Here is a 231,509-nt window from a genome sequence, read left to right as displayed (position 1 = left end):
GAGCCTCCTCTTCTCCAGGCTGAACAAGCCCAGCTCCCTCAGCCGCTCCTCGTAAGACTTGTTCTCCAGACCCCTCACCAGCTTGGTCGCCCTTCTCTGGACTCGCTCGAGCACGTCCATGTCCTTCCTGTAGCGAGGGGCCCAAAACTGAACACAGTACTCGAGGTGCGGCCTCACCAGAGCCGAGTACAGGGGCACAATCACTTCCCTCGACCTGCTGGCCACACTGCTTCTTATACAGGCCAGGATGCCGTTGGCCTTCTTGGCCACCTGAGCACACTGCTGGCTCATATTCAGCCGACTATCCACCAATACTCCCAGGTCCTTCTCGGCCAGGCAGCTTTCCAGCCACTCATCTCCCAGCCTGTAGCTCTGCTTGGGGTTGTTGCAGCCCAGGTGCAGGACCCGGCACTTGGCCTTGTTGAACTTCATGCAGTTGACCCCAGCCCATCATGTTCCTCTGGAAAGAATCACAGGGATTGTAGAAAAGCATTATTTGAAAGACAATTAGTTTTATTTAACTCCAGACTGATAAACAAAGAAAAAAGAAAAAGAAAAAAAAAAAGAAAAATAATGTTTATAAGAGTTTGATGTTATTTCCATAAAAAGTGCTTCTCTCCTTAAACATGCACAAAAATGCATTCAAACAGCAATGTCAAAGAATTATTGCAAATCTGGTTTGTTTGCTTGTTTTTTAAACAAAACATAAGAGCACAATAGTGTGATGAAGATCTTTGTTGTTTCCTGGTCAGTTTTATTTTTTCTTCTTAAATATCTGATGGCATACCTGGTCTTCACACGTCAATTCCTGCAGTATTAAAACAATTGGTAAGAATATAGTGTTACAAGTTGCGTACCCAGCAGCTCTCCCCAGAAATTACTACAACTGTGCCACTGCATTACAAAGATATGCTTATGAAAAAGAGAACACAAGGAAGAATAGTGAATTGTATGTGACCAATCAGGAGGCATGCACCACACGTTGCAGTAATTAGATTTTGACATGTGAATTGAGCTCTACAAAGAATGAACTTGAAAAATGCATAAAAATTGCTCTTTAATGCAAGGCTTTTTCATGTTCAATTATTAAAACAACATACTGTAATAGTTTATATTTCACATTACCTCATATTTCATGAGAAGTACTGAAACAGGGAAATTTAAACCAAACAAACAGAAAAAAGGAGGATACTTCAAAAGGATGGGGACATTTGCTTCAGAGATATGCCCAGCTGTATTTCAGTGGCAAGATCAATACAGGATTTTTGCCCAGTATTGCAGCTGATCTCTTGAAGTGTGGCACACGGTGCGCACACCTGCACATTGCAATGCACTCAGCTGGCTTAGTCTTCTGACTGTGCCAGATACAACTCGAAGGTGAACTGAAGCTGGCCTTTTGACCAGAAGTGGCCCTGACCTGCCATGGAGTTTCTGAAGACTCTTGTGAGAATCTGCTTGGTCTCTCTGCTTCCCCCAGTCTTAGGCTGAATGCTGGAGCCAGCATGTAGCATCTTTGTTAGGTCAGCTTTTGAATATGTGAATATGTATTGAAATAGGTTTGAAAAAGTGATCTGGACAGTTGACTTTCAGTTAGGTGACAGATGGTTTTTATAATTCATTGCCTCGACCTTTCAAGCATACAGACTTCAGGCAATGTGTCTAGCCATACCAACTACCTGCAGCGTAAACTTGTCAAGGCGTAGATATCTAGATGCATATAATGAGATAGAAATTAATACATGCTTTTCCATAATCTTTCTGCACCCACCTACTGCACCATCCAACATTGTCTTGCCCATTTCTTGATTGTTCTCCCAAGAAACTCTGGAATCATATTATTTATATTCTCTGTTATTTTGAAATCTTTCCATGCTCCAGTGACTGCTCATTTCCTGCATGGCCCTTCTGGCCTCTCTGGGGCTCACTGTGTTTGTCTTTGGGCCCCAGTTTACCATCTCAGATGTCTGAATGTTTTATCTTTTTATTGTACTAACACAAGATAATTGCAATGTAGGTTGCTTGCAGGATCCTCTTGAGTATCCAGAGAGTGATTTCTGATCTGGATCACTGCATAGTTCCTGCATAGTACTTCTTTCATTCTTTCAGGACAAAAGTAACATTTTTCTTGCTATCTTTTACCTATACCTTTTTTTCTTTTCTTTTTGTTTCCTTTTTTTTTTCCTTTTTTTTTCCTTTTCTGCCAGTGATTAAAGGAGAATGAGAAGACGTTAGAGGTGCAATGTAACAAGAAGGGTTAATAGCCAGAGGGCAGCGGACTGGAGCAAAAAAGGCACTGCAGGATTTTGTCTTAATTGGGAGCAGTTGGAAAGAAATTGAGCATTCCTGAGATGTAGTAGAGGGGGGATTTCCTTAGAGTTCAGAGATCAGAGCTGTCTAAATAAAGACCTTTCTAACTAGAATAAGTAACAAAACCTTTGAAATTGAACAACTGAACTTTGTTGCAGTCTGTTATGCGCTATGTGTCTGTATATCAGCCCTTACCAGATGCAACTGGTCTCCTTCAATCCAGTGCTTCCAGCCTCGGTTTTTCTTTTCACCTTTCTGAACACATACCAGTTTGTCACCATCCCAGGTCACTAGTGTCTGCATGAATCAAGTAATTAGCTGAGATATGTTAACAAGAAACTTACAAATACATGAAAATAAGTTCATCCAATCAAACAATGAGAAGAAACAATTACAGTTTCTTCCCACCGTTCCCCATTTTCCTCCTAAGAAAACATAAATCAACCAGTCATCCAAAACCCTGAATGCTTTCAAGATGACATCACTGTTTCGATGTCAAGCTTTTACAGTATTTTGTAGTGAATTTCCATGTATTTCTTCACATACACTAAGGTAGCATTCATATCACCTAGTGAATTGCTGAGCTTTTTTTTTTTTTCTTTATGAAAGTGATTTTTTTTTCTTGCTGTTTAAAGTCACTAATAAAAAGATCATAAGGTTTCATGAGTAAAGATCTGCGGGTTTATACCAGATAGTGCTGCGCTAGCACTTCTTATAGCTCTGCATAAAATAACAAGAGGAAGTATATGTTAATATAATCTTGTACAATACATTTATTTACTTTATATCATCTTTCCTGCACTTTCACAAGAGGACTTTAAACGGAGATATCGTGAGCCAAAGAGAGAAAGAAACTTTTACAGAGGAATTTTAGTTGAGTCACTGGTGCATCGAAGGTGAAGGACAGGGGTCTGGATGTGAGCTCCAGGTGGAACAGTGACAGATGCAGGAGCGACTGTGTGACTTAACCTCCATTCTAACTGTGCATGTGGATGGCACAGCACCGCTCAGCTGTTGAACATACTCATATGAGGTCAGAAAGACATAACAGTATTAGTGCTCAGAGATGACAAATAAACAAAACAGGAGGTCAATAGTTTCGGAGACTAGTCCCCTAGTCTCCACAAGAATCTGGAGAATGTGATTTGCCGAAGTGTACAGATTCATAAGATTGCTGCAACTTTGTGGGCAACATGAAGTTGAAGGATTTAGACCTACAGTGAAAAAAGTTTAAACTACTTCTTGCTCTGCGTTATAGAGGTCATACTTGAATTTCTCCCTTCAAAAAGGTCAACAGTAGCTTCCTCAAATATACTATCCCATACAAAGGCTTATTTGACCTAAAGGATCTTGTTAATGCTCGTGCTATCTATCAGAACAAATTCCAGCTATTGGGAAAATACTCACTGGAAGTTCTGGTATCCAAAAATTCTAGGAGCACTATGCGGTTAATTCATCTTTTGATTATTCCTTTATGGGGGTGTCTTATTTCCTTTATGGGGGATTATTTCCCCTATGGGGGAATCGTTCTGGAACATCTTTTGTAAGAAGAGAGGCTGAGAGATCTGGGAGTGTTCAGCCTTGAGAAGAGACAGCTCAGAGTGGAATCTCATCAACGTGTGTAAATACCTAATGTAAGAGAATGAAGATGAGGGAGCCAGACTCTTCTCAGTAGTTCCCACTGACAGGACAAGAGACAATGGACACAAATTAAAAGACATGAAATCCCGTCTGAACACAAGAGATTGCTTTTTAACCATGCGGGTGGTCAAACATTGGCAGGGGTTGCACAGGGAGTTTCTGGAGTCTCCATCTGTAGAGGCAGTCAATTCCTGACTGGCCCCAGCACTGAGCTATGTGCCCCGGCTGACCCTGCTGGAGTGGATGGGTTGGACTACGCGACCTCAGGAAGTCCCTTCCATCCTTAACCATTCAGTGGTTCTGTGTGATTCAGAGTCTGTCACTAATAGGGTATTGGATACACTGATTCTTGTCCAGGAGCAGGAGGATCATATCTGCAATGAAAAGTTCTCTTTACAGGATGAATTCTCTACTTAGATATGCTACAGTAAATTCAGAGGAACTTCCTTTGAATTGCTCTAGATTTGAACCATTGTAAATTAGGGAGACATTTAACCATGTATCATAGGCAAATCCTCATCAGACCAGTTGCAGTCAGTGGACGTTCAGTTATTAAAAATCTCCAAGAGTATTGGGAGCTTAATTCATATTCTGGTTCAGTGCTGGTTGATTTATTTCGCTTATGAGGGAGCTTTCTATTAATAACAAGACAAAACTCATTCCATTTCAGTTAACTTCTTTCATACTTACAGTATTTTTAAGCTACACGGTCTTTAAATTATCTATGCCCTCTTTATATTTACATGTTGTCTAGCAGTTTTATTACCTTTATCTAACTTCAGTGTGTTTGAGGCATTGTTTTGTTAATAAAATGACCAGAAAATTATTTTAGAGCAGTCCAGAGATCAACGGCATGATGTGTTTCCTCTTTCCTCCTCCTCTTGTTAGGAAACAAATAATATAATTTGTTCAGAAAAGAATATTAGACAAAAGTGATTAAACCAGGTAGGGTAACAACTATACAAGCTGTGCTTCCTTCCTTCCAAATAATTGGTAATGAAGAGGAAATCAGTAAGTCTGCAAGTGAAGTGATTTTGCCCAGACAGAGAGAAAATGGCTTTGACAGTGGCAAAGATTTAAGGATTTAAGGACTGGTGTAACTGATGATTCCTTAGATCCTTAGTAGTGCCTTCAACTGATCTAAAGAGTTGTGGGGGCAAAGGTTTAAAGCACAAACCCCATCACAGGAGTATGTCCCACCCAGTGCTCACTGGAGAAAGTGATAGGAAAAAAATAGACATAGGGATATTTGATACTGGAAAATGGGTCTTATTATTTGATGGCTTGCAGTGCTGTGACCGAGAAATAATTTGGAAGAAGTCATAGAAGTCATAGGAATTACACTGCACAAAACTGATTTAAGAATGAAAAGCGATCCACAGTGAATAAGCAATGCACTCTGTTAAATCTGTGCCACTCCAGTGAAGGATTGTGTGAGTTCAAACATGAACATGTTATTTATGCTGCCGCTTTCCTGTGGCAATTGCCAAAGCAAGATGGGCCTTGTTGGCGGTGAGTTTTGATCTGAGCTACTGAGAGTTTCGCAACAAAGTCTGAAACTTTGTTTATTGGGAAGATAATAGTGGTAATGGTGCAGAAGACAGCCTGGAGAAGAACAGGAGAGCTGATTGCTGAGTGGAAGATGTGGTAATTGTCAGAAGAGTTGATAGGGGTAAATTCAGTGAATGATGGCCAAGACAGGCAGGTGGTGCAAGGAGATTTTCAAAACCCTGAAGGGGACAGTCAATGGAAATTTAAGATCTATCTACCTTCAAAAATCTTGCTTAAGTATTTTAGGTGTGAGAACAGAAATTAAACAGAAGCATGGAGCTGAATTCAATAAGTGAATTTAACTGACAGTCATATCTGTTTTCCTTACTGACTTCCCTGACATGGACTGGTTTGAATGCCTCACAAGACTTACTAGCTGATTCTGCTGTAGCAGATGGGGATGTACTAACACACAATAAGGTCCTTGATCCAAACATTCCTTGTCCACACAGCTCACTGAAAGGTGTCTGAAGGTATGCCCATAGTTTCCCACAGGAACTCTGAGCTTGGGTTACTCCTCCAATCCTTGAAAGATCAAAGCATGCATTGCAAGGCCTTCTTGCCTGTCACTGCCTGCAGACCTGCATTTGCACCTGTACCAAGGGTAACTTGGCTCACGTTTTCTTCTTGTCCCTTCCCCAAACTAACCTAAATTTAATAGCTGAGTGCACCTGATTTTAAACAGTGTCCAACTGTTAAACTGTCCAACTGAGGTTGAGCAGGCTCAGAGTACAAGTCCAATATGAACCTAGCCATTCAGAGCTGAAAATTTATATTGACACAGAGAGTATCCTAAAATCAAAATGATAAATTTAGAATTTCTTTAAGGAAGTTACATAGGTAATAATAAACTGCTTTTGTTACTTTCTAAATTAAGGCATATCATAGAAAAGCTGAAAAAATCCCCCATCAGAAAAATATTTTATTAATGATTGTCCTCATGTATCTGAGTATGCATCCTAATTTGTATTTATTATAAATGCTTGTAGCAGAAAAGAAAACTATCTTGAGATGCAAATTATTTGTGCTTTATAAAAATCCACTAATGTCTGTAAAGTTCTGGCAATTAATTTTATCATTTATTCAGCTGTTTTTTGGAACTGCTGGTGCTGATTGTGGTGTAAAGATGAATCAGATGCTACATCTATACCTTAACCACTCGGTTATCGAGTCCTTTGGTATGTTCTTCAAACTCCACTCCCACAGTGTAGTTCAGTTCGTAGTTTCTCAGAGTACTGATTGTTTTTGTTTTAAAGTTGTCTCCATCTTGAATAATCTCCTTTGTTTGTTTCAGGTGTTTTGCAACCTTACGAGTTGCAAAATCAATATCTGCCAAAAAAACAGAAAAGAGAGTATCACACAAAATTCCAACATTTGTTACTAAAAATAAAAAAGTCACCAGTCATCATTTACATTTACACATCATAAAAATGACACTTTACTTAACGATAAATTAATTTCTCAAATAACCTCTTTACCTGCAATATTTCACAGAGAAAAAGAACTTTTAAAAATAACAACTTGTGTTTGCAAGGCTTTCAACTTGAAAAGCTTCCACCGATTGTGCATTTTCTTATTAAGTGGGTATCTGTGGGAATATAATGAGCAGAGCTACAACATGCAACCAGCAGTTAATACGTGCTGGCTTCTTAAATTATCTGAATCTCCAGATTTTTTTGGAAGTGAAATAACAAGACCTACATTTCTTTTTTGGCCTCACTCATGCATGAAGCTGTGGGATGCCAGGAGTGCTATTATCATGCTGTGCCTGAGAGCCTTTCCCTCTTCCAAGCGTGCAGTATAAATCAAGTAGCTCTTAGGCATATGAAGATACTGATATGCGTCCTGCGGGGTTACAAATGTTGGCCACTCCCAACACGAGGTCCTCAGAATAATATTTCTTTTCAGAAAATAAGCATGTTAAAATGACTATATAATCAATGTGATTTTGCCATGTTACTCTTAAGTGGAACCTATAATATGTGGGAGTATACAAGAAGTTAATTAATTAATTAAAAAATTGCAGAAGTTTTAATAATGAATGAAAGAGAAACAATCCCATAACTGATATCTATTATAGTTAAAAAGCAGAGACAGAAATAAATTGTAGTTAGATGTTAAAGGAATAATGATTCAAAGTAAAAAATTGAAAAAGTATCAAACTACAGCATTTGGCAATTCATCTTTAATGTTCTGTCTGCATTTTATGCAGTGCTCATCTCCTTAACATCCTTATTTTGTTCATGATGAAGGCTAGCGTCATAATGTAAACAACTGCTTGCAACTGAATACATTGAAAGTTATCGAAAGGAGAATATATATTACCATCATGACAGTTTGCCCCAGACAATCCACCTATTGCCAGCTGCATTGCCAGCTGCAATAAATATTTCTGAACAGCTGGCAATGAATCTTAATAAGGTGCTATATGCAAATTAAATAATCTCACATGTTTCTGCAAGAGATTGAAAAATGGTTGTGGCTTTTTAGCCATCCTTTAGTAGTTTTGCATATGAATTAATCATTGTCAACTCAGCAATGCCACATACTAATGGAGTCCTTTCTGTTTTGGTAGATTCATTATACTACTTGTGAAGTACTAATCGAGTTGAGTGAGAGCATTGGCTTGAGGAGAATTTTTTAACATGGGGAATAATGTTCTTGTTCAGTATTTATATTCAAGACTTCTTGGGTATATTTTATCTACTATGTTGGATTAAAAGTATCTCTAGGTCTGATTTATAACCAGGTAACATAAAATTTAGGTCTCTCTGAGGAAAAAAACTGTCTAGACTTCTAAAGAAATGCTATTTCTGACTAATATATTAGTCTTGTAGCTCCTGGAGAAAAATTGGGAGGTTTTATTAAAGCATGGTTTTCATAACTGCATGTTGAACAATACAAGCAATAAAGATGATATATTGTTCTATTATAGCAGATTAAAATACTTTGTAACATGTTTACGATAAAACCAAAGTTTCTGGCTTAAAGGGCAAAACTATTCTTTAATTAAAGTATAGAAATACATATTTATTAATTATAACGATGGATGAATTTAAAAAAAAATGCCTCAGAGTGCTTTGAACCTGAGGATTTTAATACTTAAATATCAACCACATGCAAATTTGGGAGAAACAAAGCAGAAGAATATCTTTTCACCTTTTCCAATTCATTTCCTTTCACCGATCACAAGTTAATGAAGAATGTAGTCTGCAAATAACCTATAGTCATATGGATCTTTATTTTTTCTTTATTTTTTTCTTTTTTCTTTTTTCTTTTTTTAATTTTTTCCCCACTAATTTAGTGGCAGTTTGTCACTACTGTGATGTATAACTCATATATGCATGTATGCACAAAAAATCATGATGTACTAGTGCAAACAACTCCTTCATCCCAACCAGTTGCTGATGTTGTTATTGGGAAAGTAGTTTGAAAATGTCAGAAAGTTCAGTGAGTACGTCTCCATTAGAGTGTGCCCAGGGTAGGTAATGAATCAAAGTATTTCCCAGGAAGAATAAATCTATGTTGCATTCCTTATTCTAACACATTATTTCTCCTTTATCTTAGGCTATTGAGTGGGTCAAGTGCTTTTATTCTTGTGAACTGTTACTTCTTTTTTTAAGCAGCCTTCTCAGTATCAGATGTCTGTAGTCCAGACTCCATTGTAGGCTGAATCCATCCATTTTTCTTCCCGTTTCCATTGGGAAATACAAGATCAGAAGGGGATAAAAAATACACTTTTTATTTAATTTAATAATTTATTTTATTTTATTTAATAACAACAAAGTGATAATTTATCCACTGACTGAAATGGTTCTAAGGATGCAGTTAAGATGCATATCTTTACAGGTAACTGTCAAATCCCAGCTCTCTCATATGACATCAATTAGTGTGTATCTTTCTCCTGAAATTCATGATATTATCTTAACTATTATTATTTATATATATATATAAAAATATACCTCTAAGGTGTTTGTGTATAGTACTTACAGACTTTCCTGAAGTCATCAGGCTTTTCTCTGTAAATGTAAAAGCTAAAAACTCAGAATAGGGAAACCTGCCTTTCTTTCTTATATAAGCTGAAGCTTTGAGGAAATAATAAATACTTTCAATAGTTGTTGGTAAATCATGAGAGTTTATTTTTATGAGTTTTCATGTATTTCTTCTCTGTCCGTCTAAACAGATAAATAAATTAAGACACGGACTCTTTGATGAGACTAAAACTAGTAAAAATTCAGCTAAAGCATCATTTTTTTTCATCTCAGTCAAGCATTTTCTGGTATTTATCCCCAAGTCAATCACTAGTGTAGGCATTTAGGATTGTTGGATTTAGATATCATTACCTGATTACCTGGTGTATTAGACTGTTCTTCCTAACAAATACATTATCTTAACTTGTGGAAGATGGCTACACAGTATATTACTGATTTTGAACCACTGAATTGTTTTTATAATCTACATAAGTAGCTATTTTTGTATCTGAGCAAACAAGTTCTCTAGCTCTCCAGTAACTTGAATCAAAAACGTTTGGACAAAGCTCAAGGAAGCCACAAATCTGATCTTGACTTTGGATGAAAAGTACAATGTACTTTGACTTGAAAAATCTTTTTTATCATTATAACTCTTAGAGTGGCATCTGCTACTGTAAAAAGTCAGAGCAAGATGAAGATCAAATGCTCAACCGAAGATATATGTCAATGACCATTAGATAGAAAACAATGAGACAACAGCTGGGAATGAGAAGTGCGTAGGCACAACTGGGCCTGTGAGGGCTGTCCACTGTAAGCATGAAAATAAAATATCTAAATACAGAGTAATATCTTTGGCTACAAATTTTCTCTGAAAATTACAGATCACTATAATTGCAAGTACATTTCAATTACTTCATTTTCAATGTGATTGACAGAAACCCTTATGCCACAAGGCACAATACAGAAATAAAATTTTTTCCATTAATTTTTAGAAAGATTTTACATATAACAAAAGCATTTTATCTATATATCTATATAGTTAATATTTTTTATTTTACCTAAAGCAACCATGTAGCCTTCAAAGTTTTCATTGGATTCCATTTCCCATGTCCCATTGTAATCAGCAGGCATGGTGGCAAGAGCTTAAAACCAGCTTCAGATGAAAAGGTGAAGCTGGAAACACGACCTGTTAGGAGAGCGTTTTATAAACCTTCTCATATCTTTTTTTTTTTTTTATGGTTTTCTAAATAATACAGTTTAAGGGTCAGAGTGATAACCCTAGAAAACTTCGCCTTCATTAACAAAGTTCAGTTGAACAGCTGGCAGACAAGGATCACTTCTGAAATACGTAGTAATACAGGATATGATTTTACAGTGACCTTTGTAAAGAACTACTAGCTATTATGGGATACCTTCGAGATATATTGAACACAGTGGCAAATTGTACAGCACAGTTAAAGTTCCCAAGGTGAATTCTTTTTTTCAGTTCCTTTCTAGGTGTGACATTTCCCTGTGAAGAACCAACCTTACAGAGCTGACAGACCCAGAACTCCCATTTAAAATTGGTGGAAGTCTTGAAAGTGTAAAAAATGCAAGATAGGACAGAAAAGGAAATATTTCTGTTGAAAATATATTTGCTTTCCTTTGATTTTCAAATATTTATATACCAAGATCTGTGCTTACACCAACTTTGATTTAACAAAATCATTGGCTACTCTGCAGCAAGTTTAGCAAATGTACAATAAATCAAAGTAAATCATAATTAGTCTCAATCCTACCCTATTAATTGCTTTTAATTACTCTGAAACATAGCAGTTTGTGTTAGGAAGGTATTTTTCATCCAGCAGCACTACATTATTGTGGGGAAAAGCACAGATGTAAGTTGTGCAAATAAGCACATTCAGAATGTGTTTGAATAGAGACTTTGAACGTGCAGTAGAACTTTATAGGAGATTAAAGTAAGCACTAAAAGCAACTTAATATGAGCTAAGGCTTTAAATTCTTTGGCTTTAATTAATCAAGGTAACTTATAGACAGCTGTACAAATGGAACAATTGAAGTGATCAGGAGTCCAGTGCTCCCTGCTTTTTCTTCTCTCTTTCTTCTCTCTTTTTTATTTACTTATTTTTTAACAGGGATATTATTAAAACTTTTGCTAGAAAAATATAGAGATCTAGAACTCCAACCCAGAAATAAGGAAATTCAAAAGTTACTGTTCTTACAATGTCTTCTATATGCTTTTACTTTGTTAAAATGTAATTCTCCACAGAAGGCACTTTAGGACTCCACAGAGGCTGAAAATTTGTACAGAGGTTAAAAAAGAAAAACTGTAAAAGTTAAGAGTTGCTGGGAGTTCAGTGCTTAAAATACCTTTGAGTGATACTTAAAGAGCTTGTTTAAGAGAGGGAGAAGTATCTTGATCCCTACTTACAGAAGATATTAAGAGGGCTTTCAATCAGACAGAGGGTTAGGAAACTGAAGTGATTGAAAGCTGAAGAATTCCTGCATGAATGCGCATAGGACGATATCTGCATTTGTAACCATATAGTTTGTCTACAGACCAGTTTGCCAATGGAAATTGGTAAACTAATCACTGTTTGAGATCAGTGCAGAAGGTTACTTTCTAAAACATATGCCTCATTTCAAGCTCAAGTTACTGGGCTGAACACATATGTATTTGCTTCCATTGTAAGAATTTTGAGATGAAACACTATGAATGATGCTATGCAGAAAGTCAAATTTGAAATGCTCTGTCTTAAAACATTGTTCTACCATGATATTATGTAATATTTGTGCAATAGGCTTGACTTTACCTGTCTCTGTGTACTTTCTTTCTTAGTCTACACATTACATCAATATGCATAAATACAGTCCCATTATTTATGCATTTTATGTAGATAGTGAAAGATTCTTTTAAAACAAGGAAAAGAAAATGTTATTACTCCCAAGTCAGCCACTCACAAACACTCAAAATCAGCTGTATAAGCAACATCACTTCAGTTGCCTTGTGCACACGCATAATAATCTCTAAGAGCATTATCACACTGTTTTTCCAACTGGAAGTTATTCCCTCCTTCAGTGCACTACAGGGATGATCAATTTATAAGCAGCTACTCAGTATATCTCCAAATGCCTAGCGGTGGATGTATAAGAAGGAATGAATCAAACTGAATGTGTACATTCACCTTCTAAAATCAGAGCATATGCTAGAAGCTCACGGTGACAGTTTTTATATGCTTATTGATTTTAGCTCTGAGGTAGTTTGCTTTCTGTATAACAGTCATTTTGATAAGATGCGGAAGTGACTGAAACTGTATCATGTGATGTGATTATCAATAATTAACATATATTATGAGCTACTAAAGAAATAGATGGTTCCATTACTGTAGATATGCAAAGCTAGCCCCATTCAGAGAACACAAATTATGAGATAAGATCGTCTTGTACATATAAGGCCTTAATTAATTAATAGCATATACATATAATTGTACAGGTTTTCACAATTCTGCTTTGTTTGTGTCCATCCCTTACTATTTTATTTTTAAATAACTTTTTTTTTCTATGTGTGTATTTTGTAAACTCCCTGTTAGGACCTCTCTAAGCACAGGTTTATTCAACGGAATGGAAATAGCTCTTGTGAGCCTTTCAGGTAAATAAGCAACTGGCTTACAGACACTAAATTTAACCAATCAAGGAAACATCTAAGTTGGGAATTAATAAAACATGAATTATTGACTTGACAGAGTTCTGTGATGCTTCATGAGCTTTTAAAGAGCATTGTGTTAAGATCCACAAAGAGAATTTTTAGTTTACGAATCAATATCTTGATAGGCAATAAAACTTCTACCACATTTAAATGCCTGCCTAAATCATACGGAGCTAATAGACAGTGCAGATGTTGTTAACACAAATTTATAAAAGCCCCGTGTGGATAATTTTAAGTCTGCAGATCACTGACCCACTGTATTGACAGTGTTCTTTTGCGACTGTGCCTTGCCAGTTATACTGGCCTGCCTCTCGTTGCATTTTAGCTTTAAAATTCTGACATATTATCAACTTCAAATCTTAAGAATTATTCTATTTGCTCTGTGTTTATTGTTTATGCAGCACATACATAGAGAAAAACTCACAAATAGCAAAACAACATTTCATTCCTATGTCATGAGTATGCATTTACGGAAATGAAGAAAAAGTGTCTTCTTTTACTTGTCATGATAATCATGTTGTCAGCACCCATTCCTGGCAAGATCACCAGTAAACTCAGTTGGCATGCCATGTATGGCATGTACAGAATCTTGGGAAAGGGAGGAATTAGGTGTATTTTTTCATGTTTTCCAATATGTATGTGAAAAACAAAGGCTCTGGGCTCACAGCTTGTGTGTCAGGTTTCAACCAGGGAAAAGTTTTATGGCCAAATAATAAGACCTTGGAAATAAAACAATGTAATGAAAAGACAGAAGACTGTACATTGTTAAAGCCTGAGTAACTTTGACAGTCTTTAGTTGTGTGTGAAGAAATGAAGATGGCTTTTCTTGCCTTTGTCCTACAAATCAATATTGATTAGCAGCAGTTTGAAAAAGAACATCTCATAAAAAAGCCTGAACTGACAGGACTGAGATGTGAGGCCCAAGCCTTGTTTCTGTGGAATGAGTCAGCAGTCATGAAAGACACTTCAAACACTTGCCTCCAGTTCCTCTCATGGTATCCAATTCCTGCCCGGATGAAAAATCCTATAAGGGTGTCTGAAAGTGTTCAGCCTTCTTGCTAGCTGAAAGAGCTTGTGGTGCACTGTCCTTGAGAAAGCTTATGCAGCAAGACACTTTTAAGAGAACTGTGGAAGGAACAGAGGCTACTGGTAAAACAGATTTTTTTTCTGTCAACTTCTGGGCATGTCGTTTCGAAGAGACAGTAGTATGTTTTCCACTTTGTCCTTACCTCACTTTCATTTTCCTTTAAAACTATCTAATATGTATATGTATCACAGGAGAAAGAATGCCTCATACTCCACTGATCAGGCCCCACGCTCCACATGCTTACCAGCAGGGACTTTTGCCTATGGTTATTTGGTTGCTCTTTAGCACATAGAAATATGGCAAGCTGCTAAAGTTGTTCTCAGCAATTGAATTCCCCTGAAAGATTCAGACAGAAGGAGCATGGTCATAGACACCTATTATTATTTTAAACTTGTTAACACATGTGGACTCATGTTTATTTTCATTTTTATGAAAATTAATTGCTTGAAATGTATTCAGTGATGGCTGCTACTGCAAAAACTGTCAGAGGTGCTGTCTCACCAGGCTTGGGGCTCTCTTTAGCACAAACACGAGTGGTCACATTATGACAACTAAAAGTAACTTGGAGGGAGGCAATCCGCTTCTTGTCAGTATGCAAAATGCCTAGCAGGCCTTGGGGATTCAGCTGGATTAAGACAGGCATGAGCTATGGGGCAGAAAATTTACTAAGAAATGGCAGGAGCAGTTGGAGAGAGAAGTACAGCAGAAGAGGACCAAATTAAAGGCATCATATGCAAAATGAGCTCAGCAAACAGCAACAGGTTGCCCAGTTATTAATGGTTGCTGTCGCCCAATATCAAAGGGCACTAAACTACCTTGGATAATCCTAGCTCACAAGCTTTCTTGCCAGGTTTGATACAACCAGGTATAATCAAGCGTGTCTCACCTTCTCAGGCTTAATTAGAGTCTTGGTTTCTACTTCTAAGTTTGCTTGTCTGTTCAGGTGTGGACCCTACAGAGAAGATTAGGAAGTTTGACCAGTTGCACATATGATTGTTGACTAAACACTTATTATTTAATGTAAATTCTTAGCTGATCATGCCAAAGCAGAAATCTGAAGCAACAAAAGGGTTGTTGACACCAAAAAAAAGGTAGGAGGAACAGCATTCGCATCTCAGTAGAGGAACATGTCTGACATCTGTTGACAAAACAATAATGACTGGTTGCAAATGCTCTGGTAGGGTGAGGACATGCACATAGCTTGAAATTATGCCATTTTGGTATGTTTCATCAGTGTCTAGATTCATTTTAAACAAAGAAACACAGAAATCTGTTTCTAATCAATCTTCTAGAAATAAAATAATAGGCTTTCTGACATTGGATATTTTTTTCTGTTTTTTGATCAATGATTGTCTTCATTCAGTCTCTTCTCTTCTACTTCATCTGATCTTGTTTGTTTAAAATACAGGTATTATGCTCTTTATTAATTAGAAGCCTTCCTTCTCTCTTACTGAGGGCTTTGGCTCAGTATTAGAGACTTCATAATGTACTCGTGAACTTGTCACTAAGTTTTATTTTAGGAAGAAATCATCTAGTGGATGCTACTGGATTGAAAACTTACTTTAATAGAAGTGATTTGTATTTTGAAAAAGTATATTGAAGATACATAATAGCTAATTATAAAACTGACCTTGATTTTTAAAATAAATTGACAACACTGAATTTATTATTTACTTAATTCTGCTTGGGAGTTTTTCTGTGCTGTCTACCCATAGATTTCAAGGAAGCGGGTAAAAATTTAACTTCTGAAAAATTGGAAAAACTTAGGTTTTGTCAAGGTCATGAAATAAACCACTAGTTAGAGCAAGTTGTAGAGTACAATCCTTTATTTTATCCATTAAAGCATACTTCTTTCTGGGCTGACTATAATGTTGATTGAAAACCTGAGCCCAGTTTAAGTGCTTTGTCATTGACATTAAGGCTGCTTAAATCTTCTCTCCAAAGATTTCTTCAAGATCTGAATTCCATGCATGAGCTATGCATTAATATCTGTAACTGTAATCTATAACTTAATTGTATTTATTCCGTGGCAAAGTTTTGTAATTGCAACTGCCACTTCTTATCATCATCAGAAAAAGGTTGTATTACTCAGACATTGAACTGGAATACTGATTGATAGTTTTTGAATTAAAGAAATCTATAGAAAGCAGTGTGTTTTATTTTTCTTTGATGCTTCTATGACAAGCATAATTTAGCTAAGAAAATGTGCATCTCCTTTATCACGTTCATTTTAATGCAGGGTCTCATCCATTAGAATAACATTTTAAAGAATCCATTTTACCAAACAGAAATAGTTCTTTTGCCTCATCTGGAGAACACTTTAAAAGCGTACTTTCAAATACCTTAGACATCAAGTTCTCACGGATCTCCTAAGTGGTATAATTTGATGATGGAAAGATTTGTAGTATGTAATCCCATTTTGCTTAAAGTTCTAGAATCTAGATGAACAGATAAAGCCATATCATCTGCTGTAATTAATATACAATTTAGAATTCACTGTAGCCATTTAAAAAAAGATTAAAACCATTCTTGTCATAATCATCAGGACATAAAAGCACTGTCCCAGAAAGACTGTAAATTAGGCCCAGGTATATTGATAAAAATACACAATAAAATTCTTCCAGTTTGTTTTCTTTCATTGTGGTGCTACCAGAATAGGGCATTTACAGAACTGTTATACTAGTCCTAAAAAAAAAATTACTAGGTAGCTGAGTGTACCTGTTTCCTAAATGTTTTCTGAAAGATCATTGCCATAAATCAGTTTTAAAACTTCAGCTAGAAAAAAAATATTCTAGCCCAGTAACCCTGAAGGCAAATTCTCTTCTAGGGAACTCAATGTTTTGATCCTGTGTTGTTGCATCTCTTTGAGAACTTTGGCATGATTTTATTTTTCCTGTTGATTAAGGGATATTCTGTGTTGTAAAGCTCTTTTTTTTTTTTTCTTTTTTCTTTTTTTCACAGTGCTGTGTAGTTACTCTTTTCTGCCTGCATCTCTAGCTCCACAGTAGCACTCTTGCTGTGGTGCCAAAGGCTCTGGCTTCATTCTAACATACCCTGCTCAAGAAATGAAACCAGTGTTTAATTCCCTGATGAATCCTGGAATTTATTTGAAGATAATCCCCTGTAGTAGCAGAGGTGTTTAGATGTCTGCCTGTCCTTGTGATGACTTTCCATCTATATGTTTGCAGATATTTAATAGAAATAGCATTTAAGATGGAAATTTATAGTCATATGCAAAAAAAATGTAATTTGAAAAATCCAAATATTGTCTGATGTAATTAAATGAATCTATATATTCCTTGATACTAAAATGCAACTTGACACTGCAAATGGATATGTAAGCATGTGTATAAGCAACTAAAGATCATTGACGGTAAGCCACAGAATATAACTCAGGATACATTGCTGAAGTTAAGATTTGTACCAGACATCCGATGTGACAGCGCTGTAATAGCAGTGATGCCATGCAGTTCCAGGAACTGGGTGCATATACGTGTACAAGCATGTGAAGCAGGGGTAAAGTTCATTTGTATCTAACTAGTTATTGACATTGCCACTGGATGTCTACATTGAAACAGGGAATTAATAAATATGGAGGTTTCAGATTTTAAGTGAAAACTACCAAGTACATTTCATGTAGAATATAATACAAATGAAAATAAACTTTCTTAAAATGTGTATTTTAGAAGAAATTTTATAGAAAGAAAGAAAGAAAGAAAAAGAAAGAAAGAAAGAAAGAAAGAAAGAAAGAAAGAAAGAAAGAAAGAAAGAAAGAAAGAAAGAAAAAGAGAGTCCTTATTGATGGACATAACAGTTTATTTTTATCTGACATTCATTATATAATAAGTACAACAGCTTGCCTAGAATGTTGCCAAAAAGATAGATTTAGGAAGATGAGTGAAAAAGACAGAATAACCATATCTCCCTCTTTAAAGAAGAGGAAAACTTTAAAGAGGTTAAACCTTTTTTAACCTCTTCCCAGTCTTTAAAGATTTGATCCGATTGCCCCTTTCAGACTGTATTTGTAGCTATCATTATTAGTTGTTTGGCTTCACTCTTGTTCTATACCTAATGGGAATTTCCAGATGAACTGAGATTTGATCAAAGAAGTGCCACTACGGGAACAAGTATGTCTTTTTTTACGATCATAGATGCAGAATGTGTGAAAGTGGAGTAAGTGAAGTGTCAAGTTTTGGCCGCTGTGATGGCAACACAGAAATAAAAGAGCGTGAGCTGAGAAGTATTTCCTCAGGACTGTTACACTCCTTCTGAGGAGTCCCTCTTCACAGCTATGAGAGAACAAAGTCCTTTGTTAAAATTAAATGTGTTACTTGTAAAAATGTATATCTGGTTAGGTTTTTGTAACTTGCTAAGCGTACATAAAGGACTTTGTGGTAAGCTATATATCTGTCAAAAGATGTTTATAATTGCTTTTGTTGCTAGCAAAAGACAACCCTGCCAAGGAAAAGAGTGTATTGGTTGTCAGGGGATTTTGCTCCATCAGTTCCCAATCAAAGGGTGAACATTGTGGGGGACAGGGCTGCTGCATGAATTAACTCTGCTATCTTAACTCTGCTACTACATTGCAAATAATTAAGGGGGGCATTTAAAGGTAGAAAACCAAATGCCTGTTATAACAATATTCAGCTTGAAAGGAGGAAAAAAAATCCCCTTTCCTCCTTGTTACTAATTATATAACTTCATCTTCAGCCAGCAGTGCCAAGGATTCAAATAGCACTGTGCTGTAACAGAGATGGTGGCAAAGTACAAAGTGGTTGGAAGGCCCTACTAACGGGCAATTGTAAATTGCTTTATGCCTACCATTCTACTGGAATATGCTCATTGCCTTTGAAAGCTGATTTGCTATCTCTTTTCAACAACATATCCTTCACTCATGTGAGTAAAGGTTATATTACTGCGTGGCACTCTGAGATATCTGCAGTTTCAAAGAAAACATACCATTGTTACAACCTTTTATATAGTGTCAGTTAAACAAACACTCACTAAATGGAGTCTGTAATAGGATGCTTTGAAAGTTCAGATTTAACAAAAGCTGTCCAAAACTGTTCTTCTTCCCACCATTGATACATTTTTCATTACTGTCTGACCATGCAGGCTGCTGAGCAATCTACCTTTTGTCTAGCTAACACATCTACGTAACTTTTTTCTTTCGGTCAGTAGGTAGCATTGTGTTTTATATCAAGGTAGAGAGCTCAGTACCTTGCAGAATCCCATTCAAGCGCATTTGTGATGTGGACAGTACATTGAATTTAGGTATCTAATTACAACAAGTGAAAGCATTTGCATTAAACATGAACATGCAGATATCTACTTTTGACAACCTCAGCGCAATTATAGGTAGTTTTGATGCCCTTTCAAGGAAAAAAAGAATGGAAAAAAAAAAAAAAAAGGTTATTATTTCAGCAAGTACTTTCACTGCAAAGAGATAAAATATCAGCAAATAAGGACTGAAATGGCCCATGGCTAGTGTTACATGGTTGAATCTTCTAAGAACAGGGAGCACTTCTACCAGAAAGGAAAGGAATATGAAGGAACCTTGCTAAAGGCTGCTTCTAAGTAACAGCTGTCTCATGTTATAATCCCTCCTTGTTAGGCACATAATTCAGTGTCTTGAGCCTTTATGCTTCAGAGGAGAACTGTAGAGAAACTTTGGTCAGCTCTGTCACTGAAAGCTATTCTAAAGAATGATAAAATTTTATTTTGCTATTAATTATTTTGTTGTGGTGGGGCTTTTTTCTTCATTATGAAGTGGGGGACTTGTTCCAGTTCAGGACATACTTTTCATTTGCCTCCACAAAGATTTAGGCATTCCTCCTTCAAGTCTTTCATGTCTGGTGAGAGAATGCCTAATCCTAACAACTGTTTTTTGTTTGTTTGTTTGTTTTTGTTTTTTAACTGAAAACCATTCACTTACTTTGGGGGAATAAGTGTATGAAAATGCAGTTAGCTGCTGTTCCTGAAGTTACACAAACAGGCGTGGGAAGTGCTGCATGACACTGGGCCAGATATTCAAAGCATTTTTGTGGCTGAAGAGGGAACAAGGTTGCCCTAAAAAGGCCACATGATTTTCAAACAAATAGGTATTTATTGCCTGTTAACTTCAACTAATAGTTAAGCACCTGGCGGGGTTTTTGAGTGACCTTCAGCAGGTTAAGCATATTTGTCTTTCTTTAGTCACCAAAATACAGTTGGAAATACAGTAAAAAATATCTACCACCATGTTGGGAGCTGGAAACAGAAATGGAATGTTGTGTAATGAGATGCTTCTGATGTTTATGAGGCAAACTTGCTGTGTGAGAAAAATACATGATAATGGATCATACTTGTGTTGCAGAAAAACATTCTGTGAAATAATCCTGTATGTGTGTTTTTGGGAGACATTTCCCTTGCTTTGCTTTGCCCAAAAGCTGACAAGGATAACTTTTTTTTTTTTTTTTTGATGGTTATTGAAGAATTGGAACCACACAGTTTGGAGACTATTTTCCTAGAGAACTCTGCTGTTCTTCTTATTTTCTGTTTTGTTTGATAGGGAATGAGTCATCTGTTTTTGCATCATTTAGGACAGCGTGAAATCTAGTTTACAGATCTTGTTTGTCTAGCTCCTGTCAGCCCCCGTGTCTGAGATTGGTTGAAGCTGCTCTTCGCAGAGTTGGTATGATGTGCTACTGCTGCAGTGTTGTGAAAGTGTGTTTTGTGCTTTCTGCTATTTCTTAGGTATAATAGGTCTAAAACTTATCAGTTAGTCTTGCAGAATTCTTTCAGAATAATCTGTGAGTAGCTTTTAGAAGCTGAGAAAGTCTCTGTGTTTATATCTAAAATAATGGAACATATGTATTGGAACAGAGGACTAGTGATGACTAGCTTTCTAGCTAGTGGTATTTTACACCACATCTGTCCCTTAAGGATTGTCCTGAGTAATTAAGTGTCTCTAATGAACATGGGTATCATCAATACAGTGGAGAGGACTGACTACATTGCAGTGAGTTACGTAGTTGTGCCTGAATATGGGTGTCTCCAGGAGCTGCTTGGTAGTGTATTTGAATACTAGCTGTGTTACTGTAACATATATATAAAGGTGCTTTTCTTCCCTTTTCCTCTCGAAAAAATAAACTTGGAAATGTCAGCATCAAGAATGGCAGCATGTTTCTTGACAGGATGAGTGGAAGATCACAGTCACTTCACAGAAGTATTACTGAAATGTGTTAACTTCTGCTTGCCCTTAACATGCCCAGCTGGAGAGAAGCGTTGGAAGTTGTAATGGTTATGGATAGTAAGCATCGGCGTCTTGGTAAGAAAAGATAAATTGAATCATGCTTATTTAAAATTAGAGAAGGGGAGCAATGAACTGCTGTGAGTCTTGTTGCACTTGATTTAATGTTAAATTTCAGTAAGCTCGTCCTATATGCATTGGCTCTGAACCCTAACAAGCCCTGTATAGCATTCTAAGTATCTCCTTTTTACAATAAGGGCACTGAATTGCAATTGAGAAAAATTGGGTGGGAACATCAGGAGAGAGAGGGACTTTTCATTTTAAATTCTAGTACAATCTTGTATTTTATCGCTGCACTTCTGTAGTGTGGCTTTGTGTAGCTGAATGGGGGGGGGGGGGGGGGAAGAAAGGAAGTGAAACTGTTGCACAAAAGCTGTTAAAGTGATTCCACAATGTAGAGAAAAGCATTTTTAAGAACCACACCTACTGCTGATAATCATGCTGCACGTATTTCTGCACAGGCACAAGTAGTTCTAAATGTTAGCTACTCTGTAATGATTGTGCCCCCATAGCTGACTGCTCATGCTTCTGCTCCAATCTTGAACTCTCAATTAGTTGAACATTTAAATAAAGTATTTTAAATTTGAAACGCTCTTATCACAGTATTGACCTTTTAATTGGCTCAGCATTAGAACAGTGTTGTACCAATTGGCACAATGAGATAAATGGTCTCCAGTTATGTAAATTACTGTTGAGTCAATAACCACAGGCTTTTTTCTTCCTTCTTTCCTTCCCTCCTTTAATAAGAATGTGGCTCTTGAAAGAGGGAATTTCATCCTGCCTCTATGGTGTAGAAACTTAATCTTCTAGCAGTCCTGTTGAAAGGACTGGCAAAGAACTGAAAAGCTGTTCTGCTTAAGTGTTCTGTGTGGATACTTCTTATTAACTGCTAATATAGAGAAGAGTGTGGGTCTTGGTAATAAACTACAGAGTATTGAAGGGACTCTACTGTTGTATGCATTTTTGCCAGACAGGAGTAAATAACTAAAATAAACATTTGCTTTGAGGTTGAAAATTTTCTTAAAATACAAACAGCAGTAGCATATAGGTACTATACCAAGATGAAATGTTTTACTAATAGAGAATGAATGGCCATGAATCTTTTATGTGGTTACAGATGAGACTGTCCAAGAAACAATACAATACAATATGATACATGCTAGGAAAGTTTTATGTAGTACTGAAGAACTCTTATGCTTTACTGTCCACTTAGCACATTTAATATAGTGGAGTCAATCAAATGGGAGGCATTGATGAACGTGGATGTATCTACTGGAGCACATCATTCACGCCACGCTAGTAGACAGTGACCCTCTATGATTCAGTCTCATAAGAGACTCTTTAGGAAGCTAAGGCACTTTCTTGTTATAGGGTATTTGCTGTTCAGCCAGCTCATGCTTATTAAAAAATCAAAATGTTACATAGATCACACTAAGCAATTCCTTCCCATCTTTCACAGTAGCATAAATGTAGACTGCAGCCCTAACTCATATTTCCATTTGGTTTTCCAGAGCTGTGTACATGTATTAGACTGTAAGAGGTGCTCTTGCATGTGTTTCCATGGAGTGTTTCAATGTTTTGGATTGAAATGGGAGCACTGTGGTCTTCTGGTGCTTTAAACAAAAGCCTCTAGGAATAAAGCATTCAAGTTGAAACACTGGAATCAGCCTAGTGACTCTGATTCTGTTAGAACACTTATCTTAGCAAGATGCTTGGGTTAAAGAAAATCTGAGTGGCATGGAGAAAATAGGGAATGACTGTGTGATGTTTCTTGCAGTACAAGAATTAGGAGGAATTACATGGTAATAGAAGGCGGCAGGTTCAAGCAAACAAAAAGAGATGTTTCTTCAACAGCTGACAGGATGTGGTGTTTGTTAAATGTTTACATTGATCCCCAAAATGACTTGAGATTTTTATGAAAGAAAATTATGGTGAAGACTATTAAATAAAGATAGCATCTTCTGGCTTGAGTCACAGATCAGTAAAGCCTAGGAAAACATTGTGGTATAATCTTAGTCATAGCACAGAAGTTGGTGTTCTGCATACATGTCACTAAAGAACATATCTGAAGATGAAATGCTGTAGGACATTAAAGGTATTTCACTATTAATTAATTAACATTAATTTCATAATATTACTTAATATTAAAGATACCTCTTTATATAATGGAATTTGATTTGTATTCTTTACTCCATGCAAAATATTTTGGTATCTAGCAAGAAATCCTGGATTTCTAGAATAAACAAACAAAAAATTAAGTCCTTTCTTAGATATACATGTATTTTGCATACATCAGATTAGATTTGCACTCACATCAAATACCTAGTCTTCAAGTGCTGAGATAAATATTGTATACACTTATTTGCACCCACTAAAATTAATGTGTATGTTTTGAATTATTCATATAAAACAGAAAAAATAAATCAATTCCCAAATGAAAATGTCTTCTATACAGATTACACTATTAGAGCCTATGTAATCAACACGTTCAAAAATATTAGTGGTGCTAATTTTTCTTCTTTCTCACCCTTCTCTCTCCTCCTACCGTTAAGAGACCATCCAGTTTTCTCTACAGATCATGCCACTACAGAAGGTTTCAGCTCTGTACCCTGAAATCAAATCCTCTGCATTTGCAGATCCTTTATGCTTTTTGAATCCTACTGAACCTTCTTTGATGTTCCACTCTGTGCAAGTCTTATTCCTTAATCATTACATGGTCTAAGCACACAACTTGAATTAAACCTTTTCCTGTTTTTCTTATGTAATGGCATGGGTAGATCAGGTGGTGAATAATCACACAAACCATGAAAAAAAAGTAGCTGAAGGTCACCCTAAAAGTTTATTGCTAAATTAAGTTGAAAATCAGGTGAAGAGGAGAGGAAGTATAGGACTCAAGTGTCCCTTCTGTGAGGAGCCTCCTAAATTGTTACTCATCTGCCTAATCTGCTGTGAGACAGTGGACAATTTAATTCTTAAACCTGTAAGAATGCTTAGTGTAAAGTATGTTTAAAACTTGCTAATGTCATTGCAACCTTGGATTGGCACAATGAAGGTTAAAATAAAACTATAACTGAATTTCTATGGAAGATCAAGAAAATGAATATGAAGTTTGATTCCTGAGCAAGCCTGGATATAAATTCACTGTGAAGGTACTCGGCTTTCAAAGTAGCTTTGAAAGTAAGCTTTGAAAGTAGGCTGATATTTGTCAAGTACTTGTTGAATGTTATGCATTCAGTAAGCACCTATTTTATGGAGGCAATTTTAAATCCCAGTGTATGATAACATGTTGTTAAGGGTTTAAGGAAACAGCATGGCTAATATTATATGCAGTATTTGGAGGGCATCGTCATGGAAGCAATGAACAGACAGCATTTCCTTTTCCAGAGGAGCTGGTTGCTGCAGTAGAGATAAGAGGTTACAATTATAATGACAAGTAATTTAGATGATTTGAAGAGAATATATTCCAAGTTCAATATTTCTGAAGTTTCTATATTTGATGTATGTGAACTACAGAAGCACTTCCCAAGCTTGCCTCTTCTCCGTAACTGGAGGCAGGTTACAATGCTTCTGGTTGAGAAGCCACGAGTTACTAACTACAGCACTAAATTTGCCCTTGTACCAAATGGCCCAAAGGGAAATAAAGCTGTCTGTTTGACTACAATAATAATAGTTTTTAACAATTGGATTTACTTAGCTAGATGTTAATTGATCCACTTACAACCTTCTCAAAAAGAGTTTATGAATGTTACACAAGATTGCAGGGAGCTGGAGGCAAAAATTAGAAGACATCTGGTGAATTAAGGGTTATGAACTGCCAAGTTCTATTGGAGGAAATCCACATTCAAAAAAGGGTCTGAGTCAGTACTGAACATAAAAAAGAATTATGCAAAGTTTAATTGTGGATAGTGGTGTGAACCATCTTTTTATTGTGTAGTTTCAAATTTCACATGAGAGGGAAATATAGGTGGCCTTAACAAATTCAGATCTGTTATAAATGAAGAGTTGGAGTCGATTCCTTATTTTCCATTATTCGCTATCTTTCCTTGGGGTTGAAGAGTGCAGAGATGTCTGGAGGGCGTGCATGATTATGAAATCAATAATTTAGAAACTCGAAGGAAAGAAGTTTTGGTGTCCTTTCAAGCAAAACAAATGACTGATGCACTGAGATTTGGCAATTGGGATATCCTCAACCTTGTATAAGGTGATAAATAACACTTTAAGTAGACAGCTTTTTGCAAGTTGACTTAAGCAGAGCTGTATTTTTAACCTGAGATATACAGGTTTCTCACCCTTCTCCCTTCCCTAGAACCTTTCCATGGTATTTAACCATAACCAGTTCTGACCTTTCCCACTCTAAGTGCAAGAGAACTTAATCACAATTAACTGCAGGTCTGTATATCAGTCAGGAGAGGTATCCATTTAACTGTAGGAACAGCTAGACAGCCACAACATGAGTAGCCTCTCCATATATCTGGTTGACTAGGGCCAAGTGCAGGTCCCAATGCTATATATTGCCAAGAAATAAGCTACAAGGGAACCTAAAGTAGACAATTGCATTACATATGTCAGTAATTCTAGGTTGTATGAACATCTGTTCCAATAGTTACACAAGAATTTACATGGGAGGGAGTATTTTTCACCTGTTTTTTTACACATCACATGGGGTTGTGTAAACCTTCATAGATAATATTTTCTGTGTACTTCCTTATGTAAAATAAAAGACAACTTTACAAAATTAAATTAGATGTATATTACAGTACATCTGGTGCCACATTTACAGTATATAGTACAGTTGAAATATCATAGTTCAGAAAGTTTATCACCTCCACTGTACTAAATTCTTAGTTTACAACGAATGGTTCTGGACCTCTATTTCTTCATTTGTTAGATCAGACTGGTAACATCTCTGAACAAGTTTAAAAATAGTGCATATTTTAGAGCTGTCTCTGGTTAGTAGAGAATGTCTTAATTTGTTCACATTTATGCAATGAATGTCTAAAATTTCTCTCAAGTCTTGGCACTGGGTTCCCAAAGCAGGCCAAAGCAATGCTATGTCCAGGGGTTGCAGCACTTCAGAACATCTTGGACTCTGCCATAGCAACTTCCCCACTGATTAAGTCTCTGAAAATGTCTAATAACAGTTGTTCTAGGACACACTTGTAACAGTGTGCCTTCTGCTAAAGGTCTGATCCATCAGGCATCCTGCATCCTTGAGTTTTTTTGAACGTGATGCGAGGTGGTGGTGCTAACTGTATATCCAGTGTATTGACAGACTGAAAATACAACTTTGGTTTATAAATTACTATGAATGTTTATAGTGACTAAGTCAGTGGCAGAAACTGCTAGGCCAATGCTCTGCTATATGCTGCGTAAGAACATGAACACAATGATGTGTCCTAATAAAATCTACAAATGATATCATAGAAAGCAATGCTAGTCATACCTTTTGTTTGGCATGTGTACAATTACATAGTTTCCAACAGTGATCTTACTATTAATTTCTTCAGAATGTAAAAATAAATAAATCAATTAAAAAAAAAAAAAAAGAATGGGCAGACATTGGCTAAAGCATTTAGAAAGCAATTGCCCCTTGGCCATGGTTCTATAAGTGCTATTTTTCTAGACTGCTGATCCATATCTTTACTTAATTTGGGAAATCAGACCTTCATTTTTGGTAGAATACTTTCAGTGAAGTATTGGTCCAATGGAGCAGATGCTAAAATTCTCACTGACTTCAGTGAGATCAGGATCTCCCATAAGCCACGTACTGCAGTTCTTTCACTTCCCTACAATTCATTACCTGAAAACAAGACTACCTTAAGGTCCCTTGCTAAAGCTATGGAAGGGTGATTTCCATTGTAAGTAAAGCATGTGCTCACAAGTATCTTGTATACCAAACAGCCTCCATTTTGGTGTAGTCAAGAATTACAGTGCACATCCATTTAAAATGTTCAGTAACTTTAATGGGTTTTATTTTCAATTACTTCTTTAAAATAGTTTGTTAAAAATATTTTATTCCAACTATACTGTTCTAATGTAATCTTCATCTCTGTGTTTACTCTCTTGTCATTGATGGTCATTACTTGTGCTTGGAGATTTGGTGGCAAGTCTGTAAATTCTACTGTTCTTCATTTCTGTATCAGCAGTAGGCTCACTGTACCTTCTTAAAGACCTGCTTACACTTGACTCCACACACTCTTATTTCCTAGGAAGATAAAATAATTAAAAAAAAATACAACTCTTACATAGGACATGCATTATAAATTCACGTGTATGTCCAGCTTAATTTGAGTATGCAATTTCTTATCAAATTAGATTGTACAGCTTGTACATATTTTAGCCTATTTTTTAATCATAAAAGAAACCAGCAGGTTTGGGTTTACTTTCTGGAGAAAGGTGGAATAAGATAAGTTATTTTGGGATCCCAGAGTTTAAAGGGCCAAATGTGTTCCTGGTGCATTATTCACTATTTGTGTGTGCAACTGCTTAGGTCTTTGAAATGAGCGTTCCGTATTTTAGGCACAAGAACAAGTTATTTGGGGATGGATTTGAATAACGAATTCTGAGTCTGTATGTTGATGATTGGTAGTTCAAACCTACAAAACCAGAAAACAGCTGAAAGCCCAGTCTAGCAACACGGCAGTCATAGCTAGGAGAGGACATGTAATTGTATACATAAGAGTTGAGCTAGGTCTATAAATCCCAGCACGGCAGTGAGTTTTGACTGAACTTGGCCATACTGGATGCCTAATGCTGTCCACTCGTCTTTTGTGTTCCACAACAGGTTTTAAAAAAATCTCTACTTGCTAATCATCGGGTCATAGTTACTTGCACATAAGCAGGTACACTGATGTTTATGTCTTGGGCATTGATTTGTGAGGCTAACTGTTGTCCACCCTAGCCTCGCTGAAGATGCAGTTTAATCTTCTCTATTACTGAAAAACTGTTGAAGTTAGACCTGAGAGTTGCACACAGTCTTTGTGGGGATTTGTGGAGGTGTTGACTGGTTTTGCTAGAAAATGGGTGGGGCTTCCTAAGGGGCATAAAGACAAAGATTATGTATGACCTAGAAGTAGGGTAGTACTTTCTATTTCAAGATAAGACTTTTAATTAAGCTGTCAGAATATTTTGAGGAAATGGGAAGCAAAGTTAACTGGAATGTTATGCCCATTTTCTTATGGGGGACTTTGATAAAATGACTTATTAAGAAGAACTTCCACTGGATCAATAACCTTATCGGCATATGTTGCTAGCCTGTAGCAAGAGAAGGCGCTTCATGGTGAATTGATGAAACAAGCAGACTGATACAGTGATTTTAGTTGGGACCTGTTTTGTTCACTTTATATATAGGTAACCCAGAAGAAAGAGTGTGCTGTAAGTGCTAAGAGATCTGCTGACAGTGATAAAAACCTACAGAGCAGAAGCAATCAATACAATAGAAAATGGCAATAAAACTCAAAAGGAAATTGAGAATGGTCAAATAAGTCACTCACATAAAACAGAATCTAAAGAGGAAAAAGAACTACAAAGTACAGACCATAGCATGAAATGGTGAAAATAGGAGGTGATAAACTACTAAAGGATGTGGTACTACTTTCTACAGAAGCGTGGAAGGAATTAAATTAACACTTGGCTCATTGTGTAAAGTTCAATAGGATCATAAAACTATCGAAGTATCAATTTTTTAGAGGTAACTGCCCATTGTACCAAAGTACTCTCAAGAGTACAGGACCTAGTAATCTTAGCTGGTCAAAAATAAGATACTAAATGGGTCTCTTTTACTGAATGTTTAATGGAGTTACATTAATGAGAATTCAGAGGAATAAAGAGGACATTTTTGAAGTTCATGAAATATAAAAAGTGATAAAGTTGAAATATTGGGGACTGGTCTCTAAAATACTTGGGTACTTCCTTTGCATGAAGTAACTTTTGTACTGACTTCTGTGTACAGACAGATCATGGTAAATTGTACAAGTGCCAATTAGTGCAGGGATGCCCATGTAAGCTGGCAGGTATGAGACAGAACTCTTCACACCCTTCTGAAGCAGCAGCCTCAGATCTGTCAGGTAACCTCAGGGTACCTCAGGGCACTAGACAACAATGTGTGAGCAATGGAATCTGATTTTATGACTTCTAAAGTAAAACCCCTGACAGGTTCAAGCATAGAAAGTGGTCTGGCCTAGACGTCCATGGCCAGGTTGCATGGCTAGAGCATGAATCAGAGTAAGGATACAGAAATCTGGGCTAAAGAAATTGGTGTTGGGGGCAGCAAGTGGGAAGAGAGAATGAGTGCAGAGCTGTCAAGGGACAGGGACCAGGATTTGCCAAAACGGAGGCCAAAAAAATCTAAGAGCAACTAGTGCGATTGCTTCATGTGAGTTGAGTGCTGCAGGGAGTAAATTGAGCTTCAAGGCCAGACTGTGTGTGGCTAACTGCAACCCCTTTGCCAGCAGAGAACCTGAAAGGGCAGCTGCCTGGGGTCACAGCCCCAACTGTTGTGAGTTTGGGAGGCAGTGTGGAACTACTGTAGCCTGTTTGTGTGCAGATAGAGGGAATGTCTATACACAGAAAATTCTGGAGTCTCTTTTTCATTGGTTCACCTCTGCTTTCATTGAGACCATGACTGCAGCTATAAAGTTACTTCCCTAACTTCCCTATTTACCTGCACTATATCAGATGGCAAGGTCTATCACATACATTCCTTTTCCAAACTGTTTTCTGGGTCTTCCAGTTAATTCCTGAAACTTGTGTGTAGTAATAAGGGCTTTTGGGAACTTTCACAGATTCATTTATAACTCCATTACTGATTTGAAAGAGAACATTCATTTCAAATGCTGTGTGCTAATAGTACTGATCAGTGGAATGAAATTGAAGTTGGATTTTATTATCTCAGCAGGAAGAGTTCATTTTACCCACACTGATGAGAGAGTGAAGATACTATGAAGAGCTGTGTAAGAAAAGAATAGACATCTTCTTTCAAATCCTGTTAACTTAGAAAAGATAGAAATGGTGATCTGAGAGAACGTGACATTTCAGAAAACTTAATTGCTGTTTTAGTTCTCTAGGCTATACTGCAGTCTAGCCTGTAATTATTTTAAAAGAACAATGGTATATTTCCCCCTTATGGCTTACCGTTGGATGTGTACTTTCACAAGTTCCCATAGTGTGTATTTCATACAATGTACAATAAATGTCTTCCTCAGTGTAAACATTTCAAACTGCTATGTTCAGACAGACAGTTAACACAGAAAGAGTACTGCATTGAAATGAGGCAATCTTTGCAAGGGACATAAAAGAATAATGGTGCCAAATGAAATGATTGCTTTAGAAAGAAGTCAAACGCAGCAACAACACTTAATTATGTCAAAGAAAGACAAGATAATATAGCACACAGCTTGCTGCATTACACCTAGCCATTTGAATAAATAATAGGGTGGCATTTGAAACCTATTACATGATCTTACCAGGTGCATTTCATCTCCTTCAATCCACTGAGTCCAGCCACGATCTTCTTTTTCTCCTTTCTGTACACAAAGAAGCTTATCTCCCTCCCAGGATACTGTGGTCTAACAAAACAGGCATGTTCAGTGTTGCTGTAGCATTTCCTGATATTATGATTAGTTTCCTTAAAGAAAACCTACTCTACATTATAATAAAAGATTAATGAATTTCATAAGAATAATTGCAGAGCATTGCAATAATTAGGTTAATTACAAAAGATATGAGCTTAAATGGCAAATTGCTGTCCAACTGCCTGTCAAAACTCAGAAGGGTGAGATAAACTGTTTTAACTGTAAGAAAAAAAAAAAAAACACATAAAAATCATTGCGTGAAAGTGCACTCCTTTCTCCTTGCTAACAAACACAACAACAAAAGGGATGTGCAGCTGTATTTGTAAGAGGAGCTAAAAACCTGAGATTCAGTTTCTTTCCACCATACAAAGGATTGTCCAGCTGCCCTACCCGAACATAAATACCCACATACTGGCAGATAGGGATGTACAAGAAAGGCTTTTACTGATTTTTTTATATATGTGTGTATATATACATATATTTCTCCCCCATGTCTTAATTTGTCATCCGTGATAGAGCAGAGTGATTTGGAAGTATCAGTAAATTGATAACTTTGCCATCATCCTGCTTTGCCTAACAGTAGCTGGAGAACTACTTGAGCCAGGTTTGGCAGAGTAAGAGTAAGGTGTTGCAGGATTCAGCACAGCACTTTTGTGAACACCTGTGCTGCCCTGAGTTATTGATAAATAAAAATACTTAAATGTATGAGGGTGCATCCTTCAGCTTGTTGCTGCGGTTAGTATTTAGTAACAATTTGATTTCACCTCTCCTTAAAATAAAGAGAGCAATATTCTGTAAATTTTTTTAAGAAGTGAGGGCAAGAGCAGTGGCAATTTTTAATGCAAGTTTTGGTGCTGCAAAAACTTAGGATAGTTGAGCATCAATATTAGCACACTGCTTTTAAATCAGCTTGTGTGAAGTGAATCTGAGGACTAACTACGGAATTACTGTCTACCTTGTGAAAGTCTTCAGGCCAGTACCTGTGTAAGTAGCCAAATATGGAGAGAAGATATCCTGTTTGATTTTTAAGAGAAGTCAGTCTACATCTGTTATTCTGGGAATTAAAAGTTCAGCATTTAAGAACTGTGCAATGCTATTTATTTAATTTGTTTATGTCACAAACAATTAATTCTTAAATGATAACCATGAGAGCCACCATCTATAAATGAGTACAGCCAGCAGTCTCCACCCATGGGAAGGTTTAGACTAAACAAGCATGGAAAATGAATCACTAGAAAGAGTGCCAGCATAGATCATCATAAGAAAGGCATTATTAGTACTCCTATACAGTATGTCTGCACCACATGGGGTTTCTTAAAGACAGACTCATTTGTCCTTGCTAAAAATCTCTCGTTTGTAGAATGCATTAGCAAGTTGTTCTCTCTCCCCTGTAAAATAATGTATTTAAACCTAGTAGTAGATAACATTTTAAAAAAATGCTATCTTCTTTTAATGTTTAAAATGCTCATGCAGGAAGGGACAACACACTGTGGCGAAGCTGTATTTAAGAGAGTTAATGTGATCGTCATAGTTTATATCCTCTTCCACATCTGTTTTGATTCTATGCATGTCCATTTGGAAAGTGGACGGTAACAAATAACACTAGTTAACATCTAAGACTTTCTGATAATTCTCAGTATCATTACTATACCAGAAAGTGAAGGTTATTTCTACCAGTGACCTATAGATGAAAGGGATACTGTGGAATAAATCAGTTGTATGTGTAGCTTTGCTTAGTAACAGTACTTATTTCTATCTCTTGAGCACTAGCTCAGCATAGCTGAGTCATTAGATTACCTGTAAAGTTTAATTTCATAGGTTTATATGTGAATTCACAGGCAATATACCATGATAAAATAAGAACTTTATTAGCACTACTAACATGCAAAGTTAGCTCTGGAAGTTACTAGTCCTAATACTTCACTAGCCTAGTACACTTGGGGGCAATAGAGAAACGTTTGTAGCAACACAAAGAAATGTTAACTTTTTCAGCCTCTAAGGGTTTTAAAAATTGTTTCATCTCAGGAAACAACACACTTTTTTTCTCTTGCATTTTGTTTTTCCAATCAAGATTAGATACCGCTTTTAGTGACTTGGTGACAGCCACAAAGAGTAAAATATCACAGACTGTTAACCAAGCTGTTTTATCAGAATTCCCAGTTGTCATCCTCTGCCCTCCCTTTCAGGCATATAAGTACTGAAGGGATGTGAGTTAACCATACAGTTTCTGATTTTTGTATGTGGCTCTTTTGCTACGAAGGTTATAAAGGACAGAATGTATTGCTAGAGAACATAACATTCTCTCTTTGTTAGCAAAAACAACCATTTTATGACAGTAAGATTAATCAGTAGCATTTTTATCTTTTCTTTCTTTAGGTCAAACTCTGAAATCTGAAATAATGAAAGACCCGAATAATACAAAAGACAGAAGTTCCCCTTTTAACTCAAATCCAAGAGAACAATAAGTTCTTCAATTCCAAATATCTCTATAGAGACACACAGAGGATGGAATTACTACAGCTGGTATATGTGCAGCTAATAGCCCACTCTTTACCAACAGCCAAGATACAGCAAAGCTTGCCTTAAAGCATTTCCAAATATTTGAGTCAGAACATAATAACAACATTCTAAAAATACCATTGTAGGACAAATTTTGGTAAATATTGGCCCTTTTATTGTATGTAAGAGCAATGATTTGGAGTTTACCATTTCGTGTATACACTCTCCTTTCCTTGTGTATACAGAATATCTGTTCAGTGACTACTGACTGGGAGAAATACTGTAGCTTCAAAAACGTAGGTTATCTTTTGGGTTCATAACTGCTAATGCTTCATACCTTAAGTGAGAAAATGAACTATTTATGTCTTCCTTACCATTTTTCACTTTCTCCAGAAAGACCCCTTACATTTTCATGTTAACCTAATCACAGTATATTGGTAACAGAAAGAAAAAAAAACAAACGTCTTCAAGAGAAGAAAAAATGGTGGGGAGATACTGTAGGCAATCATAATCTCCCAACAGGCACTGCTTGAATTCCCTTAGATATAACATCTGCCTTGAAAAACTGTACTGTGCTGATATTTTTTTTAAAGCTTTATTCTTCCAGACTGATCTTTTCCCTCGCATTTCCAAAAGATGGACAGCGTGAAAGAGTGTTAGAAATGTATCATGTGTCATTAGTCAGTACATCATTTCACTGAGCTATATGAACACTAGCACCATGCAGTAATTAAAGGAGAATGTTGATCAAGGGTTTCTTATGTATGTCCTTGAGTCTCTTACTGCCTCATCAAACTTAAACTTAAGACGAATACACACTAAGTGAAATAGATGTAATTCTGTAGGCAACTTCAACAGAAAATGGTGATTAATGTGATTAGTGGACAGTGTGATAAAAAGTACTGAAGGAATACAAGGAAAGTTAACAGGAGATAAAGTGGGCCTTGCCTCAATTTAACTTGTCTCAAAAATTCTAACCAACAATACTGCACCTCTTTGGGATTATGTACTTGGTTATATACTCTTGAGGTATAATAATAGAGCTTATCTGGGAGCTGAGGATGACAAACCAAGGCAATTATCTGAGGCTCCGCTGGATTAAACATTGTAGTTAAGAAGGAGAGGGAAGAGGCCAATATCATACCAGTGGTCCCAAAGACTGATGGTATTTCTGCCTGAGCACCGCTAGGTAGAGACGGATTACTTTACAAAAAAAGAATTACACTGAATTCACTAATTATATTATCATCTTTGAAGCCTGAGAATACAGTAAATATTTAAATTTTCTTTAGTTTTATTATATGATTTATATGGTCTTACACTATTTTTGTGCACTTAGGTATTTTCCTTTTATTACCTGGCCCCTCACATACTTCTGTTAGTGATTTAATCTGTTAGTGATTTATGAAGATTTCAGTATATGTGCGTAACAACACTGTATTCCTGGAAATAAAAGTAGAATAAATGAAAATTAAAGTACTCTCATTACTGTTTTCAATTATGAGACAAAGTAGATTTATTAAGTGAAATATTTAGAAAAAATAAAACAAATCTATCCAGTATGTATTTGCATTTTCTCTAGTTGCAGTAACAGTAGTGAAGTCCTGCAGAATTACAGTAGATATTACTTCCAGTTTCTAGTGGTAAATCATATTGACCCACAGACAGAGATATTGACTCTTGTAATTTACTGAAATACTCATAAAACAAACTAATTTATCAGAAAATTCTGCACTTCCCAGTTAGGTCTAATTGCAAGAACATTTGACGCTGGCGCTGCAGAATATTTCTCATTCCCATGTTAGCTGTTCCTAATGTACTTGGTGTTGTGTGCTATACAGCTGAAGATACCTAATGCATTTTACAGATGAATGAACTATAATATTTTTTTAAAGTAGTCCATGAGCATATTTTTGCTGATGCTACATAGATTTTTGACACACTGCATTTACAAATAACTATTGCAGCTACCACCCTTCATCAAAAATGTGTTATTGATTTTCTATCTTCAGGAGAAACACAGCTGTACAAGTTCTATTTTTCTTCTACTCTTCACAGTGCTGTCTCTATATTATGGTGCAGCAGATGACCGCAGTGCCCTACAACTGCATGACACAGGCCATGCTCCTTCTCAATCCAGTAATTGTGTTTATGAGAATAACTAGTCATTTACAACTGCAATTATGATTTAAGAAAGATCAAACAATGAAAAGTAATTGTTTAGGTCAGATGACACAGGAAAATCCAGTTCAAGCTGTGTCCTGTATTGTGCTTTTAAGGAACACCAAAGAAAATATTCTAGTATTTTTGGTCAAACATGGCTATGCATCCAACTAGATATTTATTAGATGCTCAAGATAAAGTATTTACATCTGAACTAAGTATCAAAGTGATATAAAAACATCTGATAAGTAGTTTTCAGGGGGAATTTTTCATCAACTGAAGTGCTGATGGAATAAAATAATGTTGGTAACATAAACAATAAAATATAATGGTGAAAGTGCATTCAGTAAGGTCATAGTCACTACCTGTGACTTTCTGTGTTGGAGGCATGCTGCACACTGCTAACGGGAGGGCTACAAACACGTTCAGAGTTTGTCATCTCTCCAGTCTGTAACTCCTTTTATCACATCAAGTCTGTATCTGCAGGTTGTTGACAGATTGTTAAACTATTGAGAAAAGAGCAGATTCAAGCAAAAAAAAATACTTGATCTCACACTCATATTTTTCTGTTTATCTCCCAATTCCACAATTAAAATTAGGTAAATAAATTTATTTCTAAGAAAAGTTGGATCCAGAAATACTGGGAACATGTAGAAAATCAAACGAGGGAATGAAAAATATAGGTAATTTTTCAATGAAACCCAAGTTAAACGAGATTATCTACCCAGAAGAGTTTAGACATTCCAGAGCTGAAAATGTAAACTTACCATAAAGACATTCAGTCTACTTTGTAAGTCTACTTAAAGAAGTCCCCCATTTTCTTATAATTACTTTTTCAAGGTGGACTTTCTAATTTATGTTTACTTCAGCTGTCCATTGTTTTCACAAACTTTTGAAGCAAGTCTCCATAAATTAGATACTTTCTTTGCTCCCTACATGTGCTATAACAGCTCTGTTAACGTGTGAACTACCACACTACAGACGTTGACTGAAAAATCCTGGAAGATACAGTCATGGAGATGTATCAGGCACTGAAAAAATGAGAATCAGTTAGGAAATCACTTAGGAATCCATTAGGAAAAGGCCTCTTCATCTTTCCTAGTGGCCCAGTAATATGTTTGGTGGTTTTATTTTTTTATTTTTTATTTTTTTTTAAACTGTCCTGATTCTTGACAGTGTTCGGGCTCTGAGATACCATATCTGAGAACAAGGCGGCACTATACTGGAAAAAATAAGTGGCTTCCTATGAGGTCACTATCATAGTTAAGAACTCAAATGGAAATACTGCTTATTTTCACAAGACATTATCAATTTACATGGTCAATTGGTTGTAAAGTATAAATCCTTTGAAAATCTATGAGATCTTAAAATTTGATTCAGAAATATAAATGGCCTACATCTCACTACTTCTCATAACTTATTTTAATAATATTAAGAAGGCATCCAATTTTCTTGTTAACATAAAAACAGCTTAGGATGATACAGATAAACAGCTAAAAAAGCAGCACTGCCATCTGAAAAAAATCATATACAAACTACAGAAGCATTTCTCATTAGCCATGATCATTTATTCTATTGAAAGAAACTTACTGATTGCTTATTCTGTTCATAACCATTCCACGCATTCCAGACTCTTTTCAAAATTTAACAGAAGTTATTCTAGTAGTATTGAAAATAGAGACATAAAATTATCATAGTTTTAAAAGATCCAACAGAAATAAGGGTTCAACGTGGTGTTTCCCAAAGGGCCAAGTCTCTAAACAGAAAATCTGTGGACTAATTATGTCTCTTCTATATGAAACTATCTAGCAAACATTCACCAACAGAAAAATTAGTGGTAGGATTCCTGCACATCATCTCAAGATACTGTTGTTGGACAAAGGCTATATGTATTTAGCTATCCTTTAGCTAGGGAGGATGGTAAAGACTACTGATCATTCCTTACCATAACAACTTCAGTTCAACCCTGTAGAAGCACCTATAAATCTAACCTTATAACTTAATGATAACTTCTTGGTGCAGGTGCTAAGGGAGCCAACTCGGAAAGGTGCACTCCTAGATATGTTGCTGGAGAACAGAGAGGGTCTTGTGGGAGACGTGGCAATTGGCGGCCATCTCGGTCATAGTGACCATGAAGTAGTTGAGTTTAGAATTTATGGTGACAGAAGGAAAACTGCCACCAAAACTTCAGCCCTGCATATGGGGAAAGCAGACTTCAGGCTGCTCAGGGAACTAGTCAGCAAGGTCCCCTGGGAAACTGCTTTTGAAGGCATTGGCGTCCATCAGTGCTGGTCAATCTTTAAGCACTGCCTCCTAAAAGCACAAGATCAGGCGATTCCAAAATATCGGAAGTCAGGCAGGCGGGGCAGAAGGCCGGCCTGGCTGACCAGAGAACTTCTGCTGGAGCTTAGGCGAAAAAAGAAAGTGTACGGCTGCTGGAAGAAGGGTCAGGCGACGAGGAAGGAATACAGGGATGCTGTTTGTGTTTGTAGGGAGAAAATTCGTGTGGCCAAAGCCCAACTAGAGTTGAAGCTGGCCATGTCTGTGGGAGACAATAAAAAAGGGTTTTTTACATATGTGAACGGAAAAAGGAGAACCAAAGAAAACATAGGTCTGCTACTAGATGGGGAGGGTCTCCTCACAGACAATGACATAGGTAAAGCAGAGACATTTAACGCCTTCTTCGCCTCTGTCTTCAACACTGATGATGGGCTTCGGGACCCAGGGTGCCCTGAGCTGGAGGACCATGACGGTGGGAATGACAAACTCCCAACAGACCCTGAACGTGTGCGGGAACTGCTGCTCCACCTGGATACATACAAGTCCATGGGTCCGGATGGGATTCATCCCAGGGTGCTTAAAGAGCTGGCTGACGTCATCGTGGGACCTCTCTCAATTATTTTTCAACGATCTTGGGAATCTGGAAAGGTCCCATTGGACTGGAAGCTGGCAAACGTGCCAATTTTCAAGAAGGGTAAGAAAGAAGACCCTAGCAACTACAGGCCTGTCAGTCTCACGTCAGTGCCTGGTAAAACTATTGAGAGGATGATCCTTGAAGTTATTGAAGCGCACCTGGGGGACAATGCAGTCATTGGTCCCAGCCAACATGGGTTCATGAGGGATAGGTCCTGCCTAACAAATTTGATTTCTTTTTATGATAAGATCACCTACCTAGTCGATCAAGGGAAACCAGCTGATGTGATCTTCTTGGACTTCAGCAAAGCTTTTGACACGGTTTCCCATAGGATCCTACTGGACAAAATGTCCTGCATACAGCTAAACAAAAACATCATGCGATGGGTGAGCAATTGGCTGACGGGCAGGGCTCAAAGGGTTGTGGTAAACGGGGACACATCTGGCTGGCAGATGGTCACTAGTGGGGTCCCTCAAGGCTCCATGTTATGGCCAGTCCTCCTCAATGTTTTTATAAATGATTTGGATGTAGGACTAGAAGGTGTTTTGAGCAAATTTGCCGATGACACCAAACTTGGAGGAGTTGTGGACTCAACTGAGGGTGGAAAGGCCTTGCAGAGAGATCTGGACAGATTGGAGAGCTGGGCGATCACCAACCACATGAAGTTTAACAAAAGCAAGTGCCAGGTCCCGCACCTGGGACGGGGCAACCCTGGCTATACGTACAGACTGGGCGATGAAATGCTGGAGAGCAGCCCTGCAGAGAGGGATCTGGGGGTTGTGGTTGACAGCAAGTTGAATATTAGCCAGCAGTGTGCCCTGGCAGCCAGGAGGGCCAACCGTATCCTGGGGTGCATCAAGCACGGCATTGCTAGTCGGGCGAGGGAAGTGATTGTCCCGCTCTACTCTGTGCTGGTGCGGCCTCGAGTACTGTGTGCAGTTCTGGGCACCACAGTACAAGAAGGACATTAAACTGTTGGAGAGTGTCCAGAGGAGGACTACTAAGGTGGTGAAGGGCCTAGAGTGGAAGACATACGAGGGGTGGCTGAGGTCACTGGGCCTGTTCAGCCTGGAGAAGAGGAGGCTGAGGGGAGACCTCATCGCAGTCTACAACTTCCTCGTGAGGGGGAGTGGAGAGGCAGGCGCTGACCTGTTCTCCGTAAACACCAGTGATAGGACCCATGGGAACGGTGTTAAGCTGAGGCAGGGGAAGTTTAGGTTGGACATCAGGAAGAGGTTCTTCACCAAGAGGGTGGTCGCACACTGGAACAGGCTCCCCAGTGAAGCAGTCACTGCACCAAGCCTGTCTGAATTTAAGAAGCGATTGGACTGTGCTCTTAGTCACATGGTCTAAACTTTTGGGTAGACCTGTGCGGTGCCAGGAGTTGGACTTGATGATCCTTATGTGTCCCTTCCAACTCGGGACATTCTATGATTCTATAACCTCCCATTTAATCCTTCCTGCTTTAAGCCAAGCAGCAACAGAACTCCTGAAGTTAGCTAATAGGAAAAGGAGGGTAGCACAATACAACACATTTCTCATTTCTTTGAAGGGCTGGCGCATGACGTATCATAATGGGTACCTGTAGCTATAGGACTCTGAAATATGCCTGTGCCATTCTGAACTTGCTCAGATCATTACTGAAAGACAAGCTGGTTATAATGCGGGCATTCTGTACCTGACTGATAAGCTTACTGAAGTTCACTGTAGTCAAAAAATGTGACACTTCTAGAAGCAGTGTTTTGCTTCTGTGATTGTCACCATCCCCATTGCTAGCAAACAGAATTGTAATGACAACTTCTAGATCAAAGAGTAAGCTGCTGTAGCAGAGGGTCTTAAAATGTTGAACACTGTTGTTCTAAATGTTATTTTGAATTCTTGCTCATAAGAACAATGAGTGAAGGCAATGACTGGACACATATGCCAGGCTCCAGGCTACGCAGTTGACAACATGTGGGAGAAAGAGTAGAATAAGTATTCTGGATAGTACATCAAGTTTTATTTCTTAAGAATAGTAATCTTTTTTCTTACTGAAATAAAATTGTAAGAATCTATACAAAAATAGGATGACTTGCTTATATCCTACATCAGAAAAAAGAACACAATAAATCCAATTCACTTTGTGCAAGGATCAGAATCAATTCTAAGACATTCACCGTGTAATTTGATGTGTATAATTGAATTACCCTCTGTAAATTTAGCAAGATGCAATTGTACATAACACTAGTGGTTTGTCATTCAAAATCCAATTTGATAAGTTGGGTTCTCAAGTTTTCACCTGATTCTTTGTGATTGCACACACTGCATTCATCATTCTCTGAACTTTTCTGGATGCACACAAAGCTGAAATACTATGCCCATCCAAAACCTCCTTGCCTACAACACTTTCAGAACGTTAGCTGTGGTTTTGTGAGTAACTACCTCAAATTGTTGGTTAGTCTCAGGTATTCATTAGGAATGCAGAACTGCAGACTTCGAAGTTAATGATATCTTAATGCATATGACAAAATGTTCTAGAGATCTCATCTGACATCATTGTGCAAATGTGCTGAACATATTACTTACAGATAATAAGCAGTAATGCCAAAAGGCCAAGTAATGTGGGAAAAAAAAAAAACAACACAAAAAACACAAAACCAACAAAACAAGCAAGACAAAAAAAAAGGGGAATAGCTCCTCATTACTGAGGCACAGGGAGCGAATGAACCAGAGTTTCAGAGAGCCAGAGACAGATCCAAGAGTGGAACTTTGTTCTCTGGTTGACTGGAGAACCATTCTTCCTCACCTGGAGACAGTAGTTTGTAAAAGGTCAGGAGTATCAACACAAAACTACATGAAGACTACTTCCTTTGAATTAAAATCAAAAGAAGTCAGAGATTACTTCAATAAGCAACTGGTGAATTTACATTTCTGCAGATAGAGGGAGCAGTAGATTTGAGTGAAAAATAGTATATATATACACATAAATACAGGCAATCACATAAACACATCTCCCATCAATAATCATTCTAGAACAATGCTTTTTCCAATATAGTATATGAGAAAACACAAATCCAAATCAATAAACTGAAGTAATTTTTAGAAAGAAAATGAAAGCATTTGAAGAGGTGAAGAAAGCAAGGATTTGAATCAGAGGGATCAAGTAAAGACATACACTGCTGATCTTGCATCTTACTAGAAAGACAACTCATTTTGAGTCTTCTCATCCTGTTGAGGATCCCTACTGAAATTCCAAGTATCACTGGTGATTGCTTTTTTGACAGCAAAGTAATCATTCCAATACCTATTCTAAACTAGATTAACAGCTGTGAATTCCATTTGTGGAACAGGGGAACCCTGCCTAAATAACGGTTAAAAAAGTTTAATGAGCCATGTAATTTTATAATAGGGCTTTACTCTGACCTTGCAGCAGTATAAATCAAATTATACCCAGAATAACTAAACTTTATTGTGTTTTCCCTGAATATAAACTAGACAGGAATCAGTTTCACATCAGGCATGTTTATCATTTAAAACAGAGCCATGATCAGTCTCAAAGACCCTGCCTCAAGGTAACACTTTTCACTAGGATATGGCACATGCAACTGACAGAATGGTTGGTCAGATGCCTGTGGACAACCCTTATGAGGCTGTCTAAACATTAAATGACTATACACTTTCAGGAAATTATTCCACATGGTAACATGTATGATAGATCTGTTAAGTGAATTCCAAATCCTCCCACCCACCCTACTTTTGACTGACATGCCAAACAAATACGCTACGAAGGGGAAAAAAGTTAACTTCTCTGTTTCATGTCAGATCCTTCCCCATTCTTGCATTTATTGTTAACATATTTTACATTGTAGGTATCTCCTCGGCTTCACTGTTTATTACTGACTGTGAGAAAGGGAGGTAAAATTATCTGAGGATGAACGGGACACGCTTTTGGAGATAGTTATCAACTAATTATTGTTTCAATAAGGTCTTGCCTGTTTGGTGCACAGCAAAATTTTTCCACAGTAAAGTTCACATGCTTGAAACAAGGTTTTATGGTTAGTGTAATAGCTAAGATGCTTGCTAAATTAATCGTAACTAGAGACTATGGAATTTATCTTTAAAATGAGGAAATTTCACGATGGGGCTGGAGATTCACTGAGAATGAAGATAGCACAGTGAAATACTCAGTTCAGGCAATACCTAAGTCATAGTTATATATAAACTTCACATTTCTGTCTTTGTACACTAACACCTGATGTATGTTACCAATTAAAACCAAAACCAAACTCTTAAAAGTAGTGGAAACTTTAGCACACAGTCCAATTCAAATATCACATCATATGAGAAATAATGTGATACAATATTAGTGTTCTGGCCTTCTTTCTACACATTGTAATTTGCACCTTGTAATGTCTGCAAAGAATAGAAGATGCTCCTGAGTAAGCAAACTTCCATTTTATCTTTGTAGTTCAAACTGTCAAAAGTTTTAACAACCCTTAAGTATAATGATTAAACTTGCAGAAACACATCTCTCATGGAAGTGCCAAACAGAGAAACTCTAACTTCTACCTAGGAGATAAATCTCTAGGGAAAAACTCTGGGAGAAGCATGATAGCATAAGGAGCGACATGTCTTGTCTGCATTTCCTAAGAGACAAGGCTGTGCTGCAGCATGCCCCATACACAGTTTCAGTAGTGCTTGGAACACATGGAATATTTTGGCAGCACCTTGCGCTGTCATCAGTGCTCTCTCCTGTACGGTCAACTATCCTAATCTTTGGTTTTACAAAACAGAGAAAATCCAAGTTCTAAAGAAGAAAGTTTTCACTTCCCAAGAGAAATAAAACTGTAAAGGAGCTGGTATTACCAACTGATGTTATCTATATTCCTTAAGAAAATGGAATCACCTAAAAATGCGTGTCAGAAAAAAAGCGACAGTTAAAGGTAAAAACAAAATAAAACAACTGAATCTGCTAAGGTTTATCCAGCTGAATTAACTCGCTGTTCAAGTTCAGAAGTTTCCAGCAGTGACCAACTATAATAAGGAAAAAAAATAATGCAAAGTGAAATCAAGGAGGAATCCTATACCATCACAGGAGTATTAATCCCTATTGTTATAACTTCAACTTTCTTCTAAAATTAGAATCAGCAAAACTTTTTAGCCTTTACTCATCATAGTCTATTGATGTGGAATTATTGTAATTATACTGTATCCTGACAGACTCAAAGATGTATTTTACAACTGAAAGGTGAACAAAGTTTCAGTGAAGATCCAACCCGTTCACTGTGCTAATATTATTTTTACTGATGTTAACTCTAGTTAGATGACTCTTAAAATATATTCTTCATTAAAAGAAACACAATCCATGAATGAATTCTAAGTGTATTTTTACTAATCTCATGATGATTGCTCTGCTTTATAAAACTAATGTTTAATGTGTAATTTGTCTTATCCATGTTACTTTGTACTTCTAATGCGTTGAGCTTCTTGGAAGAACAGCAGGATAGCGAGGAGAGAACTTGCCCAGTGGTCTGCTCAGTTCATAATATAGATAAAAATAAATGATTCATAATCTCTCCCATTAGACAAATTGAGTATTAATGATTAAGCCATTTATGGTGTGCAGTTTCACAAGCTACAGATGAAGAAATGAAACATTAAGAATCACATTCAACCTTCGCTTTTATGGTGGCTTTCCTCATAACACCAGTCAGGGAGCGTTCCAGTATCTCTTGCATCACCTCTATGACCCTTCCTTAACAAGGCTTCCAGCCCATCGGAGTTATTTCATTACTTAAAACTGCAAACCTTGCCTGACATTACCATTATCAGATTTGGACTGAACTGGCTTCCCAAAAACAGCTTCTTGTACTGTTTTCCTTTGGAAACGCTGTGGTTTCATCAAGAAAATAAATCTTTAGCCAGAAAATTGAACTATAAAGTATGATACATTGCTACGAGGCAACAGTCACTAAGAGTGACCTTAGTTTTAGGGCTGCAGTTGGTATCTGCTTATGTTGTGGGAGGTCATAAAGAGATACTGAAGACTTCTGGAAGCTTTAGTGAAGTTATATGTCTACATTATTCTTAACAAAGAAACAAAGAGGGTTAGCGAGACCACACCTTGTTTTTTTTTTTGTTTTTTTGGTTTTTTTTGGAAAAGGCAAGAAGGTGCTGCTACCTCCTCTTTCCAAGGCTGAGTGATTTTGCACTAATCGATAGACAAATTGTTTAAGCAACACTTGGAAGCAGGGTGATCTAGGTTCCACTCCAAATGTAATACCTGCTGTAGTGATTAGAATAGTCTCTATTTTCTTCTTTCTGATTCAACACTTTGAATTCTTCCCCATCACTCAATTAGCAAAACAGGGTAGAGAATATTGACCAGTTACAAATATTGAAGTGTTTAGGGTATTTTTCAGTGAACCGGAAGTTGTGCTACATTTGTTCAGCATTTCAAAAGCACGGCTGCTCAAGGGCCACATTTTCATGTCTTCTGAATCAGCTTTTTCAGCACACCAGTTGTCTGACACTGTTTGTGAGAACTCATTGCAGGTATATGCTAGTACAATTACTTCATTCTGCCAAGTAGAGGATGTTTTAGTCTAGAGTTCAATAGTATTTAAGTATAGATAATGCTTAGCTGGAGACAGTTCTGTACACACGCAAGCCAGCAGCTTGCTGAAGTAAACACTGGGGACTCAGACATTTTTAGCACTTGAGTAGAGGACTTGAACATTTTGTACTTTGTACTTTTTGTACTAAAGTACTTTGACAGTACTTTAGCCACTTAAATCTTTCCTTAGGCTCATAATTGGTGGATCTGGACCTCATCACCCTGGCGAAGAACTTTCCAGTAATCAAACATGCATTATGACATTAGGCCATTTTCCTTTACAAAAATATACTTTGATTCTCCCTTTTGTGACTTTTGTATTCTGTACTCTATCATGTTTCTACCTTCTCTAACAAGGAGATAAGAGCGATTAGCTGAGGTCCTTGCTTGCTGATTAGTGTTTTTTTTTCCTGGTCTTCGGGATCCTTCATTTCCTGTATTACTATTACCAGAGCAAAAGTAAATTTATATACCCTAATATTAGAGAACAGTACTTTGTAAATGGCAGTATCTATCTACAAATGGAAACCTATTAATTCCATTTTATATAATTACTCCTCTATAAGTCTCTCCTGAAATAATTTTCTTTTGCTTATCAACTTCTTCATTGTGGGTTATTGCAGGCATCATGCTCTTGAACTAACAGGAAAGAAAATGTCCAGTCATATTCACCTAAAGAACTTTGTATCCTCAAGTTTTCTCTGTTAATTGGTATTTATCAGTCATAAGTTAGAAAACACTGTCTTTCTGGCAAGCAAAAAGAGCTCGTAAGGCAGTTCTTGGTGTTTGCTTATTGACTACAAAGACTTGTTCCAGAAGGCTAATTAATGCATCTGCTCTACCAAATACACACAGGAAGGAAGGAGCACAAAAACAAGAATAAGAAAAGCAGCAGGTTTCTAAACACTTGGCCATTGTTGCACATGGGGAAGAGCACCTAGACCTGCAGTTGTTCTTGTACTGTAAAACATTAGTCCATCAAGGGATTCTGAAAACTCAAATGTAAACATCTTTCTGTCCAACAGATATCCCCGCCTAATTGAGTAACATTTAATTGAAATTACTATTAATTCATTGAAAAAACTCACAGGAATAATTTTAGGAACAGCAACATAAAATGACTTACAGATGTTGTCTGTGCAAGGCCTTGGATTATTAATAGTCTTAATAGTCAGTTGTTACAGTTCTAATGCTTACCATGCATTTGCGATCATCCACCCCAGCTAAATCCTCCTCAAACTCCTTCCCTACATCAAATTCCATGATGTAGTTTCTAAAAGTGCTTAGCGTTTTAATGATCATATGATCCCCATTCTGAAGGATTTCTTTGTCAGGTTTTAGCAAGTTTGCTATTTTTCTTACAGCAACATTTACATCTGAAAAAGAAAAAGAGTTATTTTAATCCAGAAAAGTCTACCACAAAAGCTGGCTTGTAGCTCTTGGGAGGACTAAAATGAACATGGATAAATAAGTGTCCAGATCTTTCAGGTCAGCTTGCTTAAAAGGAAAAATCCATAGCCTAATTCTTTTAACTTAAATAAGTTTGTCTTGATTTGCTGGTTGTGTGGAACCCTAAAAAACACCACTTGCATTTCACAGTTACTAAGGGTATCAGTATTTCTACAGAACTATTAGCATTTTGCATATTTCATCAAATGTAAACACACAGAATTACATCAAGTACGTTACTGCCTCTGTAGCACACATAAAACTTTAAAGTTATGGTTGGGTTTGAAGTTTGAAATCTGCCACTTACCTCTTTCAGCTATGTAGTTTAATCACTGTAAAATTAATCGTCAAGATGTTAAAAAAGTAGAGATTGCTTAAGACAATTTTGCATAGAGCAATTCTTACAGCATATTCCTGAAAAAAATATTTCTCACAAAAATGATTTATGACTGTACAAGGAAAAACAGGTTCACGTCAAGACTAAGACGGGTAGCATTTATTGATTACTTATCAAAGAAACATGAAAGGAAGCTTACCCAGTGCTTTCAGATACTCCTCAAAATTGTCATTGCTGATCATTTTCCAATAACCATTGAAATCTGCAGGCATCCCTACTTTGGGTAATTGTCGAAATCAAAGTCTCAGAACAGTGTGTTGATTCTGCACCTCACAGCTCAATGCCTTTCTTTGCGGCAAGTTTCAACTCTGGCTTCTTTTATCTGTTTTTTAGACCATGTAGCTATGCAAGTCCTTCTAATCCGATTATTGTTGAAGTGTTGCCTTTAAATCCTTCCACAAGGCTGAACCTCTGAGATTTCTAATGACACCATGATAACTTGATTTAAACAGAATGAAACATTCATCTTCCCTATAGCTTCTGTAAGGCCACTGATTATCTGGAGATCCATTTTAACCGTATTAACTCTTCATTTTTCAAGCTACTCAAAAATAAGATCTTTTAAGTGGCTTTAGTTTAAGTTATTACTTAAACCCACAGAGGGTATGCACCTGTGTATTTTTTTTTTTTTATTTTTTTTTGAGGCACATCCTACTTGCTTGATTACGTTCCAGCTATTTTATGTCACCTTCTATTTGGAAAACAATCATAAGACCCTTTCAGTGAAAGCAATTTGTATCTGGCGTTAACTTGTACCACAAGCTCCTTAATTCTACCTGTGGAAGATGTAGGACCAGCTGAGGGCTCAGAACAGGCCAGTTAGGTGGAATCTTGCATTAAGAAGCAGTGGTTAACGCCGTTCGTAATAAATGCTGCATCACAACACAATACATGCTCTCAGTTAATTTAAACAACGTTGGAACGAACACACAGATTCACTTCTCATTTGCCTTTTTCAGTCACATTTAGTTCCCTAATGTTACTGTTGTATATGTTGTGTAAGTTGTGTATGCCCACGTTTCCACCCTCACCCAGTACAGCGCTATACTATGTGAGCGGAGTTCTTTATTTCAAAAGGGATAACATCCAACCAGTTCTAATGCACTAGACCAAAGGTCCTTGCAGTTCCACACCCTGATTCCGGCAGTGCAAAGGAATAACTCTCCTACGTTTTAGTAATTTGTAGAGCAGGAACCTTCTGAGTCAAACGTGTGCTTTTATGTCAAAAAATAATTTGCATTTTAGTGACACTACAGAAAGTGTCAAATGTTAGCAATTATTCAGTGAGAAGACATAACAGTAATTTGCTTTCAGACAAGCCAGTAGCTAGTTTTCAACACCAAGTCCGTTGTAGTAGTGAGTCTTCTACTACACCATGGTTTTATGCAGACCTGTTTAACAAGTAAAAAAGGAACTACACCTTTCTGAGGCCTCAAGTCAGGTTTTTGGCTGTTTTCCTTCCTCTTCCTTGAGTATAGGAAAATCAAAGATACTGCAGTGCTTTTATAGCAACCTTCACATGCTGGTTGTTGCTCACAGAATAGCTATCCCCCTGATATTCTTTGAAGGTGTCTTCTGTTAAAAGCGAGCTAGATTGGATCAGAAAAATAGGCAATCAACATACAAAAGAATAGATTTGTCAAGCTAGCCTTACTGCTCAAAAACTGAGAAAGCCTCTTAGCTATTTTCATATATATTTTCCCTCGTATCTTTTCAAATGGTACAGTTTAAGCCCTATGCTGCTATCATCACAGTACTTCTCTATTTTGGCACAAAACCAGTATCTTTTCAATTTTATTTGTTCATCAATACAGAGGACTATGCTGAATTAATGGTTTTCTTTACAAACAGATGTACCTAGTCTAAGTAACAGTTCTGAAAAGAACAACTTATTGAAACTTTAGTTTGGTATATTCAAACCGGAAGGAAGTGGTTTTTTTTTTTTTCCTTGTTTGTTTGATATCACCTTTTCATACCACTTAAAAGTAAATATACCTTTAAAAAAAAAGACAACATAACTTACATTTTTTATACAACAAAAATTTGAGCTTGACTCTCCGGCCTAGTAAAGATTGGACACGTTTTAGTATTACTCATGAAAAAAGGTCTTTTTTAGGGTTTAGGGTTCTCTGAAAAACAAAAAAGCGAAACAGTTTTTTTTTTTTCTTTTACATTGCTACCATGCCAAAAGAACAAGAAAATACAAGATTAATTAAGAAGATAAATTCATCCACAGAGAATATCAACTACATTTTGATTCGCTTTATGATATGACCGACAACATTAACTCACTTTTTCAACAGCAAAAAAGCTGCTAATGACCCAGTCCTCTTGGATATGTTATCTATTCCATGGTTTTGGCAATTACTTACTCTTGGAATTACTTATTCTGGATCACAGAGGCAAAGAAACACTTTACATTTAATGATAAGGACTGTCTTTCATTTGTAAATCAGGAGATTTGCAACCGACATGAATGGTGCATGCATATTTAACCGCTTGCATGCAAAAAGGCTCTATTCTATCTCTTGTCCTAACTGGCAAAACACCACTTGTACCCATAAGAAGCAAAAATTATTCGGGGGTCCAGAAAGTCAAAAGTTTAGGAGTGTTTTATATATATATATACACACACACATTTTAATATATATACACATATTTTTATATGTAAAAGGATATATATATTTATATATAAGAAGTTATGGCTCATTTAATTTTGCTGCTTCAGAACAGTAAGACATCTTCATTCTAAACTGCCTGTAGGATTAACGAATTACAGTTCAGAGAAGTATGATATTTGACCTTTAAGTATTATTGGAGTTTATTGCTAAGATCTTATTTCTTCTATTTTTAATGTATTCAACTGAGTGTGCTGATTTGATAAAGCACTGCCACAAATGAAAACATGAATTTAAAACACCACATGAATTCAAGAAATTTTGGGCTGATGTATCTTCCCCTTATTAACAAGAAACATCTTTTCAAAATTTCACATGGAAAAAATGCAATGTCTGTCCTCTCCACACACTACCCGCATCAGTCATTTAGTGGGCTTACTGTTGTGTTATGCAACCTAAGAGGCTGAAGCAAGTCACCTTCATTCTTCCGCTCACTTTCTTCTGTGTAGATATTATGGTGTGCAATGTAGGATATGACAGAATCTGGGACAAGATATTTTACACTTAATCCTCTGCACAAGGCATAACGTATCTGTGTTGCACTTATTTCATTCTGAATCCATTCTTTCACCAGAAAGATATTGTGCTGAAATTTAGTTAAAAGTTCTGATTCTCTGATATACTGAGCAGGATCAGAGCCAGCACGGCTTATACAGACCAACCCAAACTTCTCCACAATTTCTTTGACATGCTCTTTCTTCCAGAGCTTGGGTGTCTGAAACGTCTGTAGAAAATCAGCCCCACAAAGGAGCTTTAATTCTGGTAGAACTGTAAAGAGAAAAATAAATGAGAGATTCATTAAAAAAATCCATCTCCACACATCCCCAGATCTGTGCCAATAAGAAGCATGTGTCTTCAGCCCTTCAAGGACACTTTGCTAAGTAATGATCTGCAGCTTCCACTAACTGTAATGGTATAATATCCAAATAATAATAATCCAAATGTTCCAGTGCTCCATTTTTTGATAAGTGCAATAACCTTTATTTCAGGCTATGGTATGTCTGAAGCAGGAAATTGTTGCTTGTTTCTGATCAGTACAGCTCGATCAATAATGGTGGGCAAACAAATCCTAGTTTTTTGCAGCATTGTGCAGAGAGAAAGGAGAGGGTAAGCTAAGGAGAAATAATACAAAGGAAGTAGCTGGATTTAAGAATTAGCAAAGCCTAATGAAGGATGACTGTTGCTGGACTGCGCCAGGAAAAAACATTTTAAAGGTGACAGCAAAGCTGTTGTGTAAGGCAACTAAGAGACCTGAAGTGCAGGGAATTCAATTCAAAACGAAATGAAGACAATCAACCATCACTTCTAAGCAGGAAAAGAAACACTGCATGTGAAGCTATACTTGGTTAATCAAGGAGGGACAGCAAATCCTAGCAGGACAGTATATGAGGGACTGAGAGGAGCTTTTAAGAAACATTAGATGTAAATAATTCTGGAAGTCCTTTCAAAGCAATCTGTAATACGCTAGTTTTATCTGACTTGCTCAGCCCTATTTTACACTGATCGGGATGCTACTTTTGAATAAAAACACTGAACACTCAGATGAAGATCTGGAGCTGCCCTAACACCTAACTTTTTCAATAAGACTATCTACATTTTATGCTACCATAAGGCAAAGAAGTATGAGCTATCCTGAGATTTTTCCAAGGTATTGTAGTAAGCATTACAGGCTATCAAGTACAGAAGAATAACCAGTCTCTGAGAAGAAGCTAGTTTTAGCAGTTTCTGATGCTTAGAGTTTGGACACTAAAAATCAAATAAAAGGACACAGTAGTCTTTTCTTTTCCATCTAGGTCCTAAATGGATAGCATCAATAAGTTATTCTAAGTTTAATAAAACCACAATCATTTGTCAATACCTTTCCTTAATGAACCTTTTTGTTTGCAAGGCATACTAAAATGACCCAATTTTTGTACGTGAAACAAACTAATGACAGTCAGCAACAAAGGAATCTTACAGTTTAGTAGGCGTACATCTAGTAGAAAAATAGTATGGAATTTTGTACCATTAAATCCAACCCGAACTTTGTGAAAGTTTCCATTATATGGAAGAACCTTCCTGCAAACTTGACAGAAAATCCTGACTCAATAGTTTTCATCGATTCCTCATTGGTTTTGTTGGGAGGTTGACGTGGGGGGAGGGAAAACTGAGTGTCAGTTGCCTCCTGTTAGAAAGTTTGTGCCGACCAACGTACATTTTTCAGAGAGGGAAGGAACTATATTCTGATCTGGAGTTCCCAGTAGCACTTGATCTTTCCTTGTGCTCCACTCCACAGCATGCTAGTGAACAAATGAAGTGGGGAAAAACTGTTCCATTCCTTCTCGGTGGGCCATGTGTTTAATATAACCATGCACACACTGTTGCCCAGTCTGACAAAGTGCTCAAGGCTGAAGAAGTAGCAACAGGTTGCTAGACTTGTTCCTGTCCACACCAACAGATTGTTCTTTGGGATTAACTGTCTAATAGAATATGAGTAGAAAAAAATCCAGCCACCATGTTCTAGACAAGGAGTTCTATTTCTTGCCAGTCTTTCTTTTCACCCACTTTTTGCTGTAGCTTGTTTTTGACTTTAGGGGAAACCTGCGCTGATGACTGACTGATTCTATACTAAGGAATTTGAACAGGAAAGAAAGACTAGTTTGAAAATTTGCTTTGTCTATTTTTTTTTTTTTTTTTTTTTTTTAACAGAAAATGCCATAAAGCTTGAAACAGCTAAAGAAAATAATACCCAAAGGAGAAATTTTACATCAAGGAAAGCTGAAATAGTCTCACCTGCTTTTCCACTCATTTTCCTCTATGTGGTAATGAGAAAAACGTGACTTGTCACTTGTCAACAATGATAAACTCCATCAGACAAGATTCAACTGCAGTCCAAATACCAGAGACTTTTATTCCTCTAACATTTCTAATGATAGAACAGCCCGTACTTTGGAAATCTTCGTGTATCCATGAATAACTTAAATGGATCATTCATGTCCAAGTAGTGGTACAACACCATAGGAAAAATGTAAAGTATCAGAAATCCACCAGTACCCTAGCAAAACACAGAGCTAGGGAATATGATAAAATAGGAAACCAAAAGCTGACAGTGTTTCCAAAATCTGTCATACTTCTAATGCCAGTAGAGACTTTCCTATCCAGAAATGCAGTAAAACAAACAAACAAAACAATGCATTAGCATTAAAGATTTGGCATCCATATACTTCGTTCATTGTATAACATAAGAATTACTATTATAGATAATCTCTATACTTATTGATATTCTTAATAATGTACTTCATACTTAGCAAAACCAGCAAGGCCACAGCATACATCTCTGACACAACTAAACCGATACTTATAAAACCAGAAATTAATACAACCCAGAAATAAGTCTCCTTATTGTAGGAGAGTTGGGGAAATCTCCTTATTGCATGGAAATTACTACAAAGTAACCGCACCAGCAGTCATGCTGGCATTTGGCATGGCTTGTTTTTGGCAGGTAGTTCCAGTCTTCAAAACTTAGCATCTACTGTGTTCAGCTTCATCAATTTGTCCAATCTGGTGAAGTTGTATTGTTTTTAATGCTGTTTTTATTGTTTTAATGAACAAAGTCACATTGAGACTTACAAACCAACCTGTGTAGTGGGAAGAAAGGGAATTCTCTGTAGATCCTTCTAAGGGCTGTTTGTTTTTCATGAATTCCTTCTTGTACTGCAGCAGTCTGAGCGATTCATTGTAATGGTGCCTGCATTTAAAAAATAAAGGCTTCTGTGTGAGATAATCCTCTCAGAGATGCACAAAGCGATTACCCGGTGCTTTCAGATTCAGGAACACAGTCTACTTTTATGCACTTCGGATTTGAATATAATTTGTTAAAAAAAACAACACTATATTCCTTCTACCATGAGATTAGTAGAAATGTAGTTAAATTTTGCACAATCCACAAGCAATCCATGTAATGACATTTTGTTTTTCAGTTCCTTTTTGAAATTCTACTATTAGGGAAAATTTTGTAGCAACATTAAATTTAAAATATTATGGAGGTTTTTGCTAGAAAAAAAAGCACACTTCAATCACACTTCAATCAGTATATTTAATTTCTTCATTAAATAGAATCCCTCAGACACAATGTTTCTATAATGCCTGCTCTTTAAAAGTTTTCATGAGTTTTCTCTCAACCTCTTCTCCACAAAAGTATGTTCCCTGAGCATTCACCTTGTGCTTTTCCTTTTAATTAAAGTGGTCACAATCCCCAGAAATTCAAAATACACAGTTCTCGTACAATTTTGCACACCTGCTATGCCTCTGACTTTACCGATTTCAGATCCATGAGGCCATGCAAAGATTATTTTGTCATTTTCTGGAGTTTCAATTACTTTATTCTTTTGCTGCTCTGCATCATTGGTGCCCCACTGTACGCTGGTACTGCCTCCTCATGGTGGTGGCTCCTTCTCTGACTCTGAAGGCAAGTGCCAATGTTAGAACCATACATCTCAGCTTTCTTCCTTCAAGCACAGCCTTGCCTGTTTAGAACAGCCCCCGTCTTGCATCATCCTGAGCCATGCTTATGCAATGCTTGTATTAATTGGCACAAGCCAACATCATGTCAGGAAGCAAGCATATTGCTAAACAGTGCGGTCACAGCTGAGTACAAAAGCCAGCACCTTATGTCTGTCCAGCAAATATATAAGTAAAATGACTGTGGGGTCTTATACAACTGTATCAGAGCAAAGACTATGGGTTACAAGGTAAAGTTTTGCCCTTAACTCTGTCCAAATTCAGAATATATACAAAGCCATAAATAACCTTTTGAACGTCTGCCTAAGGAATGAATTTATAGTTTAGTGACTTAAATATATACTCTTCAAATCACGCTCAATACTTCGAGCCACAGTAATAAGCTGCACGAGTGCCAAGAATATACACCTAGCCAGGCTGCATAATTATCTCCAGTCATTTTTGGTGCTCAGCCACTGTCTAAAGGAACTGTATAGACAAGGGGTGCGGGACATATGGCAGGAGAGAGTAGGTAGCAGTAACTTGGCCTGTGCCTTCCTACATTTCTATTTTTAATCCTGCCTTCTTGTAAACAGGCTGACGCTATGTATAGTCAAGTACACTAACTTCACATCGTGGATTGACATTCTTGGGCCTCGATTCAAAAATAAGAACTTTTGGCAAAGAACTCACTGCAGGACTAACAGCACAAGTAATGCAAAGTCTTAGCTGCCAAAAGGTCTGTTCAGCAGGCGTTTCAGATGCTGAGGTAGGGAGGATTATGTTACTTTAAAGAGACACCAAAAAGGACAAGCCAATCTGTCAGTTTATCAAGCATTTTCTGAACTCTGTATGAAGCTTCAAGTGTCTATATAATTAAAATCACAAGCACAATTCAGAAAATCTTGTTGGGTAAGGCATACCATGATTTAATTTAGAATTGGCAAATTTCTACCTGCGCTACAATTAAATCTACATTACAAGAGGAATGATGTGGTTCATTGGTTAGTAGTTCTTCTGACAATATTGTAAGAAAATAAACCACACCAGCAAGCACTGGGACAGTTCAAAACTTCCATATTCAATGTAAGAGGCAACTAATGACATCATCACAAGTGGGATATCAGCTCTGCTGCTTAAAATTCTTTTATGTCATAACTATTTGGAAGCCTCTGCAAAATCCACAAACTCTGATGAAATATGACAACAGCAGCACACACAGGTAAAAGAAATACTGTAGGACAAGGCCATTCATGCCTCCCCTTCAGGACACAATGTTCTATTACAGTTAAGCGTACAACTCAAAACACTAGAAGGAAGAGACATCTAGGTACAATAGGTTTTGTCTTTGCCTTGCAGTAAAAAAAAATCTCTTCCTACTGCTACTAACATTTCCTACCTGAGGGGGCTTACAGCAGAGGTGGCAATGAGTTCTAACTAGGGGAGAACCTGAAAAAGGATCTAGCCCTAAAACCACCTCTTCTTTTTAATATTCAAATGTGACAGTTACTGTGTAAAAACCAAAGCACCGACCTGTGCCATTTCACAAAGATGCTGCTTCCCCTTTCAAGGCACAGGGTTCAGCATTAAGTTACGGCACTGGTTCAGCTCATTAATATAGGTCGTTGTTTGGAAAAAAATGCTTCAAAGTAATTTCTCTCCTTTGTAGGCATCCATTTTAACATTTTGTGAATTTATTTACGAAACCAGTGGCTTACTTTCCAGGCAGAAAGGCAATTTGGCTGCTCATGCCACACTGATACTATTTTTCCTAAGCAAAAAGTTATGCATACAGGTTTTATTTACAGTACCTCTTATCCTATTTTTTATATGCAGTACATTTTATCCCAAATTTACAATCTACAAATGCAATCTTGCAAGTAGTACTCAATTCAGTTGGCGCTGCGCAAGATCGAAGTCTTTGTAAGTAGGATCACCTGATCAGTAGGATTTGTGGCTCCTTCTCTGCAAGGATTTAGTTTTACAAAGCTAAAGTTTGGGGGAGAAATCCCATACCCAGCTAACGTCACAGGACAGAACTGTTGGTGATCTCCTTCACTGGTGCATACCACTTACCAATGCAATTAGACAAAAGAGCAAAGTTTTCTCCAAAGACAGGCTAGCAGGGTGTCCTGAGCCCCCTCACCACCCTTTACTCCTATTCTGCTGGTTAGAGGGAAGAGCAAAAGAAGCAACTGGATGTTTATGTTCACCCAGTGATCCAAGGAAAAGCAGAACTAAAAGGCTGCACTAGCTGTTTTGTACACTACACATTTTGCAAGTACACAGGGTGTTCTTACCCATGATTCTGTGAAGTAACAGGTCTATTTTTTTTTAATGGCTTTCACCTAGAGCCCTAAGAGTTTTCTGGGCAGCTGCTGGAAGGCACATGCTAAAGCCTTCAGCTACACAAACAACTGTTTTCAGTTAGAAAGTTAGAAAATCTGAGCACGAATAAGAAATAATTAATACTTCTTACAGCACACTTACTTTCTTGAAAAACATCCAAGAAGTCTTTCACTTTAACGGTGCCTGTAGACTTTTGTAGTACCTTTGTTTCCAGAAGGTGCTCAGCACAAGAATTTTGTGTTTTTATACCTTGCACTGTAATGCATTTGTTATCAACAGCAAGCATATGGGGAAAAGTTATGTTTCTAGGCAGGTATTAGACAAAGTGTTTTATTTTTCCTTCTAGCACAATAACAGCAAATTCAGTGATTTTGTGGAGAACTTCAGCAATTATAGGCTTGGGTTTAACTTGCCATTAGAGTTAATACAAAAAAAGCTTTTCAAGGAAGTGCGAACAGATAAACCCGCAGGTATAATACTGCCATCATAGCTAATCTAGAATAAGGGTGCTCCTGACAAATAGAGCTGTTTTGAACTCTGTTAGTTTCTGATTGAGATCTCTCAATTACCTGCTTAGTGACTTAAAAGCTACAGAAACAAAAGGGGAGCCAAGAACTTTGCTGCCCAACTGTTTCAATGACTATGGCTTTCCAGGGCGCATTGTTGTCAAAGAGGCTTTCCACACGGCATCTAGTGACTTACATGGCACAAGCACATTACTATGCAGTGCAGTACCAATGCATAGGTCTGGGGGAAGCCTTTCTACTTTGCACTGGGAAATGAAAGACTCCAGATATGGAAATACTGATTACACAACCTTTCTCAGAGGACAGTGACATGAATTTCTATCGTCACAGATATAATACTTTATTTCGCAGGAGAAGATGCCATAAACGGACATGCTTTGCTTGGGTGTTTTACAAGAGTGAGTTCTGTGCATTGATCCATCAACCTGACAGATTTCTGGCAGTCGGTAACTTCATAAAGAAAGAAAAAGCAATGGAATAGCAATGTAATTACCTTAACACTTTTACTGTCTCTGTCCATGTCTCCTGCTCGCTCTCCCATGGATCTACTCGAATCCAGTCAGATGTCTCCAGTGCTAGTTTTGCCATTGCTACCCGGTGCCTTGCTGAAACCAAGCCTTTCTTTCTGTAGTCATCACTGACAGGAGACATTATGCCTTCTATCACATGGTATCTTCCTTTCAGAAGGAAAAAGAAAATAGTCATATTCATAGGATCTTCAAAATTTAGGGTAGATGGAATATTGGGAGCTCATTTAGTCCAGCCTGCTGCTAAAAGCACGGTAAACTTCAAAGTTACAGGAAGCCATGAACCACTTAACATTTTTATCTAGGTAATATTTTTAATAAGAAAAGAATAATTTAAAAGAATTGAAAAGCAATCTTCCTGTTACTCTGAACCACTTATAAGTACTATCAATATGTTTGTATCATTAGATGATTCAAAACACAGTATCTGGATAAACATGCAATTTTCAAGTAGAGATGTTTATAATTTATGATGCAAGCTATCAAAATTGCTGGATATAATGAAATTTTATATTTCAATAATTGTACCAGTACAGCTTTTAGACAGCCAGAATAATGGATGACTTAATTGACCACTGGGTTGTTATTAAGTGTCTCGTGCTTGTTATTTATCAGAATCAGTGTGCTTTTCATTGTGCTAAAGCAAGAAATATAGCATGTTATTGTGGCTGTGATTAACACAAGTCAGACAAATAAGATGATTCAAGAACAAAGATGGGTTAAAATTAGACTAAAATTAAATTAGACTAAAATTAAAATTAGACTTATGAAACTACGGTCCAAACATCAGCTGAGCTGCCATTAAGCACCCCTTCTATCTGCCTGATCATGTTAATTAAATTTGAAAAATATGCCCATATCTTTCTACTCTTGTAATGTAGACATTAATATGAGCTCCTTTTGTTAGAATTAGCAGTTCTGGTTTCATATCAGGAAACAGAACTAGATTAAAATGTAATTCTCATTTAGTAAGTCTGAGAAATAAAGCACTGATATGAGTTGCATCCCTCAAACTGAAAGCAAAGGTGTTTCAAATAAACAAACAAAAAAAATTCTAGTCTAACACATGCATTTTAAATAACTATGATAAATATAATACTGAAGATTAAAAAATAATTTTTAAAAATTCAGTTGTTACAACAAAAAACCTCACAGAATGCAGCAAGTTCCCTCCAGAGCTTTGTAATTAAAATGATAAACTTGGACTCATAATTTCTGATATTAGCACATAACAGTAATAATTTTAAATAGCACTTTAGTAATGTAACAATTATTTTGATATAATAGGAGTAAAATTTTCAAAATTACTTAAGGGAGGTGAAGTTTAAAAAACAGCAATAAATTTCAATGCTATTTACAGGCCTTTCTCCTGTGAAAATGTCAACCCAACCTATCCTCTGTTTTAAAAACATTCTCAGTATAGCCAAAATGGTCAATAGTGCAAGATAAGATTTCCCAGGAACATGCAAAGATGTGTATATAATTAAATCCATCTGTTGACCTGAAATTGGAAATACTTCCTCTTGACATATGAACAACAACCATTCTGTGATACTTTGATAAGACACAACGCTATTGTAAATTCTCAGTTGACAGGGAAAGCAATTACACTATGAATTCATTAATGTATAAGAAAAAACCCTTAATGAGGGTAACAACAATTTTCTCTTCTACATTTCAGTTCCTCACCGGTCAGTTTCTACATATAAAAATTGTTCCATTATATTTCAGAGAGATGTATTAAACGTAAAACCTAAAATTGCATGGTCATGCTAGCCAAGAATGAGCAAGCTCTGCCATATTCTTGAGAGCTGTAAACATTTCAGTCTCAAGTTTGGTCTAGAACTGAATAAATTGGATGAGATGAGAGCTTCCAATGTCATATCTTCCTGTTCTAAAGTAGAAATTAAATTAACTGAAAGAATCATTGCTAACACTGAAGATACTGAAAATCAAACACTGTAACAGTCTGAGGTGATTCACAACCACTGGGAAACCTAGCACTACTCAAACATAACACACACAAGAAGCTGCAACCTAAAAATACGAGTTTATGGCTCAAAATACAGGAGAATATTTTATTACTGGCTCTGACCAACTTGTGTCCTCTTCTGTAATTCACAAGTTCGCATGCTCAAACACATCCTTCAATCCTGGTAGGCAAGCAAAAAGGAAATCATTAAATTCAATTTATTATTATCATTATTATTTAAAATTTATTTTAGATTTGCTCTGATATTTTCTTCCTTGCTCCATAAATTACAGGTAGTTTCAAGCCTTTCTTGCTTCAGAATTGCCTTCCCATTCTGCTTCTTTGAAATGCTGTTTGTTGTCATCATGAAATCTGTTGTTGCTTGTCCTGTTGAGTAATAACTAAACACTATTTTAAAACTGTATTTCGTTTAAAATGTTGTTTTAAGTACAAAAAACAAACTAGATGAGAAGAATTTGTTTCTTATTCTAGGGTTCAATAACCTTAGTTCTTTGGGCTCTAGATATCGCCAGATTTTTTTCCCCCTTTTTTGTTCTTTCAAGTAGGAGCTTGTAAAGACTTCAGTTATTTTTGTTGTATACGTTTGTTTTTCTTCTAATCTTTAAAGGGCTTTTGGTCTTTTTTTCTATCATCAGAGTTGAGCACATTTGTTATTTGCTTCCCATACAGTTTTATTTGTTTTGTTTTTCTCTTTTTTAAAAGAGGTCATTCATGGCTGAAGTTTCTTTGCTAAATGGATATAGGTAAATATTTTTTTGAGGATGGACTACAAAACTAGATCATTATCCATCTTCCTCTCAGTGTCACAGGAAAATCTGTGACAGACAGGGAATCTCTGCAGATGCAGTGTTATCCTACCCAGTGAGCAGGAATGACCCCAACACTGTTCTTCCTTCTGTCATCTCCAGAGCAGGTTGCAATAGGACTTTGTGCTCGAGTATTGTTTTAATTTATTCCTTTTTCCAGAATCCTATTTAATACGTACTACGAGGCAGTACTGTTTTAAAGGTTTCTGGAAACTTTACTCCCTGCTGAGCACTGCCTGAAAAACATTAGGTCTCTTTTGTATTTTTATCCTTAAGCATTAGACCATTTCATTTATCTGCCTGATTTGTTACGCCAAATTAACTACCCCAAGTAAAGTTTTCTAGCTAAGAGTTTCGATTTACAGTATGACGCTATAAACAAGCAGTACCAACATGTAACAGTTGTAAGGAACAACACCATCAAAAGATGCATGTGCCATGCAAAGTTTATTACATGTAAGACTTGATGCTTTCACATGAGCGAAAAGAACAGATGAACCAACACTCTTATTTTAATGTTCCTGTTAAAACTAGAAAGCTTTAAAAGTTTTGCTGATACAGGCTTACATACAATTATTTTGACTAGTGCCAATCTCATCTGTAGGTTACAATGAAATTCCTTATCATTCAGTATTTACCCCTCCCAGTTTACACTTTATAATAAGTTAAGGAAAAAAAAGGACTTGCTAGTAGCTTCTATGACACTGTTTAAACACAATACCAAATCAAAGCCTGGAAATACATGCATTTTCCTTTCCTGTAGATATTAAGGACCACATAGCTCTCAGCACAGGAAAAAAAGAGTCTTAAGCTGACAGCTTTTAATTCAGCTACCTAAGGCTTCTGTCCTGTATTCAAAGACTGCAAGCATAAGCCAAACCAAATTCCCTGGGCTTTAATGCTTTATTTTCTTTCCCCCCTCACTCCCTGGAGACTGCCCCAGTTTTCTCTTCAGCACTGGGCAAGAGACTGATCTGACTGGTGTTGGCCACCAGCGCAAAGGGCAGGATTCAGCCTGAGTGGGTGACAGAACCAATGCTCCTTGGTCACAGATCATTATAGGTATGTTTTGAAAGGTGCATGGAGCCGACACGCCCAGAAGAACCTGAGCATTCCCAGGTTCTACCAATTTCAAAATGCCTTGCCTGGTTGAGAATGCTGCATCATTCCACCTCCTACCATTTTTTAACAGCTCATGTTGTGAAAGATGGTTTGGAACTGCCTGTATAAAGTTAATAACATGATTATCTGTACTGTAAATTCCCTTGGAATTAGGCCAACCATTCCCAGCTTTCACTAGGAAGTGGGTTTAGCCAATTCACTATGAAATCAATGGATACTGATATTCAGAGATATTGTGAACAATTGCAGGACACAGGACTGCAAATCTTTGGACTGGGTTTTGGAAGGTTTGTCTGGGAACAAGCATTTTATCTGCTTCATTAATCCTATTCTAAGGGCATAAGGTTACCCACATATCTACGAACAAAATGAGTCTGATAAGCAGTTTGAATTTTACTGCACAGTATATACACAACATTAAATACATAAAGAAAATCACTGATTACTAAGTCAGTCCTGCTTTGTGACAAGAAGTGGCAGCTATTTCAAAACATAGTAAAATGATGTAAAACTTGCTATCAGAAATGAAGTGTTGGAAATATTTACAATGCAGTCTCACATTTTAACCTTCCAAGACCCACCAGTAGCTTATCCTAAAATAAGCTTGCATTTCTTTACTGAAAAAACACTGTCACACTTGTATTTCAAAATATGGTCCATTGGATTGTTTCTTTAATCTGCTCTCTGTGACTACACATACATTAAAATCACATAATAAAGTTCTGAATGAAAGTAATAGGAATGGTTTCCCTTGAACCCACAAGAGATCAGCAGTTATCCTCCCAGAACTCTCAGCCTATTAATGTTAGGAAAACAGATACAAGACTTTTTAACTGTTCCATTTAAATCAAGATATTAACTTTATTTATAGATAACTGTTTTGATGCCGTGAAGGGTGGGAAAACAAAAAGAAAGCACCATATGCCTAGACACAAGAAATCCCAAATATCTGAATTGTTCAAAACTGCTGACAAATAAAACATGAAAAGGATACCATCCTATGCTTACCTTCCCATGACACGTATGCAGAGATTGTCAAGCATGAAAAAGGAAAAGAAAATAGGCAAGACTTTTTACTTTATGTTCAGTCACCTCCTGGGAGAAGTCAGCAGAAGGAAAATCAAAAGGGGTAAACAATTTAGCTGCCATTGCATTGAAAGTCAGAGCAAACAACAAATGTATCAGAACAGTAATGGACAATCTTTTGTGATAGCTCTTCATAGGATGGATGGCTTTATCTTCACCACTTCAGAGTACTTGAAAGATGCATTCACTGAAATAGATGAGGTGTGCAAAGATTGTAGTGACAGATGCCATATAAGTGCCTAGACAAACATAAATCACATCCACCTGGCTGAGTGAACTACAGGGCCTGAAGATGCAGATTTACCTCTGCAGCCAGACAGCCACCAGCCACTCTCAAATACATCGTGGCTTCAGTTACTCCTCTGCTGGAGGAGAGTTCCTGGGGATGCACAACGATCAGTCCTCAAACAAACACTGTATGATCTCCACATATCACATCTAGAATAAACATTTCATACTAAGACCTCAAAATATCACTTCTCTTACAGTTCATTGGATTTGTCCAAAAAAAAAAAAAAGAACAAAAAGCCACCAACCCTATCTTGACATCTATGCAAATGAGCATTTCCTACAGAAGGAAAGGAGAAAGCTAGCATCGTGGGAGTAACAGTACGAATATTAACGTGGTACAATACTCTGCTCACAGGATACCCTATCCTGAATTTCCTAAACTCAGTAAAAGATTAGGAGCTAACTGTGTGCACCAATAAGGACTGAGAAAATTGAGTTTTATGTAATGGAAGCTTCTTATGTAGAGATGCAGTTTATCTTGAGATGTCTTAAGATTTATACTTTGATTTGCACCTCTGCAAAGTGTGCAAATAGTTTTAATTCCTTCTGGATGCTAAGCCACGCGCACATCTCCCCATGTATCTTTCAAGGATAGAGCCTAGTATAATTAAAGTACTGCTCTATTTAAGCAAGTACTTCTGTAAGCCTTTTAATGAAAACAAAGAAAATTAAAATTTGTTTCCTTTAATTCACGTTCAGTTAATCCTAACTAATGTCTGCACGTACAATAAATATTGACAATGAGTAACTATTGCAGATCTGATCCTAGACCAACCATATCTGTGTTGCTATACACACTACACAAACAGCAGGATCAAAGCCTTTTTTGTGTTGTGTTAAAATTCTGGTTATCAGAATTGTTGCAAGAAAACAGCATGAATGCATTGACTTCCAGTTGACTTGCTGCAGTTATAATCTGATCTCATTCTTTTTTGACAGTATCAGGTTGAACAACATAAGCTTCTGAATTCCCAGGACTTGCTGGTGACTAGTTACTCCTTGGATTTCTCAGTTGCATTGCCCAGAACTGCATCTGACAACCAATGTCTCACATTTTTTCCCCACCTTTTCGGAAGATAGTAACTGATTTTCCTTCTCCTCCTCCTTGCATCTGTTTTGTCAGAGCCAGAAACATCTTGTCTTTCACACCCCTTCCTTTGCCCTGCATCCCTTCTGGTCTTATCTTGGTGATGTAAGCATCCTCCGCTGGCAATGTTTGGCAAACAACGTTCTGAACATCTTACACAGGCTGATTCTACCACTTTGGACTTAATGGTCAAATTTAACATCTGACACCAGGTATTAACAGAATGAAAAGACATTTGGCACCATCAGTTCAAATTTCAAGAGTATCTTAAAACAAGGAATTGAATCTGAGAAAGTTCTAGTTATGTGTGAGGACTCAAATTGATAGGACTTGAAATAAAACTCAGATAAACTAAGTTACTCTGTCACATGTAGACATGTCTGTTGTATTTAGAAGGTGGCATTACAAGATTTGGTGACTGATATTAACAAAAGAAGGTTGAATTACTTGACTTGTGGCAATGAAACTGCAGATACTGCTTGAAGTATCAAACTCCATAAAACAAGATTAGACAGCATTTGAAACTGAAATGATGGGTAAAAAGCTGGCAGAGAGAACGACTGGAGATGTCAGTCAGGATGCACACTGCAGTAGTCATGTCATTTGTAACAGTAAAACTTGACTGGGAAGTCAGGTCCAGCCAAGCTGTTGCACAGCTCATCAATTCTGCCTGATTAGCAGTGGAATAGAAATATGGAAGTAGCACCAGCAGTAATTTCTCCAGCCTTGGCAACATCGCTTCTCATGCTAGTTAATTTTGCACTCATGCTAGCTACTTTCTCAAGCATTCAGTATTTGTTGTGACTGAAGGGAGTCAACACAAACACGGCAGACCACTGCCTCACTTCTACAAGCAAGCTCTAGAGGTGTATAACCACTGTCTTCCAGCCCCACTATCAGCTCCCAGCCTGCAACTAGGGCTCCTTCTGAGCAAAAGCCTCCAGTTTCTTCTCTTCTTCCCTGGGTCACTACTGGAGCAGAAACAGGACAAGAACCATGAGAGAATGATAAATGAAGTTTCTGTGTGGGAATGGTTCCACCATAACACAGGCATTTTTATAGCATGTTGCAAACCTTCTCTGTCTGAGAAACTGCCCTCACCATAGCCAGAAAGACCACATACATACACATATACCCATGTTTACAGTTATTGCATATCAAGTTACCTCTGCTTGAGATAACTACAGTTCCCACAAGCTGAGGATTCTTGCTTTGCACACATACTGGGTTAAACATTCAAAAGGTGCAAGGATTACACTGTAGGCAACCCAGATGTATTTAAATTTCACTTTCTTCAGCATAAGAAGTACTTATACCGGGAAATCCCTGTACATTGAACTAAGAAGTCAAAATTCAAGTCATACCCTATCCAGAACAAAGGACTGATGCTAGAGTCACGATGTAAGGCACAAATTTCATTTCAGCCATTCAGAATTTCATTTTTAATATGATTTTCACTAGACCTGTTTAAATAAATTGTTCTGAATAAAGGGTGGAGCCTTGTTACAGAGACCCTGGCACAGACCAGGGCATAATTGCAATTCAGGCAGAATCATAATTAATTTCCCAAATCAATCCTTCTTTTAAGGTTAAGAAATAAGTTACTTGATTGTAACACATGATGTAAGAGAATTACCGGTTGGTCTCACATTGCCTTTGTAAACTTTGCACACCTGGGAACCCAAAGGAGTTATAAAATTACAATAAGAAAAGCTAATTCAAGTCCCTTAACCCTTTATTTCTAGTCCTCCAGGAGAAACAATATCATTTTACTATTTCAGAAAAACACAAAACCATAAAAGCAGCTCTCAGAGCCAGTTGTTCAATTCTTCTCATGAAAAAGCAAAGAACTCTCACACTATATGGTGAGTAGGTAGCTGCAGCTCTTACTGCACAGCTACACCAGAGGGTTTACCAGATTCCCTCCTGCACCCACCCCATGCACATTTAAGAACCAAATTAATTTTTATGCGTGTTCCTATTGCACAACCTCCCTAGCAACATCCCTGTCAAGTTCCAGTAAGCTATGATTCCCTTCCAACCTCTTCCAGAGGTATGTGTACATTTTCGCAGCCAGAAGGAAGATAAAAGCCTCAGCAATTAAGCAGTTATCAAGCTTAGAGCACAATGCTCCTCCAAAGCTTTTATCAGTCTTGCTTAAGTTCTTGATATTACCTAGCTTTCTCCTTTGTTGCTGAAACCTTCTAGCCTGCTGACATCTAGCTTTTATGATCACTCTTCTTCAGAAGTTATTTTGCTTGGGGAGATAAGTTGTACCTCTTACTGAAGATGGATAATGAATAATTAACATTTCATCTTTTCTCCAATTTCACCCAGTTGTCAAAGCTGCTAGCTGTAACACTTCTTCGTATTAAAATACAACATACCATAAAAGAATGAAGTCTGAACATAAACATCTCTTTTCAGTTTCAAAACTATTGAAGGTCTTTCACAAGATTCAGTCTATTTCATGCATACGATTCTAAAACTGCTGATAAAGTTTTCAGTTCAGTTGCACGGACACACGTGATACCTTTTTTAATGCAGTAAGTCAGAGGAAGAGGCAATGCTAGAATTTCTATATTGAATATTCCACAAAAGCTTCATATCAAATCATCAAATAAAAAATAATAAAGTTAAGACAACTGTAAAGTGACAGCTTAGCTATAACACGTGTTAGAAGTGTCTTCCTTTTCCCAGGAAAACACCACGTATGTGTAGTCCTAATAAACCCTTACTGACCTGTTTGGTGCAGGTGATCTCTAGCCAGCTCAAATAAACGCATATGCATATTTGTGATGGGGTTAAAGGAGCCACAAGCTAGAAGAATGAGAGGTATCCTGTTCTTCATTGACATCAAAACACTAAAATTCCAGCCTAAAGAAAAAAAAAATATGAAAAAAGACAAACTTGACAAAGAGCAGTCTTCCCATTGTTCCTCAAAACAAAAGCAGCACTGTTCTCAGAACCATGTATTCTTGAAAAATTGGGAAAGTATCAAAAGTTCAGTTTGCTGCATCATTACAACACACAGAAAGTATTAGCTCAGAAGCACACATTATTTTATACTAGTTAGGAGAGCATCGACAGGTTCTTTTTCCCTATATACATAAATAGCTAGAAAGTGTTTCTAGATATTCATATAGTCATTTATACAAAACTGTCAGAGTTTTGAGTTTTTATTTTTAACCTGCTCTTACCAGAAAAGATCTTTGTGCTGTCTTTCTGTCAACCCCCTATTAATAACTTTAGAACCTGCAGGCCTGTCAAAAGCACTTTTTTTCTTTAATTAAGTTCTTAAATGGGACCTGTGCAGCATATGGCAAAAACCCACATGTAACACCAAAACCTACAGGTCTGGCTTCCTTAGAGGCAGGCAGGCAGTGGCTGGGGGCCAGGCAGCCAGTCTGCACATACTTCGAACATTATCAGCAACTGCCTCCTCAGTTTCTTCATTGGATGGCAGAGCAAGTGATGGTGGATCAATGATAGGGAACAGCAGGGAAGACAAACTATAGCTGTTACAAGAAAACACAGGGGACATTAAAAAGCTATGGATATAGGAATAACAGGTGGGGAGCAATGCTGTTAGGAGCCCTGCTACAGTAGAAACTGGTTTGAGTTAGTCACTGTGCTTGGTGCTCCTTATTTGCATAACTCTTTTTACAATTGGTCCAAAATATACCAGGCACGATTCAAACAGTTGTGTCCTACATATGTGTCTGTGATTAGGGTTTTTAGATGGGCTGTTTTCTTGGCACTTGAAATTATCCCAACAATGCTCACACCCATGTATAGCACAGAAGACTACTGCATCCCAAATATCAGACCCCAGTTCTGGCCCGAAACAGACCAAACCTGGTATGGATTCTGTGCCCTGTGCAGCACAATTCCGTTCCATAGCTGCAGTGTACCAAAGCACTGTAGCTCAGAGCCCACCGCTCACTGGTCCGAGTCCTTATGTTCCCCTACGTATTTTTTCCCTTTACTTCCTTAGAGGAATTTCACAATAATGGTTAAAATAAAGCTCAGTTAATGTTTCATATTTGCAAATTCTATCAGTTCATTTATAGCATTTACTGCGAGACTTAACTCTGCAGACTCAGACTGCACCATTTAACAGCATTTGGTGCATCCAGCAACAAGTTTTAATATTTCCACTTTTGAAATGTTGGCAGTTTGCAAACTTTTAATAGAGAAAATTATTTGAAGCATACATACTATGAGTTCATTGTCTAGCACTGAATACACATATTAAGATCCCCCACCCCCCATTTCTCTTACTTCATCATGCTAAGGGAAATATACAGGGGTGTGAGAAGATTCACTGGCTAGAGATCCAATGAAAGTTAGCAGCAATTTTATGGTCTACTATTGCAGTAGCTGTGGAAAGCACATTTCACAGCAATCTGTCCCTCCACTTTGGTTCACTAACCCTGTAGAGACACTAACAAACTCATACATCAGGGCTGTGTGCAAGCTTTACAGCTTCTTTATTTGGAACAAAAGCAAACTCAAGAATTTTCTTCACTATCATGAGTTCTATAAGCAGATCTTCATTTTATTGGGAAACATCTTTCTGCCTTGAAAAAGGTAAAAAAAAAAATAATTTACTATGTGATGAATTGAAAACCAGATTGTTCCCAGAATATTTAAACGTTCTCCTACGGTTCCAGCTTTTTGCTGGGTGAATTCTGTTGCCTCAGATTAGTCAATGCTGGACTCTCAATAAGAAATTAATTCATTCTAGACTAAGAATTTCCTGGAAGCAGAAACTTTTTACAGTAATAACTATAATGACGCTGCTCAGCAACCAGCCCTGCAGGTAGGCTTGGACAGTATTACATGAGAACCTAAAATCAGTAGTATTCACACAGCTCCATCCAGATTGTAGGCAGTATCAGGCAGCACTCCTCTTACTCTTGTGTTCAGGGGGCCAATACATACCCAGTCTTCCCAGTTACATCTATCAACAGCAGCTCTAGCAAGAGCTCTGGCATCCTCTCTTCTGTTCTATTGAAATGTAGCTTATGCTGTGCTTTCCTTTGCCGTGTTGAAAGTTATAAGTGAATTTATTTTTTTTAAAGAAACTTTTAACTCTATACACTAGTAATTCTTCTCTATTTCTCACCTGAAAAAGATGCCTTGGATGGTTTGATTGCAGCTCTGACTCGTTTATACCTCTAGGGAAGGACTTCAACCTGTAATTCTCAATGATAACCAGACAGTACTGCTAATGGAAATTAAAAAAAAAAAAGGAAAAAAAGATCAAATAAAAATACACTAATGGCAAACAGGTAGTAAAGAGGCATTCTAGAAGATATTTATTTATATGTACACATCATATATACAAATTTATAAAGAAAAAATCAAAACAGCAGTACTTTTATTTTTAATATCCCTATGTACTGTAACCTGAAGTTACTCAACAGGTACAGTAAAGCTTTTAAGGTTCCAAAGAAAGCTTTCAAGTTTTCAAGACAGAGTGCTCTCTCTTTCCTATTCAAAATAGGTAAATCCTTCTCTGCCACTTAGTTCATCAGTTTGGGATCACCTCAAGCTGGAAAGGGTGGAAAGCTGCATCCCCAAGGAAGTGTTTTGTGTGCCTCTCTTTCGGATTGAGAAGGAAGACTTCTGGTAAAGGACTCCAGCTGGAGTGAACACTCTATTTAGATTCTGAGTACTCCCTGAGTATATTTTAAGATATCAATTCCCCAAGCAAAATTAAGTATAGCATATTGTTAAAGAAGTGAAGAAAAGTTATTTCATTTCCCACTTCCTCCATTTATTCTTTTTAGTAGAATTGCCAGTATGTTTTCTGGCTTCCTTATAGCTAGCAATGAGTGCTTCACGCCAACTGATTTTAACTGATTTTTCAGCTAAGCTCCCTTGAGAAATCAAGCAGAGAAGAAAACTCGAAACACCGTAACGTTCTCCTGACCTGTTCATCTCACGAGATGTAGTGGCAGTTGCACTAAGTGCTACAGCACCGTGTTCCTACAGTTACAAATGCCTCCAACCACTCAAATCAAAGTCGTATGCATTTTACCTACACATGAAGCCACATGCCCTTTACTAATTTCACCATTTGAATACAAGCAACAACCAAGTAAGTAGGTGACTGTGCTGTTATCAGGCATTTACTGAGTGTGCACATCGTGTTAGGGGAATATATTTGTTCCATGTGTTCCATAAAAGTAAGCCATTAAACCAGCCCTGAATACTTTGATAAGTTGTCTTCCCTTGCCAAATGGCCTTCAGACCAAGGAAGCAGTAGTTAGTAAAAGCCTGCATCAATTTCGATATGCTAATACCAATTTGCACCTATTAGTTGCTATATGTGCTTGCAAAAAGTCGCCCAGGTGTAACATCAATAACGTACTTAGTTAAATAAATAATCTCGGATGAATTTGTTCCCTAGCAATTGTCCCTACATAATGCATCTTCCATTAATGGTGCCCCATAAAACAGAAGCGTTTCCTCCTGTTGCTGCTCCCAAGTGTAGCTGAAATACAAAGTACTTTTGAGGAAGGTGTATATGAGTAAATCGACTGCTTCATTTTCATGGCAAGGCTGTAAAAAGAAATTCCAATTAAGTCAAAATATGTATCTCGACCTCTAACAGAGTAGGAGAATTATGGAAAAATGCACAAAACCCTTAGATTGGGAGGGGAAGAAAGGACAGAGCCCACCATCTAAAAGAGGGCTGCAACACAGAAAATAAGCTCTCTCTCAGGGACCTCCTAAGTAACCAAATTTTAGGAGTGCTTCAACATAGCGATGATATTAATCAGCAGAAAGCAATTATTAAGCATTTTTTAGAAGTCGGGTCCCTATCTCTGTCCTTCCACTTCCACAACTGTGAAACAGGAAATAACATTCAACTATTTCTGAGGCTGGACTTGGCTTCACATATACTGAAACTGAAGTGACCTGATTTGTAGAGATCTACTTCACATCTTCTCCCTCACAGAAATTATTACTTCTGTGACAAACTACTGCTTCTGTTTACAAGCTACATACAGTTAAACATCTTCCACAAATCTGCATTTCAAAATTCTAAAAGAAAGTACTTAAAGTGCATTAGGAGAGATGCATCTTGTATCTCTTGCTTTAACAAACTTTTCACTTTTTTTCTTTTTGCTGATATGCCATTTTTTATTGCCTATGCTATTCCTACAGTAAGACCTCACCTATTTTCAAGTAATTTTGAAGCATTCAGTAGAAACCTTGGGGGCAAGTCATATAACATTTCTGCTTCATCACTCTTAACAATTAGTATACTAATTTGTATATTTGAGCTTAGTAATTCACTTTTTTTTTAAGCTAATTTTTTTTTTTTTTAGAAGAAACAACCACATTTGATTCTTGCATAAAATTAGTACATTTTATCAATACATCTTGTGACAATGCATCTTCCCTCCCAACGTGAGGGCAAAATATAACACCTTTTCTCATCTTTGCTGTCTGTCCTCAAAATTCACAAATAATGGAAACAAGTAAAAGCACATCTCTGAACAGATAGTATGAAGATATGCCACTTCAGAGCATTATAGCTTTTGTTTTTGATGACAAAAGGGATGAGTTAAAGAATAGGGCTTGCAGAAAACAAGTGGTAGCACCAGGTTCACGTCGCATGCAACAACTGCGCATGGCTCCCTCTGGTGAGCACTTCTGCACAAGGGCTGGGCATGCTCCCTGCTGACACGGTGCACCAGTAGCCTTGGCCAAGCAGGTGTCTTCTCGCTCAAAGCCAGCTACCTTATGTGCTTGGGGTACTGCCTGCAGCTTAGAAAGGCTCCGTGCAGCTATACTTAAAAAGAGAGATACCTTCAAATGAGGAAGCCACACTTAAGCAATACGATAGAGGTTATGAAGGAAAAACACACACAGTTTTCATTAGAAAATTAATGCAAGTTCTTTTTCTGTTGCTTACATTCCTACAATACATCAATAATAGATGACGTTACAGATGACCACAGTTAAGTTCTGCTGAAAGTCAGTAATTAGAGCCATATCTGATTAATTATCAGAAGCACAACGGAGTGCTGAGCAGCGCAGTCTGATTCACGAGCTGTTAAATTAGTAAACTGGAGGACAAGACACTCATACGTGCACACTGCGATGCAGACTCACCCTTGAGTACGATTTCTGAAAAGAGCAGAAAGAAACCAAATTCTAGCACAGGATAAAAGTGTTATCTCCTCCCATGAGGGTAAACCTAGACTTCAGATGAAATTTAGATTTGAACAAGTTCAAAGCTGCACACATCCATTCTTTCACTAGGCCACCCTATTGCCTCGTAGAAATTTATTTAGCGGAGACCAGTGAGTTCCACGAGGTGATGTCAAGGATGTTATGGTTGTAAGACACATTCTCAAAGTCAGAAAATAACAGTATATTTTACTAGCTGACCCAAATCATAGCAAACCATAGCACACAAATATCCCTTAAAAATATGATCAGATACCAGAGATTTTCTCACGCTGTTACTAAAAGGAGCCGTTGCTGTAACAGAAGTTACTCCAGTCACTACATTCCCAATGTGTGCTTTCACTAAAAGCAATCCTCCACAGCAGTGACATATTTACTTTATGTTCATTATTAAAGTGGAAGGTGGGGATATACAGGTAAATATCTGGGTAAGAGAAAATATGAAAAATGTACAATGTAGGGTGATATTTTATTTACTTATCAAAAAGTTACTCACTCAAGCCATGAAGAATTTTATAAGGTGGCTATAAATATTCTGCATAGCCTAATATGACACTCTAATCCTCTAAAATGGCTTTTTCAGGGCCACATGATGGATCATATTATTGTTATTTCCAATGACTCAGGTGCACTTGGTTTCTTTCTTCATTTCATGAAATCTTTCATGACTTGCATTGTAGAGCTATTAACGAAGTACATGATAGAACACATGATTTTCTATCATATTCAGCATATCAGAAGGATGAAGTAGCCCCTATTTTTTTTTTAAAGCCAGACTTTTAGTTAGAAAATGCAAGTCTCACCACAGTTTCTAAGTCAGATTAAAAAAAATAAGCAAACCTAACTATCTTCAAGCCTGTTGCAGGCTCCACCAGAACAACAGATTATACAGCCTCACAGAAATCAGCTTTTTCCCCTACACATATCTGTGAAAAGGGCCCAAAGCATATCAAATATTGTCTTTAGTAGTGCATTGTGCTCTTTTGCTTTAGATAGGCTTAATTTTGGGGTACTTGCCATTTTTCCTTCGGCTTTGTCCAAGCAGTAATTTCCCCAGCAAATGGTAGTGACCAAAAAGCTATCCATGGACAAAAAACCTCACAGAAAACTGCAGGGAGTCCGCATCCCGAATCCCAAATGCCTGGGGGGCTAATAGAGAAAGCAGCCTCTGCCAAATTGTGTCTTCCTTTCTTGAGATTAGAATCCTTCACACCACAGTATGAGGCCTTCTTCTTGCAATCACTTTATTTCAGGCTGTATCAGTGGGGAAATACCCATTCACAGAAAAGCCAACAAGACCTTTCAATACTGCCTTTTCCTTTTTTTTTTTTTTTAAAAAAAAAGTTTCTAAGTATAAATCTACACCTTTCTTAGCTCAGATTTTAGCTAATATCTCAGTTTGAAAGTGTAAATTTTTAGAGTTTTTTTGGTGCCGTTACATCTCTGAAATCAACTTAAATATGATTTACCCTCATTCTGTCCTTTTAATATTTTTTTTTCCTTCCAAAGAAAAAATTAGTTCTGCGTTTAACTTCCATTCCCAATTTCCACTCCACTGATAAGAAGAAACTGGAACTGAATGGCACTAAAATTCAGTGAAAAGCATACATGGACAAAACATGAAAAATAATAAAATGATCACAGGAATCACCCAGTCTAAAATACGTGCTAAAATTGAATCTGGTGACTGCTTAAATGGCTTTAAAGTGCAAAGAACTGGGGCAGCAGAATTCCTTAGTATAACCTTAAGAAAACAAACATTAATCTCAACACCCACAAGATGGTGCCAGGGAATTCAAATCAACCATAACATTAAGAAGTAAATAAGCTTATCCAGGCAGTAATTTTCCCAGCAAATGGTAGTAACCCAAAAGCTAACCATGGACAAAAAAAAGACTGACAGAAAACTGCAGTGTGTCTGTGGCCCAAATTTAGAGAATAATTGAGAAGTTGTCCTTTTTTTTTTTCCTAAAAAAAAAAAAAAAAGGCCTGAGTTCTTGCAGGTTTATAACCATGAATACACTCAGGGATACGTCAGCATTTGGTCCTCAGAGTCTAGCCATTAAGATGCCTGTAAACATGCTCCCGCGATAGGATTCTGTAGGACACTTCTCAGTATTCTTAATTCAGACCCTCATACTGCACAGCTCATATTCATAGGTGCCCTACTGCCTGAACAGGAATATGGCCGTAAAAAAGACCACTCACACACATCAACAGCAAGCTCACATATTGTTACAAGGCATATACAGTGCATTTTAACAAGTATTTTTTGGTAGTCAGATTTATCTACTCTCTTTTTTAAGCAGGAAAAAAAAAAAAAAGCTTGTAAGGACAAACCACGGTATATTGCTGTTACATTCTTTCTCTATATTCTCAGGGAATAGTGCCCAGAGTTTTTTTTTTTTTTTAAAAGCATTTCATTGTAATTGCCCATACAATATACAACAATGCTTGGACATGTAGCTCTGCAGCAGCTGCACTTAGTTGTACAATCACTTGACAAACCCAGTAGTACTACACTAGCCCAGAACTACACAGGAAAGAAGTAAAAAGAGAGCAGCTTTACCCACGACATCCATTCAGCCCTTGCTGGGTACCGCAGGATCTCAGCATGCACCGTACAGCAGCAGTACATCCTTTAAGCAGCGTTTCAGCAAGCTCAAGAGACTGTGACTGGATCCAGGTGTCTTCCTGTACTCAGTACAGCATGGGCTTTATAGTTACTTACCCAACAATCCCTAATGATCTCTCAACACCTAACATTCAACTGCTTTTCCGTTCCTTGTTCTTACCACATTAGCCTATAAATTTTGTTTTTCCTCTTCTACAGCTGTTGCATGAGTTGTTTTATGCAACCAGTCACCCTTCCATTTGCATGTATGATTCAATTATCCACAAGAAACAATACATAAATTTCCAGAAAAGAGAATACATGCAGAACTGCAACCTGGAATGACTAATTTTAAGTGAACAAATTGCTGATTTAAATGAAGCACTGGCTTGTTTGTCACAACAAACTCTTATACGACTTCAACAATTCCCTTTACAAAGCCAGAGTGATTTCTTTCCTATCAACTTGTTCTGCAGTTCTCTTACAATTAGCAAAATACATTTAGCAGGACCTAAGGCAAATTTAGTAACAAAAATACAAGCTGCACACAAATGGCAGACATTTAAGTATCAAAGAAAGCATGTTCAATCACCAAAAGCAGGCTTTAAAAGGCAGGAAACAAATGGAGCCTCTAAATCCACTAGTGTAAAACACTCAGCCATGAAACAATCACTTACTGCAACCATAGGGTAATGTAGGATTTCCAGAACATCCAGCAAGACCAAAAGTAAAACAACATCTATAATTGCACTGCTCACTTTCCTGTTCCAAAAAGGGATAACCATTTGCTGTCTAGTACATCAGAAGAAAGTAACTCACAGCACAGTTTGGGGAGTTATGAAAGAGCATTTCAGTGGCTCTACAGTGACGTGGAAGATAACTTCTATCAATGTAAAGAATTGGAATAAAATGAAGAACTTAACTAGAGGCTCTCTGCCTATACTTTGAACTTTACCTGACCACCTGCAGGCAGCAAGAAGGAATCCTCCTGCAACACACAGAACTGCTCACTTTGTTAATGGCACGATAGGTCTTCTCATTTTGCAGTTAATACCAAATACAGAAAGCTCCTGTTTGAAATGAAACACCCCTGTCCCACACCACCACCAATTCAGTAGCATTCAGTTGTCCCTAAGTGGAGCACAGCTGACAGTGAGAAGGCTATCCACAATCAACACTTAAGTCATCAAAATGAAACACGTTACATACATTTCTTACACTACCTTATGAATTTGACTAGTAACATTGAGGATTTTGCATAGCAATAAGGCTGTTTAAGTAAATGGTTTCTAGGCACAGGAGATCACGTAGCTTGTTGTCTTTATGTTTGTATTAGGTAATCAACTTAGAATTTTTACTTGCTCCATCTTGTACAATCAAAAATTCAAAGAAATTAAACAAACATGTATGTGGCTTGCCTATCATCCAAAATGCTTTGTTTGCCCTTAAGAATATTTCATCTGTACAGGGATTTCTATCTAAACAAAGAACAAAGTGAGATTCTGAAACAGCTTTATAGAAATGAGTTACCTAATTACTACCGATTTTCAAAATCCCCTTGCATAATAGCAATTATCACCCTATTTGTAAATTTTTAGAATCACTGAAGTTAGCATTAATAACCATGCAGTTATATCATCCTGAAAACATCCTGACCACATCTCCTCTGGTTTTTAGTGGCAGCCAAAAAGCCAACAAAATGCTGGGCATCATGTGGAAAGATACTGAGACCACCACAGGGCATCGTTTTAGCACTAGGAAAACCTGGCTGGGCCCACATCTTGATTGCTAGGAGCATTCTGGTCTCAGCTCACGAAGGGCAATTCAGAAGATCAAGTGAGTGCGGCTACCGCTGCTCCAAGGAGGCCTGCAACTGATGCCTGCAGCTGCTTGGTTTGGAGAGGAGCTTGAGGGAGGATACGGTTGGGTATTACAAAGTTGAAATTAGAACTTTTTCCTGCAATACTAGATCTAGGAAGCAGTCAGTGAAAGCGACAAAAAAATTTAAACCAGACAAAAGCGCCGAGGATACCTGTATGTATGATTTCCCTCATGAAACGTGGCTGGCAGCTGAGAACACAAAGGGAAGCAAGCGGCTGGGTCAGTTTCCCTAAATCGTCTCTGCTCTCTGATGTCCAAGACAAACCACTAGGCTGGACAGACTGTTAGTCTGCCACTTCTTATGGTTTTTGAGTTCTCCATAATATTTGTAAGCTTAAAGGCTAATTTCTTAATTTCTTTCTTTGTATTGTTAAGAAAAACCTAGAATGTTTGATGAACAGAGAGACTTCTACAGCATTTTGCAGAGTGGTGCGTTATACTAAACAACAGTGTTAAAAAAGGCAGAGCCTCATATCGTTCAAATTCCCCTTTGACAGGACTCACCTCTTGTGTCCTCAGTGCCCCTCGGACACCCCTGCGCTTCCCTAAGGCCTTTCACAAACACTCGCAGATCAGCTGAACGCTAACAAGTTTACTGAACCTGAGCTCAATTCTACAGCCAGCATTTCCGAAGTTAACGGCATACAGCTAATTTACTGCCAGAAGTGAGCACTGTAACTGGTCTTAAACAGCAAACTGTAACGCCTGAGGAATGAGCAAACCACAGCCTCCATTGCTACTGTGCTTAAAGAAAACAAACACAGTTGTGACACAGCCCAGTGCCTGCCGAAGCCTCGGAATAACCCAGCACCAGGGATCATTTATAAAACCAAACACCAGCTGTTGCACGAGAGGGGAAAACGACCTCTGAAACTGACGTAGAGGAGACAGATGAGCGGTTACACAGCAAAGCCAAAGCCTATATACACACGCACATACATGTAACCACGGACAGCCGGCCTCTTGTCCTAACGCTGACATTTTAGTAAGTGTTTAAAAAAAAAAAAAAAGAAAAGAAAAGAAAGGAAAAAAGCCCAAACTCACTCATTAGCTTTAATTAGCTCTATACATACAGAAACACAGGCACGTGCGGTCCCTGATACGTACTTATCCCGCAATCCCCACGGGAAGCGTGGCCGCCTGCCACTCCCCGGTTGCGGGGCCCGACGAGCTGCGGCGGCCCACGAGTGCCCCCTCCCGTAGCGGCGGGACAGCGCGGCGGGACAGCTCGGCGGGACAGCTCGGCGCCCCTGCCCCTGCCCCTGCCCCTGCCCCTGCCCCTGCCCCTGCCCCTGCCCCTGCCCCTGCCCCTGCCCCTGCCCCTGCCCCTGCCCCTGCCGCCGCCTTACCACAGCGCCCCAGGCGGGCTGGCGGACGGGCGCGGGGCGCCCCGGGGCTGCTTCTGCTCCTCAGGACGGGCCCGGGCCGCGCGGCCAGGCCGCGGTTTCGGAGTTGTGGTGGTTTCTGAGGGCCCGGAGGAACCGAGCTCGGCTTTCTTGGGTTGGTGGGGGGCACCATACGGCCTCCTTCCTCGGCAGCGGCTGCTGAATGTCTGCAAAGTACACCGGTGGTGTAAAGTAGGCATTAAAGGGATCCTAGAGAAGAGGGGAGTCCGGAGAGTTTCAAGTCCTTTGGTTATTACATTTAATTCTCAGCAATGTGAAATCCAGCACCTCAAGATGTCAGAATTTCACTGGTCAGTTCTGTAATCTACCCCAAATCTCGTAATTATCATAATGTTGAAACACAAGTATTCCTGTTACTTGACGTTATAGTCAATATATATATACTGACTATATATATATATATAATAGGATTGTGAATTTTAAGCTTTGCTGTGTGAAATGCACATGTAAAAGATGCTGTTCGCTGTTGCAGCGAGGACAGGAGCTGTCCTTCAGATCTTTGGTTGGCCAAGGGATGGTTTCAGCATTTGGATCTTTGGCTTGTGACTGGAAGCAGGGTATATTCGCTAGGCACAACTTGAGGAAGTCTGAAATCATAAATTAAATTCCCCAGGCAAGGCACAAGTTTAAAAAATGTAGGTAAGTGTATAAAGTGTTTTGTCTTTTGCTTTAGAGCATATATAAATATTAGTGTTTCCAGGCCTTTCTTCCTAATGCTAAATCTACAACGTTATAGGAACATTAATTCTCCCAACTTCCTTTGAGGGAGAAAAGGCCATTTTAAAAAACTTCATAAAGCTGACATCCCAGACCAAAATGGATCATTTATTTTTTGCTGAGCAGGCTTACTAAGCATATGAAGCTTATTCTAAATAGCTAGAATTAAAACTTCCGCTTTATATATTTTAAATTACTGTCATGTGTTTTGGGAATAAATAAAATTTCCTATAAAAGGAAATGTTGTGCTTCATTTACAAAAGAAATAGAAAAAAAATGGAAAGAAAAAAGAAAAGAGAAAGGAATAAAGATTAAATCCTGTGCATTAAGCTTGAACACTAAGGGCAAGCACCAGAGCTGACACAATGCAATTCCAGTGACTGCAGGGGGAACTACGCTAGCTGAGGATCTGGCCTTCACCAGTTTTGTTGTAAGCTGAATCAAAATTGTTAAAATAAGCATTTCTTGATTGTGGCCTTTAAATATAAGCTTTCCATTTCTAATTAAACTTTTAGAGACTGTTTAATAAATAAATGCTTTCAGAACTGAGTTATATCTAGAATAATTTGCTGATGGTAAACACACAGAGCAATGGATCTGATCCAAATCGTGTTCTCCATTCCCCTCTCCTGAAGTCAATGGAATCACAAGTTGTGCTGAAGCTCAGCAATGTAAAAGAGTTGATATGGGAAGAGATGAGTATCAGGCAGAAAATGTGCACGAGTGGAAGAGTTAAGATGCCACGTTGTAAGGGATGTACAAATGACCACAGAAAGTTCCAAGACAATTATGAAAGATGAACCAATTAAAACCTGTCTTCCAACACTTAAATTAAGACAAAGTTACCACTACGGAATCATGTAATGTTCTTACAATTACTCAAAGAGAATGGTAATCACCAGACCAGGTCCTGCTCTTTATTTTGCTGGTGTGTTTTCATGGGTTTCAATTCCGGGCCAGTTCCAGTGGGAGCTTGGAGCAACAATACCATTCTGTTACTATTCTATGACTTTTAAGTGAAACACAATTTAGAATACCCACATCAGGGTATAAAACTGCGAGTATGAAATCCCAAGCCAAAGTTGCCCCAGATGCTCTGAATTAGCGGCTGTACCAAAATTCGTCATTAGCTGCAGCTCTTGAGACGCAGAGCTCCCAGGGTCTTACATGAGTTGTGCACACATCAAGGCTGTAGGATTGGGCCTTGTAATTGTAAAATCTGCCAAAAGAGCCGCACGGCAAGTCAGCATAATCTGTTAGTTCTTGGCACCTGGCCTTTACTGATGCATATTTCAGGTCTGAAAAAAAATCAGTTGGGAAGAGATAGAGAAGAGAAACATGAGAGAAATGTTCATTAACCTTTGCCCTCCATAACAGAATTGGAAAGCATTAGCTTGTATTCTTGGCTCGGGCAACAAGGCAATCATTCACTCAGCTTAGTCTATGAAGTAAATACTCGAGCTTTTATTTTTAAATTACTTAAATGCTGCAGTTACAGCTAGCTTGACCATTACATCAAATATTACAAACTGGGTGGATAAGAAAATGTTAACTTCCTCTAAATGAAAATCATTCAGTTACTTGATTGCTATTAGAATTAAAGGCAAACATTAGCAAATCCATTATTACTGAGGCAAACAGTAGAAATCAAAAGGCTAAAATGCAGTATAGAAAAAAAGCAATGCAGACTCCCATGTACTATATTCCTCTGAAACTGCAGAAGATAAATGAGCCGCAGTAGAGAACAGCACACAATGCTTTATTTGAAAGCTAAGAAAAAAAAAAAGAAAAAGAAAAAGAAGCCCAACAACTTAAAAGGGCTCAAAGAACAATCATAAAGCTTTTTACTTGGCTGCATGGAAGACTTATCTGAAAGACAAAATACAAATGCTGAGAAGCAGATAAATAAACATTTCTCACTTGTTTTAGGCTCCATGACCATCAAAGTGTTCTTTTTTGTCACAGGTGAACTGAACAGAAAATTAATGTTTCATTCATTTCTTTCTTTCTTTTATTAGAGAATGACATGCATTTTTTAGTTGTTTTTCTCTCTCCCCCTAATCCTTCACTGTTTGTAAAATTCTGTCAATATTCATCAGTGTATCTTAGTAGGGCATTGTCTTCCATTTGTTTTGTCTTTTGCTTTTGATCATTGATTTTGCATCCTTGTATTTTGAATTTTTAGAAAGTTGTAATAGCTCTTTGTGTTTTCATAATGCTTCAGATATCACCCTGAATTATCTTTCCAGCGTACTGGTGTTATTTGTTGATATAATCTCAGCATTGGGATTATGTTTGATAATATAATGACTTAAAAAAAATTGTGCAAGATCATGTGTGGAAATAACAGCACCATATATGCAGTCCAAGAGAATTAGTGTCAGTTTTTCAATATAAGTAACTTAGTGTTTCTTTTAAGTGGATTTTATAAAGGTACTTGGGACATTCACTTTAATTTTCACACATTGGAATATCTGTTGCTGAGTGTTAACATGCTACTGTTTACTTCCTCCATAATCTACAGAGTTTTTCCAGCAGGTATTTTTAATTATTGCATTGGAAACCACAGCATCATTTTTGTCAAATGTTGGCTTTTCTTTATATAAAGTTTCTACATCATTGGAGGTTTGATATGTAATAGTTGTAATGTACCCACTGTGGTACAAGGGCAAACCAGCAGAGGAAAAGCTTCTCACCATGAAGTGGCCCATCTCTGGGATGTGGTGCATGCATCTCTGCATGCTGATGTGGCCCAGCAGATAGCCCTGTGCTGAGAGATGGCAGCCTCCAAGAAAGTGGAGGTGGGAGACTGCTGTGGGAATAACAGTAAACGGGGAGGTCTAAGTCATCCCAGTAAAGCAGGAACTCCAGCAGTAGAAAAGGTTGTAAGGAGAATACAGCATAAACTTTAGGTCTGTTTACCAAGAACAAAATTGTGTCCAAAAGAAGCATTCATTTCTATACTCATCAATGAGAGTAAGTTGCGTCTTTGCCTTCTTGAGCAGAACCCTTCTAACTTTCCACTGGTATATCTGGGAGGAATTACCAGGCTTTGGACATTAAGATTCTGTTTAAAGTGATGTGAACAGTCCTATAATGAATGGAGTAATTTTAATTTAGTTACTCTAAGTTAAAATACATCATCGGTCAAAATGGAATTCTATCATGGTGGCATATTTGTTCTGATAAAGTTTTGACGGTACAGTGCTCACTGATCACTTGCACAGATAGGGCAGGGAGAAAAGAAAACAAGTCTATTACTAGAAAGCATGTTTTTTATAAAATTGGAACTCTGATGCAATTTGCTTTTACAGTGATACCAAGAGGACTTTGTGTTTTTTCAATGCAGAACAAAGAATAATTTCAAAACCTGAAGATTTGTTGTGAGACAGAGCTGTCGTCTTTTTGGGAGCTCTGTAATTTTTAGAATAGTTTTTCCATAACGCAGAGTCTTGTAACACAGAAAAATGGGTATAATATGTGGATTTCACTATTGCTTATCTGAGAGGGCTTGCTATGAAGGCTCATCATTTTCCCATTCTAAGTAATGGAGGTAATCCAGACTTTGGTTCCTGCTGCCATAGCCACATAGGTTTGCTGAAGTGCTCAAGTTCGTTGCCATTTTCTGGGAGAAAACTCTAGAAAGTTTTTTTTCCCAGGTTACCTCCCTTTGTTCTTCTCTCCTGTTCATTACTGAACTTACATTTATACACCAGGATTTTTGCAGACAAACAAGGGGGAAACTTACAAAAGTGATCAGCAGTGTGGTTTTCTTTTTGCATTTTGAATATGCATTACAGTATCATTCTTCTTGCAAGAACATCCTCTCTGTGCCTGCAGTGATGGCACCCATGCTGTTACAAAGTCATACAATTTCATCAGAAGCAGAAATCAGAAGCAGAAAGTGTTATGCAGTTGTTGGTCAGCTGCAACACCTTAATGCCAAACAGATGCCTTTCCTCTATAGCTAATACTGCCATCCCTCACATAGTCCCAATAGTCAGTGATACATAATATTGCTTTAATTTAAAAAAATAATAATATTTGTATACTTTTTAAAAACACAGTGATGTGCCTTAAAACATAAACATTAAATGCAATACAAACATCACATTTTACCCATTTTTAAGCAAAGTTCTCTTTCTTTGTTTCTATTATCATTTTGTCAGCTAAGGGATTTCTCTCTCAGCCCTCACCAGTCTAGTTTTTAATGACTTGTCTAGAGGATTATTTAATCTGTTTTATACAAACTTAAAAATGATATGATGAGGCATAAATATAATGCTCAAAATCTTTATTTCAGAATAATTTAATATAAAGGATCTTCTAAAAAGCAGCACTGTACAGTGCAAAGCATCAAGGCTTTCATCTATCTTTATTGTTTCTCATTTAAGCCCAGATCCACACTTACATGCCAGATGGCAACTGCAGAGGAGTTTCAAGTTATAGCTGCAATAGATGAGAAGATAACTGCCTCTTGAGAAAGGGAAAGCCAGATTGCATATTCCTTTCAATTGCACCTGATGACTTATTGCTAGTCACTAATTGGCTTGTCCATACACAAGCAATTAAAAATCTGATGGCAGTGCCTAATTTCATCTGTAGCTCTGTTCTTCCTGCAGAGATCACTGGTGAAATAAACCCTTACAGTGAAGAATATTTTATATGAAGCTATGCAAAAAGGAGACCTAAGGGTTTTGTTTTTTTTCTTTTCATTACTGCCATGTCAATATTTTTTTCTTCAGGAAAGACATAAAATTTTGTGTTACTGTCATTGTTAGTTATTATTGCAAAATAGAGTAGCTGCCTATGATCTGCTAACATTGAATTGACAATGTATGAATGTTAAGAAAGAGACAAAACTACGATCAATAGATCTTGGTCTAATTTTCTTTAAATATAGGAATGTTTTAATACCTGCTTTCCTTTCCAACATATTTTATGGGTGTATTTTCATTTTAGTCCTGGGTGGGACGTTTGACAAATTATTTAGACTACAGACAAAGAACCAAGAAAGCCAACTATGAAAAGCATAAAATTACTCAGGAATGAGAAACTGCTGTTTTATTTTCACTACTTAGAAGCCATCAGCAGCTGAAATGTCTCTAGAGCTTTAGAACAGTGTTGTTGCTTTCCATTGTTGATGACAGACAAAATCTGGGTAATGGTAGAGTGTATAGCCAACATTGTAATGAGCCCTTTAAAAGGTGAAGTATCCACTTAAAAACAGCATCCCTCATACAATGAAGTGTCAGTAATTTTCTAGCTAATGCACAGCCTGCATTATCTCCCAAAGTCTTCAATTCAAAGCATTTTCCCTCGATACATTTGGCTAAATGCAGTGACAGAGTTATTTGCAAACAGAAGAAAAACAGCTTTCTGTTTTATAAATGACTAACAATTGTTTGGGAGGGAGGGACAAAAAAAAGAAATCAGACCATGTAGTTAAGATCTTAATGTGCAGTATCTTTGTTTCTTATACATATGTAGTCATAGTCCCAACAGCAATTCGAGTATAGGTGTGAAAGAGTGCAACATGTTAGGGCTGTAGTGTCATAGAAGTAGGTAATGAACATCAAGCTTATTGTTAAATAAAGATAAACCATTTGGAATCAATGGTACTTCTTAAAGGTACTCTCATCAAAGGTGGGAAAGAACACAAATATTCTTAAGTACAACAGGGCCATATTAAACATTTAGAAAAATGAGTGGAGAGATTCCTAACGCTTTAACTGGAGCATGAATCAAAACTTGTAACTAACTGTTTGCCAAATCATTTTCCCTGTTGAAGGCTCCATCAGTAACAGATGAGACACAATCACAAATAATCAAGAAAGAAGCTGTTTAACACTGGGATAGCTGCATAATCAAACCAGTAGTCCTTAAGGAAATGAAATTTAGGCATCTCAATTGTATTAGAAGTCAGTGAAAGTAGATTCCTAAAAATGCTGAGTCAGATCATTCTTCTATATGGGATCCACACTCAAAAGATGACATATAGAGTCAGAGTACCCCAAGAGTACCCCTAGAGTTAGAGTTAGCTACAGCTAACCTAGCATTTTGGCAGCTGGTAAGACTTCAAATCCTTTGCACATATGCAAAGGAATTTCTTTGCCCATCAGCAGCCACATGTGGGTGAAATACAACACTTATTTAACAGAACACTGCCACTTTACATTGGTGGCTTAATGGCAGAGTTGAGAAGTCATTGTTCCAACTGAGCAAGTGGAACATCTGTAGGTAGCCCCAAAATGGACTTTAAAAAAAATGCATCAAAGTGTGTATGCCTTAAATTTGTAAGTGTGAACTGTTGCCAGAATAGTGTGCTCCTTTGAGTGCGGTTTCTGAAGAGGTGATCCAGTTGCTCACTCAAGGGCTTTAGAGAGTAGCTGTGATAGTGATTTCTGTAATAACCTTGGCAAAACTTTGATCCGCGTTAGTACAATGCCTCTCAAGATACATCTATAGATTAGTGGTTAAAAATGTTCACAACATCCTTTTCATCTTTCAAAAAATCTTTCATCTTCCTAGTCTGTAGCATTCCATAAACCCTCTGAGGGAAAGCAAGTAACTGCAAAGTAAGGGAAGAGAGTCTGTTATGTTTTAAGCAAACACCTTACGAGGCTAAAAGTAAAGCATCAGGATGAATGCATGGAGAGACAGCAAGAATTATGGCAAGCTCACCAAGAGGTGTTTGAAATGGTAGTATACTTTGCAGTTATCTGAGAGTAAATAGTTGCTAATAATAATGATAAAGCAATAGCACATTCTGTAACTGACATTGCATTAAATGTTTTTTCTAAATTAACTATTACCATTTGTGTAGTACATAGGATGATATATGTCGGACTGAATATATTATAAGATAGTGTTCGTGTAACATATAAAATTATTAGTTATAAACAGGCTTTTACTGATGGAATGAAAACAACAAAGTGTTCACTGATTACTTCTTCATCTTTCTCTACCTAGGGACCAGAACTGACCCAAGATGAAACTCAGGATGACCAAATGTGAAATAAGTAAGTGAAAGTAGTAAGACTTCCTATAGTCCATAGTCATCCGTAGTATATCACTGAACTATCACTGGGTTTGCGAGGAGATGGGAAGGTTCTTTTAAGAACTGGATAATGGGCTGATATATGTAACATTACTGATTTTACAGTCCAGGATAAAAGTAACTGTCTTACTTCAGGATGTAATTTCAGTTTTGTCAAGGAATAGTATGAAACTTACTTCCCATTAATTCTGCTCAAGGTTTTACTTTTGACGCATTTGGTGTTGGTTATAGTTGGAGGAAATTCAAAGGCAACAAAGGACCAATAGGTCAGTTATGACAGCAAAGTGATGTGAATAGTTTTTATGTGAATTTATTGCTCTTAAAGGTGCTGGCTTGACTGACATACTATGGACCAACTTACTTTTAGAAATACAGCTTCCAAAGATGAAAGGGCAGCTTGGTTACTGTATAGCTAAGAGATAATTTTTTCCAATAGAGAAAAATTACTGCTTTTTCTCCTTAAGATTAAATGTCACTCATTGGAAATTGTAGAGGTTGTTTTATTCAGTCTTATTTTCCTTTCTCATCTAACTCTATGACTGAATTCAGTGGGGGTTGTGTGAGCTAAATCAGTAACTTTGTGCTGATAACTACCAAGGCTGGTTGACCTTGGTTGGCAATGGTCAGGGAGAACAGAGGTGATGAAGGATGCTTACTTTTCAGTGAGACAGAACATCCTATATTTTTAAGTAAGCAAATTGTTACAAACCATTTTTTTGAGTTTGTAGCAGTGGGATAACAGGTCTGCAAGGAACAGTGGGGACTTGCTTAATGCTTCCTCTTTCACAGAGATATTCATATGTATGAGTAATAGCAATTTCCTCTGCACTTTTTTTTTTTAAACTTGATTTTTTCAATACTGTAACTACTGTTTTTATTTGTTGATATGTCATGGCTTACATATCTCAGCAAATGCAGCAAAGTGTAATTCCATTTTCGAGGTCAGGCCTGTTACTCGAGGTGCTGTTTGCCAGATAAAGGTTCAAGGTGCTTTTCAATGAATCACTGTTCTAATAAATCATATTGTATCTATACTAGTATATACAAGCTAGGATATTAATTTCCAAGCGTTGCCTGTCATGAATATGCAGTTTAAAAAACCTGAGATGAATAAAGCATATGGCCTTTATGACATTTCAAGACCATATCTGTAATTCAGTGTACATTCCTGCTGATACACAGACAAAGGTGAATTAGTTCCAGACAAAAACACATCAATGCTCTATTGAATAGTCAATTATTAAACACATAGTGGAATCTGAGGTTATCAAGGCATGCTCAGAATGTACATAGGATGCATAATTTGCACCAGAATGGAACAGAATCAGACTATTAGTTAAAAACCCAGGCAAAATTATACTAATATGGGATTAGAATGGGTTATTGCTACTGCTTTATAATGGATGGGCTCCCTTTCCTTCATTTACCCTCCCAAGGAGCTAATTTCAGAGTCTTATTATATGTACAAACCTAGAAAAAATAGCAGTAAGCAACATTATTTTCTTTCCCTTCAAGAAATAATTTGATTTCCAATGTTCCATTCTGTGGAGAAATAATGTTTTTGAGAACTGCACATGAAGGGAAATGTTACAACATAAGTGTCCTGGCAACTGCTCTGGTAGCAATTGGGTTGAGTAAAATGAAGAAATAAGTGAATAAATTCTTGCTGAATGATGAGAAAAATATCTCAGGAATGTCACCTGTGTGAGATTTTAAGTGTTGTTCGTTCACCTAAATCTATAGTAAAGATTTTATTCAGGGAAAGAAAAGTGTGTTTAACAGTTGACTGGAAAAGCATTGTCAACAAACTATAAAAATTATTCAAGCTGTGGCTGTTTATTATTTTACTGCAATTATATACCATGTTTAATGCTTTGGATCACTGGTCTAGTGCTTATTTTTGATTAACATTAGGCAAGTTGCAGATTTATTGCAGTATGCTAAAGGCACTATTTAAATCAACAAAGAGATGTCAGGCTGTCTGTATCACTTCAAGTGGGTTTTAATAGAACTTTATCCTCAGTTGCATTACATGTAAATTTGCATATAGTTAATCGAGATGTTACTGTATGTATTTTCATGGTTTATAAAAAAAAATTACATTTCATTTCCTGATCTGTGACTTTCAAAACCACTTCTTAGCACTTCTTAACATTTTTGCAGCATAATTAATTATACTTATTTGCATGTTCCAATAAAAATTGCAAAATCTATCCAACATGATTCCACAGGTTGCTGTTAGTTTATTTTCCTAAAAAGACCTGGGCAGTATGTGAGCCAATATTCACTATTACTGACCTTTTGTGTACAGTAAAGAGAAAATTTGTGTGATATTAAACAAAAACGTGTGATGGAGGGCTTTATATGTGTAAATTGGTATATCCAACAGAAACACAAAGTAGAAATTGCTTAACTGTAAGACATTTCAAGAATTTCCTGGCCAATGAGATTACAAATGCTAATTTATGTTTATGAGCATAGAGAAATTCAGAGACGGAAGCTCATAAGTGGAAACTATCTGTATATTGCTTTCCTAGATACTTTTTCTTCCAGAAATTTGTGCTAGAAATTGAACACAAAAATTATCTCTTGATTCTGCAATCTGTAAATTCATTGGGATATTCTCATAAAGATACCGACTCTCACTGCATGATTGTTGTTTTGTTCAATATGTTTAAGACCACAGTGATTTATACAGTTATGCGCAAAAAAATGATCTCAGCTGAGTTACTTGAGGTGTAAGAATAGAAGCAAAGCTTACAAAAAAGGTAGGATAACTTTCCTCCATTTCTGCATAAGGTGTTTAAATGCATCTCCAAGCGAACAGTGCAAGTGTGAGATTTTACTGCAGTAAAGTACACGGACAACATACATATTAAAAACTGATATGTTTCTCATTGTGCTATAAAGTCTCCCACAGTCATCATAATGGATTAAAACTATCTGAGATACCAAATCTTGTGATAACTTCTTGAAGTTAACTCCCATGGTATAGACTTTAACAAAAGATTTTAACAAAAACTCAGCAAATGGGTGTAGTTAAAATTACCAGTCCAAATCCTCAACATATAATGCATCATTAAATCCTAACCCTCAAAGCATCAATGTTCTGACAAAGCTCTGAGAAGAAATATCTTTGTCACCAACCATTCGTTCCACTGGGGATCCTTTAACTGAGGCCTCCAAGCAGGACCCTGCCATTACTATTAATGAACTTCAAGCACCTTTAGTCAAGGCATTTGCTCTAGCTGTCAGTCAGCTTGGCCTTCACTGATAAACTCATTTATCCTTCTGCTCCAGTCATTGATCAAGCAACTTCTGATGCCATTTTTTGAGTACCTTCTTGATACCACAGCAGATATAATTGCCTGCTATTATTATTCATGCTGTTATTTCTATTGAACTTTCATTATTGTTTTGTTCTTCCCAAAGAGGAGGATATTTTGTTGGCCATGGGGCCTTTATGATTAATGATGTGATCAAAGTATGGTGAGAACTGTATGGAATAGAAAACTATCCTGGTGTGAAGGTAGGGTTCCTTTATGTGAATGGGATTTTTGCTCATAATTTTGTAGCTGCTGGTGTAAACCTCAGAATGTGTCTGTATCTGCGTAGCAGAACTTCAGGCAATAATTATATCTTGTATTAAAAGCCATTCAGAAGGGTGATACTGTTCCAAAAGCTTTCTGTCTCAACAGATAATTCTATCATGTCCTCTGAAAGAAAAGATTCATTTTCACTCAGAAATACCTGAAGTCCTGGAGGAAGACCTGAGATAGGTTGGATGTTTGGAGGTAGTGTGTCCTCATGTTAGCTATAGTTCCGTCACCCCTATTTAGAGAAGAGAGGAAGATGTAATGAGCTACTTCCCTCCACCTTCGCATGAACTCTGTGTGTTTGATGATGACTGATTTGAGTCTTGGGGGAAGTTTGGTATTTGAGATACAACAGTTCTGCCCCTCAGCAAAATTTTGTTCCAGGGGAACAAGAGAGTCTAAAAAGATATTGCAGTATCTCCTGCTTAAGCAGCACAATATTCCACATGGTGGCTCCAGTTACTAAGTACTACTCTTATTCCTTAGCTTGACAGTCATTTTGTTTGCAACTTGACCAAGTCTGTTCGCTTAGCTTTATACTTTTGCCTGTCCACTTTAGAATCATTACCTTACCTATATACCTGTTCTTTTCAGATTCATTTTTCCCCTGCTTTACTGAGGAATTTTACTGGTTCCTCAGGTGACTGCTTATGATAAACTATAAAATGTTTGTAAGAACAATCCTTCAACCATGCAATCTTAATGATGTGATTTGTTTAATGTATCAAAAGAGACAAAAAATAAAAATAAAAATCAGGGTTTGCATACTTTGTTTGTCAAAATTCTAAGCCAAGACCTGTGTACTCTAGTAACTGTTTTAGCATTAAGAGAAGGAAATTCAGCCCATTTCAAAGGATATTTCCCACGTGCTGTTTAGATTAGAAAAGGAGAGAAGGGAGAAGGGTAAAGGAAAACAATCCTGCTGAAAATATTCATAATGATGTGCAGAATAGACTAGTTAACTTGCTTGATTTCACCTCTCTGGACATCAGTAATACAAACAAACAAACAAACAAAAATCTCAAACCAGTAATTCCATTTGGGCCAGCATCCCTTCTGCTTTTTTCGGCTGCAGAATCTTTACCTTAGCAGAGCTTAAATCCTGTTGCTGGTCCTATGTGACTAACCCTTTTACAAATGCAAGGGCCACATGTGTCTCTGGATCCTGGTGCCTGCATGGTCAAAGATTAATACTGTAAAATGTAGAGCAATGTAACATTACTGGAGTGGCATTTAATGGCCTTTTCTTCATGCTGCCTGTGTCACGGAAAAAGAGAAGAAAATAATGTATTAAAATAGTTCCCCTCGTGTATCACTGAAAGTTGGTATTTCAGTCTTTCCTGTGTTCAGTTTCTCTGCATGCATCCCAGTAGCAGTATTTGTTGGTAGCAGAATATGATGCCAGCCCAGAGCCCTAACAATTGTGTAAGTAAGTGACCAACCTCAATGCTGGCTGCAGGACTATTAGTCTTTTGGAATCTAGTACTTTAAACCCCGGTGGAAACAAGGACAGATTTCTATGTAGGATAGAAGCTATGAACCTTCAAGATAAAGTATGACATTGAATAAAGAACTAGTTAAAAATAGATCTGTGATTATGCATGAGATAAGCAGCGTCTCTTCAGAGGAAATATTATTTGCATATGCAAAAAGGTTAAAAACATTTGTGTCTTCAGACTCTAATTTTTGTTGATGTGTATGATATAGACAGCCAAACAACTACAGCAGGGGCAGGCCTCCACAGAATAAAATAGCAGTAAAGAGAAGGGAAAAGAAACCCCTGAACTTTAATGTATGTCGAAATTGAAATGCAGTGAGTTGAGAAGTGCTATATTTAGAACAACTCCATTTCTTTGCAATTTGCAAGGAATGGCACAGTGAGGTGAACGGCATTAAAGAAGAAAAAGTTATGCCTGATGTTCTTACAAAAATAGTGGAATTTCCTTAAGAGAAGTCTAAAACTCCAACAAAACTCCTAGAAAAAAAAAATAAAGAATGGATGTCTAGGGAATGCTAAATGTCATTTAAATCATTTCACATCTAAAATAAAGCATCATAACCCAAGAACAGTTCAACCATCCACGTATACGATATCCCTAGAAGCTGGTATATTAAAGGAGAGTTAGTTTAAAGGGAACACAATTAATGTTTAATTTATTCCCCTCCGGAGTTTCTTGAGCCCATACATAGTAACTCTGAATTGTGAGCTAGGCAATAAAGGGCTCCTCTTATAGAATCTTCTGCAGTGAGGATGCAGGTGCTCATTATCTCTGAAGTTGCTTTATGGGACTGAATTCACATTTCCTACTAATTTGGCTTTCTTTAAATATGAATAATTTGAATTAAAGCAGTAGTAGGAAAGGTGTTTTCTTGCCAAGACTTGCAGTTCAGTGAGGTTAATAACAGTGGTACTGCTTTATTCAAGAAATGAATTTGCCCTTAAGTTAGAATAAGAATTTTTCAAATGAGGTGCTTAAAAAGCCTAGGTAACTTTTCCTCCTATCAATCATTGGCACTTTTTACAGAAGAACTGATGATCCTTAAAACATTTATTATCTTAACGTCCATATCTGGCAAGGGTATATGCTGTCTACATTTTAAAGGTAAAACATGGCTACACATTCATAAAACTGCTTAGGTAGATAACCCCAAATTTATCTATATCATCTAGATAACCTTTGAAGGCTTGGGTTTGTGTGACTTGGCCAAGTTAAAATAGATCTGTGAGATAGTGGAAATCCAAATCTGAGTCTCTGGCCAACACCGAGCAATGGACTTTGGGCATTCTTGCACTGCAGAACTCCTACAGCTATCCGTTAACAGATGTCTCTGAGACTCACTAAAAAGTATTTTTTTTCACACTTTGCTCTGAAGTATTTATTTAGTAAACAATGTGAATATAGCCAGAATTTCTTACCATAGTTGTGATTTTTAATTCCATCTGTAAAAGAAGCTGTGTTGGTATGGGCTTAGAAGCAAGAAGGAATCTAAGAAAATATAATGTAACTATTTTAAACTGTGGCTGCAGCCTGGCATGCCCAAGGAAGGGTTAAAATAGTTCTTGACTGACAGATACAGAGGCTAAGTATGTAACACAGTAAGGAAGAACCTAGTCACTCAGTGACTTTTAGCAGTAGTAACAGGCAACAAAATCTTGATCTATACCATTCGGTGTTCATCCTTGAGCTGTGGGGTGTGCAACACCTAAAATTAATACCAAAAAAGGAGATAAGCTCTGACAGGTTAAAACAATTGATATAAAAATTAGTAGGAAATTGTACCAAACAGTTGCAGGATGAAGTTTGTAAGTAGTCACTTTCTACAAAGGTAACCCCTCAGCTTTATATACTGCCTACCAGACTGAATTGTTGAAACAAACATAATTTTGTTCATGCATCTGAAAGTGACAATGAATGAAAACCACCCAAAAAATCAGAATATTATGAATGTCTCTTTTTAGAGTCTGAAATGTAATACATGTCTATTTTTGTTAAAATTACATAAAAAGCAATATCTTTTTCTACATTGAAGTGGTGCTAGCAGCACAGCTTCCACAGAAGGTACTGTGAGTGACCATTTCCTCCTCAGATACACTTACTGGATTGGCATGGAAAGTACTATATCATTTGATTTTGATACATCTAGAGTAAAATTCTCTTTAGCAATATTTCAGATGAAACATTGGCACCACTGATAGGAAATAGATATGATTATTACAAAACCAAGCCAAAACAAACAAAAAAACCCACATAACTTTAAAGAAACTATGAAGTGAGGAAAAGCTAGATTTCACGCACTGGTGGACAGAACCATAATAAGCTGCTTCAGAGAGAAGACTGAATTAATGAGAAAACCAGCTCTGAAAATTGCATTTACTTTGTCTGGAGGTGATTTCTGCAGATAATATTTAGCCTCCAGTTCAGCACAAATTGTGAAAGCACACAGCTAACTTCCCCTTTGTGGGTGGTTGTGTTAGCTGTTGTGGGTGTTATGGATGTGCTTTGTATTCCAGAATGAAGTCCCACATGGGACATTTGTGCACTGTTCCCTGATACAGTTCTAACATATGCACGTGGAAGAATGTTATATTAAAAGCTGTGTAGAACTATTGCTGCCTAAATAAGTAGGACAAACATAGTCGTCCCATTTTTCTGTTTGCCATAGATTTGCATTTCACATAGAACTGGTGGAGTTCAGTGGCAGTGGCAGAGGTGACCTTATTGGATATCCAATGGTAGCGGTATGACAAAGTAAAGTGAGAGGACTTTAATCTGCAACTTTAATCTACACTAAAAATACAGAAAGTTCCTAGACACCACCAAGTTTATACTGTATGTTTTATTTGTTGTATAGTCTTTCACCTTTTCTCCCCAGCTGTGCCGTTACCAGCAGTGTTTCCCTTCACAACAGCTATCAATGTCCTTCTCGCATATCTATTAATTTCAACAGGCAAATAGGACGTTGTGTTTCCAACTAATAAATGTCCCTGGCTGTTCTTCATACTTCATACACATTTGACACTGAAAAGTCACTATTCGCATACCAAAGAGTTGTCAGGAGTGGCACGGTCCTATCTTAAGGCATGTAAGATACATTTGTCTCTTCCCTTTTGACCTCATTAATACCTTCTTTCTGTCTGAATCTGGTGAGCTAGAATGTGCTCATTTTGTCATTGTCTGATTTATTTATTCAGATCCTTGCTGACGTTTGCAAATACAGATATCCAAAGCAGTTTAACAAGCATCATTATTTAGTGAGGACAAATAGTTTCCACCTCTTTCCCATCTGTCCAGTCATTTTGTCTGGAAGTATTCTCCCTTTACCACTTGTGCTTTTCCATTGCATTTTGCTGGATGCTTGGCTCTTAGGAAAACTGCATGAAAATAACAAGCACAACAAGCTGGGATCAGCTGCTGAATTAAGGAAAACGTGCACAGCGGAGTTCCTCGTGCTGTACTGGCATTTTGTCTGACCTTAGATCCAACTGGAGATCTTGTGCTTTAGTCTTAAAGCTTCTGGAAGATATTTCAAAGGTACATACAGCTGCTGCAACAGCTGTGATAAACACTGACAGGGACCTTGTCTGTAAGAACTACTATGAAAGATGGAGAGGCAAAGTCCATCTATGGACTATGCTAAAAAAGCCCTATGCTTAAAGTATTGCAAGATTTTTAAGTCAACAACATAAGTTGTTGACTTAAACAGCTTAATTTTTTAAGTTCACAACATAATGGTTTTTATTCCCAAGTTATTTCTTACTGAAAACATTGAGACTAATCCTAACTGAGAAATTACCCAAAATATAGGGAAGGCTTAGGCTCATATGCTGACCTGTGCTTTTTAATATTGTCTTTGTGAAATTAAAATACTAAGAACATCTAAATCTATTAGATTCCTACAAAAATAGGTATTTTTACATGCAAAAATCTCTTTTCTAGTTCTGGGAAAATTACCATATCTGGTTATGTTTACTTATTCTAAATATTGGATATACCATTCGAACCAGTTCATTTTCTGAAGTGGGAAGTTGTCTCTTTTTTCTGATCCATGGAAACTGATATTACTGCTCATTATACATAAGAAGGAAGGACTTCACATCTATGAAGCGTTACATCTTCTGCACATAGGAGTTTAAGATTCATCTTGGCTTTTGGGACCTCTGTTAAGATATTTCCCATGCTCATATTTTGAAAATCTGTATTTTTCTCAATTTCTCTCATATATCACTGTGCCTACCTGAGAATTGTGCACTGAGACTAAATTCCTCCTGATACAGAAGAGATAAAGAAAAAGCAAACAAAACAATCTCACATAATGAGACAACCTACAAGAGTAAACAGCCCAAACTGGAAAATAGAAGAAATGTTCCGGCTATAGTCCAGAAAAAAAAAAAAAAAGAAAGAAAAGAAACAAAAATTGTGGTTAGAAAAGGGAAAGGTCGCACTGCACCTTGTGTTCACTTCCATAGTATAGCTGAGGAAATTCATTATCTCAGAGGCAGCAGTACCTGCTTACAGCTTTTCTCCTTTTTGAAACGGAGGAGCCAGAATCCTTGCTACTCAGCGGGTCGGGGTTTGTGGTGGCTCTGTGTTGCCACAGGCTCAGACCATTGCAATATGTTAGCAGGTCCCGTCCTCTGTGTCTCTTCTGTGTTAGAAGGAAGCTGGCATAAACACACCCGTATTGAGTTATCCTGGTACAACTGAAGTGAGAAGCAGTTGTTTGGATATTGATTGGATTTTGTTGGCATTGCTGTACAGAGCTATCTGTACAGCTTCTGCTTTTATAGGGGAATAATGAATATTAAAAGTAACAATAAGCTCTACACATGCACACGTCACAGATATTAAAATAATGCTGATAAACAAAAAACTACAGCATTTAGATTTTAAAAGATTAAATGAATTTCAAACAGGTTACATTTGCGGAAGTGAAACTTGCTTCTAAATTGGAGACTGGGTGCTGTTTACTGCCTGCATTGCCCCTGCAGCACATCCTGCTGCACACATGTGCTCTGTGGCCCATCCCTTGGATCTTCTCCCGTCCCGTCCCATCCCGTCCCGTCCCGTCCCATCCCATCCCATCCCATCCCATCCCATCCCATCCCATCCCATCCCATCCCATCCCATCCCATCCCATCCCTCGTGTGTGCAGGTCCGGTGCACAGATCACTAGGCCAGCACAATGACTCTATCTTCCACCCTTGCTGCGTGGAAACCCCAGCTTTAATTTGCACTTTGTATGTGCCACCTGTGCCATGCCAGGAAAAATTCTTCCCTCTGAGCAGCTGGTGGTAGAGAACATAATTCTGCTTAATGTGAAATTGGGCATTCGTTTGCTGCTCCTCGCTGTGTTGTGTCAAAATGCTTTGAATGAAACAGGTCCCTAGGAATAGGGTATTATTGCCACAGGCCTTCTGGTTAGCTTGGATGACTAAATGCTGGAAGAAGAGGGAAATGCTACATGCAGAAACAAGAGCTGGATAAAGTCCTGGCAGGTGGAATGAGAGAATTTTTTTTTTTTTTCCTGTGATGGAAGTTTGGTGTCTCAGATTCATATCTGCTTTTAGGTTTTGTTAGGGAATTATCTTTGCATCCCATATTTCACCTACATTATGATATCCTACACTGCTCTCTATCTTTCCTTCAAGTCATCATTTATGCAAGTCTTTCTCTTGCTACTATGTTTTTCTTTAATTCTAACATTAAAACTTGATTTTTATGTGATATCATTCATTATTCAATACTTTTACATAATGATGAGATAGGAAACATATTTCCAGAGATTGGGATGCTGAGCTCTAACAGTTACTCATATAATAAACCTAGGGCTGGGTGGGATGGGAGAGGGCTTGAGGGCTTAAACTGTACAGCCCAGGGAGGCTGAAGTCAGCTATTGGGGTCTTCCTGCCCACTAGATCTGAGGGACTGGAGTGGATTTGACTATGAAATTCTCATTTCTTATGTCAGGGAAATGGATCCCTGTTGCTAATTCTACCAGAGCTGAAACACCTACAGAACGTGATGGAAATTTCCTGCCTTTGATAACTGGGGCAGAAAAATTCTTATGCTCTGAGTCGATGCAAAAGTTAAGTTTGACACAGAAAACGTACACAAGTTAGAAATGGAAATGAAGGTCCTTAGCCATGAAATAGTGTCTGGAGCTATAACAAACCCAGAAATAGATATCTTTATTTTTATATCACTAAGTAACTCATGCCTCATGTTCCTTTTGGTAATTGTCGAAGATTTCTGTAATTCTTGGTTCCTCTGACAGAAAGAAGTTGAAGACCAGATGGGCATGATGGATGCCATCCTCCAACTTGCATAGGATGACTTAGCAATAGGAGCTAAGTAATGATAGCCCATAAGTAGGTGGTTTATGTCAGGTGGAAATCAGCAATTTCACAATACCCAACTTTAGTGGACAGCACTTTAAAATTAATCCATTTACACTCTTGATTTTTTGTTTTTAATTTGAAAGTGAAGGAAGGTAATATGAAAAGATGGCAGGACAGACCACTGAATTTCATACAGCTACATTTAATAGCTGAGTAAGAGGTGCTTTGAGTCACCATTCTGATTACTGCTGTCACCTCTATTCCCTGAGTGTGGGATACAGCAGGTTCAGTCCTGCCCCATGTCCTGGTGCCTCTAAGGATCCTAAGAGGACTCTTCCACCATCCGGCAGTATGTATTTCAGTCTCTCATGCTGGCCTGACCTGTGTTCTCCCCCTGTTTTGTACAGAATTTCAGCTCAGTTTTGCCACATTGGCTTTTCCCTTTACATCTACGAAACTCCCAGTTCTTTCCTATGTGAAGAAATCTTTAAAAAAGGCACAAATGGAGCACAGCTAGACATACATGATGATAAAGGTGTTTGGAAGAAACTCTCCCACAAACACCGTTTTTTAAGTAATAATCATGTATTAATTAAAAAAAAGTGGAAAATATTTTATGAATCTGATTAAATTTATCTGAATTGTGATATAAGGTGATTTCAGAGTGAAGGAATTTGGATTTCATGTGAAGGAGGGAATGAAAGCGTTGCACAAACACAGCTTGAAGTCAACTTCCTTATGAAGTGTTGAAACTACCTTGTATTCACCAGGAGAGGGAGCCTGGCAAGAAGAGCCGAAGCTAACCTGTATCACATAAGGTGTTAGAGGGCTACAGCGTTAGAAATTCGTATTTCCATCTGTTTCAGCAGTTTTATGGCATGAAACAGCTAGCAAAACGTTTCTTTTTGAAGATCTATAAGAATTCAGGTTGTTAAACTGATCAGAAAAGGTCTTTTTTTTTTTTTTTAAATCCTATGTAGACCTGAGACAGGAGTTAATGAAAAGGCAACTTGTTTTAATACTGGCTTTACAAGAGAAGGGCTCTCTCTGCCTGGAAGTGTGGGCATTCCCCTGGCACAGCAATGTTACATGGGTTTGATCAAGTCTCCACTTTACAGGTTACATGCTTTTCTAAGTAGAAATACGTCAGGCAGGACTAAATAACCTGTGATTGGTGTGTTCATAAATGTCAAATTGCTCTCATTAGAGTGCAGATGAGAGTGTTCAAAACTTCTCATTATGTTGCTGGAAAGGTTTGCTTATTTCCTTTGCTGCTGGAGCAGCCCTGGTCCCAGTATATGGATATGAATATGCTTCCTAGGAGGAATACTAGCTTCGGCCCAACCTGCTCCATACAATCAATCAATTAAGTTTTAATTTGGAAAAGTTCTTAGATTTCAAATTTTGCCAGTTTGGTACTAGAGGAATTTATCCAAACCAATATGGAAAATGCAGGATACACTGGTAAAACCTTCACAGGCTTTTTGATATTTCCGTATATATAATTTAATAATATATATATTTTAAATAGGACACAGCAGCATGACAGCATGTACTTGTGCTCATAACGTACTCTCTCAAATTCTTAAATTGCTGATGGATTCATGTTATTAACTTCCAGAGAACTAAAATTAAAATAATAAATAAAAATGGGCCAGCACTTGCACCATAAATCATTAGGTTTGTAGAAGTCTTTCTTTAAAGCTTCTTCTTTTTGAAGATATGAGACAGATAGCTTCTGTTGGGTTCAGATGCAGCCATAGGGAAAGTTTGTTCTTATAATACCAACAGCCTAAATAGATTATTGCTATAGATTAAGCCTTATTATTTAGGTGCTGAATAATGAGTGGAAGGGGTGCAAAATTTATGGTGAAAACAAAAATGCTGCAAAATCTTTCAAATGATGCAGCATATTTAACATTATCTGTTCATTTATTTGTGGTGTTTAATTTATAAAGGAACTAGTGTCCTTGTGCCTTACAGCTGTAAGCTGATACATTTCCAATCACATAATGCAGCTGCAACTGCCCAGTACCTGCATCTAGAGCACAAGCATATTTGGTCTAAACCCAAAGAATTCCCATGAGTACTGAGAAAACTGAGGTTAAGAAATGTGTATAGTTCTGGTGCTTTTTCTGGTATGTGCATGACCTTCTTTAATGAAGATGGGATCAGCTGTTGACCTCATAAAAGAAAAGTCTGTTTCTACTATTTCACATCTCAAAAACGTGAATACAAAGAATGTGGGACTGGTGGGTGTAAGCCTCAGGAATGGGAGTGCCTGTGTCCTCCCTGAGGCTAGCCTATGAGGTCTTTTTTCTGTTACAGTGTAACTGAAAAAAGCTTACGCCAAGAAAACGTTAGAGAGGTTAGCAAAAGAAACAAATCTGTAGTCAATCCAGTCTAAATTAAGCTAACAATCTAAGGATCCACCTCAGAATTCTTGTAACATGAGAATTTTGCAGGGCCAGCAGGAGGGAGCTTAATCGATCTTGTGACCATGTCCCATACCTTATCAAACCTTTGATAAGCACAGACAGGGGGATAGATAGGGGAAGGACTGATCTCACCTTAGCGCTGTTTTTCTAAGAGTTTTTCTTTGCTACTCATCTGACTGTGGCATCAATAGGATACCGCTGTGTCAATCTGTATTTCCTCCGTTCCCTCCTCCTGGGGTCAATTCATCTACAAACACGGGGACAAGGATATACCAGGTACAAAGAAAGGAATATCTTTGCAGGTTTTTAGTTGTCCATCTTGTATCTGCTGTGCAAGGATCTGAAATAACGTCACAGGGTTATTCAGAGAGGATTTTACCACCTTATTTTGTAGATCCAAAGTACTCAAAAGTTCAGATACTCAAAGCAAGTTTATGACATGCTCCTGGCATGTCTCTCAGTGACTGTTCTCTGTGTCCATCTTTGACTTGAGGCATATCTTACAGCAAACAAATCATGTCAGTGTCGAAATTTTTAGGCAGAGATTGCATTTGAATACATGGGGAGAACTAAACAGTACTGAGGCTGATGCAGCATTGAAAGGTGCATCATGGAGACAAAGGAGATATTTGTTCCTGAATGGACTTAAATGAAAAGCAAAAATAATATGTTTTGGATGGGACTAGAATGGTAACTGATATCCATCTCCTACTTGCCTGTGGCAGGAGCTTTATGCTGGGATGAACAGATCCTATGCTAACTCTAGTTCTGTACACTGGTTGCTCAGCAGTAGTTTATTTAGCATTCGTGGGCCCCACTGCACTGCTCTGAGGTTCAAGAATCAGGGATTTCGTACCTTTCCTGTCAAAACAGGTATCTTCCTTTTCCTTCATTGTGGCATATATCATCACTACCTCTGGCCTGAGTCTTTTGATGTCTGTCTGACAGTGGGTAAATTCTATTCCTAAAGAGTATTCTCTTTTATTTTCATTGTATACAATAATTGAAAGTTAAGGTTTCCTTTGAAATTAAAATATTAGTTGTATTCTACAGTTGGCATTGTATGCATGTTGATTTCTACCCTTGTCAAGCATTACAGAAGAGATCTGTATTTAACCTGTTTTATATGGTATCTCACTACATCTATTTAAGGACAAAGGAAAAAAAAAGCAGAAGTTGTTTGTAACTTTTTAAGGGCTATTGCTCATCTTCTGAGCACAAAGTTAATCATAATTTCATACACATCAATTACAACCATCATATACGTAACTGAGGCAAGGCATCTTGAAAACCTTTGCAGAAAACATGGCATTTTTGTTTTGTTTTGTTAGGGTAATTCTGATGCATGCTTAAAAATATAAGTAATGAAAAAGTGAAAGAAAATATAGATAGAAAGGGAAGAAGGGGAGCTGGGCCTTATTAAGGTATGATATCTCTGATTGCCTTTACTACATGTGGGAATATAGATGAATTAATCATGTCGTCGTTAGAATTAATTCATTCTCTTGGGTCCACTTTTTGTTTTCTAATCTTTTCTCAAATGATTGTGGGCTAGGATACTACCGTTACAAATCCATGTAAGCTTTGAGTTGATCATTGGTTCAATTTGACTTTTTAAGTATATTAAAGGCCAATTAATAATGGATGGGCTGATGTCAAGAAGTAACTCCAGTTTTTCCGTCTGTTAAAAATCTCTCTCCCCCTCAGTTATCCAGCTGTATGCTTAATGCTTCAATCTGACAATGACAGGAATTGTAATATCTCGAACTCTGCCATCATTATACCATTCAAAACCTGACTTAAATGGTGCTACTGTATTTCTTGCTGAGTTAGGTCCTTTTGAAAGAGCTCGGGTAGTGTTCTTTTGAATGCCAAATCAATATCAATAACCTGTTGAGCTCTAGAGCTCATGCAGGCTAAATCCATTTTATTCTTGGTGACTTGTTCTTAACAAACTGTAGTTCATAAAAAAATCCTGGCTTGAGCTTGTAGAATTTTCCCCACATAGAGACCACTCATATGGTTTATAGTGGTTAGACTTCCCCATGTAGGTCTGGATATTGCAGTGCCTACAGAAAGTGATTGCATGTTATGTTTAGCGGAGGAAGAGGTGGTGGCTGTTTCTCTGAAGTCACTTTAATACAGAATATTTCCTACAGCAAAGTCATATTTCTGTTGCTGAGAAAACAGTTTTGTCTATGTATATGTCATAACATTTGTTATGTATAATGTCAGTTAAATATGCTGGAAGAAAGGCAACAAGATGTACTGAAGGAAAAAAAAATGAAGTAAATGGGACCATGTTGTTCATTAAAAAAGAATTTGGATAATAAAACTTCACCACAATAAGTATGATTGTATAAAAATAAATTGCAACAAAGCATATTTGAGTGATCTTACAAATATTTTCATGGTCTTTCTGATGTTTCTAGAATGTCAGCCCGCAAATGTTTGTAGTGGTGAATGCAGCACTGGATGAGACCCTTCATGTTGGTCACGACATGCTGCACACATCCGGCCTGTAGGGAGATTCACCACACTCACTGTTCTTCACATCTTTATACAATTCTTCCAAGGGGACAAAGCTACCAGTCTTTGACCTTTACAATGCTGAACTTTCTGGTACACCAAGGTTCACTGAGAGCATTAAGCTCTTACACATCTCCATAGGAACAAGCCCTTACAAGCAGTACATGTACATACAGGTGCTATTGTTAAAGGCAGAGCATACTAATATCACGGTTATGTAGCAATCACTCCCGCTACAGTGCAGATCTCTACAATAAACAACCATGGTTAAGCTCTGCCTATGTTCAGCTTGAAACCAATGTCTACTTGTTATAATGTCTTCCACAGTGGCCCACTACATATATTGATATTAAAATATGGAGGATGACAAAGATAATACATTCACAAAAGCAAAAGTGATCTAAGTAATGCATAAGCACTGAGTTTGAACTCGGTGACGTGAAAGTCTTCAGATTTTGAATGAAAGAGTAATCAAGGTTTCAGGGGTAAATAGACATGGAATAATGTGCAACATAGTTTCATCGAGTAGGGGTTGTATCAGCCTAATTTATTATCTTTCTTGATAAGCTGACTTCTTAGACAAGGGTAATGCAATGAACCTAATCTGTCTAAATTTAAGCAAAGTAGTTGATATAGTTCCCCAAGGGAAATTATTATTAAGAAAGGAGAACATGGGGATTAATTTGAAGGGTGGATAAAGAGCTTGCTGTAGTAGCAGCTTCAGTGAATCACACTGAAGGGAAAGTTACCAGGCTGAAGAAAAGTTACTAATGCTGTTTCTCGAGGTTGGGTCTGGAGAACAGTCCTGTCTAACATTTCCATTAGTGGCCTTGTTACAAGAGCGAGGTGGGTGCAATTATAAAACTTGTGGCTGACACAAAGTCTGAAAGTATTATCCTTTCTGGAGGAAGACTGGGTCATAATTTAGGAAGGATTAGATGAATTTAGGATAAAAAAATCTTTCTGAATTATGACCCAGTCTTCCTCCAATCCTGGCAGTAATTTCTCATTTTGTCATCCACAAATTTTATATGACCTTGTAGACTTGACTAATGGAAATGGAATGGAGTTTAATTGTACAATGTCAAACACTTAGAGAGTAATTACAATAACTTTTGCTGTGAGAGGGAACCTTATCATTTGAAGTGAGCTATTTAATTGGTTGTGATATATTGGAGACAGATGATGAGAGTATATGTCTGTTTTTGTGTATGATGTCAAGGTCCTACAGCTGGTGAAGTGATCTTCCTTCTAATCCTACAGATTGCCACAAGTGAGAAATAATCAAGTAAAAATGGACTAAAAAGCCTATTCTGGGATAAGTGATGATTACAAAAATGAAAACTCTGGCTACTTTAGCAGGACTGTAACTGGAGGAGGTCAGTTCAAAGAGGACCTTGTTCTGAATATTCTAATCCTGACAGTGGGACTGAAAGCAGCACAAGCTTATCACAAGTACTTTTGTTTTTGGAGGGGCTTTTTTGAAAAGCACAAGTAAGCTACAGCTCATTTAAGCTGTTATTCAACCTCATAATGACTGTTATCATCATCAGACTGAATGTTTGGATTTTTTTTACAATGAGGGTGGCCAGACACCGGGACAGGCTTCCCAGAGAGGCGCTTGGTGCCCCGGGCCTGTCGGTGTTGGAGAGGCGCTGGGATGGTGCCCGCACTGACAGGCGTCAGCTTCTGGGGAGCCCTGCGGTGGTCAGGCAGGTGGCTGGTGGGCTGGGTATGTCCTTTGCACTGAACTATTCTATCATAAATCGTTTTGATTTTCTTTCCTGTGTCTTACATAGTTAGAGTCTTTCATAATGTATGTATCCTTTTTTTTCTTTCTTTCTTTCTTTTTTTTTTTTTTTATTTCTTTCGTGGCCTTTTGAGAGGTTACCTTCGCAATCCTGAAGACTTAGCTGAGAAAAAAGTTAATGTTTTTTCAAAGAAGCAAATCCATATTAACAACAGGTTGTCATAGTTGCTGACCTCAGTGGGTGACCTGTTTTCACCCATTAGGGAAAAACACAGCTTTTGAGGAATAAAATTTCATTTCAGTAATGATTTTGTGGTATTATTTCTACCTGGTTAGATTTTCTTAAACAAGTGCCAGTATGAAAGTTACATTACATTATTACAAAAAAAACAAATGAACAACAACAACAATAAAAAAACGACCACCATATATTGCCAGGAATTAATGTTAACAAATGCATCACACTTTCCCTTTCAGACTCATGGTAAGACGTGGTATTTGGGTGAGGGCAATATAATAATGTGCAATAAAATTGCAATAAGTTTGTCAGTAAATGGTCTACTTAACAAACACCGAGGAATTAAATAATGCCACAATACCCTAAGTGAAACCTGAGAGTATATAAACTGAGATGTTTCTAAAAATCATAATTTGATCAAATGTCTACAGTTTTCCGTGGGACTAGGCTAAGTCTTGATGCCAGAACTACTGACCTGCTGAATTTCAGTTCCCTGCTTCAAATAATGGCATTGCTTGGGATCCTCCACATGAATTATTAAAGGCAAATAAAAATTCTGTAGATTTTCCTGAACATGTTCACAGAAATGGCGAGACCATGTTTTATTTGACCTTTGAGTTTTAAGAGGTTTACATTCGAAGAAAATTTCAGATATGGAAAACTTCACTCTACATGCTTAACCTTTCAGAGTGTACTGGTAGACCGAATATGATAATGAAAAGGACTAAGTAATCTCTGACAAAGTTATCTCAAACATCTATAATGATATAGCACAGGCCATTACCACTGTTAGCAATGTATTGGGCACTACTATAAATGCTAACAGGTTATATAAAAGTTTTTATAAGGTTTGAATTAGACCATTACCTGAATATACATATTAAGAAGTAGGTATTGGACAGGGTGTATTGCATTTCTGCCTCATAATTTTTTATCTATTGTGTATTCATATATTATATTAACAAATTTATTGCTTCTCAAAGCTTTTTGAGATATTTAGTCAGATTGTAGTCTGGTAAATCATTCACACAAACTTTTCTACTGACCTGAACAGAACTATTTCAGTGAGTAACTGCTTGTCAGGGTCAGTAATGTGATCACAATATAGTTCGTATATTGCAAGGATTTTGATATTGCTAGGGTAGTTAATTAAGATTAGAAATGCGAATTTTAAAAGAGAGCATTACTGGAACTGTGCAGTAGTAGAGTACATTCTGGATTTGTGTTTAGTCTCTTTCATCAGAAGAACAGCGTAGTAGATTGATACCTTCTAGAAAGTATTATGGAATACTGGTGACGTTGAACAATTGTGTTGGACAACAGCCAAGGAATTTCTGAGACGTTGAGAAGCTGAAATGTAATTGTTATACAATAGGACAAAATGCCCTTTTGCTTTTCAGATATTCCAGCCAGAAGGGGACCTGATTTGTAAGGCAAGATTGTCTCAAAGAAAGTTTCGCACTAAAAAGCAACCCCCTGCTTGCTTTGCTAGGGTTGCCATTCCCTGCTGCAGGCACTGAGAGAGTCTTAGCACTAGGGACAAATCTCAGGCTCAGTAACTGTCAAGTAACTCTTTGTGCAAGTGCCAAAACATTTTTTTTTTCCATCTACTCTGAAGAGACAGCAGTAGAAGTATCAAAACTGCTCAGTCTATTTTATGCTTGGCAAGGGAAAGTTGTAGGCCATTTCCCAGTATTCATCTATCTCTAAATGCTCAATTTGTTTAGAGTGTAGGATTTACAAAGTGGTACATCATACATGCCCAAGAATAATTAATTGCATTTTAACCTCCTGTTGTGCTTCATGCATTGAAACTATTTATAGTTTGGGTATGAAAGGTCTATTACTCTATTTTTATTTTCTAACCTATTATTCTGTGTTTCTGTATTATACTTCTATACGCTGTTACATATTTGGGAACATTTAAGAATAGATAAGTATTTATTTTCTCAGACTTTTATGTTTTAATTCCTTCTGGATCATAAATAATAGCAATACACAGATCAGTGTGATCAGAGTTTGAGGCTAAAATGAATCCAACTTTATCTTTTCAGTGTTATTAATGCAATTTAATATGATATTAAGGTGGAAAAGGTATTCCATAGGAAAGAGGATCTGTATTGGGAATGTGAAGATAAGCGCATGATCTACTGACATATCTCTCTGATTTTTCAATCACAGATAATGCCAAATTAAAAACTTGACCTTAGCAATTTGTGCTATGAAAATTTTTCTTCCAGTAAATACTTCCTACCTTACGTTTTTTAGTCAGTGACCATGTTGGCCTAATTTTTGCATAGAACTCAGGGTTGTCTTGGTGCTGAATGCCTCCACCCGTTATAAGTTTGTCCACCACGCAGCCATCCTTGTAGGCTCTCCATATGCAACACATCCTTCTTGTCTCAAGTTAAAGTACTTTGAAACAAGGCAGAGTTCAAACAGTGTACCGCCCCAATGGCTTCTCATATTGAAGTATTCATATACCTATAGAGTATTCGAACAAACAGTAATGAATGCTGGAGAAAAATATTTTCATAACCAGTCTCAGTTCTGAATACGAAAATATAATATTTCCTTTCTCATAATTAAATTGAAGCTCCTCACTGCATATTTCAGAACTGACTATCAGCAATGAAATGCTTAATGCTTTCTCACATATGTAAGTTGCAAAGCATTTAAACTTGCCTTTCTGGAAAGATGGTTAGTTGCAGCCAGTGTTTCAAACTGCCCATGAAGTAATGAGTATGCTTTACATTGCTAGGCTTAGAGCCAAAAGTGAGAACTTTGACGTTGGAAATTTTGGAAGAAATCCTTGAAGGATTTCGAGGTGCACTGTTTTGCACCTGGAGTTGATGGTTCATTATGATCCCAGTAAAAAAGGGACTCTGAATCTGTAAACTATCACTTAGAATGCCATATATATACCACTTTTATATATATATATATATATATATATATGAGGATATCATAGATATCTTTATATATAAGGATACCATAGTCTTAAATCCCTTCACATGCTGGGAACAGCAAGTTGTGTGGCATCAGACGGGCTTCCAAGCAGTACACCATGCAGATCCCATCCGTGGAAAGGTTGCCAGTCAGTTTGTCCTCTGAGCTCTTACAGGATTTTCTTAAAAGACAATGATTCTATTAATCATTTCTATAGTCAAACAAAAAGGATGCTCACACAAGAACTTTTTGCTGCAGTTGTAGATACAGGTGAGCACCAGGACATTCTTGTCATCTTCCTAAATTTAGTCACATTTCATAACTGGGGTTAGTCAAGTCAGTTAATCACGTGTGTTGAAGTAGAGGAGAACTGGCCAATCTAACTAAATACCAGAGCCAAATATTGGTGTGGTAGGAAGGGACAACAACAAAACCAAGTGTTTTTTCCCTGCACTTTAGCAGCTACTGTTGCTGTCTAAGTTAGAAATAGGAACTGTGGACTGTGTCTGGTTTAATCTTTTCAAGATAAAAATATAAATTTTCATAGTTATATATTATTTTAAGTCAGTTCAGCTATAGATTTATTTTAAATTGATCTTTTGGGAGTTTTGGAGTCTAGGGCTTCACCTTACAAACAATGAATTACCTCTTCAAGTTCTTTTTCTCTTTAGTTACGCATGTGACGGAACACACAATTCAAATAATATGAAACACTGGAGACACCGTGGAGACTTACTGGAGACATGAACATCATAAAGTATATGTCTTCAAGCTGATTCTAAAACATCTAAAATCACACATATGAGTGGTGACTTCAAAACAAAACTATGTATAAAATTAATATCTGTGACATTTTCTTCCCTGGTTATTACTCCAAAATTATAGCTCTTTGCTAACTCAGTTTGATCCACTAAAATCCTTCTGTAAAGACACTGAAGAAAAATGTGCTATATCAACTAGATAAAGGTAGTTGCCTTGAATAATATAAAGAAATATAATTTCTTTGTGTAACTGCATAAGCACATGTGCCTGAGAACTAGAGTTAGATAAGGCATCAGATTGTTTCTGTTATTACTGTCGTAGCTCCTCTCAACTCAACATATTTTTCAGGAGGGAATTAGAAGCACTCTCGGGCTCTAATGGATATGAGCAGCTTCGTACTTTCAGAAATACGCATTCATAATTGGATGTTTTCACACATAGAATTGCTTTGGTGTAACCTGCAATGCCTTGGTGATATTTGTGTTCATCATATGGAAGACAACACAGTTGTCAGTTTTTGAATGGGACACAGCAGAATAGCCAAGTCTCCCCTGCAAAGTGTGGGGCATATGTAGTGAAGTTTCCACATCTGTGCACAGTGTTTTGTTCCAATTCAGTGATATCGGTTTCAGTTTTCTGAGAGCAAAGGTACTAGTATTTAAAGAGAATTAATTCTTGTCACTAGAAGCAGAAAAAGTTTACTGAACTTATTTTCAGACATGTATCTCAGTAGAAGCATAAAATTGCACCAGTATTTTGCCTGTAGAATTTTACATGTTTTACAATTGCTTATTTTAACAATTGATGGGAAAGTTCATTCTACAAAAATGCTACCAAATTGGCTGACCACTGTGAGAGCAGCTGAAAAACAAGGAATTAAGAGATCTGTGTCCTAGTTCTGTCTTCTACAGACTCAGAGTGGTACTGGGCAGTCACCTCACTTCCTCTGCTATCTGTAAAATGTGGAAATTTTTGTCTTTGTAAATCTTGGGGATATGTGCCTTTTGAAAGTACAAGCTATTTTTAGTGGTGTTTTAAAAGACGTTGGCATTCAATCCTAGGTTTTATTTCCATATTAATTAAAATAAAATGATATCTCAAGGTATAAGTAAGCAATTCCTCAGCAAGATAAGGACACACATTTTAACTCTGTTTAGTTTATTAATTTGCATTCCATGGTAAATGCCAGATTAAGTCTCTTACAGTTCTGTAAAGAAGTCAGAGGTAACATCTAGCATCAGCTAGTTTGCTTAGATCTCAAAACAAAACAGTTGCAGTAAGATATGAAAAGAGATTGTTTCCACAGCTTGTAAATGTCTGACTTGCTGAACGTGCCTGGCAATCCAGGTATTAACTATGACAATGACTTCTGTAATATTTACATCTCTCTGTTTTGAACTCTGCTCACACAAGCTTGGATCACATTGACTATCGAATAGCAGTCAAATAGGAGTGAACCAAGAGGTCTTTGAGGTCCTTTCCAATTCTACGATTCTATGATTGGACAAAAACAGATCTGTTCCATAAAAACCAAACATTTACAAATATCTCTCCCTTAAGAGCTGAAAGCCTTTAACTTCATCTTTTATCCAGCAAGAGCTTGAGAGCTTGCACCCTCTCATGGAAAACATCTTTCAGCACTAATAACATAGTAAGTACAAATTGGTGAATGATCACACATAAAGCAGAATAGATAGCACCCTGGGAATATGATCTTTAGCAGACTGTTAAAGGTGAGGCTGTTTACTGGTTTCCAAAGAAATGCTGTTTTGGAAGTGACAGCTGCAGCCTCTGCAGGAGACACTGCTGGCTTCATATTCTAATGTTGGCTTTGTGGTACTTAAAGAGGATTAGGTAAAAAAGAATAATCGCTAAACAGGCAAAAAAATACTTTTTTTTTAAAATGAAATGCAAGGGTGAGCAGTGTTACAGTTTGAGCGGCACTGGATTCAATTCCTCTCTGTATTTGCTTTTAGTTATTTTTTTTCCTTTCAAATGCAGTGCCAAGTACATTTTATTATTTAAAATGATCTTTAGAATATTGTTCCTTCTATTTTTACAGAGATGTTTGCCTGTATTTTCTCTCTTATTTATCAAAATTTTGCAAAGCTGCAACCATAGGTATGCTATATACATTGCAGTCAGTTTGAGAAGTGGGCCTGGTGTGGTTTTTCCAACAATATTTCACCTCTACTTCAAAAGCGTAACTAAACTGTCTGAAAGGAAATTGAAAGGAAAAAAAATCAGTTAACTTGAAGCATTTTTTCCTGACAGATTAAATTTCGTTGACATTATATTCTTAGGTGAGGAGAACGTACAGTGGAGAATTCAAAAAACCCTAAGGGATGACCTGCTTCATTTCTAAAGCTACTCTATTTAAAATGATTAAACAACTACCAAAGTGCTATTGGCTGCAACATTAAATCTCCCAGATTGTACTCATGGACTATTTCTTCTCTTCTCATCTTATTTAATAGTTAGTATGAAGCTTTACTGGTCTTTTAAAAACATAAATATTTGAGTTGCTGTGATGAGAATGTGGTGTTCCTGCTGCTAAAATATGCCACGTATGTTTGGCCACGTTAATTATGTATCAGTCCTTCTACCCTGTGTCTGTAAATACCTGTCTGGAGACTGTTTGACTCCAAAGGGATGTCAAATCACTCAACAAAGGGCGAAAAATAATTTGTTCACCTCATGGCCTTCACAGCTGAAGTCTGCTTTAGAAAGGCAGCATTTTTTTGGAAATAATCAGGGAACACATTGCACATTTTAGGCCAATCAAAGGGAGAGAAATCATGGAAGTGGACAGACAGGGCAAAGATAGAGCACAGATGTCAGAAACATCCCACATGGAACAACCTGGCTAAGGTATGCCTTGACCTGATACACAAAGCAAGTGTAGCCTCCCTGATAGCACTGCTCTGTGAGGTGTGGATTCTTGAACTACAGGATGTGGTCACAACAGTATCTCTGCCCTGCTTCCCATCTAGTCTGGGGCTCTTGCCAAACTGCCTTGAGAATGTAAATACTGAACAGGAGATTGAGGGTATCACGTCCTAATCATCATTACTGTGATTTGAGCCCAGATTTTCCCAGCCTAAGTTCCAGCTACATCCCTATGGATAGCTATTCTCATGGTCTGGTTCTGCATCTTCACAGGTGCCTCATGAGTTGGAAATACAAGGCTCAAAGGTTTAAGCAGAATGTAGGATGATTTTTCTTGGTCTGCTCTGTTTGAATTCTGCACTTTGAAATGAAATGAAAGATGGAAAGGCGGTTCCTTCTGTTTCACAGTTATTATTGTGATTTGCAAAATAGGAGCACCTACTAGGAAAAGACTCTAAAATGCTAGACAATGAAATTATGTGGGTGAGTCGACCAGTAGGAAGAGCTAAACGTTTCTAAGACTAAACAGAGCTAAGGCAGTAAATAAGTTGCCCTGTATTATACTACTTTAGTGATTAGGTCAAACACTACTCAGATGGCTTGAGTTTCTGTTTTGTACACTAAACATGTAACTTGCCCATCCTATTAGGTCATTTTATCAAGGAAAGGAGCTACATTTTCTTTGAACATTATAGTATGTAAACTGGGAATTAATTTCTTTATCACATGTTGATAGATCTAGTAAAAGGTTATATTTGAAGCTTTCATCTTTTCCCTCATTTGATGCCCACTGAAAACAGGAAAATATTTTATTGCAATGGTAACATTTGCATTTCCATTATTATAATACCTACTGTCAGCAAGCATTAGTTTGTGTTTGTGAAGTTTTGTAAATTGGAAATAAAATAGTCTGTACTTACCAAAATTTGGCAAAGAAATGTTTCAGTCTTGAGTGATTTGAAACTAGTGCAATAAAAAAAAAAAAAAAGAAAAAAAAGAAAAAAGAAAGAAAGAAAGAAAATACCACAAATCCAGATTTTCTCTAATAATAATCAAAAAAGATCTAGCCATACCAAGAAGCTTCTGATACCATTTTCCTGTTAGGAAGAGTTGTTAATAAAGACCGCTTTCTAGTGGCCTTAGAAATTTTTCAGCTGTCTGAGTGCTGAATCTTCCTGAAACCAAAATGTTTCCACCAAGTTCGAACATTTTTTGGTGCTGGTTGGGTACAACATCAGTCTTCAGAAGAGGAGAAAAAAATCTTGCTTTAATTCAAAGTCATATAAGTGAATTAATTTAAAGCATACACTCAGTCACAATTATTGGTATGACCAAAAATGTAGTTAGAGTGCTAGACATGAGGAGAATACGATTTGTGGTCACATCTCAAGTAGTAAGGCAGCTGTCAGCATTTTTAGCACTTGCATATTCCTATGGGACTTAATATGGGACATACTACTAATGGGACTTCCATTGAAGCTGAGCTACTAGAGCAACTATTTATGAAATTCCATGAGACAAATATGATATATACCTAGAACCATTGGTAAGGAGAGAATTTCTGATCTCCTTGGGGTGTTTTCAGACAGCCCAACTCTCAAGAGCTTTTGCTTCAAGTTGAAAAATTTAACGACTAATATTTGCTTTTTTAACAGGTCATTTTTTGTAGCTTTATTCTTTCATAAGAATACCTGTCTTCTCTAGAAGTCATACTTTATATGTGTTTTTTTTTGTTTTGTTTTGTTTTTTACCAATTCAGACATGACACTTCTTAATTTTGAAGTTTTTTTGTAGGTACAGCTCTTTCACTGCCATGTGTATGGATTCCTAGTGTATAAAAAGGGAATAAATCTAAACATTGGAGAGTTTCCACTGCTAGTTAATTCAGTGCTTTTCATGAACTCTGATCTCATTCTTTTTTTAGTAATTGCTTCTCTTCTAAAGTAGACCTAAATCTTGGCTGTTGGGAAATTCACCACAATCGATACTTTGTTGGTCTTCCTGCCAGCAAGATTTAAATACACTTTTCAGTAGCATCTAATCTGTTCTTTGTGCCTAAGTCTAACTTTATGCATAAGTCTTTCTCTGCCCTGCACCCAGATTTCTTAAATGCACTCCATGTGGTGCCCTGAATGAGTAAGTCCTGGAACATTGTAAGGGAGGAGACTGATGTCTGCCCTATACTTTTTCAAGGGCAAACGCAATACTCGTAATTGCAGTGTAGGTGAAATGACTATGCTCATTCTGTGTGCCATGCTAAATTAATGGTAACATCACTAATCAATATCAGGCAAACAAGGCTGTGACAATTCTTCCTTGTGGGGTCAAAATTCTCATGCAGCAAAGTTTGATGGGATATGAAGGTTATTCAAGTTTGGCCTTAGAAAACTGTGGACATGTGACACTGAGCAACAGCATCTTAAAAACATGGATATGTAGGTGTGGGTTGTGTAGCAATTAGTGCTTTAGCTTGCTTTGTGTCCCACAACCTAACAATCCACACAGACATAACCAATGAATTTGTGGGATTCAAAGGAATGTTTTTGTTCATTGAGTCTAACCTTGAGTCTGAGGAAAAGATTATGCCAAAAACAGCCGATCTGCATCATCTTCTGCCTTTCCTGTGAAACCTGGAATGTGTGTGTGTGCATGCTCAAAGATCTGTGAGGACTACAGGGTGGCCCATCAGGTATGTGGTTTAGGCATGTGGGGAAAGACTGTCTGAGAGAAGGAATGGCAAGATATTCCCAGTCTTTTAGCCCTCCCAACTGTATTTATTATTTATTGCTTTAAAAAGATGATGCTCAGATTTTCTGCTTCCAGAAAGAAACTGAGAGCACATTGTTTTTTTTTTTGTTGTTTTTTTTTTTTCCTTTGGTTTTGTAGCACTAGCTAGTGTACAGTTCAGCTCAATTTCGGCTAGGCCAACTAATTTCCTTAAGGCAATGTACTATTAAAGGGAACCCTCTACACTTCGTTACAAAAAGCTTGTTTGGCTTTGAAAAGAGAAAAATTACCAGAAAAAATAAAAGATGTAAATTATAATTTGTGAAAAGAGAGGAAAGCTAATTAAGAAAGCTTGTTGCCTAGCTGAAACAGGATTTTGGAAAGATTTGGCTGCAATGCTACCCTAGATTAAATTTGTAAATACCTGAAGAAAACTGGCTTTGATTGTCAAGAAATTTGAAGTGCCTTTTGGTAACTTTATTAGCATTAGGCATTTATAATGTAAGGAAAAGGAGGACCAAAGAAAGACATGGATGGTTAAAAATGAACTGGAGGGGAACAGGTCAGTGAAAACCTTAGTATATGACACAAATTATTCTTATTCTTACAGGCTATAGGTTAATAAAAAGACTGTTAACCAACATTAGGCATCTATAACTAGTCAGATGTTCATTGGGATTGAGTTTCAGACTTTTGCATGTTTCTAGTGGCCAGTTTTGTCACTAACAGTTGTGAGCGTCCAGCACTCCTGATAATCAATTCTTATATTTCAAGACCTACAATTGGCTTAAACACCTGTTCTGTGTCACTTGGATTTGAGAATGCTGGCCTAAAATTTGTTGATCTTATGTTTTCATTAAAAAAATAAAATATTTGGTAGCAATTATTATCTACTGTTCAATACAAAGATAATGCTCATTTTCACACATATCCTTCCACTTTTATTTTTAATATTGACTATATGTTGGATTTGAAACAAAGGTAAGTAGTGCCAACTCAAGAAACTCCTTTAGACACAGTGGTTTACATACATGAAATGACATCTTGGGGTGATGCAAGACAGGACTTCATATGCTAGGGAAATTATAGCTTTTAAGTAGGGCACTTTAGCAAATTACTGACAACATTCATTGTAGTTCTGAACTAGCGCAGGGTGCCAAGTCTCTAGCACATGGAATGACAAATTTCCATTTGGGGGCCATCTCCCACCTGCAGTTAGTTTTTGAGGTTAAATAGACACTAGAGAAGCAATAGGAGAGGTTCAAATGTTTTTGAGCATGCAGACTGCAAATTCTAAACAGCAGTCATGAGGACTTAACCTCATTGTCCTGTGATTTAAATTGGGGGAAAAAATTAGAGAGTCAGCTGGGAGTATGTCCAGAGCTGTATGTCCTCATTGTCAATTATGACATAGGATAGGTCTTGCAAGTTAGATATATCCTGACCTATATTTCTCATTAGTTTGAAGAATTAATGGCTGTGGAAATGGTTCTTTCAAGTATTATAAGCTGCTGTTCTGGTGCTATTTCCTCTGCTTGTACAGATTTATATGGACTTTGATGAGCAAAACTGATCTTAAGTATAACTGTGGTGACAGCCAGAGATGAAGCTGGCTAGTGACTAAAGAAACGGGGAGTGAAATAGTCAAGGAGGATAGTTATGGTGCCTTAAATCTGTTTGCAAGGTTGGTGTGTGTGTGTGTGTGTTTGTGTGTGTGTTTACTTTTGTGTGTGTGTGTGCAAATCATTATGTAGCAGCAAAGCTTATTGCAGGTTTTTTTATGTACTGGAGTCATATCTACTTTATTGGGTCACTCATCAAGGGAGAAGCACAGTTTTGCATAAAATACTGAGGAAATACCTTAGCAGGAAGGATAGCTTTAAATGTGGGACACGGGAACGGGGAAATAGGGGTTGCAGTCAGTCTACAGCTCTTTGTCTCTGCTGCTCCTTCACGGTCACTCTCTGCCTCTACACAATGTGGGGTCCCTCCCACAGGATGCCGTCCTTCCTGAACTGATCCTGCATGGGCTTCCCACGGGCAGCAGCTCTTCAAGAACTGCTCCAGATATGGGTCCGTACTATGAGGCCATCCATAAGGAGCAAACTGCTCCAACCTGGGTCCCCCATGGGCAGCACCTCCTGTCAGGTCACCTGCTCCTGCGTGGTCTCCTCTCCATAGGCTACAGCTCCATCCCGGAATATGCTCCAGCAGGGGTCCTCCACAGGCCACAGCCTCCTTCAGGGCAGGTCCACCTGCTCCACCATTGTCTCCTCCATGGGCTGCAGTGTGGAGATCTGCTCCACCATGGTACACCATGGGCTGCAGGAGGACAGCCTGCTTCACCATGGTCCTCTCCACAGGCCACAGGAGGACTTCCTCTCCAGCGACTGGAGCACCTCCTTCTCCTTCTTCTTCACTGACCTTGTTGTCTGCAAGACTTGTTTCTCACTCCTCACTCTCCCAGCCGCTGTTGTGCAGCAGATTTTTTTTTCTCCTTTCTTAAGTATACTCTTGCAGAGGCATGAACAACATCGCTTATTGGCTGGGCTCTGGCCAGTGGTGGGCCCCTTATCTAACATGGGGCAGCTTCTGGATTCTTCTCACAGAAGCCACCCCTGCAGACCCCCACTATCAAAGCCTTGTCATGTAAACCCACTACAGCTGTGAGTGACCCATCCCTGGAAGCGTTCAAAACCAGGTTGTAGGGGGCTTTGAGAAACCTGGTCTAGTGAGAGGTGTCCCTCTCCATTGCAGGGGGATTGGAACCAGATTATCTTCCAGGTCCTTTCCAACAAAAAACATTCTATGATTCTAGGCTTCTAACATTCAGCCTTAGTTCTGTCAAGACCAGCTACCCCCCAGGACAGAGACGCCACAGCTTTTCTGGACACTTGTTCTGCCTGAACACCCTTGTGGGGAAGCTTCTCTTTTTTTCTATCTGGGATGTCTCCATCTGGAAGTGAGGGCCTTGGTACCACTCACCTTTCTGCCACGGAGCACCTCTGAAAAGATGCAGGTGTCACCTTCTCTACTCCCTCCCAGCAGGCAGCTGTAGTCAGCAGTCAGGGCCACCCCTGAGCCTCCTCTCCTTAATGCTGACCAAAGGAGATCCCTCTGCCTGCCCTTGTGTGTCGTGTGCCCTGGCCCCTCACTCCCTCACATACCTGGGGCTGGGCCCACACTACACACATCAGTACCCTTCCTGTACTGGGGAGACCAGAAGGGGACACAGGAGACCACATACAGTCGCAAAAATGCTACCAAATAAGAGAGAAAAGTTGTTTTACTGTTGTTTTTTTATTGTTATTATTATTAATGCAGTTTGTGGCTCAGTCTGGGGAAGAACTGGTAACAAAGCATCTTGAGTGGACTTCAGGCTGCACTCCAGTGTTTCTTACTGGCAGATCTGAAGCCTTCTGCTTCTTCAGAGGAACAGCTGTCTCCATCACTGTTTTGATTGACCTGCTGCTGTTCTCTGTGCACCACCACGGAGGGCACAGCTTCGTCTTAAAGCACCTTCTCGTTGGGCAGCCTTCTCATCCTCAGACTGAGCACCCAAGGCCCAGCACAGCCTTCTGAGGGGGCCTCCTGTCGCCCTGGTGCAGCAGCCCAAAGGAAGCCAAGTCCACTCCTGCCCACTCCTTGGGACTCCGAGCAGAAGAGATGACACCTCTGAACGAGAGGTGGGGATGGGGAATGGGGGATGTGGAAGGAGGCCATCCCGCAGGCAAGCCTGCTCGATGGTTCCCAGATGGCCTCTCCCAGCTAACGGTGGCGGCAGAGGCTGTGCCGGGAATACGGAGCTTTCTGGGCGCTCCTGCAATGCTGATGTTTCCTTGCAGGTGGGAGCCCTGGCATGATGACATTGTGCAAAACCACATGGGTTGGACGTGGATCCACCTCCATCGGCTCTTCGACCTCTGGAGCTGGATCCACCTCCATGGGCTCCACATCAGCTGCCCAGGTCACTCCACATCCACTGGCACTCCTCCGCCGCCACTTGCTCTTTGGTTCCAGGAACCATCGAGTCCCACGCAGCTGTGGGCAGCTCGTCTCCTAGGACCTCTTCATTCCAGCCATGCTGGCAATCGCTAGAGGACCTGGAAGTTGAGTGAGTGGTGGGCCAGGCGCAGGGGTTTTTATAGGGCCCCGTCACAATACGGGGGGCAGATGCCACTGTGCCATCAGGAGGCCTCAGCGATGGCCCTGTGATGGCGTGCCATGCCCGAGGCCAAACATGGCTGTGTTGGGAGTGGGTTTCTGTGGCCTGAAAGAGGCCCTTACGTGGAAGGAGGCCTGCAGGTGGTGGGAAGAGAAGGGGCCACTCTGAGGTCCCCCTTTGCCCTCATCTCTAGTGTTCAGGAGAAACCTTCTCACCACTTCTGTGGCTTCTTGCTTCCTCGTTCGGAGGAAGAGCTCTCCCGTCTGGTTGGAAGACTGCAAAAGGAAGACATGTGGAACTCCCTGCAGCGACATACATTTTTGGAAGAGCCAGTTGAAACTAGAAACCTCATGAAGCGGTTGCTTCTATTATGTGGAGGTGGAACCCAGATGCTGAATGTTAGACTTCTCGGTCGAATGAGTCAGTGCATTTAAAACCAAACCAAACCAAGCAAATAAAAAGAAATGCTTTGACAAGGCCAAAGCTTTCAGGAGCTGTTCTGTGTTGAAACTGTGAAACAAGGCACCTCCAGCCACATTGTGCTATGAGGTTATTAAGAGTTTCGTCACAGAATCACAGAATGGCTGAAGGTGGAAGGGACCTCTGGAGATCATCAGGTCCCACCCCTCTGCCAAGCAGGATCACCTTGAGTGCATTGCGCAGGATTGCAGCCAAGTGGGTTTTGAGTATCTCCAGAGAAGGAGATGCCACAGCCTCTCTGGGCAACCTATTCCAGTACTCTGTCACCCTCACAGTAAAAAAGTCTTTTCTCCTTTTCAGCTGGAACCTTTGCATTCCAGTTTGTGCCTGTTGCCTCTTGTCCTGTTGCTGGGCACCACTGGAAAGAGTCTGGTCCCATTCTCTTGACATCCTCCCTGCAGACACACTGCTAAGATCCCCTCTCAGTCTTGTCTTCCCCAAGAGAAAGAGGTCCAGTTCCCTCAGCCTCTCATATGACAGATGCTCCACTCCCCTAATCATCTTTGTAGCCCTCTGCTGAGCTCGCTCCAGTAACTCCATGTCCTCTTGGGGGGCTCAGAACCGGACACAATACTGCAGGTGTGGCCTCCCCAGGGCTGAGGAGAGGGGCAGGATTGCATCCCTCTACCTGCTGGCAACACTTCCGAATGCAACCCACGATACCACCGGCCTTCTTGGCTTTGTTGGCCACCTTGGCCTTGTATAACAGATGCTCCAGTCCCCTAATCATTTTTGTAGCCCTCTGCTGGGCTCACTCCAGTCTCCATCACTGTTTTGACTGATCTGCGGCTGTTCTCTGCACTGCCATGGAGGGCACAGCTTCGTCTTCAAGCACCTTCTCGTTGGGCAGCCTTCTTGTCCTCAGACTGAGACACCCAAGGCCCAGCTCAGCCTTCTGAGGGGGCCTTCTCAGAGAAGCTACCCCTGCAGACCCCCACTACCAAAGCCTTGCCATGGAAACCCACTACATTGTATTATTTGTTGTTTAATAATATTTGGTTATTTCTGCTATTATTTATCTAAATCTTTCTTGAACCATTTTGACATCTACAATGCCATGCAGCAGTTTTATATTTTAACCACATGTTGGGCAAGAAACCACCTCCTTTTTTTTTTTTTTAAATACTGCTTTGCTTGATATTCCATAGTCCTTGGGCTGTAACAGGTGGTGAAAATTGCTCACTATTCTCTGTTTTCATGCTTTTCTTGATTTTATAGGTGATCTGATATGTGAGGATTGACTATAGTGTCTGGAGTTTTGTGTTCATCTGGAATGTTGTGTTCTGTACAATAGACTGGAAATTCAGACTGCATTAGCCACCTTATACCACCTTGCTGGACATTCCCTTAATCTTACCAGGATTTGGAGTGCTTTCTGTCAGATATTTTTGTTTTCTTTAACAGATAATTGAATTGCCTGTACTTACTTTGCATTATCACTGTGCACATGAGGAATTACAAAACTGCACACTAATTTTCTCACAGGGGCCATGCAGACACCTCACTGGAAACCTGTATTCTGTCATCAATAGGGCCCTGAAATCTGACAGATGGTCAATATTAAAGGAAAGATGGTCAATACTAAAGAAATGACTGGAAATTCTTTTACCTTTGTACGAAGCTATGGGTAGTCAATATTTTTTGTTGCCAGAATAAATGAGATAGGGTTTCTGTGTGGAAAGTTTAGTGTGCAACTTTTCATTTTCCGACAAGTAATGTAGTACTATTTTGAAAGGATTTAAGAATCCTTTGATCAGTAACATGCACAGTTATGGAAGACTAAGTATAAAAACCAAGCCCCGATGATTTGGGTCTGGAATCAGGAGTGGGATTTTCAATCTAAAAAGGACAATTTACTAGCTTTTTTGAGGAGGAAGGATTTATCTCCTACTGAAATATTTGGTGCTTCTGGCAGCTAAGGACAAACATTTAGACCTGCCAGAATAATGGCCTAATCCAGGATAGATATTTCAAGCTGCCAGACTGGCTGAGTACTTGAAGCAGCCTGGCTAGATGCCCCTATTTGAGGCTATCCATTCTCCTGTGTCATCTGGCTCTCCTCTATCTGGCATTGTGTTGCTTTGTTTCCACTGCAAAGCAACAAAACAGAATTACATTTTTAGCAGCTGGTGATATAGGAAAAGTCCCCAGCTCACTGACTGTGAGATCCTTTTGGTGAAGTGTTCCTTCAGACAAGCAGGCCACCTGCAATCTGGGGGTTTTAGAGAAATGTCTTATTTCCCATTATGGAATGCCTCTTACAGAGGAAGGTGGCTTTTTGCTGGTTTGTGTTCAGAAATTAGAAACAGCTGATGATGTTGTGATGCCTCTTAGAGATAAAACAACAAGTAAATCATCATTTGTTTCCAATAAAACAGCATCAGTTTTAAACACCTTTTTAGCAAATGTGCACTGATGTTTCCATATTTTATTTGATAAAATATTAAAGACATTTTTCATTACTGTATCTGGAACAGTCTTTAAAAATAACATTGGATGGTGTTATTACTGCTTTGTAAAGAGACTGATCACTTTACAGTGAGAGAACTAAGACACAAGGCTTTGGTGACTATATCAGCCAAGAGTTCCCTGAAGTGTCTTCATAATTATGGTTTCAAGACACACATCTTGCTGTTTCTACTCCACACTTTGATTTCACAGCAAGGTGAAAAGATTTTTTCACCGTCAACAGAACAGGCCTATAACAGAGCCAAACAGATCCCAAAGCCCTGGTTAAGGCCATTTTTCACCTTGGTGTAATCTTAATGCAAACCATGGAAGTGCAGCTGACCACAGTGCCTTCCCTCTGCTCCACCCGAGTTCTTGCTTATTTGCTGGTTCCTTGCACAGCTTTCCTTGTGTTGTTTTCTGTCAGCTTGCCATGCAGGTTTTTATCTCACTGGGCTTCCTTGTATGGGTTCTTTTAATGATCTACACCTACTGAATTCCTTATGCTAAATAAACATGACATGTTATGGCAATGTATAAAAGGTTCGTGCCTGTCATTATGGACACTAGCTGAAGTGCATATACCTGGTCTTGACCCAAAGAAGATATATTCTTAAGAAATGTGATGAGTATATTTTTCTTTTATTTCTACCCCGTCATAATCTATGACCCTTTCGTAACAGATAACAATTCTTCCTGTTGAATCGCTTTATAATGTACCAGAAACAAAGAACAAATAACTGTTTTAAAGGCTAAATAAAGCCAAACATCTAAATTAACAGCACAACATTTTCTCTACAAGAATGACTTCTTCGTAATCTGGTAATATCTAGATACATTGTGATTTTTGTCATCTCATCCAGATAGCTTTAAGAAATTAACATTCTCTTAAATTGTTGTGTCTTTCTGTCGGTGTCTTTTTCCTTTCTTTTACAGATTACTGTGGGCAGTTATTTCCTAGTTCTTTTGAATACCTGAAGTTTGGTCTCGTAGTTATTTTGGTGACTGGTCGTTCAGATTGGATACTGGTCGGTGCGTGGGTGAATTGCTCCTGTACTTGGCCATGTTTGTACTAAAATCAACACACAAGGCAGAGAACTCTGAGGTGCTGCAGAACAGAAGTGTGTTGGAAAAGGAAAGTACCGACCTGTGTTGGCACTTGCTCTCACTGGCCTTCACTTCAACATAACTATACAGCAGTGGGTCTTAAGCGAGTGTCGCTACACAGGTGCTGCATTTTGCTCTGTGGATGTACTGGCAGTAAGTCAAGTCTTTGACATAATCCTGCTCAAGGGATCTGGGGAACACAGAGATAGCAAATTTAAGTAAAAATTCTAATTAAGAAGGTTTTTTTTTTTTTCCATTTATGTGCTGTTTGACTTTTTTGATCAGGAGCTCCTTAAGGCTTTTGCTATGTCTGGACATGATAATAATTAGATATAATAGAACAAGAGCCATTCTCTGTTACAACCTGTAGAAACTACCAGAACATAAATAGCAATACAAAATGCTTCACGGGAAGGAGAAGCCTATGTTAGGAGAAAGGCAATTGAATTGTATAGCTGACAAAATACTGGAAAAGGAAGCCAGGTGCAGTTGTTCATGCTAGTGGCATCCTTGAGCATAATTTATAGCAAGATTATGTAAAATTACAGTGCCTCCGTATGACAGAAGGATGTACTTACATGCACACCCACATGTGGGTTGCGCTGAATCAGGCAGAGTTGCAGAGGTTATTGCAGAGCAAGTAAGAACTGTTCTCCTCCTTTCTATTCAGTAACTGTGTTGAAGAACTAGGTAATAATATAGCCTATTCTGTTCCTAATTTGTATTGGTTGTGTTCAGATTGTGAGCTGCAGGAAAGTTCCAGCCCTGCAAAATTTCCAGTCTTACCCTGCAAAGATCTATATGTTTTGCAGGGTTTTGGAGAAAGACGGTGTTACTCAGCTAAAGGGATGGACAAAAGAATAGATCCCCAGCCTCCTGCGTGCCATTCCACTGCTCCGTTGACTGCATCAAACTCTTTGTTGGTAGGTGCAGAATGGCACAGAAAATGATGACACATCAGAAATGCCCATTTGGGGGATGATTTTAGTCTTTATTCTTCAGTGACGAAGGACAGGCTGAATACCTCTCTCTGTTGGGCAGTGAATGTGGGGGTGAGTGGACCTTTCTTCTTGTTACTGCCACAAGCTCCACAATGCTACTTGGCATTCCCCATCCTTGTCATTATTCAGTGGCTGGCAAAATAGACTTGCTGACTTCTGGACTGACCTACTAGGCTTTATGTTTTATTGATGCCCTATGTTTTTCATGACTTCAGAATTCTCCATTTACTTTAATTAGTTGACCGTGAGTTCACAAACTCAGAGACCTTTTGAAACATTTGGCAGGCGGCATGAAAGTGTCACAGCAAAAGCCTGTGAAGTGCACAGTGTAATCCATGTTGAAAACACAGGTGGGATTTATAGAAACCTTTTTTAGTCTTGAATATTGAAGAAAAAAAGATGTGAGAAAAAAGTCTGCCTACTTCTCTGTCAGATATTCCAAAGGAAACTCAGGGTAAGCTTTCCCACCTAACACAGCTTTCACTGAACTTTCATTGATTTAAATCAGAGTGGAAGTAGTCCAGGTATCAAAAATCTCTGCCTGACTAGCAAGTTTCTTGGTGTCTTGTCCAAAGTACGTACAGCAATGTCTCTGTTACTCCCCCTGTTTGTTCCAGAGAGGTCAATATGTTACACAGGATATGGACATACAATGAAAAGCAAATGAGTTCCCATGGCACACAAACTGCTGTCTGCCCACTGCACACTGCCCCTGTACAGGGACATGCTCACTATAGGTCGCGTGCTTGCCATATGTGCTCTTCGTTGTCTCAGGAGGATGGTTTAAGCTAATCCATACAGCTTCATAGCTGGAGGAGGCTAACAACAAGCAGTCAGTCATGCATTGAAACCAATGGATAATAACTTGTTGGTTTTGAATTGTTTACTGTATTCTAATTGATATATTTAATGAGTACCAAGTAAGGGCTGAGGCATGTGTGGTATTGCACTGCAGGGGCTCTGTTTCAATACTTGCTTGCCCTTATAACAAGTGCTGAATGAAAGCATGCTGTTGATGTATGGACAATCTGTTATTCAAGTGTCGACTGGTGTACCAAGCATAATTTTAGGTCTATCAGACATTGTAATGTATTTTTAATTGCCTGTAGGATATTTTCAATCCAATCGCTTCTCAGTGTTAGTTCACCAACAAGTAGCCATAAGAAAAACAATGATCTCCCATGAGCCTTGTGGGTTCTGCCTCTGGTGTCACTGATCTAAATCAACACAGTAGTAACTGAGCACTGAAAGCGTAGGTACAAAGCTCTGGAGGCTTTATGGAAATACAGTGGAAAAAAATAAAAGGTTGTGATCAAAAGAACAGAATAATTACTGTCACATAGAATTTTAAATATTTAAGATTTACTTAATGAATATTTAATTATATTAAAGCCTTTGATATTAAAGTGGTTGTGCTTAGCAGAAACTGTTCCAGGGCTGGTATCTGAATTTCAGGTCAGGGTCTGACTCCAGCCTATTAATTTGTGCTCTGGATAACTGCATCTGTTTCATTCCCTGGTGACTGTGACAGCTCTCATCCTTTTTGCTAGCCTGTAAACAAACTACTTGGTTCTGTTTGCTCAACTCAGTTGCCAACTTGTTCAGTTCTTAATGATACAAAATGGGCATAATGAAATGCAGCAGCTGATTACATGCAGAGTTCCCAAGAGAGTCAGAGTAAGCTGTGCAAGGGAAATCCCAGTGGAGGCAAATACTCTTCCAGCCTTGTGTGAAGGTGGTGGCTATGCAGCTGCTTTCACAGGGAGCCTGCAGCCATCCAGAAAATGGCCCCAGTGAGTGGATGGGATGGCATACAGGACATGGACAGGAAAATGTTGGTTGTACAGGTAAATGTGACAGCTGAAGACTTCACCCAGGTTTCTACTCTGTACACTTGTTTCTACAGCATCCCGTGCAGTCTGTACATATGGCAAGGAGTCTAAATGCAGCATTCCCTCCTCCCTCTGACCTAAACACTGATGAACTCTTTTTCAGTTGCTTGTACGCATTGTCTTCCCACACAGTCCCATGATGTTTTCTCGTGACTGTTTATATCAGACATTGTTTCTGCATATTTATCCAGTTTACTGCATTACATAGCAATTTCTAAGTTGCTCTCACCTAAAAATCTTTGTGCTGAAGATATTAGATTGCCTAAGTATACCCTAAAATTCATTAATGCAAAATGGGAGTGGAAGTCCAACTTTAAGATAGGAAGCAGACATTTTAACTCAATTTAATGACTGTGTAAATAAACATATTGCTGATTCTTACTAAAGATGCAGTAAATAGAGAGGATACTTATTATTTTTGGTTTTATGTAATAGGAACTGTTATAACTTGAAGAGTCCTCTCTTCAAGGACCGAAGAACCTCTGGGTAAAGTTGTCTTATATTGCTTGGGTGACTGTTTTGTGAAGAGAATGGATTCGCACAGGATCCAGCTGGAAAGGAACAGGGACATCGGAGGCTGCACTGTCACAGTCTGTCTCTTGCACAGAGCTGTACGAACAAATGGGGAATCCAACTTCTCTGCTACTCTTCTCTGTGACTGTTTCCATGGCAACAGGCGTCAGTCTGCTGAAAATGGAGTAAATGACAGTTTGGAAACAATTATTACTTTAAATCACTTAGTTTTTGCACTCTGACAACTGTTCTCATTGCAATAGCAGCAGGTAACAGAGCAGTTAGGTTCCCAGTTGCCAAGCTCACATTCAGCTACCAAGTGAAAGCTGAAAAATATCATTTTGCCAAGAGCACCCTGAGGCCTATGGATCTGAGAAAGGGGAAGTGGTTTTAAACTGTTTATTATGAAATATATATATATATATCATATGTCTGCCTCTAAGAAAGTTTAAGAAGGGAATGTTTAAAAAAGAAAAGAGAAGAAAAGGATTTTTAAAGGGTATTTCACTTGTACAAAGCCTAGTTGGAGGCCATTAACAAGCAGAGTAACACAGGCATCAGTACTGGGTCTGGTCCTGTTTAACACAATTAATGAGCTGGATGATGGGGTAGAGAGCACCCTCAGCAAATTCACAGATGATGCAAAACTCAGGGGAGTGACAGATTCACCAGAGGACCATGCTGCCACCCAGAGGGATCTAAACAGGCTGAAGTAGTGCACTGACACAAGTCCCATGAAGTTCAACAAGAAGTGCAAAGTCCTGCACCTGGGGAGGAACAACCCCAGGCACCAGGACATTTTGGGGGCCACCCAGCTGGAAAACAGCTATGCAGAAAAGGATCTCAGAGTCCTGGTGGAGACCAAGTTGGACAGGAGTCAGCAACGTGCCCTTGCTGCTAAGAAGGCCAATGGCAAATTAGCACGATCCTTCCCCTCTACTCAGCATTGGTGATACTGTATCTGGAGTACCATGTCCAGTTCTGGGCTCCCCAGTACCAGAAAGACCTGGATATACTCGTAAGAGTCCAGCAGAGGGCTACCATGATGATCAAGGGCCTGGAGCTCCTCTACTGTTAGGAGAGGCTGAGAGAGCTGGGACTGCTCAGCCTGGAGGAGAGGAGGCTCGGAGGGATCTCATCAATGTCTATAAATACCTGAAGGGAGAGTGCAAAAAGAATGGAGCGGGGCTCTTTTCAGTGGTGCCCAGTGCCAGGACAAGAGGCAATGGACGCAGACTGGAACACAAGAGGATCTGACTAAACATCAGGAAGCACTTCTGTGTTGTGCAGGTGACAGTGCATTGGCACAGGTTGCCCAGAGGGGTTGTGGAGCCTCCCTCCTTGGAGCTTTTCAAAAGCTGCCTAGATGTGGTCCAGGGCAACCTGCTTGAGGTGTCCCTGCTTGAGCAGGGAGGTTCAACCAGATGACCTCCACAGGCCCCTTTCCACCTCAACCATTCTGTGATTCTGAATATTCAAAATCCTCACATTTGTTTGTAGAGAGAGCAGGCCTGATCTTCACACCCATGTTTACAACTGTATCACCGTTATGTTCAGGTCTTGAAAAAATAACTGTACAATTTCAAATCCACACACCATTGAGGTTTCAAAGATAAGCCTAGTGCCAGTTTTTCTGGATTCCTGTTATTATCTTGGTGAGTCTATAGGGAGGAGGAAAAGTAGAAAAAAAAAAAGTCATCTATAGAAGTCAGAGAAGGGAATCTGTCAAATTATCTAGTTTTCAATTCTTCATTAAAAAACAAATAAATACTGGCAACACTTTCAAGTGTTTGGGAAAAGAATTTGCAGTATTTGCCTATATTTGTAGCTTCTACTTTTGCAAAAATGGATTCCAAGCATGATTCAGCCTCTAGACAGAGAAGCCTTGAGCTGACCAGAAGCAGCAGAGAAGGTATTTATGGGAAATTGGCACAAAGCCACAACTCTGTGCAGGGGTGTTAAGGTCACATAACACCTTGTTGATACCATAATTTTAGAAGTTACATACCTGAATTGTGCATAAGTTGTTGATTTTGAGACATTGAAGGCAGTTTTTTTAAAAGTATGGACATTAAAAAATAACACCAGGTCTCTTTTCACTGCTTCTGAATTTTGCAGTGTGATTCAGGAGCTTATGTCCTATGGCACACTCTTCTGTGTTAGATTCCAAGCTCATTAGGTGCAGTATCTATTTGCCAGATACTGTACTCTCCATCAAATCCCTCTCTAAAATCCACATCTGTCAGAAAGCTTTAGAAGAAGTAACCTAATCAAAATGTTTCAATGGAATAATTTTGCTTACCAGACTGCTCATGATTTTACAGAAACAGGAAAGTCTTATCAGTAAAATACTTTGACATTTCAAGTCCAACTGTCTATCATCTCGGCTTTGTTGAGTTATTGAGTAGAGTTCACAAGTCTTATGTCACTTGCAAGACACCTAGGACATTTGTGGGCAAAATACTATGAGTAGTACTAATTAACAAAAATTTTGGTGGGTATTTCAGATGTGGATGTGTCTTTATTAATATCAATCAAATAGTATTACTCATGCTACATGTTATATGTGGATACAGGAGTTAGACTTGATGATCCTTGTGAGTCCCTTCCAATGCAGGTTATTCGCTGATTCTGTGGTATGTAGCTTCTCCATTTTTGTACTAATTTGCTATATAAAAGATCAATGCTTCTACTTTTCTCTCGCAGTCTCTCAGCTCTCAATCTGCTACTTGCATTTTAATCATCTTTTTTGCTCTCCGTTTCCTCTGCCATTTCTTTGATCTTTGATCTACTTTTCCATTTAGAAAGTTTTCATTCCCCTAGATACTGCACACTGTTATCAGTTTTCTCAGGAGATATGCAGAATCATTTTTACAGGTCCCAGAACAATTCTGCAGCGTGCATCTGACAACTCAGTGGAAATATCAAACCTCAGGTCTGCGTATCATAGGATTCCTTCAATTTCATATGCCTAATGCCTTGTGTTCACAGTGCAACATCTATGCAAATAGAAAAGTTAAGATGCAGAAGTGAAATGAAACAATTGCCATAACCCTCCCACCAAGCACCAACCTTAGCTTAGTGGAGCAGCTCCTCAATTTGCCTTAAATCCATTTCTTTAAATTGCTAGAAACAAACAAAGGCATTTGTGGGAATGTTTATTTATTTTTTTATTTTTTTTTAGTTAAATCTGAGTATATTAATAGTGGGCAGTCTAATCTATATTTGGAAGAACCTGAAACCATTTGGACATCTAAAATTCAGCAAACACTGAATCACAGGTTACCTGCCCAACTTGATATTGGTAATGAGTGTTTATTGGAACAGTCTTAGTGAGTTTCTTCAGCAGTGGGCTGTTCCAGAGATCTGCTACCTCCCTGGAAGCTCTGCAAGGCATTGCTTTTTTCTTTGTGCAGAAAGGAAGAATTTGAAATCTGAAAGTTTTAGTGAAACTGAAAAGCTGTTCCCCCTTCCTGGCTCTAATAATTGTAATTTTAGAGTGAAAGAAGTTGTCATAGACGTTGTAGAAACCTGAAAGGATAAATTCATTGTTAATTAACTGGCTAAAAAAAGACCATTAAAAAAAAAAAACAAAAAACAACTAAAAATCTTCACCTGGTTGTCCATTGAGAGGAGGATACAAATGGAGAGCCCTTCATCCTTCCTCCTCCCCCCCTCTTCTTCCAGCTGCTTCAACAGAACTTCTAACAGCAGAGGCTTAATAATTTTTGAAACAAATGATTTTTGATAACATTCATTAGTTTGCTCATGGGTTTTGATAAGGTGGCATTTAGATCATATAACTGAGCTTGTTGGTATTCACACTGTAAACTTTGTCTTGATGTGAGGGAAAAACACTCCAGAGCTTCTTTCACGAGTGCCACCAGTCAGTGTTTCAAGAGCTGTTGACCTGCCTCTCAGCATATTTCAGCATAATTTGAAATGAGACCTTTTGGTAATCATTTGTAGTGTATGGTAATATATATAAAATGAGACTACTATTTATTTAGTCCTAAGGACAAGTAGTTTCGCAAGTGAGTGCCCATCTGTGCTAAGATGATAATAGACTAAGATTTAGAAAAGAGTCTATGGATCTTTGTTGTTAGCTATTTTGCTTAAAGGGTCCTTTAAGTTCTGCTTTGCTATTGATAAGCATTACACCAATATATTGACAATACTGATTGTTTTGTAGCACTGAAAAGAAGGATAGTATGAAGGGTAGCCACTTTCCCATCTCTCATTTCAGGCATGTGGTAATAGAAAAGGAATATTACAAGGTGTTTTTTTTCAGTGCAAGTGATACAGCTAATCATATTTTTGTTCTTTTTTTAATGAAAGACAATGTTAGTGTCCCAAAGTTTCTTTCAGCCAGTAAAACCATTGTAATGGAGAGGATGGAACATGGAAAAAATAAATTGTTGAGAAAAAGGACGTTAGACTTTCTCTCCCAACTATATAGGATTGATATTAGCTACATTTTGCACAAGGGTTCGACATAGGTACAAAGCTCTTTAGGCTTTATGGAAATACTGTGATATTTGGTTCTATTCTGTGATACTTGGCTTTTTAAAATGGTTTTTAGGAAGGGGAGGATATTTTCGTAACTGCAATACTGTAAGACAATAAATGTTCTACATAACAGGCTCTTATAATAAAACTCCTTATTTTTGTTCATTTTATATTTGTACAGCATGCTATATACTGTTCTGCCTCTTTGCACTTCTTTCCTTACTTTTTCACATTAGTGATCTTAGACTTCTTGGAAGCCATAAGGAAGTTCTTTTTCTAAGACTGAAAAAAATACTTTTAAAGTAGACTTCTAAACCATAACAGTAATGGCTTCTAGAACAAGCGCTGTGTAAATGATGAAAGAAACTGATTCATATCTCTGAATACTTGAAGGCCTGATAGGCAAGAACTGACAAAGAGTGATTTAAAAATGAAAATGAAGCCATAATATATTCAAAGAAGTGAAATGGATATTACTCGGGGGGAGACATTAATTTTGACTTCCAAAGTTAAAAAAAAATGTTCATAGAGTGGGAGCCAATTATCATCCAATTGCTCCAAGCTGGATTTCAAACATGATATACAAAAATGGCAATTATACAATGTTACATTCTCTTAGAAAAGTAGCACCAAATGATGGCTTCTGCAATTGCCTGCAAGCTTCGACCAGCCACATCCCAAGTCACATATCCACTAGGAAGGAGGAAGGAAAGAATGGGTTTACGCATCACATTAGAAAAGTCAAAAAAATTATGTGGACATAAAGACTTGGCTCCCAAACCAAAAGTGTGAACCATGCTTAATGTCAGGGTGTACAAGAGGTGGTGTACTATCTCTGTGTGAGGTATAAAGTCTGGAAGTTTTTTCATAGCATCAAAAGGAAGCCATCTGCCCCATTGCTCTTCTCTATTGGGAAATGTAGTTGAAGGGATGAAAAGCTACACCTGGTTATCTTCCAGATAAGTATGAGGTTACTGTAAAGTACCAATTTTTAAAAACTTATCTATTCCTTGAAAACATGCCAGTTTAGACATATTTTTTCCATGTTGCTGACATATTTCTACTGGAAACCTTGTGTGGCTGTCCACCCCATTGGCTAGGAGGTTATCCCAAACCACTGCTTCTAGGAGTTGCTGTTGCAGTTGTGTATTGCCATGTAAGCAGTCCTGGAACCAGTGGCTCCTCACCACTATGCAGCTAGCAGCAGGAGCTGCCTACCCCTGACCCCTGGGGAATGAGCTGGGCCCTGTCATGGTGTTCCAAGAGAGTCCCTGTGGGACAGCTGTCCTAGACCAGAGGTGCAGAATAAAGTACAGAAAATGAACATCTGTCAGTGTGGTACATGCACGTGATGTTCTTTTCTACATTACTGTTGGCACTTACCAAATGATGGTAGGATGCTGATGGTGTATGAACTGGTGTTATTCAGCTCTAGATCTACTGAAAGCTCTTATCCACTGCAGTGATTTTGATGTTTGTCTGATTATAGAGAAGAGACTGAAGTTCCAGCTAGAGAAAATAGGCAGTCACGTCAACTGAGGAGACCAGGCTAACAGAATCATAGCTGTAGGTGAGAGCCAGGAACAAGCATCACAATTAACAGAGCAACCTGTTCTAGAGTGGACTTGAGGTACCTGCTTTTGGTATGACAGTGAGGGTGTCACAGGCTGTGTCAAAAAAGTTGCATTCTCTACCTGGGCTTTGGAGGCAATTTGAGCAAAGCCTGTTCTTCTCACTGGCAGCACAGCAATGTGGAAAGTGGCCTGAGGGCTTAATAGCTTTATCATAGCAAATTACTTAGAATAAAGTTGTAAGAAACTAGGCAGCTGGGATTCTGTATGGAAAAGATGAGACTCAAGGAAAGAGAAACTGCAGTGCTTGTGCTTATAGGGAGTAGAATCTTCTTTTCATTTGACATGTCATTGTATCCAGACATTTATCCCCACCCACCCCACACTTGACTATATACCACATAGCAACATAGGAAGGGTTAATTTGCATTGCTTGTTTGTAGAGTGAGCCTTGCCAAACTGAACACATTTGCTATGTCAGAGTTGTGATGTGACTTGTCTTCCTGACAATTGGTTTACTCTACCATGATCTGTATTTGACTAATATTTGAATTGTTTCAGAGTACATCTAACTTTGACTTTGCAAATACAATGGAGAAATTAAGCAGAAGCTCTAATATCCACCCTAACTTACCAAAAAATATTGTTTAGCCATTTATTTTAGTCTGAAAGGGTGTACATATATGCAGTGGTAAAAATAAAATTTCGGTGGTGCTCAAAAAGTACCAAAACCACATTACTCTCAGAAGACCAAGCATGTTTTGCATGGACAAAAGTAACCTAGTTTACAGGAAGCTTTAGTTCACAATCTGAAAGTGTGTAATCTGTTGCTGAAATACACCAAACACTTTAAGAATTATGTAGAATCGTTTATATATTACATGCTCTGTAAAGAATTATGCCATCAGTCTCTACCATCTCAGTAAGAACAATTCTATGGTAAATGGCACCATTCTGATCCACATATATTGAGAAAACAAAATGAGTGCTTAACATAAGCCAGCTAAGCAGGTAAACACACTAAAAAACTCAGTGAAACGGATCTCAGCCTCAGAGTTGCAATAACAAACAGTATGGCAATGTCTAGCACAAGATGGATTACTCTAGTGCAAAACCTGTAGTGGTGGTGTGCTATGCCCAGCACAACTATACATGCTTATTAAATAGCATATTATACACAATAGGAAGTGTGACTTCATATTCACAGGAATACAAAGAATTTATCATCTAAACCAAACAATACCATATATTCTCAAAAATAGAGAAACTTACTGCATATATATTGTGCTTTAGTACAGCAGATGCTGTGTAAAATCAGACTTCACAAAAGTGATGTGCTCTCTACTGGTGCACTTAAAGTATGCTTAACTACCCTGCTAGTTAAACTGGAAAGAAATTCTACTTTTAATATGCTGTTATCACAATTTGTATTATTCCACTTCTTTCCCCAAACCTCCTCTTCGTTTCCAAGATGTAGTAGGCAACGTCTACAGAAAATTCTCCATGATGTATGCTAAATTATTCTTCTCCTTACACTACCATACACCAGTAATTTTATAATCTGCATGCATATTCATATATAGTTTGATAAAGTGCATACTTGTGGAACTAGACGAGCAGGATTTGATTTGTTTTATTGGGGACAGTAGGTTGGGCTGTTTTCACCAGGCCTTCTAAATCAGTTAAACTTTGGAAAATTGACTTGTTTTTTTTTTCTGGCTGGTCCAGAATATCCAATTAACATTTCAGTGACTTAAGTGCATCTTATAATAATCCATCTCTTGGAGCTGCCTTAATTGCTCATAGAAAAATACATTTGTGCCATAAAAAATGTATTTTGGGGCTGGAGGAAGATGAGCCTGGCTGTTCAGAATGCTGAACAGATGGTGGTGTAGAGTCCTGGACTGCAAATTCATTCGTGCTTTGGGGTGCCTGCAGATTAGGCCGCCCCTCTGGAACGCTGCAGAGCCAACGAGCAGCCATCCAGGGCCCTTTATAATAGCTGGCGTTGTGGCCTGTGTTGAACAACAAAAAATAGCAGTTATTTTCATTTTCACGTAGTTGTGCCACAAATGGCTGGATCTACTTCCTAGCTGTGAATATAGGTAATCAGATGCTACCTAGCAGCTGTTCTTCTGTGGGAAGTTACTGTAAATATCTCAATTAGGCATTTTCAGTCTTTGGAAAAGTAGCATTTGTTAAAATATATTAATGTTTCATGTTGTTAAAATAGAAGCAAACTCCTATATTTCATTAATTTTATAAAAATATTCTGTTCATGTGGTTTATGCTAAATAAATTAGTTTCTTCAGACTTCATGTATTTACTGTAGGATTTCAATACTTGGAAATTCTAAAATCTAGTGTATAATAAAAAGGAAAATCCATAGTTAAGCTGTTCACATGCAACTGAAGCTTAGATATTATTCTCCCATAAATGATCAATTCAAATTGCGTCTTCCTCAGTTGGGCAAGGACAGAAGAAATTTGACATACTACATTCTAAATATTAATACAATTAGGTTATTTCATGCAACCCATAGGCAAGGATAGACCAGATCTGAGTCAGAAAATCTTTCAGGAGAATGTTATTCCATGTACCCCACACAGATGATTAAAAGAACCTCCGCTCGATTGCTTCTACAGACTAGAACTACAGTATTTGAAAGAAGGATATTTCTTAGCTTAAAACCAGCACCACCTTCTTCACCCACATAATCTGAGAAGGTCAGTCACTACTCTAATATTCCTTCGACAGCAATCTCAGCATTTTGAAGACAGGGACTTTAGTCTCACCTTAACTCTAAGTCACACCCAACAAACAATTACCCAATACAAACATTTTGTTCTCTGCTACCTGTGCCTAGGGAGTAGTTTTATGATATGCCCATCTAGTCTGTGTAACAGTAATTTTAAATCAAGCAGGTCAGAAACTCAAAGCTGGAGTTCTCCAGAGTGCATCTCCAGCCTCTCTCTCCTGTTGTGCTTAAGGATAATGATTTTCGGGGCAGGTATTTCCTGGCAGTTGCTGACCGGCTGGAGGAGTTGATGCTCTTGGCATTGCCTGAGGCACTTAACCTGGCTGGTCATTAAGTGATAGGAAGTGTCTGATCTGGAATTCATTATTGTCATTATGAAGAGAAATAATACAACTCTTACTGAATGTGAGAAAATTGAATATTACATCATCATGTGGGGATTTTTGTTTATAGCTCTGAATTTTTGCTTGTAACTAAAGAGCAAAAACACTAGCAGAAGTGAGGTTGTCTTTTCTGGAGTCTATTAAACTTAAATTCTGTTAAGTTTTATGCCCTCAGGTGTAACACTAGTTGGAAGAACAGCTATGTAAGATGGCATCTCCCTACACTACTATTCCACTTGCTGTAAATTCTGAACCACCAATAACTGCACTCTACTCACAGGCACATGTACACTTAGGCACATTTGTTTCATGTCTTACTCCTTTTAGCACTAACCAACCAAGACTGCTATGGAAGGCTAGCTGCTTAGAAGCTGAGCTGTCAGTGGTGCTGACACCAACAGTCATCACGTTTCCAGTGGAGGTGCCTATACATCTAGAACGTCTGAACAGGGGAAGAATAAGCTTTAAATCACTGATGGCAATATAGCTGGTGAAGATGCTAAATCTATTAAATAAGCCCAGAACTAGTGTGAACTAGTGGAAATTTACTGTAAGTTTAATTTTTAAAAGTCTTGGCTATCAAAGAAAGCACTGAAAAAAGAAAGCTCTCAGCTCTGGTCGCTACTGTGCATTGGAACAATGAAAAGGTGCATCTGATTCTTCTGATCTGTATTTCATCCAAAACTACTTCAGATTTCATTTGAACCAAAACCTAGTGAACAAGGAAGGAGTGTTTCAATTTGCTTCCCTTTACTTTGTGGACAATATTGCCAAAAACCAAGCGAAATAAGTAGCTTTGTATTTGTTGTGTCCACGTTTTGTAATATTATGTGGGTCCTTTAGTCCCCAGTGCACTTTGTGCAAAGACTAGCAGAAGCTTTGCAAATGCACATCAGGACAGAAGATAAAGGATATGAAGGGAGAGGGTGAGAAAGGATGTGATTTACTATAGGTTCTGCAGCAATGCAGAAGCAGAAGTGAGAGTTCTGCTCAAGTCCCGTCATCTTCAGTTTAATGAGCTAGTCATTAATCACATTCATGTCCTTTTGCACCAATGAAACATTTGTTACAGTTTTGAGAACTTGCATCTTCATTGGGAAAGAGCTGTTTTTAAAATGAATTAGTTTACTCATTAAAGCAGACAGAAAGGAAGGCTAACAGCAAACTGTGATTAACTGGACAAACAAATAAAAAAGACCTTTAAAAGATACCCATGTGCTTCCTGTGATTACAGATTGCAGTCACGAGGCAAAGCATCATATACATATGCAAATTTTTTCATTCCACATTTTTATTTGAAGAGTAATAGCATTTATTCATCACTTGAAGTTTATGCACAGATTTCTTTTGACTGAATATATAACCTGATGGCCAGGGGTGTGTATGCCTAGCATCTAGGTTATACTGCAATCTAGATATGTAACCAGATTTAGAACTTTACTCAGTTACTTGAGAATACAGTTAAAAAGAAATGTCATTAAACACGTGGAATCTGCGTATGTACCAAGGTTTTATCTTTGAATTTTGACAGCTGATAAAACTCACAGCTGACCTCTTGAAGAAGCTTATGTTTCAGTGTGATATTAGCACAAGATAAAAATGCTACCAAGTGTAACATCATGCTGTTCATTTGAAATTCACACAGAAGACCTCAGGATTGCACATGAATTATAGATTGTGAAGCCTGAGCCAGGTCTATGATTATGTTTTAATATAAATCCATTTCTGAGTTACACCACAATGAATATAAGACTGTTAAGCAATAAAAACCCCGAGACTACTATATAGACACAAAGATCATTGGCAACATGCTATGTGATTTGTGCATTATTTGTGTGATGTGCCATGACGCTGACAAATGGAATTGAGTGATTAGAGCTCCACGCTTCCAGTTTTAAAGGATGTTCCTTTAAGTTGAATTGATTCACCGGAATCATTTATTTTCACTCTGCTTGGTATAGTACCCCAATAATCACTATTGCTTCAGCTCACATCTCTCAAATAGAGTATTTTTACTTTATTTAGTGTACATGTAGCAGGAAAGTCAGCCTTTTGCAACATCTTACAAGCTGATCTCTCTCTGAAGAGTTTGTGCTACTCTTGGTATTTTCCAAAACGCCTATGAAATGGGTCTTTATACCATAACTGATAACAAGGCATTAATACATAAGACCACACACATTTTCTTGCCTCAATTCACTAATTCACAGACTTACTGAATGTTATTGCCACTAAATAGGTGGGATTGTCACTAGACAAGATGTTTATGCCAATCCTTTAACTATATCGGGGCATATTAAACAACAAAACCAGAAACATCCCCATCTGTATGAATTACATGGATTTTTTCTTTACAGCTCTCAACACCTTCAGAGGAGCAAGAATGAGAAACAGTTTACCACTAACTGGGACTAAATATCTCAGCTCGAACACTCCCTTCTGGGACCACAGAACTATGTAAGAAATGTAAGTCAGTGCCCAAAGGTAAAACACTCCTACATGTTAGGGAAAAAGTGCAAACAAATTCCAAGGGCTCAGTAAGAGACAACAGCAGATGAAGAGACTCTACATTTAAATGGATTATGATTTTCATGGAACCTGACAGTATTTGAGGGCATGATGTGGCAGTTCATGTCATTAATCTATCATTTGCTCATTATGCTCTTCTCAGCTACTCATTATATTACTGGTCATAGCTTATTTGCAGTCCATGTTTCATGATCCTGTTCCAGTACCATTTCCTTCTGTAGGAAATCTTCCTTTATAGTTCTTGATTGGCCTTGTACACTAAGGAGGAACTAGACCTGCAGGTGATATCTTTATCTCAAGCAGAAAGTGGGTCACTGGCTTTTCACAAAGCTGGGGATGATAGTTTCCCTAGATTTTTATCCTCACCTGCTGCTCCTGCATTTTTAAAAGCTTCAAGCATATCCCAGCTCCCTGGGAGGCACCTCCATATTATTTCCCTCAAGCAGGCCGCAATCGCATTTTCATCCTCCAGCTGGGAGAGCACAATAAGACTTCCCCCAGAATTCTGTCAATGCAGATCATTTAATTAGGCCAGATGGGATCACTCTAGCAGAAGTGCAAAGCTCCTTTTCCCCTTGGAACCGCTAATGCTGCCTTCCCAGTGTTTGGTTTAGGCAGTCAGGGGGATAAAGACATAACACATCCTTCTTACTCTGGAGCAGGCACTGAAGTTATTGAAGGTTTAAGTATTCAGTCTTAACTTTGTTCTTTAACTTCGTTAATTCAGTGTTTTCCTATATTCATACATAGCATAAGAGTAGTACCATTATTCAGCTGTACCTGTGGAACTCAATGTTTTCAGAAACAGAAGCTGCTATTAGAATTGAGTACATCTTGATAGCTTAGAGTAAACACAAAGGTTTATCCGTATAGCCTAAACAAGTACTACAGATCAAGCGTTAAGGCTATGTTCAGAAGACAGACAAACAAATCTGAATATTAGCTAAAGTGCTTATACAACTTACTTTGCACTGTCATGATCTAACAGAACTATGACTGTGATGAAAGAATTTGAGTATTTGTAGTGTTAGATAGCTTGAAACTCACTCTTAAATATACAGAGCTTATTTCCACATATTCTTATGTTCATGTTATTGTTAATTGACATAGTATTGTCTGGCTATGCGCTTCTTACCTTAAAACTTATCCAAGACCAAAGAAATCTTGAGACATGTTAAATTTAATGGTACCGCCTTTAACAAAACTAAGGCTAACAAATTCTCAGAAAACTCATTCATTATTCAAATGATAACAATATTCAAAAAAGAAAGTCAGATTTGCCTATTTAAGGTAAAACTCTGCTTTAAGCAAACATACATCCAAACTGAAGGCTTGAAATACTAACTGCTTATCTGTTGTAGGTACAGTAGTGACAGCAAGGATATGTTCTTCCTGCTTATACAAATTACACTCATATGCTTGGATCTGGTGTAGTCTTACAAGGAGCCTGTTAGTGAGAATAAGGTTCATTGTTTGGTATTTCTTAATATTCTTGACAAATTTAATGAATAATGGCAGTTATGACAATGGGCCAATTTGTATGTATTGATCCTCTACAGACCTGGACTGAAATCACCAGCAAAATTAACATGGGCAACTGAACTTATTGACCTGAGCTGAATTCACAGCAGCAACCCAGTGCTGTAAGACCCATTATCCAGCCCCCAGAGCCTCCTGTTCTGCAGTGTGAGCTCAAGTATAACACACAAACCAGACAGCAGAATTCCCAAGCTGTGACTTCCAACAGATTCCCTTACTCTTACCCTGCTCCCCCCCCCCCCCTTTTTTTTTTTTGTCCTTTTCAGACTTAATGTCAAGGAAAGGCAAAACTTATTTCCTACCAAGGAAGGTAAACAGGTAAACAGCAGCATGGGTCAGCAATCAGTACACCCTGTTACCCAAGGGAGAACACTCAGTTTCTCTACATTATCATTTGCAGCATGGTCATGGGTAAATGCAATTTAAGAACTAGAAAAAACAGCTAGGATTGCAATACACTGCCACCCACAGCCCTGGGGTGTACACAAACGTGCCCTATTGCAGTACCTGGCAAGCTGGATGCCTAAAATGCTAGTGAGGGGGAAAGCAGCCAAGAAACCCCATAGGCAACGGTGTTAGGATGGTTGTTTTTTCTAGTTAGGTAGTTGCTAACTCTCCCCAGAAGAGCCTAGGTTCTGAGCCTGTTGAAGGCCAGAGAGCTCCAGTAATGAAGATGTAATCTGCTGTTTGAAAGTTAAGTCATCTCCCTAGCTAGACAGCAACTGAGCAGAAGTAATCAAGTAGGCATTTGGAGCCAAGTATAAAATTGTGCAAGTAGGGACATGATATTTATGTTCTTCTAATAAAGTAAAGAAAAGCTCTTAGGATAATATTCATGTACGCAGGACTATCCAAGACACAGACATAGAGCTGGTAGCTCTAAGAGGACAGCCAGAACAGAGCCTAAGGGGAGGGGAGGTGAGCAGAGACAAGGGCAGCCACAGCACCGGCCAGGCCTCAGCTTGCCTGCTGGGATGGTCCCACAGTGCTGGGGCTGAAGGCACAGAACAGGAAAATGGCAGCAACAGCTCCTGTTAGCAGACACAAAGCAAAAGCAAGGCAACAACTTAGAAGCAAGATTAACTTCAAACCATATAGGGACAAAAAGCAAACACCCCCAACGCAGCTTAAACCAAGACTGAAGGCCCAGGCTGGAGCTTATATGGGGCTTCTGGGCCCACAGCTGGAGGCTACACGGTAGCAGTCCCATGTGAGGCTGCTCACAGCAATTAAAGGCTGCTAAAGTCAGTAATGACAGGGCAGGTATAGGCACTCCAACCATGTCTTTTGGGGGTGGCAGCTAGGAGGTATGTGGGTTAGCCTAGAACATCTTAATGGTATCAGTAATGGCATTGGATGCCTGGGTTTAGGCCACGGAAACCCACCTGCAGTGACTAATTGCACTATGGGCATTACAGCACTTCCTTACCCTGTGTTAGTGGTGTGAGAATAAGTAAATTAGGCTGAGGAATACAGCAATTGTGGTGTGGGAAGCTGCAGGGGCATCTTAATTTGGTGTTGGATAGAACAGGGTTTTCAATTCTAAAAGTAAAGCAAGCAGTTAAGAAAATTTACCTGTGCTTTACTGACTTGAATTAAGTTATTTCTGACTTTCATGAAGTAAAAATAAAACAAATTATTTTGATATTAACTATTTTAATTTTCTTTTATAACTTTATTGAGGGAAAATTATTCAATAAGTAGTTTTTAATTTAGAAGTCAGAATGGGACACAAAAAATTGAGTCAAGAAATGTATGTAATCCTTTTCTACAAAGAGTTATTATTTTGACAAAAATACGATAAATGGAAGCATGCTTGACCAGTTGAGCTTTAATAGAGGTTTTTGTGTGGATTACGTAACAAGTTCTTAAAATACTGATGCAATAACTGATTATTTTTTCTTCCTTTTTTTTGTGAATTTAAGAATGCCTTCCTGGCATCTTAGTAAACTAGCAGTGGTGGTTTTTTCCTGTTTACTTGGCTTGCTGTTATGGCCTAATGCATCAAACCAAATTCTGAAATTTTTTAAAGGTAGATTTAATTTAGTCAGTTTGTTGTACCTTGCATGAACACCCAAGACTCGCACTTGAGATCTATCTAGGCAGCTATTAAGGTACAGAGGATGTATTAAGGAAAGCTGATAGAAGAAGTATTGAGGTTCTTGATATGTTTTGCAAAGAACATCAAATCCGCTATATCTCTGCTTTTAATCATTGCTGACTGTGAGTTTAGCTGTTTCTCTGCTTAAAGAATCTTGGGGGGAAAAATGATTCCTCATACTATAATTTACAACTGCTTAACTCATTTTTGCTATTTTTTTATTTTTATTTTTATTTTGAATCGGATTTAGAGGTATTAAATAATTGGTATGCAATTCAGGTGTTGTAATTGTGGTTGGTCAGAAGTCACATAGTAGGTGTTTGGCTCTTTGGTGTGAGAGAGTTAACTGGGAAAGGCTGTGATTTGGTATAGGCTTAAAGCCTCTCTTGGGAAGTGGCAGAAGAATGGATCCTGTAGACTTACAAGCATTTTCTGAAGCTTTTCCTTCCTTGACTGCAAAGGCGTACTCTCAGCATGTTTCCCCCAGAGCATGTAAGAAAGACAGTTTTCATGCATAGGTTGAAAGATAAGTGGAGAAATTGTGCTAGACATGTAGAGCTGTAAAATGGTCAGCCTGCCTTACCCAGATGCTAATGCGTGCTTCTGCTACCTTGGCATGGGGGACAAGTTAAAGTCTCTGCTGAGTACAAGGAAGATTCCCCACTTGATACAATTTTTTTTTTTCTTAAGTAGTAAAGGGCAATTTCCTAGAGCAAACTGGAGTTATAATTCTAACAGAAAGCAATTGCACCAATTAAATCTAACCATCGTATCAGGGATAAAGCAGTGCATTCCCATTGCTAAGTTTCTGAGTTAAATGACAACAGAATAAGATACACCACGATGACAGAATGAGGAATACGCACCATTTATTATCAGGGTCTGTTATGTCTTAATTCCCAATTGGTTTCTTTTCTCTAAGGCATTACATAGTGTGATATTCTGACTTCTAATGATGGCTAATACAGAGCTAGTGTCTGGTGTAAAGCTGTTATTTAAACAGTTTTAATTTGTTATGAATACATAAAATACATAAAGTACTTGATGTGCACTGTATCATCAGAACTTGTTCCTAACCTTTATTAATCTGATTAGTTATTTTATATGAGAGTAGAATTAGATGCTTGCAGTAGAAATGCCAAGAGTTAGATATGATGTCTTTATTCAAGAGAAAATCAGTTAATCCAATTTCTAAGAACATATGCTAGTTCTGCTGGTTATAAATCCTTTCCAAGATGACTTAAGTTTCTCTTTGCTTCCTCTAAATGCTTTTTCCTAGTAGAAGCTGAGAGTTATGTAATCATTATGATTTTTTTTTTCTTGAAACAAACTTTTTATTTAAAAAAAAAAAGAGTTAAAAATAGTCACATACTTGGATATGAGAAAAATCAGTTGTTGGAAAATATTCAGATACAACTATTTTGAAATACTGCTATGGCTCTGAAGAATAATAAAGCTTTAGACTTTTGTCATGTAAATAATGAAATTAAATTTAACTGTTTCACTGGAAATTGTTTTAAAAGAGCATCAAATGTCTCATGTAAAAATTCAGCTTGTACCATTCCCCACTAGGGAAGTGACTCACTGCCTGCATAGAGCAGGGTTTTTCCAGGACTTTCATGGATGCTTTAGAGAGTTACTGAGTGCATCCTTACCAGACAATTTGATGTGGGGAAGCCATACTCTTATTTTACGGACTGGCCAAGAGTTTCTTTATACTTAAAACTGAATTTGGATTAAGTTAAGGAGGTCAGTTGGAACTAAAAATGCCATGAATAGAAAAGCATAGATAGACCTTTGCAAAGTCTTGTAGTCAACGACAAAGATGCCAGCTCAACTAGCTTCCTTCATCTTGTGCTGTATCCCATTAAGTATATGTCCTCCAGTCTTGGACAAATCAAGTATACCTAATTTATAACATAGCATTGTTTAATTCACACAAAGTACCTGGTGAACGTGTATCCAGTTGGGTTACAGCACAATGACACCAGTATGCATTCTCATTTGTAACATCCACGTATCTCTAACTATAGTAAACAAAAGTTACACACGTGGATTAAATGCATTTTATAGTGGGTGATTGATCACTTCCCATTGTTCACTTCAAAACACATACTGTTATCTCTCTTATCCGCTGGATGAGAGCAAAGGCCAGGCTTGGAAGTTGGATATTACTGATGTTTGTTTTTTTTTCTGAAGTAGTTACACATCAAGTCCCATTTTGTTTAATTCCTTAATAAAATCATATATATTTTAGATTTAGTCTGAGGGACTCATTCCTAATACTAAAACACTCTGGTCTGCTGAAACATTTGATTAATTTTGTGCTGGTTGCAGTTTTGTAATGAAACCCTGAAAGCGCAGCCAAGAAGCTTTACAGAGTGTTACCGAACATAGCTGTGAATTATTACCGTAGTAACACTCACAGAAATAAGCATAGCTTCCAGTCTCAGTGGAAGGTTTGTGTCTGCTTGGCTTTCCAGTCACAGCTTCTTACTCCTTGTGCTGCGGAGGCTGGGATTCCTGTGGGGGTGCTGGGCACAGTCTAGAAGGACAAATATTTACGGTGTCCAAACAGCTTTCTAATCAGCTATAAAGATGGGTGACTACAGCACAGGGCTTTGAGAGAGAAGATTTAAGTGAAGAAGAAACTACCACTGTATCTCACTAATGTGGTTGAGAATTAATGTTGATATTTGCAGGCAAACAGCTTTTTAAAAAATCATAGTAAACTATAGGAAAAATGGCTTAAAAAAAAAAAAAGGGTCCATCTAGTCTATGCCTTTCCACAAGGCAAGATCACTTCTACCAGGCTTTTCTGACAAGTGTTTCTGCAACATGTTCTTCAGAAGTCTTCAGTGCTGAAGTAACCTATTATGGTTCTCCCCTATTCTCACCGCACACAAGTTTTCTTAGTGTCTGGCATGAATCTCTCTTGCTGAATGCTTAGCCCGTTATTCTTTCTTTTGCCCTCAGAGGGCAGAAGAACAATTTATTTACAATAAACAATTTCTTAACTCTTCCCTTTTTTATCTTGCATATAGAGAAAAGCCCTTCCAGAAAATATACAATCCTAATTCTTTCAGTCTTTTTCCTAGAGGTTTCAGAAGACTTATGACTATGTGATAATTTGCTGATTCTCTGGTACTTTTCATTGTTCTCCCGTTGATATTATGTAGCTGATTTGAATCTTTCTCTAAAGTAGTGCTTAGATGATGTATTACATGTGAGACCTTATCAAGGTGGATACAGGAGTCATTTCATGTATTTCCTAATATGATGCTCGCTTTTGAGTGGCAATATGATAATGCTTATTTCAATGTGATCTATCATAACCCTGGTATCGTTATTTTGAAAATTGTATTTATTGCATTGTTCCCACCTCTTGTGGTTTTTATTTTTTGGAAGTTGATTATTCGTAACTGTAATGCTTTACCCTTATCCTCACCAAATGACACCCTGTTTATTTCACATCTTTCCTTAAGTTTCTCAGGATGATCAGGTATCCCAAGCCCATTCTCTGAGCACTCATAGCTCTTTCTAATATTGTATTCCATGTTTTTGTAATTCTCAGAATTTGGGCTTTCTTCTTAAATCTTGTTGTGCTTTACCTACAGGGAAAGAAAAAAAGTGGATCCCAAGAAATATATTTGCATGCGTTTGCACATGCTGTTTTATTTAAAATACTTCCTTGTGTCTGGTGATATTTAGGACAAATGAGAATGTTCAGAAAACATGTGGGAACAGATGAAAAAGCTCATTTGGAGATCTTTGAAGGGAAAACTGAGTAAAGCCTTTTGAGTTCCATTGTATGATAATATTCTTTCACAAGGAGAAGCAAGGAGAAAATGGAGACAGGCTACCATCTATCCTCACCTAGAGATAACTGTTACAAAGAAGAAATGTGGGGAGGCAGTTCGAAGTTCGCCTGCTCTTTGGTAGAAATCTAGACACAGAAAGAAGAGAAATAAACAGTGATTTACCTTCCCTTGTTACTAGGAAATGACAAAATCTCCATAAAAGATATTTATCTCTTACTGAGTTATCTCTCTGAAACTTTTTTGCTTTGTAAATCACTGAGGTATTAGAAGAGCGAGAGGTATACCTTTCTCAAGAAGCCTGTTGTGCTGCTTTTCATCTGCTGCGTTGCTAATATTCATGAGACATCAGTAACAACAGTTGACTATTTTCAAAAGACTATGTGCAGAGATAACTCTTGTCAGCATGATACTTGTGGTGTGCTTTGGGAGGGAGCTCCTGCTTTGCTCAGATGTTATGCCTGGCATTTGACTATCCATGTTCCAAAATAGGAATGCCAAATAAAGCTGGTTTCCAAAATGGTGCAACTCCCCTGAGCAAAGCAGTATTTACAAGTACAAATATAGATTTGAAGTCCTACTACCATCCCTATAATACATGTTTTAAATGCTAGGGGCTACTTTTGGGGGGGGGGAGTGGGGGGGTGGGGGCGGGGAGGGAGAAGGTTGTAGTTATGTATAAATAAAATGCCTGAGCCGTAAATAACAGAAGGGATCAAAGTTGGAAAATCATGCTTTTGGATAGCCTTTGACTAGACCTTAAAAATACCTCTAGAGTATGATTTTAAAAAACAGTTGTCTTCATTCTTTTTCATTTAAGGAACCTTCAGATGCTTAACTGAGATCAGGTTGCCACTGCTGCTTCTAGATGACCTTGAAATTATTGATGTAGAGTTACCAGTCCCTGCTTCTTTTGTCTTTATGCTTTTGCAGTACCATGGGATTGATCCTACTCTAGGCAGACCCACCTGGCACCTCAGCCGTGACCACAAATCAATTAAATGATCTTGCCAGGGTTGCAGAATTTTACAGATGGAAATCCAGCAGTTGCCATTTATAGCAGGCTGTGGAGAAAGCTTTGTAAAATGTGATATGGTAGGCAACACCACACTTCTGGGAGTCAGGCCAGCCTGTGTGAGAAATGGGAAGCTGAAAAACATCATCACTGAGAAATAAGGATAACTGAGGAAAGGAGCCTGGGCACATAGTACGTATGCGTAGATGGGCAAGATGGTAGTGGAAAAGCTCCAGTTCACCAAATATTATCAGAAAAGGACTATAGAATATAGTTTAGGTTTCTAAAAGTTTTCCACTTGTGATAGAAATGAATCTGAAACTTGGAAACTTTGGATGTTATTTGGGGGAGGGGGGGAGCTTCAAAACAAAGACATTTGTCATTCTGGTTTTAAGTATCACATTAGGCTCCCAGATTGCAGGTATATTGCCTGCTTCACTGAGAGCAAAGGCCAAAATCTAGAAGTCTGGAGAGCGTCTTCACCCATAAACTACTGACTTCATTTTCCTAAATCTTGTATAAATGTAAATATGAATTGGTTATTCAGGGACCACTATACAATTTCTTATTTTTGGGGCTTAATTTAATCCTGACACTCTGAAAGCTTTTCATTCAAATTTTATCAGAAAAACTTAGTGAAAAGTACCTGTTTTAAATAAATAAAAATGGTTAGGGATTATATAAATAACTAATATTTCTACTGAAAATATATTTATCTACTACCAAAATGGAACTGATACCTGTTGTGCTATCAAAAATTTTCTGTAGTCCAAAATGGGTATGCAAAAATTTCCCAGAACCAAGTGAAGAACAGAACAAAATGCATCAAAACAGATGTCAGAATATCTTACCTTAAGAAGTCTATGAAAATACAACCTCCCTTTATGTAAAATCACTTTAACGGTAACTGTAGTATTTTTCAGAAATTAGGCTTTATAAAAATTGTAAGAAGCAGGGTAGTATTCATTTACCAGAATATGAAAGTAACTGAGTAAGTGGAACAGATAGAAGTCTGTTTGCTTCTTTTAGTTAATATAAGCTCCAAATTTCCCATAATACGCTATCTGGGCTACCTCCTTCTCCCTCCTTCATCTCGGCAGTTGGTACCGTTCTGCTTTCATAAGTGTTGCTAATGCATATGGCATGTTTTGAAATAGTTTGCCCTCATTGCCCAATGAGAGGTCATTTAAGAGGGAATTAACAAAGGGTGGGAACTAATAAAGGTCTAGGACAGTTGCCAGTATAAGAGGGAATAGAAACTTCTCAAGTGACGAGTACTAAAATGGATGAAACATCCTTTGGAATAGGGTTGGATGGAAATGTTCTTGTGTAGAAGAATCAAATAACAAATACGTGTATGCACTTGAATAGCCTCATATTCGGAGAGGAGTGCTGAGAATGCAGTCTTGGAGGATTTTGACAATTAAATGAGAAAGAGTGACTGGAAGGGATAACCACATCTGAGCTGCTTGTTCCCTGAAGGGGGGTTTGCTAAGATGGGCGGCAGAGCTGCCCTAGTAGAGGGTTGTCTGGTTGTCGTGACTCCCTCATGTGGAGTTTTTTAATCTATTTTTTATGCTGTGATTACTGGTTTTAATCCAGTTCCTGATAAGATGAGTTTTCAGATTAAGTTCTGACATGTGAAAATAAGATTAAGTCCCTGTAGTATTTATGACAGAGCAAAATAATGAAAGAAAACTCACTGTCAGGGGGATCTGGCAATACATAGACCTGGAATTCTGGCCTTTTTATGTTCCATTGGATTGCTTTTGGCTATTTGGCTGTAGTCTTCCAGTTGTAGTTTACTTGGATTTTCATGGTTGTCCCTTGCTATTTGAAAACAAATTTGTAAACCAACCTTGTTCCTGATTTAATAATAATAACAATAATAATAAATAATTTCTTATAAGAAATAAGAGTCAGATTTTCAATTGATATAATGTGAAGGGGTGCTTTTTCAAAGCCCAGAAAGCCTTATTAATAGAGAAATCTCTTGCTCATTCAAAGCATCTGGCAGCAGGTCTGGTTGCAGAACACATTAGAGAAATCCTAGCTGGGACACCAAAAGGACATTTTGCTCCCAATTGCTATGCAAAAGGTGCCGATATGCAGCTACAGTGCGTGGGAGCCTCAGTGCATATTAGCCTCAATGTTTGTATGGGTGTACTTAAAAAGACAGTGGTATTCTTCAGCTTAAAGCAGAAATCTGTCTATGCCTAGAGCATTTCACTGGAGAGCCTTTCCTTATAAACATAAAATACAGGAGAAAGCCGAGCCATTTAAAACACAAATATTTGGCACCTCCGGTCTCAGTGCTGCTCCTGCACAGCCATGCTGGCTTTTAACTTCTTTGTTTTATTAAACTATTAAACTGGGAATTTTTATTACTCCCAATATAGCACTGCTAATAAAAAGTTACAGTTAAAAGCCTCTGTGGGTACTGAAACTTGCAGCTGTGATTGCTCTTGATGGAAATAAAGACAAACTCGGCTTTTAAAGCCTGCCTCTGTCAGGTGGTGGCTTCAAATCAGAGGGAGCTGTGTGGGATAGCAGCTGGGAAGGAATTACAGCAGCAGGAGGGTGACAAGGGGAATGAAGAGAAGGTGCCAGTGGAAGAGAAATATTAATTACGTGTTTGGGGCACAGCTATAGTTACAATATGAAAATATCCCAAAGTTTGAAAATAATGAAAAGACGCTTGCTGCTTTAATGCATGTGTAAATATGACACTGGTTTGCAGTAGTAGTGGCTTGAACCTCACTGGAGGCTTTGAATAATTTTGCCATTAACGTGGAGTTCTGTAGCACAGCACTACTCAGGACCACTGTATCGCAGAAAAATCGGAGCAGCAGGGTGAGGTAGCGTGCTGCTACCCATCCAGGAACGTGGATATTTGAGGCTGTTCGGAGCTGTAAAGGGCAGCCTCTTGAACAAGGACCTCTTGAACTGGGGGTTCAATGCCACAATAAAAGAAATTTCAATACAAATAATATTCATTTATATCCAGCTTCCTAAACCCAAGTAATTCTCTTTGGCACAGGAGAAAACAATTGTACTTTCTTATAGGATAGTTTTCTCTGCTGGAAATAAATCTTTTCAATTAGAACAGAACATTGAGCTGGAAGCTCTGATACAATGATCTGAAGTTTTCTGTCTTAAGGCAGACTCTTTTTACAGCCCCTTTCTTTTTGTGGAAGTATAATATGGCAGATATAACCATGTTCTCAATTACTGAAGTCGAAATCCAAGTTACCTGACTGGACTGCAGGAGCCAGTCCTGGGATGAGAGTATTGCAGGCACGCGCGGTGTCTCCTGCCGGGCCTCAGAAGTGACGGGGAGCATGGCTCTGTGCTAGCTGCCTAGGAGATGAGGCTGCCTCTCTGGAGAGAGGTTATATTGCCTGTGGGTTCATTTGTGTTTTGTTCCAAAACAAAAATTGCAGCTGTAGACATCTGAAAATAAAAAGCCTCAAACTGCCCACTCTTTCAGTAGGTATTCGATGAGCAGAGCTATAGCAACTGAGCGGTTGGTCAGCTGTCTCACGGGTCACAAAGACTGCTGAATGCTTGAGGAGAAAATATGCTCTCTTTGAAGGCAAAGCTCCCGTTGACTTCTGCTGGAGCTGTGTTTTGTGTGTGCACTCAGGACAGGTCAGTCCTTCCAGAAGGAGCTCCTCTGGTTGCACCTTGCATTGATGTGACTGAGCTGAATTTAGCTCTGCTGCCCTTGCTGACGTTTTCTTGAACATAACAGTGCTGGAGTTGAATAATAAACTGTGGAGGTTGCTGAATAATCTTGGTGCCGTCTTTTCTCAGTACTCTCATTTCCTCATGTGAGCATGAGGCAATATGCTGTATTTTTTTGTTTGTTTTTGATTAATTGTTAGTCTACCCAAAGCCACCACCAGCAGGAGTGTGCTGCAACTGGGTGACATTGGACAGCAGATTTTAAGCAATGGCAAATATCCATTAGTGCTGAAGGCTCATAACTGGAGCAATTTTTTGTGCTTCCTGCTCCCCCCTCCCGGAGTTGCCACTGCTGCCCCTGGGGGCAGGAGAAGGTGGTGCCCACTGCTCAGCTGCCTGGGTTAGCCTGGGCTTTCTTGTGCTCTTCTTCTGTCAGTGCTTTGTGTGAAGGCAGTTCTCAGATTTGGTCCGTATTTTTCTCTCTCTGAATCTCCATCCACTTTGAATAACTCATACAAGTCTGTGTTTAGGAGAAAGAAGTGTCCTGGTTAAAGCATCGTCACTGCATTATGCTGCCACTTCGTTAGCTGGGCTTACCCAGCACACAAACTAACCAGCTCTTCAGAAGGAAGAACGGGGTGTGTTACTGTGGCCGTGATGTAGATATACAGCAGGGTGACTGCATTAGGAACAGTGATGCCAGGGCAGTTCTGGGGGATGAGGAAAACACAGTCACAAGGATTGAGAACAGTATAGAAGTGATCAAATACTTTCCTGTGACCCACTAAAAAGTGAAAAAAAAATGTGATGTAGGGAAAGAGTGAAAGGAAGATGCCTTTATGATTGTACTGCACAACCCTATTGACTGTTTATATTTCTTCAGGGCTAGAATCAGGTGGACAAAAATGATTCTTATGAATATTTAATACATATATTTTTAAGTGTTTAATCAACTCAGTGAATTAAGGGGACTTGCAATGAAAAGATGAAGTATTAGATTCTGTGAAGACAAGCATTTAAATTAGGAAAACAGCATGATAAGATTGCACTAGCTGAGTCCAAGAACCCTTGATCTAGAGATTTAATGGATGGAAGGGAAGACAAGCAGGAATATATAAAAAGATCCTATTAGTGCCCTGAGGTTATCTGAGGAAAACCGAATTTTCAGTGTGAGAAATTAGTTTGAAATTATTTACTTTTCACCCATATTTTTTAGGAGGGACCCTATAGGAAATTACAGAAGGAATAGGAGATATAAAAAAATAACAGTAGGGAAGGAAGATACAATATTTTGGAGGCTGTTTGCCAGGACTTTTTCACATTCCTGTACAGCACAGCTTTCTGCCTTTTGTAAAGGGAGATTAAAGCTCTAGAAGAAGCATAATCTAACGAAAGGCATCTGGGCCTTGGGATAAAAGGAGTAAGTGTCTGAAAAAGGATGACAAGTGTATAGTTATTCCTCCTGTCAGATCTGACGCTGAATTGGAGAAACAAGAACACAACCTGCAACAATCCACCTCTCTTACACCACCAGTAGTGGAGATCTGAAGCAGGAGAAGGACGCATGCAGATATATTGTTAAACTCACAGGGGAATAAAAATGCTGCTGTTGTACTATTGAAAGAAAATGACCACAAGTTTTCGATGTGTACTATTTAAAGAATGAAGGTTATAAAGTTTTTGGTTGAAAAATAACTGAAGTGCAATCAGAATGATTCATGGAAGGCAAAAAGCTTTTCACTTTTGACTTCCTTACAAAACAGATTTTGGTTATTAATGTAGAGTTACAAGGCTACTGTATCAAAACTTTTCTGAGTTTGTATAGTAGGTATCAAGGTCTCTGGAAGGTCGTTCTCAAAAAGCTATGACTCTTATTTAAAAATAGCACTTCTATTTCAGTGAATCTGGAATTTTGAGGATATGTTAGTTTTGAGTACTCGTATTATTTTTTCTTATACATAAAATACAGAAATAAGCAATAGGGGTACTCTCATGAGGGTTGGCCAGATCACTGGACCAGGCTGGCTGATCTCTAGCAGCAGACAAATTTCTTTTAGAAACACACGGAAATCCCCAGAGGTGAGAATAATCGGACATCTGTGTATTCTGATAGCCAGCTGAGAATTAATGTTTTCCATTAATATCACTGCACCTTTTACACAGGATTAAACAGTTTGCTCATGATTTGCCTTGTGGTCCGTAACTAACCTGGCTTGTAAAAAACATGGATTCTTGGTCTTCAGCACTGAGCTCCATGACAGCTTTGTGCTCCTCAGCATTCATTTTCATGGGGTTGTTCTTCTTGGTAAGAGAAGATGAATTGAAGAACATCTTCCTTCCTTCTGCTCCATGCGTGTCTGTATGTAGTGTGCTGTTCACTCCTGTGCTTAATTCTCCGAAGTGCTTCATATTCTTTGTCTTCCTTTCTTTACTCCTCTCTGACTGATATTTTTCATCTGTGCTAAAAACACTTCATCTGTCTCATGTGTAGTAGAGACTAGGACTGATCAAGAGACTAGAAATGAACAGGGTGGAGGGAAGCCTTCAGCCTCAGCAGTGGCCCAGGTGCGCTCCCTGTTGCCTCCTGGCCTGCTATTGAAACAGCTTCATGTTCCCCTGCATATATCAGCCCCTGCATCACTGTACAGCAGTGTCCTGTTGGCCAGGTTCATAACAGCACTATTTCCACTAAGCTCTGTTTTTTTTTTTAGTGCCAACAGTATACTTGAATAAGCTAGGAAATTATTTGAGTGTACAGCCTTGTATTTTTAATCCAAATTTTATCTGCTGATTTTCCTGCACCCTTTCCCTGGCTAGGCTGGGATTTCTTACACCATCAGTACTCTGAATAAGATAAAATTACTTAGATTCTTCTAAATACATTTTAGACGTGCCCAAAGTTCACTAATGCATATTTCAAATAACTGGTACACCCGGTGAACATACAAAAATTTTATTTGGAGTAGCTCATTCAGGCCTTTGCTATCTTGAACACTGAACACTTTTTTCTTTTCTTTGCTGTCTTTTCAACTGTCCTTTTTCTGTGTAAGGAGGACTGTCAGGTGGTGCAGAATTAGCACAGGCAACATGGTTGCTATCTAAATGAGCCACTGAGGATGAAGATAAGCGGTGTTCAAGGGGCATATCAGCATTCCCTGCTGGCTACAGAGTGCAGTGTTTGTGCTGGAGCTCACTGGAGGAATTATGAACGTGCAGCTTAATCTTCTGATGAATTCACTTTCTTTCTGTCACCCTCCTCTGTGTTTACTTTCTGCAAATAATCCAGTAAGTTATGGGATTTCTGGTGAAGTTTTATGAGGATATTTTCAGAAAGACATCTCTGCTCATAACCATCAAATCTTGGGAGCATGTTGTGCTCTGCATTTGTCCAATTAAATTTCAGATAAAGAAATCTTAAAAAATAAAAATCTTAATTCATTTTGAATTTAAAACAAGCATAAGCAAAACTCTGTTCCTGGGCTACATGCAAATGGGAAGTGATAGCATCTGATAAATTATGTTGAAATATTTGCACAAAAATGTCTCTGGGTACAATTTGTGTACGGACATATTGAGCAAAGTTAGGACACTAACTCAGGACTTGGCTTTCAGATGTTCCTGTGGAGATTCTTACCAAAATATTTAGCTCTTTAAAGCAGAAGCAAAGGAGATTGTGGAGGGTTTGAAAGAACAATTTTACTACTCCTATATTCCAGGCTGGTCTCTATTCCTTTCCCACTGGTCTCAAAACTCCCACTCGACCACTTAGACACAACAGTCCAGCTAGATTTAAAGGACTAAATGGCAGCATGAAAGCCCCAAGCCTACCCGAGGGGTTCGTGCATCACTCTTCTTTCAGAAAGGAGAACTTGAAAAGTCTTCTCTGTGGCATGCAGTGTCCTAGTTCTGCTGCCTTCACATAGGGGATGCTAAGGTAAGGTCTGCCTCATGCTGACTGCTGCATGGGCCCCGGCTGCATGCTAGCCTAAAGCTCTTTCCCAGTTCTAATAAGAAGTGTTAGCAGCAATAATGTGCATTCCCAAATAACTCTTTAATGAGAAAGCACAGATATGTTCAAAGTCGAAGAAAAAATCCTGGTGAACTATAATAATGAAAGAGGTAAAGTTATTTCGGGAGCAGTAAGTCTTATCCCAGCTTGTGTATAGTTGAACAAGGTGTGCTAGAGTCTCTCCATACAATTATTTAGGCTCTTCACTTTCCATAACTAAGTCTGGAAAATACCATCTGTTTCCACCACATGCTGTTGTGCCCCACAGCAAGTGGCATTGAGTGTGATTGTGTTTATGAGATATACATTGGAAAAAGTGGAGTGGCTGGGGATACTCATCATTTGTGGTTTTGCAAACCCTTCCATCTGAAAATATTCTTCTGGTTGCTGTTCTCCTCCGGGTCGTCCTGGAGGAAGATGAGGGGAACTGGAGAGCACGGTGACACCCATGTACAGCTGCTATTACCTTTGGGATATTATGTTGAACAGAAAACTTTGACAGACATGTTCTTACACACCCACAGTCTTATTTTCCTTCTTTCTTTTTTCCTTTTTTAAAAGAAAAGGGAAGGCATTCCATTACAACATAAGCAGTAACAGTGGGTTATTATAAAAACACTACAGCTGGATTATGCAGTTGAGTTCTTGGCTTGGAGTAAAAAGAATGTCTTACTTGTTTCTTAATTTTCTAGGCAAAAATAAAATCTTTTCTTGTTCTAGATAAAATTCCCCCAATATTACCTGTGTAATACCTGTGTCTTTTCTCCATCACCGACAGTAACACACCTTTTGTTATGTAACCCTACCAGTTTGCTGACCAATTAAAAACTCAGAAGAAATTACTAAACTGTACTCTTTTTTTTTTTTTTCCTGTTGTTGCACACTTATTCTGCTTTACCATCCCTGCTCCGGTGTTATCTCTGGAAGAATACCTGTCAGCTTGAGAAGGCTTTTTTTTTTTTTTTCTTCTGTATTTTTTCACTTGTCATGTTTTCATGCAATTGTTTTGTTCTGTGGGGTCTTAAAAGAGAAGAGCTATTGCTAAGAAGCTTTTCTGAAAACATGTTGGCTGTTCTGGCCTGAAAGACAGTGTGCTAAAGCATCAAAGATCTGTCTTATGGTTCCTCTAAGACAGAATCCTTTCTGACACGCACACTGGCACGAATGTGTGTGTGAAGGAAGCTACATGCCACATCCTTCTCTGCTTGGAGGCTGTACCTGTCCTGCAGAGAGAAAGCAGCCGTTGGAGGTGGCTGTGAACCTGTTGTGCTCTGACTGCTGCTCGTCTCCCACCAGCATTCCCAGGAGCTGTGGGCAGCTGGGGGAGCCTGCCCGGTGGCTCACGCGCTGCGTGCTCTGTGCTGCAGACCCTCCTTTGCCTTGGAGCATGAGCTCCAGCTGCATGAAGGCAGCACGTGAGTCTGCCCTGAAGCTGAGTTGCCCCTGACAGACAACGCGTGTTTGCTGTGATTTAACTCCTGGATGAAAGGTATTGAGTGACTCCACAGGAGGTTGGTATAAAACCTGGCTGAAGCTCCTCTGTATCGCTATGCAGTGGAGCCTGGTCAGCCAGTTCTGTCTGTTGTTCCTTCTGGTGAAATTGGCTGTTACTCAGCTGACTTACGTCTGGCGAAGGTGTATTTTTATAGAAATTTCATGAACAAGCTTCTAGAGAGGGATCTGGTGGGCAATATCACCAAAGAATTTAGTCCCTTAACTGGCAATGTAAAGATGTTTTTATCTAATGCTTTTTTTTTGAATAAAAGTATGGCCTTTTCTTTTAAGTAGCTTTGTTATTAAATGGCTGTTGGAACCCTGGGTAGTCTCACCAGCCTCCTGTTTCTCCAGATTTTCTCTAGTGCCAAACAGTTTTGTTCTTGTTCGGGTTTTTTTCCTTTACTTCTACTCCCTTCTCCTTGCCTCTTCCTCATTCCAGTATGATAAAATAAGCAATAGCTGGAAGCTTTCCTCAGATTGAGGTGCAAAAAATAAAAAATGGAAGTCAGAAAACTGGAAGGCTTAGTTAAAAGCAGGAGAGCACTGATCCCAGACCCTTTCTCAAGTAGCTTGACTTGCTTTCCTGTCCTCTTAGCCGTTAGAAGGAGATCACTACAGAGTCACTGCAGGTGAATCTAAATCAGTAATTAAAGGTCTTGGTCAGATAACCAAGTTACTCAGTCTCTACATGAGAGGCAGGTGGCTGTCTCTTGGTTAGAAAGGCGAGATGGTCAACACGTCCATCTGACCAATGAAGTGGTTTGCTGTAGAACGCTTACAGGGAGGAAAGTCCTAAATTCGTGGTGACAGGTGCAACATGAAATCCGTTTTGTTTCATGTCACATTTTATGGAACTGCAAAAATAACCCAGATGTTAAAACCAAACAAAATATCTTCATTAACATGACAGTCTTTTCTCCTGTTTTTTTTTTTTTTTCCTAACTAATCTCAAAGGTTTTCTGTGAGGCTTACCACATGGAGGTGATGAGGTACTTCCAGAGGCTGGCACTGGCTGTTGTACAAGCATCACTGGCACTCTAACCAAGTTCCCACTTTTCAGGGGGTGGTATTTCAGATATATATATATATGCTAAAAAGGTAATATATATATATTTTATATATATATATATATATATAACCTTTTTAGTCTAAAAACCTGTGCTCTTGCAATGCTGTGTGCTTTAGAATGTTGTAGTATTGTCTGATGTAGTCTTAGGTATCATTAAATGAGTGTGAAATAGGAGTTGCATTAAAAGGAGAAATGAAGACATTCGCAGCTCAGTATCACAGAGAAACTTGCACAAGCATCTTTCAGTTCTCACAACATAAGAAGTTATGAGGTCTTTAAGATCAGTAATGGTATGAGGAATTAAAAATTAGGAGTAGGAGTATATATACAGATTTTTTTTTTTGAGCATTTCCCACTGACTTATCAGGCAGTAGTCTTAGAAAAACAGAGAAAGTATCCTTCACAAAGTACGGGTAGATCAATAGCTTTTTTATGCCATTGTGTGTATCTAACTTTATCTGAAAAAACTGCTATTATTTAACGCTGGAACTCATGAGAATATTTTCCTGGGTTTATATTCTTTCCCGTTTTCTTACAGAACCAGGCTCCCTGGCTAAGTGGGCTACGTCTGAGACGATGGGGCCGTTTCTATGTTCTTACTCATGCTCTGCTCACGTACCTAAGAGTGCAATCTGAAGGGGGGGGGGGGGGGGGCAGAGCCTCCCTGGAGATGAATGTTAACCTCTTGCTGAAATCACGTGGTGGTGTGTAAGGCAACTTTTAGTGAAAACACTTTGCTGAGGTTATACGAGTGTGATACAGGGCTGGGTAGAGGCACCGAGACCAGGGAAAGCTTCTGGTGGATTCTGCCTTAGTCTAGAGCCTTTCATTTGCATCTTTCTCCATTGAGAATATCCAGCGGATTAAAAATCGTTGTATTGCTTTAAGAACAACTTTTTCTTTATAACATAGGCTTTGACCCTTTCTTTGACCACCATTATTTTAGCGTTCTTTCAGTTCTACTGGAACTGCCACTTCAATCTTTGGCTTTTGATTTAATAGACCCCTGTCAAAGCCCGCATAAAACTGATTTAAAATAACCATAGAAACAGAGTATATTTTCTTAATCTTTCAGATTGATGTTTTATATGTTTCTCTCTGATCTTTGTAAAAATTCAATAGAAGAACTTGAAATGCTACATTTAGGTAAAACAATCTAAAATAGAAAAAATAAATAAAAGCAGGTTGCTGTGCATGGAAGGTATGATTTTATGCCATTGCAATTTAGCTAAGGCCCATTCAAGGAGGAAGCTCCAACAGCTTGCCAGGGGCTGTCTCCATAAGCTGGGGCTGCTGCTGCTGGAGCCTGCAGTAAATATTCGTCTGTTTTACAGCTGGCAACTGTTAAAGTTGGCACAAGCCCATGTAAAATGTTTAGATAAAAAATAAATACTCCTTTTTCTCTCCCTTCAGAGGTAATCATGTTAATAAATACCAAGAAGAACAAACAAATAAATCAGTGGTGAAGATTCATCAGTAAATACTGTTATCTCCCTCATTTAATTCATCAAGCTGCAGAAGCCAGGTGCTTGCAAAGCTAACAGGCATCACTTTTTAACAGCAAATCTACTGAACTGTAGTGGGGCTGTCTTTATGGTACGTCTTTATTTGTTTGCTGAAGTAAAGTGGTTGTCTCCTTGGCACTTTGAGCAGATGGTCTGGGTCCTCTAGTTCTACTGAGAACTATGTTTGTAACTAATGCAATGGCTGTAATATCATTTTATGGTAAGGCTAATTTTTTATGAAGGGTTTTATAAAATAGTTTCTCAAAGCTGGGACTGACCTTTTTTGAATTCTAGCTACAGAACTTACTGCACCTGAAAATGGTGGCAAACATTTTTATATCTATGCAAAAGTCATACTTTTATCATACTTTATGGTTTAGCCTTCTGATTTTCCCAGGTTCTCCTACCAAGTGTTGCACAGCTCATGTACTTGTAATACACTTCACATGCTATAAAAGCAATAACATCAATGCTTTCTCTTTAGATGTTACCACACATAAACAAGATAAATAAGGAATTATGCTTCATGAAGTACTTAAGAAGTACATGAAGTACTTAAGAAACTTATCTTCATCACAGTTTTATCCTTATTGTCATAATTCTGAAGCACTTTTAGCTGCCCTTGCACCTTCTGAATTGCTAAGTGCTGCTAGGATGAGCTGCCCATTCCATCCTTTCATCTTCCTCTGAAATATTTCTTGTTTAGTGTGGTCTTTAAACAGATGTTTGGTGGCTAAAAGATAGAAACTTATCAGTTTCATATAGCACAAGGATCTCAGGAAGTGAGAGTCTTGCTAGTTGGGTACTGAGATTTTGCTCCTGGCTGCCTCAGGAACTGACCAGAGGGGAATGTGGCTTCAGGAGATTCGAGCAGCAGGCTGGACTCCCCCTCAGAGTGCCTGTGTATGGCTTTGAGCTTTGCCATGAAGCTGCTGTGTAACTGTAGATACAGAAATCTTCCCCAGCTAAATTCCTTTGCTCAGGCCTGTTTCTGTCTGTGTCTTAATCAAGACCTTGTGATACTGACACCTCAAGTTCTTACTCCAAGAAGAAATAGTCCCTTCTGATGCTGTATGTGATGCTGTATATAAACATAATTTCTTTGGCTTGAAAAAAGCTCAGGAGTACTCTGTTCTGAAATATTCCTGTAACCTGGGGCGAGGGGGGCAGAAGGAGAAATTGGACTGGCTGTATTCACACATGGATCAGTGCTACCTTAGTTCTCAGACAGCAGGTTTTAGATGTGAGTGGCTGCCCAAAGAACGCAGAGCTGAGAAGAGGCAGATTCCCAGCAGATCTCAATGATCTCAGCCTCATTCACTTGAGTGGAGCTGCCAGTTTGCTGCAGGATTTGCTGCAGGAAACTGGCAGAGAAATGGGGATATCAGCAAAGACATTAATCACGTGTTGCACAGCAGTTTGGCATGTGGCCATTTCCTACAAATTACCCTCAAAAGCTTTCCATCTTGTAGCACTGAGCTATTAACGCACTAAACTCTATGCAGTGTCTTAATAGTATTCCTTCTGTACGCAATGTATATAACATTATAGTGAGTAATGCTTGTTTTCGTACATGTGCATGTAGGAACCAAGGGCCTAAAGAACAGCAAATGGTGTTCTAGTGTTAAAATGTCAAGTTTTCAGAGTTGTCTTTGTGCCTATAGAAGGCTTTTGAAGCCAAGAAGCCATACTAGGTGAGAAGCTTCTTCAGGAAATACAGGGGAGGACGGAGTGGGGTGGATTTTCTGCTCTATTATCAATGTCCATCAGATGTCATGCCAAAAAGTGTTTTTCAGTCTTATAAATTTAGAATTTAGTGGAAGATTTCTGCTTATCTCAAAGTTCCCCCTTCACATCCTCCTTAACCATACCACTCTCCTTACCTGTAACTTATCCGTGCTTTTTCCTTCAAAAAGTTGCCAGGCACATAATTCCAAATTGAACCTCATTAGCGGAGGGTACTGTGAACTCAAAGATCAGGAGAACAAACCAACACCTTTTCTCAGTCCTCTTTCACCTGAGGAAGTTCAGGTCCTGCTAGCAATTTTCACAGCAGCTAATAAATCTTGCTCTTGGGACAACTTGTTCTTATCTTTAATCACATTATTGGGCTTCGGAGTACTCTATCTTCCACTCCAAGTACCTTCCATTTTGCCTGTGTTTACAAGAGGATGCACGCTTCTAATTTCCCTTTCTCATCAAGTATCAGCAGGAGTTTCCATCCAGCTCTATCAAAACACATGCCCTGGGGAGATCTAATCCAGATTCCTTCTCTTTTACAAGTTCATTGTAGTTAGTCATACAGTGAGAATCGGATTTCCTGGGGGGAAAAAGGGCAATAGGATTTTCTTGTTTCTCCATCAGGGTTTTGCTATGTTAAGCATTCCCTATTGTCTAGCACCGAGTGGGTGCACAATGCCTCCAGTCAGATGATGGTTACATCCAGCCTTACGTATGAACCATGTGTAAAGCTCTTCCCAACTTCATTTTCAAACTTTTGCAGGAGTTCCTCTGCTGCCCATGTTCTCAGTATTTTCTGTTAGCAATTTATAATCCCTTTTTTATCTTAAAATTTTATATGCACATATTTCCGTATTCCTGTCCCCACATTTCTGTAGCACTGTGATACAGAAACTTTGAGTCAATAGGAAAGTTTACTTAGACAGCGGAGAGTCCAACACTTAAGTCAATCGTATGATGTTCATTTATTTTGGGGGTGGGGTGGGGTGGAAGCCTGGGTATTCTGGATTTTCAAACTATTAGAAAACACTGTAGGATTAATTTCTTCCATTAAGAAAAAATAATGGAAAAATTGGCAGGAAAAACAAATGTTTATATGTATGTTTTTTGTCCTCATCCAGTAAAGTAACGAGGCTTTTCTATTTAGTCTTTGACAAATGATATTTTAGTTCCTAGTGAAGCTAAATTTTTCTGAGGAGCTACAACAGCAAATTCGGGAAAATAAGGTTTCCAGAGCAGGGACTGGATGTGAATATAATAAATAAGTAAATAAACAGATGAGAAGAGTTCTTGTGCATATTATGACTTAAAATGTACCACAAAGCCCACTACTAAATCAGAAGCACACTAAGCACACTTGGGTAACTCCACTGAGGCTAGGCCTCTCTAATCTTGAAATGCAAGAAACCTTGCATACAGAAGTTTTGGAGGATACATTTCTATTTTGTTTCCGTAAAGAAGTGACGCTACTTTAGGTGTCCCCCTCTGTGTCTGACGCCCCCTGCCTCCTAGCTGCCCTCTTGCGCTTGTCCCCTTGGGACCTGCAGGACAGTTGTGTGCCTTCCTCATGTAGGCAGCAGCAACGCCCTCAGCTGCCAATTGCTGTTTTACTTCATATATCCCGTAGTTTCACGTGGCCTAGTTTTGTGCCATGAAACACAAACAGTTGCAGGATATTTAATTAAAAACATGAACATATAAACTCAGAAGAAAGCACAAAGTGGAATTTACAGAGAGAGCTGAGAATAGCCTTGGCCATATGGATTTCATTGGGTATGCGCAATATGCCAATACTGTCTTTTTTCGTTAGCAATTATCTGCTCTCTATTTTCTAGCCCTCTAATTCTTGTTTTGCATTTAGCATCTCAAAGCCATTCAGGAGAAACATACTTTAAGCATCATTACTACACAAATTGGTAAACTGGGTGTAAACATTTTATAAGCAACATGTTCCATTTTTTTTAATGGAAACATTATTTCACAGCTGCTGACTTACTGGGTCACAAGTTAATAGTGTCTCTGCTTAGCAGTGAAATTGGGCTATTACTGACTGTGTCATCATGAGTTAGGCTACTGTGGATTTTTCATTTCTAGTAGTAGTTATAAATACTGTATAACCGTTGTGAACCTTCCTCTTTCTGTCATAAAGTGTATTTGATGCATCAGGGATCTGTTTTCTTATGGAATATCAGCTATAGCTATTTTGATACTGCAATTTGAGCATCATATTCAAGGAACTGATTGTGTTAGGATGATAAGATATATTCCTGAATGCACTTCTCATTTGTATTTCCTGGATTTATAAGAAACAATGGAAAATGTTGTCCTTCATGTTTTTAATAATATTTTAAAAGAATGTCCTGGGAGGTAACCTGAGCGATCTGCTGTTGCCTTGAACTAAAGCCATAATAAAAGAAACTTCAAGAAACTCTGGGGAGTTCTGCTGTGACTTTCTTTGCTGTCATGAGAGGGGGAAATAGCACAATACGTGCATCTGCAAGTCCAGGAAAAGTGAGAAGTGCTTTGTTGTTGGAAGCATCTGTTTACAGCAAGCATTCAAGGTGCAGCACAGATAATCACTGTGCACATTAAGACAGATGTTGAAATACTTATTAGCATTCAGCAGCATGCTCATAAAGTTAGGACAGCCGTTAAGCGATACATTGCTGCTTTTTGCTTCTCGGTGAGCTGCTTCTGCAGGCTGCTAGCTCCATGTCAGCAACACCCTTTGTTCTACAGGCTGTCGTGGTCTGCATCTGTCAGAGTTGTCCCCTTGTCTTGCTTTGTGGCTTGTTCTATAAATCATACTTTGACAACAGACATTGAAGGATTGTTTTATTTAGAGGTAATAGTACTTGGCATTGATAGGGCACATCAGCGAATCACATTTAACTTTATTAAGAATAAACTGAGCTTCATAACATCCCTATGGAGCAAGAAAGTATCATTATTCCCATTTTATCAAATGTGAAATTTAACATTTTAGTGTATCTTATGGGCTGTTATATATACCTTACATATTCTGATCTTAAACTTGTCACTGAATGGAATCCTTGTGTCCTTTGCAGGATGAAATTCTCGTGTGATGCTTAGTGTCCATGCTGCTCTCCTGGGGGTCATGAGCAACGTGACTGATGGCCTTGGCTGACTGCAGTTGACACCAAGGGATCTTTTCTGAATGAGGTATGAGGCAGAATGCCTTCTCTCTGCTACCGGTCAGCTGCCAGAAATATGTACATTAGTTCCTGTCTTTTTTCCCATCTGTGTGGAGTTGAATTTCTAAACCCAGCCTGCCTACTGGAGGTTCAAGCCAGCTAAAGCGGGGCCTTAACAGCTGGGTAAACTGGAAAGCTCACGTGAGATACACAAAGCTGGTACATCCCTGTGTGATTCTGGGCAGTGATGGCAGATGTGAGATCTTAATCTTCAAAGACTTGGCTTCATATTTATATTTGCAGACACTAGGGAAGCAATAAACATCAGCTGTAAGGATGGGATGTCTTTGTAGTCCTGGCTCACTAAAAGTGAATAAGCAATGCAAATCCCTAGGCAGGTAAGCATGATTAAGAGCTATACTGTCTTGTTCCAGTCCAAAAAGCTGAACAAATGAATGGGGGGAAGGATTCAGAAAACTAATCCTGAGATGAGATCAGTCAGAGTCTCTCCTATGAGTATTACCTGTAGACGCTGGGAACATGTGAACAATATGTCTTTCCATATATGGTAAAATATTAAATTTGATAATACTAATAGGGATAATTGGCTGATCAGTGCAGTACTCAATCACTATCCCAGAGAGCAGTAACCGTTGGGTGATGTCTGGGAGAGACTGCCATGACCACAGCAGCCTTAAAGCCCTGGTATCAGGATCAGCCTGAAATGGGTTACTGGAAGGTGTCAAAGAGCCAATGACCAGAACTGTGCCAGAAACAGTAAAAAAAAAAAAGAAAAGGAAAAAAAAAAAGATGAGAAACGGCCATGTGTTTTAGCCAAGAGACTTGTAAAAAAATATGTGTTAGTGATAAACTGTTGGCTAGAAAGATAGTTGGATAGTATCTTGGTCAAATTGTGTTGTGCTAGAGCCCGAACTGGCATGAAATGGCACAGTTCTGTTAACTTTTCTGGAGTATTTTATTATTTATTTATATTTATTTATATTTATTTTCAGTAATTTGCAAGTGGTTAGGATCTGACTTCTCACTAACATTATTTTGGAAAACCCCTATTGGGATCTACTGGGTTGAGGGCAGCAGTATTCTTTGTCTGTAGCATTTATTATAGACTCTGGATTGAAAGATACTACCTTGGCTTTAAACAGTGGCACTAACACTTGAAAAAAAAAAGTGTTTCAGAATTTCTTATATCTACTGCAATGTTCCATTTTTTTGAGTATTTCTAAAGAAGAATGTGAAAAATTGTAAGTGTTGCAGAAGTAATTACCTCTGAACTCAATGTTCTTTTTGCTCAGCTTCTCCTTTTTCTACTCACTATTTCACAGCATTATGTCCAAACTATTTAAACATCAAGTGTTTGTGCAAAGCATGCATATAGCCATTAAGGTGGAAACGTGCTTTTAATACTAACGGGAAAAGGTGTTCCCATAATATGATAGTTATTCAAAAGAAATGGGAAGAGGGTAGAGAATGGTCTGGTCTGTTAACAAAAGATCGAAGGGCTAATTTTTGTTTCACTGCTAAAAAGAGTTCATGATAATGAGGCTGACATTTGCCAGTTGTTCTTCTCTATTTTTTACTCAAAAGGAATCCTAACTAGCCTTGGTTATAGATCAGGTCATTTAAGCTTCACTCTTCTTTTGGCCTGCTGCTTCACGCTGGATTTGAAGGGGTTTGTTTTGTTTTAACAGTTGCTACTCATTCCTTCCAAAAGTGATGGCCTCTTTTCTTTCTTCTCTTAAAAAAAAGAGGGGTGTGTGTGTGTTAGATTTCACTCCAAGCTGTGTATGTTTTTGTGAGCATGGGAGCAGGAGAGTGAGATAAACTAACTGTGTTGGGTGAATAATGCTTATCCATGGGGTGAAACTTACACAATGTGATGGCAGGCTCTCTATGTAAATGGTGTCAGAAGCTGGCTGTTTCCTTGTTGAAGAACAGTAGTTTAATGCTGACAATATATTTTTTATTCTGGTACAGCTCAGCACCTCCCAGGATGGGGGAACGTGGTCTGCAGTGCTTTTGTGTGCACTGTTTGCATTGGATTTGGTGAGAGATCTTTGCAGATGTGCCTGCACATCTGCAACACAATGCCAGCAAAACTTGGGTACTTGAACTTTTATTTAAAGTAGAGCGTTTTCCTGATTTTTGGCCTGAAAGTTTTCAGATTCCATTCTCTGTAGTTTAGTTGAGGACCCCGGCAGTTCACCCCTGCTCTTCCGATGGCTACCAAAATTAAGCAGATGTGTATGGTTTTTATTTGCTCGATGATGCTTCAGAGCAGACATAAATAAACAAAGATATTACTACGATCCTTAGAATTTTTTCTCTTGTTCCACTACCTTCCAAAGTTTAATTAATGTGCACTAACACTAAACAACGGAGATTTGGCAATTGGTCATGTGAATAAATTATGATCAGATGTGTTTAATTATGGATGTGCGGGTGTGTAAGAGAACAGAAGACATCTAAAACAAATATGATGCGCACAAGGGATATGAAATAGAAAAGACATTCCTTAGTGCTAAAAGCCATAAACTATTGGTCATTTCAGTGATTTGTCACCCCTGCATTAACCACTGACTCAAAGTGTTAATGATAAAAGCAGATAATTATAATGCCGTCCCCTAACAAAGAAGCTGTTATACCAATAAATAACAGGCCCTATAAAATTGTCTTAAATTTGTGTTTGCATGGCAGACAGCATTCAGTAAGCTCCTGTTAGCTCTGGAGAGGTTTGTGAAAGGGAATTTCTTTTTTTTTTTTTTTTTATTTTAATTTTATTTTATTTTTATTTATGCTGTAATATCAGAGAAAGAAACAAAGGGTAAAAAACAAGTTGTGTGAAGTGTCTAAAGTGTCTAATGCAAAAGGACAGAGCCAACACAGTCCTCTAAAAGGCAAAGGCAAGTCTATGGGATTGCTACAGAGCTTGCCATGGTCAAGCCTCATTGTTTCTTCAAGAAGGGAAATATGGTAATGAATTTGATACCCAGTGTGATACTTTCTACACTCGATTCCATATTCTTTTACTTAGCAGTAACGAAGTACTGACTGCTGTATGACATGGACTTAGGAAGTGGGCTAGTGAGAACATCCTGTAGCTGTTCATATAGCACGGCCAGAACCACATTTAGCTAAGATTGGCAGTAAGGCCAAAGAACAAACTAGCTGCTAAACTGATTTCTCTCTTGCTACAGAGACTGTCCAATTAGAAATACCTGGAACCTACTGCCAAGGACGCTTAAGTCACTGCAGCTCTGCTGCTTCCTCAAATCTTGGGCTTTGCTCTGCCTTTGAGCTCTACAGCATCTATCACAAGTATGGTATGATTGCAGCAAATAAAATGCTGTGGAAGGAGAAGCTGCAGGCAAAACTCTTGGGAATGTTCAGTTTGTAGCTCAAGAAAGACAGCCCCTCTTCTTTGTGCTGCAGAAGTGCCTTCCTCCTGGTATCACTGAATTAGTGTGATGTGACTCTCCCACTGCTTGCCCAGTTTTCCAGGTCAACAGGGAAAAAAGCAGCCATGGCTCCTTCTCCATTTTTTTTTTTTTCTGTGAAGGAGCCAAAAAAAAAAAAAAGGCTTTATTTGCTCAGTCTGACTCCGGACCTGGGGCAATGTGTACGGAAGCAGAAGAGAGGCACAGTGCGTGTGACCGCTCTGCTCCCTGCTTGGTGTGGGGCACAGCGTGGAGGTGAGGGCAGCCTCGCACTGGCCTTTGACATGTGCTGGCATCCCACTAGCATTACCCTGTCACTGTCTCAGGTACACTTTTTAAAGGAAATTACCAATGCTGAAATAGGTGAGAGAAAGAAGCTTCATGAAATAAATATGGACAGCGAAAAGAAAATGAGTATAGCTGTTTTCTGATTCTAATTAGTGCTTCAGGCTGAGCATATTGTGAACATAAAACCTTGCAGAAGAAAGAATTATCAAGACAACACCAGTCATCAGTTCAAGAAATGAAAAGGCACTTACAATTTAAAAAACAATTTAGAAATATAGTTATTTAATGGAGCTTTTTTCTAGAGAAAATGTAGCATTTCCTGCCGTACTGATGTTTAGGTAAGATAAATACGAAGCATTACTGGTTGAACAGAACTAGTTACTACTGAAAGCGTCTGTCCCCTTCAACCAAATCCACTTACCCTGAGCAAAATAACAGAGGGATACACTTGCTTAGATTGCAACGCAGTTTAGGGAGAGAGTAAAAATGAAATTGCTCTTAGCCTTGATTAATGTTGAAAATATTGATCAAATGGCTTATCTGCCAAAAATGAAAGGCTTGTGAGTGTTCTTTGAAGATGGAGCATGGGTTTAGTAGCAAGATTCTGAAAGGCTGTTTGCAAGTGAGTTGGTATGAAGGGTTTCTTTCCTAAGGACACCGGCGATTGTTTGAAAAGGTTTGGCTGAAAACAAACAAATAAAAACAACAAAAAGATTTTTCTCCTTGAATATTATTTTTTCTTCTGCATATATATACACATCCATATGGACTTGCCTGTGGCTGTGTTACTTGGTAGAGCCCATTCAAAGTGCAGATGGCTGAAGAAACATCTGTGGCCACCCAGTCCTGGAGCTGGCTGCGCTGTGCTCAAGGCTCTGAGGCAGCGCAGGCTTCAAAAATTGACCCTAAAATATTAATTTTCTTTTCCCACTGTCTTGGTTTGAACATTAACTTCCATCTTCTCTGCCCATTGTTTACTTTCTGCTCTCTGTCCTCCTTTGCTGTTAATCCTATTGCTTCCTGCCACTGACTTCCTGACTTCTCCACTATCCCCTGCTGATGTTACCATGTATCTGGTTTTATGCTGTACCTATTCAATTTCTTGTGCTTGTTGGCCTTTATTGTATTAAGCACAACACCCAGAGTTTCTTTATCGACATGTGTGGGATGATATATGGCAATAAGTTATTTCACTGAAAACTTTCCTCAAAGGATTATCCCTCCTGGGTGAAATGATTGTTTCCTCTGTTTCAGATTAACCACCCTAGGAAGGAAATATTTCACGCTTCATTATTACCATTAATCTTCCAAGGTGCCCCTCTGAATGAAAATCCATTGTTTTGTTTAACAGAGAGGGTCACCAATACAAGTTATCTAGCCTAATTATACTTTTAACAGATGTATCTGTCAGGTTGCCTGGTGTTTGGTAACATAACATCACTGAATGTTATATTGCAATGTAAAATACATTTTCAGCTTGTTATGCAGACCTCCACTTTTTTCTGTTAACTCTAGTAAAATGTGATGGCACTTTATCTGCTGTAGTGCACAAGGAAGTATATTTACCTTTCAGGGTAGCAGGAGACTCACCTTAGATGCTATTTCAGGAACATGAATGAATAGTGGGAAAGGGAGCATGCAGTTCTGTGCACTTCAGACAGTAGCAAAAATCCTCTTTTTCTTTTCCTTGTAGGGGGAATCAAGATCAACAAACATTACCTCAGTTGTGCTTTCTACTTGCTATTGTTGGTAATGATGACCTGTGCTCGGAGATGCCTTTTTGTTTGAGAGTAGCAGGAGACCAAATTATTCGCGTCCTTCATGCCCCATGCCCCTTCCTGACTCATTGCCTTTGGAAAGGCAATGTAAGTTATGTTCTGCAGCAAAAGAAATATTAATTTGCAGATGCTGCTTGCTCATTTCTTTAGGCACTTAAGTAGTTCTGTAAGAGCTTTGCATGAATTAATATGTAGGATGTGCCAAACTCATTATATTTCTCCTATGATTTATAACTTCATCCTTTGCCTTTTTCAACCAAGGAAGCTCAGGTGCAGGAGAGCACTGTAAAGTGGAGGAGCTCGGGAGGCAATGAGCCAACGTGTTTCATTAGCCGTGTGCGCTGTCTGGTGAGGATTGCTCAGCCTTGTCAGTCCTACTGTGTCTTCTAGGTTTTTTGTTATTTATTGCCCATAAAGCAAATAAAAGTACTCCTTTGCCACTGACACAGCCAGAGCTAAGCGCTGTGCCTCTTACTTCTTGGCTTGTGATATGTTTTTAGATTTTAAATGCTTATACAGGAATTGTCACTTATTCTGAGTTTTTACAGTGCTTAGCAACTTTCAAGCCACTCTAAGGATTAATAAATAACAATCATGTCTTTCTTCCTTACTATTCTGCCCTTTTTGTTCCTTTTGCTCCCAGAAAAACTCCCACATGTGCCCATCACACTCCTACTGTTTCCAAGTCAAACACTAATAAGCTTGAACATGCTGGAATTAGGTTAGCCTGGGTTTCATTTAGTTTCCTACATATTACAGTATAGCTTTATTTATATGGTATCTCAATATATCTTTCTTTTCTGTACTCTGCCAGCAAACCATTAGCAATCGCTGCTCTCAGGGCTCTCTTGGCAGCACAACCACCCTGCAGGCCCTGCTCCCAGCCGGCTCCCCAGCGCTCCCCTCGGGATTTTCTTCCTCTTCCTCTTCTGTGCCCACAGCGGAGGGGCAGACTGGGGAGCATAGGTGTCACGGGGCCTTGCTCTCGCGTGCTGCGTGCCAAGCACAGCACTCCTCTTACAGCAAACGCAAGCGGAATCCTTGCTGGCCCCTGAAAAGCTGTGATAGAGCTTGCTCAAAGTACACAGAGCTTAATCTTTAGAGCTCATTTACATGCTTTAATAACAAGCAGAAAACACCAGCATGCAAAGTGAAATTTTACAGAGGCTGTTTCTCAAATGGACTTGAGTAAATTTCATTGGAGGTGAATACAAGTGCATCTCTGACCCTTTTCAAGCGCTCCAAAACAGAACCGTTCTAGAGGCTGAACAGTACAGATATGAGAAAGTTTTAAAATGAAGAAAACAAATATAGAATAATGTTTGGATTTATTTTTTTAAAATGCTAAAGAGTTTTTTTGGAACTTTTTATGAAGTAGAATCTCAGCAAAACTTTAAGCCAAGAAGTTTAGTTGGTGTTTTGGGAATTACAACTAAATCATAGAATGGATTGGGTTGGAAGGAACCTTAAAGATCATCTAGTAAAAAATGGTGTTTTATGATTGAAACTGTTCAGTATTCTCAGTTATAAGAATGTTGCTACTAATATAAAGAAACGAAGATATGTATTTCTATCCAAATATTTTTTCCTAAGCTTGGTACTTGCAGCCTATTGGATTTTACTCTTTGGAATCAGATTTACACACCTGCAGGTTTATCACATTGCTTGAAATAGCTATGATTCTTATAAACCATGAAAAAATTAAACATGGAAATTATTTTGTTTGACAAATACGTTAGGCTCCTGCTTCCTCTCTGCTGCTTTCTAAGTAATGGATTCTGGTGCTCATGGAGGGCTGACGTTTGTGTGAATATCTGGGTTCATATGGAACAGAGCATCAATTTTAAATCTCTATCGGAAATCAAAATATCTATTAGTCATTTCTGTGTCTTTGATATCAAAAAGATCTTTCTCTTCCAGGCATCTTCCCATCTTCCTGTCTTCCTTGCATTAGTTATGGTAAAAATAACATAACTATTATTTATGGTGAAAAGGGAAAAATTTTTATTTTTCAGGACATATACCTCTTCCCTCCAGTTGTGGTTTCATAGCACAAAGCAGAATCTAGAGACCCTTAAGAGGCTTGAATGCAAATAATGATTTCTAATAACCACTACAGTAGTGATTGCCTTTATTGTAGTTTTAATAGGGGTCAATGTAGTTAGAATGAAGAATGCAAATTTAAAAAGGAAATTCAGGAAAGTAAGTCTTTGAGTCTGTAGGATATTGATACGGGCAATGAGAAACCCTGTACTGTCAGTCAACAGCCTGCCAGTTGGTAAAATGGCAGATTTTGTCTTCTGTGTGTCTCAAGGTATGGTTCCTTCTCCCTGTTTTATGCAGAGCTCCCCACGGATTTCCAGGGAGCTTGCCTATATGATCAGAGTGTCTCTGGATCAGCCCAGTCATGGGCTTGAGTGGGTTTCCACTGGGATGTGGTGTAAGGGATTGTTAGGAGTGTAGATGTTAAGTGTTCTGAAAGAAAACTTTAAAATAAGCAGTCAGGAAAGCACTGCATAAATTTTATTATAAAACTTACAAAAATATTCATGGAAACACTTGTGGCACTCCTGTAATGCTGCCTAACAGGCTCCACTGGTGGTTTCAGCTACTCTGGGGGGTCTAGAAGGTGGCACCTCCCTCTGCAGGTCTGCGCTAAGTTTTGCTCTGTGGAGGCAGGCTGCTCTTGGCTCCTGGGAGCGGGGCTGTAGCACAGGCTGAGGCCCCAGTATGTGTTTGTCCTCGTGGTAAGCCAAGGCGCAGACATGTGGGATGGGGCTCTGGGTTTGTCTTTTCCCCATTTCCCAGGGAATTAGGTAGGGATAACATCTTGGGCTCCACCTGCACATAGAAAGTGTCATTTTTAGAGATTCTTAACTTCTGCTGTGTGCTTGTGTAAAGATCACCTATGCTGTGGACTAGGCTGATAAAAATACATTTAGGTGAGAATGACATGTTCTCTCTCAGGGCTTGGTAATTCTCTTGTCTTATCATGAATTTACTTTAAGCCTGTCTTTGTGAAATTGCTCATTTCTCAAGGTGGATGTAAGGTTTGGCTCTGCCTAAAAATAGGGGAATAGTACACTCTGTCCTAGTGAAAAAGAGAAGCCATAAAGTTGCAGTACCAGAGAGTTATTACCTCTTCATAGCGTCCAATGTATGGTTGGTGCCCACAGATTATGTAGGCAGATTGTGTGCTTTGTTTTGCAACCTTTGAAGCTAATGGAACCTCAGAGATGCTCCTGAATTGATCATATTAACTGAAGTGCTATCTTGTTTGGAAAGCTGAGGGAATAAGAAACTAAATTCCCAACTTTGTCACTGATGGAAGAATACTCTGATCTTCCTGTGCCAATTGCAGAAAACATCGCCTAAGGATGTAATACAAAGAGCTAAGTAGAAAGTCCCAGCACTGTTGCAAAGACTAATATTATACTCATTGTGCTTGCTGCAGAACATTGCTGTTGTATTTTGTACCAATCTTTTAAACATTTTTCTTTTTCCCCATTTATTTAAGATGAATATCCTTTTAGGTGAAAAACAAAGCTGGGGAATACAAGGGAAATCTCAAAATCTTCTGTTAAAGTCTTGATTTATTCTGATCTGCCTTTATTTTATTTTAATTTGTTCTCCTGAGTAGAATGATCTCACGTGTCCTTCCCCCTTCTCCCCCTCTTTATCATTTGAACATTTCCTCTTGATTTGAATCCCCATATCATTTGGAGCAAAAAGTCACCTGAGACAGTCACACAGCCCAAGAGCCAAGGGGCAATGGCCATTTTATAAATATAAAAACACTGTGTATGAAAGCTGTCAGGATATATTATGCATCTTGACAATAAGTTTCATTATTCTCAAATCACGTTACTGCATCTCTTACTAATGTCTTCTCAAGTGGCTACATGAAGCTTTCCATCTTCCTGCTGTGTTTCATCCGGGTAAGACCAAAAGAAATGTGGTGACTGTGGAGTATCGGAAACTGACCATCTATGCCTTCTGCCTCCTCCTTACGTAGACCTTGCTGAGATGTCCTCCGGCTCTTCCTGCAGTAAAAGACAGGTTATGAAGATATTTTCCCCACCAAACAAGACAAAACTCTCTTACATCAGGCTACCTGTGATGCTAAACCTTCAGCTAAGGGGAATGAGGCTGGTCTGAGTTCTCTCCGTATGAGAGCTGAACTCTAAACAAGAGCATCTCTTTCCAGTGTAGACTGAAGTTGAAGGAAAATACCCAGTAAGCAAATATCCATTGGCTCACTTCTGAGAGTGGTTAGGTCCAAATAGGGAGAGGTCCTTAGAGCTTGCCGGCCACCCTTAGTCACCTATTCCTTATAAACCTGGTACCTCAGGATATCACTAATATATCGTGACAAGCGCCTAGGTCACTCATACTTCAGATGATGTGCTCATGCATTACCAAAAACTTGTGCATCTGTACATCTCTGAGAGAACCCCCTTACCCGTTTATTGTGCTGCACCCAGTTATTTGATAAAACAATCAATTGCTTTGTTGCTGCTGCCACACACTGAAAAGTTTCTGGCCATTTCTTGAAGAAAGAAAAACCACAAAATTGCTTGCTTTGAAGGACTGTGTTTTGTGCCATAAGGCAAAGTTCACAAGGGCTCAAGAGGAATAGTTTCATTAGTTAGAACCTGCAAAGACTTCCACAGTTAATTTCCTGGGCAGTATCACCTGTATACTGTGTATTTGACAGGAATACAAAGAAATTGGAACTGTAATTATTCCGTCTTCTCAAGATAATTTCTAGATAGATTAGTTCAGAAATAGGAAATGGAAAAAGCATTTGAATGATTGTACACAGCTTGGTTTAGGATATTTCTTTGCAATCATCTTAGATTTGTAACACCTATATTTTATTTAAAAGAAAATCGACTTCTGGATTATCATATTAACCAAAATTAAAACACAGAGAATAAAAAATGACTGAATTATTAATATGCATTCATGACACCCCCACAGCATGGAAGTCTGATACTGCCACATGAAAAAGATAATGTGAAATTGAAATCTGTATATAGCTTTTCATCATAGCCCTGGATAAGAAGACTCTTTAATTATCAGCACTTCACCTCCTTTAGAATAGCAGATTTGGAGGGCAAAAAATAGCAGAAGCTTTAATCTAACTTTTATTAGGTAATCCTTATATTATTCTTACCTTTTTAAGCAGAGAAATTGTGGCAAAACAAAATGTAGCATGATCCATGTTTACCTATATTTCACTTATTTTTTTCAGTTTTTATTTTGTCCCATTCTTCTAACTTCTCACTTTCTGTGCTCACACACACACACACAAAGCATTACTCATAGTATCCATGTTCTTGTCCATCCACCTACCAGTGTGAGGATTCTTGAGTGCATGACCTATGGTGGTTATAAACTGGCATTCTTCTACCACAGTTTTCATCAATGGCACTCCTCTAAACCATATGGGCTTGACGGAAAGCTCTAATTCCTCACTTTTTTCATCACTTATTTATAAAGCTGTCCCATTCGCTGGTTTGCTATGATTTGCTATGGGGACTGAGAGGTTCTTACTCTTCTGGGTGTATCTCAGAGCTAAGCAGTGTGACTAATAAGATGACCAAGGGAATATCTCTATTTAATTACTTAGAGCAAAGGAAAAAAGAAAAGGTAATTAAGAAAAAGTAATTAAAAAGACTAATTTTAGAAACAAACAAAAATATCATCCAGAGAGCAGGAATTTCGATCTTCCTCCTGATGTGAAGTTTCTCTTGATGTCTTCCTTTAGATGTTGTTTCTGTGAGGTATGCTACTTCTGAAAAAGCAGGAAGGGCTGAGCAAAGAACCATGCAATTTAGCATTTTCAAGATAAGGAGGCATCTGCACAGAAGTCACATGCTTCACAGCAATTCATGGTCTTTAAGGTCATGAAGACTCATTATGATCATTTAGCTGAGCTAACTGCTAAATATTTTACCTTCTGTTTCTATAAACAGCTTCCAGTAGGCCGTTTGTTTTTTTTGTTTGTTTGTTTTGGTTTTTGGTTTTTTTTTTGGTCGTATAGCAGCTGGTCTCATGTTAAAGATGTTGTCTGTTGAAGAATTTCTCAGCTTTCTTGGTAATCTGCTCCAATAACTAATTCATTCTATAAAAACAAAATTCATCTTATTTCTATTGTCAGCTTTTGGCACTTTTTCCTGATTTTTGTCTACTAAATTAAATGGCCTTGTAATTTACTTATCTTGATTCTATCTAACTGATTCCAGATTTACTTGATGTGTTTTGACAAAATTAATAGATTGAACTTTCTACTTGGTCTGTGCAAAACGTATTTTTCAGTTCTCTAGACATTCTGGTAGCTTTTTCCATAAAAAAAAAAAAGGGCTACCGTCCTCCCAGTGGTGCAAAGAAGCAGTGTGGGGTGGCTCTCCTGCCCTCCTGCTCCTCTGCCCCTTGGGAACAGTTTTTCTGTTCCATGATGAGTGTGCTGTGTGATAATGTTCAGGGCACTGAAACCTGTTATTATTAAAAAATCATCTGTAAAAGTTATTAATACATTTCTGGGGAGACAGTAACTGTGAGACTTAATTAAATGACAAGATGTTTTGAAATCTTTCTGTAGAAAATGTTGTAGTATAATTAATAAACAATGTGGTTCAGATTCTCCTGCATCCTTAAAGAGTTTATGAGGGCAGGCTGTAAGGGCAAGAATGTGATGAGGATTTTCTTGTAACATTTCTCCATCTTTGAATGTATAGATTATTTTACTTTAAACAATTAGGTACAAAAGTTCCTCAATAGCATTGTATTAGTGGGCCTTGCTGATAGAAATGTGTCTCCAGTCTGTATGTGCCTTTTTACCTTGACTGTAGTGTGATCACTGATTTTTGAGACTATTCACTGATTTTGTTAGATTTTTGTGAAGGCAATTCATTTTTGTTCATTTGATCTCTTTATCTCTTTTTTTTTTTCTTCTGATTGATCTGTTACTTATAATGTAGGCAATATTTTGATTTTAATGTAAAGATTGTTCAAAGGAGAAGAAATAATCAACTTGAATATGACTTTCTTCTCTAAATGCATCCCAATACCACCAACCCCTTTTTTAGCAGCCCATGTGCTGACATGGCCACACTTCATCCTCTCAATAATATACATATATATTTCATGTATTATTTTTCTAAATCTTTCTTCTGTCTAAATTGTGAATTTTATGTGTCTTGAAATAATTAACTTGTTACATATGCAGTAAATAGCTTTGAAAAACATTCATATTTGGTGATTTGAATTATCTTTAAAGGAACATACCATGTACAGCCCAAGCAGTTGAACAAGGAACAAAAGCACTGCAAGCAACAGATAAAAGGAAAATAGAGCAAAGCAATTTGTTAGCTGCAGTAAGCATAGTGAACACTTAGCAAATTAGTAAAGGCTTAAACTCAGAGGAAGTATCAGATCAGATTAAACACAGAAGAAAGAAAAACCTCTTAATATGGTATAAGCCAGAAAACAACTGTATATATTATCTTTTGTTATAGAACAGCAAGTAGCCAAGATCTCTCTTGATTAAAAAATTAAAATAAAATAAAAATCCCTTTGATTATATCTGAAATACCAGTATTCTTTCCACAGTGCAGCTGGCTCTATGTCTCCTCTGCTCTACCTGTAGCTGTTGTCCCTACAGGCTATTGGGAACGATCCCTGGCACAAGTTAGTCCTGGGACTGTGTCCTCACAGCTTGGGGAACTGTGACTTGGCAGCAGCCAGCAAGGGGCCAGGGAGCAAGCAAGTGGTCAAGCAAATGGTTGACCAGCTGGCCAGTGCCTGAGCTCATTTCCTGAACATATTTTAATTAGGACTGTAGCTGAGACCACTGAGATCCCCTGCTCGCTCTGTGCTTGAATTGATGAGCACAGCTTATCGGTCTGAGTCTTTGCACCCCAAAGTACCTGGCTACAAATGATTCACAGCAAAGCTTCTTAAAGGAAGCCAAGTCACCAATTTGTCTAGTGAGAGCTCCGAGTATTGCTGTTAATGTGCAGAATGAGTTCAATAAAAAATAAAAGTGGTCTTGCGAAACAAGTTTTAAACTTTATTATTCTCTATTTCACATATGTGACTTAATTCAAACTGGATTAGGGATCTGATTTCTTGGCCTAGTTGAACTCACCGGAAGTTTTGCTCCAAGCCTTTGGACACTAGGTTTTAAGGCAAAACTCAAGAAAACCAGTGGTAGTTAATTCTTTGTGTCTGAAACGAGCTCTTTCTTTTTTAACTACTCATAGTGCTGTAATAAATTATTGCTACAGATTAAATGGTTTTGTTACAATAGAGCTCTTTATAAGGACAGTAATTAATAATCTAGGATAAAATATAGTTTATATATTAGTAACTGGAGGAGAAAAACAGGATTATCACTTTGGGGGGGATTGTACCATTCAGTTTGCTGTCCTGCTCTTTCTGTTCTGAGGTGCTGTGAGAATTTAAAGTCTAAAAATTTAATATAGTTCTCATAAAAAAAAAACCTAAGTTTTTCCTCAGAAGCCTTAAATGAGCAATGTTTAGTTTTGCAAAACAGAATTTCTAACATGAATGCTGTAACTATTTTTTGCATAATCTAGTGAGTCTCACTTGTGTTTCTTGTGTGATAGCCTAGCGAGTTCAACCCAATTCCTCTTCGCGGTACACACGAGATGAAGTAGTGTGTGCTCTGCTGTGGGGAATCAGCATCGTTTCTCAGCCCCAACTCCCCTTAACTCTGAGATCAGCTCAAGTTTCTTTGGTAGGAATTTCCATGTTGCTCGTTTAGAGCTCTCACATACCTGGCAACAATGGGTGCATGAGATCTGAGCATCTTTGGATGGTTTTCCTTCTAACTTGTGCCCATGATTATCATCCCCAAGGATCTACTAGCAGTACAGCTGACGTGTTTATAGACAATTTAGCAGAGAAAGCAGCACAGCACCTTTTCCACAGAACAAATGTTTTGAAGACTCTGGCAACATTCGATATTACATCTTCTCAGCTATTTTCTAAACTTAGTGTACTATAACTCTCTGCAGGGTCAAATTTTACAGCTCTTTCACATATAAAGCTGTCTTTGATCTGGAAAATGTTGCAGAACTTTCACCTCTGTTTTTCCTTGGCTTCAGTTTTCCTAAATTTTCCTCTTATTCCTGTCTGATTTGTCATTTCGGAAAGCTGAATCGTTAACCTGCACTACATCATCAGATGCCTTTTTAGGGTGTTTGTTAATGTGAAAAACACAGAACCATGCAATGCCATCAAAGGATGCTGTATTTACAAGTCAGCAATTGGGGCACATTCAAGACTAATCACAAATCCACATTTATACATAACTTGCTCATTGAATACTATGGAGATACTGGATGATAGAAATGTTTTAAAGAAGGCAAAAAAAAAAAAACACAACAAAGAATGGGCTAAAAATATGCATTTAATCTTCCTTTGAAATATTCAGTCACGAGCACATTGCTTGAAAACTGAGCATCTGAGTGACAACGAATGGGGTGAGGAAGGAAGTTCTTGCCCTGTTTCCCATTCCAGGGTGAACCTGAGTGAGAAAAGAAAAGAGCAGGAAACTGATAGCTACAGCTATCACAGGAAAATGCTGTAGGATATCTCATGCTCAGAGAATTCCCAGAGAAGTGGTAGCATGTCCAGAATTACAACCTGTCCCCAGTTCTTGCTTTTATTTTTTATGGAGATTACACTATGTAGGCCTCACAAAGGTCTCAGTTCTGTTAATTAACAGTTTTATTGTACATCTGAGATACCGTGGACTGGCAGATCTTCCTAACTCACTTCCATTTGTGCAGAAACATATTGCTCTTTCAGATTAATGATGCAGAAGTAGTAATTATGTTTTTATAATGGTTTTTGGTGAGATATCAGCTCTCTGTCAAAGAGTAATTTGTATGACAAGATACAGATAGAAACAAGACAGTGACTCACATATAATTTCTTAAACAAAGGCTATAACAAAGGCTATGGTACTGGGGTCAGGTTGTTGCAACCTTGGCCTTTTTCTTTTTAACAAGAATGCCTTTTCATAATTTTTTTTTTTCCTCAAGAGATTAATTTCTTCTGCAAATGCACACAAAATCCCTTTATGTTTATTTAGGACATAAAATATATACAATAAATTCATAGCAGAGTCCTTGCCTACATGCTAACCTGCTGAGGTTCACTAAGGCAAAATGGGCAAAGCTGGATAAGCACTAGAAAAATTATTTTACCATTATTCATTTGGACTGAAAATTTAATTCAGGTTGACTTTATTTGACTCCTGCAAACATTTAGAAATTAAATTTTAATCACTTGAAGGTTTGCAGAATGTGAACTTCATATGTACACATTTAAACTGTCCAGGAGCTAGGAAGGTATTTAAGTAATACAGAATGCAGAAATGCTTGTCACCATGTGATTACTAAATCCCTGTGCCAGAGCAAAGATACAAAACCAATTAAACAAATCAGATCAATATTTGACAGCACCTTGTACAGCTAGGGTCAAAAACATGCACAACTATTATTGTGCATGTAAGGAGAAAAATGTAAGTGCAAACTCAACATCCAAAAAGTAGGTCTTTCTGCATGACACCCCCAGAAATAATTCCTCAGGCAAGGAAAATGGGGGAAAAAGGTCTATGGAAAGTTCAAAGAATGATCCTAGAACAGCAAAAATGCCTACACTTCCTAGTTGTCCACTTTCAGGTTTTTAAATTATTTGATTTCAAGAAAAATGCACAACACTTACCAGATTGGTGCTGATTTTCAGAGAGACATGTGAAATCAACTACATATCAGTAAAACACATTTGAGTTTTGCATACAGTAGCAAGGAATGCTGTGCAATAGGAGGAGGTCTAACAAATAAAGTTGTGCTGCTGAGAAATCTCTGTCCACTTGTTCACTATACATAGTTCATGAATAGTTTAGTCTTCAGTTTTACCCTGGTCCAGTCCTATGGACTGAACAGCCATTAAGAGCTGGAGTGCACGAAGTGTGGTCACCCATCAGAGGACCACATCCTCTGTTTAATGCCATTTGTCAAGAATTCAGTTCATGTACTCTGCAATTGCTCCACAGCGTGAACAAGGCATGGCAGGCTGGGACGACAGTTTTGCTTGAAAAGTGCACCTGAGCCAAAGTAAAATGATAATTTTACTTTTTCAGTCTTAACTCAATTTTATCTAAGTGTTTTTGTTTTAATGATTTTAGTACCTAGTTTGATGCTGATCTTGCACTTATTAAAAAAAAAAATCAAACTCTTGATGTAATTGATATGCAATAAAACCATAAAAACATAAAACCAATTGGTTTACTTAAAGGCAGGAACAGCTGACAAATAGAAAGCTTGTGCTGAATGTTCTAGATGCTCAATCACTCTCTTTGCTTGGCCCAATGGGGTGTGATGCTATTTACTTAAACCAAATGACAGCCATGGGAGAGGTGCTTTGAGACCTTGCGTACCAGTGAGTCCAGATGAAACCAAAGTAATCTGTGTGGTCAACCTCTGTCTCTACACCTAGCATCCCCGCCATGCATTGCCTCCCAAGCGCCACAGTGTCTCAATACCGGGATGGAAAACAGCCGCTTACCTTGGTCAGATCAGAGTTTGTTCTGTTGCAACAGGTCTTCGGTGGCTCCTGTGCACTAATTTCCTTTTCTATGCAGCCTTCCTAGAGCTTAGTAGAGGTGATGATTCTGTGCAGTTCTGCAGCTGCTGTCCAAAGGCGTCCTGTTGATGCTTTAGGGGCTCACGTGGGAAGAGCCATGGTGGCAGGAAGGAGCTGGTGGCCTTTTCGAACAGGAGCTGTGAGGCTTGCTTTCTCTTTCAGAGTGGAATTGCATTCAGAGCGTGGCTATCAGGAGCATTATTGGCATCTCAAACCTCCAACCGAAGTAGGCAAAAATAACAATGTGCTTATTAAAAAACATTTTAGGGAAATCGATCATTGCTATTGATTAACAGGCAATTTTAACCTAGTCATGGCACAGGACGCTCTTTATTGATTCATGGACACCTGAAATAATTTCACACTGCTTAGTGTTTCTTGGTAATTTAATCACGTCTTTTGCTTAATCTATGAATTGGTAACTATCAAACCCTAGGAGCTTTTGAAGAATAATAATGTTTGTATGACAATGCTTTTTCATATTATCAAAACTAAGTTGTGGCCCTTTTCGAACTGTTAAGTTACTAAAACATAGAAGCTGCTTTGTCATTGCCAGTGATAGATGATATACAAATGCTAATCGTGTTAGGCTACAGCTAAGTAATACCTGCCAACTGATTATTGGTGATAAGAAATTTCACTGGGAAATTTGCAGTCTCTGCAGCAAGACTCTAATGAGATAGTAAGAAAATGCAGCTCTCTGAGAAAAGCTCTGTTTCTTTTCCTTTTAATTTTGTTAGTCTATTTATTGTAGTATTTGAGGCACTTAATGGGCTAACACATTCATTTTGAATTCATTGCCTAGCACAAGCTTTGACTGAAACCTGCAGTCCTCAGAATAGGGAATTCTCAATTACTCGGAAGACTAACACGCTCCCTGAAACTGTAGCAAAACGTAATTTTCCAAACCAGAGCATTTTCACTAATGATATTCTATAGAAAAAATAAATACATTTAATCCAAAATCCTGTGTTGTGTTGCCGGAAAGTGAGTGGATGAAAAGGGAATAATAAGTCCTTTAACCTCATTTATGCAGCTGCTAATAAACATTTTCTAGCAGTGAAGAGAGTGATAAAGAACGGGACTGGTAGGATGCATGGTGTTTCAATGAACTGTTTCTCCAGGTTACTGGCATCTGTTGGTAGTGACCACTTAATCTGACATTAGTGTTGGTCAACCAGGCAGGTTTTGCTCAGAAAATGCACCTAGGAGAATCCTTTCTGCCTCCTTTCAGATGTTTTGCCCTGAACTGCTTCACGTGTAGGAAAATGTTACTTGCTTAAGTTCTATGCTATTGGTTGCTTATTTGTCCTTGGATGCCTTACAGTTTCCTGTGAGTAAGAAAAATATTGTTTTACCTAAATCTATGCTGAAGGGATAGCACTGCATTTGGAATTGTTCTAGGATTTGAACTCTTCAGTGGTTTTACTTCCTTTAGTCCAGCAAGCCAGATGGATATGGTTATATTTTTAAGAATTCATCTCGCCTCCTGGAATGATAAATCTGCTATCTCTGTCCTGTATATGTGATTCCTCTCTGAAGTCACCCTGGGCCTCTCAAAATCATTTTTCATAAAGGCTCGACTGCAATTCATTTGTTTGGTTTCAGATGATTTTTTGTTAAAGTTGAAGCTCTCAGATTCATGTGGATAGCTATGTGGATGTATTTCAGCACTGAATCTCTCTGATGTGATTTTTTCCATTATTTATCATCTTTGGAAATCATTGTATTTCAGCAACAACTTGTTTCCAATCCATTTTTTCTTCATCTTTGTGATATGGTCACTGTTTAGAACCACAAAAATCCCATAGTTTCCTTCCTACATACAAGAGTGTGTTTAATGAACAGGAAACCAATGCGTTTAGAACAGTAAAAGCCATGAATGATGCAACTGTGCAACGTGATGTACTGCTGGAAAAGAGTATCCAACTACTTTGATTTCCTGTGATGCACATATGTTGTCTGGATCTTTTTCTTCATATTATTCCTAGGATCTGGAGGGTGAAAAAATACAAAACTAAACTAATAAACAAACAAAAACCCAACAGCATAGGTTCTCTGACTCGCTGCAGCTAGGTTCTTCTGATTTTCCAGCATGCCTCGAGCTCCGTATGTCTCTGGATGTCACTCCTCAACTAGGTTCCTACTGAAAGGATTACCTTCTGTAAATACCAGGTCTTGCTAACTGATCAGTCTACATGCAAGAGCACTCTGCAGCTCAAATCAAACAATAAAATCTAAAATGGTTACTATCAAGAAGTTAGAAGAATGCAAACAAAATGTACAATGTATAAGATTATATGATTATAATAATCAAGAGAAATCAGACATGGAGGAAAAGGTGGGAAATTAAAAAATATTATCAATCAAAAAATAAAGAACATCAATAGAAAGTATCTAGTTCAAATTTAGCTTGAGGAGGAAAGTTTATAGTGACTGGAAAATCTTTATCCACATCATTTTTCATGTTCAGTCTAGTATAAACTGGCAACCGAATAATTGGAAAGGCAGCAGCTACAAGGATATTAGTAGCCATATAGTGATTCCAAGCTTTAACTGTATTTGTGTGTTAGAATATTAGCTTCCTGAAGAGGTGTTTTGTTTTAATTATTTATTTTTTCTCTACATTTTGAAGGTTGTGAATTGGTAATGGCAATCTGTGATGGCTCTCTGATGAATAAATAGAGGGTATTTAAGCATTAGTTTACAATGACAGATGTTTGTTACAAACTCACAAGTTGTATGCCAGTTTACCCTAATTTAGAATCTAAGACTTTGTTCTAGAACTTCAGGAAGAAAATGTACAGAAATTAGAGAATGGTAGGAGCAGTAGGTATTGATTCATATGGAGAATACCGAGGGTGAAGAAGAAAAACTAGTTGTTCATTTAAAAGTTCATGGGAGAACGTATGAGAACTGAAAAACTTCTAAAGAAGGCAAAGGGCATGAAAAGCAGATTTTGTGCAAGTTTTGTTATGCAGTCTTATGGGGGCTAGAGTGGCCCTATAAAGGCCACTCAGGATAGATAGAAATGGTGTCATTTTTCTCTTCAGTACTTGTAAAAATTTCCCAAATTGCATTTTTAGTTAGGCTTCAAAGGTTATGTTTGATATTTAATGTTCTTCCCCCTCCACACATTAAAATAGCTATATTCATATCCCTACAGGGATTCACATCTTGCTTAAAGTCTGTACAAAGCTGACAGAAAAGCATCATGAATTAACATGGGCTATAACCCTCACAAAGGGGTACCAATTTCCATCTCTACCATGCTGTTTACAGAATGCATGTCCTGTAAAATGGAACTTAGCAGAAAATTTGTTGGTTTGAAGGAGAAAATATGAGGAAGAAGAAATAAATGCTTTGAAGAATTAGAGAATTTGCCTACTGTGTCTTCAGGTGATGGCATTTGCTTTCAAAACTGAAACTGCTGCAGTTTGGATGGCATACTAACGTCCTTACTTCCTCTGAATATTTGAGGTTGTCTAAAGTGCTGCCATTTAAGTTCAGCAAGCATGAAGTCCATGCCATGCAGAGCTGACGCAGTGTTCCAGAAGACCACGTTTTTGCATCTCTGACTATGGAAAAAATGGGTCACAAAGAAAGACCCTAGTTCAGCTGGTTGTAAAGCAGCACCAATTTCGTGATCTAATAATCCGAAGAGAGCATTACACACTCGTGCCAGGCACCCTACATTAACTTTTCATTCTCCGTTTGATGCAAGCCATGGTACAGGTGCTGATCTGTCACCTTTCCAACGGCATAAGGCCGCACTATCTCATATGTTGAGTTAGGCCCCACGGCCCACTGTGGCAGCTCTGGTCATACGGTCTCTTACTAACAGCCAAATAAAACTGGTTTATTGCTTCTGGGACTCAAATGTGGGAGAATAGGAGAGCTGAGAAGGGTTGTTACCTATTTAATAGCTGCAATGACACCGAGAACACTCTCACAAAAGAGACTGGGGGGGAGACGGAGGGAAGGGGGCAATGGCAAAACATGGCATCTTACCTGAACAAACAACAAAGCGTTTAAATGTAAACGTGAGATTGCCAACACTTCTTGACAGCTGTCACAATTGCATTTTGCTCAGTAACTTGGCTGTTACTGAGCTGGGTTAACAAGTTGTCATTACTGGCGCTTCCGTACCTACCGGTTCCTGCCCTTTATGAGAGACCCTGTCCCGCTGGTCTGAGTGTTTCACTGGTGACTGAGCCCGACCATGTCTGGCCTTGGATATGCAAAATTATCTGGGCTAGGAAGAAAACCTTTCACAATAGTAACGTTTTTGTTTGTTTGCTTTAAAACTAGGATTCCTTTGTAGGTCGAGTTAAACAAATAAACAGACATTATTCACTGTGTTCCTGGTTTAAGTTTGTTGACATTAAGTCTTGGCTGTAAGCAAAATACTTATTCACCATTCCTAGTGTTAATTTTTACCTTGTACTGTATTTTTGCCGATTTAGACCTGATGTCAAATTTAAAACCCTGTGCTAGATTCATTAAAAATTAGTAAGAGATATACTCATTTCCTTGTACTCTGCTGACAATCTCATTATTGCTATGGGAAAAAAAAAAGATAAAAAGAGAAAAAAAGATCTCTGCTTCCAAACTCGAATTTAATCACGTAAAATAATATATTAAACGAAAGATCCAAAACAGGTAGCACCAAAGAAGGATAACAGTACTCTGCATTTCATCTCACCACTAAAAATGAAAAGGCAAACACCTAGCAGGTGTTATCTCATTGGTAAATGTTAAAACAGAGTGAGAATCTTACTTTCATTAAAAGGAAAACAATAAAAACACTGATAAAGAGTTGAGCAATTGGCTGTGGATTCTATCAGTAAACGACCTGAATATGTTGCTTTCTGTATCTTTCTGGAGATTCAGCACACTGCTGTGCATAAAATCATTGTGTCCGTGAAGAGTACAATCTCCAACTCAAATTTTATGGGGAATTTAGGTAGGTGGTATCTAATCAGTCAGGAAGAAATTCAGATAGAAGATCCCTATCTTGCAAAAAGTACTGCAGGACTGTTGGAGAGAATGTGCTGTCACGACTTGTTATATAATTCTTGCTAAAGAAAGCGCAGCCAGGAGCATGACCGTAACAGGCCGCTAGCTCGGAACTGAGTCATATCTCCTCCCGAATCGCCCTCTTCATTTTCTGCCAGACACAAGTCTTTTATACACGTGTCCATCAAAGGGCTACTTCTATGTGATGGAGTGAGATTTAATTAGCATATAACATGATTTTATTTAGCGATCTTGCATTATAAAAAACAAGCAAGGCTCATAATACATTTAAAACAAATACTGCTTTTTGAAATAACAATTAAAATCATGAGCCTTTTATGGAGCCCAAAGTAAGGCCAATGTCTATTAAAATTTAAGAGCATAACAAAAGCAGGGAGTTTAAAAGCAGAGGGTTTCACTGTTACAGCTTCAGATATCAGAGATGAAGAACTACTTGCTTATTTTCTAAGTGTTAGAAGATGTAGGCTTCTGTTCCAGCCTGCATTCGTAAATGGCAATGACAGCGTTATACACTGATAATGAGGGGCAATGCAGACGGGTGGTGGCAGCGCAGATTGCCAGTGCTGGAGCTGCTTGGCCTTGGCTGGGCTCTTAATGCTGGTTTAGCAGATGCGGTTCTCTCTCCACCCTCTCTGTGGTTCTTCCTTTTGCAAAAGAGCCTTTTTTTTAAAATAAACATCCCAGGGATTACGGAGCACATTTATTATTCAGATGGTTCATTTATTAAGGATAAATAATTTAAATATATTTTCTTCTGTTTAATTAATACATTAGCAGTTGCAGCATATATGGAAAGTAATGTTTGTATTTAAACTCATTTCTCGGGCTGTTTGTTCTATTCTACTTGATAGCCACCTTACTTATTTATTAAAAGCTACTGACCTGAGTATGTCTGTAGAGAAATGCCTGCAAACTTCCCGAGAAGCAGCAGAACCTGTGGCAGCAATAGCATAACGCTGCAGCTTTTAGTTTGGTTCCGCTGACTTTCGGGGCGGGTTTGAACCAATGGAGCAAAAGCACAATCAGGAAGACCCTAGGCCTAGTTCGAACTTGCTGTAAAGAAAAAATTACATCAGTGTCATTGCTGCAGAGTTTGGTGCATGCAGAAAGTGTTACTTTATATGGCTAGCAGAAACGAATCCTACTTCCATTGTATTACAAAAGTGGATGTTTATTATCTCTCTATTCTGTGATTGCAAAACCAGACTTTTAAGTATTGTATTAAAATGCATGCTCCATAATGCTATATTTTTAATCTATTTTCTTCTTTAAAACAGCATGCATGCTGCCCTTCCCATCTCTCCTCTCCCTGTGTTTTCCCAACAGGATAACATATTGCCATTCTTGTTAGTAATAAATAAGCTTCTCATAAGTGTAATCAAATCTAGATTCCTGTGGGTTGTTTATTTATTTATTTTTAACTATAGATTAGGTTTAACACTGTTAAAATCATGGCTTTAGGCACCCAAGGAGATTGTGCGCTTCCCCATTCTGGTGTTATGCAAACATAGAGCAATGTCCTAAAATGAAGCAACAAAAAACAGTCGAACCTAAGACCCTGCTCCTATAAGGAACACTACTGTGGGGCTTGCTATAGGATCTGAGCTGTGTATATTTATGCACTGAAATCACAGGCAAGAATGACAAGGTGACTTTTATAATGCTGAAAAAGAATGTTCTTTCAAGATTTTTTATTTCTGATACTTTTTTTTTTTTTTAATTAACAGCCTAATACCCTTAACAATACAGTAATACCACTTTGTACCTGAATGTTACTTAAATATTTCTCCTAAGCTGTCACTTCCTCTTTACTTAGGATAACCGATATTCACCACGATGCTATCAACTTTTATTTAGAAAATGCGATCATCACAATGGTTAAAGACCCCAGCTAGATGTCCTGATAATGAGATAGGATTGACCCTGACCTTGGAGCTACCCCGGTTTCTTCAGCAAACTGTCTCTTGGGGTTAAATCCCTTCCTCCAGCAGTATCTTGAATCCACACAGGGGAAATTATGATAAAAATAATCTTTACACCTCCAGACTGAAATGGATCTTTCTGATTGACTGCCTCTGATGCCAGGTCTGTGTCAATAACTCTCAGTGAATGCATGACTACGACCTTTTCCCCTTTGTTTTATAATTTCTATTTTACAAGACCAATAAAGCATGTCAGAACAAAGTGAGTTTTTGCACTTGTAGGTGCAGGCTCTTGATTTTCAGAGGTGGTGTGAATGTGACGTGAATGGATGGATCTCAGGTCAGAGGTAACCCTTCGGTAATGTCCTGTTTTGGATTAAATGACACATTTTCCTACACACAAATATAGATCGTGTCACAAATTCATATAAGCAAGAATTGAAAGATACACTCCTTCAAGTGCACAATGATTAGACAGAAAGAGTAGGGTGAATAGAGGATTTCCTACTTGACTTTTTGCTTTTTAAAGCCCTGGTAAAGACAGTAGACGTTAATGAACAGACCTGGTTGCAGAGCAGCATAAAGTGCAAGCCTTAATGGCAATGGTTTACTTTAAGCTTTTGTATAGTGCTATACCATCATCATTTATAATTATTTCTGTCCATCTGCCTCCATCACTGGTATATGACGCCACAAGATGACCGTGCAACGCCCAGGCTGTCACTGCAATAAGGAAGTACAAGGTAAAGAGAACAATGTCAGTTGGGTACCAGATCTGAAATAGGTTTTGACTCTGATGCCAATACAATGCTATCTATGGGTGAAACCTCCTCATCTTTTGTCTTCAGCTCCCTGCCTGAGGAATGGGGCAGCACTTGTCCCTTCTCATTACAGTTATCTGTCTCGCGTATTTGGACTCTAAGTTGCCCGAGAAAAGAGATATCTTGTACAGCATCTACTTTGGAAAGCCGCTGTCCAGGTATCACCACCAAATCAATTATAATAAAGACTAATAGACTAATATTTAAAGAGGATTATTAACCAATTTAACTTCCTCTAAGTCTTGCTGTTTCTGTGTTTGGATTTACATTGATGTGTTAATCCATAGGTCATATGTCTACCTTTTCAGCAAGTGGGATGTTGTATTACAGACTTCTGGTGCTGCTTGCAACATATATAAAGTTAACAAACTAAAATCCTATAGATTTTAAAGTGCCATCTATGGCTTTGCAATTTTTGTCAGTCTGCTATAAACGCAGACAATTGTGGCCAGGTCCACATGGATTTACCCCCTGATTTCCACTCTTGTTGATAGCGAAACCTGTCAGCACTGCATTTAACAATTCCCTCCAGGTGTGTGTGAGCTCAGCACCACAGGGCTCAGGCAGGAAACGAGCTGCAGCGTGCAGGGCAGGTCTCCCAGGCCTGGCAGCAGCGCGCTCTCGCATGCCCACAGGGAAGTGGGATCCAGCCTTGCACCATGGCCTGAGTGCTGCTGAGCTGTTTGCAGGAAGCCCTGGCTGTTATCTGACACAGGTAATGCGGTGGGGATGGAGGGGCTACCTCTTAACTGATAGGCGTGACTTAAACACATTCCTCATGGAAAAAAAACCACCCTTTGAGGAAGATGAGAAACAACTGAATGCAAGCAAAAATTGTTCCCTGCATTGCTGGCTGGTATGCCAAATTATTTTACTGCTGACTTTCCCTCATTTTTCTCTGTGCCTGTTCTGTTCCATCTTATAAGAGACTACAAGAGAGCCGTTTCCATAACTCTAATTAGAGAGCGAGCAAAACGGGCATTAGAAGTTTATCGTGACTGGTGTAACTTGGAGAGTCTTTGTCTGGGTGAAGTGGAGCAGAAAACGTGCATTCCCAGCCGACAGGGTGTCTCTCGGGGCTGGGAAAGGGCTTGGGGTCCTGCAGCCGTGCCCCAAAGCGCTGCCACTCGCCGTGCGGGTGGGAGCTGGGAACCCAGCTCCAGCTCCAGCTCCGCAGGGTGCCCCGCACACAGCGCGCGAGAGAGGGGCAATGCGAGGGGTTAACGGCAAAGCCCCCAGCCCCACTGCTCATTGCAGTGACCGCGGTGCCTTCTGTGCAAGCGCTGCCCCGGCACGCCTCGGACGGCCCCGTGCAGGAGGGCGCCCAGCACCCGCACGGGGCCGCTCCGCTCCCCGGCCGCCCCCTCCTCAGGGCAGCCCCGCAGCGCGGCGCCGCCGCCCCCTCCCCAAATCCCAACCCTCCTCCACCGTCGCTGCCCGGGGCCCTGCGCTTCCACCTGCTCCTCCCCGGCTCCCCCCGGGGAGCCCCCCGTACCCGCGCCCGGGTGCTGCCCGTTCCCTCCTCGCCATCCTCGGGGCCGGGCGCGGCGGCGGCGGCGCTGCCCCCTGGGGGCGGCCGAGCCCGGAGCCCCCCCTTTCCCCCCCCCGCTCATGAATATTCACGGATCCCCTCCCCGTGACGTCGCCGCGGTCCCGGGGCGGGGGCCGGAGCCGCCCCGGTACTGGCCGTGAGTGAGGGCGAATGAGGGAGCGGCGGCGGCAGCCCCAGCCCCAGCCCCAGCCGCAGCCGCCGCCGGGAGCCGCCGCGCAGGGCGGGCAGGACGCGGGCAGGGCCGGCGCCGCGGCGGGGATGCGGCGGCGCTGCTGGGGACCGGCGGCGCTGCTGCCGCTGCCGCTGCTGCTGCTGCCGGGGCTGTGCAGCCCGCTCGCCGCCAAAGGCAGGTAGCGGGGAGGGTGTTGGGGGGGGGGGGGCAGCTCCTCGCCCGCAACTTTCCCGGGGGGGCACCGGACGGGACGGGACAGGGGGAGCGGCGCTGCCCGGGTGATGCCGCCGGAGCCGAGCATCCCCGAGCATCCAGCCCAAGCCGTGCTGGAGGAGCGCTGCCCCCGGCAGCCCACAACCCCCTCGCTGTCCTCCTGTGGCCCCGCGGCTCCGGGCTGAGCCCCGAGCCCGGAGTTGGAGAGCTGCGCTCCTCCTGCCCAGCCCCGGCACCACGTCCCCTCCTCCTGCCGTCCGCGAGTTGTCGCCTCGCTCTCCTCCTCGCGTGTATCGGGAAAACTTCGCTCCGCGGTGCCGTTGTGTGGCTTTTTTTTCTCTTTTGCCTTGTTTGCTCTCTTACAACCACCGCGCGCATCCCAGCTCGGCGAGCAGCCTGCCCCTGCCCCTGCCCCGCTGCCCGGGCACTGCCGGGGGGCAGCGCCCCGGCCCTCACCGCCCCCCACGGACCGTGCCCGCAGCTCGGGGAGACGTCTGCCGAAGCTGCAGGTAGTCCGGCAGGCACGTCCGAGTTGGGTTGGTTGTTGGTTTTTTTTGTTTGTTTTTGCTTGGGTTTTACCTTGTGTTTGACCACTGGAGGGCTGCAAAGAGCAATTCCGATAGCAATTCCGAAATCGGCCTTTAGAAATCGGCATTTGAAGGGTATTATTTAAGTGTTTTAAGTTTTCCCTTATTATTTTACATCCATTTCCCCTTTCATTTCATGTTTTTGTTTGTAGTCAGGTATCCTCAGCCTATGCTGCAGGGTTAATAAACGAACTGACACACCTTAGCGCTGTACACGGTCGACGTCTGATACGTTTGCACCTGTGGACTCTTTCCCCCACCTTGTCAGTACTGTATAGGAAAAAGAGTTCGCATCGGTAAGGCGATGCTGCTTTCTGCTTGCTCTGTGTTATTTTTCTGTAGGAGGAAAATGTTAATTCCCAAGGCATTTTGTCGGTATTTCACACGGTTGAGTAACTTGGTGCTGTAAGTGTGCAGCTGACTTGCAGCTTGGAGGCGTTGCGTTCTGGTCAGTGGTGGGGTGCGGTGCGCACACTGGTGCCTCCAGCATCCTGCTGCAGGGGGTGGATGGATGATCCCAGGTAATGACTGCGAGTCTTCTCCCATCTCCCTGTCGCTGCTACTGCTTGATTTTAAAACAAACCCAAACCCAACAGGCGTCCCTGCTGCCCCCCTTTCTCCTCCCCTGCTGTTTTTGAGGCTGGGGAGCAAGATCATGGGAACCAGGAGAAGGGTTCTCACCATTCTCCACTCTTGCTCAATGAAAAATAATCATTTATTTCACAAAAAAATATTTCTAGACTGTGTATTTAAAATATATATATATATATTCCCCATTAGGAGGAAAAAACAAGACTGAAATTTTGTGTGGAAATATAAGAGGTATTGCCAGAATGGTTAGTGGGCGCTCGGTTAAGGATCTTAACCTATGTATTAAATATTCATATGCAATTTGTAGCGCTGTTAGCTTTCTGGCAGGTTGTTGACCCTGGGATCTGTACCATAAGTTCAATAAAATCACTGTTTTAGACAGGAAAAAATGATTTATTTAAAATATTTTCAGACAGCTTTGTTTGGTAAGACAGAGGCACACTTACTGGATTATTGGAATTGCATTAATGCTGTCTGGAGATTGTGGACAGACTCTCATATGTAAAACAGAATCTGCTGAAAGGCAGGACTTCATTATTTTTTACAGCACTTTCAGAATTCATAGGTTGCAGGCAGGGAGAGCTACTACCTGCTGCATTTCCCTTCCTCTGCAGGTCTGTGCATAAGGCTGATCTCTTAAATGACTTACAGCTTCATCTTAGTATTTACCTATTACCTAGTACCTTATTAAACTGCTCAGTGAAGTCCTGAAAAGGTTGCCATATCCACACTTGTAAGACCCAATTAGTTGGCCTTTCAAGTCTGACTTTATTTGAACTTCATCATTAACATAAACATCATTTTAGTCTTGATTTTTAAGTACAGCAGAAAGTATCTCAATGATCTGAGTAACTAAGAATATTTGATACCAATTAAATTAATTACATGGGCAAAACTTGAAGCCTTAGTCATTCAGGACATTTCCAAATCAATGGAATATTCAGTCCCACTTGGCAAATCTATTATGTGAATACAGCTGATATGACTGTCAGCAATAGAAAAACAACTAACCCAGGGAGACAGAGACAGCTTATTCTGCTTAAAAGAAAGCTTAAAGCCTGGAGGGGAAGAAATTAAGAGAAAATCTTTGAGAGCATGCTAGACAGATCCTTATGTCTGAATTTTTTTTCTTAATACCATGGGTACTAGCAAATCTTTTTTTTTTTCACAGTAAATAATAATGAAATACTTTATCAGCTCAAAGGAGAGAGATACAAAAAGTAAGATCTTCCTTTTCATCGTCATCCAAAACACTGAAGTAATAATGTTTGGCACACTTTATGCTAGAAGATGGGAGATGAAGAAATCTTGCTTTCTGGAGCTCACCAAGAAACCCTGGCACAGATGTATATGATTTCACATTTCCATTTCGAAATCAATAAATGGAGATAGGAATTCTTTTCTTTTTTTTATGAAGTGTTTTGATTGAAAAAGTACTCATGAAAACTGACTCTTTTGTCTCCTAGGATAAAAGATTCATCTGATTATGAAGCCTGGGTGTCAAGATAATGAAATGATTCAGAGGTCTCAAAAGACCAAGATTGGAGTATTTGATAACTGCTTTAGTAGTTACGTATTTCAGCAGAGATGACTGACAACTATATTTAAGTTGTCATTATCAAGATAAAGAGTGTTTGCCAGCCATAATCATATTGTTACCAATTTTAATTGTATTATTTGGAAGACTAACAAAGCTGAGAACCTAGAAACTTCAGAGTTTTCAAAGCATATTTCAATTGTAAGCAAAGTATGTGTCACTTCAAAAAGCCCTGAGAAACTATGTCCTTTGTCAGCAAACATTAAATGGCCTCAGAGCAGCGTGGAGTCATGGTTTTGTCACTTTTTTTGAAAGTGACAGCCCTCAGAGTTCAAAGGCAGTGTCTGTACCTGGACAGCCCCTGTCGTGGCCAAATTGCACATTTGAAAGTGGCCTCAGTTTTCTTTCTGTGCCTTTTATAGATTTGGAGGAGCTGATTAGAGGTTGTCAGAGGCATTGTCGCCCTGTTTTGATTGTTTACTGTTTAACTGGAGGAATGTATTGATGATGTGGTGTTCCTGGGCATCCATTAGGCATTGAAAAGGCAGAGTGCAAATTACTGGTTTTATGTAGTTATAGGTTGTTTTCCTTTTTTCTTTTTTTTTTTTTTTAATGAAACAGATGTTATTCTTAGGGTTCTGAAAATAAAAATTCATGAAGCTGTTATTTAATGTCTGGTAAAAAAAGTGTAAAATTTCTCATATGCTTTTTTAATATAATTTCCTGTGTCAGATTGATGGGATGTTTTGGGAAAGTAATTTCAAAGGTCTTATTCCAGCTTCAAATACATTTCCTGTCCTCCCTTCATACATATATTATTGGCCTTCTTTTGGTCCTTGTGTTGGCTTAGTTGTCTCAAAATGATTTACTTATTTCTTTAGTTTCCAAGAAGGTTGTATTAGAAGGCAGAAAATAGCTTGCCTGGCTCCTATAGAGTGTCTGAGTGGTGTAGCTAGCACTTCATTTAGTACAGAGAGCTTCCCTGCTGTGAAATAAGTAATGGGAAAATGAAAGATAAAATGCATTGTTTCTATAGGAAGCTAATTGCTAGTGTCAAGTGTAGTTCCGTTGTCTGTAACCTTTTTTAGCAGGAATGGCAAATAATTGAGTCCTAACTTTCATAACGTGATTGATGTTACTTACTGTTGTGCTAGTGTAATTTTAAAAGACAAATGGTAAAACTGAATAGCTGTGAGATTTGGCCTGACTCAAATTTATGGTTTGTTTGTCTGTGGAGAGCACTGTAAACGAAGTGGAGCTGTTCTCTGAGACTACTTCAGTATGCTGCTCATAAAGAGCAGTCTGAAAATACCAGTTGCTGGGTTATGTTGGGTAGGGGATACATACCAAGTGATCTTACCTCTGGCTTTTCCAGTGATTGTGCTCAAATGGCATCTTCTCAGTCTCTCAAATGTCTTAGCTCATTTGATTTATTTAAAAAATAAGTAAAATATTCAAACACAACCAGAAGCCACCATCAGTTTTAACAGGATACTTTACAGGATGGTAACGGAGTTGGAAGATATGCTCCTTATTCAAAATTTAGCCCTAGAAATATTTAGTTTGGGTATTGCTGTTTGAGTAGAATCTGAACCAGTGGAGTAGATTTCAACAGAAAACTGCAAGACTAAGTCTAGAAAAAGTGACCTGTCATGCTGAAGGAATTCTGTTTAGCTGAATGAAAAAGAATCGAGGAATGTGCAGACAGGCTCCAGGTATGTAAAAAGCTGCTTTAAATAAGAGAAAATCATGTTCTCTGTGCTTGTTGTATGTAAGACAAAAACTAAAGGGAACAAGACAAACTTGGGTTAGACTTCAGGGAAAGCTTCTGGTGGGATATTACAGGGCCTTTAACTGGAGAGCTTTAAGAACTATTTGGAACAACATTAGCAGTTGTAGTTGATCAAACCTCTTTGTTGAGGGGGAAAATGGATGCAGTGACCTCCAAGCTCCACACAAGTCTGACTACCCATAAAACCCTCCAATGAGTTTGGGTAGTGGAGATGGAGGCAATACGGCCACCTAACAAAACATTTTACCACCTGAAGTGCTCCAGGCACCTCGCACCATTCCTTGGTCTCTCTAGAGATCTCAGGCTAGCAGCCCTCCTTGAGTGGCAGCTGCTGCAGCCATCCCTCTTGGGGATATTTGCATTCTCATTTGAGTGTTCTTCTAGATAAGCCTCTTGTGGCTTCAGGAGGCATAGTTTTCAACAACTGTTGAAAGAGTTGCATCTCCTCTTCTGCCTTTTCTAGAGTTGTCCAGTGAATCACAACTAACAATACGTGCTTGAATCGACTACAGAGGCTGTTCATATCTTTGATGCCAAACAAGCAAGTAATTTCATTCAGCTAATCTCCAAACCCTTCAATAAGGTAGAAACTGGTTGATGTTTCTGGAGAGGTGGTAGCTGCTAAACATTCAGATGGATTCACCAAATGATTGTACAGCTAAGATATCTAAGGGGTGTGAAATACAATAGGCACAACCAGTTGCTGAAGCAGTCTTATGCAGCCTACTGCTGGAGGCCAAGGGACTGTTCAGGAGCAGTACTGTGTGTCTTTTCTCTTTCATAGGCACTTGCTGTTGACCATCGCCAAAGACAGGGAGCTAGCTTCTCCTGTTTCATGTTCTCCTATAGCCTTACTGTTCCTGTGGTCTTTGCCAGAGAGCCTGGTGAATGGGTGGTGATGACTTAGAAAATTAGCATACTTGCTAGGTCTGTTCAACTTCAGCAAATGGGCAAATCCTGTTAGAGAGTTTGAATAATGTGAGTCAGAGGAGTAAGGGTAGAAAGAGAAGGCACTTTGAAAAGAACTAGAGGTCGGAAGAGGAAACCTAATGTCAAACTTGAGAAAGCTGTTTGTTATATCAAAAGGAATATATTCTGACTAATTTGTGGTTTGATTTCCTTACTATTTTATATAAGAGCTTAAGTATGTTGTGATTATTTTTAAAATAGGAAAGTTGTCATGATTCAGAAAGGGTGCTTGTAAAAATAAAACAGAAGGAATTTTGCAAGTGACACTTGTGTCCTGATTTGAAGAGTTGCTAAATCTGTCACTGTATGTAGAGGCTGGGTTACTTGTCTGCCACTTCTCTTTCTACAGCAGCATACGCAGCCCTGTACTCCATGTTACTTTTTGCAGAATGGCAAAAACAGGATGTCTGGTGTATGATTTACATAGTATTCAGAAAATACATGTGTACAGGAAAGCATGCATATCCTCTGTATTTGTTTTAAGCAAAGCTAATGTTGCACACATGTACATGCTCTTACACACTCAACTATTGGGTTATGAGAAATGGTACAAATCTGAAAGAAAAGTTGATTGTTCACTTTGCACTCCACGTGTCTTGTGAGCTTGCAGTGCAGGATCAGAGTGAGCCAAAACTGGTGAATAGGGTGCTGGAATGCAGTTATTTCTTCAGTAACCCCTGTAGTTGAAAGCAAGCAACAGCGAACCTTTGTTTCCATGTTTACATCTTCGTGAACTCTGGTCATGTAGTCTGGCTTCTGAGTGACTGTGGAACTGTAGAGAATGAAAACTTCTGTGTTGTTATTAGTTTTATATTAATCACGGTATTTAAGTATGGTAACAGCTATACCCAGTTGGAGGGAATTGTGCACGTTCGCTGTGGGGCTTCCAGCGGATGACTACAAGATGCCTGTGATGCTTGAGTGTTTTGTTTTCTTCCACGAACTGTGCATTTTCTGGATAGACTAGATTAATGAGGGGAATAGAAATATGTAAAAGATTTAAGTATAGATTTCTAGAGTGTACTGAGGGTAGTGCACTCTAAATAACTTTCTATTTTGTTGCTGTATGTATTCCAGTAAAAATGAATACAGTGGCTGCTCACAGCTGTTAAGTTATTAAGAGTAAGTTGTTAAAATATTAGTCGTTATAAGACGGCATCAAAACTACAAGCAACTTCTTGATTAAAAAACAGCACAAATGCTCTCATCAGAGAAATGCAGATAAACATATATAAATATATCGGGCAATTTGGCATTTGTAATTCTCATTAACTGGCATCTTAAAAAAAAAAGAAAGTTCAACGTTAAAAACATATTGAACCAAAATGGGACTTGTTCCCCACCCCGCCACCCCCTCCACCCCGTGGGGGGGAATGTGGGAGATGCATGATTCTTCCAGCTGTCTTTTAAGAACTCTTTGTGGCTTGTGTACCCGTCTTTTAGTTCTATTTGATGAAGAAATACCCCTGCTCTTGGCTTTTTGGTGTAGTTAAGGTTTATATAGGATGTTCCAGCTTGGCAGCAATGAAATGGACTGTAAAAATGTTTTTTTTTTTTTTTTTTTTTTTTTTCTGCTTGAGTGCAAGTTGAGTAATGTGTCATTTAGGACTATTGGACTATGGAAGAGAATTTTGTCTATTCTCTTAAGGCATTTTTTGGAATCAGATATGAAGCATGTGGTACATTTCAATTCATTTTAATGTGACTTCTCTCTGGATTGATTATAAAGATGGCCCTGCATGGAATAGCAGTCATCACAGTTAATACTGCTATTTAGATGCTTGGTCTTCATAGGTGAAATCTTCAACCTAGTTAAACCAATGCAAGATTTGGAATGTATCTTGATGGAATCAGAGTTTCATCCTTTGTGTGTTTTAGGGCAAATGTAAACGGTTCTTTCAAAGCTTTTAATGTTCTTCCACTAATAGCTGCCTTTATCCTAAGGGGGGAATATTTGATTTAATCTTTCACCTTATGGCTTCTTATGGTATACCTTAGCTCATTGAGTCAATATAACAATTCTTGTGTGTGTATTTAATTCTTTTCGAAATGCTTTTCATCCAACTTAAAACTATTAAGTGAAGTGTTGACCAAGGTGGGCTATTCTACAGATCTAAGTATGGTAGTTCTTCACGATATTGACTTTCAAAATACTTGTTAAAAAGACATCTTTTTTTATGTCTTTGACTGTCTCCCATTCTGTGCCCATGATTCCGTTCATTGCTAGTTAAATATTGTGATAAGCAATGCTGTAGTGTCACAAGTTCTTAACTGTACTCATTTTGTCAAATAGATTTGTTGCTGTATCTAATCAGATTAATCATTTGAAGTTGGGTATCCCAAATACAGATGGCACTTGTCATTCTTACTAGTTATTAGAAAAGCAGACACTTTGTATACCCTACTGCTACTTTCCTGTACTTATCTTATGACAACTAAAATGAAGTGGGACACCTTTATTTCATTTAAAGAAAATGGCCATTAAATGTGAATACTAAAACTACGGTGGTGTCTTCTAGCATTCATTCCCCCATCACTTGATGGCTAGCAGACAAGAGTAAGTGAAGTGAGAGATTAGATTCTACTTAGAGATTGATCTCTTGATTATTGCTTTTTGACTTTAGTAGATTCTTTACTCATCGAAATATGAACACAAAAATACTATGTATGAGTGTTTGTTTATGTAACTGCTGCCTATGTTTTTGGCCTTTATCAATTTTAAAATATTTAATGATTCATGACATTTTTATAGACTTTAAGGTGCATGTCCCCCCCCACCCCCCTTAAAGCCCCGGCTTCTGAAATAGAGACTAAGAAAATAAAGAAAATGCTAGCTTTTAATTCTTAAAAGATAAGCTCTGCTTGTTATATCTGAAGGAGGAGTGAAAAGGGAATGTAGGTGTATCACAAAAGCTCACAAACACAAATAAAGAAATTAACGTTTTCTTCACTTTTTTGCTGATTTTTTTTTTTCTTCGTATACCTGGTTGTGTGAAATGCAGTAAAAATCTGAGTGTAGCTGGAGAACATCACTGTGTCTGGTCTATACTGTGTTGCAAAATAGCAGTACTTATTTGGGTTGGATCTCATAATTATAAGTGGAACTTGCAAAATATGAGTTGGTGGAACAAATTTTAAGTCTGTGAGATCTCACTCATGGTTTTTGCGTGATGAATATTGGCTTTTTCTACAGTCTGTTCTGGAGTTATTCACAGAAGTCGCTAGCAGAGGTAAATATAGCACAATACATTGGTAATAATATTTGAGACAATTCTGAGGAAACTGCTTGGCAATAATATTTGAAGGGCTTTTTCCCCATTTCTTTTTGAGGGCTGCTTTTAAAATTCCTGATCCAGAGTTGAACAGATGGCATTTGCCATTGTTGTCAATCTTAGTAAGAAAAAAATATTTTTTAAGATCTTGGTTAACAGAACTTTAAATTCATGTTGAGAAATAAAACCTAGAGACGTTTTAACTAATGTGATATATGCTGAGCTGCATATAAGTCTGCATTATGACAGCAGCCTACAAATCCAACTAAGGTGGATTCATACACTGTAGAGTAGGTGGCATAAATGGAAAAAGGCACTGGATACTGTGGTTTGCTTCCATCTCTTTCTTCCTCAAAAACAGTGTAAACAGTACAGATGCGTAAAATAGAAAGACAAAGTGCAATTATTATGCCTTGCTGAAGTTAAATGTGCAAGGTGAGACAATTAGTTCTTGTGACCAATTTGAAGGATAATAGTTCAAGGCTTATTTTGGGAAGCTGATTTTTTTTTCCCCTCTCTCCTCTGCAGTAATTATATAACTGTAGTCTTTGTAGGGTCTGCAGACTACTTCCAAAGACTGACAAAAAAAAAAAAAAAAGCCTATTTTCAGCAGGCTTATATTACCATTCAGCTGTCCATCTCTAAATTTGTAGAGACTAACAGTTCAAAAATATTGGAGCTACTTTTGAAGATTAACAAAAATAACTGAAGGAATACTTTTGGTGGAAACAGCATGGCCTCAAAAAGTGTCAATTTGTTCATTGGTTATTTTACTTTTTAATAATAGAACATATTTTGCTCAGTATGAATCCCTTCTTTTAGAACTTGAATTTTATATGTGTAAGTCTGAATATAAAATATTTCAAGATGCAACGTGTCAGTCTTACTAAATAAATAGTGGTCACTTCAAGTTGCAAATTTAAATTATTCTCTGTGTTCTCCCAAGTGTTTAAAAATTCTGTAAAGTTTCAATACTTGAAGCCTCCTAAATCCACTGGGTGGTGTTTGTGTTTTCACTAACAGACTGGGCAAGTATACCTGCACAACGCAGGGATAACATTTCAGGTAGCCTAAGTCAGCAGTGCGGTTTTAAACCAGACGAGGATGTGTACTGTTAAGGGTATGAATGGATATACATCTTTTTTTTAATGATTACTTTTATTTGTCAGAAGCTTCTGAAAACTTGCTCTGTGTAATTTGTCTTGGTTCTGGACTAAGCATTTGCCAAAACAGCTGATCAGACAGATACAGAACTTTTAGGTGCATATGTATTCCTTTTCTTACGTAACATGCTTCAAAAGATATCAAACCCCACTGTATTCTGAGCAGTTGAGCTGAAACAGTGGTGGCATGTTTTATTAGGTAATAGAAGCAGAATCTGGGGCTCTGCTGCTGCTGGTTGCATTTCTGCTGGTTGCAGATTCTGTGCTTAACACCCCATTGCATCCCTTGACTAGTTTTGTTTTCAGATCAGGTAGTCGCATGCCAGACGCATTGGGACACAGGTGGCAACAAAACATTTTTGTGTGATCAGTTTCTATAATGTTACAAATACCTCTTTTTGGCTCTTTTGTTTTTCAAAGGATACTTACCCTCAAACACAGCTACACTGCAGTAGCAGTGTCTCATTGTGCATGTTTCCTTCCTGCACGGGAGCATCTTCTGACATGTGAAGTGCCCCCTGGCTAAAGGAGCAAGGAGGAAAACGTGATGTCCACGTGTGTGCCTGTGGTCTGTGTTAGCGTCTGCTGAACACGTCACTGGCTTGTGGGGGAGTTAGGGCATTTACAGTATGCACACAAGTATTTAGTGAGGGAAGACTGATGTCATGAAGATAAACATTGGACAGTACCAAGGACAAAAGATTAAATTGTGCACTTCTCTGAGAAGTTGAGTTGATTGTACAACTAAAAGTTGCCTTTATTTGAGAACTACTGTCTTGGAATGATCCTGAAAAGGGCAACTGCATCATAACTTCAGTGGAATATTTACTTCTTTTCTAGCACCAAAATTACACTCTAGAAAATGAAAGCTTGCATCTTTAGTTTCCTAGTGCCAAAGGGCATATATTCCATAGGATGTAGTGGAATTTACCGGGGGATAAATCTTAAAATGCAGCAATAGCTTCTTAAACTTTTTTTGAATGTGCGATAAGAGCTAAATCCATGCGTAGCTGAACTTAACCTACTTTGGAAATATTTGAAACTGAACAATATAAAGGCTTCTGTATAGAATAAGGCTGTGTGTGAGGAACTCTTTCACAGTAGCTATTCCAAATACATCTTTGTTTACCTGTTCTCATTTTGAAATACCTTCTGTGAAGATATTTATATTGGAAAGGATTCTTGAGATATTGAGTTCATCCTTGCAAAATGTTTCTTGGATATCTTTTTACAGGTTTGTCTGTACCGGTTCTTTTAGGCTGACTCCACGTTAGAGATCTAACTAGTATTCCATGTAAGTAATTACACTGATATAAATTATAATCATCCTGGAATACACTTTTGACCTTTTAACTTTTCTGTTGCAATGAGTGTAATGACCATGTTGAACAAGAGAGGAAATTGAAGGCCAAATATTGTATAGGGGAGCCAAATCATGTGGAACCTAGAGAAAGCTGGCTATAATCCATGTAAAAGGAGCTGTTTGCTCTTTTTTTGTGTGTATAATGTACAGTCATCTATCTTGGCTATTGTTGCATGCACAGGAGGAGAAATCTGATGACCGGAAGGGGAGGAAAGGATATGCATGCTAGGAATATTTAGTGGAACAGCTTCAGTGGGCTGCTACTTGTGAATTGTTTTGTATTGTTGCTGTATGGCACTACCACCTGTGCTAGAAGTCCCTTACGTAGGGAGCAAGGTGACAGGAGCATGTAGGGCATCGTTTTCTACTTACGAATGCTCTGAGGGTAGCTTCAGTCCTTCAGGTGGAAGGCACTACATGTGCTTTCCATGGTGTGTGTCTCAGAACAGCAGCTGGACCAACCTTGAGAGGGTAATGAGTTCCCTTATAGTCCTCATAAACATCGATCGGTCGAATTCCCCAAGAGCTGCTGGGTCACGTGTTTACACCAGTATTTTCTCGTAAAATGTGTTTGATGGAGAGTGGGCACGGTCGCTGAGCTGCAGGAAGGGAGCGGAGTTGTCTGCCTCTGTGTCTGAATGGGTTCTGTGAAGAACGTGACCCTGAAAACTTGCTTCTCTGTTCACTGTTTATCTCAAGAGACTTTTGCATTGGGAGAGTTTCAATGCAGTATATATTTTGGATCAAGGCGGGTGGTGGTGGTGGAAATAGTGTTTGTTTTCGTCTTGGAAGGGGAAAGTATTATTCTCATGGTACGTTTACTTAGGCGTTACATTAGCTCCCCCTGAAATCAGTGGATCTTTCTACTAACTAGTGGATCAGCCCCTATGTGCAGAGATCTGTTAACGTGCAAGTTTGCATACACATGTTCAGAATGCCAATACATGTAGAAGCAGAAATTGTGTTAAGTTAGCCATACTTCATAGCCTTTACAGAAAACAATGTTCCACATGCTTTGGGGCCTGAAATAGGAATATAGTAGGTGGTATGTCTGAAAACCCAGCAAACCGTGTGGGATTATGCTCCTTCGCATTTGAAGAAGTGGTGGAGAGGATTTACCAGTAATATTTGCCTTATATCTAGGTGTGTGTCTGAAGTGAAACCTCTGTAGGAGAAGTAAAACATCTGACTGCTTCTGGAGGTGAACGTCTTCTATTAAAGCTGTGGACTTCAGCTGAACAGGAGAGAAATAAAGAATGCTTTTAATAGGGTTAGTTTATAAGGTCTCATCAGCTCCTGACTGCAGTGTCTTAGGGTCAATTTAATGTTACTTATGGATTGCTACGTACATTATGTTAAGCATGTAATTGCTTATGTTACAGTTCCACGTATCAGTGAAAATAGCACAGAAAGGTAAACTTTGGCGTTGTATTTTTGCCTCTGTTGAAATCCTGCCCTGTGTGCCTGTGCAAGTTATGAGCTGGCAGCCCTAGCAGCTGTTATTCTCTCCTTATAGAACAAGAGTGAAACAGCTAAGGACTCGTGGCCCATCTTGTCTGTTCCGGTGTTTGTAGCAGGAATTAGACTGAGGTTTCCCTGTTCTTTCTTGGTGTTCAGCTTGTGCTTCAGAGCATGCCAGTCAAACTGGGGGAAGCATTCCTGCGTCTCATTAGATACCTTTGTACGACTGGCGGAATTTTCACTTGTTACTTGGTTCCTTCTCCTTTAGAGTAGGTGCAAACAGATACTTTGTCAAGTTTTTGTTAAGGGTGTTAACTTTTGAATGGGATAATACTGCTGAATAAGCGCTTTATTTGCATAACAAACCACTAGAATGCAGTATTGATTGCTATTCAGGAGTACCAAGATTCACTGAAAAGCAGAAAAGCTAATTAAAAAACGTAATTGGCTTTATTCACCTTTCTCTAGTTAATGTTTCTCTTCCCAGTCAGATTGTGAAGGTGCGTTTTGTCTTCACTTTTCAAAAAGAACCTGCCTTGTGCACAGCCAAGAGAACTTCAGGGCTTCTTTCTGTGACCTCTTCCCACGGACAGTTAGGGCAGGTGGGCTGAAGCCTCCTGGGGCTGGCTTATACCCTCCTTGTAAGGCAGGTCGGTGCGATGCCAGAGCTTTTGCGTATTTCATGCGTTCTTAAGATTAAAGAGTAAGATGCAATATGCTTTGAGCGTGCAAATAAACTTACTGCAAAAACATTGTGTATTATTAGTACATATCCTGTATTAATGTATGTACATACCTTGCGTATCTTGAGTATAAGAAATCCTTGTATATGGAGTTCAACAGTGTTGTTCCATTTTGAAGTAGATCTGGCAGATTCACGGAGCAGTGGACCAATTTAGCTTTTGAGAAATGTTTTTGGAAAAGACAGTGATGGATTTGATAGCTTGTTAACTCTTCATCTGAAATTCTTGCAGGCAAAGCATGTAAATATTTTGAAGTGCAGACAATCCAGATATGTCTAATGTATTAATGACTTGGTGAAAAGACCTTCCTTCTTAATTTGTTATACAGTATTTGTGATTTGTTCTATAATCAGATGGCTCTTGGGATCAATACGCATCAGACTCTAATCCCTTTAATTATGGCTTCAAACACATTCGCAACTTTTTTTCCTCATTGAAATCAGTGGGGTGTCTTGTGAATGAAGTTGAAATTAAAGGGATCAAAACTGGGCCTTCAGTTATAAAGATCTTCTGCAGGTTAAGACTGGGCTCCATGGCAGTACAAAACAGTAAGCTCTGGATTTTTTTTTTGGGGTGGTATAAACCTGTCTTTCTTAATAAGCTGACTTTGAATCACAAGTTGGCTCAAAATGGGGTGCCGGAAAGGAAGAAGGCTGTGGCTGTAGGGCAAAGACATCTTGCAGGAAAGATCACTGGGTCCCTGCTCGTTGTGCTTCCTACTTGGTCTTGCTGCTTCTGTGTGGTTCCATGGACAGGATTTTGCTTTGCTGCTTGCTCTTTGTGAGAGACATGATGCAGTTTGTTTTAAATTCTGCACTTTTTAAGAGATGAGCGATGTTCTCTGAATATCTGCCTGTCACCTGCTCTATGCTGCCAGCCTGTTTCTCTGGATGTTTTCACTTTTTGCAGCCAGTGGAGTGAGGAATGAGAGGTGTGCAGGGAAAGCAAACAACACCTGCTTTCTTGTATAGAGCCACAGCATGCACTTTACCTGACCTCCTTCAGATCTTGCGAGTAGGCAAAGTGGTTCCTAAATTCTATCATAAACCAACAGGGTGCTCATGGTAGGATGAATATGTTCATTCTTAATTCTGCTGTTAAAGTAAATGTGGGAAAAAAAAAAAAGAAAAAGAAAAAACTTGCTATAGAGAGTAGTGTGATGCAAAATTGTTTATTTTCCACTAAAATTTATAGAGAACAACTTCCACAGCCCAAATGCTTATCCCAAAAGGTTTAGTTAGTCTGCAGGCACTCCAACTAGTAGGTTCTTTGTTTATTTCTGTACTTTCTCTTGCTGGCTTACAACCTGCCCTTAATGATGCACTTTGGAGACTTTCCCTTTCAAGTGAGATAAATCAAATAGCATTTCTAAACATGGATGTGGAAACTGGGTCTTTCAGTCCCAGACTCCAGTTCTTCCCACCCTTTCACTTGGGATTTTGTACTATTACTGAGAAACCAATTGGGATTGGTTTTTTTCTGTTTGGGTTTGTTTGTGTTTATTTTATTTTGGTGACTCATATCTGTTTTAGGTAAAATCTAAGGAATTCTTTTCCTTTTGCATTATGTTTTTTGAAACTGGTAGGGATAAGTTTGTTTATGTTGATTACCTCAAGAAGAGAGTGCTCATACTGACTTACATTCCTCTTCTGGACTAGAGAGTGTGCCAGCTCTGTACACAGCGTTTGGGCGGTTAACAGTACCGCTTGCAGCATTCCTGCGATGGTTTTCAGAGCCTGTTCGTTGGAGGCTGGCGAAGCTTCCTCTGTGCTTGGGTTGAAAGGTATGTTTGCTGCCTTTGTTACAGGATTTGAGCAGCATCCTGGCTTGTTCTCCAGGCAGATCCAAAGGATGAAAGCTGCTCCTGGAGTGTACACTTTTGCAGCTTCTCTATCACAGGACTGGGAATGCTCTAACTCTGTGTTCAGCAAAGAAAAAGGCCTCTGTCAGCTTTCTCATATAGTGTCATAGCAACCAATGAATAATGAAACAGGTTATGTGCACTCTGGTTATGAACAGAACAGGGTATGGAAGAGTAATAATTAGGGGAATAAACAGAGCAGTCCTGTGTGTGAGTGACTTCACAGCCCCTGGTAGCAGAGCATTTGGCACAGTGTTTTTTCCTGCAATCTTCCATGTTTTTTCCTGTGCAGTTTATTTCATAGGGACAGGATGATTTTTCATTATTACAAAGCTCTGAGAAATGTGTTCTTTTGTTAGTTTTGCTCAAATATAATATTTACACTTTCTTCTTTAAACCAAGTTGCAATATTAGTGCACATTTCAAAAATCGTTTAAATATAGTAAAAAAAAAAAGTCACTGTTAGTCATTTGTAAGTTATTCTCATGGTAGGCATCTAGTTAACACATTGACTTCTGTATATTTTATCATTATAATGTCAGAAATATGCTAGCCTTCATCTAACACAGCAGGGTCCCAATTGGTCATGGGGGCATCCTGTCGTTCCTCTGGTACAAACATGCAGTTTGCTGTGCAATGATTATCCAGTAGTTGAAAATTGGCGTTCAGAGCTTTAAGAACCTCTCTATTCGTAGGGTTTTGCTAGCTTTCCTATTGCCCCAACTTATGGCAAAGTTTTTCTTCTTGCAGAAGAAGTAAAGAAGCCTAAGAAAACAGGAATGGCAGAAAAGCTTGCAGACTGAAGCCTTGATTTTCCAGTCAGAACGGTCAGCTCTTATCTCTGTTTTCCATTTGTGCAGGTTTTCTGAGTGTAGCATTTCCAGATGGTGTAAAATATGGATGTTATTCCTAATAACTGTGAACTTATAGATAAGAACTGTTTGAAGGGGGGAAAAAAACCCACCCACCAGCCCCGACACAACCCTACATTGTAATACAGATGCTGCTTACATTTGCATTTCATGTATTTACACGTAACAACAATGAGACTCTTGGCCTTGGTGCTGAATGAAATACAGTATTTCACTTTTTTTGACTGGGGAAAGCTAAGGATGTGTTTGTGTCTTTTCCTCTAAGATTCAGTATGAATTAATGTTTTATAAAAATAGAAGTCTTGCAAAGGACTGCATGAAGTTTGTAACTATTACTATTGACTTTTCGCACTAATAGAATGACGTTCATCTTTCTTCTTAGCTGGTCTCTGGAGATTTTGCAGGTCACACAGTACTATAATAAAATCAAACAAAGGCACGTTATTTGTTAAACTACACACCATGAATCAAAAATGAGGCCTGAAATGACTCTTTGGTCTCTTATTTTACTGCTGACTTCTTAAAAATATCGTGAAACACTAATGTGGGAAAAGCAATAAGAGTAGCAAAAACTATTGCTCAGGTGGAAGTATTGTGTTGCTTTATCAAGAGTAGCTGACACACAAAATATTGCGTATAATTTTATTGATTACATTGCTATACAAAAATATGGACCAGGATAATGTCACCATCCTTTTTTTCTTCCTTTATGTCCCTTTGTCAAATCAAGTATGGTAGGTAGTATTCCAGGTGGATAAAAGGGGGATCTAAGAAAACGTGCAAGCTATTCTTAAAAATAAATTCCTAAATTATTTTTTCTTCATAAAATACAAGGGGCAGTAATATAGCCATGGGTTGAAAAAGGAGGAATTCCTTCATATTTGAGAAGAGGGCACAGAATGAAATTAAGACAAAGCTTTATTTTAGCCGTCATAAGAATAAAATTAAGTCAATTCATATTTTTATGAACTTGGAAGTGTTTTTTCCCATCCTGTCTTTTCCATCTTTTCAAAATGCATTTATATATTTTATTTTGAAAATAAATCTTTCTACTGTAGCGTCTTTTTATTTTTTTATTTTTTTTTGCTGTGCAGGGAGATCCACACTCCTGCATTTTTTTTTTGTCATCTGGTGCAAGCCTGTGAACAGACCAGTTTTTCCCCTTAAATTAACATCACTGATTGCCCTCTTCATAGTCTTCTTTGCTACTTAATGTGCAGTGTTTTGTATAGCATGAAATTAGATAACAAATATGGCTGTGGTTGTGTTTGGCTTATGTAGGGAATTTATTCTGCACATTTTAATATCAAGACAATATTTTTCTAGCTCCATGTAGATAGTCATTCTGCAAACAAAATGCTGTTGGGTTTAGCTTTTGTTAAATACAAAGGAGCAGAACTAAACAAAACCCCAAATTAACTCTGCAATACTTTGTGGTACTATAAATACACTCAAGGTGTGTAGTAGTTTAACCAGTGGGACAATACCACATTTACAAGGTCTTTCCTAGGTATGTCTGTTTATAGATTGTTTGATGGGTTGTGGTATTTCCAACTTGTCTCTATCAAGTATAGTCACAGTTCAAATCACTTTTCAAGTGAAGTTCTAAATTGTAATGAAACATCCAAAAGTAAACAAAACTGAACAGAGTATATAAATAAAAAGAGAAAGCTGCTGTTTCAATTTCCAATCATTTGCCTGTAGCTTCCCCATTCACTTTAGGACCTGAAAGGCATGCCAGTTTTGATTAAATTGGTTATGGTGTGTGTTTTATTATAGTGGGCAAAGAAGTGTTACTGTTGAGTGAATTAGTCATTTGCACAAGTATGGAATAGCAAATTTACTCAAAGATTTACAGGGTCTGGTAGCAGGCTGGAATTGATTCATTCTCAAGCAACACCACTAGATAATAAGGCAGTAGTGACATTCAATGGCAATTGAATGTTTAATCAACAAAGCTTCCCTTCTGAGGATTTTTGTATAAATTCAGTGAAAAGTCTGTTGCCCTTAAGTATAAATGGTCTCCCGGAGATCTGAATCAAAGAATTTATTTAATCTATGGGAGAGAGGTATATTTTCCTATTTATAAAAATCAATATTTTTTACTGGTTCTAATGTCCTTTTTTTCTGCTTCAGGCATTTGTAGCTGCACAGTAAGGAACTGCAGGATTTTACATTGGTCTTGTTCAAACTATATGAATAAACAATTATGTCACTGAAGAACGTGGGTCGATGTTTAATCTCTTTGCGGTCACTCATCACTATTTCTTGATAAGATACCCGATAAGTTCATTTTCGATAACTTGTTTTCTGTGACAGTGTCCATGTTCCAACATTATTAAGGCAAAAGACACTAAAGCCACACACTCGTATCTGGAGTCGAGGATGCTTTCAAACTTTATGGACAGCTTTTCTAAAAGCAAGCTTTGCTATGAACCTTTTCTTATTGTTGTCCTTATTTTATGATGGCAATAGGTGGTTGCCAGCCCTGGGGGCAGTCTGAACTCCATGACCTAGTCATCATCAACTTTTTTTAGTGCATTGGATGCAGCCAGCCTTATCTTAGCCTATTATAACAGTATTACTATGTTTCCATGACACATCTTACAGAATATCTTTTCTGTTTATTCTTTTAGCTGTGTAAATATACTTGCTACAGTCCATACCTAGTAAGGGATCTTTCTTTGCTCCTTTCACATAACTCTTAAAATATTGCCTGAAACATTTTGCACTTCATGAGAGTGTAGATTGTCAATATGGGATGTTCTTTAAGGGTCAAACTAAGGTATTTCTTCATCCAATTGGGATCTTAGAAGAAGAAAAAAAGTAAGTGAAATTCCCTTGTTTTCTGCCTGGGCAGTTCTGTCTTTCACATGCTGACACTGCTCACTGCCAGAGAATTTGTAGTGACACCTGGAGCTGGATGCAGATATTGATGTTAATGCAGCAGCTTCTGAGGCATAATTAGGATGATGAATGAGATAATTTTGTGGTTAAATTCTTCTGCCGTGCAGTGCGCTATGGAGTTACAGCTTAGCATATAGCCCCCCGGGAGGTGAGAACACTGCTGTTGACTGAACACAGTGTGAGATGTTCAGTCCATGTTGAAATTTGAATGATGTTTTTAATAAAAGTAAATGTCTATGGTAATCAAAATCCCTGTGTAGATGTTTAGCTACTGTCCCCATGTGAATCCCTGTATTTTAGGTGTTCTTTTCTTCAACAAACTACATGCAGCAAACCATTTCCTGCAGCATAGCTGTTCTGTGGGAAGGGCTGGGAGCAGGGACACTTGCAGTTGGGTTTTAAGGAACAAAAACTTCCACAGTAAGAGTGAAGCATGAGATATTATTGCATCTCTCCCTAGAGCATGAAAAATCTGTTAGCGCTATACTGACTAAGTGCTCTTTCACTTAAAGAATGGAAGTTGGTGTTAGTGTTAAGCGTTTAGCATCTTGGTGAATCTGACAATATAAACCTCCAGCTGTTGTTTGCTTGACATCAAAGGGAAAAAGATTAATCTTCATTTGCCTCCTCCCAGCAATTAGCCGGAGGTACTATGTGCCCTACGTTGTACTATCTAATATAACAGGGGATTTCTTGTAGTCCTCGTTCAGGCAGAACTTGCAGTTTCTGAGGGGAGAGTTTAATTTCAGCAAAGTAGTGTCATGGATCACAACAGAAAGCCTCTATTGGAAGCGCACTCCTCAATTTCATGTCAACAATTCAGGTACTTGTTAAAATAGGAGCAGAATCCCAGTGTCCTCTGCATGGAAGATGCACTAAGAAGTAAATACAAGGTAGAAAGGTACTACAGGTAATAGGAAAAAGAAAGGAAATTGGTAGTTTCTTGAGGAAAGTTTTATGGCAGGGGAAATATGGTTTCAGAATAGAAAGAAGAATTTGCTCTCTATGCAGTATGTATTTACTGACTGTTGTTAGCCCAAGTAATTGGGACTTGAATTTGAATGGTTCAGTGGAATAGGCAATATGTGCTGGAATAGGTGACAGCTGAGCTATTCCAAAGCAAAGATCTATTGTGTGTGTGAGGTTCCAACACTTTTATGCATGTTTCTGCAGTTGTATCCTTTGGTACTCCTGTTCAGATGTGCTTGTAGGTTTTTCCTTTAAATCAGTTGTAAGAGAATTTGTGAATTCCTTGGAGGGGATTGCAAGGAGAGATTCTGGGAAATACACAGACTGTCAGCATGGACGTGTCTTCGTTGCCCTCAAGGGATGTTCTAGGTTATGCTAAGGTATAGTTGTCTGTAAGCCATCCTTCTTGCTGTACAAATAGCATACAACATAAAGGACAAATGAACATGGTCCTAAAGATTTCTTTGCTTAGGAAAAACAGAGGAGAGGGCATAGCTTTATGCTAATCATAGTCTGTGCCCTGAAATGACGGGGAAGAAAATAGTGCTGTTGTCAGTGTTCTGCTTTTCAGGTGGTCTAGATTTGGGGATTGAATACGGTAGGGACAGAAAAGCTAGTGAAAGCTGTTAGGGAAGGTTTTTGCTCTAAGAAACAAGGGTGGCCTAACAAATCCAGCTTTCCAGGCTCTGCTGACTGTGGTCTGCTGCTTTTTGCTGGTTTGTCTCTGCCTTCTTCCACAGTCACAGGATCTGATGTTTCTGGGTAACACTGAGTCATGACTGAATCTGAGAAGCAAAGGAAAATATCTTCAGAGAACTAACCTTGAAGTGCTCTGTGTTGTGGTTGTTGTGGTATCTGGTTGATGTAGTATTTGTCTTGCAGCATTTCTGCCTGAAATGTATTCTCTGCAATGTCTTGGCACCTGCTGGAATTTCTCTGAATCTTCTTGTCTGAAGCGTTCTTAGGGCTCAGGCGCTCTGGAAATGCTCATTTTAGCTCAGGAAACAGTAAACTGCCCCATTGTTTTCTGTGGGATTATTCAGGCTGTTGGCTGAACCCTGTGCAGCACCTGGCAGAGCTAGGTCTGTATTCTTCCAAAAGACACATTTTTGGCCGTTCTTTTAAACAAATAGCTACTGTTATTACTTCTCTGCAGCTGTGAACTAATATTTTTCGTAATGTCAAAATTTATTTGGTGTTGTGGGGCTTCCTAGAAAGCTGGGTAACAATTTCAGCCATATATGATGTTCTTCATAGGTACAAAGAAGTTTCGAGAGACTTAAAACTTCAGTCTGGGAATTTCAGGATTTCTCCTGTCTCACCTTTCTCATTCATGAACTGGCATGAGCTTTTCCCTAGTTAGATAGTTATTTGCAAGGGCAAATGTTACTCTTAATCTCAGAACCTTTCTAAAGGGAAGTAGAAAGGCAACCGTGAAAGACTTAAAATTTAACCACTGCCAAATAAAATGTTCATAAAATTAAATACTAATTCTAATCATGTGGAATAATGAGGCCATCAGTGGTCAGCTGTAGCAAGAAAAAAATAGCAGATAGAAAGTATGGAAAAGCAATTAACTCTAAGGACTAAGTGATTTCTTTCAATTTTGATCTACCTATTCCTGTATTATCTCTGCTTTGTGAGTAAAACAGCAGTTATTTTGGAGGATTAATGAGTACATGATACATCTACATAATCCTTTGCTTTGGGTTCTTTTGACCTCTTGGGTAATCTATTGGTCAGAAATTACTTTGCTATGACGTGATCAAAAGGAATAGAAGAACATTAGAACAAAAGAAGTAGTTACAAATTCTCTTAAGTAATTCCAATATTTCTAAATAGAGGAAAACATTTTTTTTAAACTACAAAGGCACCTTTTTTTTTTTTTAAGCCAAAATTGGTTGTTTTCTCTGATCAGTACAATGTTTTAAAAGTTCTTGTGCATAAAGTTAATTTTAAGGTCATGATGTTTTATTGGGGTGGAGGGGGAATGGAAATATTTTAGCATAGTTTTATTACATACATTTCTATGTCCACTTTGAAATAATACTGTTAATTTAGTTAATTTGACTGAATTCTATATGAAATAAGCTCCGAGATGCTATGAAAACATGCACACCAAACCTTAATGATATGGTTGCATCTCATGCTGAGTCTGTGCTCCCTTGCATTCTGCTGAGAGGCCATTTTATATTGGAGGTAGCATGACTGATACCATCGGGGCAGTGGTGTGTAATGAATGCACCTTGTTTCATTTGCTACCATGGGATGGTTGCATGCATGCTTTGTGCAGCGTGGTAACCAAATATGTGAAAATGAATCTTCAGCTTCAAGTAAGCTCATTCACACTTCCTCATGGATCTTACGTGTATGTATGATCATGTGGTGATACACATCTGTGTGTATGAGAAGTATCCCAGATATATTAACAGAACAAGTTTTTTCCTTACTGAAGCATTATTAACTGTTCTAATGTATTATGACTAAGTAAGTTAAAACAGAGCAGAAAGCTTTTTAACCAATTCATCAGTGGAAGCAACTAATTTTATAAGAGCTAGGAATAAGTTCTTGCAGCAAAAATAGCTATAATGGAAAAGTGTAACAGTGTTCTTCAGCTACCAAATTGACTGTAGAATCTATTACTTTCCTCCACTAAATTTAATGTATTTTGCTGTAAATTATGCTACAGGATCAAATATTGAGTATTTCCTTTAACTGCTGGAAGAGATCTGTGGGAAGGGAAGCGGATGCCAAATTGGCTAAATGCCACCTTTTGCAATTTGTACTATATACAATATTGCTGTCAGTGGGGAAATTAACTGTTTTCCATTCTTTCATGAGAGGGAATTAAGTTTCTTGACCTTGATTTACAGTACAAGAACAGCAAGGGTGACCTGAGCAGAAGAGGCATGGGTTTGACCTTTAGAGCCACCTGAAGAAATCTGTAACTGCAGCTTTGATAGCTGAGCTGAATAAATCTAACTTCAGATGTGAGAGACTAAAGTGTTTCCTGCAAAGAAAAGGCAGAAAGAACCTGTTCAAACATGGCAGTGCCTGGAATAGACGGCGCTGGCACCACTAGAGCTGGAGGGCCAAGGTCCCTGTTCTGACCAGCTGGAGTGCTGTGAAGTCCATTTAGAGGCAGCCCATGTTGCTTTCTGTATTCTATCAACAGTTTTAAATGTTTACTTTTAGGGTAAAGCAAAGCCTTGACTGTAATAATTACGCAGCATAATAGGAGACCAAAATAAGCCTTCAGACTGCTGTGCCAAAATTCAATCATTAAAGCAGCGTCATAGTCTTCGAGCTGAAAAGATGTTAGCTGAAATTATTTCTGTAATTTTAATTAAGCTTTTGAATCTTAATGAATTTAAAAGAATTTTGAACTTGAAAGAATGTTCAGAAAATGGAATATATTTTCTGTAATGGGCTGAACGCCAGATAAACTGCTGTTGTTAATAATATTTAATTGCTGTATGACCTATTTCTTGCTCAGCCATTCAAATTATGAAGTGGATTTAGCCAGATGATTGTAAACAAAACTTTCTGCAAGTTCTTATTTCAGAGCAGCTATAGTTAGTCTTTGTGAAGATGGCTGAGGTGTCCTATAGGTTTCCTCTTGGGGTTTGTGGTTCTTTAAGGAAGGATCTTAAATGCTGTCCTGTAAGTTATAGGAGAGAAAATCAGCTTTGTAGATGATTGCTAGATTAGTCCTTGGAGCTACTGTGTCACCATTCAAAAGACCATGCTAGGATGAAATTTTTAGTTCCAGTACTCATTACTGTAGTATTGATAATTACTCTTTAAACTCCAGTTCAATCCTTAATCTCTCTGATAACACCACTAACAAAGGAACAACAGAACAAATCATAGTAAAGTGACCTGTGCCACTGAGCAGAATTACTCAGTGTAATTAGCCACTGAAGAGCCATCAGCTTGGCTCACTACTGACCCTTACCAAATTTGAGCACAGAACCTTAAGGTGTGAACTGTTTTGTACTGTTGAATGTCCTGAGACTCTAAAAGGTATTGCTTTAGTGCTCTTCTGGAAACCACCAAGAAGTTGAGAGCATCTACTCTGATTATTTATTTATATATTTAATATTTACCAGTGTCCCAGGAAATAATTAATTTTCTTATGTGAAAAGAGATCTTTGCGGTATGTGTTTCGTTGATACTGAGGAAAGCATTAAATTATTCACATTTCATAAAAAATGGACGTTTGAATCACTGAAGTTGAGTTTAAGCCTTGAGTTTTCCATTATTGGTATGGAAAGTAATGGGTTGTTTTAAGTAACTTCAGATTGTGTTCTGCTCAAGCTCTGTGTACGGCTTCCACAAGTCAGGAAGTGTTTGAGTGTAAGCTGCCATATTACAGTGCAGTAAGATTCTAAATTTCTTTCAGCTGAGTGGAATAGCCTTGATGTAACTGGAAAACCACTAAGGACAGTGTGAAGCAGCACTCGTACCAGTGAGTAGTTTTGGAACTTGCGCAAAGTATTTCACTTGTATATATGGTTGTGTTGTTTGATTTTTGAAATACTACCGTTTGGGAATTCAGACTAGAATCTGAAGTGATCTGAAAAACTAGCTTTAATTTCTCAAGTGTTTGATTTCAATAGGAATTGATATCTAATATTCGAAAAATCTCTTGAAGTGGTAGTGATGTTTACCTTTGAAAAATATATTTTTTTCTTCAGCAGCAGAATTTGGGCAATATGTTACAGTTACAGCCTCCTCTTTAGAAATATTCTGCAGTCTATATTATAGCTCCGTGTCTGGTATGAAGCTAATCATCGTGTTAGTCTGTATTATATAGACACATTTTGTTAGATGGTAGGATATAATTGTTCAATAAGCTTAAAAGGGAACATGGTTATTGTACTGGTCTTTTATAAAAGTTAGCCATTGGGTGGTATGTTGTCTTTTAAAACACAGAACTGAGCTCTGGAGTCTGGGTACATCAGAAAGTCAGGCCTGTTGTGAGATGTTGGATTGCATGGAGAGCTTGCCTAGATGAGGAAGAGAATGCTAGGTAACCCTGTCCTAATTTATTTTATTAATCTAGAAAGGTTCACATCTTTGTTTCAATTTCATGTGTTTTAAGAGTGGAATGGGGTGAGAGAATATATTGAACTTGTGTTAAATTGAAGTAAATATCATTCCTCTCTGTGGGAAGGTTGTGAACCTTCTGCTTCACTTCCTAAAGCAGATTTAAAACTGGAAATGAGTTCTTCCTTCTGCCCAGACAGGCATAGCTACCGGTGTGTTTCTGCAAGATGGGGCGTTGCATGTTACTGTGTGTGGGTGTCTGGGATCGTGGACGGGGCACAGGGGAGGAGAGTATAGAGGACAAGGGAGGTGGTCAGTGAATGAAACTTCTGTATGTATACCTTAAGTTAAATATTTTGCGTGTGTAGTCAGTGAAACTGTCAGCAAATTCCATCTCTGGGATTGTCTGTAAGATCAGCCTGTGACTTACAGCTCTGGCAATTCCAGATGCAAGATCCGTATTTCAAAGGAAAATGCTTTCTCTAAAGTAATCAGCCAGCATTCAGATAAAGAACCTCATTTACCCTTAAAGTGAAAAGGGTTTTTCTTCAATTTAATAGATTTTGAACTGTCTTTATGGAAAGATTTCTTTTTTTCTTTAAGAGTTCTTTGAAGTTTGCTGCAGTGCAAGATATTTAACTTCAAAATCTTATTACTTTTTCCATAATGAAAGATTTAACAGAGGTGAAAAATAAAGGTTCACTGTAAGAGTTTAATTATTTATTATACGGTGAAAGGAATTGTCTTTTCATAGTGTTATCCCTGACTAAGGAGTTTAGTTAACATTGAGTATCCACTCATTAGGAAGACTTTTGGATAGTATTTTGAAAGCATTCATAAAACTATTAACTGTAGCTATTCACTATTCTTGTGTGCTGTGCAGAAGTATAACAGCTCCATTATAATTCACCATTATATATGCATTAGTTAATAGACACCAAAAACCCTGTTCGTAGATGACTACCTGAATTCTTTGTCAAAGGTCTTTTTAGTGATATTAAAATAATAAAGAAAGCCTAAAACTTGCACCTGCATAAGGATGTCTCCTCTGTCTTTGGAGAAGTTATTGACAAGTGAGGGGAAATGCACTGTTTGGACACAAGAAAAAAAAAAGGAGCACTGCTACATCACTGAAAAACCAGGGGCCTTACTGGCTTCCATGTGCTGCTTTGTCCTGGCCTTGCAGTCCCAGATACGAGAAGATAAATATTGGAAGGAATTTTTTTGACCGCTCTGTCATGTTATAGACAGGTCCAACTGAGGCTTGCCAGAACCAGCTGGAAACAGAGCAGAAACTTGGGTTGCATGATGTTGATCTGTTACAACTCCAGCAGTGCATGAAATTGATGTCTCCAACCTGAGTAATTCATAAATAATGCCTCCTTTAGGAAAATGTGGCAGCTAGCAAACAAAAGAATTCAGATATTTGAAGGAAGACTGGCTTAGAAAATCACTTCTTCCCTCACAGTAATTTGTGAGTGGGAAGAACTTGGAACGATGTCAGATTGTTGAGATTTGGCTTTACTGAGTTTTGCTTCCAGTTGTGTACTTCTTGATGCAATAACAGAATATAAGATGTTAGCAGAATGTGACAGTGTGTCCTTCAGTACGTTTCAAAAAGGAGAGTCCCCACTCTTATCCTGTTCCAACCACTCTGTAGAGCATTGCATGTAAATCACTCAGCTGGTTTAGGGACCGGGCACTTCCTCTAAGCAAACAGTGGAATCTGGCAGTGTTATGGGTGTGTGTGCTGACACCGTCACCCGAGGCATGGAAGGTAGCATCCCCAGGCCTGCTTTCCCTTGTGAGGTGGTAACAGGCCACAAGGACCTTGTACCAAGAGAAAATTCTTTCATGAGCACCATGGCTACTGAATGGCCACGGTCTATAAAATCTAAAAAGTTAAGGAAAAGTTGCCAAGTTATGCCTTTGAGTAAAATGTGTTCTATTCATAGATATGCCATCATTTGAAATGTCTGTTACATTTCTTTAATAGTTACTTTTTCTACTGTTCTGGAAAGGTAGTCTTAACCTTTATTCCTTTGGCTTTCTTTTGCTGCTAAGGGAACACCAGACATTAATGAAATGTCAATGACTATTGCAGTTCAATTTTCTTATATAATTAGAATTTAATGGCTAGAGAGCTTAGAGAGACTAAATAAAAGGAACGGTGTTCACTTTCAGATGTGTGTTCTTGCATTTTCCAGATCAGTTTTAATAACAATCATAAAGATATCCTGGTTGTTCTGAAATTCAGCTTTGGTTCTTTTTCAGAATAGTAAGATATTAGATTTGGCTGAATTCTATTTTGGTTCTGTTTGGATGTGGCCAAGTTATGCCATTGGCAAGAACAGTGCAGCTCAAACCAGCTAGGTGAGCAGACTCAAGCAAAGAAGCCTTTGTATGCCTTGTATAATGTCTAAATCTTTTTTAACATCCCTTCAGATTGTAATCTACTGAGACTACATCAGATGACAAAAAGTTATGAAGACATGTAACCAAACTGAGCATTTGTTTTAACAGTCAAGATGGAAAAGGAGTCTGACTGGGACACGTAAAATGACTAAGATGGGAAGTTGGCAAAGCTTTAATAGGCAGGCATTTGTCTGTGTTATAGTTTGATTGCACAATTAGCGGGTTTTTATTATTGTGCCAATTGCTGCAATCCACTTATGTGGCAGCAGTCAGACTCGTTCCAACTTCTTGCAACATCTAGGATGCAAAGGAAGCATTTCATTCCTTCAGCCTGCTGCAGAAGTGAATACAGAGCCTTTCTTCCAGGAAGCCGCCATTAGTATGTGTGGAGGTCCAAATGTAGTTGGAAATAATTACTTCCTAAATAAATCTTTCTTACAGTAGAAGCCTAGGATACCAAGTAGAGCTAAAAATAACTTTTTTTTTTCTTTCTCTGAGATATTTATTATTTTTTTTTGCTTGGTGATGAAATGGGCCATGAGTTCCTTTTCATGGAGAAGTTTGATTTAGTATTTCTGCTCTTTGTGTATATTCAGTTTTGCCAATCTTATTTTTACTCTCACACAGTTACATTTTTTCCATATTTTATCTCAGTGTCTGTGTACACTTTGAATGTAATAGCTTGCTGTAGGAGTGATTACAGGTGCCCAGAGTAGTTTGGTTTCTTTAGCAGTTATTAATTCTTGAAGGAACATGTGAAATATGGAGTATTCAGTCTTCCAGTTGTAAAGAAAATAATGCTCTGTATTTCCCACTTTCATTTTAAATGATACCTTGTCCTCTGTAAGAATGCCCTCAGTTCAGCTTTTCATGGTGTGGAACTAAAGTCAGTCAAACTTTGTGTAGATCTTTAAAATTCTAGCCAGCTTTCTGGGATACCTCGTAGTATGGGATGTTTAGCAAACTGGTATCTTTGCTTTTCTGTAGCTGAGAGTTTCATTGTTTTTTGTGAGATGTAAAGCTTTATAAACTGAGAATTGGCTGCCAGCTGGGTGATCCAATTTTCTGTAGAAAAAGCTTCACCCTTACATGGTGTTGTCTCACTCAGAACCACAGCACAATGTGCTTTACTTTGTGTCCGTTCTGGATCTAGCTTACTGCTTTGTTACTTTAATGAAGAGAGAGCTGCTTCATCCAGCTTGTCTGTGGACTGTAGCAAGGGATTTGTGTCACCAGGTAAGATGGTTTTAGGACTGATATATATTGAGTTATCCTATCTGAAATGGACTGAGACGTTGTGTGTGTATTTTAAAGGCTCTGTGAAAATACACTCCATTGCTCACACACACTGCCAAATTAGAAAGTGGTTGAGAACCAAGTATCTGACTTGAAGTGCTATCTGTCCCAGCTGCTTGTGGGTTCTCAGCCTATTGGGTCTGCCCACTGTTAGTCTGAATTCAAGCACAGGAGGGTATGTGCAGAACTGATTTCTGGTCCCTAGGTCCAACTGTTTCACTCATCAGATGTCTTCTGTTGAGCAACACTGCTTGCTGGTATCAGTGTCATCTGTGTGTGTGTGTAGACACATTGCAGTCACCTTCTTTCGTGGTACTTGCAAGCTCCTTTCTTTTTCTTGCCTGAAGGGACACTGGCTCTTACAGAACTGTTTTCAATGTATATTTTTAGTTACCAATGGTCAGTGAGGGAGGGAAAAAAAACTTATTGCGGAAACATCTATAGTGAATTTTTATGCAACTGAGTCACTCTTGTAATATAGTAGCCTCTTGTGTTAGATGCAACTAGTTCTGTGCGTAGTTGGATTTTTATACTGCTCTCTCCTGCCTCACCCTCAAATCCTCAGTGTAAAAAGAAAATGTGCATCACAAACATGGAGGTACCCCTTTTCTTAATAAAACATTTTTTTTCCTGCTAGATGCTAAATTTTAAGGCTTTCTCTAGTTAAATAGTTTGGGTTTATTTTTCACTCCAGCATAAGAGGGATTAATAATTACATGGTGCTCTTGGTGTGTGTGGGTTTCTTTGTAGAGCAGTCTGGCTTGGTGTTTTGTCAGAGACCAATCTAAAAGCAAAGCTGTTGACCTCTCTTTGCCCAGTACAGAAGAGAAACCTATCTCCTGATGCATGAGTCATGGAAGGAGAAGCACTTCAGGCAGTTTCCAGGAATATGTAAAGCTGTTGAGGTAGAGTCGAAACAAATGATACTAAAGTGTCCTTACCTTCCTGGAAGGAAGAGGGAAAAAAAGGGAGAAAAATCATAGCTATTGTTCATATCTGAACTATATTACAGTTAACAATAGAGCTTGAAAGGTTTTTATAATAGAAACTTGTCCAAATGATTTATTTAGTGTACTCCAACTCTGAAGTATTCTTCAGATGAAGGAAGATTTTTGCCATAATTATGATTTTGCTGCTCTGACAGGCATTCATGTCAGCGTCAGGGCTCAGAATGCAGTCATCCTAAACATGCAATCCTGTTGTGTGCTATGGGAAGGATGTGCAAAATGGAACTGACTTCATGGATGAAGGGTCAGGTACAAAGTATGTTTTCTAAATAAAGCAATGATCAGTTGCTAACTCCAGACCAGAAAGTCAGCTGTCTATGCATCAAATATAAGACAAAATAAAACTTAAAAGGAATGATACTATTGAAGAGAGATCAGGAATTCTTCCCTGAGCTATGCCATTGGTAATTTCTGTTGTACAGCACAAACGAACTCATATGAGAACATGTCACCAGTACACTGTTTATCCACATACCGGAATGTTTGGATATAGTAGTTCTGTGAACCTTGCTGGATTGTCAGGGGAATAAGAAGCAAATTTTCCTGGAGGTAGTTTATCTTTAAATAAACTCATTTAAGACTGATTAGTTAATGCTAGTGTAAGATATTTACACTATAATTGTTTCTAAGTAGCAGTAACCTGTGATGACTGAAGCGTTGTTATATGTGCTTTACTCCTCTTCCCTCCCCTCTATTTATGTGTACTCTTAATTCTGTGAAGAACTGCGTTATATCTGAAACGGTATTACTGTGGTGCACAGACAATAAGTACTGTCTTTCTGCCAGGGTCTGGATGGAAGACTCCTACACGGGGTGTAGGAGCAAGCATTAGCAATTCAGCATGCATGTATTCTGTGTGTTTATATAATACTGAAAAGTATTTTTAGATAAAATCTTAAACTAGTATTTTGACCATCTGGTTTAATTATAAGAATCAGAGCCCACTTTCACGGTTGTAAACTTGTCACAGGCAAACTCGGGTCAGGTAATTGGATTATTTCTGTTTTGGTAAATATCCTTTCTGGTGTAACCTGTACGTAGTTCTAAAAATCTCTTTGGTCTCCTGAAAAAGCAGAAGTTTCCTAATCAGATCAGAGATGGAACATAATATTAGTGGTAGATGAGAGATCTTCTGTACAAGAAAGTTGTGCTTGGTATTTTTTTATTGCTTGAATTTTACTGAGGTTGCAAATTCTGCTGAAACATGCAAGAGTTGATAAACTCGTAAACCATGTCATGATGTTATCTGTTACCGGTCACAAAATATATTGGAGAGACATTGAGGACAGATGCTTTGAAGACATCAATTTAGATCAGAGATATAACATGAATGGTGTGGATAGGAAAAATAAGAAAGAATCCTTGTTTATGAGACTAAAGAAGGCACAGTTTATGGTGTAGAAGAGGAATAATTTTTTTATATATATATTTGGCTCTTCATAACGTTTCATTGTAGAATTCATTGCAAAAAGATGTTTTGGAGACCAAAGTTATAAAAAGGGCTACAGAAACCAAAGCAACTTCTCCACGCATTTTGGGATATGCTGAATGGTCTTACATACACAAAGCTGGGTAATCAACACTTGATAGATTTCTTGAGGCAAAAGGGCTGGGAGAATGCACTGAAAAAAACACCTTGCATATTCCCTAAACTTATTTAAACAACATAATGTACTTGCTAATGCACGATATTTTGACCTGTGAATATGTATCATTGAATATTGTATACTGGTTTAAATGAAAGCTTAGCAGTTGAGTTGTCTTTATAATGGGAAGATTTAGTCTTTTTACCGTTGAAATAAATCAATTAATAGAGATCATATGAGATGAACCCTTTTAGTTCTCTTGGACTGAAAGTCCATGAAAACTTCTGTATGGCCAAGGTGATTCTTGTGGAAGCTGGGGAAAAGCCATCTCATAGTATTAAAATGTTAGGGTCTGTGTCAGATTTAGCTCTCACATGGTACCTTATTGCCTGCAACATTTGGACACAGGATTCTGGCTGCAGTGGCTATTACTGAACCAAGGAAATCTGAAAATACCAGACTAGAAATAAAATCTTTTATTTCCTTAACAAAACTGAAAAAGCTAAATTCATGCCTATTGTAATTTTTGCTCAACTCAAATGATAAGGCATATATTCCTTTATCCATTATTGCTAGAACTGGAAAGCTTTTGCCATTTGGGATTTCCTTGGGTGACCAACAGTAGCAGAAATTGAATTGTGGTCATAGAAAGAAATAAGCTTTATATTCCATGTCCTTGCAAAGCTTATACATTGAACTGGCTTTAGGTGAAACAACAAGATCAGATTGCTTTTAGATTCGTCTCTGCAAATTTATCACCATCTTTCCTACATTTGTGATAGCTTGCTAATAAAGTCCCTGAGCATATGTGTGAAAAGAAATGCTTCACACAGAATGAGAAATGTGAGTTTGGATTTTCAGACAAAATATACCACTAAAGACCTTTTTTTCCTTAATATGCTCAAAGTTGGTCTTTTTTCTGCCTAATTAACTTTATTAATATTAAAGATGACAAACTGTCACTTTCGTAATTCAGGGGATCTTAACTTTAATACTTATCTTGGGACCCATAAGAAACGTGTTACCATGAATGGTCTGTCAACGTATAGTAAGGGAGCCGATGCGCTATGCTTACCTCACTCTAATGCCAAAGAAAAAGTTTTTCTAAGTCATAAGCCAGACATACAAGAAACATCTGAAAATAAATTTTTTTTAGTGTAACAGAAATGAGGAGATGAAGGGGAAAATAACTCCAAGTGGTTTACCTTGTGTGTTTTTTTTTTCCTGGCTCTGAGCCACTTTTTTTTTCCCCCCTCTGAGAAGATTGCAGGCTGGACAAGACAGCTACATTTCCTTCCAGTCTCGCATGAGAGACGCAGGAACAGCTGACGTGAGCTCGGGAAGATGTTCTTTTCTGCAGCAGCATCTGGCATAGCACACCTACAGCTGAGATGTATCTGGGGGGGGGGTCTGTGTGCTTTTGTTGCTGTCACTGGTGTTAAAGCAGCTTCTGCAGATCTCTCCATGGTTTCTATAAACTGGTAGGGGTGTAGCTATGACAGCACTGAACTCAGCACGGGTAACTGCCTGAGCATGTACTTGAAATGTTAAATAGATTTTGCAGCGAAGTTGACCTCTGTATTTTCGAATTGTATTTAGTATCTTCAAGCTAGTTTAGGTGTTTCTAGGGATGGGACTTAGCTGTCTACCATGTTGTGATATGCTATTGTGAATCTCTCCTGGCCTCCTATTATCATTGTCCCTTGGAGCCTTTGCTGGTGCTGTGCCGAAATTGCGGGTGCTGTAGGGCATCTCGGGCAGCACTGGATGCCTGCTGTTAGATTGGTCCATCAAGCCACAGGTTCAAAAACGAGGTTGGGAATTACCACTTGAGCTGAAATCACTGCAGTGATCACTGCAGTGATACCAGCTGTACACATACACTGAGATTACCTGCTGCTTAGGTTAGTTACACTGCAGAGAACAATTTAATTGCATCTCTTCATTTTAATTAATATTTACATCCTATGTTATGGCATGTATTCATAACATTTCTGTAATGTCTGTCTATCTAAATAATTAATGCCTATGAAGGATTCATATTGAAGAATATCTTCTAAGATGCCATTTAGTAATTAGGTTTTTAAATTTTCTTTCTAAAATGAAAAACTGATCAAAAACCTGAAGTAATTGGTTTTTATAGGGCATAACTGTGCAGTAACTTCAATATTTTTAAAGATTAGCCTTTTGTTTACAGCTCTTAATCGAAATCTGTTTTCTTCACTTGAAGAAAGGGAGAGCTACTCTTTTTTTTTTTTTTTTTTTTTTTTTTTACTATTATTCACCTTCGAGAAAAGAGAGGGGTGAGGAACAATGTTGTTGAAATCACACCCTCTCTATGAATTGAGAACAGACATCCAATGGTCAGTGAGTTACACAAATCTTCTATCACACTTTGGAGGTAAAATCTCTAAAGATGGTGCCCTATCTCTTGTTGTCTTCTCAACCACAAAAAGGAGAACATGAGCCTACTCTTGAATCTTCCCATCTGCTGCAGTCTCTTCTGTTCCGTCTCCTTCTCATCAAGTATGGCATTGATGTTGCACTGAGGCACCTGAGCTGAGGCATTGAGGCAATAGAGCATGAGAAGAGAAAGCTTTTTTTTTTTTCTTTTTTCCAGTAGTTGATAGGGAAGATACAAAGAGGCAGGTGATGTGTTTAGTTATCTGTATTTCTTCCCTGTGTACAATCTGTAAGGTTTTGTGCTCTGATAGGCAGCACGCTTAGTGGCTAATGTCTTCAAGGTAACATGGTAACATGGTCAAGGTAACAAGAGTCTTGGATTTCCTCTTCTTTTTCCTGGGTCATGGTCTGCATTTTCATATCCTCTAATGTATTCATATCCGCTTCTCTAAAAGGCATTGTTTATATTCTTAGTGTATTGGAAAAAATGACATCGTCTTTCACCCATTTGAAGCACAGAGCATATGTAAGTAAAATACTAAGTTTATAAAAAAGTTTGTCAGTCATGTAAGTACTGGTAGAGATGTAGACTAGACTTCTAGAGCATCCATAGATGTAACTGCTTTTGTGGGTTTGTCAGGCTTCATTGAACTAGCAGGCTTCTTCTGATTGCTGTTTGCTAGTTCAGTTCTGAAATAATGTTTGCTTTTTCCATATTATTTAAACTTGTTTCTACAATGAGATAAAGAACCTATACGTAGGCGCACGTACCTGTATTTGCTTCTAATATAACTGACCTACAGTGAAATAGAACTGAGTGTATACCTACTGTTTTTTCACAATTTATGAGAATTGTTCTGGCTGTTGCAGTCATAGCTGGATTAAATATATATCCTGTCTTCATTCCAAAATGAGTTTTCTGTAAATTCTGAAGGCCAAATGAAATCCTAACACTGCAAGCACCACAGATTGCAGTTTTGCTGTGGGTGTTCAGAGCAGTCTTTATTTCAGCTGTATAACTACAATAGAATCTTTCTAGTAAATTCTTCCTCAAAGTAAGATGTAGGCAGTATGTGTAGCTGTGTTTGTATGCCTTTCTGCCCCCTAAAGAAATAATGTCTTTTCCCCTTGCATGGAGGTGCATTTATCCATTTGAGACACTTGCATCCACTTCTGTGTTACTCAAAGCCTGTCTTGAAAATACTCTCTATTAGCTAGAGCTGATAACATATGTAAGGCTTCCTTTGGTTATGCTGGATGGATACCATTTTGTACTCTTTGTCCTTCACAGAGTAAACCTGTTTAATTTTCTGCAATATCAATTATTTGAATTGAAATTTCAATAGTTGTTTCAATTATTGATTAAACATTTGCCAATATTTTTGTTGTGGTTTAGTAAGGATAGTGATTTGATAGAAGGAGACAGCTCTCAACTGGTTTTCAAATCCTCATGAACAAAACTTTTAAAAGAAAAAATAAATCCATCAGTGGATATATGCTTGAAATGCTTTTTTCAGGACCTATACCTGAGACAAGTCTGTCACCTGTTGGTCTGTTACACATGCATCACTTTCCACTTCAAAAATAGCCACAATGTGGGGGATACAGGATAGAATCTGATGAGTTTCAAAGTAAGGAGGGAATTAGATAAACACTTCGGTAAGGATTATGTCTCCCTTTGCTTTCTCCCTGACCAAATCTATGATTTTCAGGATTAGGTCATTGCTGCCTACTTTTCTCACTCAAATCAGGGGTTGCCAACTCCAGTAGGAATAGAGTGAAGGTAATGCTGGGCTCTACAGAAAGACTCCACTCACTTTCTCTGCTTTAGAATGGGTGGATGGCTGAATGCGAACAAATCAAAACAGTGTAAGGGCTCTACAGTGCTTGTTTCCTTGGCTGCGTGACCATGTTATACAGATTACTTGTTATGGGGCATGATTTCATCTCCCAGAAAACACTAGTTTCCATTTGTCTATTTTATGTCCTTTCTCATAATGTGCTTTCAAGTATTTTAACTGATGCAACTGGAAAATTATAAGGTATTTAACTCTTCTCTTCTATTTAAATTGGAGGAAATTTTCCTTTGAGCATTCTTAGTAATGTAACTCACTTACCTGTACTTTGTATTCTCAAGGTAGGTTCTTTTTAATTTTTCTCTCATTTGCTTTTTCTTTTTATATAGGAAAATTCTTCCAAGTAAACAATCCCTTACTGTAGTCCATGTGTAACCACAGCACTTCATTTTTAATGTTAGCTTTATTAAATTGAACATAGTTAAGGCTCGTATCCTCTTTTATCTATTTTTTTTCCAGAGGTGTTATCCTAGCAATTTGAAAACACGTTTTCAAGAATGACTGCTACGTTGATGGAGGCATTTTGTTAGGCTAGGCGAGAACAGAGAAGTCTGTCAATATGTCTATTCTAAGCACTGCCTCTGTGTTGCACACCTGTTCAGAGAATAAATGTAAATCACAGGAGCCCCTTGGGTAGGGATGTCAACTAAAAGGATGCATATTCTGTGTCCTGGGGATTATTTCAGTGAAATCTGAGATGTTTTGGTTCCAAATTAGAGTTCTGAGCCTTTTATCTGATCTAGAAGAGGCTGTTAAAGACCTCTACTTCATTTATGAGCATGCTGGAGAAGTACTTTTGTTACTGTGCTTTCTTTGTAAGAAAAATTTGTGTGCCTCTCTTTCCTTTGAAATCTTGTATGGAAAGAGGAGAAAATGGAGAAGGGGAAAGTATTCAGTATGTTTTTTCTTAAGGTTGTGTGTGTGTGAGAATGCTGGAAACGTCTTTTACCCCACCCTTACCCCACTTACCAGAGTAACTAAATTCACTAAAGGATAAAAAACCTCAAGTGCAGTTAAGAGCACAATATTCTATTGTTTGCTTTGTGCTTTTATCACATAACTGTAAATTCATGACTTATTTCATCAAGTATATTATCCCTCTACTTCATTTGGAGCCTTATAAACCAGGGGCTCTGTAACTCACTGTGCAAGGAGCTTTTCCACCATGGCTCCGTGTTAGAGAACCTAACTTTATCACCAGTGGTGGAGCTGACATAGATTACTGCTACCTCTATTAGAGTAACTAGTCTTTTGTGTTACTGTTTCTCACTGATTTCATCTCTGGTGCGTAACTAAATTCCTAAATGTCTTTCAATTTTTATTTGCCTTTATCTAAAAGCACAGGTTAAAAACTCAGCATATTAACTTTGAAATCAGCCTTTTTATTAACGGTAAGGTTGTCGTAAGTGTTTCCTCACCTGACTTAGTCCTGAGGATCATGGGTGCTGTTAAACAGTAAGAGGAACATTTCAGCATATACCTGTTAAAGGCTAATCTATTACCTTTCTATTAACTAGACTGAGTTTACCAAGCCCCGTAGGCAACTCCAGGCTGTCAAAATTTTTTTCCTGTCTTAGGAGTAATTTGGAGATAATGTAGTAAGAACAGTATTCCTGAAGTGATTTGTCAATGTAGTCTGTCAAGATGAGTGAGAACTTGTGTGGTATGTATGCAGAGGCATGTATTAGAATTACGCTTTAGGTTTTCTGTTCTTTCATCAGCCACACTCAATACTGAATTTTTATTGCCATTTTTATTTAATAGTCTGATTATTTTCCATGAAGTTCTTGAGAGCTTGCATATATTATGCACATTTTCCTGTGCCATGCACTACAGAGACTGTCTTGCTTCTGTTTCTTTTGTTGCTTGAGTTTGACCTGCATGTTTAGGTGCATTCATTTACATTTTTCTGCTCTTCAGTTTTCTTCTACACCTGTGATGCTCTATCCAATTGCTGTGCTCTGAAGCTTGGAGCAGATATCCATCTGGGAAGCCTTTTGAATTTTTTCACATTAATTTTGGAGGAAGAACGAATATAACTTGCTCTTCAAGTGTTTGAATGCCATCAAGCGCACCTGAAGGAGGTGAAATGAGTTTTTGTGAATAGGCCCTGGAATCTGTCTAAATGACTTGAATTCCACTGGGGAGAGTTAGCTTAAAAAGCGATGGGTTTTGCAGCTTCCAACTCAGACTTTAGACTTGTCCAGGAAGTTAAAGGAGCTCACCATATTAACAAAAATATGGTAAAAATTCCTCTGTCCTCAAATTCAGTTTCAGCTTGCAGCTGCCCCACTCTGAGATGTGTTTCAACACATGTTCTTTGCTCCTTTATTCAAGGATTTTTGGGTCTCTATATTCTAGTTGTGTAGAACAAATCATGACATTTCAGCTAAAAAATGGAATCTATATACCCTTTCACAATGATTTTTTTTCTCTCATTTGAAGGGGGGTGGAAAAGTGAAACTTGTATCTATGGTCAGAATAATAAAATGGATTTTATGTGGAATGACAATTGTACATTTAATTAAAAAAAAAAAGGGGGGGGGAGGGGGAGGCGAGAAAAACGAGAAAAACCTCACAGCTTGGCTCTTAAGAAGAACTAGGGCTTGCACAGACCAGTATTTTGAAATTTCTTGTGTAGTCCACCATGACCTCCATCTTGTCCTGCGGGTACTATTATGTTCCTGTGTCAGTCAAGAGACTCCTGACCTCTTTTGACACCTTGCTGATATCTTCTCCTGCAATTTCTCACAATTCCAGATAATCTTAAGAGGAAAGCAAAGAGTTGTGAAACTATGACAGAAGTACATCTAACTGCTGATACTTCTTATAGAGCAGATTTCTTAGCTGGTTCTGTTCAAAAAGCCATTTACTACAAAAGCTTGAAATAGGCTCATAAGCCAGAAATAGCTGCATGTGTACGTACCTGTATCTTTATCAGTATGTTCCTGTACCTTGTTTCTGATATATGTGCGTACCTATGCTACCACCCAATGCAGTCTCAACAATTTTAGATTGTTTTTTTTTTCTGATATAATGTAAACCTGTTCTGTGCACTTACTGTAGGGATAATCTCAATATAAACAAAATAATCAGTATGAAGAAATCAAAGATCATCCATCAATCTGTTCTTTGTGTAGACTGAACTATCAGCAAATACGGTGCTGATAAATGCGTGTATGACCTTATTAGCGTAATAGCAATTGGAAATAAGAGATTTATAATGCAAAAGAATGGCTGAAAGATGCATTTCCTAGTGTTTGCCTGTTTCTGTGCATGTATTTATGGTAATAGGCACAAGTCTTTAAACTGAAATATTTACATGAGAAACCTAAACAATCTTGACGGTAAACTGTGAGGATCTAGAGCTCTTCCTGTTTTGTGTTCATGTAGCGCTAGTGAAGCATGGTTCCACTCTACTGTTTATTGTTAGTGTTGTATTAATGACAAATGATATATAGGCACATGGATAGGCTTTATTTTTCCAGCTGAGGATACTAAATTTTTACTGAATACCAGAAATTTCTAGCAACCCAACTTGGAATGTTAATTTTTTGCAAACATAGCTTTTTCTTCTCATTATGAATAAGTAGGTGCAATTTTCCAAATACTTTTTTTAAACTCAAAAATTACCAAAAGTTACCAAAAAGACCTTTCATACAACCTTTTCAGATGAAGATTTCCTTCTCTACTGCTAGAAGTTAACAAGATTAAGTGAATAATCAGATATTGAGTTGTTCTGCACAACTGTAAAAAGTATATACAAAAAAAAATCAAATATTACTTCATAAGGTATTTGCAGAAATTATATTTGGAATGAAAAAAGGATTTATTAACTCAAAATAGGATTTTTGAAGTGGTAATGCTCTTTAAAGATTTAATTTTTTTCTTCATTATTCAGACTTCAACAGATCACGAGTTTAACTCTCAGTACTGTTGAAAAAGACATCTGACATGTAAAAGCAGTGTATGTTCTATATAAAATATAAATATATTGGCAGAGATCCTGATTTTAATTCATTGAAGATAGGAGAATTTCCTGCTTATAAAAATTGTGAGAGGAATTCTGTGTGTTTTTTTCTTTTCCTTTCAGTTCATGAAACTCTGTTCATCTGGTAAATATTAACGTAACTTAGTGAATGTCTTTATTTTGTTAGTCAAACTAGAGCTAACAATGGGAAGCCCAGATAGCCACACTAGAGGGAGAGTGCTGTTCTCTGTACCTGAAGCATAGTGTGTGTAGCCTTTCTCAAATACTGCCTTCAGTGGGTTTTTCAGGAGTTCAGGAATTGAGATCTTTCCTGGGGGGAGTTGAGTATGAGGGCAAATTAGATCTGTGATTTTGACAAAGCAAAGAAGATAAGTTTGGGAGAAAGCTGACCAATGCCACCAAGTGTGGACACAGATAGTTAATGGAGTACTGACCTCTTTCATTTGACCTTGTTTTGGTTATCATCTGAAACTTCTGTGGATTGGACAAGGCTGTTCTCCACTTCCAGGCTTTGTAAAAGACAAGGGGATAACAGATCAGATACAAAATGGATCTTGAGGCAGATATGCTCTTGCAAGTTCTGGCTCAGGTGATTGTCAGGTCCTTCAGTTTGCTAAAAATCAAAACACAGGTATCTGTAGAAGACGAGGACGGGACCTCATTTGAAGATGCCAGCCTTATTGAGGAGGAGGATTAGGGTATTTGAGAATAAGAAGAGACTTGGGATGTGGCAGGAGAAAAGGTTTGTGTTTGCGTGCTCCTTGGAGAGAGGAGGCTGATAGATGTATAATTGGAAAGGCTGGAGGAGGAGTAGCAGCACTGGGAAGCAACACAGAAGGGAAGCAGAGGGAGGGCTGCTTGTAGTTGGAAGAAGGTGGAAGGAAGAAGTATTAATGAGAAAGACATCTGCCTTGCAAAGAGGCACATAATTCCTTTTTAAAAGGAGGCAATAAATGTCCTTGGAGTTCTTCAGCTCTGTAATAAGAAGTCACAATGTTTTAGAGAAATAGTATTTATCTGCCCATACAGATGTTAGAAATGTAGGCATATAGCCAATCACCTGGAAGATGCTAAGATCAATAGGAGCAACAAACTGACTTCAGTTGACTTCAAATATAGCAGCTACTTTTAAAGATTTTATATATAGTATTGACACTTAAAACAGGCTGTGTGTAACTATAAGAACAAATTGTTTGCAACTGCATTAACTATGGGAAAGCAATGATATTACTTAATACTTTGAAGGGCCTTTGTATTGATACTGTTTTGTTTTCATGAAGATAGTTCAAAATGTGCTTTTAGCTGCAGAAAATGATACTTAATATTCCTTAATTTCTTATTTAGTAAGCAGACTTTACCATCAGTGTCCAGAGTGCTGAAGATAGGGAGAATTCGAATACACAGGAGTTCTCTGGAAACATGGCTTTAAGTTGTCATTTCATGAGCAGAAGCATGAGGCAAAGGTTGGAAAGTTTAGCAGAATGGAAAGATTAAAGTTGCTATTCATAATTTTCAAGACAGAAAATAATCCATATTATTTAATCTTACTGATCATTTTGCTTCTCTGAAAATACCAATCTAAAAGATACCCACTCTTAGTGACTTGTGAAGTTCTAATTGAAAATGGGGGTTTTATATTTTGACTCATCACAAACACTAAACCAGATACAAAAATGTATTTTTTATCAGGGCTTCATTGAGACCTAGAAGAAGCTGGATTAGCAGCCTCACAGTTTGGAAATGTTTTCAGAAAACATTATCTCTAACTGCAGGCAAGGAAGCATTGTAATAACAACCTTTGTACTAGATAAAGAGCACACAACCGGTCAAAACATTGCTCTGTTCCACTCTGCAAACCATAATGACTATGGGAACATGACTTTTACAGACTTCCAGGATGAAGATTCTATTTGATCCTTTTTTATAGTGATCATTTTCTTTCTGTTAATATTGACTGCTTCCTTCAGTCTTTTTGACAGTAGTCATGACAGTGATATATTCTGTTTTGTAATACGAGGCTTGCAGAAATGATTCCTATAATCTAACCTAATGATCTTGAGATGATGTACAATGACCTCTTCTGAAACTTGCACATTTTATAAGCTCTCATAACTTTAGATCTTGAATTCAACTTTTGCTTTGCAAGCTGACTTCCTAGCTCTGGTGTTCATAGCTCTCCTTACTGTCAACTTCTACCCCTAAGTTGAGTCTTTTGTGAAAAAAGGACCAGCTTCAAAAATTGATATGTTTACAGGCGAAGTGACGTGGCTCCCTGGTTATTCAGTTCATACTATGTTTGTTATTTTCTGATATGCCTCATGAAATTCTCTGAAAGTATTTTTCCAAATGGTGAACTTCCTCCAGAAACACTGTAGATTTAATGCCAATAATATACATGTATATACACACACCTCCCAAAATTAAGAGGGCTGATATTGATCAAGTAGATATTTGACACTCTTCAGCATAGAATAGAATGAGAACAGTAAAGAATGATTTTGGGGGTGGAATGAGTGTCACTGTTAACACAAAAGATAGTGTGAGAAGAAAAGCCTGAGCAGTCAGTGAGCTGTGCAAAGGGAGCTGTGGGTGACTCTTGCCTATCTCATGGGAGCAGTATGAATGACCGGAAGTTGTGTTCGCTGGGGATACTTCTGTCACCTGATCAGCTATTACACGTGGATTGCAGCAGGAGCTTTTC

At 38.4% G+C, this 231,509-nt stretch overlaps 4 protein-coding genes and 2 long non-coding RNA genes across 30 annotated transcripts in view; 2 read left to right on the top strand and 4 right to left on the bottom strand.

The window, feature by feature from the left end:
- Positions 1–458: 458 nt before the first annotated feature.
- Positions 459–10,924, bottom strand: RBP2 (retinol binding protein 2). Its single transcript, XM_083849286.1, has 4 exons — positions 10,529–10,924; positions 6,650–6,828; positions 2,503–2,604; positions 459–808 (listed from the first exon to the last, which is right to left on the bottom strand). The coding sequence occupies exons 1-4, from the start codon at positions 10,599–10,601 to the stop codon at positions 755–757; spliced, it is 408 nt and encodes a 135-aa protein (XP_083705412.1). The 5' UTR covers positions 10,602–10,924; the 3' UTR covers positions 459–754.
- Positions 10,925–27,495: 16,571 nt separating this feature from the next.
- RBP1 (retinol binding protein 1) lies at positions 27,496–47,421 on the bottom strand. Of its 4 annotated transcripts, XR_014588388.1 has the most exons (5): positions 47,283–47,421; positions 46,495–46,673; positions 36,154–36,294; positions 31,019–31,120; positions 27,725–27,759 (listed from the first exon to the last, which is right to left on the bottom strand). XR_014588388.1 is itself a non-coding variant. In XM_083849283.1 (4 exons), the coding sequence occupies exons 1-4, from the start codon at positions 47,353–47,355 to the stop codon at positions 27,706–27,708; spliced, it is 408 nt and encodes a 135-aa protein (XP_083705409.1). In that variant the 5' UTR covers positions 47,356–47,421; the 3' UTR covers positions 27,496–27,705. The 4 variants fall into 4 exon arrangements, 3 of the variants coding, with proteins under 3 accessions (XP_083705409.1, XP_083705411.1, XP_083705410.1); XM_083849283.1 differs by lacking the exon at positions 36,154–36,294 and having other exon boundaries at positions 27,496–27,759; XM_083849285.1 differs by lacking the exons at positions 27,725–27,759; positions 36,154–36,294 and adding an exon at positions 27,769–30,544.
- Positions 46,555–78,262, bottom strand: NMNAT3 (nicotinamide nucleotide adenylyltransferase 3). 19 transcript variants are annotated; one of them, XR_014588372.1, is made up of 8 exons: positions 78,147–78,262; positions 69,220–69,321; positions 66,831–66,965; positions 57,670–57,853; positions 53,439–53,548; positions 50,201–50,589; positions 49,167–49,272; positions 46,555–48,732 (listed from the first exon to the last, which is right to left on the bottom strand). XR_014588372.1 is itself a non-coding variant. In XM_083849282.1 (7 exons), the coding sequence occupies exons 3-7, from the start codon at positions 66,943–66,945 to the stop codon at positions 49,237–49,239; spliced, it is 834 nt and encodes a 277-aa protein (XP_083705408.1). In that variant the 5' UTR covers positions 66,946–66,965; positions 69,220–69,321; positions 77,905–78,035; the 3' UTR covers positions 48,927–49,236. The 19 variants fall into 19 exon arrangements, 3 of the variants coding, with proteins under 3 accessions (XP_083705408.1, XP_083705407.1, XP_083705406.1); XR_014588373.1 differs by lacking the exon at positions 78,147–78,262 and adding an exon at positions 77,905–78,035; XR_014588374.1 differs by lacking the exon at positions 78,147–78,262 and adding an exon at positions 77,905–78,035 and having other exon boundaries at positions 50,239–50,589.
- A 111-nt stretch (positions 78,263–78,373) lies between these two features.
- On the top strand, positions 78,374–136,992 carry LOC310904482. Its single transcript, XR_014588396.1, has 3 exons — positions 78,374–78,493; positions 85,893–85,942; positions 136,883–136,992. It is a non-coding gene; the product is annotated as an uncharacterized lncRNA (long non-coding RNA).
- A 32,760-nt stretch (positions 136,993–169,752) lies between these two features.
- On the bottom strand, positions 169,753–188,849 carry LOC310904481. Of its 3 annotated transcripts, XR_014588393.1 has the most exons (4): positions 188,674–188,849; positions 186,994–187,080; positions 179,318–179,610; positions 169,753–171,753 (listed from the first exon to the last, which is right to left on the bottom strand). It is a non-coding gene; the product is annotated as an uncharacterized lncRNA (long non-coding RNA). The 3 variants fall into 3 exon arrangements; XR_014588394.1 differs by lacking the exon at positions 186,994–187,080 and having other exon boundaries at positions 188,674–188,845; XR_014588395.1 differs by lacking the exon at positions 188,674–188,849 and having other exon boundaries at positions 186,994–187,887.
- Positions 188,850–188,865: 16 nt separating this feature from the next.
- CLSTN2 (calsyntenin 2) overlaps positions 188,866–231,509 on the top strand; it is a 342,914-nt gene continuing 300,270 nt past the window's right edge. Inside the window, exon 1 of one of the 2 annotated variants that reach the window (XM_083849241.1) lies at positions 188,866–189,076. In XM_083849241.1, coding sequence (XP_083705367.1) covers positions 188,881–189,076 — 196 coding nt within the window. In that variant the 5' untranslated portion in view covers positions 188,866–188,880. Of the gene's footprint in view, positions 189,077–214,203; positions 214,238–231,509 lie in introns of those variants that run through there. The other variant, XM_083849245.1, reaches the window with a different exon arrangement.

Source organism: Anser anser, assembly GCF_964211835.1.
Source record: "Anser anser genome assembly, chromosome: 9".
NCBI lineage: Eukaryota > Metazoa > Chordata > Aves > Anseriformes > Anatidae > Anser > Anser anser.
This window is presented reverse-complemented; position numbering and strand designations above follow the sequence as displayed.

What these genes read in the sequence shown, in the direction of transcription:
- RBP2 (XM_083849286.1), bottom strand. Translation starts at nt 10,601, where the DNA reads ATGCCTGCTGATTACAATGGGACATGGGAAATGGAATCCAATGAAAAC. An exon ending in AGGCTACATGGTTGCTTTAG is followed by an intron (nt 6,829 to 10,528) that starts GTAAAATAAAAA and finishes TTTTTTTGGCAG; the next exon opens with ATATTGATTTTGCAACTCGT. An exon ending in TCGATAACCGAGTGGTTAAG is followed by an intron (nt 2,605 to 6,649) that starts GTATAGATGTAG and finishes TGATTCATGCAG; the next exon opens with ACACTAGTGACCTGGGATGG.
- RBP1 (XM_083849285.1), bottom strand. Translation starts at nt 47,355, where the DNA reads ATGCCTGCAGATTTCAATGGTTATTGGAAAATGATCAGCAATGACAAT. An exon ending in GGAGTATCTGAAAGCACTGG is followed by an intron (nt 46,674 to 47,282) that starts GTAAGCTTCCTT and finishes TTTCTTTTTCAG; the next exon opens with ATGTAAATGTTGCTGTAAGA. An exon ending in TGGATGATCGCAAATGCATG is followed by an intron (nt 31,121 to 46,494) that starts GTAAGCATTAGA and finishes CTGTTTTGTTAG; the next exon opens with ACCACAGTATCCTGGGAGGG.
- NMNAT3 (XM_083849282.1), bottom strand. Translation starts at nt 66,945, where the DNA reads ATGTCAATGAAGAACAGGATACCTCTCATTCTTCTAGCTTGTGGCTCC. An exon ending in AGATCACCTGCACCAAACAG is followed by an intron (nt 57,854 to 66,830) that starts GTCAGTAAGGGT and finishes TCCTTCTGAAAG; the next exon opens with GAAGATACCATGTGATAGAA. An exon ending in TTAGGTTGCATAACACAACA is followed by an intron (nt 49,273 to 50,200) that starts GTAAGCCCACTA and finishes TTTGTTTTTCAG; the next exon opens with AGAACCCTAAACCCTAAAAA.